This window comes from Gigantopelta aegis, chromosome 9 (genome assembly GCF_016097555.1).
Source record: "Gigantopelta aegis isolate Gae_Host chromosome 9, Gae_host_genome, whole genome shotgun sequence".
Classification (NCBI taxonomy): Eukaryota; Metazoa; Mollusca; class Gastropoda; order Neomphalida; family Peltospiridae; genus Gigantopelta; species Gigantopelta aegis.
Window position 1 is genome coordinate 56,252,905 of NC_054707.1, and position 217,500 is coordinate 56,470,404.

General features: G+C 37.6%; 2 protein-coding genes and 3 long non-coding RNA genes across 9 annotated transcripts; 4 read left to right on the forward strand and 1 right to left on the reverse strand.

Moving 5' to 3' along the window:
* The first annotated feature begins 3,506 nt into the window (after positions 1–3,506).
* Positions 3,507–29,794, forward strand: LOC121381445 (multiple epidermal growth factor-like domains protein 11). 3 transcript variants are annotated; one of them, XM_041510762.1, is made up of 13 exons: positions 3,507–3,622; positions 6,439–6,531; positions 7,479–7,582; positions 12,388–12,522; positions 13,560–13,694; positions 15,080–15,214; positions 18,832–18,984; positions 20,537–20,665; positions 24,239–24,376; positions 24,871–25,018; positions 25,410–25,507; positions 27,807–27,848; positions 29,145–29,794. In XM_041510762.1, the coding sequence occupies exons 1-13, from the start codon at positions 3,522–3,524 to the stop codon at positions 29,504–29,506; spliced, it is 1,773 nt and encodes a 590-aa protein (XP_041366696.1). In that variant the 5' UTR covers positions 3,507–3,521; the 3' UTR covers positions 29,507–29,794. The 3 variants fall into 3 exon arrangements, with proteins under 3 accessions (XP_041366696.1, XP_041366697.1, XP_041366698.1); XM_041510763.1 differs by having other exon boundaries at positions 18,856–18,984; XM_041510764.1 differs by lacking the exon at positions 27,807–27,848.
* Positions 29,795–30,282: 488 nt separating this feature from the next.
* Positions 30,283–33,781, forward strand: LOC121382263. The gene is made up of 3 exons (XR_005959138.1): positions 30,283–30,432; positions 32,277–32,441; positions 33,689–33,781. It is a non-coding gene; the product is annotated as an uncharacterized LOC121382263 (long non-coding RNA).
* A 9,786-nt stretch (positions 33,782–43,567) lies between these two features.
* LOC121382368 lies at positions 43,568–46,899 on the forward strand. The gene is made up of 3 exons (XR_005959158.1): positions 43,568–43,972; positions 45,480–45,683; positions 46,834–46,899. It is a non-coding gene; the product is annotated as an uncharacterized LOC121382368 (long non-coding RNA).
* A 3,070-nt stretch (positions 46,900–49,969) lies between these two features.
* On the reverse strand, positions 49,970–66,825 carry LOC121381898. Its single transcript, XR_005959090.1, has 3 exons — positions 66,589–66,825; positions 53,572–53,647; positions 49,970–51,756 (listed from the first exon to the last, which is right to left on the reverse strand). It is a non-coding gene; the product is annotated as an uncharacterized LOC121381898 (long non-coding RNA).
* A 120-nt stretch (positions 66,826–66,945) lies between these two features.
* LOC121382056 lies at positions 66,946–183,772 on the forward strand. Of its 3 annotated transcripts, none has more exons than XM_041511533.1 (7): positions 66,946–67,057; positions 105,975–106,491; positions 127,820–127,867; positions 140,320–140,387; positions 149,071–149,286; positions 169,200–169,679; positions 180,349–183,772. In XM_041511533.1, exons 2-7 carry the CDS (start codon positions 106,475–106,477, stop codon positions 181,188–181,190), a joined length of 1,671 nt encoding a protein of 556 aa, XP_041367467.1. In that variant the 5' UTR covers positions 66,946–67,057; positions 105,975–106,474; the 3' UTR covers positions 181,191–183,772. The 3 variants fall into 3 exon arrangements, with proteins under 3 accessions (XP_041367467.1, XP_041367470.1, XP_041367468.1); XM_041511534.1 differs by lacking the exon at positions 66,946–67,057 and adding an exon at positions 101,503–101,624; XM_041511536.1 differs by lacking the exon at positions 140,320–140,387 and having other exon boundaries at positions 180,349–183,771.
* Positions 183,773–217,500: the final 33,728 nt, after the last annotated feature.

The following is a 217,500-nucleotide window of genomic DNA, read 5'->3' on the forward strand; positions in this document are numbered from 1 at the left end:
ATTTAGTATTGACTTGGTATATGTGTATGTGATGATACATTAAACAACTCATGCATACCCTCTGCCTCAACTTCGCAAGCCAAGATACCATTCCGTGTACAATACTGCATTTCGTATGCTGTGCTGTGCCGTGCTGTGCTGTGCTATACAGTATACTATATTATACGGAATGGTTCCTTGACTTGCGAAGATGCCTCTGCATGGGCTTGTTTATAAACGAATGAAAAAACAAAGTTTAAATACATTAACAGGGAAACTAGCTCAGTCCACTTGTATGCTGGTTTTAGAAAAACAAATTCCGCTTAGGCCAAACAAAATAAATTTCTGGTCTCTGGCCAGCACGCGCGTCAGTTTTGACCCTCGCGCGTCAACTTTAAAAAAACAAATTAAATCCCCGCGGTAAGATGTCGATTTTTGCCGGACTTTTCTTGCTATGACGTAAAACCGCATTTGGAGCTAAAATACCATCGCGCATGAACTAGGACGTGCATTCTGATTTCAGTTTAAATATGCCCCTTATTTCGGTATTAGATATAGGCCTACCAACCTTTTGTGTGCAATCCATGCTTTAAAAACAAAAATTGAAAAAAGAAGAAGAAGAAAAAACATTTGGATAAGGTTATAACAGAAAAAAGCTAAAGTCTGTGATATCTAAACAATGAAATACCGTCAAAAATAACTAGAGCTTGTCTCGATAGCCATTACTTCTCAGACGAACTTGCGCTTTTAGAATTAAGAAACATGTATTTTGGGGTATTGCAAAATCCTAGATCACCAGAACCACTTCAATTTTACGAAAATTGATATTCTAAAAAATAATAAAATCACGGTGAGTACTTATAAGTTAAATTACCTAAAACGGCTTTTATAGTGAAAAATACGTTGTAGTATTGAAAAATAGGGTCTGTCACTTTAAAATGTACTGCTATGGGCCTATAAACTCCACACATATTCATATTCAGGCACAGCGGAAGGACGTAAATAAGGGGGGGGGGGGGGGGGGGGCTGATTCACTGAGACCTGGTGCGCTAGCGGCCGAGTCTTTAGGGTTTCGAGGGATTACTCTAACGAAAACAATTTGAAAACTACATGTCCTGAAATGCAATTTCCTGCATTCTACAAGTAAAAGTAATCATGGCATATGCGGATAAATGCAACAATTTTTAAATGCATTTTCCCCCCATGATCTCAATATGTATTTTTGTATACATATTACTTTACTTTAAATGTTACAAATATAACCGCATCAAATGAAAGAATTACATACAATGAACAAGTACTATCCAATCAATCATTCGTTACAACTACAATCGTAAGTATAATGAATATTAATAACAAAATAATTTTATAATTTTGTAATGTTATTATTTTCAAATTTCCACGTAACACTTTGTAGGTCTATTATATAGAGGATAATAAACGAGTTACCAATTATTACCAAATTTATGTCCCGAGTGAAATAATTTTCAGTTGTCACGAGCTTTAGCGAGTGACAAATGAAAATTATTTCACGAGGGACATAAATTTGATAATAACTGGTACCGAGTTTGTTATTCTATTTATTACCTCAGCTATTTTTCTCTAAAAGCCTTTAATTTCGACGCACATGCACGAAGGCCAACCTGTATAGGAACGATGTAAACCACTTTACGCACTGTTCTGAGAATTACTATAACGTTGTAATTTAATCACGTTGATAGATAATTTTTAAAAACACAACTTCTCTTTATTCTGCTTCCAAATTTATAATGAATTGCATTAAAATGATATTTTGTTATTAATTTAACACCAAAAACAGAGACCCGTAAAGACAAACTCTTTAAACTACATGACGTCATTTTGTGTGTTTGTCAAATCGTGATGACGTCATATTTAGTACCGACAAAGTCATTGGTTTGTAAGTGTCAAATTGTCCAATAGTATTGTTCGTTAGACCAATGCATCATAATTTCTCAGTGAGAAATTATGATTTTTATTTTCCCTGTTATGAGTGACCGCTGGGGTAATAAAACATTTTATTGCCACAGCAGGCATTCTTAACGGGGAAAATAAAAATTAATTTTCAAAGCCCAAAGTTCTATATATTCTGTAAAGAATATCTATAATAAATTGCATTAAACAACCATTTTATTACAAGTTTAACACTAAAACCAGAAAGACATAAACACAAACTCTTTAAACTACGTGACGTCATTGTGTGTGCTTTGCCAAATCGTGATGACGTCATATTTAGTACCGACAAGGTGATTGGTTTGTTGGCGTCAAATCGTCCAGTAGTATTGAACGTTAAATTATGTTTTTTATTATCCCTGTTATGAGTGACCGCTGGGGGTAATAAAACATTTTATTGCCCCAGCAGGCACTCTTAACGGGGAAAATAAAAATCATAATTTCGCACTGAGAAATTATCATGCATTGGTTTAACGTACACTACTATTGGACGATTTGACGCCAACAAACCAATCACCTTATCGGTACTAAATATGACGTCATCACGATTTGGCAAAGCACACACGATGACGTCACGTAGTTTAAAGAGTTTGTGTTTATGTCTTTCTGGTTTTAGTGTTAAACTTGTAATAAAATGGTTGTTTAATGCAATTTATTATAGATATTCTTTACAGAATATATAGAACTTTGGGCTTTGAAAATTATCCGTGAATCGTGAATAAAATACAAAGTTAAAGCAATACCCAGAACAGTAAAGTAGTTAACGTCGTTTCTATATACATGGACGTGTAGCCGTTGTAGGCTACATTGAAAATAAAGGCTTTTAAAACCCCCAAATACCTAGGGTAATAAATAGAATAACAAACTCGGTACCAGTTATTATCAAATTTATGTCCCTCGTGAAATAATTTTCATTTGTCACTCGCTAAAGCTCGTGACAAGTGAAAATTATTTCACTCGGGATATAAATTTGATAATAACTGGGAACTTGTTTATTATCCTCTATATAACTGAACTAAATTGACTTTCATGGTAGCGCCTTTACGTCATTTCTAGAGAGATTCGGAGGAATGCTCTCACGGAAAATTTGAAAACTAGATTTCCTAAAATATAATTTCCTGCATTCTTAAATATGTACAATTCGCCACGACAGAATGGTGGAAACACAGGGTGAAAAGTTTTCAGGCCAGCTTAATGTGCCCGAATGTCTCCATCGACTTTGCACGAATGAGAAAATTTGTGTGTGAAAGGGGGGTGGGGTGGGGTGGGGGGGGGGGGGGTGCACCTGCCCCAATGCATGACCCCGTCCTGTGTGACCATCCTAAATTATAAGAACCATTTATATACAGATAACATGTTATGCATTCTTCTAATTCAGATATCTAGCATGCAGATTAGTGTTTTATAATGATCAGGAAGAAAACCACTAGAGGATGTTGGCTAGCTTCCGTGTGTTGTCTGGACGAAATCACCCCTTGCTTTTTCCATTATACACTGACGTTTACAAGACCTTGCCGCATGGATGTGTGTATAAAGTGAATTAATTAACCACGGCGGGTTTAAACGTAATTATGGTGAAACTTTACTTTGTGTTTACAGTGACTTGGTGTGCGCTATTTTTGTGTTTTTCTCTCCCACGTGTTCGTGGGAAGGTGTGCACTGCCCAAATAACGTGAGTGTGATCTATAATATTACAGAATTCAGATTGAATACGAGAAAGCAGATTAGAACGCATGTTGATTTTGTTTCTTCCCCTTTTTAATTTTTTTTCTTTCTTCTATTATGTCTGTTTGATGTGAGAGTATAAAACATAAAACTGTGTGTAGGCGCGTGTGTAGGAATTGTAGGGGGGGGGGGGGGGGGATCGAGTCATGCTCCTCCGCAAAATATATAGGAAAAAAGAGGAAATATGCTTGAGCCGGGGGTGGGGTTGGGGTGGGATTCAACCCCCGAAACCCTCATCATGCCGTGACGTCAGCAGCTGTACTGCTCCAGTTACTAGACATAATATAACTGTTTAATGGAATGGTTGTAATCATAGGTAATATTTGCATAATTAATGCCAATAATTATATTTAATAACAATGCATGGGTACAGCAAGTATTATTATTAAGATTGGTGATAGTTATAAAGTTACATCTAACTCTGGCTGATCACAAGTATATTACGATAAGCGAATACCATTTAGTTACATTTAACATTAGGCGATCGCAAGCATGTAGTGATAGCTATTAAGTTTACATCCATCAATGAGTGATCGCAAGTCTATTACAGTTAGAGATACACTGTAGCTATTTAATTACATTTAACACAGTTTGATGGCAAGTATACCGATCTGTATAATTACATTTAACACAGTTTGATGGCAAGTATACCGATCTGTATAATTACATTTAACTATGGATTTCTGCAGGTATATTATGATTAGTGATAGGTACGTGATTAACTTTATCGATGCCCCTCTGACGACAGGGCATATATTAAAATACTTTATAATGGTTGACCAGTGCATGATGATATTTAGGTATTGATAACAGTTCCGTGCTTGTGATGGTTCTATAAATATGTTACTGGTTGTGGTAATTGTATTATATTATAATGGTTGGTCGTCATTTAATTTACATTTAGTACTGTCGTATAGCCTCTAGAGTGTACACTACTGATCATAATACAGGTTGTTGTTTCAATAACAATAAGATATTTATTGTTACATATGTAGTTTCACAGCTCATTATTAATTATAATAAAGATTTTTTGAATACTCGCACAATGATAGTGCACATTTTTCGAGTTATCGCTTTGTTGTTATGAGGAGCTGGATCTAGCTCAGTCGGTAGAGTGCTTGCTTGAGGTACATTTGTTGTAGGATCGAATCACCTCAGTGGACCCACTCTGATTGTTTTTTGTATATCAAATGCTGTGGTATGTGCTGTCCTGCCTATAGGAAAGTGCATATAAAAGATCTCTTGCTGCTATTTAAACAATGCGTGTTCCTCTAAGATTAGTTTTGGGGCGGGATGTAGCCCAGTGATAAAGCGATCGCTTAATGCGCGGTGGGTCTGAGATCGATCCCTGTCGGTGGGCTCGTTGGGCTCTTTCTTGTTCCAGTCAGTGCACCACGAAAAGCCATGGTATGTGCTATCCTGTCTCTGTGATGGTGCACATAACAGATCCCTTGCTACTAATGGAAAAATTTAGTTGGTTTTCCCTCTAAGACTATAAGTTAAAATTACCAAAAGTTTCACACCCAAAAGCCGATGATTAATAAACCAATGTGTTCTAGTGATGTAGTTAAACAAAACAAATTTCTTCTTTTTTCATGTTAAAAATTACCAAATGTTTAACATCCAATAGTCGATGAATGTGTTCTAGTAGTGTCGTTAAACAAAACAAAAGTTTGTTTTATTATGAACTCCAGATAGAGATACACCGTTAGGGAGGACTGTCGGTCAGTTGTTTCCCCATCTGTTAAATACGGAAACTAACCACCAGAGGAAATCTCTTCAGATTACACTAATCCTATGTTTTCTGTGCGTAATGGAAACTTGTTGTAAGTTTTACATTAACAATAGTACAGTTTAACCTCACTAATATGGCTGACATGTTCGCCTTATGCGTACATATAAATGTAAGAAATTAGCCACTATACTAATATAAAACTTGAAACGACGCAAACAATTGTTTTAAAACATAACTGTACGCATGCGACCATGCGCTAACATAACATCCACACCTGTACAGTGTAACCACTATGCTAATAATAACATCTACACCTACGTGCATGTAACCAATGTAACTACAATTATGTGTACAAGTAACCGCTATTCTAATATAACACATGTACACTTGTAACCACTGTACCAATTTCATATATATATATATTTGTGTACATGTAATCACTGTTCTAGTACATCTACAATTACGTGCATATAACCACAGTACATGTACCGATATCATATTTACTAATGTACACATATAACCAATGTACTCATACAACATCTACAATTACGTGCAAGTAACCACTGTGCTAATATAACATCTACACCAAGGTGTATGTAACTAATGTACTGATATAACATCTACAACTAAGTGCATATAACCTTTGTACTAATATACTACGGGAATGTAACCAATGTATTAATGTATCTACAACTGCATACATGTAACCACTGTAGTAAAATAACATCTAATACGGTACACGTATAAACATTGTACTGCTGTAACCTCTACAACTGTACACATGTAACCATTGTACTAATGTAACATCTACAACTGTACACATGTAACCATTGTACTGTTGTAACATCTACAACTGTACACATGTAACTATTGTACTAATGTAACATCTACAACTGTACACATGTAACCAGTGTACTGCTGTAACATCTACAACTGTACACATGTAACCATTGTATTGCTGTAACATCTACAACTGTACACATGTAACCATTGTACTAATGTAACATCTACCACGTGCATGTTTGCAGAGTACGACGTTGGCGGGTCGTTAACGAATTCTCCCCGGAAACCAGTTACTGGTGCGGCTACGACAACGACGGAGAGCACAAGTGTGAGCAGAGGTGAGTAACGACTGCACGGACAGTGGGAGCAGGGGTGAATGACGACAACACTGACATAGTGATATTGATAACGTCAGTGCTGATAAGTGACATTGTTTTATATCAGCGGCGGGCTAACAAATAATAAAACATTTTAAAAACCGACCATGGGTCTATGCAATCAGAGAGGAAACCCGCTGCCGCTACTTAGGCTAAAACTAGCAAAAAAAAAAAAAAAAAAAAAAAACCCCAAACAAACCCCACAACAAAAACAAGAAGGGAATTCTTGTATTCATTTTCCATAGATGAAAACGCTTATACCACAACCTTTGCTATACCAGCCGTGGGGTACTGGCGGGTCGAATTACATTCCGTTCCACAAAGTTCACTAAAGCTGTATCCTAACCGGACGCGAGCGATTATTTTAGAAATCATTGATTTCAATCACAGTATCCTAACCGCACGTGTACGGCGCAACGGATACATTTGTCGTGTTGCACGCGTCCGGTTAGGATACGGCAACTGAAATTAATGATTTCTAAAATAATCGCTCGCATCGCTAGAGTCGCTCGCGTCCGATTAGGATACAGCTTAAAATTACCGCATCCTAAGAGCACGCGTGCGACGCGACAGTTATCCGTCGCGCCATACGCGTGCGGTTAGGATACGGCGATTTAAATCAACGGTTTCTAAAATAATCGCTCGCATCGCTGCCATCTCTCTACGTCGCTCGCCCTACGCGTGCGGTTAAGATGTGGCAATCGAAATAAATGATTTCTGTACAGCTTAACTTGACGCGGCATTACTTGACGGCATTATTTGACGTGCCATTACTTGACGCTCTGTGCGACCTTTCAGTGTGTACAGACCCTACGGTGGATGACGTTTGATATTTAAAATCTCATTTACTGTCAAGAGTAGTTTAAATAATACAGAAACAACGTTGTTATCTTGTTTTCATACTGAAGAACTCAGAAGACGCACAAAACGAGACGTCAGCCCTACACAGCACTGGAAACTCAGTACTTCTGCTGTCCCGGCTACTACGAAGATCCGTACGGCAATTGTAAAGGTAATGCTACATTTGAAAGATCTGTACGGCAATTATAAAGGTAATGCTACATTTGAAAGATATCTACGGCAGTTGTAAAGGTAATGCTACATTCGTAAGATCTGTACGGCAATTGCAAAGGTAATGCTACATTTGAAAGATCTGTACGGCAATTGTAAAGGTAATGCTACATTTGAAAGATCTGTACGGCAATTGTAAAGGTAATGCTACATTTGAAAGATCTGTACGGCAATTGCAAAGGTAATGCTAAATTTGTAAGATCTGTACGGCAATTGCAAAGGAAATGCTGCATTTGTAAGATCTGTACGGCAATTGCAAAGGAAATGCTGCATTTGTAAGATCTGTACGGCAGTTGCAAAGGAAATGCTGCATTTGTAAGATCTGTACGGCAATTGCAAAGGTAATGCTAAATTTGTAAGATCTGTACGGCAATTGCAAAGGTAATGCTAAATTTGTAAGATCTGTACGGCAATTGCAAAGGTAATGCTGCATTTGTAAGATCTGTACGGCAATTGTAAAGGCAATGCTAAATTTGAAAGATCTGTACGGCAACTGTAAAGGTAATGCTACATTTGAAAGATCTGTACGGCAACTGTAAAGGTAATGCTAAATTTGAAAGATCTGTACGGCAACTGTAAAGGTAATGCAACATTTGTAAGATCTGTACGGCAACTGTAAAGGTAATGCAACATTTGTAAGATCTGTACGGCAACTGTAAAGGTAATGCTACATTTGAAAGATCTATACGGCAACTGTAAAGGTAATGCAACATTTGTAAGATCTGTACGGCAACTGTAAAGGTAATGCAACATTTGTAAGATCTGTACGGCAACTGTAAAGGTAATGCTAAATTTGAAAGATCTGTACGGCAACTGTAAAGGTAATGCTACATTTGAAAGATCTGTACGGCAACTGTAAAGGTAATGCTAAATTTGAAAGATCTGTACGGCAACTGTAAAGGTAATGCAACATTTGTAAGATCTGTACGGCAACTGTAAAGGTAATGCAACATTTGTAAGATCTGTACGGCAACTGTAAAGGTAATGCTACATTTGAAAGATCTATACGGCAACTGTAAAGGAAATGCAACATTTGTAAGATCTGTACGGCAACTGTAAAGGTAATGCAACATTTGTAAGATCTGTACGGCAACTGTAAAGGTAATGCTACATTTGAAAGATCTATACGGCAACTGTAAAGGTAATGCAACATTTGTAAGATCTGTACGGCAACTGTAAAGGTAATGCTACATTTGAAAGATCTGTACGGCAATTGTAAAGGTAATGCTACATTTGAAAGATCTATACGGCAACTGTAAAGGAAATGCAACATTTGTAAGATCTGTACGGCAACTGTAAAGGTAATGCAACATTTGTAAGATCTGTACGGCAACTGTAAAGGTAATGCTACATTTGAAAGATCTATACGGCAACTGTAAAGGAAATGCAACATTTGTAAGATCTGTACGGCAACTGTAAAGGTAATGCAACATTTGTAAGATCTGTACGGCAACTGTAAAGGTAATGCTACATTTGAAAGATCTATACGGCAACTGTAAAGGAAATGCAACATTTGTAAGATCTGTACGGCAACTGTAAAGGTAATGCTACATTTGAAAGATCTGTACGGCAATTGTAAAAGTAATGCTACATTTGAAAGATCTGTACGGAAATTGTAAAGGTAATGCTATATTTGAAAGATCTGCACGCCAATTGTAAAGGCAATGTTATGATATTACGATGATGTGTAGGCTACAGCAATTATTATAAAGGTAATGTTATGATTCTACGAAGATCTGTACGACAGTTGTAAAGGTAATGTTATATATAATCATATGTGCGACAAGTTGTAAAAGTAATTTTATAACTTATATTACGAAAATATATGCACAGCCACTGTAAAGATGATATTATATAATGAATACCTATACAGCAATTGTAAAGGTAATGTTATAATATTAAAATATCTGTACGGCAAATGCAACTAAGTTAATGTATGTCATATCACTAAGATCTATATGATACTGGAAAGGTAATGCTATGATTTTACACAGATATTACGAAGATGTGTATGCCACCTGTACATATATTGTTTTATTACAAAGATGTGCATGACACCTGTAAATATATTGTTATATTTCGAAGATCTGTATGACACCTATAAATACATTGTTATATTACGAAAATCTGTATGACACCTATAAATATATTATTATATTACTAAGATCTGTATGACACCAATAAATATATTTTTATATTACGAAGATGTGTATGCCACCTGTAAATATATTGTTTTATTACAAAGATGTGCATGACACCTGTAAATATATTGTTATATTTCGAAGATCTGTATGACACCTATAAATACATTGTTATATTACGAAAATCTGTATGACACCTATAAATATATTGTTATATTACTAAGATCTGTATGACACCAATAAATATATTTTTATATTACGAAGATGTGTATGCCACCTGTAAATATATTGTTTTATTACAAAGATGTGCATGACACCTGTAAATATATTGTTATATTTCGAAGATCTGTATGACACCTATAAATACATTGTTATATTACGAAAATCTGTATGACACTTATAAATATATTGTTATATTACGAAGATCTGTATGACACCTGTAAATATATTGTTATATTACGAAGATCTGTATGACACCTGTAAATATATTGTTATATTACGAAGATATGTATGACACCTGTAAATATATTGTTATATTACGAAGATGTGTATGACATCTGTAAATATATTGTTATATTACGAAGATCTCTATGAGACCAATAAATATATTGTTATATTACGAAGGTCTGTATGACACCAATAAATATATTGTTATATTACGAAGATATGTATCACACCTGTAAATATATTGTTATATTACGAAGATGTGTATGACACCTGTAAATATATTGTTATATTATGAAGATGTGTATGACATCTGTAAATATATTGTTATATTACGAATCTCTGTATGAGACCAATAAATAAATTGTTATATTACGAAGATCTGTATGACATCTGTAAATATATTGTTATATTACGAAGATCTGTATGATACCAATAAATATATTGTTATATTACGAAGATGTGTATGACACCTGTAAATATATTGTTATATTACGAAGATGTGTATGACACCTGTAAATATATTGTTATATTACGAAGATGTGTATGACATCTGTAAATATATTGTTATATTACGAAGATCTGTATGAGACCAATAAATATATTGTTATATTGCGAAGATCTGTATGACACCTGTAAATGCATTGTTATATTACGAAGATCTGTATGACACCTGTAAATATATGTGTTATATTACGAAGATGTGTATCACATCTGTAAATATATTGTTATATTACGAAGATCTGTATGATAGCAATAAATATATTGTTATATTACGAAGATGTGTATGACATCTGTAAATATATTGTTATATTACGAAGATCTGTATGATACCAATAAATATATTGTTATATTACGAAGATGTGTATGACACCTGTAAATATATTGTTATATTACGAAGATGTGTATGACACCTGTAAATATATTGTTATATTACGAAGATCTGTATGACACCTGTAAATATAATGTTATATTACGAAGATGTGTATGACATCTGTAAATATATTGTTATATTACGAAGATCTGTATGATACCAATAAATATATTGTTATATTACGAAGATGTGTATGACACCTGTAAATATATTGTTATATTACGAAGATCTGTATGATACCAATAAATATATTGTTATATTACGAAGATGTGTATGACACCTGTAAATATATTGATATATTACGAAGGTGTGTATGACACCTGTAAATATATTGTTATATTACGAAGATGTGTATGACATCTGTAAATATATTGTTATATTACGAAGATCTGTATGACACCTGTAAATATATTGTTATATTATGAAGATCTGTATGACATCTGTAAATACATGTTTATATTACGAAGATCTGTATGACACCTGTAAATATATTGCTATATTATGAAGATCTGTATGACACCTGTAAATACATTGTTATATTACAAAGATCTGTATGACACCTGTAAATATATTGTTATATTATGAAGATCTGTATGATACCAATAAATATATTGTTATATTACGAAGATCTGTATGACACCTGTAAATACATTGTTATATTACGAAGATGTGTATGACATCTGTAAATACATTGTTATATTACGAAGCTCTGTATGACACCTGTAAATATATTGTTATATTACGAAGATCTGTATGTCACTGAAATATATTGTTATATTACGAAGATCTGTACGGCAACTGATATAAATGTCTTGTTATGACATTACGAATAGCTTCGTACTTTAATTATACCTATAGCGAATATGGGCCATTGCGAAGGATCTCACTATAATAGTAAACGTTTATGTTTCGATGATAACTTTAGAAATATAATAACATTACGCCCAGTTTGGTGGCAACTTAGAATAATATATCTCGAGTATCACCAAAAACAACTACAGAATTAAAAATTGTTTTGCCCAATGACTGGTTACATCTAAACGTGCATGTGAAATCTCAGTAAAGTCTGACATTCGCCAGTGGTTTGACATGAGCTAACGCCATTTCGTGGTTGAATCTTGCACTGATAAACTTTAAAATCTTAGACTCAAGGTTCTAATAAAATCTCTCTAAGACAAATAAGAAATAGCTAAGTCTGAAGAATTTGCCAAGCTGTATATCATGACCTTTAAATTTCCATATGCACGCAGTTGAATTTGCTTTTTAGTTTTTAAATTTTATTTACAGCTTGTCCTCCCGGTAGATACGGAATGGACTGCAAGAACCAGTGCTCATGCCCAGAAACAGCTTATGAACTCTGCAATCACGTGAACGGATCGTGCACGTGCACGAGCGGATGGACCGGGGCCGCGTGCCAGTCTAGTAAGAGATGTACTTTTAAATTCTGCCATAGCGTCTATTTATAGCAACATGGAACAAGAAAGGAGTTTGCTGTTTTTATAATACCTACATTTAGTTTAAACAGCTGTCCTGGGAATGTACTTTAACCGGAGTGATATACAAGAGGATGTTGTTAAAAGTAGACGTATAATAAAAAATGTGTTCAATAGGCCTACATGTATAACAAACGAAGATAATAGGAGATAAAGATGACACAGTTTTGGTTTCTTAGTGTAAACGATCATTGTAACATGAAGTGCAGCATGAACATAAGCATTAAAGGCAACACATTTCGTATTTAGTCTGTTAGTCAGAATGTATGTGCGTTGCGTAAACATTATGTTATATCAAAGCTATCATGTCATGTCCTTTTATGTCATGTCACATCACATCATGTTATGTATCATGTCATGGTCACATCACATCAAATCACATCAAATCAAATCACGACATGTCACATCACATCATATCGTATAATATATCATATTGTATTATACATCACATCACATAGTATAGTATCTCGTATCAAGTTAATAATTGTATCAGGGGCGATACTGGTATAAACGTGATGTGCAGACAGTGTTTTGTTGTATTTTCCTTGATTCACAATTGGCGTACAATCAGGTGACTCACTGAATCAATGGAAGCTACGCTTGATTATGTTATTTGTAATGCCAGGATGGCACAATTTTACAAACATTTATCATACGAAGCACGTACAATAACTCGTACGAACATTATCAGATTTGTCGTAAGAGCAATTCATAAAATAGTTATACATTACGTTGTAACCGTGTAAGTCAATTCATATGCACTAGATCGCACGTTTTTAATGCTTCAACTAGTTGTATTTCAAGAATGTGAAGTGTATTCTCTCACAATACTGGTAATCCAGAAGACTGCAGCAACAAGAAGAAATTAAAATAAAAGATCAAAGATATAATTATTATATAATATTTATAATTGAGCCCTGCTTAGCATATATTAAATCTATACATATTGCTGATTTTGTTGTTTAGCCTGTCAGTCAGGAACCTATGGCGCAGACTGCAGTGAGAAGTGTGCGTGTCCCGACAACTCGTACAGCACATGCCATCACGCCACGGGGGAATGCACGTGCACACCAGGATGGCGTGGAGTAAACTGCGATGAAGGTTACGACTAGTTCTACTTTGTCAATATTAATGGAACATCAATCTCCATTACGGTGTCATTCATTGTTGACAAGATAATTTTCATTAAAGACCATTATACATAAGTATATAGAACATTTTTAAGGTAGCACTAAACAAAATAACATCCGGATGGGTCAAACTTTTGATAGAACAGTTAATACCACAAGTGCTGTGATTGTTGATAAATGTGAGTGTGTTGGCTATAAAGAAATAGTTTCATCTGGGCAAAAAAAATGTATGCAATTTTATTTCATCTAGTACTACTGTGTGAAGTAGCCTTGTGCCTGAAACATGTATGGGGTACCTGTAAAACAGTACTCACATTTTAGGTAATCATAGACGCTACCCGTTATTTCTGAAATGAGCATCTCGACTCCCAATGTTTTCTGATTCACTTTAAGAGTGAGGGGTGGTAGTATTTATATCCGCGGTGTATATGTCGATTAATACACTGGTGGTAGGAGTTTTAGCCACATTTGTTACTATTGTCGTCTATTGGATTTGATTTGGTGGTATACATCCTTAAATGCCTATTATTCTGGATCCCAATAACTTAAGGACATGAAATTTGGAATTTGAGGTCACTTGTCAATGCAAAACATATATGACCACAGCAGACGAAAAAACCTAAAAATTAAACACTCCCTGAATTGACTCATGACTTTTTTTCATTTATTGGGCAGTACTAGCTGGTCAAATCTATCTACAAGACACACATGTTGCCAGATTAGAATTCGAAAAATGGCTTTTTAGGTCAAAAAGAGTAAAATCCAAAATGGCTGCTACATGCTTTAAACGTCAGATTTAGGGAATTGTGTGTGCGTGTGTGTGTGTGTGTGTGTGTGTGAGAGAGAGAGAGAGAGAGAGAGAGAGAGAGAGAGAGAGAGAGAGAGAGAGAGAGAGAGAGAGAGAGAGAGAGAGCGCCATTGGGGTGAACATAACTGACACATTTTGAATCATTACCCTAAAGCACTTTTTGTGAAATCATGTAATACAAACGCGAAATATTAAAAAAACAGTGATATGGTGTAAGTAAATCACAGAGGTCGCCATAAACAAGCCCAAACTCTTCAGGCAAAATGTTTCACTATATTACTTTCATATTTCGTGAATTTTGGTTCAGGTTTTTGATGGCATAAAACATTAAGCAAATATGCACAATTCATTGTGGTGGTATGGAAGTCGTATGGAACCTAACGTTTGATACACCTGTATTTTCCAAATTTTATTATTTTTGGTCAACAAGTCTTGAAGTTATTTAAAAGCAAAGTGCAGTCTAACTTGGCATTGGATCTGTAATAATACAGTGTTAAATACTAATTACTTACACGGCTTAATAACAAATGACATTATTGCGTTTCAAGAGTGTGAACCTGGTTTCTACGGACTCGACTGTCTGTCCGCCTGTTCGTGTCCAGACACTGCTTTTCCGGTTTGCGACCACGAAACAGGGCAGTGTCAATGCCATGAAGGGTGGATTGGAGAACAGTGCGATCAGCGTAAGTACTTGATATCAATGTACTCTAGTAGCACCGTTAAACAAAACAGCTTTAACTTTTTGATGACACTACACTACACACACACACACACACACACACACACACACACACACACACACACATATATATTACAGTGATACCACAAATTATATTATATTACAAAGAGATACCACGAATTATATTACACAGTGATACCTCAAATTATAGTACACAATGATACTACAAATTATATTACACAGTGATACCTCGAATTATATTACACAGCGAAACCTCGAATTATATTACACAGCGAAACCTCGAATTATATTACACAGTGATACCTCGAATTATATTACACAGCAATACCTCGAATTATATTACACAGCGATCCCTCGAATTATATTACATAGTGATGCCACGAATTATATTACAGTGATGCCACGAATTATATTACACAGCGATACCTCGAATTATATTACATAGTGATACCGCGAATTATATTACACAGTGATACCGCGAATTATAACACACGGTGATACCGCGAATTATATTACACAGTGATACCACGAATTATATTACACAGTGATACCTCGAACTATATTACACAGCGATACCTCGAATTATATTACATAGTGATACCACGAATTATATTACATAGTGATACCACGAATTATATTGTATAGTAATACCAATATTTATGTTACGCAGTGATACCACAAATTATATTACATAGTGATACCACGAATTATATTACACAGTGATACCACAAATTATATTACATACTGATACCACGAATTATATTATGAATTATATTGTATAGTAATACCAATATTTATGTTACACAGTGATACCACAAATTATATTACATAGTGATACAACGAATTGTATTACATAGTGATACCACGAATTGTATTACATAGTGATACAACGAATTGCATTACATAGTAATACTAACGAATGATATTACATAGTGATACCACTATTTATTATTAATGGTACTATCTTTGTGGGTTTTTAAACTGTTCGAGATTAAAATTAAAAAATTAAAATTGTCAATTTGTCAAATACCTCGCGAGTCCGTGCAGTAGGTTAGAATCCCGCGAGTTGACAGCAGGATTGCTTGAAGCTCTAGTGGCATATAAGCATGTAAATAATTTACCCGACAGCAGGGTATGCACTAGGGATTTATTTTTGACTGGCCAATCGGGCCACTCACAGCAACACTTTGACTCGCCCGTACAACATTTGAATGGCCCGCGACCGAATTTCGTTAAACAAAGGAACTTACTTAAATTGCACTTTAAAAACATGTTATCATATCATACAGACAATAATAACCACACAAAAAAAGGAAACAGAACTTGTTTTAGTTTTATTACAAACTGTTGTAATTAAATTACAAGCAGACATCAGGAATATTTTACCAAGATTCGGTCTTGGAATGAATAAGGTGCTTTAATGGCCGTATGACAAGGAATTAAAAAATACTAAGCTGACAGCAATCCATACAAACAATAATCACATCCACTAGAGAAATAAACACACAACACAAGTTAAATGCATAATAAGCATTTAATTATGAAACGGATAATAACGATAACAACAATATTTCTATAATAGACTCGGTACATTCCGTAAGAAACGAAAACGTTCTAACACAATGTGACTTCTGAAAACCCCAGGCTCGTAAACAAAAGCTTTCTGCGAAACACATTCCCAGTCTGGAGCTCCACGCGGTAAGACGTGTTTGTTTCGCTTGTGCACACTGCACGTGCTTTCGTGTGCTCGACTTGGGGGTCCTTCATTTCGTTGTTTTTGTCAGCGAAATGAAATTTTCTACTGGGATGTATGCGGCCATTGGAACTGTTTGAACGCTGGAACGCTTCTCGTTTCGACAGTCTGCACCACCAGGTTGGATTCTTTTTTAGCGAGATTCCTTGCCTCCACGTCATGTCTCCGTCTGACTGTCGACTTGTTTTTTTTCGTGATTTGTACGACGGCCATTCTGCAGAACGCCACGGTTGTTCCCGTTTAGTCTCTACATGTCCGAGCCTGTCCTAGCAGCACTGGAAGATTGACCGCCCCACTCTAAGAAGAAACAGGAAGCGGGGTCGGCCCCTACTACTATTTTTCAAGACTTTATCTTGCTTTTTAGTGATACCATCTCGTATCCTCGGGAGTCGGGCCCGTCCGCACCACTATACCAACACATGACGACTGGACTATACCCTAGTCTGATACTCTCTCTCGTTCAGACGGATCCGGCTTCTCAAGATCTGTATTTCAGCACAGCACTACACCGTCAACGTCTATCGACTGTCAATCTAGGGGTTTTCTTGACGGGATGCAACCCATCTCGTCCCTTTAAGCTGTGCACCCAAACGGCCTTAACGAGGCCACTTGCGTGGACATATCGATCGGACTTTAAACTTTTAGATCTGCGTTCAAAATTTTATGTCGAAATTACTTCTTTTTTAAAAAAATATTATTAAATAGTCCGATCCTCTCTTCTTTCTCTTATTTAATTTTGGACTGTCCTTCTAAAATGCTCCAAATTATATAAATATTCGGCCGAGCAGTCAATTCTCTTTATTTTTGGCTTGTAACCTTTTTATTTTTTTATTTATTCTATTAACTTTTTTACTAATTGCTATTTTCAAAATTCTGCCCATTTTCTCCCCCCCCCCCCCCCCCCCTCCATCCCGAATCAGGCCACCGATCTTATCGGAGGTCGGACTCGGGATGGGCGTGTTCGAAACTCTAGTGGTATATGGGCACGTTAAACTAGTTATCATCATCATCATCATCATCATCATCTGCGAAATATAAGGTAGCGGAATGTGACGAGTTGTTCCTATTGTAACTAAATAGAAAGTAAACACGAACATGACAGAGGTGTTCCGATTGAACCTACGAATACATTTACGTGGCCGAGGTTTTCCGAATACATAATCAAAACCGGCCGAGGCATTCTGAATGATTTTAGACAGTGTCCTTAAATATTATTAATAAAATTATTTTATTTACTGTGTCAACGTTTCTGCTTGTGAACTATCCGTCTCCAAGTATGTCATTAACCCCTTTGTAATTTAAAAATAGCTAAACACAATTCTGTTACATTTCATTAGAATCTAATGTTTAACACTAGCCATGCGGTCGAGTTCGTTGTCTGTCAAATGCCACGCGAAACAGGCAATAGGTTCAAACCCTGCCAATTGACAGTTTGTGGTTTTTTTAATATTAAAATTTATAAAGTCAATTTAAAGTAATTTTGTTGACTGCATATTTTTAATATATTTTTAGACGTTTTTGAATAACATTTTAGACACCCTATTTTTAATACCTTCCAAATTTAACAGTATTTTTTTGTTTTTGTAGAACCGGCATTTTCAGTGGGATTTAAAAAAAAAAATAGGTATTGAAACTACATGTATTTTTATCAACTCAGTATTGTTAGTGCTTTTGTATACTCAGTATTGTTATTATTACCATGGACTGTTATGTGTTTTTTGTTTAAAATTGAATTGCTAAGTTTCCCGTAATAATAAGTTGTAGTTCATGACAAATCCTTGGAATGCTAATATGAAAACAGTCCCAGGTCACATTGACAAACTTACACTGATCACTATTATTTTCAGACGTCGCAACCAATATTATTTCAGAGTGTCTAGCGGGGTACTTCGGTGCTAACTGCCAGAAACAGTGTACCTGTCAAAATGGTGGTTCCTGTGATCACGTGACAGGCGCGTGCCAATGCGCAGCAGGATGGTATGGTCCTCAATGCGAATCACGTAAGTGGTAGCGTGATGTTCCTGGGATCATTCTAGGGAGTGCATAGTGTGTAGTCCAGGTATTTTTGTACATGTGAAACTAGTTATTACATCTCAAACAAAAAAGAAATCAATTAATTATAATCATTTGTTAAACATGGACATTCGGGGCTCTTTGAAGTTCGGCGGAGGGAATGCTTGTGATAGATTATTTTCTCGTTCGATAAATAAACTATTACCACAAGTATCTTACTCGCTTTTGCTTGTTAGATATATTTAGCACCCACTCGTTGTAAGATAAATAGTCTCCAACGAGTACTCGTGTATTATTCTCTATGACACTGTTCCAATGTTGTTTCAGCTTTTCACGTGCAATCCGGGCTTGCGAATCCAGTGTGACTGTTCAAATCGTTTCAGCCTGTCCCAAAGAGTCGCGTATGGCCCGGGTTGCGTCAGCCAGTGTCACTGTTTAAATCTCGTTTCAGCCTGTCCCAAAGAGTCGCGTATGGCCCGGGTTGCGTCAGCCAGTGTCACTGTTTAAATCTCGTTTCAGCCTGTCCCAAAGAGTCGCGTATGGCCCGGGTTGCGACAGCCAGTGTCACTGTTTAAATCTCGTTTCAGCCTGTCCCAAAGAGTCGCGTATGGCCCGGGTTGCGACAGCCAGTGTCACTGTTTAAATCTCGTTTCAGCCTGTCCCAAAGAGTCGCGTATGGCCCGGGTTGCTGACGCCAGTGTCACTGTTTAAATATTGTTTCAGCCTGTCCTAGAGTCACGTACGAATTGGACTGCCGACTCCATTGTCACCGTTTAAATCGTGTATTTTAGCATGATTCCTGTCACTCTTTAAATGTTGTTGTTTTTTGGTTTAATTCAGCTTTCTCCAGCGTTATGTACGACCCGTGCTGCGGACTAGAGTATCATTCTTTAAATGTTTATTTATTCTATCTTTCAGCATGTCCTAGAGTCACGTACGGCCCGTGCTGCCGACTACAGTATCATACTTTAAATGTTTATTTATTATATTATTTCAACATGTCCTAGAGTCACGTACGGCCCGTGCTGCCGACCACAGTATCATACTTTAAATGTTTATTATATTATTTCAGCATGTCCTAGAGTCACGTACGGCCCGTGCTGCCGACCACAGTATCATACTTTAAATGTTTATTATATTATTTCAGCATGTCCTAGAGTCACGTACGGCCCGTGCTGCCGACCACAGTATCATACTTTAAATGTTTATTTATTATATTATTTCAGCATGTCCTAGAGTCACGTATGGCCCGTGATGCCGACTACAGTATCATATTTTAAATGTTTATTTATTATATTATTTCAGCATGTTTTAGAGGCACGTACGGCCCGTGCTGTCGACTACAGTATCATACTTTAAATGTTTATTTATTATATTATGTCAGCATGTCCTAGAGTCACGTACGGCCCGTGCTGCCGAATGCCGGAATCATACTTTAAATGTTTATTTATTATATTATTTCAGCATGTCCTAGAGTCACGCACGGCCCGTGCTGCCGACTACAGTATCATACTTTAAATGTTTATTATATTATTTCAGCATGTCCTAGAGGCACGTACGGCCCGGGCTGTCGACACAAGTGTCATTGTCTTGACGCCATCAGTTGCAGCCGCGTGGACGGCGCCTGTCGCTGCTTGCCCGGCATCAAAGGAGAAAAATGTGACCAAGGTTCGTCTAACTTAACAAATATAATCATCTTAGCCATGAACTAGAACAGAATGCCAACAATGGCCATACTAAATTTTGTGAACAGCACTAGCATAACGCATTGTAAGTCAAGTGTACTTACGTGTGTCTTGCAGCTAATGTGCATATAAATTACGTGTGTACTGGCGTAGGAAGCGGGGTCGGGGGTGGGGTAGTGGATATATATATCTATCTATCTATCTATCTATCTATCTATGTCTCTATCTATCTATCTGTGTCACAAGTAGTAGCAAGGCCTATATTGCTTCATGACCTACGTTCCGTGACCTTGACCTACGTTCCCCGTGACCTTGACCTACTTTCTCCATGACCATGACCCACTTTCCCTTGACCTAGAACGGTTACCTACTTTGACTGGTTGCTGTGCCGTGTCCTACTGACCTGACCTCGTCCTACTGACCCGGCGTTGAAATGTGTCATAGCCTGACCATGGCATATTTGTGCAGGTGCGTGTCTGTCATCACCTATTGAGAGGGACAACACCCAGCCTAGCCCACTGGCTTCTTGTCTCCTGGCCCGGGCCCAACTATGACTCGGCCCAGAATCATGGATGGTGATGTTTACGTTGAAAACGTTTGACGTAGTGTTTTTAAATATTGTATTTGTTTGGTACTTATTTCATCGTGTGTTATGTTGTGTTCGGTTGCCAGGGGTATATTTACAAAACACTTGGACCAGTAAACTTTCAAAAGGATGATCCCTCTTGTTGTCCAGTTCTTTTGGTTTCTTTTTGCTTTGTATCAGTGTAAAAAAATATTTTTTTTAAATTGACAATCAGACATCCAATGTATTTTACACATTTTGTTGTGTATACACTATCCAATGTTAACAAAGTTCACATATCTACAACATACATCCTCTTCCTTGTGAAAGTTATTTTAATGCGACAGACCCTAGTTTTAAACGTCACGGAATATATCTCACTATTAGAGCCGTCTGTGAGTAGGTTATGAGGCGATATAGGCCTTGCTACTACTGTGTATTTAACGTAAGTGCATGTTACATCTAATGTGCATATAAATTATACCGTACGTGTAGGTAGTACTAAACCAAATAACTTCCGGCTGGGTCAAACTTCGAGGTGCACCCAACTTTTGATAGAGAAGTGAACACCACAAGTCCTGTGATTGGTTATAAATGTGAGTGTGTTGGTTGTAAAAAATAATAGTTTCATCTGGGTAAAAAAAATATGCAATTTTATTTCATCTAGTACCAATGTGTCAAGTAGCCTTGTGCTTGAAACATGTATGGGGTACCTGTAAAAAAAAGTACTCGAATTGTGTGCGGAACTAGGGTAGTCATAGACGCTACCCGTTATCTCAGAAACAAGCAGCTTGACCCCCAATTTTTTCTGATTCACTTTAAGTGTGAGGGGTGGTAGTATTTATATCCGTGGCGTTTATGTTGATTGATACGCTGCAGGTAGGAGTTTTAGCCACATATGTTACTATTGTCGTCTATGGGATGGTAGTATACATCCTGTAGGTTAAAACTAATGAGTAATGGGAATATAACGTTGCGTATTATACAGTGTATTTAACATAAGTGCGTGTTACAGCAAAGGTACATATAATGTACGAGCGTATTTAACGTACGGTTGTTACAGCTATTGTTCATATGAGTAATGTGCATATAACGTACTAATGTGTAGTTAACAAACTTGTTTTATAACTAATATGTATATGACGTACGTAAGTTACATATAACGTGCATGCATGCTACAGGTAACGATTAAACAGTGTAAATGTGTTTTACAATATTGTGTATTTAACGTATATGCATGTTACAGCTAATGCATACAACGGATGTGTTAAGATAAAGTGTGTGTGTGTGTGTGTGTGTGTGTGTGTGTGTGTGTGTGTGTGTGTGTGTTTAGATTTCAATGATTTATTTACTTGTGAAACGTGGCGTAGGATATAGGTCACATTAGGCCACCTATTTTTTATTAAATGGTTTACGGATTTTTTTTCCACAAAATATATGTAGGTGGTCGAAATAAAAATAAAAATAAAGGTTTTGGATCCATTTTTTTCTTATTTTTTTCTGACCAATTGTTTTCTGTCGGATAAAAAAAAAGAAAAAAAGTTCAAATCCAGATTATTCATCATGAACACACACACACACATATATGTTGCAAATGGATTTTGTGGTTGCATGTACTTTCTCATTCACTACCATTCTGCTTCCCGGGTTTTACAGTATTTATATCTCGTTTAAATAACTAATGTGGATATATTCATGTTATTTCAAAACAATTACACTAATAAATATATAATCGAGGCGAATCGACTCACTTTTGGGGCGAAACGATTCCGTACGAATAAGATTTTAGAACGAACCAACCCTGGGTGAACGGGTCTAAGGGCGAAACAACACAGGGTTCGAAATGGTTTTAGGGCGAAACGACCCGGATTCAACCGAAATTGGTCTGCACATGTCGTAATTTTACTGCTTTGGCATTCAGGCATATAAATACTGTATTATACATAGATGCTTATTGATTTATACTTTTGATATGTATTTATGATGTTGAATTAGTTAATACAGACATACTACGATAAACTGTTCAATTCTGCTACTTGAAATTCTGATTTCGACATATAGCCGCTTTCCGCAAGTATTAATAACAACAACAACAAGATGGTGGCAATGCACCTGTGCACCCGCACAGTACACGGCAAAGTCAAAACGCAACGTACTTCTGAATAAATAATTTAACAAAGACAGAATATGATTTGACAAGTATAATTTTGGAAAAAATACCCTTCAATTCCTTTTTTTTTTTTTTTTTTTGGTCAGAACGGCAGTAAAAAAAAAAATAAAAAAATGTAGGTTTGCATTTTTATTTTTCCAGCGGGACTTTTTAATGAACTCGGCGGGTCCGTAAACCTATTAATCAAAAACGACTGGCCTTACCAGTTTTAAGTAAGCCTTAAATACATACCAAATGTTAAAAAAGAATTTAATGTAAATAAAATAATTTCTTAACAAATTACCAACAAATTGTATAGACTGAATCTGACTTTTGATACAAGAAAGGATGGAGGCAAATGCTGGAACAGCCAATGTAGGCATTATAAAATTAAATGCAAACAGCTGCCTCCTTATTACATTTACATGTGTAACGTATGCCATAACTGTTAACGCAGCATGCTATGTAAATACACGTAACACCACGAGTATGAGGTGTGTTCTAAAGTTAGTTGTTTTTGTTTAACGACACTGATTATTAATCATCGGCTATGGAATGTCAAACAATTGGTAATTCTTATATATATTCTTAGAGAGGGAACCTTCTTAATTTTCCCATTAGTAGCCTCGGCTATTTTATATGTACCATCCCACAGACAGGGTAGCACATACCACGTCCTGTGATATATCAGTCGTGGTGCACAGGCTTAAACGAGAAAAAGCCCAATGGCCCAGCCGACGGGGTTAGATCCTAAACCGACTGCGAATCAGTTACACGTTTCCTGATGACTAACTACTAGGTATTATGCATGAGGTATCACATGGTATCACTGTTATTTCCAGGCTGTTCGCCGTGGACGTACGGGAGCACGTGCAGCTTGCCGTGCGCGTGCGAACGAAACACCACTGTCGTCTGCTCGCCCGTCAACGGAACGTGCCTCTGTCTGTTCGGCTGGAAAGGCGGGCGGTGTGACGTACAAGGTGAGTGTGCTGATTTATCACAGACAGAGATGGACGAACGAAAGGATGGACGGATGTAAGGAGTGGAAGAGATACAAGAGAGAGAGAGAGAGAGAGAGAGAGAGAGAGAGAGAGAGAGAGAGAGAGAGAGAGAGAGAGAGAGAGAGAGAGAGAGATTGAAAGAGACAGGGAGAGACACAAGACACACACACACACACACACACACACACAGAGAAAGAGATGGAGAGACACAGAGAAATAGAATGAGGAAGCGAGAAAGAGAAAACGAAGTAGGGAGAGGAAGAGAATCGGATATATGACGGACAGGCGGATAAACAGTAAACAGGCCACGGCTTATGTAAAATATCTAGCTTGTATTAAAGTGGTAATAAATAAACAAAATAAAAAACAACCCCAAAACCCCACAAGTTTTCTTATGACAGGTATAAACCCATGCTCTGCCCCATCTTATGACAGGTATAAACCCATGCTCTGCCCCACTGTTTACTTTGTAGAACCGCCGACAAGACACGAGCAGGCTGAGCCACAAACGAACCTGCCCCTGGTTGTGGGGGTGAGCGCCGCCACTGTGTCCTTCTTAGCTGTGGCCGTCTGTCTGCTGATAATCGTCTTGAGGAGATCTAGACACAAACCCTACACAGGGTAATACGGAGGACTTGTAACTTCCTAGCACTGCTGGTGTCACACACACGCACGCACGCACGCACGCACACACACACACACACACACACACACACACACACTGACATATCCGCATATACACACACACATATTTATACAAATACACACACGTACACATACAAATACACACAGGTACAGGAATAATATACAATGGCATATACTGACACACACACACACACACACACACACACACACACACACACACACTGCCTCATAAACTCATATTTGCATACATACACACACACACAATTATATGTACACACGTGGATATACATACTGTAACAAATATAGTTGGTTCAGCTGGTTTTATACAAATTTATCATGTGTGTATCTACATGTACTTTCGTTTCAGATGGTTACTTCCCTTGAAGACAGCGTTTTGTCGCAGCATGCTGAGTAACTCAGTGGTTCTGGAACCAAACAGGAACTCAATATCATCCTCACACCCAGGTCAGTCATACTTACACCCAGGTCAGTCATACTTACACCCAGGTCAGTCATCCTCACACCCAGGTCAGTCATACTTACACCCAGGTCAGTCATACTTACACCCAGGTCAGTCATCCTCACACCCAGGTCAGTCATCCTCACATCCAGGTCAGTCAGTCATCCTTACACCCAGGTCAGTCAAACCCAGGTCACTTACACCCAGTCATCCTCACACCCAGGTCAGTCATCCTTACACCCAGTCAGTCATACTCACACCCAGGTCAGTCATACTTACACCCAGGTCAGTCATCCTTACACCCAGGTCAGTCATCCTCACACCCAGGTCAGTCATCCTTACACCCAGGTCAGTCATCCTTACACCCAGGTCAGTCATCCTTACACCCAGATCATACTCACACACAGGTCAGTCATCCTTACACCCAGGTCAGTCATACTTACACCCAGATCATACTCACACACAGGTCAGTCATCCTTACACCCAGGTCAGTCATACTTACACCCAGATCATACTCACACACAGGTCAGTCATCCTTACACCCAGGTCAGTCATACTTACACCCAGATCATACTCACACACAGGTCAGTCATCCTTACACCCAGGTCAGTCATACTTACACCCAGATCATACTCACACACAGGTCAGTCATCCTTACACCCAGGTCAGTCATACTTACACCCAGATCATACTCACACACAGGTCAGTCATCCTTACACCCAGGTCAGTCATACTTACACCCAGATCATACTCACACACAGGTCAGTCATCCTTACACCCAGGTCAGTCATACTTACACCCAGATCATACTCACACACAGGTCAGTCATCCTTACACCCAGGTCAGTCATACTTACACCCAGATCATACTCACACACAGGTCAGTCATCCTTACACCCAGGTCAGTCATACTTACACCCAGATCATACTCACACACAGGTCAGTCATCCTTACACCCAGGTCAGTCATCCTTACACCCAGATCATACTCACACACAGGTCAGTCATCCTTACACCCAGGTCAGTCATCCTTACACCCAGGTCAGTCATCCTCACACCCAGGTCAGTCATCCTTACACCCAGGTCAGTCATCCTCACACCCAGATCATACTCACACACAGGTCAGTCATCCTTACACCCAGGTCAGTCATACTTACACCCAGATCATACTCACACACAGGTCAGTCATCCTTACACCCAGGTCAGTCATACTTACACCCAGATCATACTCACACACAGGTCAGTCATACTTACACCCAGATCATACTCACACCCAGGTCAGTCATCCTTACACCCAGGTCAGTCATACTTACACCCAGATCATACTCACACCCAGGTCAGTCATCCTTACACCCAGGTCAGTCACTTACACCCAGATCATACACACACAGGTCAGTCATCCTTACACCCAGGTCAGTCATACTTACACCCAGACACTCACACACAGGTCAGTCATCCTTACACCCAGGTCAGTCATACTTACACCCAGATCATACTCACACACAGGTCAGTCATCCTTACACCCAGGTCAGTCATACTTACACCCAGATCATACTCACACACAGGTCAGTCATCCTTACACCCAGGTCAGTCATACTTACACCCAGGTCAGTCATCCTCACATCCAGGTCTGTCATCCTTACACCCAGGTTAGTCATCTTTACACCTAGGTCAATTATCCTTACACCCAGGTCAGTCATCCTTACCCCCAGGTCAGTCATCCGTACACCCAGGTCAGTCATCCTCACACACAGGTCAGTCATCCTTACACCCAGGTTAGTCATCTTTACACCTAGGTCAATTATCCTTACACCCAGGTCAGTCATCCTTACCCCCAGGTCAGTCATCCGTACACCCAGGTCAGTCATCCTCACACACAGGTCAGTCATCCTTACACCCAGGTTAGTCATCCTTACACCCATGTCAGTCATCCTCACAGCCAGGTCAGTCATCCTTAAACCCATGTCTGTCACCCTTACACCCACGTCTGTCACCCTTACAACTCGCTTGATGCGCTGTCGGTTTAGGATCGATCCCCATCGGTGGCCCTATTGGGCTATTTTTCGTTCCAACCAGTGCTCCACAACTGGTGTGACAAAGGCCGTGGTATGTGCTATTCTGTCTGTGGGATGGTGCATATATAAAATCCCTTGCTGCTAATCGAAAAGAGTAGTCCATGGCGACCACGGGTTTCCTCTTTCTATATCTATGTGATCCTTAACCATATGTCTGACGCCATATAACCGTAAATAAAATGTGTTGAGTGCGTCGTTAAATAAAACATTTCCTTCTTCTCTTACACCCAGGTCAGTCATCTTCACACCCAGGTCAGTCATCTTCACACCCAGGTCAGTCATCGTTACACCCAGATTTAGTCATCGTTACACCCATGTCTGTCACCCTTAAACCCACGTCTGTAATCATCCTCACACCCAGGTCAGTCATCTTTGTACCCAGGACAGTCATCCTTACACCCAGATTAGTCATCGTTACACCCACGTCTGTCATACTTACATCCAGGTCAGTGATCCTTACACCCATCATCCTCACACCCAGGTCAGTCATCTTTGTACCCAGGACAGTCATCCTTACACCCAGATTAGTCATCGTTACACCCACGTCTGTCATACTTACATCCAGGTCAGTGATCCTTACACCCATCATCCTCACACCCAGGTCAGTCATCTTTGTACCCAGGACAGTCATCCTTACACCCAGATTAGTCATCGTTACACCCACGTCTGTCATACTTACATCCAGGTCAGTGATCCTTACACCCATCATCCTTACACCCAAGTCAGTCATCTTTGTACACAGGACAGTCATCCTTACACCCAGATTAGTCATCGTTACACCCACGTCTGTCATACTTACATCCAGGTCAGTGATCCTTACACCCATCATCCTCACACCCAGGTCAGTCATCTTTGTACACAGGACAGTCATCCTTACACCCAGATTAGTCATCGTTGCCACGTCTGTCATACTTACATCCAGGTCAGTGATCCTTACACCCATCATCCTCACACCCAGGTCAGTCATCTTTGTACACAGGACAGTCATCCTTACACCCAGATTAGTCATCGTTACACCCACGTCTGTCATACTTACATCCAGGTCAGTGATCCTTACACCCATCATCCTCACACCCAGGTCAGTCATCTTTGTACACAGGACAGTCATCCTTACACCCAGATTAGTCATCGTTACACCCACGTCTGTCATACTTACATCCAGGTCAGTGATCCTTACACCCATCATCCTCACACCCAGGTCAGTCATCTTTGTACACAGGACAGTCATCCTTACACCCAGATTAGTCATCGTTACACCCACGTCTGTCATACTTACATCCAGGTCAGTGATCCTTACACCCATCATCCTCACACCCAGGTCAGTCATCTTTGTACACAGGACAGTCATCCTTACACCCAGATTAGTCATCGTTACACCCACGTCTGTCATACTTACATCCAGGTCAGTGATCCTTACACCCATCATCCTTACACCCAGGTCAGTCATCCTTTCATCCAGGTATAAGAATTATATGATGTTTTAAGAAGAATTAGGATAGATTTAGAGTCGTTGTGGTGATCTAAAGTAGACGTGACGTTGTAACAAACACGTTGTCCTTGTTGTTGCAGACGACACTCGCCTGTGTTCCGATGAGGCACAGCTGCCAATCAGTCAGATCTGTGGGATCGGCATTGAGAACGACTCGTATTCGCATGGCGATGACGTCACTGCTAGTAACACAACCGTGACGTCATGTGACAAGGCCAATCCGGCCGAGTATGGAGCTACGGATGGCTACGACCAGCTCAGACGCAACACCAGTGCGCAGGTCATGGGCGCCGGAAGTAGAAAACCATACGATCACGTAAATCGACAGAATCTTACAAAGAGTGCACCCGTGCTCGACGAGCAGTTCTATGACGTCACAACCACAAACGGCGAAACTCAGAAGAAACGACCGAGCTCTACGTATCAAAGCCTCGCTGTGTAAACTTAGTGGATAGAAGAAATCGAGACTATTCTTCTTCCTATAGTTTCCCATGTTTGATACATACAGCTGAGGCAACACTCACGTCTTGGTGTTGCACATTTTGTTTTGTTTATTTGCATGTTTTAGACATTTCAACTTCTATTCAGTGTAGTCAATGGAAATGTCGTTTAACGGCCCTCTCAAACGTAGGTGGTTTGAAACTTAACTAAACATAATTCCAAATGTCATAATTGTACTTTTATAATTACCTTTTGTAATGTTCATAAATTACATTGTGCTAATAGATAATACTGTTTTGTTGCTTTTTTATAACTCATTTTATAATTTATTCTATAATGTGGTCATGTTTGTTGTCTTCGAAGTAAAAGGACACTTTGAAATGACGATACGGATTTGTATAAATCATGGTCTCAGATGTCTAACATGGGTAATAGTTACACTTAGTCTAGAAGACACCCAACACTGTAATCAACAGCTATTTGGTGTCCGACATGCACTAATGGTTGCACTTGTTCTGTAGAGAAGACACTCCCGCATATTATTTAATCAACAGCTGTTAAGTATCTGGCATATGTAATTGTGAAAATAATGCAAGAGAAAAACAATGTGACTTGGCACAAAGGTATGATTTATTCCTTTCCTTGAACAACGTAAAGAGTCCAAAAACGATATTCTGACTCGTGACAGTAATGTTCCTATAACTCTAACGATGACCATGACATCTATAAAACGGGAGTCCAGTACGTGAGACCGCCAGGTGGTATTTCTATTAATACACCAGCTCACGGTTCATAAAAGAGATATTGTATTTATAATCTAGTTTTTCAACGCGCTGTATTTAGAGAGAGAGACGTCTTGTGGCATCATGATGAAGAAGGTTGCAGTGCTCATCTTGTTTGCGTCTGTGCTGTGTTTACTGGCAGTGTGTGAGTAAACTATACAAATAATGAAATAACACAGAATACTGGACGCACGATGTATTAACGTATTGAGTAAACTAGATAAGTGACGAAATAAGGTATTGAATAAACTAGACAAGTGTTGAAACGTATTGGGTAAACTATTGGGTAAACTAGACAAGTGATGAAATAACGTATTGGGTAAACTAGACAAGTGATGAAATAACGTATTGGGTAAACTAGACAAGTGATGAAATAACGTATTAGGTAAACGAGACAAGTGATGAAACAACGTATTGGATAAACTACACAAGTGATGAAATAACGTATTGGGTAAACGAGACAAGTGATGAAATACGGTATTGAGTAAACTAGATACGTGATGAAATAGCGTATTGAGTAAACTAAACACGTGATGAAATAACGTATTGAGTAAACTAGGCAAGTGATAAAATAACGTATTGAGTAAACTAGACACGTGATGAAATAACGTATTGAGTAAACTAGACACGTGATGAAATAACGTATTGGGTAGAAAGTTGTGAAATAACATAAAATACCAGACACATGATGATATAACATATTGGGTAAACTAGACAAGTGATGAATTAAGTTGTGACTAGCGACTTTGCTGATATTAATTTGATCACTACTAACTGACATCTATTTTTAAAAATTAATTTGATCACTAGTTCCTGGCGACTGTGTAGAGTTTGGTTTGGTCACTAGTGACTGACGGCTGTGTTAAATTAATTTGATCATTACTGACTGACAGCTGTGTTAATATTAATTTGATCAGAAAGAAGTGTTTTATTTAACGACGCACTCAACACATTTTATTTACGGTTATATGGCGTCAGACATATGGTTCAGGACCACACAGATTTTGAGAGGAAACCCGCTGTCGCCACTACATGGGCTACTCTTCCGATAGGCAGCAAGGGATCTTTTATTTGCGCTTCCCACAGGCAGGATAGCACAAACCATGGCCTTTGTTGAACCAGTTATGGATCACTGGTCGGTGCAAGTGGTTTACACCTACCCATTGAGCCTTGCGGAGCACTCACTCATGGTTTGGAGTCGGTATCTGGATTAAAAATCCCATGCCTCGACTGGGATCCGAACCCAGTACCTACCAGCCTGTAGACCGATGGCCTGCCACGACGCCACCGAGGCCGGTTAATTTGATCATTACTGATTGACGGATGTGTTAATATTAATTTGATCATTACTGACTGACGGCTGTTAATATACGGATGTGCTAATATTAATTTAATCACTGGTGACTGGCGGTTGTGTTAATATTATTTTGATCATTAGTGACTGACGGTTGTTTTGATATTCATTTGAACACTAGTGACTGGCTTATGTTTTGGTATTGATTTAATCACCAATTACTGGTTGATGTTTTCACATTGATTTGATTACTAATGACTGACGATTTTTTTCATATTAATTTGATCACTAATGGCATGTCTGTTTTAATATTAGTTTGATCATTAGTGACCGACGAATGTTTTCTTATTAATTTGATCATTAATGACAGGTCTGTTTTAATATTAATTTGATCACTAATTACTGACGGTTGTCTCGATATTAATTGTATCACTAGTGACTGACGATTGTGTTGATATTAATTTGATCACTAGTGACTGACGACTATTTCCATATTAATTTGATCACTAGTGACTGGCGGTTGTGTTAATATTAATTTGATCACTAGTGACTGACGGATGTGTTACTATTAATTTGATCACTAATGACTGCCGGTTGTGTTACTATTAATTTGATCACTAATGATTGACGGTTGTGTTACTGTTAATTTGATCACTAGTGACTGGCGGTTGGTTTAATATTAATTTGATCACTAGTGACTGACGGCTGTGCGACTGTCCACTGTAAGAGCACAGACGATGACTTCCACTGCCTTAACAGAACGGAATGTTCCGGATGCTCTTTCGGAGCTCACTGTGTCCACCTCGGCGGGGGCCACCATCGCTGTGACTGTCTAAACCCCGACGTCTAACACGACCCAGGTAGCATCTATGTTTTTAAAATACACACCTACGCACGCACGGAATCATGAAAAAAGAAAGCTTGTTTTGTTTAACGACACCAGTAGAGCACATTGATTTATTACCCATCGGCTATTGGATGTCAAACATTTGGTAATTTTGACATATAATCTTAGAGACGAAACCCGCTACATTTTTCCATTAATAGTAAGGGATCTTTTATATGCACCATCCCACCGACAGGATAGTACATACCGTGGAGTTTAATAGACCAGTCGTGGTGCACTGGCTAGAACGAGAAATAGCCCAATGGGTCCACCGATGAGGATCGACTGGGCTACGTCCCACCCCGCAAGTATGAAGACTGACAAATAAACTTGATAATAAAAAGGCAGACAAACTGCAATGACGCTGAAATATAAACATAATTTACAATCACACAATGTGCTTTTTTTGTCATTAAAACAGACCCCCCCCCCCCCCCAAAAAAAAAAAAAAAAAAAAAAAAAACCCCCAACAAAAACAACAACAACCCAACAACCCCAAAACAAACAAACAACTAAAACAAAAAAATAAAAAATTACAAAGTGCATCAAAACACCTGATCACACCTGTCAGGTATACATAACTGTGTCATGTGCATGGTATCTTTCAAACTGTCTTGAGTAAAAGGTTTTGTTTTTCACTTAAATAAAAGACAACTTGTTGTAGAGTAACTGGTCATAATAATGTTAATACAGTTTTCAGTTTTTCATTCCACAGATTTTTATAACTCTTATAACTTATAACTGCAATTATAATAAACATGACTTAAAATGACATTAATCAAGAGAACGCAGGTGTCTCTCACATGTATTAGAGTCACTGAAAAGTGTAACTGGCGTGCATTTGCGTCATGGATAAAGACTAATTTGTCTTGATTGATGTAAAAACAAACAAACAACAACAAAAACCACCAACCCATATCGAATTTACGAGTTTTGAATGAAGTGTCATGTGTGTGTTAAATATATAGTCCAGTCAATTTATGAAATAACCCACAATAAATTACAACAGAATGATTTCTTCGCCAATCATCCCAGAAAGGCCCACAAAGAAACATATAAAAAATCCTCCTAAATCCAAGCAGTGGAACAGTGCCTAATTTGCATAATTCCAATATGGCCGCCACAATGTTAGTCATTACGCAAATTTTACTAAAATTTCATCTTTAATCAAACTAATTTGAATTTATAATTTTGCGATTAAATGTATATCTTTTTTTCCAGATGTCCGAGTCCATGCAGTAAGTCACTGAGAAACCTTCTTGTGGTGTATTGTTGGACGCTGGAAAATGAGTGCAATAATATCTGTTCAAAGAACACGTTGTGTTTAGTTTTTTATTCGCACCAACATTGTTAGGACAGTGGATACAATGGGTAGGAATCAGAGTGCAGGAAACTGGATTCAGGAATAAAGCGTAAAGCGCAAGAGATAACTTTGGAAAGTCAAGTTGTGAAACTGGTTTGGAGCCTAGGCCATTGCATCTTTGCAATCCAAGGTACCACGCAGTATGCTATACGGAATGGTACCTTGGCGTGCGAAGATGAGGCCATTGGCGTAGGCATTATTTTATATCGGGGGGGGGGGGGGGGGGGGAGGCACCCGCATTGGTGGAGTAGGGGCAGCCATACTGTTTATGAGTCACGTTATGGGGAGACAGAAAAATATAAGACGTGGTGGGAGAAAAAAAAAGAAGTATGATTAGGAGATATGGTCCCTAGGGCTATTAAAATTCATTCTTTTCAAAATGGCCACCATGAGTCCACAAATACACAATCACTCGCTACCAGCACTGTAATGACAACTGAAGAGCGAACGTAGGTACCAGCGTACCACACATATTTCCACACATCAATCGATACATTGTCTTTATTATGTCAATAAAGAGCCATTTAAGTTTCGCAATCAAATCTAGTTTTATAGTTACGTAGTATAGGCCCATACACTTGATACGTTATATTTGTATAGTTATTATTATGAACATGCTATTTTGTATTATGTTTTAGAACAAATATCAGAGTGGGGTTATTGAACAAAATAAAAACGTTAAACATTTACAGAAATCTCATTTAAAGGCTACTACATACACGTCTAACTTGCCCTTGCCTTCATTGTTATTACTGAAATCAACAGACATCTATTTTAAAAACTGCCGACACTTTTAAATTACACCAGTGTTCATTGGCATCAATGGAATCACAGAAAATCTATTTGGAAGGATACATACACTTTTGACTTGCTCTCACCTTAATTGTCATCACTGGAATCTCTATGTCCATCGTAAATACCATTCTGGACCAGAACGACAAAACCGTTATACATGATCGTAATTCTGGAAATATAGTGAAAAACCCATCACGGCTTCGGCGGTGTCGTGGTTAAGTCATCGGACATCAGACAGGTAGGTACTGGGTCGCACCCCAGTACTGGCCCCCGTACCTAGAGTCAGTTTTAACGACTCAATGGGTAGGTGTAAGACCACTACATCGAATTCTCTCTCACGAACAACTAACCACTAATTCACTGGTCTGGACACACAGCCTAGCGAGCCAAGATGTGTGCCCAGGGCAGCGTGCTTGAACCTTAATTGGATATAAGCAGGAAAATAAGTTGGAATGAACAAATTGCAAAAGGTTTAACTTCAACTGTATTCAACTTTGTAAGTAGGGGAACAATTTAAAATTCAACGTTGAAATTCAACGTTCAAACTATGCTAGTTAAAATAAGTTATGTAACATTAACATTTTAATTTTATTCTTCAGTGTTCAACTGATCGCTAGATTAGTTGAATGATTTTTGTACTCTTTTAAATCCGGTTTTTACGTCTGTGCCTAATTCATTTGAAGATACAATTTCATTAAATGAGATAATTGCAGCCTTGTCACAAGCAAAATATTGATGAAATTCCAGTGGAATTACCACGAAACGAATCTGCTTTAACGTTCTTATACAGGTTATTCAATATTAATTTCACAAACGGTATCATTCCTAGCTCTTGGTCACCGAGTATTAAACATCCTATTCTTAAGAACTCCACATCGGATCGTCGTGACCCATTTACATACAGAGGCATCATTTTGTCACCGACAAGCTACAATATTTACTATGCAGTTCTTAATAACCATTAAAAATGAGTGGATTGTGTACTTTTATTGCTGTATGTTTGTATTTTAATTGCTCAAAGCTTTTTTAAAAAAATCTGTACATAAGGTGAGACGTAAATAAATAAATACTTTTTCTGTCTGTCTATAAACTACGAGAGACCGCCAAGTGTTATTTCTATTAATACACGAGCTCACGGTTTACGTAAGAGATAATATATTTGCAATGTAATTTTCCAACTCGTTTCATTTGGAGAGAGAAGTCATCATGAAGAAAGTTGCAATGCTCGTCTTGTTTGCATCTGTGCTGTGTTTACTGGCTGCCTGTGAGTAAACTAGAAAAGTGATGAAATTACACAGAGTACTGGACACACAATGTATTAACGTATTGAGTAAACTATACAAGTGATGAAAATAACGCAGTGAGTAAACTAGACAAATGATAAAATTACGTATTAACTAAACTAGACAAGTGATGAAATAACGTATTGGGTAAACTAGACAAGTGATGAAATAACACAGTACTAGGTTCATGATGATATAACATATTGGGTACACTAGACAAGTGATGAACAGAGAATACTAGATACATGATGTTATAACGTATTTGGTACACTAGACAAGTGATGAACAGAGAATGCTAGACACATGATGATATAACGTATTGGGTACACTAGACAAGTGATGAACAGAGAATGCTAGACACATGATGATATAACGTATTGGGTACACTAGACAAGTGACGAACAGAGAATACTAGACACATGATGATATAACGTATTGGGTACACTAGACAAGTGACGAACAGATAATACTAGAGACTTGATGATATAACGTATTGGGTACACTAGACAAGTGACGAACAGAGAATACTAGACACATGATGATATAACGTATTGGGTACACTAGACAAGTGATGAACAGATAATACTAGAGACTTGATGATATAACGTATTGGGTACACTAGACAAGTGGTAAACAAAAAATATTAGACACATGATGATATAACGTATTGGGCACACTAGGCAAGCGATGAAAAGAGAATACTAGACACATGATGATATAACGAAATGAGTAAACTGAAAAATAAAACCATGAAATAACATGGAGTACTAGACACATGCTGGTAAAAGCTATTGTGTAAACTATAAATGTTTTGAAATTACAGAGAAATCTAGAACAGTGATGAAATAAGATGAAGAAATCGAGATAACTGACAAAATAACATAAACTAGAACAGTGATGAAATAACGTATATGGATAAACTAACACGTTACAAAATAACAGAGAAAACTAGAAAACGCGACGAAATAGAAGAGTAAAACAAAGTAATCTAGAATAGTGTTAAAATATTGTAAACTAGAAAAGAGATGGAGATAAAGTAGAAAGTGACATAATAACGAAAACAACAGATGAAATAATGTATTGTGTAAAGTAGAAAAGAGATAACAACGTACAGATATAAATTAGAAAGTGATGAAATAACAGGAAAGTCGAAGAAACCCGCTTTAATGTTCAGAGCTAAACTAGGACAGTTAGAAAAAAGTTATAAAATTAATCTGATCACTAGTGGCGGACAGCTGTGTTAATATTAATCGATCACTAGTGTTGACAGCTGTGTTAATATTAATCGATCACTAGTGTTGACAGCTGTGTTAATATTAATCGATCACTAGTGTTGACGGCTGTGTTGATAATAATTCGATCACTAGTTGTTGGCGACTGCTTTGATCTTTATTTGATTACTAGTGATTGACGGGTGGGTTAATATTAATTTTATCACTAGGGACGGACGATTGTGTCAGTATTAATTTGATCACTAATGACTACCGGTTGTGTTAAATTAATTTGATCACTAGTGACCGACGGATGTATTAATATTAATTTGATATCTAGTACCTCACAGTTGTATTAAATTAATTGTATCACTAGTGATTGATGAGTGTGTTAATATTACTTGTATCACTAGTGACTGACGGGTGTATTAATATTAATTTGATCACTAGTAAGTGATGGGTTTATTAATAGTAATTTGATCACTAGTGACTGACGGATGTTTTAATATTAATTTGATCACTAGTAACTGACGGGTGTGTTAATATTAATTTGATCACTAGTGACTGACGGTTGTGTTAATATTAATTTGATCACCAGTGACTGGCGTTTGGTTTAATATTAATTTGATCACTAGTAACTGACGGCTGTGCGACTGTACACTGTAAGAGCACGGACGACGACTTTCACTGTCTTCACAGACTGGAATGTTCCGGATGCTCGTTTGGGGCCCACTGCATTCACCTCGGCGGGGGTCACCATCGCTGTGACTGTCTAAACCCCGATGTTTAAAATAATACAGGTATATTCCATCTTTTAAAAATACACGTACGCACGCACACTTGTACGCATGCAGATCCCCCACAAACCCCCAAAACAAAAAGCAAACAACAACAACAGAAAAAAGAAAGAAGCAAAATAAAAGCAACAAATAAAAATGACAAACCATTGCACACATTGTAACTAGCTAATTGTAACTGTAAAGTCCTAATCAACATTACGCGCCATCATGTTTTTGCATATTGCATATGATTAATAAAAATCCCTGAAATAAAAAATTGAAAACTATATAATTAGCATTATGAGACCTATATATCATGTTATATACAAATAACAGGCATAAATATTTTAAAAGTTGCCTTCTTATAGATGGGAAATTACAGAGTGCATCAAAACAGCTGATCACACCTGTCAGGTATAACGATGTTATGTGCATAATCTCTTTCAAACTATGTAACATTGTTTTGTGGATGGTTATTTATCAATATGGTAATTTTTCACCTATAAGACAATTTGTTGGATTTTTTTTAATTATGTCTTTTATTTGCATAAAGTAATATGGCATCAGAATGTTATTTGTATAGAGTAACATGTAATTATAATGCTATTTGTATAGAGTAGCAGGCCATTATAATGTTATTTGTATATAGTAACAGGTCATCATAATCTTATCTGTATAGAATAACAGGTCATTATAAAGTTATTTGTGTAGAGTAGCAGGTCATTATAATGTTACTTGTATAGAGTAACAGTTTATCATGTTATTTGTATAGAGTAACATGTCATCATAATATTTGTATAGAGTAACAGGCCATCACAATGTTATTTGTATGGAGTAACATGTCATCATGTTATTTGTATAGAGTAACAGGTCATCATGTTATTTGTATAGAGTAACGGACCATCATGTTATTTGTATAGAGTAACATGTCATTATGATCTTATTTGTTTAGAGTAACAGGCCATTATAATGTTACTTGTATAGAGTAAGAGTTTATCATGTTATTTGTATAGAGTAACATGTCATCAAGTTATTTGTACAGAGTAACATGTCATTATAATGTTATTTGTACAGAATAACAGGCCTTTATAATGTTATTTGTATAGAGTAACAGGCCATTATAATGTTATTTGTATAGAGTAACAGGCCATTATAATGTTATTTGTATAGAATAACAGGACATTATAATGTTATTTGTATAGAGTAACATGTCATCATAATGTTATTTGTATAGAGTAACATGTCATCATAATGTTGTTTGCATAGAGTAAGAGGTCATCATAATGTTATTTATATAAAGTAACAGGTCATAATGTTATTTGTATAGAGTAAAAGGTCATTATAATGTTATTTGTATAATAAAACGTGTCATAGTAATACTATTTGTATATACTATGTCAAAAGAGAAACGCATGGGTGATAGGGAAAGAAGAAAAGTGTTTGATTTTACAAAATATAGGTTTTTTTGTACAATGTTGCTGAATGTCCATGTTTGTTAATGTGCCTGCAATGGGACAGCATGCCCAAATGTACCCTAAAACAAATTTAACGCACGTTGTGGCACGTAGTGCGACAATTGCAGAAAATCGGCGTGAAATGGTCAGATTTTGTCGAATGCACGTGAAACATGGGGAAAAGATTGAGGTAGTGATGGATATTTAAAGCTGCAATGCTCGCAATGATGCCTCATTTCCATTTCGACGTAGACGAGTTACAAGATGCGAAAACTAAGCCTGCCGAATCGAAACATTGCAACCTGCCTCGGTGGCGTCGTGGCAGGCCATCGGTCTACAGGCTGGTAGGTACTGGGTTCGGATCCCAGTCGAGGCATGGGATTTTTAATCCAGATACCGACTCCAAACCCTGAGTGAGTGCTCCGCAAGGCTCAATGGGTAGGTGTAAACCACTTGCACCGACCAGTGATCCATAACTGGTTCAACAAAGGCCATGGTTTGTGCTATCCTGCCTGTGGGAAGCGCAAATAAAAGATCCCTTGCTGCTAATCGGAAGAGTAGCCCATGTAGTGGCAACAGCGGGTTTCCTCTCAAAATCTGTGTGGTCCTTAACCATATCTCTGACGCCATATAACCGTAAATAAAATGTGTTGAGTGCGTCGTTAAATAAACACTTCTTTCGAAACATTGTAACAGGCCGCCTCCAGTTAGGTGAATCGCAGTCAGCAGTCGCACGCCACATGAACGTCCATCAGAGCACCATTTCACGTTTCTGGGACAGGTACTAGCAGTTTTAATCAGCTGAAGACCGGCCCAGATGTGGAAGACCTCGCATAATAACTGCAGCACAAGATCGCTATATCCGGGTTCTGCACTTACGTCACCGAACTGCCACAGCAACCTGGTTTGAGAAGGATGTTAAAAACAAACCATTCAGAACCGACTTTGAGAAGATGGTTTACGAGCTAGGAAACCGTATGTTGGCTCCGTCCTGCGAAGTCAACATCGACATTTACGTGTTCGCTGGCCCCGTCCTGCGACGTCAACATCGACATTTACGTGTTCGCTGGTGCACGAATGTACAGGAGTGGAACTTGGGAAACTGGCGGCGAGTATGGTTCAGCTACGAGTCACGTTTCCTTCTACAGCGACGTGATGGTCGACAACGTGTTTACAGACGCCGCAATGAATGTTTTGCCAACAACTGCGTCGGCCAAGTTGACAGATTCGGTGGAGGGAGTATCATAATGTGGGGAGCCATCTCATACATCGGCAGAAGTGAAATTGTGTTCGTACATGGCAACCTGACAGCTGTACGCTACCGGGATGATATTCTTCGCCGTCACATGCTTCCCATTTTGGATTTACAGAGAGAACTCTTTCAGCAGGACAATACCAGCCCGCATACGGCACGTATAACAATGGATTTCCTACAGAATAAGAACATTAATGTGCTGCCATGGCACCATCAAGATCTCAACCCCATTGAACATCTATGGGACGAACTGGACAGACGTGTACGCCAGCGTGACCCGGAGCCTCAGACTCTTCTGCAACTGTCACATGCACTGCAGGAAGAATGGGCTAGGATTCCACTTGCCCGGATTCAGAGACTCCTTCAGTCTATGCCAAGGAGATGTCGCGCAGTGATTGCTGCTGCTGGTGGCCACACAAGGTACTGATTTCAGCGCCCTCGTGCGACACTGTTTGATGACGAAAACGCCTCCACTGCCGTCAGTCCATAGCACGAACATTGTCACATACTCATGTAAAATGTGACTGTGATACGATCATAAATAACGAAATTATGCCACTTTGTATTAAAGAGATAATTCCATGAATATTTCGCCTATGCGTTTCTTTTTTGACAGAGTATAGAATAACATGTCATAATAATGTTATTTGTACAGAGTAACTTGTCATAGTAATGTTATTTATATATAGTAACATGTCATTATACTGTTATTTGTATAGAGTAACATGCCATCATAATGTTATTTGTATAGAGTAATATGGCATCATAATGGTGTTTTTATAAAGTAACAGGTCATCATAATGTTATTTGTATAGAATAACAGGTCATAATGTTTTTTGTATAGAGTAACATGTCATCATGTTATTTGTGTAGAGTAACATGTCATCATATGTCCTGAGTAATAAATAAAGACATGTTGGAGTATAATTGTGATTATTACTTAAACTGAATTATAATAATCATGTCCCAAAAATTACATCAATCAAGAAAATGCACATGTATCTCACGTGTATTTGAGTCAATTGTATAAGATAACTGATTATAAGTTGTGTCATGGACAAAGAGAAATTTGCCATGATTGATGAAACAAAAAGAGAAAAAACCCATTTCGAATTAAAAGGTTTAGATTGTTGTTGCCTAGTCGTAAATAAACAATGTGCTGAGGTGTCGTACACATATTGTTGTGTGTGTGTTAAATGCAAATTTATATCTTGTTTCAGATGTCCGAGTCCATGCAGAAAATAACAGAGATAAGTTGTTGTGTTGTTGTGTCGGACGCTGGAAAAACAGCGGAATAATAAATGTTCAAAGAACACATTGTGTATAGTTTTTATTCTCACCATCGTTGTTGAAAAAGTGGATACAAAATGTAGAAACCAGAGTTCAGGAAATTATATTCAGAATAAGACTGCATTGAAAGCGTAAGAGATGTTTCAAAAGACAAGTTGTGAAAAAGTTTTGGAACATGGGTCATTATTAAATTATTATCGCAAGCCAAGGTACCATGTCCTAATACAGTACATTGTATACTATACACAATGATATCGTGGCTTGTGATTGCAACCAGTACACCACAGCTGGTCCAAGGCCGTGATATTTGCTTTCCTGACTGTGGGAAAAGTGCATATGAAAGATCTCTTGCTGCATATAGCGGGCTTCCTCTGACTATGTGTCAGGATTACAAAATGTTTGATATCCAACAGCCGATGATTAATTAATCAATGTGCTTTAGTGGTGGGAGTGCAGCCACACTGTCTATGAGTCGTGTTATGGCAGACAGACACTTTTGACTGGACCTGTCATCACTGGAAACAGAGAAACTATATTGTAAAGTCTACAGACTCTTTTTAAAGTACACTCATGTTCACTAACACCGCAGAAATCACAGTGTTCTTTATATATACCATTCTCGACTTCCTAATTTTTGCACTCTATAGGTAGTACTAAATCAAATAACTTCCGGCTGGGTCAAAGTTCGAGGTGCACCTAACGTTTAATAGAGCTGGTTGTAAAAAATAGTTTCATCTGCACAAAAAAGTATGCAATTTTATTTCATCTAGTACAACTGTGTCAAGTATCCTTGTGCTTGAAACATGTATGGGGTACCTGTAAAAAAAAGTACTAAAATTTTGTGCGGAACGCTATACTACCTGTTATCTCCAAAATGGGCAGCTTGACCCCCGATTTTTTCTGAATCACTTTAAGGGTGAGGGTTGGTAATATGTTTATCCGTGGTGTATATTTCGATTGATGCACTGCAGGTAGGAGTTTTAGCCACATACGTTACTGTTGTCGTCTATTGGATTTGATTTGGTGTTATACACCCAATACGTCAGAATAGTTTTGGTGTCGGACATTAATAGAAATATAACATCAGCGGGAAAAATTACGTAGAGCCAAAGAATTGTTATACCAACAATACGCGAGTTTCGGCCATTTTTGTTCTTCTTGCCACAATTCTATTAAAATGTTCACTGCGGTCTTGGTTAAGCAAATGTTAAATGCTGGGTAACTATTGTAAAATTCTCGTAAAATTGTAAGTGTGACCGTGTCTAAACATTTAGAGAAGAAACCAATTCCGCCATACGTGCTACTCTTAGAGACTAGCCGCAGTTTAACACAGACCCGGTGACATACCACGACGTTTGATACTCCTGTCATGGAACATCACAGGATGGAACGGGAAATAGCCAGTCAGTCTAATAGTAGATACCGCACACGAGGTCTGCATATTCCTAGCACTTGTTGTACAGACATATTTATTCAGAGATCTACTGGGTCTGTATCTGAGTTGTTTACACCATGATACTAATGATAAAAACACTCCCCCCCCAAAAAAAAAGAAGAAAAAGAGACCGAGAAACCCCCTCCCCCAACCCCCGCCCCCCAAACACCATAAAAAACCCTACAAACCCAACCCCCAAACATCACACAGAAAAACCTCCCAACAAAAACAAAAACTAAAAGAAAAAAACAACAAACAAAACAAAGCAGTTGGTTCACGATTGGCTCATCAATAATTTGTGACATTATAACCAATCAAAAACATTAATCGGACTACTGGATCATACGATCACGAGCATTGACCCTGGGTACTACAGATTCTGAAATAAAGACCCACTTTACAGGTATCTGTACAACAAGTATAGTTCACGTTGTGTGTGATAATGTCAGGTGTACGCTCTATTTCAAAGCGGGACTTTGTTCCATGATAAGAAGTGGGTGCCGACCCGCGCGTGTTGGACAGAGGCGCGTCAGAACGGACACCAGATAGCGCCGCGACACCTCACACCTACTGACAGACAGCATGACGAAAGCTACAGCCGTCCTCCTCTTTACGTCGGTCCTGTGTTTACTGGCGGCGTGTGAGTACACCATTACTAATGAAATAACGTACAGAGTTAGGCGCAAATTACATGAACATTTTGTTCATAATTCATATGTATACGTGATCCGCAATGCGTAATCTGTAGCAATAACTTTTTCTTACACACTCGTTGGTGAGAACATAATGCGTTATTTTTAATAACACATACTTGTTTACATATGTACGTGTGTTAACAATTTCAAGACATACGACTGGCTGCTCCTAGGTGATGACCAGGTCACCAATGCCATAAAAAACAGCATGATCGAAATCGATTGCACTGTGACGTATAGTTAACCTGACAATCATTTGCCTGTGACGTAAGTAAAAGGGCTGTAAATAACGTTTAGTCGAAAAAGATGTTTTTTTAAAAGGATATGTATGAAATAAAATAATACATTCGTGTCCGTTAGATACCATTTATCTCACAACTCGTTGTTTAAAAACGTATCATACTCACTTTCGCTCCTTAGATACATTTTAAAACAACTCGTTGTAAGATAAATGGTATCTAACCACCACTCATGTATTATTCTCTATGTATACAAGTAGGTTGGGTAGATTCCATTGATGTGTCTTGGTCAATTACAAACACGTGTACGCATGAACGTATTACGGACAAATGAAATAACGTACAGTTAGTCTAGAAAAGTGATGAAATAACGTACTTGCAAAACAAGTGAAGAAATAACGTACCGAGTAAATCAGAAAAGTGATGAAATAACGCACTTAGTAAACTAGAAAAAAAGAGAAAAAACAGGTTTTATTAAACGACGCACTTAACACATTTTATTTACGGTTATATGGCGTCAGACATATAGATAAGGAACACACAGATATTGAGAGAGGAAACCCGCTGTCGCCTCTTCATGGGCTACTCTTTTCGATTAGCAGCAAGGGATCTTTTATATGCACCATTCCACAGACAGGATAGTACATACTACGGCCTTTGTTACACCAGTTGTGTAGCACTGGCTGGAACGAGATATTGCCCAATGGATCCACCGACGCTTAGTAAACTAGAAAAAATTATGAAATAACGCCTTGCGTATGCTAGAAAAGTGATGCCTTTCTTTGAAAAGTGAATCCCTCGACTACAACCCTATGGACTACTTAATATGTGAATCTCTATCCAAGAAAAGCAACAACAGAGTGTGGAAGTTACTGACAGAAGAACTTATTTCAAAACTTTGGGGTTGTTGGGTAGGTAATAGCCTTGGAAGACGTAACAAAGTACATTTGATCTTGGAAGAGAACACAATCGACCATTGATTTTAATACGTGAAGCAGACATTGAGCAACGTCTCAATGGGAATTTTCAATGTTTTGTCATAAATATTTGCACTGCTATTAGACTACAAAAAATGGGACCTATTTTCTATTAATCTATTATTTCGTCTAACTAGAAACTAATAACATTATATATAATATGTAGTTAATGGTAAACACCTCGCCTCTTTACATTGGTCTAATTCTAGCAGCTCATTAAGCAAATATTCTTACAGGGATTCATGGGTGTGCAAACGTACCGTGCGCAGACACAGATGACGACTTCCGGTGTTTCAATCGCACGGAGTGTTCCGGGTGTACTTTCGGCGCACACTGTATTCACCTAGGGGGAGGTCACCACCGCTGTGACTGCATCAACCCCTCCAACTCCAGAAACCTGCCTGCGGTAGACCTTGTTTAATACACAACCAGTGTAATAGGTAAAGTATATACCTTAATACTATGAAACATTCAATAATCAGACACCGACTTGTTTAGTGTATTAAGCATCGTAGGTACTGGTTTCGCATCCCTTTACCGGCTCCCACCCAGAGTCCCTACATTGACTTCTCTTTCCCCAACTAGTAACAACTAATCCACTATCCATGAGATAGCCGATGATTAATTCATCAATCTGCTCTAGTGAGGTCATTAAACAAACACAAATTGGAGGTACCAGATCTAATATTGTGAGAGTGAAAAGTTCGTTTATTTAAGTTCAGTTTGTAATAAGTTGTTAAGATAGGTCTCACTACGCAGATCACTTCCGGGTGAGAGTTTATTCATCACGGTCCACTATAGTTCCTAATTGTGACACAAGTTATGGTTCACATGTTCACTTCTAGGAAATGGTGAAGAATTAAAACAATATGTATGTGTAATGGTAAGCCTTCTGGCTGTATTTTGCCCATGCTATTTTGTAATATTGTGTATTGACCTTTTGGGACATGAGTGTATAGCGTAAGAAACAGTCGGAGTGAATTGGTTAATGAACCACCTGTTCGGACAGGTATTACAGCCAGATGCGATCATATAGCAAAATACTGAGACAGAAATGTTCTCAATTTTGGAGTGAAAATAAATGCTTATATAATGTATGTTCGCAAATGTGTATGTTGTTAGTGCCAACGAGAGCCCGTTCTATTGGCAAACGTCATTTGAAGTTGGGCAATTTAACATGGGTTTCAATGGCAGATGACATCTGTGTAGTGAGACCATATATCCCGGACATCAGCTAGTAATTTGAACATTTGTAATATTTCAATTTTTGCCAACAGATGAGGGTTTTTTTTCCTTGAATGATTCACTTTTTATCTTTATTAGATCAGTGACGTCCGACTTAATAATATGGGCTACGATATCGTAAAATCGCCGTATTTTATGGCATATGTCGTTCTGAAGGTCATAGCTTACGACTGTTTTACGATATCGTAGCTTCTACGATAGCTTCGAAAATATCTAGCCTGGTAACACACAGTTTAACTTTTAATCTTATTTTTGGAAAGTTTTGAAATATGCATGTATAAAATGTAATATTATTTATTTATTTTTTGAAATATTATTTATTTTTTATTAAACTTTTTTTTTCAGATTACTATGGATTGAAGGAAACGTCTAGTTATATAGTTCTGAGAAAAATAAATGTCATCGGTGTCAGTGGGTGTCTCAACAATTGCTCAACAATGTACGCCAGTCGTGTATATAATGTATCTGTATGTGTGTTTTTGTTTGTTTGTTTGTGTGTGTGTGTGTGTGCGTTTTTGTTTGTTTGTTTGTTTGTGTGTGTTTGTTTGTGTGTGTGTGTGTGTGTGTGTGTGTGTTTGTCCTGTGTTTACTCAACATTGCACGCTAGTCGTGTATAGAAACTGTATATAATGTATGTCAGTGGGTGTGGTTGATTGGCGATTTAAAACACAAAACAAAGCTCATGTAAATGGAAAACTTCAGCTGATATTTATGCATACCAGCCCCTGACATTGTCAATGCCCACTTATGTTTTAAAAATAAAGAAACATACAGGTGTTTTCACTCTCTTAAGAAGACTCATTTTAAATATTTTGAGGAAACTTTTTGTGTTACTTCCATAATAAAATGCCCCAAATTCCAAAACGTGCCTCCAGATTGTATGGTTTTTGTGCAATTTTAACATTGTTCACACCCATACAAACCACACCCAAGCGGGAGTTGGCGGATATGAGCATATATATATATATATATATATATATATATATATATATATATATATATATATATATATATATATATATATTTCTTTCACACTCGTGTAGGAGATAACCGTTGCGTATCAAAATCGTATACAACGTATGTTGGAGATCGTTTCTGAGAGGTCATGACCCAGTAACCAAAACGATCGTAAGTAGACATTCGAACTATTAAAGATGCACGGTGACACGTCACGTTGTTCAACTTGTATGCTACCCTCCGACCGTCTGATTATTCCACGTCGAATTCCCCTTTCTACCTTGGAAGAAATACTAAAGTTCCATCAAACAACTTTTCATGGTTTAAGCGCCAGCCAGTCGGAATAAATAAACGTAGCTCGATAATGAAGCGAATGTCAACAAATGCAGGTTTCGAACAGAAGCGATTCACCAACTATTCAGCCCGGAAGTTGGTACAAAATCTATCAAAGAAAAATATTCCGCCAACACAAATTATGCGGATACGTTCATAAACAACTCGTTGTAAGATAAATGGTATCAAAGAGAGAGAGAGAGAGAGAGAGAGAGAGAGAGAGAGAGAGAGAGAGAGAGAGAGAGAGAGAGAGAGAGAGAGTACGATATATATAAATGAAAGCGAGTGACGGTGGGCAGACTAAACTGTGACATGAAATTAATGCGAGTGGCCTCCCTTTCAAATATTACTTTCCTAACAACACACGTCCGTGTACTTTTTGGTTCAATCCAAATTACAGTTGTCTTCAATGAGATCAACTTACTAACATATCTGTGTACACATCAGTTAACCTGTTTAGTCCTTAGTGTTTTTGGTGAGATCAACTCGAAGCATATTTTACAGCGTTCAATTACGTAACGGGTATGATTACATAAATATGGTTCAACATAAGTATTATGTACCATTACAAAGTAAAGTAAAGTAAAGTTTGTTTTATTTAACGACGCCACTAGAGCACATTGATTGTTTATCTTATCATCGTCTATTGGACGTCAAACATATGGTCATTCTGACACTGTTTTAGAGGAAACCCGCTGTCGCCACATAGACTACTCTTTTATGACAAGCAGCAAGGGATATTTTATTTGCGCTTCCCACAGGCAGGATAGCACAAACCATGGCCTTTGTTGAACCAGTTATGGATCACTAGTCGGTGCAAGTGGTTTACACCTAACCATTGAGCCTTACGGAGGTACCATTACAACTGTATCTTCATAAGAATGTAGACATATTTCAAAATCATAACAAAAGAACAATTCACCCAACTAAGTTGCAGTGAACTTGAACAGTGAAATCAAAGAAACGGTCGACCTCAGGATTAGCGTGCTAAAACCCATTCACACGCGAAGTATCGTGTCGGCTTTTGTTAGGATAGCCAAAGACCCCGCAATCATCACGCGTGGCTAGCATCTTGTCAAATTATTGAACAATTAGTATGTCTCGTCTACAATGAATTGTGCTCCAGTTTACAATGAATTGTTTTCCAGTTGTGTTATATGTTAGAATTTTAATCTTTGTTTGTTTTGTTTTAATAACGTGGGACACATAGACAAAACATAGAAATAAATGCGTCATATTATTAATGCGAATAACACGAGCTCGCAGTTTTCGCATTACTCTTATGATCGCATTAATTTCAGGATCTACAGTATATATATATATATATATATATATATATATATATATATATCGAAACTTTGCTCATCAAACATTTCAAAAATACTCATTTGAATAAATGTTTAGCTACTAATATTTTTTTTTAAATAATCAGCTTGATTGAAAATTTATCCAGATTGGAAGTGCCCCACTTTTGTCACAAGTGAAACCTGGTGCCAAAATACCGACCCGTATTAACAGTTTACACACCTGATGAAAAACCAAATGTAATTTTCAAAAATAACTTCTTTGCTATCACTAATCTTAATAATTTACTGCATATTCCAAATAATTAGCCTTCAAACATGCATCTTTGCAAAGACCAGCGAACTGTTTCCCACCCACCCCAACAAAGTACACAAGGGAGCCAACTGTATAAGGATACCTAAGACATTAAAAATCATTCGAGAGGTTACCTCCCTTGGACTATGAGCTCAAACAACTCTGGATTTATTGCAAATAACAAAATAACATGTTATTCGTTCACAATGGTGAATAAATACTTCTGTCATACCACAACGACTTTTAATATAACCAAAGTCCCAGATTTAGTAAAACGTCACAATGTCAACAACACATACCACTTGAGTTTCAGCAATTCTGTATACTTATCTAAAATTATTCTTACTATTGCAATTAATTTAAATAATTGTGCCAATCATAATGTATTACATAATATATTAACTGAGACAGTGTGTCTATATGTGTGAGTATGTGTGTGTATGTATGTTTGTATTGATGTATGTATGTATGTATGTATGTATGTATGTATGTACGTCTATATATTGTGTGTATGTCGAGGTTGACTGTTACATACATATATATTAACGCACTGGCGCAGGGGATAATTAACTCCTTTCTGGTCTCACAAATTGCTCCATGCCGTTGCTGGGACTCTAACCTATGGCATCGAATCGCCCGCAAATTGCTGACTAACCACAATGCGTTCTGAGCTATCCAGACATCCATAAAAAGATGCTGTTTAAGTCAACCACATGCGGTCGATCCTGCTTACGTGCATGATAATGTATGTATGCATGCGTGCGTACGTGCGTGCGTGTGTACGTGCGTGCATGTGTATATAATATACGGTAGTACAGAACAAATGACACATTATAATTCAGATTATTTCGATCTCGTGGCGTTTAATTTTTAGTTTAGACTTGAGTGGGGTTTTTTTTGGCAATAGTCACAAAGTTGATACAGTAGTTATCTCCCCTTGATAACCATGCTATGTGAATTTCTGACTGATGTTTATGACCTTGACAATATCCATAGTAAGCAAACATTATCTTCTAGAATTGTATGAAGAAGGTTTTCGATCTGCTCGGGAGTTGCAAAAGTTAACTAAAGCCTCATTTATATGCCACATATTTGCCCATGGGAGTATTCTGCCCGCTGGGGTAAATCTGTCTCTTGGGGCAAAGTGTAAAATTATGTTGCGATTTTATGATTCGTAATGCATGTGTAGCATTCCATGACAGAATAGAACATGTACATGAATTCGCACAAACTATTAATTGGGATGTGACTTCATGGAAGAAAGCAGTATCTAGTGGAATTTAATCGTATCACAAACGCTTGATGATGCAGTGGGGAGAGAATTCTAGAATGACCAGACACTCTTTGTCAAAAACTTCATCTAGATTAGAATCATGAGTTCGGGAAACCCTGACCATAACACAGAATCTGTGTTATGTGCTTCATGGCTATGACGGTAGAATATGGGTACAGAGCAATGCTTACTGGACCAAAAACCCAGTATACTCAACCAACTAATTTCGAAGAGGACATATATATAATTATTTACTTTGGCCTTGGTGTTTTTCCTGTCCTGGACGGAGGAGCCGGCTGAGGTCGACATCTGTGCCCAGGATATGCTCTGAATGTGCACGTTAAACTCTCTGACCTAACCTGACCTGACTTGGGTTTTTTTTTGTCGTATTTACGAAACGTGCTTAAAATTAGTCACATTTGAATACCTTTCCAGAAAGAAAACTGAAACTATTTTATCATCATCTCCAAACTCTAAATTCCGAAGGCGTCTCTAAAGTTACCGAGTTTTTCTCTTAAAGGCGCAGGCCCTCGTTTCAATCCGCCAAAATGAACACTAAGTTTAGTTAATCTACTTACATATAACATATCTGAATAAGGTTATAACAGAAAAAAAAGATAAAGTCTGTGATGTTTAATGGGGACATACCATCTAAAATAATATTTACAACTTTTCTCGATAACCATTACTTCTCAGACGAACGTGCGTTTTTAGAATTATAAAAAATGCATTTTGGAGTATTACAAAAGCCTTGATGACCAGAACTACTTTAGGTGTACGAAAATTAATATTCTAAATAATAAAATGTAAGTACTTCTAATTTAAATGATCAAAAACAGCTTCAATAGTGAAAAATACGTCGTAGTGTTTAAAAACTAGGGTCTGTCACTTTAACTTTGAGTTGTTTCGAGTATTGCCTTCTCCCATTCTTCAGAACACATGTGGCTGCCATGGCATGCTTTTGCCGTAAACTATCAATCAGTGTCCAGACGAAACGATGGTTGTGACCCACAAGCTGTCTGAGACTAACCTTTCACGCCTCACAGATATGTTGGTTCTGCCATGATGGAACTCGTATGCATCCACCAATAGCAATCTGTGCCTGCCTGAAAGTACATGTTGTATAGATCATATTAAAGTAGCCCAGAACATTCTCTACATCCGGCAATCTGTGCCTGCCTGAAAGTACATGTTGTATAGAGCATATTAAAGTAGCCCAGAACATTCTCTACATCCGGCAGTCTGTGCCTGCCTGAAAGTACATGTTGTATAGATCATATTAAAGTAGCCCAGAACATTCTCTACATCCGGTAATCTGTGCCTGCCTGAAAGTACATGTTGTATAGAGCATATTAAAGTAGCCCAGAACATTCTCTACATCCGGTAATCTGTGCCTGCCTGAAAGTACATGTTGTATAGAGCATATTAAAGTAGCCCAGAACATTCTCTACATCCGGTAATCTGTGCCTGCCTGAAAGTACATGTTGTATAGAGCATATTAAAGTAGCCCAGAACATTCTCTACATCCGGTAGTCTGTGCCTGCCTGAAAGTACATGTTGTATAGAGCATATTAAAGTAGCCCAGAACATTCTCTACATCCGGTAGTCTGTGCCTGCCTGAAAGTACATGTTGTATAGAGCATATTAAAGTAGCACAGAACATTCTCTACATCCGGTAGTCTGTGCCTGCCTGAAAGTACATGTTGTATAGATCATATTAAAGTAGCACAGAACATTCTCTACATCCGGTAGTCTGTGCCTGCCTGAAAGTACATGTTGTATAGATCATATTAAAGTAGCCCAGAACATTCTCTACATCCGGCAGTCTGTGCCTGCCTGAAAGTACATGTTGTATAGATCATATTAACGTAGCCCAGAACATTCTCTACATCCGGCAGTCTGTGCCTGCCTGAAAGTACATGTTGTATAGATCATATTAAAGTAGCCCAGAACATTCTCTACATCCGGTAGTCTGTGCCTGCCTGAAAGTACATGTTGTATAGATCATATTAAAGTAGCCCAGAACATTCTCTACATCCGGCAGTCTGTGCCTGCCTGAAAGTACATGTTGTATAGATCATATTAAAGCAGCCCAGAACATTCTCTACATCCGGTAGTCTGTGCCTGCCTGAAAGTACATGTTGTATAGATCATATTAAAGTAGCCCAGAACATTCTCTACATCCGGTAGTCTGTGCCTGCCTGAAAGTACATGTTGTATAGAGCATATTAAAGTAGCCCAGAACATTCTCTACATCCGGTAGTCTGTGCCTGCCTGAAAGTACATGTTGTATAGATCATATTAAACTAGCCCAGAACATTCTCTACATCCGGTAGTCTGTGCCTGCCTGAAAGTACATGTTGTATAGATCATATTAAACTAGCCCAGAACATTCTCTACATCCGATAGTCTGTGACTGCCTGAAAGTACATGTTGTATAGATCATATTAAAGTAGCCCAGAACATTCTCTACATCCGGTAGTCTGTGCCTGCCTGAAAGTACATGTTGTATAGAGCATATTAAAGTAGCCCAGAACATTCTCTACATCCGGTAGTCTGTGCCTGCCTGAAAGTACACGTTGTATAGATGATATTAAAGTAGCCCAGAACATTCTGTACATCCGGTAGTCTGTGCCTGCTTGAAAGTACATGTTGTATAGATCGTATTAAACTAGCCCAGAACATTCTCTACATCCGGTAGTCTGTGCCTGCCTGAAAGTACATGTTGTATAGATCGTATTAAACTAGCCCAGAACATTCTCTACATCCGGCAGTCTGTGCCTGCCTGAAAGTACATTCGAGTATTGCCTTCTCCCATTCTTCAGAACACATGTGGCTGCCATGGCATGCTTTTGCCGTAAACTATCAATCAGTGTCCAGACGGAACGATGGTTGTGACCCACAAGCTGTCTGAGACTAACCTTTCACGCCTCACAGATATGTTGGTTCTGCCATGATGGAACTCGTATGCATCCACCAATAGCAATCTGTGCCTGCCTGAAAGTACAAGTTGTATAGATCATATTAAAGTAGCCCAGAACATTCTCTACATCCGGTAGTCTGTGACTGCCTGAAAGTACATGTTGTATAGAGCATATTAAAGTAGCCCAGAACATTCTCTACATCAGGTAGTCTGTGCCTGCCTGAAAGTACATGTTGTATAGATCATATTAAAGTAGCCCAGAACATTCTCTACATCCGGCAGTCTGTGCCTGCCTGAAAGTACATGTTGTATAGATCATATTAAAGTAGCCCAGAACATTCTCTACATCCGGCAGTCTGTGCCTGCCTGAAAGTACATGTTGTATAGATCATATTAAAGTAGCCCAGAACATTCTCTACATCCGGCAGTCTGTGCCTGCCTGAAAGTACATGTTGTATAGATCATATTAAAGTAGCCCAGAACATTCTCTACATCCGGTAATCTGTGCCTGCCTGAAAGTACATGTTGTATAGAGCATATTAAAGTAGCCCAGAACATTCTCTACATCCGGCAGTCTGTGCCTGCCTGAAAGTACATGTTGTATAGAGCATATTAAAGTAGCCCAGAACATTCTCTACATCCGGCAGTCTGTGCCTGCCTGAAAGTACATGTTGTATAGAGCATATTAAAGTAGCCCAGAACATTCTCTACATCCGGTAGTCTGTGCCTGCCTGAAAGTACATGTTGTATAGATCATATTAAAGTAGCCCAGAACATTCTCTACATCCGGCAGTCTGTGCCTGCCTGAAAGTACATGTTGTATAGATCATATTAAAGTAGCCCAGAACATTCTCTACATCCGGTAATCTGTGCCTGCCTGAAAGTACATGTTGTATAGAGCATATTAAAGTAGCCCAGAACATTCTCTACATCCGGCAGTCTGTGCCTGCCTGAAAGTACATGTTGTATAGAGCATATTAAAGTAGCCCAGAACATTCTCTACATCCGGCAGTCTGTGCCTGCCTGAAAGTACATGTTGTATAGAGCATATTAAAGTAGCCCAGAACATTCTCTACATCCGGTAGTCTGTGCCTGCCTGAAAGTACATGTTGTATAGATCATATTAAAGTAGCCCAGAACATTCTCTACATCCGGTAGTCTGTGCCTGCCTGAAAGTACATGTTGTATAGAGCATATTAAAGTAGCCCAGAACATTCTCTACATCCGGTAGTCTGTGCCTGCCTGAAAGTACATGTTGTATAGATCATATTAAAGTAGCCCAGAACATTCTCTACATCAGGTAGGTCTCGTTGAAAGGTCATTTTTATCCAACCAAACAATAAGCATATACAGTATCGTGTTCTGACTTCTTAGATTCGCATTTGTCCTGCATATAGTACTATTGGTAATTTAATAGCATACATAAATCCTGTTGAAAAGTCTGTGCTACTGCAATCTAATTAAAATTAGCTCCACTATTACATGTGGATCTAAAGACAGCCAGTTGGAGCTCATGTCCACCAATCAAAACCTTACTTGCAGAATCCTGCCAGTGATTTAAAACTAACAACACTGCGTAGTCCCCAATGTCCAGGTAACATTTCGTCTGTAAATAATAATTTAAATATTGACCAATCACACTTCGCCTTTTATAACGTTATTTGGGAGCATACAAATTCTAAAAATATTGGGCGAGTCTATTTTAGTGGCTGCAGTACAGCGAACCATACCAATACGTACGGGGTGGGTTATCAGTCTTCAATTTTACATTAAAAATTATTTATTTATTTATAAAATTAAAAAAAACTAAATCAGTCTTCAGTTTTACATTACAAATTATTTATTTTATAAAATAAAACATGTTTTAAGGCATTCGTAATTCACACGAAACATGTCGTATACCCTCAGGATAATTCGGAATGTTTTCAATTTATTTTTAAATCACTGGCAGGATTCTGCAAGTAAGGTTTTGATTGGTGGACATGAGCTCCAACTGACTGTCTTTAGATCCACATGTAATAGTGGAGCTAATTTTAATTAGATTGTTTGCTACTGCAGGGTTTATCATTTGTCCCTAGTTTGTAATTGCATAACAGCGTTTAAATGACATATTTGCCAACTTGGTTATGTTTGCCTACGGGAGTAACACAATTTGCTCCACCTCGAGACATGGAGCAAATTGCCACCCAGGGGGTAGGTTTACCATAGGGGTAAATGTGTTTCAAGCCATGTTTATATGCATTCGCTTAGCCCCGGTGGGTTTACTGCCCACCAGGGTATAAATACCACCCAGGGTATAGGGGCAAATATCGTACCATTTAGCATAGGGGTATTAGGGTATTTCATGAGTAAACACAACTGGGCAAAGGCCGTGGTATGTGCTTTCCTGTATGTGAGAAAGTGCATATAAAAGATCCCTTGCTGCATTAGAAAAAATGTAGCGAGTTTCCTCTGATGACTATGTGTCAGAATTACCAAATGTTTGACATCCTATAGCCTAGGATTGATTAATCAATGTGCTCTAGTGGTGTCGTTAAACACATTTTTTGTTTGTTTTAGTCCTGAAAATGGACCAGTATAGACGTAATATTAGAAGACGAAAAACACAACGTTTCATACAGACACTAACATTAGTTACAGAATCCTCTTTCCTATGAGAACGAAAACTATGGATGAAGGAACGGAGCAGAGCTTAGTTGCAAGATATTGCGCTAAAGACAATTGATGATGATCAATGGATGGAAAACTTTAGGATGTCCAAACTTATGTTTGTTTCAGTTTGTTAGCGATTATAGTCTCATTTACAGTTCATCAGATATGAGAGAAACTTTGACTGTAGATGACCGCGTTGCAGTGGATGTCCATTTCTTGGCTACAACAGTAGAATACAGAACTATCAGTAATCTGTTTGGAATAGACAGATCCACAGTCTGTGTCTGCACAGTGCTGCATACAATAGTAACATGTTTAACTGAAAAAGATGCCAACTGACAATGAGTAATTGTACTTTGTGTTACTTCATGAATAGCAAATTGCAAATAAAATGTTTAACTTTTGAAACTTATTGTTTTCATTATATCTATGTAGTTTAATGTTTAAAAATGCAATAGTACAGAGAAACAGGAAACAAAATAAGTATACCATGGATTTATCTTGGAATTTGATATACAACATGTATGAATCTCAAGTTAACAGTGTACGTCTTTAACAGTAAGAAACATGAATATGAAATTAAGACTTAATTACACTAAGTAGCAAGGGGTAAATGATTAAAAAGCGTTTATCCGGCTGTTTTTCCTACTGGGGAAGCTTTGCCCGAAGGGTTTTTCATATTTTCCCTACCCTGGGGCGAAGCAATACCCTGGTGGGTACGAGCATTTACATGACAAACTTTACCACTGATGACAAATATCACAACCAGGGTAAAAATACCCCATGGGTAAAAACGTTGCATATAAACGCTACATTTACCTCCCATGGGTATGTTTGCACCATTGGGTAACGTTTCCCCAGGAGTAGAGAGATGATTAAGCTATTCGACGCGACAATATAAATATAGTTTAAAGAAGATTGCAGCACGTAAAGGCATCGCGCGCTTGCCGTCGTATTCAGGACACCCACGCCGTGTTAACGTCAACAACTGTCATTGGATGTCATATTTTGCACTGCATCAACCAAACATGTCGGCAAAGCAAATTGCTATTAAAGCTGTGACTACAGGGATACCAGAGGTATCTGGATGGACAGACAGAATTCTACATAGATCTGGATATAAACGTTGCGTCCTAATAGAAATGTCACTGACAGCTGTTTTTATCAACAAAGGGTGGTTGTGTGGTGCACTCAGAATCAAACAGAAGATTGTTTTTTGATGTTAGTTTCATAGATGAGTCGAAAGTTGAAAAACAATCAAATATAACTTGTGGAGTGGAGCCATCATGGTAAGTGTACACGAATGGTCTCCACGTTATCTCCTGATATCATCGTTGGAGAGTGGTTCGTAAACTCGCCCTAACTCCGCTACTCAAAAGCACGGGTAAGATGGATTCAAACAAGTATTGTGAAATTCTCCAGCATAGCCTTGTTAACTTCAATAATACAGAAAGTGGCATTCCTTCTAGACCCAACAAGACAACACCAGCGTCCACACGCTTGCCTATACGATACGGTGACTAAAAGCTAATAATGTGACTGATAAATCATGTCCTGTAGTATCATCTGATCTAAATCCTAGATAGAAAATGAGTAACAAATCATCACAATTGCACCAGTGGTAGAGAATCAGGTTCCAAACATGAGCTGACGTACCTCAAAAGTGTCTAGACAGTTTAATAGACAGTATGCCACAAACGTATTTGACAATGCTTGGAAAAAAATGGCGCACTGAAAGAGATTGAATTTATTTCATTCCCCATGGTGTTATGTGCGTGTATATTCGTGTGTGCGCGCGTTTGTGTATGTACTACATCTTTGTGTGATTGTATATCTTGGTGTGTTGGGACTACGTAAACTGATTTGTTATAATGTATGCTTGTGCACCTATTAAACAAATCAATACAAAACAGTAATTTAATCAGGATTGTAAATACATATCTACTGTTAGGACCAGAACAAGGAAATCATCTAACACATAATGTAAAGACGGTGGAAATCAAAGTCACGTTTTTGACCACGAAATTCAACTTTTTGATAAATTCTTATTTTGAAATGTACTTCATTTCATAAAAAAATACCTATTATTCCAGAGTGAATTGAATTTCTTATTTAATACAGCCTCTAATATTTTCATTTCAATCTATATCTGTGCTTATATACACATAGCTCTCCTGGGCACATATGCGATTTGTCTGTCCTGAACATGAGTTAATGGTTAGTTGTTTGTGGTTAGTGAGCGAGAAGATCCAGTGCATATCCACCTCAGGGCAAGCTACATCACCGATGCCATTTCATTTCATTTATATTTATTTCCGTGCTTCTATCCAATTCACGCTGTGCCAGACACATACCTCAGCTATATGGGCTGTCTGTGCAAGACAGTGGGTTAGTGGTTAGTAGTTAATGGATAGTGAGACAGCAAGACAGTGAGCTGGCTTACTCCTACCCACTGAGTCGTTAAACCCGCTTTGGATGGGGATCAGAGTACCTACCAACCTTATTGTCCATTGACATAACCACTACGCCATATATCCCAATTAAGAAAGACAATCTTTAACAATACAGACAAGATCGTCACATCGCCTTTGACAGCCTAGCGCATGACACTTACAAAATGTGACTTGACTTAGGAGTTTTACGTGCGCGTTCAGAACAAGCTGTTGTAGCATACTCCTGCCATGTGCGCAAGTGTTGGCTCACGCCAATTCTTCCGTCCAGGACAGAAAAGGCACAAAACGCACATTGGGAATCTCTTATTGACCTCTCCGCCAATCGTGGCTACTGAACTACCACCGAGCAACCAGTAGCTGTTGACTTCTGCAACTGGCGTGTGTGCGTCGCGTGCAGCCACGTGGGATTTGGCGCCAGTCAAAGTCACATCGATTGAAATTGTCTCAATGGTTGTGAGCTGAATTCTAGTTTGACCAGTCGTAATGCTATGTGTGCTCGTGGGATTAACACGTTCTTCTGTTCACTTCCATCATCGAAATCACAATCTGCATGGTAGGCAGGTTTCTTCAATATAGATTCAATCAGTGTGTAAGTATGTTTTCCTGAAATATAATTTTTTATCAATTCAAACAGCATGGTAGGCATGCTTGTTCAATATAGGTTCAATCAGTTGTAAGTATGCTTTTCTACAATACATTTTCTATCAGTTCAAACAACATTATATGTTATTTTCTCTATAGTATAAAGTGTATTAATTTAAACATCATGGTAGGTATGTTTTTTTTCAATGTAAATTCAATCATTTGTAAGTATACTTTTCTATATTATAGTTTCAAAGAACATTATAGGTTAATTTCTCTATACTATGAAGTAATATATTACTTTAAACAATATGACAGGAATGTTCCCATAATACAAAACTTATAAATACAAGAAACATTGTAGGCATATTTTTTTCTGTAAGATAAATTTTATTAATTAAAACAATATTGCATCTGTTTCTGTAACAATTTGTAAACTAATATACCAAACAACATTATAGACATAGTTTTCAATGAGATAGAGTGCCTTTTCTAATACAGACCAGTGTTCGAGATTAACGATATCCCGATATCCTGGGGATACCAGAATTTAATTTTGGATACCAGACTTCAATAACCCAGTATCCCACCAGGATACTAATGTAATGTAACATTGTTGTCGGGTTTTTTAATCGCCGAAACAATGAACGTCGGTCATTTACTGAAGTTAGGTAACAGTATTTTCGAGCTCGTATCCAGTGTAATGCTATGCCGTAACAGTATCTCCCCCAGCTCATACGCAGTCTAATGCTACACTGGAGCAATAGCGAGGTAGCAATAGACTGGAAACCGTTAAGTCGCTATTGTTTTTGTTGCAGGTTTCCTCCCTTCAAATTTTATTTGAGATATTGATTCCACATATGCAGGAAATTGATACAGGTAGGTTTATCATTAGTAATGTCAGAAACAAATGCAGCAAATCTTTCTGCAGATTCTGTTTAATTGCCAATTTCACAAATTCCACGATTTCGATTGCGGCGTAGCAATAGACTGGGAACGAGAACAGTGTCGTCTAAGTTTGTTACGATGTTATTTATGAATTTCATTTAAGCGGGATACTAAATTCTCAGGTGGGATACCAGATTTTGAAATGTTAGTATCCAGTTGGGATACTGGCCCACATTTTAAATCTCGAACACTGCAGACCATTAAATACATGTATAAAAAGGCGAAATATTAGAACATTTTGATATTAGGAAATGTTCTGATACCGATTTTTAAAGTCATGCAACAAAAGTGTAGAGCCTCTTATGGCTACCGCCCGACTTCAGTATTCTATTTATCTAAAAACCGATCCAGTGAAAAACCAAATTAAATCTAAGATCAATCAAGTGAACTTATTAAAGTACTCAAACGATGATAAATACAGTCAACCATAGAACAAAAACTAAGGCCAAAAGGCAGTGAACTACAGAACTAAAACTATGACTAATCTGGTGAACTACAGAACTAAAACTATGACTAATCTGGTGAACTACAGAACTAAAGCAAATACCAATCCAGTGAACTATAGAACTAAATCTAATACCAATCCAGTGAACTACAGAACTAAAACTAAGACCAATCCAGTGAACTACAGAACTAAATCTAATACTAATCCAATGAACTATAGGACTAAACCTAATACCAATCCAGTGAACTATAGAACTAAACCTAATACCAATCCAATGAACTACAGAACTAAACCTAATACCAATCCAATGAACTACAGAACTAAAGCAAATACCAATCTGGTGAACTACAGAACTAAAACTATGACCAATCCAATGAACTACAGAACTAAAGCAAATACCAATCCAGTGAACTACAGGACAACCTAATACCAATCCAGTGAACTACAGAACTAAATCTAATACCAATCCAATGAACTATAGGACTAAACCTAATACCAATCCAGTGAACTATAGAACTAAACCTAATACCAATCCAATGAACTACAGGACTAAACCTAATACCAATCCAATGAACTATAGGACTAAACCTAATACCAATCCAGTGAACTACAGAACTAAATCTAATACCAATCCAATGAACTATAGGACTAAACCTAATACCAATCCAGTGAACTATAGAACTAAACCTAATACCAATCCAATGAACTACAGGACTAAACCTAATACCAATCCAATGAACTACAGAACTAAAACTATGACCAATCCAGTGAACTATAGAACTAAACCCAATACCAATCCAATGAACTATAGAACTAAACCTAATACCAATCCAGTGAACTATAGAGCAAAACCTAATACCAATCCAATGAACTAGAGAGCAAAACCTAATACCAATCCAATGAACTAGAGAGCAAAACATAATACCAATCCAATGAACTATATAACTAAAACTAACATCAATCCAATGAACTATATAACTAAAACCAACATCAATCCAATGAACTATATAAATAAAATAAAGACCAATGAAGTGAATTATAGAACTAAACCTAATACCAATCCAATGAACTACAGAACTAAAACTATGACCAATCTAGTGAACTATAGAACTAAAACTATGACCATTCTAGTGAACTACAGAACTAAAACTATGACCAATCTAGTGAACTACAGAACTAAAACTATGACCAATCTAGTGAACTACATAACTAAAACTATGACCAATCTAGTGAACTACAGAACTAAAACTCTGACAAAGCCAGTGAACTATAGAACTAAAACTATGACCAATCTAGTGAACTACAGAACTAAAACTATGACGCAACTATTGAACTACAGAACTAAAAGTATGACCAATCTATTAAACTACAGAACTAAAACTATCGCCAATCCAGTGAACTACAGAACTAAAACTAAGACCAATCCAGTGAACTACAGAACTAAAACTATGACCAATGTAGTGAATTATAGAACTAAAACTATGACCAATCTAGTGAATTATAGAACTAAAACTAAGACCAATCGAGTGAAGTACAGAACTAAAACTATGACCAATCTAGTGAATTATAGAACTAAAACTATGACCAATCCAGTGAACTACATAACTAAAACTATGACCAATCCAGTGAACTTTAGAACTAAAACTATGACCAATCTAGTGAATTACAGAAGTAAAACTATGACCAATCCAGTGAACTACAGAACTAAAACTATGACCAATCTAGTGAATTATAGAACTAAGACCAATCCAATGAACTACAGAACTAAAACTATGACCAATCTAGTGAACTACAGAACTAAAACTAAGACCAATCTAGTGAACTATAGAACTAAAACTATGACCAATCTAGTGAACTACAGAACTAAAACTAAGACCAATCCAGTGAACTACAGAACTAAAACTATGACCAATCTAGTGAACTACAGAACTAAAACTAAGACCAATCCAGTGAACTACAGAACTAAAACTAAGACCAATCTAGTGAACTACAGAACTAAAACTATCGCCAATCCAGTGAACTACAGAACTAAAACTACGACCAATCTAGTGAACTACAGACTAAAACTATGACCAATCTGGTGAACTACAGAACTAAAACTAAGACCAATCCAGTGAACTACAGAACTAAAACTACGACCAATCTAGTGAACTACAGAACTAAAACTATGACCAATCTAGTGAACTACAGAACCATGATTAAGATCAATTCAGGGCAGTGAAACTAAAACTGAAACCATCGTGATGTAGATATTCTGGTATACATACGACAGTGTAATTACATTCTAATATGTTCTATAATCATAGTCATTGTTTGCTGTTAGTGTTGATGTGATCCCTTATCTCGTTTAATCAGTATATTTATCTCGGTATACTTGATTTACACAATGGAATTACCCGACATAAACGTGGGTGTTTGGAAGTTGTCCTCCCGTTACCACGGAGAACACTGGCAATATTTACCTTCAACAAGAACTGAACGACAACAGCGTATTGCATGATTTGACCAATTAGATATCACAAAAGTCATCAGCGTTTTAAATGACAGCTGTCAATCATCGCCGTCTCCAAGAGAACTGTGTGTTGATGACGGAACTGTACCAGTCACAATGTTCACAATCTACGCTGACGAGGGAACTGTACCATTTGCAGTGTTCTCTATTGATTGCAAGTGTCCGCCCTCGAACCTAGAACTAGTTATTTCAATCACTGTGCCTAGCACGACGAGGCCGCGAGTCTGTGACGGACATTCGGGATAATATGTTGATACGATCAAACAATATTGTCGGTAATTACTATTGACTTTGTTCGTCTCTAGTAGCCGGCTCTTTCTCAACACACAGAGACGTGATTAACATGAACTAGAAATTTTAAAAATGTCACAGATGTAGCTAGCGTCACATGAACGATGCGTATTTAATAACTCCGATATTACATGGTTACGGTGTGCTTGTTTTTCGTGTTAGTCGTAAGACGCACGCGGACCAAGTTGACTGATGTTATAAATAAACGACATCGACCAGTGTGCTCCTGAAAGGTCTTCGTGACTGCAGAATATAGATCTACATTTATCACATAATTATACTATTATAACCGTGACGTAAGCGCATGTATTAATTATGAAATTCCATTCTCTATATAATGTCATCAGGACCTTGTTGCACTGAACAGTTGTAGCTGCGATTGATTGCGGTGACTTACGTTGAGGTTTATGGCGGACAATCGATATCTGAAGCGATAATTGCCGAATGCATAATGCATGAGTTATCTCCCATATTTTAAGGTGAAGGTCGAATGGTCGAGTTTAATAAAATATATTATTTGTATATTAGATCAGTTTTGACACAAATGCGTTTATGCAGCTCTTAGAAAACTATAAAATCATCATCTGATTTTTATTTGACATCTACATAAGTGAATTACAACTGCCTCGGACTTATTGCATATCATCCAGCGTGAAATCGAACAGGGGTCACAACACGGCTCTGATGTTTGCGAATGGGGAAGGGTGGGTAATAGTATTATTGTATTTTTTTAATTGTGTCCCAGCAGGCATGGGCAAATGTAGGATATTTGTAGGGAGGGGTATAACGCTTTAACATGTAATATTTATTTGGTAATTTTCCACAGAAATATCAACCTGACCATTGTATACATGTCCCTCACTAAAAGCCAATAACTGTAATAGTATTATATTCATTCACTTCTAATTTCGGAGCGATGTTCACCTCATTCACCCTCCCCTTGGATCCACGATTGTAGTCCCTTGAATTGATGGCAGTTCTTATGGTTAAACTGATACAATAAACTGAACTGAACTGAACTTAATTTACCTCGCGAACATTTCTAGTATAAAATAATTTTTATCACAGGGAGAAGATTGGGGTCATGGCAAACCAAGTCACGTCTTTTTTCCCTCCATCTTATATATTGGTTTGCTTTACAGCCTAAACAGGAGTGTTTGCTTGGAACCCTTCCCCCATAAAATCCTGGCTTTGAGAGAGCAGACGCGGATCCAGAGAAGGGGGGTTCGAGGGGTCAGGACCCCCCCCCCCCCCCCAAGTGAGTGAATGAATGAATGCATATTTAACGACATCCAGCACGAAAATACATTGGCTATTGGATGTCAAACTATGGTAAAAAGATTACAAAAGTATCCACATCATCAATTTAAAAATTCAATAATCGAGTTATAACAGTATAAAGAGTTGTGAATTTATTTTTTAATAAATTAACATTTATGATAAAAACCGGTATCTCTAATTTTAAGACAAGTTCTGGGTGGAATCGAAAACACTCCACCACACTTCGACCCCCAAACACGTCTTCTCTTGTTGGCGTAAAATGACTACACTCCACCAAAATGTGACGCACCGTCAGCAAACACTGACAGTGTTCACACTGAAATGGAGGGTCCTTCTTCAGAATAAATGATTATATCAGATATGTATGGCTGATGCGAGTACGATACATAACCTGTAGGAGGACTGCCAATCTCCCATGACTGGCTTGACAGAATGATATTTGTTCGCAACTACACCGTTCCAATCATCTTGCAAAGTCGAAAAGATATAATATCTGGCATGATGAATCTCATTCCATCCATCATTACTAAATCAGATATCACCGACCTTCCTGCAACTGCAGAGACGTTACAGACATACTGTGATGAGTTACCCCGCTTCAAGTCTATGCACAGAACTGGAAATATAGCGGGGAAGATGGGTCAATGTGGAGGATCCACCCAAATCCCTACTCATGGCTTTGAATGCGTGTGGCAGAGACATGTACTCAAACCTATACACACTCCTCCAGATAGCCTGTGCCATTCCTGTGACCGGCTGTGAGTCTGAAAGGGGGCTCTAGCCCCAATAATTCTGAATAAAAAATATTATTGGTAGTACATCTTAAGACAGAGATGAATTTTACTTATACAATGCAGGGAATTACATTTCAGGACATCTAATTTTCAAACGTTTATTGGGTATCATACCCCCAAACCCTCTAGAAACTTTGCTTTGCGCCCTCGATCTTAGTCAGCCCCCCTCCAAAAAAACAAAAGAAGAAAAAAAACAAAAAAAAACAAAACAAAAGTCAACTTGCTTTCGTCGTGCCTGTGTTGGACAAGTTGGAGGTTAAAATGGATTAGTTTCAGTCACTGTACAGTGCATTTTTGTCCTTCAGATAGCAGTAAAATACGGCAAATACAATATGATATTAAAGAAACATTCCTGAGTTTGCTGCATTGTAAGATGTTTGCGACTAATAAAATATTTCTACGATTAAACTTGCATATTAAATATATTTTCTTGTTTAGAATATCAATGTCTGTATATTCAATGTATTTCTGGTCGTCTTAATACTTGTAACAAGCCCGAACTGGAATTTGTCTTCAAATAATTTCGTACGTACGAAAAAATTATATTTTTGGAAATAAAATGAAATTTAACCTAGTACAAATATTAGAACGATCAGAAACACGTTTAATATACAGCCACTAATATTTTATTTTAGTTGATAACATCTTAAAAAGTACAGCAAACTCAGGAATGTCCCTTTAAAATAGTTTTCTTCTGGGGTAACATGCCTCTTGAAAAAATTTCATTTAATTAGTTGCATATGACAACCCCCCTCCCCGCACAAAACATTCTGGATCTGCGCCTGGAGAGTTAACGTGATAATTTCGTGTGCATTTTCAAATTTCATTAGAGCATGATCCCTATACGCACACTGGCATACCTAAATGACAGATCTTTTACCCCACACTATTTTTTATATTTGTCTGCCACCCTATAACACGACTGTGTCATACACAGTGTAGATGCCTTAACCAATGTGGGTACCCCCAATATAGGCTATAACCCTGGTTAGGCCATTGCCTACGTACCCCCATCTCCGAATTAACGGCCCTGATAAACAAACAAACAAACACTTACCTCTGTTGAAATATCCACTCAGCACTTGTAGAAAATATTTGAACAGAACAAAATACATTCGTTAGCTGTCGCCATTAGGTAGAATTATATCCATGCGCAAATGTTTTACATTTATACACATTTAAAATAAATATGTTTATAAATACCAAATAGTGATTCTTCTCGTTCATTTCTGAACTTAAACTATATTCAGAAAAATGTACGTAGAATCGCTTCGATATCAATAAGCTTATTAAAACTGCATAGCATTGTTGACGTCACATAAACGGAATGTTCCGTTGTGTTCCGTTGATGTGACGTCAACAATGATTTTACGTAATAATATGGTTATTGTTATTGATTCTAGAAATGTGTATAAACGGAAAATATCTGTGCATGGATATAATTCTACCTAATGACGACAGCTAACGGTTGTTGTTTTGTTCTGTTGCAAGTGTTCTACAAGTGTTCCGTGGATATTTCGACATGGGTAAGTGTTTATCAAACTACATCGCCCAATTTTTGTAAAAAAAAAAATATTATTATTATTTATTTTATTTTTTTACATCGAACGCAGGGCCGTAGCTAGCGACGAGGGTGGAGGGGGGAATAATAAAAACTTAAATAAAATCTTAAAAAGAGTTTTAAGTATGTAAGCTCCCGGAACCCCGTTCGTTCCAAGAATCATCTGCCCGCTCCCCCTATGTGACGGCACATGCTCTTATCTTTTCGCCTGTGGCGATGTTAATTGTTTTAGAGGGCCGTGTGCAGCTTGGTTACGTAATACCCCCGCGCGACAGTGGTAGTCCTGCGTCCCAATATGCAATTAGACCAAGTGGGCACAGTGGTTACGTAATACCTCCGGTAGTTCGGTTTACGACCTGGGTATTTCTAGCGACCTGGCGACGGTCTGTCTGGCCATCTAAGAAAATATACCGTTTCTGGGAGTTGTGGAAATATCACATGATAGGTGAGGTACCGCGTTGTGCCCCCAGGCGATATTCGCTGTCTCCGGACTAGTCTGAGATTTTTGAATAAATAGATAGGATTTTAGATATATCGAGGAGAAACATTGGAAGTATCCAGGGGAACAGACGTTGTCCAACTGAACGAACTATATTAGTTCAGATCCGGACTTTGTAACTATATATATTTCTGCTCTGTTGTATAACCTTGCTGTGATTGATGTGACTTTAAATATTCTAATACTGTATTATACCATTATTCTTTAGACAGTGTCTCCGGTAATCTGACGAAGTAAATTGTAGGCTTCACTGTTCTAATATTTTTATACGAGTATTTGGGAAGATAAAGCTTAGCCGGTCATCCTAGAGGACCTAGGTAAACTGTAGGTTATTGTCTTTATTGTGATATGTACCAGTATTAATTCTGCATTACAAGGTTACTGAATGAGTATTTAAGGGTTAACTAAAAATTAACCAGTTAGGAATAGAGTTGTAATTCCGTTATTAATTAAGTTCCCCTGGCAGCGTTTCTCAATTATCACCCGTGTGTGGGTTGTATCACGGTGAAGTGATTAGAATATTGTGTAAATTAGACACCTAGTGATTAACTAATTAAGTGATTAGGGTTGTTATTATATTGTTGTTATTAATTAACTACTGCGGTAAGTACATTTGTCAGCGTTAGAGTTAATACAGATTCCAAAGTGTATTGTGTTTTGTTTTCTAGTGAACTAAACGTGCTACATATATATATTTATATCAGATCTTATCTCTGATTACTCCTAGAGCCGGGCCACTCGGGTATTAGCCTGCCCGATACAGAGAGATCTAATAGATATACAGTTAGGAGAGATATTTGGATACTCGTGTTTTATTCAGTTACGGGTATTATAGGATCCCCGTGACACCCCACAAAATAAAAAAAGTGTTGAGTTCGTCGTTAAATAATACATTTCCTCCCCCCACCCACCCCCCCCCCCCCCCCCCGACAAAAATCCTAACTACGTCCCTGGAACGCTGAGGTTTTTTTTTTTAAAAGGGTATTTTTAGATCACATTACGCCTATTTGATACTCTTCTACACAGGCTACTCGTTAGAAAATGGGTAGGCTACATTCATTGTTTTCTGACTGAGATATACTAAAAAGACGCATTTGCAGAAGATGTGTTGGGGGTTGAATTTTTTTTATTTTTTTTTCGAAGGAGAACGACCCGACCCCTTCCCAAAAAAACTTCGCCCGCCAGTCTAGACCCCAAAGTTTCCTGCACGCGCGTCTGCTAAACCGATGGATTTTTAAGGAGAATATTTACTAATGTGACCCCCAAAAAAGACATTAGACAAAAAGAGCAAAAATCATGACAGAAAAAAGCGCTATATTATTGGATCTGGTCATAGGGCTTTACGTGCACATTCAGAGCAAGCTGTTGTAGCGCACGCTACATTGGATCTCGTTGACGCGGTCTTTTTATACATCAGCCAAAAATTACGATAGCAATTACCGCTCACCATGCACAGCGAAATTACACCACAAACACCGAGCATGTGTTGAGATCGAGCTATAAACACTGTGCCATGTACCTTTCGTCAATACTTTGTCGGATGTACAACAGCTTTAATATTGTTGTCATAGCAGAACATAAAAAAAAACCTTATTGGTAATCTTTCAAATATTCTCATCACTTTACAGTGGCGGATCCAGAAAATCCATTGGGGGGGGGGGGATGACATGAAGCGGAATGCCAATGGAACTTTGGGGGAGGTTTGGAGGGGATCGTAAAAAAGAAGAAAATTAATATATAATAAAATTATAACTGTCGCGAAATTTAGGATGGTGGGCCCCTGTCCCCCTAGATCCGCCTCTGCTTTAGTTTTCCCTTTACCATAGTTTGACACCCAATAGCCGATGTATTTTTCGTGCTGGGATGTCGTTTATCATTCATTCATTCATTCATTCATTCATTTATCATTCTTTCAAATATTCACACGCGATGCGGAACTTAACAAGTGGTAAAGCGCTCGCTTGGTGCGCGGTCGGTTTGGGATCGATCAGTCAGTTTCTAATTGGGCTATTTCTCGTTATAGCTGGAGTACTCCGACTGTAAGAGAGCAAGACAGACATTTGGATGGTTATGACGCTCGCATTACAGTCAGACACCAAGATATGTAATTTTCTTTCATTCGCTACCCACCAAAGAGTAGTCAAAGATTCCCGCTCTAATGCCACAACAATCCTATGTTTGACATCAAATACCTTTACAACGATCATTTTCGAGTTCCTAGATTAAAAAAAAAAAAATCCCCCATATATTAATCACTAATGCACACACTACAAAAAGAGACACGACAGCACCCACATTCAGCTAAGCTTCGGGAAACTCCGACAGCAGTTTTTTAAGGTCGCCGACCTATATCGTGACGTAGCATCACCTGATCGCCCACTCGGTGATTCCGTCTTTCAGTGCCCTAAATGCCCACCTATTGTTTAAGAATAAAGAAAGATACAGGTATTTTATTCTCAAGAAAATTACAAAACGGGTCATAATTATAAAGAGGACTTATTTTAAATACTTTTACTTTAAGTTAAATGTTTGTGTCACTTTCATAATAATGGGTCCAAAATGATTTTGGGTGCATTTTTGACAATGTTCACATCCACACAAACCATACCCAAGCGTGAGTTAGCTATTAATTTTTTCACAAAATCAGCTTGCTTGAAAATTACCGAAAACTATCACGCCCCACTTTTGTCACAAGGAAAACCCGATCTATGAACACAAAAGTCTCATTACAGCTAAACCGTTTGCACTGCTGGTGACAAAACAATTGGCATTTTTTAAAATGAACTCTTTGGCTATCACTAAGCTTAAGAATTTACTTCCTATTCCAAATAATTAGCCTTCAAACATGGATCTGTGCAAAACCAAAAAGCCAATCTGATTAAAATTAGCTCTACTGGGTCTACATGTAATAGTGGAGTTAATTTTAATTTTAAAAGCGAACTCCGAATTCTCAAGGGAGCTAACTGTATACTGCTACCTGTGACTACTCTGTAGTGGGCAGCGATTGCGAAAAAAGTACATAGCTTGGTCTCTGACTGTAATGAGAGCGTCATAACCGTCAAGACAAGACAAGAAGACAAGAATTTATTTACACTTGGGCCGTTGCACAACGGCATAGGAGAAATATATACATATACAATTAATAAGATTCACGTGACAAGATGGTTGATAAACATATACAAAAAAGTAAAGTTTGTTTTATTAAACGACGCCACTAGAGCACATTGATTTTTTTTTTATCTTATCATCGGCTATTGGACGTCAAACATATGGTCATTCTGACACTGGTTTTTTTTATAGAGGAAACCCGCTGTCGCCACATAGGCTACTGTGTTACGACAGGCAGCAAGGGGTCTTTTATTTGCACTTCCCACAGGCAGGATAGCACAAACCATGGCCTTTGTTGAACCAGTTATGGATCACTGGTCGGTGCAAGTGGTTTACACCTACCCATTGAGCCTTGCGGAGCACTCACTGAGCTTTTGGAGTCAGTATCTGGATTAAAAATCCCACGCCTCGACTGGGATCTGAACCCAGTACCTACCAGCCTGTAGACCGATGACCTAACCACGACGCCACCGAGGCCGGTCAAAACATATACAAAGACCAATAAATAAAATTCTATAAGAACAATATGTATAACAAAAACTCTAAATACATTAGATACATGTACACGTCCAAATGTCCATCTAGCTCTCTAATGCCCGGCGCAGACGAGCGTTTTTTAACGCATGCATCTGCGTTTAAATACGCAGATTCAACGCAGACGGATGCGTCTCGTGTGCGCCTACCTGCGATGCATTCCTGCGATCCACTGACGATTTCTTTTATTAATTAATTTATTTATACTTTACTGTAGGAAAAATAACAAAGATTAAATGTAATTTATTAATACATTTTAAAACATAATAAACTTTATTTAAAACATTATGTACAATATACTATTACGATATAAATTTTTCTTATTTCACAATTGTTTGTTTTAATTATTATTATTATTAGGCATAGTGCAATGAATGCAATAATTTATATTTTTTAATTTCATCTGTTTAGAAATGTCATTAATTACACATGCCTAGTCTTTGTTTCAAAGATGAGCAGTTGGAAATTATTTGTGTTGAAACATTTACATGTTAGTCATTTTTAATGGTCGGGTCTGTTTTCACAGTTCTATTCATCACTGAAACCAATAATTGTTAACTGTTAAACTGTCAGTTGGAGAGGCCATTTCGAAAGGCATGTTACTGAATAGACAGGTGATTGGTCAATATATAAATGTGAACGCAACGCAGTCGCAAGTAGGCGCACACGTGCGTTTTTAGACGGATGCGGCAGGAGACGGATGCGTCTGCGCGTCTAAAATCAAACATGTTTGATATCTGAAAAATCGACGCAGCGCTAAAAAAAAACGCAACGCAGAGGGGGTCGCACATAATGCGTTTTTACTGCGTTCGTACGGATGCGTTTTTTAACGCAAGACGAATGCGTTAAAAAACGCTCGTCTGCGCCGGGCATTACAGTCAGAGTACTCGGACTTCTCGTTCCAGTCTGTGCACCACGACTGGTATATCAAAGTCCGTGATATGTGCTATCATGTCTGTGGGGTGGTGCATATAAAAGATCCCTTGCTACTAATTGAAAATTTTTGCCGGTTTCCTCTCTAAGACTATGTCAAAATTACCAAATGTTTGACATCCATTATTTTATTATTATTATTATTATTATTATTATTATTATTATTATTATTATTATTTTTTTTTTTTTATTATTATTTTTTTTTTTTAGCCGATGATTAATAAATAAATGTGCTCTAGTGGTGTCGTTAAATAAAACAAACTTTATCTTTATACGCACACGCTGTATGATAAATATATTTTGAATTGTTAGCATTTGTATTGTTGACCACTGTTTGGAATCGGATATTGGTACTATTGTAATGACGAATCTCGCTAACACAAATATAGAAAATAAGTACTAAAGTTTTTATCTTTTATTAATGACTAACTGTTGGGGGGTCACTTATCCTTAATCAAAATTCGTGCAAGTTCATATAACTTTAATATTACAGGACACATTACGCACACCGGTATATAATAACGCATCGCATTTCTTTCATTAAAGGGGCGGGATTTAGGTCAGTCGGTTGAGTACTCGCTTGAGGTGCTTGCGTCGCAGGATCGAACCACCTCGGTGAATCCATTCAGCTGATCGTTTTTGTTCTCGTTCCAACCTGTACACCACAACTGTCAGAATTACCAAATGTTTGACATCCAAGAGCCGACCCCTGCAAGTACTGTAACCTCATCGTGGTGCAGGGGTGTAACATTCTCTATGAGAATGGCTAATACAGTACAACTCCCCTTTTGGGGCACCTTGTTGGCCGTGAGGTGCATCTCGTAATGCTGGATGAAGGGATCCTGGTGGTTGAGTTGGGAACATATCTACGGATATGTTTTCTGGCAACACATCACTTTGGCCTGGAGTTCAGCCAGACGGGTGGTCAGGGAGGCCCGACCTGATCAATCGGCTGGTCATGCCAAGCTCCAGAGCAAACAACCTTTGTTTCATTAATTTTGTCAAGAACAAACATTGTGTATATATCATTTGTATTTGTTGCTCTTGGGGGCGGTGGCTAGGGTCAATTGGGTGATTTATTGTTTGTTTATTGCCCAAGTATATCAATCATGTATCCCTGGCATGGGTGTCTGCTGGTTATCCGCAGCACCATGTTCCCTTGTTGGACTCCGTGGTGGGTGGGGGCATGGTTGATGAATTGCTATGACCTTAATATGGGTAAAAACAAATCCAAAAATGTTGATGGCACCCTGAAAAGGGTGCACACCGAGGTTTCGGACTCTTCGTCATCAGACGAAGAGCCCAAGTCTATTCATATTAAAAAAACAAAGGTAAATGTATTGCAGACATGGCCAAGGTTCCTTGTCATTGGATCGTCTGATGATGAGGCCTTGCGCAGACTGTCTCCATTTGCCATACAAAAGGGGCTGGAAGGCTTGGCTGGAGAGCCCAAAAATGTTAAAAAGATGCGGAATGGGTCTTTATTAGTAGAATGTGCTACTCAAAGTCATTCCAGAAACCTTCTAAAATCTACAGTTTTGTGTAACATTCCAATACATGTCACACCACACACTTCACTTAACTCGTCTAAGGGAGTCATACGATCAAAGGACCTGGAGGGAGTACCTGAGGATGAGATTTGTGAAAATCTCTCCCCACAAGGTGTCGTTTCCGTCAAGAGAATAAAGGTTCGTCGAAATAATGAACTTGTTTCGACAAATACTTTGATTCTTACATTTAATGACCCTTTGCTCCCTTCATCAGTTAAGGCGGGTTATTTGAATATATCTGTTATGCCGTACATTCCAAACCCCTTGCGGTGTTTCAAATGTCAGAAGTTTGGACACGGACAAAATGCATGTCGTGGCAGGCTGACCTGTGCCCGTTGTGGTCAATTTGACCATGACAGCAAGGCATGTCAGAATGACACGATATGTACCAATTGTAAGGGAAAACACTTTGCGTACTCGCGAGAGTGCCCAAGGTGGAAGTTTGAAAAGCAAGTTCAGCAGATAAAAGTGGACAAGCATCTGTCTTTTACTGAGGCCAGACTAGTTGTAGAGAAACTGACTCCTATAGCAGTAGGTAAATCCTATGCCTCTGCCGTAAAAGTCTCTACAAACAATGTTTCAGTCCAGACAGATCTGACATGGCCAAATTGTGAAGAAAAATTTAAGAAGGTTTCTGACATTGAAAAGGCTCAACGTCAAGCAACAAAAGCTTCTCATCAACAACAAATAACTCAAACGACCCAGGTGTCTTTGGGTTCAAAGAACCCGCCAAGAGTTATCAATGCTGGGAATCCAGGTCCTAGCAAAATTCAGCCAGTAAAAGACACAAAATCTCTTAATAAGGACCGCTCTTTTTGGCGCTTAAAAAAGATTGAGCAACGCTCAGTCCCAGTAAACAATCCATTTGATCCTCTGGATGTGGATGCTATGGATATGGATGATTATACTCAAACCAGTATACCTTCACCAAAATCCAAACCACATCCAAAGGAAAAGTTAAAAAGAACTCCTGTACTTCCCCCTGATGACTAATTCAGTCATTCAGTGGAACTGCCGTGGGCTTAGGCCCAATTTTGATGAATTAAGTCTTTTAATTCAAAAACATAATCCTCTTGCAGTGTGTCTTCAGGAAACGTTCTTGAAGGACACTGATTATATTACCATGAGAGGATTTAACCTCTATCATAAATTTCAAGAAACTGAAAATAGAGCATCTGGGGGTGTTTCCATTCTTGTTAATGAAAACATTCCTCAGAGTTCAGTAACATTAAATACCAATTTACAAGCTGTGGCTGTCAAAGTCACGGCTCATAAAACTGTTACTCTGTGCTCAATTTACTTGCCACCTCGTAATCATTTTAATTTTAATCCTAGGGATCTTCAACATCTTCTTGATCAGCTCCCTACTCCCTTTATTATTATGGGAGATTTTAATGGTCATCACACTTTGTGGGGATGCGAGGATATCAATATTAGAGGTAAACAATTGGAAGACTTAATTCTCAAAAACGACTTACTTTTATTTAATGATAAAAAGTCGTACATATTTTCATTCTGCAAGTGGATCTTTCACTTCCATAGATTTAACTCTTTGTAGTCCATCACTTTTTGTTGATTTCTCCTGGAAAGTTGGTTCAGACCTTTGTGGTAGTGACCACTTTCCCATTATTTTGGAGAATGATGGACCACCATCACTTGAAAGGGTTCAAAGGTGGAAGTTGGCGAGGGCAAATTGGGGCCAGTTTCAGCATCTGTGCAGCACTCGTCTGCAACAATTTGCCATTACTGATGCTGATGATCCCATGTCTTTGTTCACTTCCATCTTGAAGGACATTGCAGATGAAACTATTCCTAAGACTTTGGCAGTGCCAAAGCGTTTCAATAAACCATGGTTTAATGATACGTGCAAAGATGCATTCAAAGAGCGAAACAGGTTGCTTGAGCGGTTCAAACGTGAACCTACAGCAGACAATCTGGATGCATTTCGTATTGCTAGGGCTAAGGCTCGTAGAGAGATTAGACAGAGTAAGAAAACATCTTGGAGAACTTTTGTCTCCAAGTTGAATTCACGAACACCGGTGAAATCTGTCTGGAATAGGATCCGTAAAATCGAAGGTAAAGAATCCAGTAATACAGTTCATCATTTGTCTGTCAATGACACGGATGTCACATTTCATCGTGACATTGCCAATGCATTGGCAGACAACTTTTCTCATAATTCATCTTCTGCTTTCAGTACAGATGCTTTTACATCTGTCAGAACTAAAGCTGAAAAGCAGTCCATTAATTTTTCATCTGAAAATGCTGAAGTGTACAACAGGCGTTTCTCTATGGAGGAATTACAGGATGCTCTTCGTAGAGCCCATGATACTTCAGTAGGACCAGATGAAATTCATTATCAGTTATTGAAACATTTACCTGAATCATCTTTGATGGTTCTTTTGAATATTTTTAATAACATCTGGATTTCTGGAGACTTTCCTTCTGATTGGAGGAAAGCTATTATCATTCCTATTCCCAAGCCTGGTAAGGATCCAACCAATCCTACTAGTTATCGCCCTATCGCTTTGACAAGTTGCATTTGTAAAACCATGGAACGAATGATCAATCGTAGACTTGTCTGGTATCTTGAATCTCACAAATTGCTCACTAACGTGCAATGTGGGTTCAGATCTAGACGTAGCACGGTTGATCATCTTGTTAGATTTGAAACGTTTTGTAGGGAAGCTTTCATCCATAATCAGCACTTGGTTTCAGTGTTTTTTGATTTGGAGAAAGCTTACGATACCACGTGGAAGTATGGGATTTTATACGACCTCCATGGCATGGGCCTAAGAGGTCGACTTCCAGTTTTTATATCTCAGTTTTTAAGAGATAGATCTTTTAAAGTCCGGGTGGGGTCGACTTTGTCCGACATTCACCCACAGGAGATGGGTGTGCCTCAAGGTAGTATCCTGTCTGTAACTCTATTTTCTGTGAAAATTAACAGCATCACCCAGTGTTTAACACCTGGTGTTGATTGCTCGTTATATGTCGATGATTTTCAGATTTGCTATAGATCGTCCAATATGAGTATCATTGAACGTAAGTTGCAGCTTTGTTTGAATAAACTTTATCAATGGGCAACTGACAATGGCTTTAGATTCTCAAAGGCAAAAACGGTTTGTATGCATATCTGCCAGAAAAGAGGTCTTCACTTAGATCCACAGTTGTTTTTGGACAAAAATCCAATTCCAGTTGTGGAGGAGACTAAATTTCTGGGGGTTATATTTGACAGGAAGCTATCTTTTGTGCCCCATCTTAAATATGTTAAAAAGAAGGGCTTAAAAGCTCTCAGTATTTTAAAAGTTATTGGTAATACGGAATGGGGAGCAGACCGCAAGGTTATGCTCCGTCTGTATAGATCTCTTGTGAGGTCTAAACTTGATTATGGATGCATTGTGTATGGGTCGGCACGCAAGTCTTACTTGCAAATGCTAGATCCTATACACAATCAGGGACTTAGGCTTTGTCTTGGTGCATTCAGAACATCTCCTGTAGAGAGCTTGTACGTTGATGCACACGAACCTTGTTTGGGTGCTAGACGTGCAAAGCTTTCTCTGCAGTATGCTGCCAAGATTAAATCTTTACCGACACATCCAGCACATGATGCGGTGTTTGACAACAAATATGTGAAGTTGTTTGATGCAAGGCTAAATGCTATTCGTACATTTGGTCTTCGCATTAAGCGTTTTTTGTCGCTTTCCAACATTGATTTAAATGACACTTTGGAAACTCCTTCATATTTTGTTTTACCACCTTGGTGTCTTACACCACCTAAAATTGTATTTGATCTGGCGCATCTGAAGAAAGATCGCACAGATGCTGTCATTTATAAACAGTTTTTCATGGAAATTCAAGACAAGTACCGTGATTACATTCCTGTGTATACAGATGGATCACGGGATGGAAATTCTGTGGCTTGTGCCGCAGTTTTTCCATCAGACACAATAATTTCCATGCGACTGCCTGACTCAGCATCAATCTTTAGTGCTGAAGTTTGGGCAGTCATTAAAGCCTTAGAAGAAATCAAAGATTCAATAGCATCCAAATTTATTATTTTTACAGACTCACTTTCGTGTCTCCAAGCTTTACGTAATATGAAGCTGGAGCATCCCTTAATTGGGATGGCGATACGAAAGTGTGTCTTTTTATCTATTGCCAATAAAGACATTGTATTTTGTTGGGTATCCAGCCATGTTGGCATCAGGGGTAATGAAAAGGCAGATTCAGCTGCCAAGTCTGCTTTGGATTTGCCTCACGCCAGGGTTGGTGTACCTTATACTGATTTTAAATATTGTATCAGCCAATTTATCTTTTCCGTTTGGCAACGTGATTGGGACGGTGAGGTTGCGAACAAGCTTCATGCTATCAAGCCAGTCTTGGGAGAGTGGCAGTCCTCCTATAGACGGTGCAGGAAGGATGAAATAGTCTTGTGTCGTGCCCGCATCGGTCACACTTACTTAACCCATTCATTTATCTTGAAGAAAGATCCTCCACCTCAGTGTGAGCACTGCCAGTGTCTTCTGACTGTGCGACACATTTTGGTGGAGTGTAAGCAGTTGTCAGCAACTCGAAAAGATATATTTGGACAAAGAAATGTGATGGAATCATTTCGATTCCATCCAGAACTTTTATTGCAGTTTTTACGAGATACTGAATTTTATTCTAAATTTTAATTATATCTATCTGTGATATTTGTATTTTTACACAGTCCTTTACACTGTGTTTTTATTTAATTGTTGAATTTTTATATTGATGATGATCATCACACTTTTCTTGCATTTTACCATAGTTTGACACCCAATAGCCGATGTATTTTTCGTGCTGGGGTGTCGTTAAACATTCATGCATTCATGCATTCCAAGAGCCGATGATTAATTAAGCAATGTGCACCAGTGGTGTCGTTAAACAAAACAAACTTTTTCTTTCATTAAAAATTTAAATTGTGACTGTACGGCGAATGGTAGTACTATATGATCCTGTTCAATTATTTAGACCCTAAGGGCCGATTTCATATGTCTAGGTTATCGGTGGGTTTTGGAAACGTATGGTTTAAACCTAGGTTAAACCCTGGGTCATGTTTACTGTGCATTTCACATGTCTGGTTTTCAGTAATCCTAGTTTAACACTGGGTTACAATTGTATTGCTTGTTTAAACCTGCCCTTGAGGTGGTTTTTCGCTGGGTTTGCTCAAAGTAACTTTTTTTCATGGATAATTTCGGCAGCAAAATCGTATTTTACGTCAGTATTGCAGAGCCATGAAATGTGAACGTATTTTAGAGATAATTTGAAGCCACTACAGAAACAGTGGCGTAGCCGGGGGGGGGGAGGGCAGGGGGTGCCATGGCCCCCCCCCCAATCCCGGCAAAATTAGGGTGATCAGTGGCGTACTCAATATCATTGTTTACTTAGCTGCCAGGTGCCCCCCCCCCCCACAAAATCCTGCCTACGCCACTGTACAGGAACGAATACAGGGTAGGGGTGGGGGGGGGGGGGCGTCGAACCCCCTTTAGACAAGATGCCATTTTGCCTGTTTTTGTTTTATTAGCACGACTGTATATTTAGATCCACCCCTTCACCATGTTCGTGGCGAATGAACAACAAAGCGCCTGAGATATATAGAGGATAATAAACGAGATACCAGTTATCAAAATTATGTCCCGAATCAAATCATTTTTAGTTGTTGCGAGTGACAAATGAAAAGTATTTCACTCGGGACATACATTGATAATAACTGGTACTGAGTTTGCTATTCTATTTATTACCCCAGCTGTGTTTTCTCTAAACGCCTTTATTTTAGGCGCACATGCACATACATGTAGGCTATAGAAACAATGTAAACCACTTTACACACTGTTCTGGGTATTGCTATAACTTTTCATTTTAATCACGTTCACAGATAATTTTCAAATACAAAAGTTATCGTTATTCTGCTAAAAATATAAATAATGATTTACGTTAAAATGACATTTTGTTATAAATTTAATATTAAAACAGTCGTGAACGCAAACTCATTAAAGTACATGACGTCATTTTGTGTGTTTGCCAAATCGCGATGATGTTATATTTAGTACCGACAAAGTCATTGGTTTGTAAGCGTCAAATCAGTAATATTGTACGACACAACACTGCATAATATTTCTCATTGACAAAATACGGAAACTATTTTCCCTGTTATGAGTGGTCACTGGGATTAATAAATATAGTTATTTATTAAATTACTAAAATAAGCATTTTCTTCATGGTATATGAACTGCACGAAAACAGTAAGTACTAGTAATGAAAGTTGATCGGTTACCACCGGTATCAAAGCAATAAACGTCTATCATAGACTGCACTCTTATAATGACATACTTTTGTGTTTGTTTCGTCTTAATAAAGGGGGAACAAGGCGGTACAGGCCCATAGTTTTGAAAAATTGACCACACGTTATCTCGGTGCCTTCAGGCGTACGTGTCCCATCTTTTGTTTTTTAATATTATGTTAGAATTAAAGGGAAATGCCAATAACAAAACGTTTATTCTATATGCATTATTACCAACAGCTAAGTAGGGTTCTGTAAGCATTTTTGCATTATTTCGAACAACTATGTAGGGTTCTGTAAACATTTGACATGGATTATAACTAATATTGTGAGTAAAATGATGGAAATACATGGTGAAACGTTTTCAGGCCAGCTAATTTTCCCAAATATGTCCATCATTTTTGACAGAATGTGAAGGTTTGCTCCACATTTGGGGGGGGGGGGGGGGGAGGTAGGTAGCTAATCCTCCATCTCAAACGCGAATGCCAATAATATACCGGTAACGAGTTTCAACTACAAAGTGATGAAGTGTAAGCTATTCCTCGCTTATGTCCCTTTCCAAATCTGCGGGTAACCCATGTAAAAGGCGTGGTTTTCTAAACACGGGTAAAACACACACATGTGAAATACACCACGGGTGTACCGGTATGTCTTGGTCAAGTTTTTCGGCATTTTACGTAAACCAGTGTTAAACCTAGGTTTTGATATAACTCGGTGTTTCGAAACCCAGACATATGAAATCGGCCCTAAGGTTTTTGCAAATGTTACTTTTAATTCCTATCCAATCCATGTTTTCTTTACATTTGCATGAAAACAAACCCAAACCCCGACAGGTTTTATATACAATTCATCATCTAAAATGCATGAAGTTGACTTATTTCCATTTTACAAAAATCTATGTATGTTGTGAATGCACGTTCTTTTTCCTATAAATAACTAAGGCTATTTGCATAACGTCGTAACGTCTTATATATAGGTTTATAATTGCTTTGTTATCAGTTATATGTTAAAACAGTTTTATTACAATAGTTCAATCTTGGTGCCAGGAGATGTAGCAAGATTATAGCTACGACAGTACTAATATCCGGTGTCGGTCCTACACAGTGTTGGCGGACATAAATACATTGCTAACGTACACGTACACGTTAACGTACACTAACTCCTTCTTGCGAACGTACATGATCATACTGATAGCGTACACGAAGCCATTTTTAACGTACACGAATCGCATTGTTAACAAACATAAACTAATTGTCAACGTACACCTGACGTACTGTTAATAATGCACACGAAGACATTCTCATACATGGTCAGGGTTTTAAAGTAGACTAACACCCATTGGTACATGGACGTCTTGTTCTCGTTCACCGATACGCTTGTCACGTACATCAGTACGCTTGTCACGTACTCTAATAGTAATACGCTTGTCACGTACATCAATACGCTTGTAACGTACCCTGATAATAATACGCTTGTCACGTACATCAATACGCTTGTCACGTACATCAAAACGCTTGCCACGTATCATGATAGTAATACACTTGTCATGTACATCAATACGCTTGTAACGTACCCTGATAATAATACGTTTGTCACGTACATCAATACGCTTGTCACGTACATCAAAACGATTGTCACGTATCATGATAGTAATACACTTGTCACGTGCATCAATACGCTTGTAACGTACCCTGATAATAATACGCTTGTCACGTACATCAATACGCTTGTCACGTACATCAAAACGCTTGCCACGTATCATGATAGTAATATACTAGTCACGTACATCAATACGCTTGTAGCATACCCTGATAGTAATACACTTGACCCGTACATCAATACGCTTGTCACGTACCCTGATAGTAAAACACTTGTCACGTACATCAATATGCTTGTCACGTACATCACACCGCTTGTCACGTATCATGATAGTAATACACTTGTCACGTACATCAATTCGCTTGTAACATACCCTGATAGTAATACACTTGTCACGTACATCAATACGCTTGTCACGTACTCTGACAGTAAAACACTTGTCACGTACATCAATACGCTTTTCACGTACCCTGATAGTAAAACGTTTGTCACGTACTCTAATACCCCTGCGCGTACTGTAACCTCACCGTGGTGCAGGGATGTAACATTCTCTTTGAGAATGGCCAATACAGCACAAATTGAAATTTTGAGTAAAAGTCCGTATCTATCTGTGATATTTGTATTTTTGCACAGTTCTTTACACTGTTTTTATTTAAATCTTGAATTTATATATTGATGTTGATCATCACCTTATTTGTTTACATTACCATAGTGTGACACCCAGTAGCCGATGTATTTTTCGTGCTGGGGTGTCGTTAAACATTCATTCATTCATTCATTTTAAATATATATAAATAATATTTTCATATACTTACCATTTGTGACACCCAGTAGCCGATGTGTATTTTTGTGCTGGGGTGTCGTTAAACATTCATTCATTCTGATAGTAATACGCTTGTCACATATATCAATACGCTTGTAGCGTACCCTGTTAGTAATACGCTTGTCACGTACATAAATACGCTTGTCACGTACCCTGATAGTAATACGATTGCCACGTACATCAATGCGCTTGTCACGTACTCTGATAGTAATACATTTGTCACGTACATCAATACGCTTGTCACGTACTCTGATAGTAATACGCTTGTCACGTACATTAATACATTTGTCACGTACTCTGATAGTAATACGCTTGTCACGTACATCAATACGCTTGTCACGTTCTCTGATAAAAATACGCTTGCCACGTACAGCGCGGAGCTACTTACGTGAAATTGTACACTGGCGTGGTGGTCACGTCCATGTTTTTTTTTCTTCGTTTTTTTAACTTATTTTCGTGCTAATATCCAATTAAGGTTTAAACACGCTGTCCTGGGCAACACCTAAGCTATGTGGGCTGTCTGTCCAGGACAGTGGGTTAGTTGTTAGTGGTTACTGAGAGAGAAGAGGTTGTACTGGTCTTACACCTACCCATTGAGTCGTTAAAACTCGCTCTGGGTGGGAGCCGGTACCGGGCTGCGAAACCGGTACCTACCAGCCTTATGTCCGATCGTTTAACCACGACACCACCGAGGCCGGTAACGTCCATGGACGAGCTCGAGTTGTTTATGTCCATGAATGTGCTGGTGACGTTCATATTCAGAATATCAACACGAACATTATTAGTGTTTCCCATCGTTATTATGTCGACGGTAAACGCAACTCCAAGCTCTAGCTATATTGCATTCTGATTACAGCAATGGGGAAAACAAGCAACTCGACATTATTATTGAAATACGCTACGGACAATGGCGTCAGTTGGGTGTATTTACCAGTATTGTGCAAAGCAGTCGGCGCAAGACGCGCTAGATTATCTACCATTTTCTCATTTAGGGCAGGAAATGACATTTTCAGAAAAATTTAATTTTCTTCAAATCTCGCCCCACAGAGCCGTTTGATTAATATCGTCAAACTGGTGAAGATGCCGGCCAGCACGCGGTGTGTGTGATTTGGCCGCGATAGTAGGTCACCACGGGGACCGCCGGCCAGCACGCGGTGTGTGTGGTCTGGCCGCGATAGTAGATCACCATGGGTGTGGTCTATCCGCGATAATAGGTCACCACGGGGACCGCCGACTGTAACGAAGCTACTGTAACCCAGTGTGAATTCACGAGGTTTTCAATTTTAAAGATCTAATCATGCTACTTTGCGTGGATTTTCTGGTGTTTCAATGTTAGACATCTAATCATGCTACTATACGAACTTTCTGGTGTTTCAATTTAAAAGATTTAACGATGCTACTTCATGCGAGTTTACAATTTTAAAGATCGAAACCCGTTTTAGATGGTTTAAGTGACACAGATAGCGGCCTGCATTGCCGTTGAATTCATGGAATCCATCTTTGTGTTTCTCATTCCAGCCAGTGCTCTACAACTGGTGTAACAAAGGCCGTGGTATATACTATCCTGTCTGTGGGATGGTGCATATAAAAGATCCCTTGCTGCTAATCGAAAAGAGTAGCTCATGAAATGGCAACAGCAGGTTTCCTCTCTCAATATCTGAGTGGTCCTTAACCATATGCCTGACGCCATATAACCGTAAATAAAATATGTTGAGTGCGTCGTTAAATAAAACATTTCTTCCATCTTTGTGCACAATATTTAGCACGATGTGAATACGATAGTCGACTGGACCTGAGCGCAAAAAGAGTATTGCAAAGTGCGGCATCAGGTAACTACAAAGAAGGCGTCGGCAGTATAAATTAAAAACTCATACTTTTTAAATTTTAACGGACATCACCAGCCGCCAACACGGATCTGACAAGTTTCATCACCATTGTTAACTTGTAAACAGAGAACATTTAGTTATAACCGCTATGCACGTTAAATATATTAATGAACAGATGTACTTTCTCAAATATGTTAGCAATAAGATGCAGTTCTAAGGCAAGTTTAAAAGTATGTTTTAACTTTCTGCTCACGTTATCGTTTAGATAGGAAAAGGGTAAACAGAAATCTAAAAAAAAAAAAAACGTAACGGTTACACACCACCATTTACTTTTGCATACATTTCAGTATATTTTCTAAACAGGAATATATTTTGTGAAAAATAAAATAATATCGAGAGGGCTACGTGACTGCTATCTTTAGAAAGTACTCAACCTTGATAACTACCATGCAGGTCAACATAGGTTGGTCACGAACATTTTTAGTTTTCCACCCTTATGTCAGAGAAGCGCCTCATTTTGCTCTTAAAGGAGTGCTGAGTTTTTATCACTTACTACTAGCATTAAAATGACATTTCATTCACTAGAACTTAGTTTCATGCTTATATCCAATTAAGGTTCAAGCAAGCTGTCCTGGATATACATCAGCTTTCTGGTTTGTCTGTCCAGGACAGTGGTTTATATTAGTTATTAGTTGTTAGTGAGAGAGAAGAGGGTGTAGTGGTCTTACACTTACACAATGAATCGTAAAAACTCGCTCTGGGTGGGTGCCGGTACCGGGCTGCGAACTCTGTACCAACCAGCCTTATGTCCGATGGCTTAATTACGACATCACCGAGGCAGGTTAAAATGACAAGTAACGGCAAACCAATGGATTATTTAAATACTACAGAGGTCAACCTACTTGTAATCATCAAAGGAAGATTTAAAAAGGAATTTCGTTATTATATAAGAACTATTTCCTAAACCGGTTCCTAAATAGCACGCCACAAAGAAAGACAGACAGAAAGAAAGACAAATAGACAGAAAGAAAGAAAGAAAGAAAGAAGAAGAAAGAAAGAAAGAAAGAAAGACAGACAGACAGACAGACAGATAGAAAGAAAGAAAGACAGACACAGACAGAAAGACAGACAGACAGACAGACAGAAAGGAAAAACCTCGAGGTTACAGGTTTGGACATGATGGCTATGTGTCCGTGTGGCCAATACTCCACACGGTTCATTAAAGTTACCAGGCTTACTTTGTATGATGTATTCATTATAACAAAAACTATATATAATTTACTCAGAATATAAAAATAGTCATCGACTTTCGCTGTAAAAATAGAATTTCCATAAAACTGTACCGGTGTTCTTGTGCCAAGTTATATCTAAATATTTAATTTTTCCAATTAACATCGATTTCACATAGTTTTATTAGAGCTCGGAAATATGAGCTGGAAGACAGTCAGTGTATTATAAGTCATTAGCGTTTAATGACTAAGGCAGGCGAGTTTGAATAACTGCAAGAGACCAAATGAGGTAATGATATGCTGACATAACACACAATGACTATAGCTATTTAAACAACACGGAGCAAGTATATTTACAAAGTCAATGCCGGATGCAAGGGGTGGGAGTATTATTTTAACCCCCTTTTGCTGCCAAGTTAAAAATGCACCCTTAATGTTTTGCAATTTGTCACTAGACTTCCCTTCCTACCCACTCATACACACCAGACGTACGTACGTACGCACGCACGTATGCACACACACACACACACACACACACACACACACACACACACACACACACACCGCTCAGTTAGATATATGGAAAACTTCTGGAAAAAACTGTAGAGATATTCGGGCAAAATTTGCTAACCTGGGACCTAATTCACTAAACTTTGCGATATCGCAGTGCAATGCAAAAAGACTTACAAAGAAGATGCTTTGTTGTCTAGCAGAGCCTAAGAGATCTTTGTGTATTAAACCCCTAATACCTTTTTACTAGGTATACATTTCCGTCATTCTATCTACAAAATTAGTTGCAATCCATATAAAAATGCGTAGTGATTCGTTTGCAACCCTATAATAATAACTGCTTGCCAGTAATGCTTTTATAAATAAACGTTATTGACCCCCCCCCCCCCCCCCCCCCCGTACACAAAATGGGAGCAGGTACGCCTATGGTAGTTCTTAATCGTGGCAGTTAAAACTCGTTCTGGGTAAGAGCTAGTACCAAGTTGCGAACTCACAAAATACAAGCCTTACGATCTGTTTGCAGCGTAATTTCATACGAGCCGAAATCCCGGGTCTTGGTTATTTGTACAATTCGAACATTAGGGTTATTTATGCATGAACTGTTTTTGTGAGTACAATAATCAGAAACTACATTGATACACAATGTATGGACCATACTGATACACTATACACGATCTATACTGAAATACTTTACACGATATATATTAAATTTTATACAGTATAGAGAGACTACATTTATTCAGCACGAACGAACTGTTTTAAATACAGAATATAAGAACTACATGTTTACTTTATACGAACTCGTACATGAACTGTATATATGATATTAAACTGTAACTATTTTATACAAAATACACGAGCTATTTTTATTTATACAATTTACAAGAACTAGTTTTATTTATACAATATTTTATTTTATTAAATTATTTGTCTTATCATTTGTCTTATCATTTGTTTTATTATTTTTTATTATTATTCTGTAACTTATTAAACATCTGGAAAATGACTAAACATCTTGGGACTAACCAATCTGATTAAATTAGCTCTACTGGTCTACCAATAGATCTAACAGCACTGAGTGGACTCCCATGTCCAGGTGACATTTCATCTATAAATAACAATTTAAATATCGACCAATTACACTTCGCCTTTTATAGCGTTATTCGGGAGCATACAAATTCTAAAAATATCGGGCGAGAATATTTATGCAATAGGCGAACTTGTTGGTCTATTTCAACATTACAAAACAGGGGAAAAAGTGCAATAATAAACTCTGAATTGTATACTAGTATAAACAAATTTTATGGCTACACCATCACGGGTTTTTTTTCCGTCTTGAAACGAATTTTATATAACATTTTATATTGAAATTAGTTTCCGGCATACTTCGTAATTCACCCGAATCATTTCGTATACCCCCGGCATAATTCCGAATGTTTTCAAATTCTTTTCAAATCACTGGCATGATTTTACAAGTAAGGTTTTGATTGATCGACAAAAAGGTCAACTGGACATGAGCTCCAACGGGGTGCTGTTGGATCTATAGGTAATAGTAATTAACCAGTGGAGCTAATTTTAATTAGATTGGGGACTAACTGGATGTCTGTTAAATTCCTAAACGTCTGTTAAATTCCTAAACGTGTGTTACATTACTAAACATCTGGTAACTCACGAAACGTCTGGTAACTCACGAAACGTCTGGTAACTGAATACACGTCTGGTAACTGACTAAACGTCTGGTAATTGAATACACGTCTGGTAACTGACTAAACGTCTGGTAACTGACTAAACGTCTGGTAATTGAATACACGTCTGGTAACTGACTAAACGTCTGGTAATTGAATACACGTCTGGTAACTGACTAAACGTCTGGTAACTGACTAAACGTCTGGTAATTGAATACACGTCTGGTAACTGACTAAACGTCTGGTAATTGAATACACGTCTGGTAACTGACTAAACGTCTTGACTAAACGTCTGGTAACTGAATACACGTCTGGTAACTGACTAAACATATAGTAACTGACTAAACGTCTGGTAACTGAATAAACGTCGGGTAACAAACTAAGCATTTGGTAACTCACGAAACGTCTCGTAACTGACTAAACGTTTACTGACTAAACGTCTGCTAATTAATTAAACATCTGGTAACTGACTGAACGTCTGGTAACTGACTAAACGTCTGGTAACTGACTAAACGTCTGCTGACTAGTTAAACGTATGTTAACTACTAAATGTCTGGTAAATCAATAAACGGCTGGTAACTAACTGAACGTTTCGTAACTGTCTGAAAAACTGACAGAACATCTGCTAATCGACTTACTAAGTGCAAGTTATGTCCGTGCACGTACAGCGGAGGAAATGGACTGTAATGGAATTCTGAAAAGCGAGCTTTAATTGAAACGAGACAGTGTCTGCAGGATTTGTTCTGCATTCCAAATCACTACATCCTGTGAATATTATATTAACCTCTGGGCACTTTAAATTTTGTTTTCATTTCCGTACCTAACTACTTTTGCTAAATGGACCCGTAGAAATGTTTGATAGCGCATCTGTCCCCCGGGCCAATCGTCTCAGAAACAGCTTCCCTCCTTGCAGCGTGTTCCCACAATTAGCCGAGTTAATAAAGTTCTTTCTGCTTTAGAAAGTACTTCGTTTGCCATACAGCCACATCCCACCCCTCGGCAAAACGGACCAATTACTCACAACTAGCGACCGATCTACACGTGACCGCGCTGCGTAATCAATATGTATTCTGTGTTTTGCGCTAGCTAGAACTGTACTAAACGTGGTTAACAACTTGAGGCCATTCGTAAATATGACATTTATGAGCGTCATATAATCACCATCGCCCCTCACCTACTCAAGCCGATGCGGTCATTTCTCAGATGAGACAGCCACTATGAGAAAATCAAAGGAAAAAGTAAATGTAAATATCAATAATCTCAGGCAAGTGTGGTGACCACAACTGAACTGGTTTAATATTTCAAATCTCCATTTAATGAAATCGTTAATCAAGCCATTCTGGAAAGTTTTCTCATTTCATTATTATTTCTGTATTTATCTAAATTTGTCTGTTTCTCTCGATCTCTAGGCCCTATTTCGCTTTTTTTTTAAATGTTACCGTCAGTTTTATTTCTCCCTGCCCCCCCCCCCTCTCTCTCTCTCTCTCTCTCTCTCTCTCTCTCTCTCTCTCTCTCTCTCTCTCTCTCTCTCTCTCTCTCATGAAATTAACCAAAAAACACATTTGCAGTCATTAAATTTTGTTATAAAATGAATCAAGTTAGTTGCCTTATGAAAGTAAAAATAATTGGACGATATAAAAATATATTACCATTAACTTCTTGACATTAAAAAACCCCAATAAAAACAAACCCAACCAACCAAGAAATAAAACAAATCGATTCTTCATGAAGTCTCGCAGTGCACGCAGTATATATTTGCAATATCACTGACCAAATTTAATAGTTGCTGTAATCGATATGGCATCACTTCTCGTTAATAAAATAACCCCAGTCTATTACTGTAACAATCAACATTTGTCTGTTCAGAATACCGTCGAGACGCACCTATGTGTTCAGAAGAATTGTGCCTCTTCTACAAACATACACGTCATTATCCAGAGTACTGAAATTTTAGACCGGAGAATGTGGAATAAGGAGACACAATGAGTTCATGAAATTTTAAAATTAGACAATTTGTGAAAATGCTTATTAATTACACAGATTGCACAGATTAATTAATCGTCGGCTATTGGATGTCAAACATTTAGTAATTCTCTGACTCGTAGTCAGTAGAGGAAACACGCTTCATTTTGTCTAATGGAGCAAGGGATCTTTTATATGCACTTTCCCACAGACAGGAAAGCACATACCACAGCCTTTGTCCAGTTGTGGTGCACTGGTTGAAACGAGAAACAAAACAAAAAATCTGCTGAATGGCTCCACCGAAGTGGTTCGATCCTGCGACGCAAGCATCTCACGCAATCGACTGAGCTAAATCCCGCCCCTTTACAGAAATATTCGAATCCCCTGTTGGGAGTTACACTGGATGGGACAGCCGTCGTTACAAAAGTAGCTGTGCGTTAGCTTGGTAGAGATTTGTTATATGTGAGTTGATTGGCAAAGAATATGTAAGTCCCCCCCCCCCCCTCCTCTCTCTCTCTCTCTCTCTCTCTCTCTCTCTCTCTCTCTCTCTCTCTCTCTCTCTGTGTGCGTGTGTGTGACCGATAGTTTTGCGAGTGTTTGTTGGAGACGTGGATATGAAATTTATTGAACTGGTTACAATGAATGAATGAATGAATGTTTAACGACACCCCAGCACGAAAAATACATCGGCTGTTGGGTGTCAAACTATGGTAATGCAAATAAATAAAGTGATGATCAACATCAATATAAAAATTCAAGGTTTAAACAAAAACAGTGTAAAGAACTGTGCAAAAATACAAATACAAATATCACAGAATTTTACGGACACCGAATTTTACTCTAAACTTCAATTTGTGCTGTATTGGCCATTCTCAAAGAGAATGTTACACCCCTGCACCACGGTGAGGTTACAGCACGCGCAGGGGTGAACTGGTTACATGCATACATACAAAAACTAGTCAACATTCGGAACTTTTACTACTCATCCTTCAGTTATATGAGAAGTACAGATATAACACGTATGTAGAGGGCAGGTTTCCACATTCGAAATTCTTCCTGCCAAAAGTGAATTCCAGTTGTATTGTGTATTGTATAGCACATGTTCTCTTATACATCATTACTCCTGCCCAGAACTCAATCCTGCAAACATTCCTACACACACGCTTGATCCTGGATACGACCTGGGGTCCAGACTACAGGTATTTTATCTTTGTTCCACAATTCCATGACTGAAAATGTTTCAGTATCCACATGGATTCAATGATGATAAAAGTGCGATTCTCGTTCTGGATGAGAACATAAAGACGACCTCATCAGTGGCGTTGTTCACGGCTGTTTGTCTTTAACACACTCTACATCAGGTCTCAGCTGCATGTTGGTGCACCGACACATAAATACGTCACCCAGACGCGTATTTTCCTCCCTTTTCATCAGCAAACCACATTTCTCATAGTCGTATAGTCGCTCACGAGTCGATACTTTACAACTATACACAGATTAAACTGTTCGTTTATTTTTGGAACTGTTATACACAAAACCATTTGTTAGTGTTTATTGGTTCACCGACCCTAAAGGTGGTGAAACTGGACTAAAAATACAATTCAGCAGTTTTTCTTTTATTTCTTGCAATAAACTTAAATGACTTTGTGGTTCATCAAACTCCCGGACGATTCCTAAACCGGTGTGTGTGTGTGTGTGAATACGTTTACCTGTGTCTTTCTTTTCTTATACATATGCTTGCATTACGTCATGAATGTACTGGGATATATGTAATATAATACGCAAGCCCACTTTAACAGGTCCCGATGCTCTGATCGCTTCTCCTCTGTTGGTCTGCACTGCCGACCGCCATCTTTGTACTTGGTCGAAACTCCATCTCGTGGGGATGTCTCCGCGCTGGTGTCCAGTCGGCTGCCGCACACGCTTCGTGCTGAACCTGAACCTGAAATCAGTTACGAGTTTCACTGTGGGCGCTGACATCTTTGTTATGACGTGACTTGGCGCGCTTCCGCATATTATGTGAGCATCCATGGTAGGCGATATTTACGACACGAGTGTTCTAAACATCATCAGTCATGGACATGACACCCAATAGCCGATATGTATTTTTGTGCTGGGGTGTCGTTAAACATTCATTCATTCATTCATTCAGTCATGGACACGAATGTAATATTCAGTTTCTGACCATAGAATTCAATTGTCCAGCTAAATGTTTACAAACTAACAACGTAACGTGGTATTTTGACTTTTCTACGGTAAAAGAGTCAGTTTTCTACGTAGAAAAGTGACTGGAGGTTAGTATTCTACCACGTTACACAGGCAGAGCAATATTTATTCATCGACGTCTTGAAAACTTGATCACCATCATAATTACACGCCTAAGGCAAACAGATGTACAGTATGTATGAATTGTTTATGAAATTTAATTAATGATGACGAAAGAGTATATGTTATTTTTGATCAAGTGACAGAAATACACTATTGCTTACAGTTGAAAAGGCGTGTGATTTGGCTCAGTCTGTTGAACGCTCGCCCGAGGTGCTTGCGTCGCAGGGTCGAACCACCTCGGTGGATTCATTCAACTATTAGGTTATTTTCTCGTTTCAACACAAATGGTCAAATACCGTGATATGTACTGTCTTGTCTGTCTGATCCCTCGCACATGTAGCGAGTTTCTACTGATGACTACAAATCTGAATTACCAAATATTTGACATCCAATAGCCGACGATTAATTAATCAATGTGCTCTAGTGGTGTCATTAAACAAAACAAACTAAGTTGAAAATGACTCCGTGTATGACACCTGGGAAAGAGAGTTGGATGTGTTCACAACTAGAGATTGCGTGTGCAACTGAACAGAATAGAACAGAATAGAACAGAACTTTATTACAACTAAGGCATTACAGAACGGCATATGAGGAATACGTAATACGATTATTTTACAGTGACAATACTGTGAGACAGGCAGTGGGGCGAACACGTTATGAGCAGCACGTATCGACACGATTTCCTGGGACGGTGCGACCAATTCGCTACAAATAAGGTGACTGAGTATGCCGCGGTTTAGCTCTGTGATGCGAGAGTAAGTGTGTATGTTTTGGATCTTCTTATGTCCTGATATATGCATAATGAAATGAAGAAACTATTCCCTATGGAATGTCATACCAGCCAATCAGAAAGGTGATGTACTCTTAAAGGGAGAGTAAATTCAAACATGAGTCTTATATGTTGGAAACATGCATACCCGGACCACCAACACATACGAACACTTTAAGAAATGAAAAAAAACCCTGCGTAATTTTAGAGATAATAAAAAAAACGTGATTATTCCTGCTAACTGGGGACAGTCATTTTCTTTTGTTTTCGGTGCGTCCGGAAAATTCTAGCTTAGGGCGAAGTGACGTCAGCTCCGACCAACTCCTGAATGCACAGTGTAAAGAAAGGCAGTCATTTATCACAAGGTGCTTCGCTTTTATCAACCTGACTTGTAAAACAACATAAATGACTTGATAATATAATAAACTATTTAACTAAATATATTTCAATTTGCATTAATAGAACGAAATGAGGTTATAAGACTTTTCTCTTTTAAAACATCCAAAGAAAAAAGCATATTATTAGGCCTATTGGTAGGATACGTTGGAACGATTACTAAGTGATTATATTCTTTTCTGTGAGACTACATAATTGGTCAGTTTTGTGCTTTTAGATGGGAAAGTCTACTTAATCGAGGGTTTTACAGAATTATTTACAGTAATAAAGCAGGACAGCTGATAATGTCCATTACGATTTTAGGGGTGGTAGTGCGGTTATTCTACAATACCATGTGATCTTCATAAAACAGGCACGTATTTTGTTTTGTGTCTAAACACCTTGACTGGTGACCGTCCAAAATTAACACCTGCCGATCAGAAACCACAGGTACAGGCCACGGAAAGAAAAGACCAATTAACTAAGAAAACACTCCGATTATCATTTCAGTACGTGGGTTAATGTATGGACAAAACATAATACAGTTATTTCAACACTTTGACAATGGGGGTTTATTTTGTATTGAAAAATAATATATACTTATTGCTGGCTTACTGGTATGGATATTATTACAGAACAAAAATCAGGTAGGCCTACGTTTTGTTTCTTCAGTTTTAAGACTAATGTCTGACGTGACACATTAAGTATTACGTAACCACTAGGATGGTACAAAATGGCTGCGCCCGTTATATATAATAACCATCACATTTAACCGTTTTATTAATTAAATATAAGATTATACTTGCTGATATTAAGCAATAATGCGCATTATATATCTTTGAATATACATACCAGTCCAAAATACTTGCTTAAGCATTCCTTTAAGACAGCCAATCAGAATGAGTGATACTCAGGACTTTTACTCTAATAACAGCCAATCAGAAAGTAAAGTTTGTTTTATTTAACGACGCCACTAGAGCACATTGATTTTTTATCTTATCATCGGCTATTGGACGTCAAACATATTGTCATTCTGACACTGGTTTTTTTTAGAGGATACCCGCTGTCGCCACATAGGCTACTCTTTTACGACAGGCAGCAAGGGATCTTTTATTTGCGCTTCCCACAAGCAGGATAGCACGAACCATGACCTTTGTTGAACCAGTTATGGATCACTGGTCGGTGCAAGTGGTTTACACCTACCCATTGAGCCTTGCGGAGCACTCACTGAGGTTTTGGAGTCGGTATCTGGATTAAAAATCACATGCCTCGACTGGGATCCGAACCCAGTACCTACCAGCCTGTAGACCGATGGCCTAACCACGACGCCACCGAGGCCGGTCCAATCAGAAAGAGACGTACTCGTATGACAGCCAATCGTTAATCGACAATGTCTGAGCATATACGAATTAATTATTACATAAGCATAGGCCTACACAGTTATAACAATACTTAGAACAGCTTGAAATTGGTTTACATTATATCTATATATATGTATGGATATCGAAAGTAAACATTTTAGAGAAAACAAATAGCCACAGTAATACAATAGCAAACGAGTTACCGGTTATTATCGAATTTATGTCCCTCGTGAAATAATTTCAATTTGTCACTCGCCAAAGCCCGTGGTAAACGTGGAATTGTGGACTTCGCCATTGATAACAACTGTCACTGCCTGTGCCCCGGTACTTGGCAATTTGTTTCCTTGAGCACATCAATCTTAAGTAATTTGGTTAACTAAAACAAAATAAATCTTGTTAAAAAAGTTAATTTTCACTTTCCACTACATTTTTGGCCGTAGATCATTCAATAATAACGGGATATTAGATTACCTTCCACTGATTTATCCATCAGAGTTGGAAATAAAATAAACAAATGTCAAAGGTTGCAAATCGATAGCACACATCGATGAAATCGACACTGGCTTCAAACCTGAGCTGTATGACGAAAGCGATGACTTCACCTTTCCAACAGTTAGTAAATTTACCCTTTGTGTCGAGTAATAATCATTCTATTCCCACTATGTTACAACTTCTGAAATACCTCGGAGCATACCGAATACAAACAACGTCATACCCGTCTAACACAGAAGTTGTTTCATATAATTCAAGGACTCCTTGAGGCTTTCAAAAAGTCCTGTGGTAGATAGGTAGAAGTAAGTTCTCAATATAACACACCACTGATACAATCATGTTTGAAAATATACCTAATTGTGACACTGACCTTATTTAGGTGAACATCGTGTACATAATTCTCATCGTTTAAAAACAAAAGCTTCACCAATATTGTCTGTGCTTATGGCGAGGGCTATCAATGAGATATGGTATGCGCACTTTCTGCGAACACCTGGTATCATCTCTGTTTGGAATGTGATTCATGAGTGTATATCAATACAACTGTTTACCTTTGGTGTGAACTCTTGTCTTGTTCAGATTTATATTTGTGTAGCCAGTCTTGTGGTGGCAGTCCTCCTACATATGGAGTTGGAAGAGCCTAAATTACCCTGAATAGTAGCAGTCCTACAGAGAGATGGGAGAGCATATCGTCCAGGATAGTGGCAGTCCTCCAAAATTATGGAGTTCAAAGTTTATCGTCATGGATAGTGGCAGTCCTCCTACATTATGGAGTTTGAAGTCGTCGTCCTGGATAGTGGCGGTCCTAATACATTATGGCGTTCGAAGTCTATCGTTCTGGATAGTGGCAGTCCTCCTACATTATGGAGTTTAAAGTCTATGGTCCTGGATAGTGGCGGTCCTAATACATTATGGCGTTTGAAGTCTATGGTCCTGGATAGTGGTGGTCCTAATACATTATGGCGTTCAAAGTATATCGTTCTGAATAGTGGCAGTCCTCCTACATTATGGAGTTAAAATCTATCGTCCTGGATAGTGGCGGTCCTAATACATTATGGCATTTGAAGTCTATGGTCCTGGATGGTCCTAATATATTATGGCGTTTGAAGTCTATGGTCCTGGATAGTGGCGGTCCTAATACATTATGGCGTTTGAAGTCTATGGTCCTGGATAGTGGCGGTCCTACTACATTATGGCGTTTGAAGTCTATCGTCCTGGATAGTGGCGGTCCTAATACATTACGGAGTTCGAAGTCTATCGTCCTGGATAGTGGCAGTCCTCTTACAGATGGACTTGACGTCTATCGTCCTGGATGGTGGCAGTCCTACATATGAAGTTGAACGTCTATCGTCTTGGATAGTGGCAGTATTCCTAATTTCGAAACACTTCACGGCGACCTTCATGATATTGTCAAAGCATTATTTTCACTCTACCTTGTGCAGAGAGTTAACCACGTTACTGACATCTCTTTATTTTATACAGACATAACTACTCTAGTAGTGAGCTAAATTTGGTCTCCGATATCATGTATTTACTTGTTTCTTTCCATCAGCATATCATTTGTAGTCTATGTTCAAGAAATAAACGGATTGTTCAGTCAACCATTAAATCAGAAACTACACGACTTCCATGCCGACCTTACCACCATTTCAGCCCGGACCTCCATTACCGCCCCTTGTCCTTCATTCACCACTCAGTGTAATATATGTGTTAAACGGCAATGTGGTTGATACGCAAACACAGTGCATTGTTAACAGCTTCTTTAAGCACTGTAGAACCTCTCCATTAGCAAGTAGTCTCAATCGATGAACTTATCCATCCATCCACATAACTATTACATGATCATCACAAAGCAACGAACCGAGCGGTAATTTAACTATAGCGTAAGACACCGCCGGACGGCACGAAACGCCGCTTTTATTATGTGAAGTACAGCCGAGTTTAAAGCAGTAATCTCACATAACCATGCTATAACGTCCTTTACTAATACAAAATACAAACACAAGTACAGTTTTAATAAACCGACTAGCTCGTCTTGCCGGGGCGAGACGTAGCCCAGTGGTAAAGCGCTTGCTTAATGCGCGGTCGATTTTGGATCGATCCTTGTCAGTGGGCTCTTTGGGCTATTTCTCGCTCCAGCCAGTGCACTGGTACATCAAAGGCCGTGGTATGTGCTATCCTGTCTATGGGATGGTGCATATAAAAGAGCCCTTGCTGCTAATCAAAATAGAGTAGCACATGAAGTGACGACAGCGGGTCTCTCAATATCTGTGTGGACCTTAACCATATTTCCGACGTCATATAACCGTAAATAAAATGTGTTGAGTGCGTCGTTAAATAAAATATTTCCTTCATCTCGTCTTGCCATATTATAACATAATTTATTAAATGAACATTAAAACACAACTACAATTTTAATACCCCTTTCACAATATTATAAGATCATTTATTAATGGAAAATACAAAACACAACTACAGATTTAATACATTCACAATCTCACCACACCACAATGTAAGATCATTTACTAATGCAAAATGCTAACACAACTACAATTTTAATAAACTCGTTTATTATCGTTATGTTCAGTTATTTTCATCTCTCTTCATATCACAGACAATTTTATGGCCCTGTTTTTAATACTTTGTAATACAAACCCCCAAAACAACCCAGTGAAATAACACCCCACTTTTGACTGTTCAAATGCTAAGTAGAATTATACACTGAATACCAAAAGAAATGCATTTGAGGTTTATTGTTAGTTTGCAAAAAAACCAAAACAGGTTAGCGATCGACCGCGATCGTTCGCCTTCACGATGCACGTGAAAACAGATATATGCCGAATGTTCGTAGCGTCATATGATGTACCGAGTTCTGAACATCGATTACGTGGGCAGCGCCACACTTTATTTTTACTACCAGAAATCACTAATCGATTTAACACAGTTTTTTCCCTGTCGCAGTCTATTGAGCACGGTCCAGGGAGAGTCACCGAACGACACGCTTCAATTGTCAACACTGAAATAGTCCGTCCAAATGATTGTAAATCAATAAAAATTGGACCCGATCACTTCCGTCAGTATTATTAATAAGCATGAAATATGACTTGAATAGAGGTGACGTTGTATCGAATCACGTGGTTCTCGGATCACAAGGAGTGAATGAACCACCAGCCGTGATTGGTGGTTATGCTCGTCTGTAAATAGTCGGATATTTAGTTCAGTGGTAGAGTGCTCGTTTAACTTGTAGTTCTTGGATCCGGCTGCCTGTGCTCCCTTGTGCTTGCCGGTTTGAGTGTGTTAGCGCCCCTCTTGGGCGAAGGAGCTAGCGCAAGTCTGAACTAGCGCCCAATAGAGACGTGTGCTACAACAGTTGCTTGTTCTGAACGTGCACGTTAAATTATTTGATCGATTCACTGATTGCTCACATGTCATACAAACACCATTCTGTATAGAACAGACAGCAATGTATTCAGCTTGTTGGTAGAGTACGCCTAACACAGACACTCGTCCGTATGTGTGTGTTGTGTTGTGTTGTGTTGTGATGTGTGTATGAGTGTGTGTGTTGTGTTGTGTATGTATATTGTGTGTGTGTATGTATGTGCCTATGTCTCTGTGTGTGTGTGTGTGTATACATATATACATATATACACACACACATATATATATATATATATATATATATATATATATATATATATATATATATATATGTGTGTGTGTGTGTGTGTGTGTGTGTGTGTGTGTGTGTGCGTGTGTCAATGATTGTATGCGTGCGTGTCCGAGGGGTTATGCGAGTGTAGCCCAGTGGTAGAGCGCTCACCTGACATGCTCGACTGAAAAGCTGTGGCACATGTATTATGTATATGGCATCGTGCTTGTATACTGCTCACAAAACTCCTCTACAGTCAATAAATACAGTACACCTTTGTCGCATAGTTCTTTTAAGGCGGCCTATAGTTGTTTCAGGAACCAGATGCCACTCTTCCTGCCGTGTCATGCCAAGGATATCCCATAGACAAGGATATCCCACAGGCATTATATGCGCCTACGGTCAGGGGACATTGCTGGCCAAGGCAAGGTCAAGATTTGATGCTTTTGTAGATGATATGTGACAACACGTTGTTCATACGAGCGCGAAGCCAGTAAACAAAATAGCTAAATTTAGACGTCACATCACATGTTTGTGATCCATAATAACTTGGCTACGCTGTGTATAAATGGTAATTAAATATCGTAAGTATTATAACATGCTAATGTTAAAAATATTTCAATATTCCCTATTTCTTGTGAGCAGTATATCAATAAAATTTATTTTTGCTTTTTCAGTATGAGTAGCCCGTACAGTAGCGTATGCTGCTTTATTAAGTTTCCTTTCTTATTCCCTAGAGTAAGTTTGAAAACACCAATCAACCGGTATTTTAAAAGTATGCTGAGTTGTCGGTAAAACAGAATTCTTTTTCTTTCCGTCTGCTACTGAGGACAATGAGGATTATTCCACTACGCCCGTAAAGCAATTACCAATCCCCGCTACTAATGGCAAAGCCATTTATGTGGAGACACCGAGGTGTTACAGTGTGGAACATGATTAGAGTCATGTCATGTCATGTCATAGGGTTTTACGTGCACATTCAGAACCAGCTGTTGTAGCGCACGCCTGTCGTGGGCACAAGAGCCGGCCTTGGCCGGCTCCTCCGTCCACGACAGGAAAGATGGGGGGAGGGGAGAGGATGGACCGCCTGCACTGGCAGGTGCAAGGGAGCACCAGCAGCCCGATCAAATCGGTAGCAGGCGGGTGGGGGTGGTGGTGGTGCTATGGAATTTGAATGCAGCAGTTAAATGCCAAAGAGGAAAGGGTGCGCAATTTTGATCGAGGGAATTTGGCGCAATTTTGAACGGTCGGTCGAAAGGTAAATGGCCGAGCTAATATAGGTTTTGATATTAGTGAATCGAGAGTAGCTCGTTAATTTTAGACCTCTACGATGCTGTGGCGTCTCCCTAGGTTGCCCATAGGGCCCTTATAAAGTGCCTGACCGCTTCTGGTCGAGGCATCACCAAGAGTCAGAACAACTTTCATTTAAGGAGAAACTCCTACAGACAACACACTGCGCATCACGATCATATTTATACAACACACGACTCACCTATATACAACACACTGCTCATGGCGATCACTCACCTCTATACAAGACACTACTCACCTATATACAACACACTACTCATAATGGTCACTCGCCTATATACAACACACTACTCATAACGATCACTCACCTCTATACAACACACTACTCACATATATACAACACACTACTAACCTATATCCAACACTACTCGCCTCTATACAACACTCTACTCATAACGATCACTCACCTCTATACAACACACTACTCACCTTTATACAACATACTACTCACCTATATACACTACTCACCTCTATATAACACTCTACTCATAATGATCACTTACCTCCAATTGTTAACTGACTGGAGTGTGTTCTGTATTGTGATTGGTTAATTACATTCCTTTTTCGGGATAAAATGAAATAACACCCGGAAAGCTAATGACGTCATTAGAAAGTGACGTCATTAGCATTTGGAACAGGTGAAGTTGATGATTCAAGGGTCTACAGTTAGATTGTAGCCAGGTATTTTTTTTTCAAGAAACGCCAAATATACAGTTAGTTCTGTAGAAAAACGATTCATTTTACAATGGACATAACCATATGGAGTTTTTAGATTTGCGGGTGTTATTGTCTATTTGATGCCCGCAAATGTTTCACAACACACTGCTCACTACTTTTTAGTAGTATTAACAGTAGTATAATCGATGTCGGAATCAGGGTGAGGATCATGGGGCATTAATGGCTCATCTCTACAGATTATATATTGCACTCCTCTCGCCATGTCTGAAAAGTGAATAAATAAAACAGTTACTCTATTGGTTACTACCATCTTCCGACGACTTTATGGCGGTAGTGGTATTAGTATTAGTATTAGTATTAGTGCTATTATTATTATTATTATTATTATTATTATTATTAGTAGTAGTAGTAGTAGTAGTAGTAGTAGTAGTAGTAGTAGTAGTAGTAGTAGTAGTAGTATTAGTAGTAGTATTAGTAGTAGTAATAATAATAATAGTAGTAGTAGTAGTAGTAGTAATAGAAGAAGTAGAAGAAGAAGTAAAAGAAGTAGTAGTAGTAGTAACTAGTAGTAGTTGTAGTAGTAGTAGTAGTAGAAGAAGAAGAAAAAGTAGTAGTAATTTTAGTAATAGTAATAGTAGTAGTAGTAGTAGTAGTAGTAGTAGTACTAGAAGTAGCAGTAGTAGCAACAACAGCAGAAGCAGCAAGAGTAGTAGTACTAAAGTAGTTTTAACGAGACACATGAATTAACGTCAATACGACTGAGCGTGGTGGTTCCGTTTCTGTTGCTGCTCGGTGTAGCTGGCTGATGAAGCCGAGCCGCGCTGTGTGATCAAAGGATATTGAACATGACATGTACAGTGGTAGAATCGTTCACCACCAAGTCACAGACACAGGCAGGCAGTCGGGCTCTCTAGACGGAATTACGTGTGTGTCGGATACAGGGAGATGTGGCTTAAACAAAAGCTAGTTTTATGTAAACGAAAGATGCGACAGCTTTTATCAAGGTTTGCTTTATTTTTTCCCGTTGTTTGACAGACGATTAGGCCTACATTATCCTTATAGCGATTTGTATTGTGAATCCTGTTTAATGTATTATAATGCTGTTAGACAAATATGTGTTATCTCTTGAGTGGTATATTTTTGTATGTCTGTCTCTGCCTGCCCGTCTGTCTGTCTGTCTGTCTGCGTTTGTTCTTCTGTCATCTGTTGAAGCGTCTTACATGTTTTGTTCTGTTCTCGTGTCGTCTGTTTGTCGGCAAAGACGACGGTGCAGAGAACTGTTGTCTTGATAGAAATTACTGAAAGTATTTCTGCGAAACCATTTTCAAAAAGTATCAGACATCTTCACCTCACACTGTCACCACATATGACACAATTTCAATTTATTTGGAATCGCAAATTTCGACGATCAATAAAATGTTGAGGTGTTCAAAATGATTTAACAGTTGATAGTTGCAAGCAAACGCTTTGATAATTTGTGACAAATGATGCTCTCTAATTATCTCTCTGTCTCTTGTTTGTTTTGGTGGTGGTGTTATTTTTACCAATTTTATTATTTTGTCTGCCATGTAAAATTTGTAATTGTCAAATGTAGGGAGACCTTAATACAGGCATCGCCTGTTGGTCAATCCCCAACGTTAATATATATATTTTTTTATAAAAAGAACCCTCCCCCAACAAAACCCCAAAACAAACCAACAATAACAACAACAACAAAAACTAACAAAAACAAAACAAAAACAAAAACAAACCAGCAACAACAAACACCAACCCCAAACCCACCAACATTTCAGTGGCATTTCCCTGGGTTAGATTATCTCTTTCTCAATATATAAATATAGCCTCTAGGATAACGGCTGCCACATTAGCTAGTTTACTCACAGATACTGCTATGATGCACATCATTTTGTCGTGTCATCACTTACCATTTAATTTCAGCCTGGTTATCATTTCAATTCTTCTTGATTTTATTTTTCAGAGTATTATTTCATTCATCAAACTAAAATAAATAAACTCTACCTCACATCAAAAACCGACCCACAGACCCCCCACCCCTCTCAAAACCAAATAAAAAAATCCTGCCTTTTATTGATGCTACCTCTAAATTCTACTGTAATTATTTTTGCCATGACTTGTTCGTCTCATTATAAATGCTGTAAAGTTCGTTGATCAATATATCTGTTAACGGTTGACCATAGTTAACAGCAGTGGGGCGAGTTATATATCAAGACATTCTTGTGCAGTTGGATTCTGATCTATTTAAGACCGAATACCGTTAAATGCTGGTCTTGAAAATAAAAAAATGGTGTTATGTTATTAAGAGGTCTTGCAATCGTGTACTCATTTAAAGGGACATTCCTGAGGTTGCTGCATTGTAAGATGTTTTCGACTAATAAAATTATTCAATGTGTTTCTGATCGTCTTAATATTTGTACGAAGCCCAAACTGGATTTTGTCTTCAAATAATTTCGTACATACCAAAAAAATATATTTTAGGAAATAAAATAAAATTTAACCTAGTACAAACATTAAAACTATCAGAAAAAACGTTTAATATACAGCCACTAATATTGTATGCAGACAAATATTTTCGATATGTAATTACAATCGTTAAAATGTCTCTTAGTCGATAACATCTTAAAAATTGCTGCAAATTAAGGAATGTCCCTTTAAGTTTTATCTAAACTATCTGGGCATGGATCTACAAGCTGCGAGTTTCTGCTTTAACTTGAACCATTAAACTCTGCATCTCTCCATTTGATTTAGCGTTCTTCTCCTTATGCTTATCAAGGCAAACCATCATCGCGCTGCAGAATAAAAAAATATGTCAGGAAACAGCGATTTTCACTTTACAAAGACTTACTGGACAGAGTAATCGATGTGAATTGTACTGATCGTAAGAAGTCAGTGTCTTTGATCAGAACTGGCAATGAACGCGCGACGCGTGCATGCACGGACTGCGCATGTTTACACGGCTAATGGACTCAATTACCGACGTCACGCCGTCATCGGCGACGCAGACGGAAGCGTGTCTGTCATAAACAACGTAGAGGGAAGTTCGCCGTCCGGCTCTGACACATTTATGGACGTTTGTATTAACTTCCGTTAGATGAAAACGAGTTATACGTTGAAAAATGTTGTTTGTGTTTTCTGTTGAGGAATATGTTTTGATATACAATGTGAATCGATATCTAACAGTGATGATGATATCTGACACGACACGTTATTTATCAGAATGAGATGATGTTGCTACTGGCTGCTGGTCCGTCCACCCTCCTGTGGTCAGCAGGCGTCTTTATATTCATGTACCCACTAATTACTGTGTACATATTGGATTCAGCAATCACCATTCAAGTTAACATTAATAAAAATAAAAATAAAAATATAATAATAATAATAATAATAATACTAATAATGTATAATAATAATAATAATAATAATAATAATAATAATATCACTATTATCATCGAACATCAACTGATATCTCAAACAGTGTTTTTTTCTCCAAAATATCAAACGATAATTAATTAAGAATTGAACGATCTATATACTTAAATGGAAAATTTGTTGTAAAGCGGTTAGAGTAAGAATTTTGAACTAACATAAGGGAGAGCGTCAAATTATTTAGAAGATTTATCAATAACTATATTAAAATTGCAGTTGTCAAAAGTTGAATTGGTGAAAAGTGAATGCGAAGACTGACTTGAAAGGGATAAAGTGGTTTCAGTATTATTGTGTGTGTGTGTGTGTGTGTGTGTGTGTATTTCAGAGGAAGTTTGTGATTGTGTGATATAATTCTCGGAAAGGACAGGTCGCGCAATTGTGCACGAAGGCGTATGTTTTTTCTCGCGTGTAAGTTGTCGATTTTATGTTTTTGTTAAGTGTGACTGAGCTGCGCTCATGTCTTTGTTGATTTGTTGAGCATTCTCTGCTATAACTTCTAATAGAAGCTTCGTTTTTGTGTCCTGTCATATACATTTTGTGTCTCAGTTCAAAACAGGAGTGGTTTAAAGCCTGAATTGTCACGGTCACTCACAGTGCAGATGATACTGGGATAAAAATACAAACGATGGAATCCTCGTTTCACGTTCATGGAAGAATGAACGTTAGTATTTTAGATCACGTGATAGCATTTCAACCAATCCAGACGCCTATTACAAAACAGTAATTATAAAAGGGAATTATACATGTATGATACTTTTACATAATATTGTAGAAATTAATTACTATTACTGTACTTACTCGGTGTTACATTTGTACAACACATTGTATTTTGAATATAATGTATAGCTAAATGAAATCTAAATTTTATATACAATGTTGGGTTACCTCTATTAGGAAAATATTATTATATCTTGGATAATCCGTACATCTTAATAAAAATATTAATTAATATTTGTCAATAATTAGGCAAAGAATATTTGTCAAGCAAGACGGAGAATCTAAATGTAACTGTGGACTGTTCTATTTTGTTTTACACATGCTTATGGTTTATATTATAAACATACAGTAATATTTGATCAAATCAATTCCAGGTATGTATAACATTTGTAATAGTAAATTGATATTATTAGCATAACTTAGCACTTGAAACAAGGTGAAATAGGAATATTGGTAAATATGAGATAATGTATGTATTATATAATAGTGGATATTGGCACGTAAGTACAATTACTCGGACTCTGTAAATCAAGTTTTTGGTAGATCGTTATTGGTAGATCACATGTTTACTATTGCTCAGATTATGTTGTTATGGATTCCCAATGTGTACATGTATGTTTATTTATAGCGATGCGTACACGTACACAAATTGTAGTTAACGTAATTCCGAAACAAATTAAAACGTGTTAGAGGACATCACCATCATCATCATCACGACCACTACCACCACCACCATCATCATTTTCATCATCATCACCACCACCACCACCACCACCATCATAACAACCACCACCACCACCACAATCATCATCATAACCACCACCACCACCACCATCATCATCATCACCACAACCATTATCATAATCATCACCATCACCATCATCGGCTTTCAAGTTTAAACCACGGCTGGATAATCATGAAAAACATTCAAAAAATTTTCATTCATCAGATTCTTGAACTTACATAAACATGAACACAATGGGAACCGCAGCTATCCTATTTATGCGGAGTCTAGACATCTGGTGACACTGAGCAATAACACTAATATTGTTAATGAAAAACACGATTAGCTTCAGTCGTGTAAAACGGTATTACTTTTACAAACAGTACTACCGTTAGCACCAGCTAGCTTCTGTTTATTCACTGGTTACTTCATGCATTTTAAATAAATTATATGGCATCATTTGTTTCAGATTATCAAACCAGAATATTTTAAGGAAAATGGAAGGATATACACTGCTTGAATAATGAAAAAAGAAAAGCTACATACTGTGTACATAATGAAAAAAGAAAAGCTACATACCGCTTGAATACTGAAAAAAGAAAAGCTACATACCGCTTGAATACTGACAAAAAGAAAAGCTGCATACGGCTTGAATACTGAAAAAAGGAAAGTTACATACGGCTTGAATACTGAAAAAAGGAAAGCTACACGCGATTTGAATACTGAAAAAAGAAGGCTATATACTGGCTGAATAATGGAAAAACAAAGACTATATACTGCTTTAATAAGGGAATAACATTTGTTATTACACCTGTGTGATATCGACTAGATTATGTGTATTCGTTGTGTGACGTCATACAGACTGAGTTAGGACGGAATACCAGGGGGAGTACACTCTAGCTGTGAGTCCAGCGACCGCCCTGATGGGGTGAACAGCAGACTTCATAAGATGTGCGTCAGGCAACGAACATGTTCAATAATTTCAGGTAAATATTTATAGTAACATTTTGTACTGACAGCCAGGGATGCGTGTGTGATGGTCATTGTACTGCTTATACATATATGTATATTAAAATAAGTTCAATCACAACCCTTAAACACCATCACTATCTCATTTATAACTCTTTTTAAACACCACCACTATTTTATTGACATTTCAAATACAATTACTATCAAGTCTATCTTATTTACAGCTAATATAACACTATTACTGTCTTATTTACAACTCTTTATAAACATCAGGATGTAATTTACAACTCTTTAAAACACCGTTACAATCCTATTTACAAACCTATAAACAGTACCAGCACTGTCTCATTTACACCTACATTATCCTATTTACAACTGTTTGAAAACGTCTTATTTACAACTACATGTATTTAAACACCAACACTGTCGTTATTATAATTCTTCTCAGACCACCACAATCTTATTAGCAGTTCTTTAAACACCATCAGTATCGTATTACAACCTTTTGACAACCATCCGGATCTTGTGTACAACATTTAAGACGCATTCACTGTCTTATAATAACTGTTCCAAAACCATCATTATTTACAAATCTTCCAAAACTAGCACTATCTTATTTACAACTCTTATTTTAAACAATATCGTATTAACAACTTTTCCAAAATCATCAGTTTTATTTACAACTCCTTTAAACAATACACCTATCTTATTTACAACTCTTCCACAACCAACACTAACGTATTTACAAATCTTCCAAAATCACGACTATTTATTTTACAACTCTTTTCAACAGTAACATTATCTTATTAACTCTTCCAAAACCATCAATTTGATGTATGTACAACTCTTTAGAAACTATCATTATCTTACTGTTTAAATTATATCTCTATCCTTTTTAGAACTTTTCAGCAACTACCACTATCTTATTTACAAACCCCCAAAGCATTAAAAACTGTCACTGTCTTATTTACAGCGGTTTAAAACACTACACAATCTTATTTACAACTCTTACACAACCAACACTATAACAACTTTAGAAACCTTCCAAAACCATCAGTTTTATTTGCAACCCATCCAACACTATCTTACATATAAACCTTTCAACATTCAAAACTATAATTATTTTATTTACAACTGTTTAAACAGTATCACTATCTTGTTTACAACACTCTCACAATCACCACTATCTTATTTACAAAATCCATCACGGTTTTATTATCAACTTTGCCAATCATTATCTGATTTACAAACTGTATATAACTCTTATTTACAATTCTTTCACAACCATCACTATCTTATTTACGAACCTTCCAAAACCATCACTGTTTTATTTACAACTCTTCCACAACCATAACTATGTTATTGACAAGTGTTCTGAAACCATCAGTGTTATTTACAAACCTTCCAAAAGCATCATTATCTGTATATAGCTCTTATTTACAATTCTTCCACAACCATCACTATCTTATTTACAAACCTTACAAACCCATCACTGTTTTATTTACAACTCTTCAACAATCATCACTATCATATTTACAAACCTCCAAAAACATCACTGTTCTATTCAGAACTCTTCCACAACCATCACTATCTTATTTACAAACCTTCTGAGACCATCAGTTGTATTTGCAGACCTTGCAAAACCACCACTGTCTTATTAGTTACAAGTGTTCCAAAAGCCATACGTTTGCTCCGCATTACGCCATCAGTTTCTCATTTGCAACTTCCCAACAGCTCCGTGTGCCGCGGAGACAGAATGCGTGCTAATGTTAATGAGTGAAAGGATGGGAGATCTGGAACTAAGGAGCTCGACAAAGAGTTTAATTTAGCAGAGCGCTTTCCTCGGCCGTCGTCGGCCGGATCACCACGTCTAAATCCGCAATAAAAGCACGGACGTGCGTCTTAACCTGTCAGAGAGGGGGTGATTTAATCAACGCACGTGACCAATCATCTGCGCGGCCTCTGTGTGTGTGAAATCAGAGTTACATTAGTGTCACTGGGTAACACGCGGGCCTATATCGCCAACACTCTCGTCACAAACGCCTGTGCAGTGGAGGGTAAAATTCCTTCCTTGATTTTAACTTGATTTCCTGCTTAAATCAAATTAGGATTCAAACATTCGTTCCTTGGAACTCACCATATTATAGCTACCCTGGGCTGTCTATCCAGGTCAGTGGGTTAACGGTTAGTTATTGGTGGTTAGTTGGTTTGGTTTCCTTGGACCTCTCCACCGAAACGTTAACGAGACTGTCCTGAGATTGCAGCCATTGTCAGATGTTTTCAGCTAACAAAGCCTTTTTGGAGACTAAAATTACATATTAAACAGATTTTCATGTTTAGAATACCAGCGTCTGTATATTCAATGTGCCTACGGCCGTGTGCTAATGTTTGCAGCATTCATTTTTCAATTTATTTCGTAATATATAATATATTTGTTTCGTACGTATATAAAGTTATTGGAAGGTAAAATCCAGTTTAGGCTACTACAAACATTAGGTCGACAACAAACACCTTGTTTATACAGACAGTGGTATTGTAAGGAAAATATTTTGAATATGTAATTTTAGTCATCAAAAAGGCTCTGTACGTTTTACAATGGCAGCAAGTTTGGGTTAGTCCCTTTAAAACAATCTGAGGTCAGGTCAGGTCATAGGGCTTTACATGCACATTCGGAACAAGCTGTCAACACAATCTAGACTCTTCGTGTTCTTGATTACTGAAATTTGTAAACCACTATTACCAGCACCAGTACTACTACTACTGCCACTACCATCACCACCTCCACTCCTACTACCCCTACCACCACCAATACTACTACTACTACTACTACTACCACAACCACCAATACTACTACTACTTTTACTACCACCACCACCACCAATACTACTACTACTACGACTACTGTATCACACCCTCTTTATAGCCGTCATGTATATTGTGTTATGTCGATTCTCGTTAAAGATTCAGCCATGATTCCGCACATTCAAGCTAAAATTGGCCACTTATCAGATTTGGTTCAGTCAACATTACCGATCTGTGAAACTAGCTAAACGATTAGTATTAGCCGTTACCGATATGACTAGCTAGCGGTATCCGTAACGGAAATGATGTGAATGCGAAACCTCTTTATTATTCATTTCTCGCTTGAGCCTCAGACGTGTACTGTTAATCACCGTATCCCAACCTATAATATATCTCGTTCCAGCCAGTGGACCAAAACAAATGAATGAATGAATGTTTAACGACACCCCAGCACGAAAAATACATCGGCTATTGGGTGTCAAACTATGATGATAAAAGCCAGTGCACCAAGACTGGTATATCAAAGGCTGTGGTATGTGCTATCCTGTCTGTGGGATGGTGCACATAAAAGATCCCTTACTGCTAATCGGAAAGAGTAGCCCATGAAGTGGCGACAGCGGGTTTTCTCTCTCAATATCTGTGTGTTCCTTAACCATATGTCTGACGCCATATAACCGTAAATAAATGTGATGAGTGCTTCGTTAAATAAACATTTCCTTCTTTCCCAACCTATAAAGAACACGGGCAAAGTGTTTGTGAATATCTGTTTAGGCCAAACAAATTATAGCCGATCTCTAATCTAGTTCCAACTTTGATACGACGACGCGGTATTTTAAAAAATAATTTTATTTTGAAAAACATGGATTCAACACACACACACACACGCACATACGCACGCACGCACGCAGTTGCATTTTTATATTGATGTCGATCATTACTTAATGTTTTACCTTTAACATAGTTTAACACCCAATAGCCGATGTATTTTTCGTGCTGGGGGTGTCTTTAAACACCTATTCTAGCTATCTAACTATATGTCTGTCTGTCTATCTAGCTATCTGTCTGTCTGTCTGTCTATCTAGCTATCTGTCTGTCTATCTATCTAGCTGTCTGTCTATCTATCTACCTATCTGTCTGTCTATCTATCTACCTATCTGTCTGTCTGTCTATCTATCTACCTATCTGTCTATCTATCTATCTACCTATCTGTCTGTGTGTCTATCTATCTATCTATCTATCTATCTGTCTGTCTGTCTGTCTATCTATCTATACCCTCCTCATTTGCCTTGGTCCCTCCTAATTGGCCATGGTGTCCTCTCATTGACCATGGTGTCCCCTCATTTGTCTTGGTGTCCCCTCATTGGCCATGGTGTCCTCTCATTGGCCACGGTGTCCCCTCATTTGCCTTGGTGTCCCTTCATTGGCCATGGTGTCCCTTCATTGGCCATGGTGTCCTCTCATTGGCTATGGTGTCCCCTCATTTGCCTTGGTACCCTAAATGCTTTCCTTCACATTTTCCATATATGCAAAGCAACTTTAATGACTTCGACTTTACCCCCAAAAGAATATCACGGTGTGGTACATTATTATTAGACGAGTTGGTGCGGCATTATTTCTGGCATACATGGCATTGTTGAAGCTACCACGGTAAATATGAAGAAAAAACCCCCACCCAAAAATAAACCATGATGACACATAGGGTCAAAAACGACGCGCGCTGACCTATGACCAGTATATATTATATACTGGCCTTATTGGGGGTTTTAATTAACATTCAGCACATAGTTAATGTAGAATTTCAAAGTTCTCCAGATGAGCTAATAGTCGTCTACAGAAGTGTTGAATTAATCACCGAAGTTGCTGTTTGCACTTAAGTGATTCCCAACACACCTTGCCATCGCCAGCTTAAACCAGTTGTAACAAATATTGTCAGATCGTGTTAATTTCAACCCCTGTCGGTCGACTAATGCGATAAAAAAGCCACTACTGGTGTTGGATTCTTCCTAAAGCCTCTGGAATGTCATTCAGATGTCACTAGTCTCGATAGCCTCGCTCATTTCTCAATCACTAATTTGTCATGCGCTCCCAACGCGATCCCGCCACTCCGTCTACAGGCCTAGCAACGATTGATGGAAATCGCCAAAATGCTGCCATTTTTGCCTACTTGTACAGCTCACGACAAAATTAATGTGTCTCCTGCTAATCCAAACAAGTCATTTTGCCACAATAAAAATAAATTTAGGCAATTTGGATTGTTCACTGTTTCTCATTATCACTACATCTAAACGGTTATCGATCGACTGGCTGTCAGCCTGCACTGGCCGTAGGCGGAAACGGGAAACGGGAAACAGTTTAACGCACTTCTACCAGTTTGTCTAACGAGAACCCGTTCACTCTGCAATAACGACATAGTGAAGTAAAACAAGTGCACTCCTCGTTTTGACAAACAGTAACAGTAACCATGTATTATCAAAATAAAAAATAAATAAAAAAGACCACCTTTATAGTAAGTACAAAGAGGTCAAACGTAATTTTCTACATACAACTCACTACATTGAGTCGATTGACATATCACAATGTTGACATTTCTTGTGGTGAACAATGTACAAATATTATTATACCAAATCTAAAATAATTATATACCAAATCTAAAATATAGTACCGGCATCGGTGGTGTCGTGGTTACACCATCGGATATAAGGCTGGTAGGTATTGTGTTCGCAGCCCGGTACCGGCTCCCACCCAGAGCGAGTTTTAACGACTCAATGGGTAGGTGTAAGGCCACTACACCGATATTTCTCTCACTAACGGCTAACTACTAACTACTAAGGTCTCACTACACAGATCACTTGCGGGTGAGAGTTCATTCATCACGTCCTCTATAGTTCCTAATTGTGACACATGTTATGGTTCACATATTCACTTCTAGGAAATGATGAAGAATTAAAACAATATGTATGTTTAATGGTAAGCCTTCTGGCTGTATTTTACCCATGTTATTTTGTAATATTGTACATCGACCTTTTGGGACATGGGTGTACAGCGCAAGAGACAGCTGGAGTGAATCGGTTAATGAACCACCTGTTCAGATCGGTACTACAGTTAGATATGGTCATATAGCAAACAACTGAGACAGAAATGTTCTCAATTTTGGAGTGAAAATAAATGCTTATAAAATGTATGTTCGCAATGGTGTATGTTGTTAGTGCCAGTGAGAACCCATTCTATTGGCAATCTTCGTTTGGGCAATTTAACATGGGTTTCAATGGCAGATGACATCTGTGTAGTGAGACCATAATGTAAACATGAAATTACTGTTTATCCCCCAAAAAATAAATTTAGCAAGCCAAAATGAAAATGTACTAGTGTAGCATCCTTATAAAATTAAAAGGTAATTTCATCGATGTGGATTTGAGCCAAGCTTATGGGGGCCCTATTTGGGTAAATATTATTTTTATTTTATTTGTATTTTTTAGGGGTGTGTGTGTTAAAATGTATATTCTAGTGTTCTTACATGTAATATATAAATTGATATGAGTGTCTAACACTGAGTTTCTCATTGTAAAAGGTCAAAATTCAAGGTCACACGGTCAATATCCAAATTCACCCTAATTTCTGTGATTTTGTTCATAATGAATTTTTTCGAATGTACAGTCATAGTCACAAACAGTTTTGATGGTATTGTGAATATATAAGATAGTATTCTACTATAAAAGTAGAATTTGTATCTGCCATTAATAATGTGTGGATCTTCATGCTGAAATATACAGAAAAAAAAGGATTTCAACACTTCACTATGGAACAATTGTTGCCCATAGCAACAATTGATGAAAACGAATTTATTTAATGAACTAACTAGATAATCAGCTTCTTTGTATGTTCCCTTTATCACAGCTACCAACAAGATCATACATTACCATATAATGGCTGTTTGTTTGATGGCCATCTATTGTGTAGATGACCAAGGAGTAACAATGTAAAAGTGTAACAACCACATGGCACAGGGTTATCACATTTATCATGATATCATAATATACATGTTATGTACCTGCAAATTCTCTATTTTAAAATAATAATAATAATGTGATAACAGAGAAAATGTCAACATCTATTGTTTTCTACGAAATATATCTTACTACATTTAATTTTTTTTTTTTTTTTACAAACAGGATTAACTTTGATTATCGGTGTACACGTCATTTATTATATACTCTTTTTTCACGGTATCGCGGTATTTGTATTTTTCAAAGTTTAGCACGCGCAAATCCGCCTAATAGCAAATTTAATTATATAAACACGTTGACAGATAGTTCTCTGTCATCTCTGTGAAGAAATTTGAAATAATTATACTACTAACTCGAATCATAGCAACCCCCCCCCAAACCCCCCCCAACCCCCCCCAAAAAAAAAAAAAAACAAAAAAACAACCAACAACCCCAAAACAAAACAAACAAACAAACAACAAAACCAACCTAATGTAAATTTAATTTTAAAATATACATGCTTTACACTTGGTAAATTCGAATTATTGAGGTCTCACTACACAGATCACTTCCGGGTGAGAGTTCATTTATCACGGTCCACTATAGTTCCTAATTGTGGCACATGTTATGGTCCACATACTCAGTTCTAGGAAATGGTGAAGAATTAAAACAATATGTATGTTTAATGGTAAGCCTTCTGGCTGTATTTTGCCCATGTTATTTTGTAATATTGTGCATCGACCTTTTGGGACATGGGTATATAGTGCAAGTGACAGCCGCAGTGATTCGGTTAATGAACCACCTGTTCGGACCGGTACTACAGCCAGATGCGGTAAATAGCAAAAAACTGAGACGGAAATGTTCACAATTTTGGAGTGAATATAAATGCTTATATAATGTATGTTCGCAATGGTGTATGTTGTTAGTGCCAACGAGAACCCGTTCTATGGGTAATCTTCGCTTGAAGTTGGGCAGTTTAACATGGGTTTCAATGGCAGATGACATCTGTGTAGTGAGACCTGAGTTGAAATTAAATCGGTGTAGGTTTGTTTCAGGTGCCCGTCAACCGATTACATGTACTAGAAATCTATGTCCTTGGCTTTAAATCACGTGGCAGTATCGTGAAACAGAAAGCAGAAATGTCTGGAATATAACGCTATGCTATTAACAAAAACAAAACCTGCTTTACTAAAAAAAAAAATTGTTGGTGTACGTGATCAAAACGACAGAGTAAAATATATTTTTCGATGTTACCTGCATTGTACGAAATTAAACACAACAAAACCGACGAGATCTTAATAATAAGTGAACTCCTAGCTGATTGGTTCAGTGTAAAGTTAACCAACCAATCGTGTTTCGATTTATAAAAAGTATTCTAGGAAGTTCATTGTGAACAGAATGGAAAGGGTTTGTGGCGTTGTGGAATGGATTCAATAAACAAATACAAACGTTATTTCGCGCCCGTCAGATTGAGTTGACGGGCGTGTTAGCGCTCGCGCCCGTCAAAAACGAAAGTCTGTTACGGTTAGCTAGTCCCACGCGAGAATGTATTCATTCGAGTGATTTTCGTGCTTATATCCAATTAAAGTTCAAGCTGGCTGTCCTGGACTATCACCTCAGCTTTCTGGGCTGTCTGTCCAGGACAGCAGGTTAGTGATTCGTTAAGCATTTTAGCGAGAGAGAAGTCTGTGTAGTGGATATATACCTACCCCGTGAATCGCTATTAAACTCACTCTGGGTGGAACAGGGATGCCGGGGTGCGAACCCAGTACCTACCAGTTTTTGGTTCGATGGCTTAACCACTAAACCACCGAGGCCGGTTCATGAGAATTGGTGCTAATCAGTGGCGGTATGTGATTGGTAATTTTGTGTGATTAGGTGTTAAAGTTACGTTCTCTGGTTACCATATTATAACATCATGTACAAATGTGAAATACAAGCTCAAATGCACTTTTAAAAAAGTCGTGTGTGTTCGCTATGAACGGATATCGTCAAACGTATACGATTGATTCGTCGCCTGTGCCGCCATAGCTCGGCAAAGCACAAACGACAGCCTGTTGTGAGTTTCAGTTAACACGTGCGTTTGCCGATTTCAAATTGTTGGGTTCGTCTCAAAAACTTAAAAGAGAAATCTTGCGCTGTACGAAGAACGTTCGGTTGAGGATACGGTACTAGAGTCTTTAGTTAAAACCGGTTTGATCTTGACAACGTATTATCAACAGTCGTACCTTCCTATTTCAGAACTGATATTTTATAAAGTGTTAGTAGAACTTTCAAAGTTTAGTTTGTATACTAGTAACACATTAATCATGTATATATTTTTAAAATAAAATATACTAAAGTAGACAATGAACGTTTTCACTTCTTAATTCTAAGTGTTAAAATCAACAAATTCAAATAAATATTATTTCGTTTGGAAAGGGTAAAGTTAGTGTGTGTGTGTGTGTGTGGGGGGGGGGGGGGGTGTTGTTTAACGACATCAAAGATAAAGCATAGTGATTTAATAATCATCCGACCAATACAACCGTAAATAAAATGTGTTGAGTGCGTCGTTAAATAAAACATCTATCCTTCCTTCCATCTGCTGTTGGATGTCTAACATTTGGTAATTTTGACATATAATCTTAGAGATGTTGTGCAGAGGTCGAAACCCTTACTTGCCCAAGCTTAAAAAAAATTGAAATGTATTTTGTGGGGGAGCATGGCCCCATATAAACTTCGCTCAACACAGTCTATAACCCCAACCCCGCTGAAATCCCTGCACACGCGCCTTGGAAACCCGCTACATTTTTTTTTTAGCATTTCCAAAAAACACCTTTTTAAGTCTAAGAAATGAATAAAAATAACATATAGTCTTAAAAAATGTTACGTAAATCGAACACAGTACCCTCTTCCTCTACCCCTAGAGCGTTACGTAATAAGTAATACCCCCTTACATGTAACGCGTATGCCAACACTGGCCACTGTCAAAATTTCAAGGCAAATCCCCCACCCACCGACCCTTGGAATTCTATACTTGTGATAAGCCAATGGAAACCGAGATCGGTACGAGCCCGTTAAAAGTGTCCCACTTTCAAAATACTGGCTTTGTTTTTTACCTGGATATGCACCAAACGTGATTGGATTTTTCTGTTCTGTATGCTTAAATAATAAAAATATTCCGGATACTGCCGCTTTAATTAAAGTGCTACGGTAGATTTTTTATTTTTGATAAATGAAATCAGTCATTTCTTTGATTTTATTGTTTAGGTTATCCATTTTCGTGCATCCAAAGTGTTTCTAGTCATCCTGATGTTTTTTATATCACGAAATGCATTTTTCATATTTAAAAAAGCCACCCCAAAACCAACACGTACCTTTGTGACCGTCTGCCTTTTAAGAGTATTTCCCCGTTTTAGCGTCACAAAATCTTGACTCACTTTTTGTAACTTTATCCAGATGTAACAGGTCTGTAGATTAATAAAACTTAGTGTCCATTTTCACGGGTTGGAACTAGGATAGGTGGCGTGTGTGGTTATTTCGCGTTATTATCACGGAAACTGGTTCTGTTTGGTGACTTTACTTCTCTGCTACATGTGACAAGTGTGTTTTGTAGATCAAATTTAAAGTTTAATTTGTTTAATGACACCCCGAGAGCACATTGATCTAATAACCAGTGGTTACTGGATGTCGTGCACATCATATTCTTATATATATAGTCTTAGAGAAAACTCGCTACATTTCTCCTTTAGCAGCAAGGGATCTTTTATATACACTTTCTCACAGACAGGACACATGCACCACAGCCTTTGATACACCAGGGGCGAGACGTAGCCCAGTGGTAAAGCGCTCGCATGATGCACGGTCGGTTTGGGATCGATCCCCGTCAGTGGGCCCATTGGGCTATTTCTCGCTCCAACCAGTGCACCACGACTGGTACATGACCGTGGTAGGTGCTATCTTGTCTGTGGGATGGTGCATATAAAAGATCCCTTGCTGGTAATCGAAAAGAGTAGCCCGTGAAGTGGCGACAGCGGGTTTCCTCCCTCACTATCTGTGTGGTCCTTAGTCCGACACTATATAACCGTAAATGAAAACATGTGTTTGTCATTATATAAACCATTTCCTTCCTTCCATTATACACTAGTCGTGGAGCAGTGGTTAGGACAGGCTTGCAGATAACTTTTCAAGCAAGCCTGTCGTGAACCTAACCTCTTATTTCGCCAGAGAGATCTATCTGTCCAAGACAGGGTAGCATCATATGGAAAATGGGATTAAATACACATCACTGTAACAAGTGCTTAAAAACCTTTGGGCGGTTGACATTCAGAAATAAAGCTTTATTGACATGACACAATGTGAAATGCGATTAAAAATAATAAACCGCATTTTCTTCAACAGAACACCCTGTTACTAATGCATGTTAAAATTAAATTGATCAGCAGACTCAGTGATGCGTTGAATTTACATTATGTCCTAAAGTTGCTGATGCGTGGACGTTTGGACCGAACGTTATCAATCAACATTTATGGACGCTTATTGACGCCAGTAGGAATTAAAGGAAAGGAATGTTCATTTAAGAGAGAGAGAGAGAGAGAGAGAGAGAGAGAGAGAGAGAGAGAGAGAGAGAGAGAGAGAGAGAGAGAGAGAGAGAGAGAGAGAGAGAGAAGACAAACCACGGAGATGACGCCAATACACACAGACCGATAAGGCGTTTGCACTAAGTTAACTGTACTTTTTCAATGTTTTCTCTTTGATCTACTCTGTCAGTGTCGATAGCATGCATGTATGACAGTTATTCGTGCTGGATGCACATGAGGATGTTCTAATTGGCGTCTAGGACGTCATCGCATCTCGTTGACATTTACTCTCGTGTTAACATAAGACAGGCGACGGAGTTCTGTAAACCTCTACAACATGACTAGTGCATTTCCTCGAAGCGTTTTCATCAAATTACAACATTTGATCTAAAACGTACATTGTATCTTGACGGGTATGATAATACGTATTGGCACGAGCACGAGTAACGTGACTGTTCTAATAATACGTATGTTCTCCAACACGTGTCACGTGACTGTTTTGATAATACCTATTGACACCGGCACGAGTCACGTGACTGTTCTCATAATACCTATTGATACCAGCACGAACCACGTGACTGTTCTCATAGTACCTATTGACACCAGCACGAGTCACGTGATTGCTCTGATAATACGTATTGTCACTTGCACGAGTCATATAACTCTTCTGATATTAACACTAACACCCATTTTATACGTTAGTTCTAATAATATGTATTAGCAGTAACATTGCATAAAATGCCTTCAGAAACATGAATGATTTATTTTCCACCAAATCTGCACAGGCACGCTCATTTTCTGTCTGATGTTGTCTCTTGAAAAAATTTGCTTCAAAACAGTAAACCCAACACTAAATGTATTCTGAATCATATGGTGAAGTTCCAATTATGAGCATTTCAGCATCTTGTAAACCCTACGAAACGAAAGTAAAACATTGGGCATGTGCTCGTTCGTACAAGTGCTTGTGTGTATGTGGCCAATTACTGGACATTGCGTAACAGCAACTGAATTGCTTTGAAAGAGTTTCCACATGTTCTAATTTTATGTAGGAATCTGACGGTAAACATACATTCGTGATATGACGTTGTTGGTATTAGTTATTGATACTAAAACATTCATGATATGACTTGTTGGTAAGAGTTATTGGTACCATAACATTTATGAGATGACTGTTTTGATAATAGTTATTGGTACCGAAACCTTCATGATATGACTTGTTGGTAAAAGTTATTAGTACCAACACATTTATGATATGACTGTTTTGATAATAGTTATTGGCACAAAAACATTCATGATATGACTCTTTGGTAGTATTTAGTGGCACAAAAACATTCATGATACGACTGTTTTGATAATAGTTGTCGGTATCAAAAACTGGCATGATACGACTGTTTTAGTAATAGTTATCGGCACCAATACCAGCATACTGCTTAGGTTTAATCATATTTATTGACACTAACATTTGGACGATATGACTTTTGATAATAAGTATCGACACTAACTCACGAATATTATGACTGCTTTGATAATACATACAGACAATAATACATAATGATATAATAATGTTATATACAACGTCAATTCGCTAACAAGTATCGGCACTAACATGGATCGTAGACTGTTCTTCTAACAGGTGTTGACACCAACATGTGCATGCTTTTATACTGGAGTAAGTTGATGCTAAGAACTCGCACCAGGCCTGGTGCATTGCCTGCGTGTGACGTCATTAGGGATTGAATCTCGACTCACACAGTTTTATAAGCACGGTCCCAGGTCACTTGGTGATTGTGTGGTGTGGATTGTGTTGGAAACATCACTAGACCCCACAATATGGTTCATTAATCGGGATCTTCGTTTGTCCTAATTGTGACACTTAATATGGTTCATATGTTCACCTCTAGTAACTGAGACAGAATTTTAACAATTAGTCATTTTGCATTTTGTCCGCGATGTTTTTTTTTATATTGTGCATTTACCTTTTGGGCTATGGGTATACTGCGGCACAGGTGGTCGGTATGAATCGATTCCTGCACTACTCGAAAGAACAGATACCACATCCAGAAAATGTTTTCAATTTTGGAGTAAACCTAATTGAAGATACAAAATATTTTCGAAATTATGTATGTCTGGTGCAAATAAGAACTTATTTTATAAGAAGTTTTCATTTTAAGATGGACAATTTATAATGGGTGTTAACAATAGACAGCATATCATTTGCTGATTCCCTTTCTACGATCACCTTGTTTTTCCTCCCTCAGTATGTCACTAGAATTATTAGTATTCTCTGTGCCAGTCGTGTTTAGTGGTTTCACGTCCTGATACACGTGCCAGTCGTGTTTAGTGGCTTAATGTCCTAATACACGTGCCAGTCGTGTTTAGTGGTTTCACGTCCTAATACACGTGCCAGTCGTGTTTAGTGGTTTCACGTCCTAATACACGTGCCAGTCGTGTTTAGTGGCTTAATGTCCTAATACACGTGCCAGTCGTGTTTAGTGGTTTCACGTCCTAATACACGTGCCAGTCGTGTTTAGTGGTTTAATGTCCTAATACACGTGCCAGTCGTGTTTAGTGGTTTCACGTCCTAATACACGTGCCAGTCGTGTTTAGTGGTTTCACGTCCTAATACACGTGTCAGTCGTGTTTAGTGGTTTCACGTCCTGATACACGTGTCTGTCGTGTTTAGTGGTTTCACGTCCTGATACACATGTCAGTCGTGTTTAGTGGTTTCACGTCCTGATACATGTGTCTGTCGTGTTTAGTGGTTTCACGTCCTGATACACGTGTCAGTCGTGTTTAGTGGTTTCACGTCCTGATACACGTGTCAGTCGTGTTTAGTGGTTCCACATCCTGATACCCGTGTCAGTCGTGTTTGGTGGTTTCAAGTCCTAGTACACGTGTCAGGTTTGTTTGGTGGTTTCACGTCCTAATACACGTGCCAGTCGTGTTTAATGGTTCCACGTCCTAATACACGTGCTAGTCGTATTTAGTGGTTTCACGTCCTGATACATGTGCCAGTCGTGTTTAATGGTTCCACGTTCTGATACACGTGCCAGTCGTGTTTAGTGGTTTCACGTCCTAATACACGCGCCAGTCATGTTTAATGGTTCCACGTCCTAATACACGTGCTAGTCGTGTTTAGTGGTTTCACGTCCTGATACACGTGCCAGTCGTGTTTAATGGTTCCACGTCCTAATACACGTGCCAGTCGTGTTTAGTGGTTTCACGTCCTAATATACGTCAGTCGTGTTTAGTGGTTTCACGTTCTAATACACGTGCCAGACGTGTTTAATGGTTTCACGTCCTAATACACGTGCCAGTCGTGTTTAATGCTTTCACGTCCTGATACACATGTCAGTCGTGTTTAGTGGTTCCACGTCCTGATACCCGTGTCAGTCGTGTTTGGTGGTTTCAAGTCCTAGTATACGTGTCAGGTTTGTTTGGTGGTTTCACGTCCTAATACACGTGCCAGTCGTGTTTAGTGGTTTCACGTCCTAATACACGTGCCAGTCGTGTTTAGTGGTTTAATGTCCTGATACACGTGCCCAGTCGTGTTTAGTGGTTTGACGCCCTAATACACGTGCCAGTCGTGTTTAGTGGTTTCACGCCCTAATACACGTGTCAGTCGTGTTTAGTGGTTTCACGTCCTAATACACGTGTCAGTCGTGTTTAGTGGTTTCACGTCCCAATACACGTGTCAGTAGTGTTTAGTGGTTTCACGTCCTGATACACATGTCAGTCGTGTTTAATGGTTCCACGTCCTGATACCCGTGTCATTCGTGTTTGGTGGTTTCAAGTCCTAATACACGTGCCAGTCGTGTTTAATGGTTCCACGTCCTAATACACGTGCTAGTCGTGTTTAGTGGTTTCACGTCCTGATACACGTGTCAGTCGTGTTTAGTGGTTTCAAGTCCTAGTACACGTGTCAGGTTTGTTTGGTGGTTTCACGTCCTAATACACGTGCCAGTCGTGTTTAATGGTTCCACGTCCTAATACACGTGCTAGTCGTATTTAGTGGTTTCACGTCCTGATACATGTGCCAGTCGTGTTTAATGGTTCCACGTTCTGATACACGTGCCAGTCGTGTTTAGTGGTTTCACGTCCTAATACACGCGCCAGTCATGTTTAATGGTTCCACGTCCTAATACACGTGCTAGTCGTGTTTAGTGGTTTCACGTCCTGATACACGTGCCAGTCGTGTTTAATGGTTCCACGTCCTAATACACGTGCCAGTCGTGTTTAGTGGTTTCACGTCCTAATATACGTCAGTCGTGTTTAGTGGTTTCACGTTCTAATACACGTGCCAGACGTGTTTAATGGTTTCACGTCCTAATACACGTGCCAGTCGTGTTTAATGCTTTCACGTCCTGATACACATGTCAGTCGTGTTTAGTGGTTCCACGTCCTGATACCCGTGTCAGTCGTGTTTGGTGGTTTCAAGTCCTAGTATACGTGTCAGGTTTGTTTGGTGGTTTCACGTCCTAATACACGTGCCAGTCGTGTTTAGTGGTTTCACGTCCTAATACACGTGCCAGTCGTGTTTAGTGGTTTAATGTCCTGATACACGTGCCCAGTCGTGTTTAGTGGTTTGACGCCCTAATACACGTGCCAGTCGTGTTTAGTGGTTTCACGCCCTAATACACGTGTCAGTCGTGTTTAGTGGTTTCACGTCCTAATACACGTGTCAGTCGTGTTTAGTGGTTTCACGTCCCAATACACGTGTCAGTAGTGTTTAGTGGTTTCACGTCCTGATACACATGTCAGTCGTGTTTAATGGTTCCACGTCCTGATACCCGTGTCATTCGTGTTTGGTGGTTTCAAGTCCTAATACACGTGCCAGTCGTGTTTAATGGTTCCACGTCCTAATACACGTGCTAGTCGTGTTTAGTGGTTTCACGTCCTGATACACGTGTCAGTCGTGTTTAGTGGTTTCAAGTCCTAGTACACGTGTCAGGTTTGTTTGGTGGTTTCACGTCCTAATACACGTGCCAGTCGTGTTTAGTGGTTTCACGTCCTAATACACGTGCCAGTCGTGTTTAGTGGCTTAATGTCCTGATACACGTGCCCAGTCGTGTTTAGTGGTTTGACGCCCTAATACACGTGCCAGTCGTGTTTAGTGGTTTCACGCCCTAATACACGTGTCAGTCGTGTTTAGTGGTTTCACGTCCTAATACACGTGTCAGTCGTGTTTAGTGGTTTCACGTCCCAATACACGTGTCAGTAGTGTTTAGTGGTTTCACGTCCTGATACACATGTCAGTCGTGTTTAATGGTTCCACGTCCTGATACCCGTGTCATTCGTGTTTGGTGGTTTCAAGTCCTAATACACGTGCCAGTCGTGTTTAATGGTTCCACGTCCTAATACACGTGCTAGTCGTGTTTAGTGGTTTCACGTCCTGATACACGTGTCAGTCGTGTTTAGTGGTTTCAAGTCCTAGTACACGTGTCAGTTTTGTTTGGTTGTTTCACGTCCTAATACACGTGCCAGTCGTGTTTAATGGTTTCACTTCCTAATACACTTGCCAGTAGTGTTTAGTGGTTTCACGTCCTAATACACATGTCAGTCGTGTTTAGTGGTTTCACGTCCTAATACACATGTCAGCCGTGTTTAGTGGTTCCACGTCCTGATACACGTGTCAGTCGTGTTTAGTGGTTTCACGTCCTGATACACGTGTAAGTCGTATTTAGTGGTTTCATGTCTTGATACACGTGTAGGCGTTTTCACGCCATGATACACGTGCCATTCATGCCTAATGGTTTCAAGTCCTAATGCACACTGATTGAGACTGTTCCCAACTCACAGCACATCATGTTCACATGGCTATGTCCCGCATCTAACTATTTTAATGGAAAGTCGTTTGTCTACCGAGTTTCGTGGAAAACCCATTCATCTTGGTCTGAAACCACATTTAATATAGGCTTTTTTGTCTCTTGGCCAGATCCAGCACCGCGTAGTTTGACGGTAAATAAATATTGTTTAAACCAAATCGCATTTGCGCACTCACTCGCGAGTATACCCTTTAATGGTGGAATTCATCAGAGAAACAAATGTATTCTTTGTTTTTAATCATGGGCATTTACTCTGTTTGACGAATGACTAAATGGTACCGAAGACAAACAGATGTGATGTATGTGTCCACACAAATCTATTTTGTTGAGTTGGTGGACTCATTTTACCACACTATGAATATCAAATTGGCCTGACTGGTAATTTACTAATAACTATATGACAATTACTGGGAAAACCGCCTGAATTGCGAACCTGTTACTTTGTGCTTGTTCTGGCTGCTCTGCCCGGAAGCTGTTTGTTTGAAGCAAATGACGGACAAAACGCTGCTAGTTTTTGACATGAAACTGTTTGACTTGGAATTAGTTGTTAGAGGTTTCCAAACAGAAGCTCACCGGCCTCGGGTAGCTAATCATAATTAGCCCGGATGTTTCCTCACAGCAAGAGGCAGCTGATTCGAATAGATACTTGCTCCCAGCCACTGATTAATTCCTGATTCATAGATCACCTGTTGCTAGGCAGGGCGCGTGTCTTTTCACGGTCACAAATAGGCAGCCATAGAGTTGATGATTGGATACATTGATCACAACAAAATAGCGGCAATCGGAATGACCACCGCGAAACAATGACGTAAACAAACGAAGATGACTAGAAAGAGCGGACCCACTCGTAGTTTAGTCAACGACCTCGGTGTGGTAGTCGGAATATATCGTAGTTTCCTGTACTCACTATATTATATACTTTGGCAAGATATGATGACTAGATACATTTCGAAGTTTTCGGTCACCGTGAAAAAAAATATAGGTCACGTGGCATAAGCCCGACTCTACTCCGGTATTTCAGTCTGGATTTTCAATAACATAGTCTTTAAATAACGTTTTAAATAACGTTTTGTGTCTCGATAAAGATATAAAAGTGATATATTTATTTATGAATATGAGAAAATGTAGCTAGCGTCTTACAAAGAATTACGTCATGTATCATGTATGGCATCATACTGCGAAAAGCTTCGCTAGGCTGATGATACTGAATTTACATTAAAACCCCAGTTAGTGACAAAAAGGAATAAATATGATTTTATTTTACTATTCTTAAACAGATCGTACTATAATTGCCATTCTTATAGTGTGTAAAGCGATTCTATAATGGTCGTGTAAAGCAATTCCGTGGTGTAAAGCAATTCTCTGGTCGATATTTCCATGGACATTAAACACTGTCACGTTCAATTTTTAAACGCAAACTGTTCAATAGAAAAATCATTAATTAATTAAATATGTGAAAATGTAATATTTACATTAATTAAATGCGTTAGATATTGAAAGGTACATAGTGCTTATAAAGATCTATTAGTTTGAAAATATATAAAGAAGACATCGAAACATTGCTTAAAAATTGAATGAGAAATGAAACTGGTAAAACAGTGACGTAGTAATCTATATTTTTGGTAAGAGTGGCCCTGACCTTTGACGCAGAGAGACGAAACATGAACTCGTTCAACATATATTCCTATATATGAAATTACATGAAAATCGGAAGAGAAACGAAGTCGCTACATCAGTGACGTCATATTTCTATTTTTAGTAACAGTGACCATGACATTGAATGCAGGGAGACAAATCGGGAACTAGTTCAAAATACCGTGATTCAAATTACTATATATGAAGTTTCATGAAAATCAGATGAGAAATGAAGTCGCTAGATCGGTGAAATCGTATTTCTATTTTTTTGTAACAGTCAAGATATCATGATCTTATTCCTATATATGACGTTTCATAAAATTCGGGTGAGAAATAAAGTCGCTAGAGCGGTGACGCCATTTGTTTTGAGTAACAGTGACACTTACCTTGGACGCGAACTCGTTTACGATAGCATGATGCTATTCCTATATATGAAGTTTCATGAAAATCGGACGAGAAAAAAATCGCTAGAGCTGTGACATGTGTACGGGCACGATGCTATATCCTCTGGATGACTCGTGGTTAGGGGATACTAAGAATAATTAGACATGTTCGTAACAGCGTAAAGCTAGATTTATAGTTCACCGCCGACTCTTGTTGGCGAGTAGTTGACTCGCCCAGTCCTGCTACTTGTCAAACCTAATCCTTATTTTTCAGTGAATTCAGTGTGGTTTTAACACAGGTCATATTAAATTTGGATGAGCGTTCGTCCAAGTTTTGCATGAGGTCTACAATCAAAGTATGAATTGACCTTTAGGTGTAGCTAAGGCACAAAGTCCATTAGGTAATAATACGTGCACGCATACGAACACGTAATCCGTATTTGCGAAATTCATCAAAATAACTTCCAATGCAAATTTGTTGAGTAGATTCCATTTTTGCGTATCCGTATGCGTGCGCATGTGTTTCTGCGTATCCGAGCACTCTGCATTTATGGATTACATTCCAGCCAGTGCACAACGACTGGTATGTCAATTGACATGGTATGTGCTACCCTGTCTGTCGGATGATGCATTAAACGATGCCTTGCTACTAATTAAAAAATGTTGCGGGTTTCCTCTCTAAAGTATGTCAAAATTACCAAATGTTTGACAACCAATAGCCGATGATTAATAAATCAATGTGCTCTAGTGGTGTCGTTAAAACAAATTTCTTTATGGATTACGTATACGTAATGGAATATGCGCCTAACCTATGCATTTTGTATTAAGAGTCCAAACCAGAACCCCCCGCACACACACACACACACACACACACACACACCTCGATAGCTTGAATAACGATGTACTGATATATCCATGCATTACTGCCGACTGCCACCAATTGATAAACACTTTGTTACGTTATTGTTGAATTTTTTTAAAGTAAAGACATCTCATTAGTCGAGAAAGAAAATAAACGGAAAGAGCAGATGTGTCGATAACAGGTCTGCAACTCGTACATCAGTGGCAGCTTTCTGGTGACGACCAAGACCAAACAGTTGGTTAACAAGACACTAATAAGCACAGAGTTGATACAGCTGCCTTATATAAATGCACTACAAAGTCTGTCTTAAAAAAAGATGATAATCAACTGCTGTGAAATACAAAACACGTGACAATTTTATCTCTTAAACTTGTTACGGCGTAGTTTTATCAACAAATAAAGGTTTAGTAAAATATTTCAATTCAGTTTTCTAAACAGACAGCTTTATCTAAGTTAATATGCCCATTGTAAGCAGTTTTAACCAACATTTGCTGTGCATGCATGGTAAGTATTTTCGCATAATTAGGTATTAATCACCGGCTGTGTGTATTGATGTTTGGTAATTTCGCTTATTTAGGTGTTAATTTATGGTGTATTTGGTAATTTTTGCATTATTAATAATGAAATTCGTTATCTTTGTGACATTGCTTCCCTGCTACACGTAACTAACTGTTCACATGTTTGTTTGTTTGTATAGACCTATTTTCGTGCTTCTATCCAAATGCGGTTTAAGCACGCTGTCCTGGACACACACCTCAATTGTCTGGGCTGTCTATCCAGGACAGTGGATTAGTGGTTAGTGGTTAGTGGTTAGTGAGACAGATGTCATTTCATTTCATTTTTAGTTATTTTCATGCTTATCCTGAGATGATGGCCGTGGTATGCGCTGCCTTGTCTGTGGGGAAAATACATAAAAAAGATACCTTTCTGCAAACTGGTGATTAATTAGTCACGGTGCTCTAATGGTCTCGTTAAAACAAACTCTAACTGTTCATGACCAACCTTGTAATGAGCACATAAACAGACATGAATGTTGGCAGGCAAGCAGACGAGAAATCGAGCAAGTAAACACATAAACAAGTCAACAAAGCGGGATGGCAAGCAGGCAAACAAAATATAGCAAAACAAATAATAAAAAAAGATGGCGGGTGTCATATTGTGTTGGTTAAAGGGCTGATCTCGGTGCACAGTCTATATATTATTGATTGTCCGGTCTCTTAATGTGATTACTCTGACCCAAACATTGACCTCTTGCTATAACCGCTTCCTAATTCTATCATCTTTTTCATTTTTCAGTCTTCGTTTATGCTACAGTTATTGGCCTGGCACAAACAGTTATTTCCGGTGAGTATTTTCATAAGCCATTCGTACAAAGAATTCAATTTGCAGCATGTCTGAGGTTTTATGAATACTACAAGTTTATATGTCGTATCTAGCGTTGGAGATCAATAATGTATACATAAAGCGGACAACGCATTCCCCGCACTCATTCGACATGACTAAATGAGGACGATTTACTCGCGTATTATTACGAGGAGGATGAAAGCCACATAACTCACAGTGACCGCTCTGCCCGGTCCTGAATACGATCAGTCACCTCTGTAGTAGTGGTCAGCGAACCTTCCCTCGACTAGCGCCAATACCTCCCTGAACAACACGTCTCGAGATCAGAGCAATCGTCTTAGGGAGGACATATTTACCGTAAAGATGTAATACCACAAATATACCACGTCTAGAGATCTGCTAGCGGCCATCTAGGGCGGACGTATTAACCGTAAAGATGTATTATCATAAATATAGCACGTCTGGAGATCGGCCAGCAATCACCCAGGGAGGACGCATTCACTGTACAGATGTAATATCACAAATATAAACTTTGAAATATTAAGAGTCAAGGCTCTTCTACAGCCATAGTGCAGAGTTCAGCGATTTCCAATACCCAGGTTTCAAAATTCGCAGTTAAACATTTCCAGGAAAAACATATCGCAGGACAGCCTTGTACAAGGAACACAATATTCATACAGCAAAAAAGTAAATATAGGAATAAATATGCCTGCAAAAGTAAATATGGATATAGGAGTAAATATGCACGATTTACATTGGGGGTGTTCAGTTATATATTAGTCATAATTCAGTAAAATATTTGTCTTTATTAAGTAAAATATGTGTCTTAAAACGAGTTGTCTTAATTTAGTCAAACAGGTGTTTTCATTATGTAAAATATTTGCCTTAATTCATGAAAATATTTATTTTGATTCAGTAAAATATTTACCTTAGCCTAATTCAATAAAATCTGCCTTAGTTGTGTGTCTAACCGCTTCAGTGTCAGCGTCGTACCTAACACAACACAACACAACTAGAGGGGAGTTAGGTGGATTCAAACAATACGTCCTAAACTGCTTTAGATTCGTTCAATCAAATATATATTATCCCTTTAATTGACTGTCTAACTGGTTCATCGTGCACGCTGTTGAATGCAATCATCACCGCGCATGTTACATCGAGCTCGGTGAACTGCCAATGCGCAGGGAGAGAATGAGTCACGTGACTAGATCAATCAATCGGTCGTGGCTTACCAGGAAGGCTGCCAGCGATCGCGGTACGTGATAACTGCATTAGGCATCACGAAAATACCGGAAGTCAGCTGCCGAAATCGGCGGATCCATATTTCAATTTAGATGGCATTTGCCGCAGCAAATTGAAAATCTCACACAGTGGTGCACAGAGCATGTTCATGCAAATCGCCACCCGACATCGGCCGTCAAGAAGAGGGGTCATTAGAAACCCCCCAGACAAAGTAACCACCATTACGCAATGAGGTGAACACATACACCCTCAGTCATCAAGAAATGTTTTATTTAACGACGCACTCAACACATGTTATTTACGGTTATATGGCGTCAGACATATGGTTAAGGACCACATAGATATTGAGAGAGGAACCCGCTGTCGCCACTTCATGGGCTACTCGTTTCGATTAGCAGTAAGGGATCTTTTATATGCACCATCCCACAGACAGGGTAATACATATGACGGCCTTTGATATACCAGTCGTGAGGCACTGGCTCAGGGGATCGATCCTAGACCGACCGCGCGAGCGCTTTACCACTGAGCTACATCCTGCTCCCCCCCCCCCCCCCCCGAGTTATCAGTAACATGGTTACATTGATACTTTCAGAAAATAGATCCTCCTAGTTCAGTATAGAGTCGTTTAGTATTATTATTACCACTGCATTTTATTCTGTTGTAATGAGGTGAGACTTTAATAAACTGCCTGTCTGTCTATCTGTGTGTCTGTTCGTCTACAACATACACAGAACAGTTATACGCAGTCCCAGTGAATTACCGAAAAGTGAAAGGTAGTGAATGTTTTGTTTAACGACGCTTTAGCGCATTTCTAAACATCAGGGACCAGGTGTCCAAACATTAGTTAGCTAAACTCATGGTTAATACAAATTGTCAAGACCAAGGACTGAATCACTACAAATACTAATTAAAGACATAATGTTTAAATTTGGTTTAGAATAAACAAAGGTATCCATACATAATCAAATCTAACGTTTATTTTGTATTTGTGCAAAAATAATTAAAAAGAAATGTTTGACTAACCAAGGGTTAATTTATCTATGCTTTGAACAACTGGGTCCAGCTATTTGATGTCTAACATATGAATATTTCGCCATTTGATCATTAAAGGGAAAAACGAGGAAGCAACATAAGCTATTTTTAAGGATAAAGCAGAAAATTATCTTTTAAATATGCATTTTCACATATAGACGATAACGCACACCTAGGTTCTTTGATTTACCATCGCACTTTAGGCGAATGCACTACCACTGAGCAACATCTCGCCCTGACCATAAAGTGATGCGATAATTTGGCAGGGTGGACTACATTATACAGAGAACAAAGTTAAAAATATCTATGCAATTTTGTTTTTAATAAATAAAATAAAAATTTATAAAATATAAATACTTCCTTTGTTTTGAAGTTACTGACCCTAGTTTCTGAGGTAATAGCCTTTTCTGTTTTGCATAGTGAATTTGGAGGTACTACAGAGAATGACAAGAAACACATTAAATTTTCTAAAATTTATGATTTGAGCAAGAGACAAAAGTAATTAGCACTTTAGCAGTAAAACCCTTGTAATTACAGAAACTATTTTGCAATGCCTAACAAGTGTCCTTGAACAGAATAAGTAATGTGTGCCCTAGGATGGATCGCCTTCGATGGTCTCTGAACCTCTTTCCAATTCCAACCAATGCCACACAACTTGTCGCATTATATATTGTTCTGCCTGTGGGATAATGTATATAAAAGATTCCTTGCTTCCATTTCATCAGGAGTAATCTATGTGACAACAACAGGTTTCCTTTCTCTCAGTGTACCTGTAGATCAAATCATATGTTGATGCTAAACTACACTTTAAATGACCGTAGTTCACACTGTGTTGAGGTGCCGTTAAACCAATATTGCCTTCGTATGTGGTTGCACCCTTTAACGAATTAAGTCGTATACAACTGAATCATGAGAACCAGGGACCGTGCTTATATCTAATGACGTCACACGCATACAATTGGTATGACATTGTCATGACATTAATGTCTCAGACTCTATTAGAGTCTCGAGTCTAGACTCTAAACGTTTTATAAAGCACCAAGCCAGGCGCTCTATTATGTACCATAGCTAAGGTTATTTTTACACTTACTGTAATACAAGTAGCAAATGTTTACAGACAAAATTCTATAGATGCGGTCAACGTCCGTACGTGTACCCGCTACGAACCCCAGACGTGTATTCCGTACACGATACGACCAATGATGGCTATTGTTCTTAATGTTGCCTTTAGACTGTGATGGATTCTTAAATGTAACACCAGAACTGCCATATACACTCACGTTACCAGGGTTATTATTTGAGCATAGTGCTTCTCTAACCTCAAGGTCATTCGTGTCTTTATTCTTAACACTTCCGGATTGCTGTTGTTTTTGTCTTGGACATGAGGATATACAACTTCCGTTTCATTAGTGGCAGTTTTATAACAGGCGATACTGATAGACAAGCAAACACAATCAAACTAACCGACGTGGCGGTTCTTTTGTTTAGGATTCTTTTGACGGAGGTCGCATACCACCGCTGTTATTGTCTAATTGGAGTCGGGTTGAGAAAAGAAACCCGCCAGTTGTGTATGACCTGAATGATCGGCGTGAATCCAGTGTGAGGATAGATAACTGGGAGACGAGGAGACTTAATTAAGTTTAGTTTCACCAGTAAACATGACCGGGCTTGAGGTGAAATCTTTAACGGATCGGATGCCAATCAAGGACTTAACAGAGTCCATCTCACTAAAGCTCGAACAACACGACGCGATTCTACATAAACAACACTCAGTGATACCAAAAGACAATTAGTAATAAAACATAACAGTTTATACACACGGGATTCGTACCTACTTTTACCGGCCTCGGTGGCGTCGTGGCAGGCCATTGGTCTACAGGCTGGTAGGTACTGGGTTCGGATCCCAGTCGAGGCATGGGATTTTTAATCCAGATACCGACTCCAAACCCTGAGTGAGTGCTCCGCAAGGCTCAATGGGTAGGTGTAAACCACTTGCACCGACCAGTGATCCATAACTGGTTCAACAAAGGCCATGGTTTGTGCTATCCTGCCTGTGGGAAGCGCAAATAAAAGATCCCTTGCTGCCTGTCGTAAAAAGAGTAGCCTATGTGGCGACAGCGGGTTTCCTCTAAAAACAGTGTCAGAATGACCATATGTTTGACGTCCAATAGCCGATGATAAGATAAAAAATCAATGTGCTCTAGCGGCGTCGTTAAATAAAACAAACTTTACTTTTTTTCGTACCTACTTTACCGTTTCTCATACTATTATATATCCATGTTGCTAACCACTCGGCCAATCGATATATCCATATCGTGTTCCAATGTATTTTCCTGTATTAACATTGGCAATGTTGTAATGATATGTATTAACATTCCCAGTGTTCTGTTATATGTCATATATTAACATTCAGTGTTGTCGTGCTGTATTGTCCTGCATTAACATTCACAGTGTTCTAATGTTATATTGTCTTTTATTAACATTCAGTGTCAACATGTCAGTGTCAGTGTCAGTGTCAACATGTCAGTGTCAGTGTCAACATGTTGTATTGTCCTATATTAACATCCTCAGTGTCAGTGTCAGTGTCAACATGTTGTATTGTCCTATATTAACATCCACAGTGTTCTAACGTTGTAGTATCCTGTATTAACATTCACAGTGTTCTAATGTTATATTGTCCTGTATTATCATTCACAGTGTTAAATGTTTGTATTGTCCTATATTAACCTTCACTGTGTTCTAACGTTGTAGTATCCTGTATTAACATTCACAGTGTTCTTATGTTATATTGTCCTGTATTATCATTCACAGTGTTAAATGTTTGTATTGTCCTATATTAACCTTCACTGTGTTCTAACAAACCACAAAGCAATCCAATATATGTGGTATGGATATAGTACCGGGGGTATACTCACCAGCAAAACTTACACAGTTCCCGATATACGTAATTCTCTATGTACATGTGTATATGTACATACCGTACCTAAAACATTCTGATCCTTTTATTTTTGTATTGTATTTAATATCTGAAAGCAGCATTACTTAAATATGGTGCAGTACATGCTGTATAAACCATTTACATGGATATTTTGAATATTTTTATATTACACACAAGTCTTACAAACATAAAAAGTGAATTAACATACCATTCTAGGCAAGTCTGCATTACATATACAATTTATCTGTCTCACAACAGTTCACAACAATAGCTAGTTTTTTTGTTGCTTTTTATAATATTTTAGAATTGCAGTTCTATTTATATTATGCTTAACTTATGTTTTGGTGTATATATTTGATATCTACATAGAATATTGTCATCAGGTAAATATCTAGCACTATAAAAATCTAACTTTCATTCCCAATTCTCAATCATTTTATATGACCCAAATATGATATATGTGAAGTTTACAATTTTCTATTTCTACATCCTTCCTTTTATTCTATTAAGTAGATGTTAATAACAATTACAAAACAATATAATATAATATGAGGTATGAATAATTATATACTTCTCAAAATAAGTTACTAGTAAGCAATGCCAGAAATGTATTAATTTCTATGTATACACATACTTAGGATTGCCTGAAGCTTTTATTATTAAAAAAACAAATTGACCTGGCTTTTTTCTATAACATATTGAGGCTTCATTATTCAAATATGGTTAAGTATATGGAGTTTATATACTATGTTCACACATTTATGAAGATGTGCCTCTGTTCTTAGTACCAACCAATTATAAGTACCTTTCCTCGGCATATGTGTTAAAACATTTACAATTCATCTATCTCACAGAAGCTTGTACTATTTTTAAAAACATATTTGTATTTAAATTGTGCTTAATTTATGCTTAGGTTTATATAATTGACATCATATATAGTCATCAGGCATATCTAGTATTGACTTTCTTTCCTATTTCAGTCTTATCATCTGACTCAAATATAATGTCTATTATGTTCACAATATCTGTAATTTCTTATTTTGTCCTCTGGGCCTTTGCTCTTGTTCCTCCCTCAATATGTCAACAGCTCTTGTTATCAGATCACAAACCATCCAATTCAGCTTTAGTATTTCTTTGGACATTTCTCAGCCATTTCTATGTGGTTGAGGAATACCCTGGACTTTGTGATATGACTAATACCATATGAGACCATGGCAATTTGCTCTCTTCCAATTTGCTCTATTGGTACAGCATATTTTCAGGGAATATCTACTGGATGGAAGGTTTGCAACTAATCCACAGTGGCATAATAACAGCATTCGTGGTTTGGCACTAAATTTCTCATGTGAAAGGGGTTCTTCCAAGCCACACTTGATCTAAGGAATCCCTACAAAGGTCTTAAGAGACTAGAAGACCATTTAAATGAAAAAAAGGAGAAAACTCTGCCCTCAGCTTCTTGGGAAGAGGGTTCTATTTGTGAGACAAAGTACATGTTTCAAACACAAACCATGTCTGAGGGTGTTGTAAAGTGCACAAGAAAATGCAGAAACAAAGATTATACTTCAGTGTCTGTACATTACTGCCAGTTCACCATCCCAGATACGGACATTTGTATACACTCAGTTTGGCAACAAGAGGCATCTTATAGATGTGCACAGCATCATTAAGGATGCAGGGAAGACACCAAGTAGCAATTCCAGCTGTGCTTGCCATTACTGGCAATGATACCAACAGTGCTTTTATGCAGAATGGAAAACTGGAGGTTTTGAACATTCTCAAGCAACACCAAGACTTCCTTGAAATGTTGTTAGCTCATGGAAGTTCAGCAAAAATTGATGTTCATATATTTAAGAAGCAGATCATTTCATATACCTTCTCTATGGGAGTACAGGTGCAAATGACATACAAAAACATCATGACTTGAGAAATATCTGGAAATGTTTGTTGCCAAACCAAGGATGATAATATTGAACTACAGTAGAGTATAAATCAGCCTTCTTCACTCTACATGTATGTATTCACTGAGAATGCTATGAGAATGCACATAAAGAGAACAAATTGCCAAGTTGTCATGTGGTATCAGTCATGCCAGGCATACCAGGCTATTCCCCAACCAAACTGTCATATGGCTGAGATGAAATAGTGATATGATACCATGAGAGCTGATGGACATACTGATGGGGGAACCAGAGCAGAGCCTGGAGAAGGACAATACCAAAAATTGTGAACATGACAGACATACTTCAATTGCATGAAAATGCAAAGGAATATGAAAGGAAGTCAAAACGTTCCCAGACAATATTTGATGTAGAAACTAATTATATACACTTGAGCATAAGTTAAGCACAATGTAAATATAAAAACAAATCTAAAAATATTACAAACACAGACTAGTATAAGATGAACTTCTGTGAGATAGATGACTTGTACATGTAATGCAAAAGAAATTATGGTAGGTTGTGTCCAGGGTATTCCTCAACCACATACTGATGCTTTAAATTTTTAACACTGGTGTTTAGTAAAGAGGGACATATTCATAATATTGATGCACATACATGTATACTCAACACAATTATTTAAGGGCTAGTAAACTTTGTTATATTATAATATAATTCTTTGTTACTGTCATATTATTTTAGCATGTTTTGGTCATATATATGGCTTCTATACATTGTTTCAGTAAACGTTTACTGGTTATACATGCAAAAAACACTGGGATTTCACATACTTATGAAACATATTGAAATGAGCATTAGGCAAGTATTTGTTACACATTTGTTCAGAATGTTTTTTGTCATTGTGTTTCCTCAGAATTGTTATTTAAGTCATTAAGTTTAAGAACATGCCACAATGCTGACAACTTTCAACGGAAGAAGTTGTATTTTCCCCCATATTTAAAGGAAAATGCTAAAATATCTATTGGACCTTAATTAATCTTGTTGAGTATAGTATAGGCAGATATACTGAACCATATTTGAATAATGCTGCCTCAATATATTAAATACAGTGCAATTTTTAATAGTAAAAGGTTCAAGCAGCCCAAAATATATGTAAATATAGAAAATAATGCATTTGAGGCATTGCTTAACTTTTGCCGATGAGTATATCATTATTCATACCACATATTGCATTGTTATTTGATTTGTTACTATTAACATCTAGTATAGGATGAATATCATTAATTTTGGCATTATATCTGTTAAAAATGTATATGGATGACAACTTTATCACTATATTTAATTTTTCAATATAGTGTTTTTGGGACACAAAATGTGCAACGGTACCCCCATTCAAAAGGCGATATTTTTTTAATCCACCAACATTTTTGCTGCAGACAACCAGATATTAAATTCATATATAATGAGGTATCTAAAAAATACTTGTCTCCAAAAATCCCTTGGGGGGGGGGGGGGGGGGGGGGGGGGGTGTGTGTTCGGTATCTGGCCCATGGACTATAATGTTATATTGTTCTGTATTAACATTCACAGTGTTCTAATGTTGTATTGTTCTGTATTGACACTCACAGTGTTCTAATGTTGTATTATCCTGTATTGACACTCACAGTGTTCTAATGTTGTATTATCCTGTATTAACATTCACAGTGTTGTAATGTTGTATTATCCTGTATTGACATTCACAGTGTTCTAATGTTGTATTATCCTGTATTGACACTCACAGTGTTCTAACGTTGTATTATCCTGTATTGACACTTACAGTGTTCTAATATTGTATTATCCTGTATTGACACTCACAGTGTTCTAATATTGTATTATCCTGTATTAACATCCACAGTGTTCTAATGTTGTATTATCGTGTATTGACATTCACAGTGTTCTACTGTTGTATTATCCTGTATTGACATTCACAGTGTTCTACTGTTGTATTATCCTGTATTGACACTCACAGTGTTCGAATGTTGTATTATCCTGTATTGACATTCACAGTGTTCTAATGTTGTATTATCCTGTATTGGCATTCAAAGTGTTCTAATGTTGTATTATTCTGTATTAACATTCAGTGTTCTAATGTTGTATTATCCTGTATTAACATCCAGTGTTCTAATGTTGTATTATCCTGTATTGACATTCACGTTTTTGTAATGTTGTATTATCCTGTATTGACATTCACGGTGTTCTAATGTTGTATTATCCTGTATTGACATTCACGGTGTTCTAATGTTGTATTATCCTGTATTGACATTCACGGTGTTGTAGTGTTGTATTATCCTGTATTGACATTCACGGTGTTGTAGTATTGTATTATCCTGTATTGACATTCACAGTGTTCTAGTGTTGTATTATGCTGTATTGACACTCACGGTGTTCTAATGTTGTATTATCCTGTATTGACATTCACGGTGTTCTAATGTTGTATTATCCTGTATTAACATTCAGTGTTCTAATGTTGTATTATCCTGTATTGACATTCACAGTATTCTAATATTTTATCATCCTGTATTAACATTCAGTGTTCTAATGTTGTATTATTCTGTATTAACATTCAGTGTTCTAATGTTGAATTATCCTGTATTAACATTCAGTGTTCTAATGTTGTATTATCCTGTATTGACATTCACGGTGTTCTAATGTTGTATTATCCTGTATTGACATTCACGGTGTTGTAATGTTGTGTTATCCTGTATTAACATTCAGTGTTCTAACGTTGTATTATCCTGTATTGACATTCACGGTGTTGTAATGTTGTATTATCCTGTATTGACATTCACGGTGTTGTAATGTTCTATTGTCTAGTATTAACTTTCATTCTGTAATGTTGTATATTTTGTATTAACTTTCACAGTGTTACAATGTACTGCCCTGTTCTCACAATGCTCTCATGTTGTATTGTTCTATATTATATTCATGTCTTATAATGCGTGTTCTTTACGAACATTCACAGTATTGTAATGTTGCATTGTCCTGAATTAACTTTCACAGTGTGTTGTAATGTCATATATTATGCGAGTGTTATAACCGTTAATGGACTATGCTAAAAAATGTCGATGAATCACATTAAGAACTGTCCATGGTTGACAATGTCGTTATTTCCACCTCTGATATGCGTAAATAATTAGGTTACGTAAGGAAATAAGACTTGACATGTTCAAGCTGTGTAGACTCCAGTTTCACACCGCCTCGTGCGATTTTAATGATGTTTTATATCTGCACGTGTCGCGGTTTCTAATTAACGATAATCGCGTTATTCAGTAACAGACTTTAATTTCTTAATTTAGGAAATCGAAGACTTAAAGACTTCTTTATCAATAGAAACTAACCCAGTTACCATAGTGTTATCAATAAAAATAAGTGCGTTTTTAGAAGAAAAAAAAAAAACCCGGGAAATTACGCTGTCAGTCAAAAGGTTTCTCCTCTTCAACTAGCTAGAAAAGTAGTCTTTTTGTCCTGGTCTGTTATAAATGTCAACGTGTTATTGAAAGCTTTTAATGACGTAATGAAGAGTTTTAACCCAGTGACAAAGCTGTGAAATTGAATTCACTTCTGATTTGCAGACCACATTGTCAGAACAATACATTCACTTCAGGTTCTCCAAGGTAGATACGCACCAAATGTGGTGGTAATTTTATCAAACCTTTTAAATATACCAGCTCTTAAACAGCCACCATAATGCAATAAAGGCATGATTATATAGTTATAATTATGATTTTATTTTAGATGATTATTTATGGAATTAATGTAATGAAATAATTTATAGAAATAGTTTATTGCAATAATCCTCTTGGAGTATTGACGACACACACACACACACACACACACACACACACACACACACACACACACACACACACACACACACACACACACACACACACACACACACACACACACACACACACACACACACACACACACACACATACACACACACACACACACACGCACACACACACATACACACACACACACACATACACATACACACACACACACACACACACACACACTCAGACGCACAGACACATACACATACATATTTGTTTTAAAGAGTATATATATGTATGTATGTATGTATGTATGTATGTATGTATGTATTTCTAAACCGGTTACCTCTTAAAATCGGACTTTTCATTTAGTCCCGAGATGGTGTCCGGTTTATTCAAGGTACATAATTAAAGGTATATACATTCATACTGAAATTAGTAGTTACACAAACTACAGGACAAACAATTACTATGACACCAGCTAGGACACCTAATATATAAAATAATCCAGATTCAAGCATGTAATACTGTTGATGTGCATAAGCTTATAATACACTATATTATTTTTAATTCAAATGATTTGAAATAATGCGATGACAAATTTGTTACAATTTGAGCATTAACATTATTATACAAAGCAGTAAATTTAAAGACACATGGACAATGTCTATTATATTGTGGAATAAACGTTTGTTTTGTAAATTACGTACATTGGAAAATTATGTATAAAATGATATTCATTCTCTATATCATATATAACATATATAAGTTGTTCTTTGTTTAATGGAATAGAGAAACATAGCACATTAGTAAAAATTCTGAACGACAACAAAGTATTCCGATATCAAAATCGTATGTCTGTACAAGACAGAGTCGAACGGATGTTAGGCAAAGTCGTGATTGCTTCCATGGTGAATATTTTAAACATAGTTATCATTGATATTATTAATATATTTATAAACACGTGTGAGAGCATATGACGTTAAAGTATTATTCATATCATTAATACATTTTATTTATATTATAGTTAAACAATTCATCTAATGTCTTAAGAGGCGAGTTAATCGTCTAAGTAAGCTTATTACAAAATAGTCACACTGTTCGTCATGTCTGCCTTTGTTTTCAGCATCTAATCATAGTAAGCGAAGTAGGTAGTTACAGATATCTTCCGAGTTTGATTCACGGTTCCAGTAATTCGATCATTCTACACCTAGCATAAATGTCGCTGGCAAAGATGGTTTTGTGTACTTTTCTTTCTTGTAACGTGTTGGCGGGCCTATATTCAATTAAGATTTAAGTACTCTGTCCCGGGCACACAATCCCACAGTCTGAACATATATTGTCAGTACCTTGATGGACGTCTTTGAGTGTGTGGGTGCTTTGTGTCACTCTATTGTGTTAATATATAGGCAGTGACTCGTTTTTCTGCATCGAATAAAAATCAAGTGAATGTTTCGGCTTTTTCCAATGGCTTTCATTGGTGTGTGCATTACATGGTCATCTTATCTACTATATTTTCAGTGATATGTACCTCTCGGCCAACCGAACAAAGGAGACTGTCAGCACCAGGCTACCAATCATAACCGCAGGTTCTTTTGCTGCATTTACTCCGTAAATAGTTTTCAAAATGCTTCCAAAACCTTTTATGATAGACATTTTGATGCTGTTTCCTGACATGTCTTAACACACCTCGTTTTGACCTTGAGTACGCATATCAATATTTGTGGAGAAAGTCCTGTGTAATATATGAGATCGTTGTCAAAACCCCCTCTGGACTCAACCCTGTACTATAATGCTGGCTTCAATATTGTAATGGTTTAGTCATTCGAATTAGATTGCCAATGTTCTCTAATTTACTATATTATATTAATCATCGGCTATTGGATATCAAACATTTGATAGTTCTGAAATATAAGCTTCGGTGGAAACCCGCTACATTTTTTTCCATCAGCAGGACCATATTTTTTATATTCACTTTCCCAAAGATAAGACCGATGGCCGAGTCTTTTCACATCTAGAGATGCGCTGATGAATGTATAGCCAGAGCTTGTCGACAAAAATAGATAACGATATGTATCATTTACTTGATTACTTTCTTCACGGAAAGGACAGAACTCATCAACTATACAGATAATTGGACAAAGCCTTCATTTGTACAAGCGACCCCTGAAGCTTGTGCTTTTAAAAAGAGAAACTTGTTAGGTGCGAAAGTAAACTAACCGATGAACCCGAAGAGCAACAGAATAACGTTAGTCAACAACAAACATTTTAAACTGATGAATAGAACCACATACACATTGGGTCTGGGTAATGCTAACATGCACATTCGGAAAAACTCGCCAACTGTTTATGCCCTGCATTGGGTAAGCAACAGTTCTGTAGGGTAGATGGCTGTAATTATGGAATGATGCTAGCGAAGGTTTTGGATGAGAACTAGCGATTGTTCTGCAACGGTGTTATCGATGGCTCTGGAAATAAGTTAGTAGTAATTCTAGACGGATTGTCACCAAAGGTTATCTGTGTGTCTACAGGGTACTGGCGACAGTTTTTGTAGTTTGTTGGCCATTGTTAAAGAAGGTTGTGCACTTCGACTGACATGGATTGTTAACGTTTCGATGTTCGCTGAGTGATGCTGGATGAGCAATATTAATCTAACAACTGTAAAACTACCGACCGCCTGTATCCACTAAAGTATTACTAATACTAACATGGTCAGATGAGCAAATAGGCGATCTGGCAGGAACCAAACAACAACAATAACAACACGAGCCTGGTTTGCGATGAACAACGACCTGGCAACGTTGCTTGACAACGATATCGCCCACAGCATGGATGACCGGAAGTCCCGAGTGGATTTTGTTGTCTTTGCTGGCAGTGGCACTTTAAATTCGCTGTCGTCCCGCGTTACCAGCGCTAATTGACATTTGTTGCTCCGAAACGTGCCCATACTTCGTAAAGGGATCGGGTCAAGCACCCGGCGTGCCTTCCCTCGAGCTTTGTTTTGATGGCGGTTTTTGACAACTTAAAGGCAGCTCTGAGACGGCGAATAAAGGTTATTGCTATTAGCTGATGTGTTGCTGCTATCGCCATCAATCTGCCCATCCGAACAGACGCAGCCTACAGACAAACACTGGCTTCATTAAGAAATCATAATTTGCTGTAACTGGGGACGTTGTTTTGTTGAAAATGAATCATAGGCAAATAACAAGAGGGCAGTCGGGCAATTGGAAAATTATTTATTGAGTCCATAGATCACATATAAATGTTTTGCCATATGGGTATGAATTTTGCAATATCGATCATATTTTCCAATTAGCAAGAGACCCCGGCTGGTTATTACCGAAGTGGCGGGCTCGTATATCTGATGCAGGTTGACTCGCACTAAATTATCAACTGACCTTTATTTGTCCAACTACTATTTATTATGTATTCCCAACAGAAACTATACTTTTATACTTTATATTCATGTTACGCATCCTACCCACGAAGGTCAGTACAGGTGACTATAAAAATGCAAATGCAATTTTCTGAAAGCAACGAAAACGATACTTCAAACCATTGTTTAAATCACTCTTCTGAATTAGCAGACATTGTAATAGTGTTTCTGACTAACAGAGCTTTTTAACGACTACTGCTGCACCTTAGTTGTATTTTATTTTCAAAAAATCTTTATACCCTGTGTGTTTTTGATAATTCTAATGTTTGTAGTAGTCAAAGTTCATTTTATTTCCTAATATGTATATGTTTCGTATGTACACCCTTATGGGGACACAAAATTCTGTGTGTACTAGTGTAAACACTGGGACGATAAAATCACAGATGCCTGCAGACACTGACATTCTGGAAAGAAACAAATGTATATAATATATAATTTGTCTGAACATGATACAATAGCAGTGAACTCTGGATGAACTCGTAATCTTCTTAAATGTTATATGCCATGTCACTTTCTTGCAAGCTGTCGGACTTTGTATGCGTGTGCTGTCTCATGTTTATGGATGTGGTGGTAGTGGTGGATTGGTGAGCGGGTGGATGGATCTGTTAGTAAGACCTATGAAACAACCACGTTGTTTACTGGTGAACAACCTGAAACTAATCGCGGAGTTCCATTCGTGGTATCCTAGTTTCTCATAGATAGCTCGATATCATTGTGTGTCTGTAACTTATACTGACGGAATTAATATGATAGAGAAAAAAAAACATTCTCGGTTCATTAAACCCAAAGGTGATTACAGGAGACCTGGTGATAAAACTAATTAACTGCATGTCGACTGCTCGGCTCAGTTCTTTATTGATATTGAGCTTTAAAGCTCATTAGTACTCACAAACACAAATACAAAATACAAGAGAAACCGGTTCCGATAAATAAATAAATAAACATGCAATACAAGAAACAGACTTATAATAGGAAATCTATCTATCTATCTATCTATCTATCTATCTATCTATCTATCTATATATATATATATATATATATATATATATATATATATATATATATATATATATATTAAATTAACATTTAATTTTTCTATTATATGAAGTTATCAAAATAACAACATATAATTATTTACCAATTAAATTGTTTTAAAATAACAAATTATTACGGTTGTGTGCTGTCAATTATGACGTTACATCACATTGTTATAAGTGACGTCATATTGAGGTATGACGTAAGTTAGTTGTTTAAAGTTTTAAACGTAAAACATTTCAAGGGTTGGCCGAGTATTTACAAACAAATGAAACCCTCCCACCCTATAACCCTCTACGTTTAAATTGTTTGCTGTTTTGCTGCTGGTGTGTTATTTATAATTTTAGATTGGATATTCTAGTGTACTGTATGAAGGCTGTTCAAATCGAAATCGTCATGGCTAAATGTGTGATCACTCCTGTGACGGGACATGCTCTTAATTTTGTTTTCGCCTGTGGCGATATTAATTGTGTTAGAGGGCCATGTGCACTTCCAATATGCACTTAGCACAGGTGGGCACTTGTTACGTAATACCTTTTATGATAAATAGCTAGGGTTTTAGAGATATTGGGGAGAAACATATTGGAAGGTTCCAGGGAACGTCCGTCCGTTTGGACTTGGTAAATATCATTTCTGCTCTGTTGTATAACCTTGATGTGTTTGATGTGACTTTAAACATTTTAATACTGTATTATACCAATATTATTTAGACGGTGCTGCCGGTCAGGCAGGGATGTTTGATAAATGGGTGGTGTCTCATCAGGTAGAGTCATATACCGAGTTACGGGAGTTGTTGATCTTACAGGACATTAAAAATGGATTACCAGTTAGCTTATGTATTCATTTAGAGGATCGTGATGTCTAAAAGATAGAGGAGGCAGGCATAGTGTCAGATGATTACGTGTTAATACAAAAGCTCAGGCAGTACAGGATAGCTCTTTACAACAAAGAAGAAATTTCAGCCAGATTTTTCCCGGGAAGGTAACTATCGGGGAGAGTCATCTAGTTGGTCAGCTAGTCAGGCTAGGAATGCACCTGGTGGGCAAAGTAAGGATAAGCCTGCATTATCAGCCAATGCACGAACTTTTCGTCCACATTGCAGTTACTGTAAAAAGGATAACCATCTTGTCGGGGACTGTTTTAAAAGGAAACGCGATAATGCGCAAGTGGTCGGTTTAGTGAGGTCAGCTTCGCTAGCGAGAGAGTTAATGGTTAGTCCCTTGGCAGAGAAAGTAAACCCGTATGTGTCCACTGGTATGGTCTGTGATGTGAAACAAGAATTGTGTCCTAAGGCAATATCAGTCTATCGAAATACTGGTTGTAGTCAGTCGCTTATAACGTCAAAGTGTTTAGCTGGTATTGAAAATTCAGATACAGGACGTAGTTTGGCCTTAACCTCAGTTACTGGAGAAAAAATGGTTGTCCGGTTACATAACGTTTTCTTGTGTTCGAAGTTTGTGACGAGACCAGTCATTATGGGTGTTGTGAAGGACTTGCCTGTTGAAAACATAGGAGTTTTGTTGGGTAACGGTTTGACTAGTCAGTGTTGTCAGCCGAAATGTGACCAATTGTTAATTAAAGACAGCCCTTTACCAATAGAAGAGAGTGAGGTTGATGAGATTAGATATCCTGCGTGTGTAATGACTAGGGCTATGGCCAGAAGGGTAACACGAGACCCAGAGGATATTTGTGATTTGTCTGATACGTGTGTGAGCCATGAAATTGGAATGGATGAGGTTATCAGTAAAATGGTAGATAAGTCAACTGAGGAACTAAATGTGGTGGAACCTGTTGACCTCCCGCAGAGGGGAAATGAACCAGTTGTGTTTGATAGAGGGGCCTTACCTTGTAATAGACAAGAGTTAATCCTAGAGCAGGGGGCTGATCCAAATTTGTTGGCAGCTCGCACTACATTGTTAACCGAGGACAAGTGAGTATTAATGAATAAGAGAGTTAGAGATAGGAGGTTGCCGGCGACCGAACTGGCTAGGAAGCATCTGAGCTATGCTCAGAGAAAAATAAAATCAGTGTTTGATAGGAAGGTTAGGAGTCGGGAATTTAAACCAGGGGATAAGGTGCTGCTGTACCTTCCCATTAAACGGGGTTCATTGCAGAACAGGTATTTCGGGCCCTATGTTGTGCACAAACGGGTTAATGAAACAGGGTATGTGATAAACACTCCTGATAGGGTTAGGAAAAGTAGGTATTGTCACATCAATTTGCTAAAAGGTTATTTTGACAGACTGCCGATAGTTCCAGAGTTACCGGTCCAAATTGAGAGTCACTCAATTTCCTGTGATGACGTCAAGACTGCAGAGATCAAATTAACCAACAGCCAGATTCTAGCAGACTTGAACCCCCAGCGAGAAACGTTAACTACGCTGATACAAGACAATGTTTCCATTTGTCAGGACCTTCCAACGGTTACCAATACCTTAAGCCAAGATGTGCGCTTGGAACCCAACGCTACACCGATTCGACACCATGCCTATCGGAGAAAACCTGGAAAACGTGCGACACTGAAAAAGAAGGAAACGAAGTTCCAGTGGTCAGATGAATGCGAGAAGTCATTCAACCGTCTCAAGCAGATGCGCTCCTCGTCTCCCGTGATGGCAGCGCCAGACTACCGAATGCCTTTCAAACTAGCTGTGGATGCCAGTGACGTGGGAGCTGGAGCTTTGCTGTTCCAGGAAGACGAAAATGGACTGGACCATCCTGTAAGTTTCTTCTTCAAAAAGTTTGACAAACACCAGGTGAACTATTCCACTATAGAGAAGGAAGCTTTGGCCATGGTACAAGCTCTGAAGTATTTTCAGATCTACGTGAAATCGGCAGTGCATCAAGTGGTGGTCTTTACTGATCATAATCCGCTTACTTTCATTCACAGAATGAAAGCCACCAACCAGAGAGTTTTGAGATGGAGTCTTCTTCTGCAAGAATTCCCAATTAGCATTGAACATATCAAGGGCACTTCTAATGTAATCGCTGATGCCCTGTCCCGAAGTTGAACGTTATGATAATGTGTTAACATTCTTGATTTCTGTTTTGTTTTTATATATTTTATTTGTATACCAGGGACTCAGAGACTCAGTGTGATTACTGGTAGTCACCTTATTATTACATGTGTTATAAATGCCCGGATGCGTCGATTAACGCACCTTTTGTTTAAATGTAGTATATTTCCCTATTCCTAGAGTAGAGGAAATATCCTTTTTGAGGTGGGGGTTTGTGACGGAACATGCTCTTAATTTTGTTTTCAACTGTGGCGATATTAATTGTGTTAGAGGGCCGTTTGCAGTTCCAATATGCACTTAGCCCAGGTGGGCACTTGTTACGTAATACCTTCGCGCGACCGTGCTTCCCAATATGCACTTCGTCCAGTTGTGGAGGCCATGTGGCCAGTATTACGTAATACCTCTGCGAGTGCGGTTTCGACGACCGTGATGTTGGCGACTAGGCGTCATCCAGTCTGGTCTTCTAAGAGAAAAATGCGTCTCTGGTAGTTGGGGAAATATCTCATGATACGTGAGGTACCGCGATGTACCCCCAGGCGATATTCGGCTTTTATGATAAATAGCTAGGGTTTTAGAGATATCGGGGAGAAACATATTGGAAGGCTTCCAGAGAACGTTCGTCCGTTTGGACTTGGTAAATATCATTTCTGCTCTGTTGTATAACCTTGATGTGATTGATGTGACTTTAAATATTTTAATACTGTATTATACCAATATTATTTAGACAGTGCTGCCGGTCATCTGACGCAGTATACTGTAGGCTCACTGTTCTGAATAGTTATTAAGGCTTAGCCAGTCATCCTAGAGGACCTAGGTAAACTGTAGGTTATTGTCTTTATTGTGATAGGTACCAGTATTAAGTCTGTATTACAAGGTTATTGAATGAGTAGTTAGGGTTAATTAAAAATTAACCAGTTAGGAATAGAGTTGTAATTCCTTTATTAATTAAGTTCCCCTGGAAGCGTTTCTCAATTATCACACGTTACTGAATGATTAGTTAAGGGTTAATTAAAAATTAACCAGTTAGGAATAGAGTTGTAATTCCTTTATTAATTAAGTTCCCCTGGCAGCGTTTCTCAATTATCACACGTTACTGAACGAGTAGTAAGGGTTAATTAAAAATTAACCAGTTAGGAATAGAGTTGTAATTCCTTTATTAATTAAGTTCTCCTGGAAGCGTTTCTCAATTATCACACGTGTGGGTGTTGTGTCACGGTGAAGTGATTAGCATATTGTGTAAACTAGACACCTAGAGATTAACTAATTGAGTGATCAGTTCTGGGTTGTTATTATTTGTTGTTGTTAATTAACTACTGCGGCAGTACATTTGTCAGCGTAGGTTAATACAGATTCCAAAGTGTATTGTGTTTTTGTTGTGTTTTCTAGTGAACTAAACGTGCTATAATAATATATACTTTATATAAGATCTTATCTCTGATCATACCTAGACGAGCCAGCGGGTATAACTGCCTGTTACAGAGAGATCTAATAGATATACAGTTAGGAGAGATATTTGGACAATCGTGTTTCATTCAGTTACGGGTATTATAGGATCCCCGTGACAACTCGCATGATTAAATCTAGACAATACTGAACATTGCGCACAAAAGATCATTTTTAATTATGACATTTTTCTGCGGTACACATTAAATCAGGAAAATATGTTTGTTAGGTTCGTACTCGTTTAAGAGTTGACATGAATATTTATGAGCAAAATGGGGCTGCACGTGCGATACATGTCTGTAAGGAGAAGCACGTGCGTGCATAGTTCATTCTAGCTTGCGTCTGAACCAGTAACAGCCAAATATTCATGATTTAATTATTTACATAAATATATATTTTCCAAAGGTTTTCCAGAGTCTTTTTCTCAACGAGTTTTTTCTCTGGTTTTTTAACCTGGAAGTAAACTTGTTATATGAAAATAGATTGCGTTTGTTAGGAGCGGAATGCTTATGAAATGTATGAAGATTTGTTTATTTATGATGTACAAAACATAAAAAATAAGCCAGTTGCATGTAGTTTCTCGGTCAGCCTACAAGGCATTTTGGAGTGTTGTTTTATATTAAGAGGATGAAAGTGTTTAATCATATTTACTATATCACGAATCGGCAGTTTCTCGCTCAACAATAGTACCGTTTATTTATTTATTTATGTATTTATTTATTTGGATTTTGTTTGAATTGGATTTTTCTATATTTTCATTGATGATTTATTTGCATATTTTCGACATGTGTATATCTGGTTCCAGTGTACACTGTTGCTCAATTTATCAATTTATCTATTTGTGTCCAGTTATTTATATTTGGGTTGCCCAAATGCCCTATTTTCGGGTGGTAACCTTAAATTAAACCGTGGCCAATTCAGCCAATAAACAAATAAACACAATATTTTGAACTGTTATCTTTGATATATATATATATATATATATATATATATATATATATACATACATACATACATACATACATACATACATACATACATACATACATACATACATACATACATACATACATACATATATATATATATATATATATATATACATACATACATATATATAAATGTATTTTCTTAAGGTGAATGCTTTAAATAAATATTTTCCAAACTTACATAGTTGTTTGACATTTTCAGTAAGATATAATTGCAAGAGCCTGAGATACGATCGTTTGTTCCAATAATAAGTATTAATGTTTTTTTGTTTTTTTTCTCAGATTATAGTATAGAAGAAATTAAAAAAATAAACTGAAACTCATCTTCCATATGACTGGTGTTTTGTTTCTTCAGAACTCCTCGACCAGCACGGGAAGAGTTTCTTTGTTCCGTTCCTGAACGTGCAGACAGACCTGTTTATCGAGATCGCGCCTAGCTTCCCCGGCCTCGACAACATCACCGTGCACGTCACCGACTCGTTTGGGCTCAACGGCGTCAACAGCACGGTGTCAAGGTCGTCCGTTCTCCGCATGGAGTTCACAGAGTTGTTCACGAGCGACAACAGTTCAGGTTCGTACACTGACGCCAATGTGAAGGTCGTTCATCAGTATGAAGGTCGTTCAGTACTGTTAGTGCACACGTCGTATAACTCACCACTGCTAGGTAGTCATCCTCAGTTAAGAGTTCACCACTGTCAGACTGTTACCATTGTCAGATAGCCACTGTCCAATAGGCACAGTCAGATAGTCTAACACTCAGATATTTCATCACTAGCATGTTACTTTTGATGTAGTTCCGCATTGATAGTCCTCCAGTGTCAGAATGTTCACAAGTCAGACCGTCTTTCACTGTCAGATATTTCATTACCTACATGTTCATCACTGGTAAATAATCTTTCACTGTCAATATGTTCCCCACTGACAAATAATATTTCACTGTCAAAATGTTCACTACTGTCAAATGTGTTTTCTCCGGTGTCAAAACGTTTATTATTGTCAGTATTCCAGTGTCAAAATGTTCACCACTGTCTAATAGTCTTTCACTGTCAAAATGTTCACCATTGTCAGTTTTCCAGTGTCAAAAATATTCACCACTATCAAATAGTCTTTGACTGTCAAACTATTCACAGCTGTCAGTCTTCAACTGTCAGTCTTCCATTGTCAAAATGTTCACCACTGTCAGATAATATTCATCAAATTATTCATCAATGACAAATGCTTGACCACTCTCAGTTTACGACTGTCGTATTTTCTCTCCTGTCAGTTGACTATCAGATATCTCGTCAATGTCAGATAACTAACTATCGGCAGACAATTAGAAAATGTGCGCTACCTTGTTGACCAAAGCCGAAAAACAATCTGTCGAAAATAAACATGTTTTGTATTTGTGTAATTTTAATTATCTGCAATTGCAATTGACCTCTGGAGTACTTCGTTTAATTTGCAATTTATTCTTTATCCACGAAGGAGATATTTTAATCAGACTATGACCACTTTTATTCAATGTATTAGAAGCGTCATTCAAAATTAAACCAAAAACATTAAACAAAGAAAATTATATTTATTCAAAATATTTTTTCTAATAAATTTAATAAAACCTTTTACACGTTAGAGGACGCGAGAAGAAAGCGGTGTTTTCACAACAATGTATACTTAATGTACTTGGCAACCTTTGATGTACAAGCCACAGAAAACTGATTAGCAAGACAATTAATGAACACACATAGAACAATAAGCGGAGAATGGGTGGTCAGCAAGAGTTGATGGGTGCTAATTATGATTAATACTATCAAGATTGTTATTATTCCTCCTTCTATAGTATTTGAACTCCTTCATCCTATCATGGACCGGCCTCGGTGGCGTTGTGGTTAGGCCATCGGTCTACAGGCTGATAGGTACTGGGTTCGGATCCCAGTCGAGGCATAGGAATTTTAATCCAGATACCGACTCTAAACCCTGAATGAGTGCTCCGCAAAGCTCAATGAGTAGGTGTAAACCACTTGCACCGACCAGTCTGGTTCAACAAAGGCCATGGTTTGTGCTATCCTGCCTGTGGGAAGCGCAAATAAAAGATCCCTTGCTGCTAATCGGAATGAGTAGCCCATGTGGGGCGACAGCGGGTTCCCTCTCAAAATCTGTGAGGTCCTTAACCATATGTCTGACGCCATATAACCGTAAATAAAATGTGTTGAGTGCGTCGTTAAATAAAACATTTCTTTCATCCTATCATTTGCTTGTGCATATCTTAACATAATAAAATAATTGTCCAAAACTTCTAAGATATTTGTGGAATATTGGGACATGCATTAAATAACAATTCCAAATGGTGAATAACAAAACGTGGTACCATATTGTGACCACCTTGGTTTACACTCGTTTATTGCGATAATAAATTTTAATTAAATAAATTATGAAAGCCTATAACTAAACCTAAACGACAAATCATTAGCATAGCCAAGTTCGTATCGCTGCCAAAGATTCCACACACTTTTTTGACAAAACTCTTGGAATTAATGTGGGGCATACGTTATACAAAGTTATGAAAATCTCCACACCATTTGTGTTCGCCTACAGATGCCCTGTGAATTACGAATAATATTTTGTTGTATTAAAATTAAATTAAAACCATGTTTTTGACAATTTTACATTTGCAGGCTAATAGAAAAACGTCTTGTTAAAAGATAACAGAAAATCCAGAAAACCCCCCAATGAACGTCTACAGGTTGTTTTTGTTTTATTGAAAACATATTTTATTGCATAAACACGAAAACGATTGGGCACAAGATTGCCAACTTACTAGGCCGTCTCCTACGGGTTGTTAAAACTGACCATGGTATTTACTAGTAATATAAGCAAAACGTTTCCTACTACCTGGCGTTTTTGTACTGCCCACATAATTACAGAGGCTTGTTAATAAGATAGTTCACATACATTGTGGTGGGTGGATGGATGTATGGATGTCTAGACACAATTATTTGTAGACAAAACGCTTACAACACGCCATAAGTAATTTGTTTTATCAAATATTTTTAATGGCTTTGGACCACAGAATACTCCCGCTTACAGACAAAACAAAGCGAAGGTTACACACAGCCGTGTTTTTTAAGTAGCTCTTCTAGCCGTGTTACTTCTTTGAGACAAACACACAGTGCGAATGATCAATAACTATTCTGATACATGCTGAAGACACAAGAAAATCACAACATATTAACCACCCATCGACTTCTGCGTTACCGAGTCAGTAGAGTGTATGTGCTTACGGTAATTCAATCCTAATGCATGTTCTTATTGATTATTATACCAAGACACATTACAATCCAACATTGCGCCGCGCTCAATAGCCAAGAAAAAAGCCTTTGATCATTTGCAGAAAGTTCAAATTAATACTTTGAATTGATAATTTTATAGCCTTCGTTAGCTCGTCCAATTAGTGAACGACTGCCGATTGCGATAAACGTGAACAACAAAACCATCATTCGCGATCAAGGCCGTATCTCTGCATAATGCACAGTCGAATGGGCGTTTGGCAAAAATAATTGTTGATTCTAGTGCATTCATTTGTGTTTTTACCGTAGTTTGACACCCAATAGCCGATGCATTTTTCGTGCTGGGGTGTGATTAAACATCTATTTCATTCTATTCTCTATCCAGTGCCTCGTCTACAAGAGGACAGCCACTCCCGAGGAGATCATTTACTAGACAATGCATCCCTCTTGCACCGCCACAAAGAGGACTGCCATTCCCAGACCAATTTACTAAATCTAAACTAACAAAGGACATATATCAATGGAACAAATATAGCTGTAATGACATGCACTCATGAATCACTGTTAAAACAGTAATGATATTAAACCAGATATTTACATCCCTACCTAAAGGAGTATTCTGATAAATCAGCTACATACATTAAAGGACATTCATGAGTTTGCTGCAATTTTTAAGATGTTATCGACTAACAGAGACTTTTTGACGACTGTAATTACATATCAAATATAATTTTCTGCATAAAATATTAGTGGCTGTATATTAAACGCGTTTCTGATTGTTCTAATATTTGTACTAGGTTAAATTTCATTTTATTTCCTAAAAAGATTGTTTTCGTATGTACGAAATTATTTGAAGACAAAATCCAGTTTGGGCTTCTTACAAATATTAAGACGACCAGAAACACATTGAATATACAGACACAGGTATTCTAAACAAGAAAATATATTAATATATAAGATTAATCGTAGAAATATTTTATTAGTCGGAAACATCTTACAGTGCAGCAAATTCGGGAATGTCCCTTTAAACATTTTAATAGATCAGTTACACAGTCTCAATAATTATGTAAAGTAGTAACAGATGCTAATCATCTTAATAAATCAAGTACTCATTCTAAACGTTTTATTTAGTTAATGACACACTGTAAACATTTAATAAATTAAAGACATTATTCGGAGTTTTGAGCCCTAGCAAGACTTCGTATTGTTCCCCCAACTAAAGTAACACGCATCCTTCTTTTTCCTATTTTTAAAAACACAATGTTACCTTACCTAAGCATTTAGAATGACCTTTGAGCGAATGATTTGAAATTTCGTTTGGCCGTTGAAAGAAATAATAAATTCATACGTTCAAAATTATTTCAGACAAAAATTGATATTGAGATAATACGGAATATTACAATGTCCAGAAATGCATATGGAAATATTCATATTCTAAGCAAGAAAATGTAGGTAAAATATTTCTAAAATCCCTCATAAATCGGCTACACATTTTAAACCTTTTAACTAAAACACACACACACACACACACACACACACACACACACACATATATATATGTGTGTATACATACATACATACATACATATATACATATATATATATATATATATATATATATATATATATATATATATATATATATATAATCCAACCTGTCTTAAGCGGTCACTCAAGGATGGGGAAAAATAGACCGCTAAAGACAGGTGGCCGCTGATTACAGGTTGCCACATATACAGTCTTTAAAACGTTTGATGAAGTGGCGACAGCGGGTTTCCTCTCTCAATATCTTTGTGGTCCTTAACCATATGTCCGACCGCCATATAACCGTAAATAACGTGTTGTGTGCGTCGTTAAATAAAACATTTCCTTCCTTGTCATTGGTTCTTTTTTTTGGCCTCCTTTAGAAATAAGGTAATTGGGAATGTATTAATTTAACCGTTCTTAAAATGTTTGTTTTCATTTTTTCATTTAATTATTTAATTCTTACTTCATGCAGTGTATTGTCATAGTAAGTGAAACTACACATGCCAAGCGTAGCCTGCCTAGAGGCAATTAGATACATTGCAGAGTCATACTTTCTTAATTGATACACAGTAGAGATATCGGGACTGAATGGATACTAGTATTCCTGAAGTTGTGAAGATAGGTTCTTTGTTGCACCTTATCACTGTTATTAAAATATCCTTTTTATACAATAGTAAACATTTACTGTGGCCGCTTAATACAGGTATTTTAACGATTTGAGATCCGATTTAGGTGGCCGCTAGCCGCGTTAGACAAGTGACCACTTATTACAGGTGTATTTACATTATAAATCGTTTGGGCGGGAAAAAGTGGCCGCTTAAGGCAGGTGACCGCTGATTACAGGTGACCGCTAGGACAGGTTTGACTGTATATCAGCTACACAAGTTAAACATTTTAATATATATATATATATATCGGTTACATATTTTAAACAGTTTAATATATAAATTGGTTACACATTTTACACATTTTAATTTACATATCGGTTACACATTTTAAATATTTTAATATATATATCGGCTACACATTTTAATAGATCTTCAATAGATCTTTAATAGTTACACATACTAATATATCTTAATAGTTATACGTGTTAGTGATTTAAAATATACCATTTCATTCATTTATACTTATTTTAGTGCTTATATCCAGTTACGATTCAAACACGCTGTCCTTGGCACACACCTCAGCTATCAGAGCTGTCTTTCCAAGACAGTGGGTTAGTTGTTAGTGAGAGAAAAGTCGGTGTAATGACCGTACACCTTCCCACTGCGTTACTAAACTCGCTGTGATGCGAACTCCGTACCTACCAGCCTTAAATCCAATGGCCCCTGCGTGTGCTGTAACCTCACCGTGGTGCAGGGGTGTAACATTCTCTTTGAGAATGGCCAATACAGCACAAAATTGAAGTTTTGAGTAAGATTCAGTATCCGTAAAATTCTGTGATATTTGTGTTTTTGCACAGTTCTTTACACTGTTTTTGTTTAAGTCTTGAATTTTTATATTGATGTTGATCATCACTTTATTTATTTGCATTACCATAGTTTGACACCCAATAGCCGATGTATTTTTCGTGCTGGGGTGTCGTTAAACATTCATTCATTCATTCATTCATTCATTCATTCATTCATTCATTCATTAAATCCAATGGGTTAACCACTGCACCGCCGCGATCGGCAAATATAATACTGCCTGAAATATTTAAATAGGAATTTTATGTACTGTTTTGGCACCGTCTAAAGACATATTATTGTATTAATATCCCCTGTCACAAATGACACAAATCAATGTTGATGGCACATACAGAGATGCAGACCCTTCATTCGTAGGTTGGCTGGAAACAGAAGCCGCATAGCTGTAATATTTATTATTTCTATTTTAGTTCAGCCCTGTAATATTATAATTTTGGTGTAATTCGAATGACTATAAACTAGGTGGAATACAATATCTATTTTTTGAAAAAATATGTTCAGCGCCAGTTTTTCAAATCGATTGAGGATATAAATTGCCCAGCGAATTCACTTTAAAAGCAAACACAAAGAGACCATGGGCAAAAATCAATAGTTAACCATTACTGAAAAGAAATAGAAAAAAGAGAGATATCGTTAAGTCCATTGGGTGATTTCAATTTAACTCTCTCCTGTCGTGCAATACACCAGTCCAACTGAGGCAGTTTAACATGTACAGTGAGTGCACCAGTTGAAATGAGGCAGTTTAACATGTACAGAGAGTACATCAGTTGAAATGAGACAGTTTAACATATAAATTCAGTACACCAGTAGACATGAAGCAGTATAACATGTACATACAGTACACTAGTTGAAATGAGGCAGTGTAACACGTACAGACAGTACAACAGTTGACACGAAGCAGTATAACATGTACACCAGGTGAAATGAGGCAGTTTAACATGTACAGAGAGTACACCAGTTGACATGAAGCAGTTTAACATGTACATACAGTACACTAGTTGACCTGAAGCAGTATAACATGTACATACAGTACACTAGTTGACATGAAGCAGTTTAACATGTACATACAGTACACTAGTTGATATGAAGCAGTATAACACGTACATACAGTACAATAGTTGAAATGAGGCAGTATAACATGTACATACAATACAGTAGTTGAAATGAGGCAGTGTAACACGTACAGACAGTACACTAGTTGAAATGAAGCAGTCTAACATGTACAAACAATACACACGTTGACATGAGGCAGCTTAACATGTACAAGCAGTACACTAGTTGACATGAAGCAGTTTAACATGTACATACAGTACACTAGTTGAAATGATTCAATTTAACATGTACATACCGTATCCTAGTTGAAATGATGCAATTTAACATGTACATACAGTACACCAGTAGACATGAAGCAGTATATCATGTACGTACAGTACACAAGTTGAAATGAGGCAGTGTAACACGTACATACAGTACAACATTTGACATGAAGCAGTATAACATGCACACCAGTTGATATGAATGAATGAATGAATAAATGTTTAACGACACCCCAGCACGAAAAATACATCGGCTATTGGGTGTCAAACTATGGTAATGCAAATAAATAAAGTGATGATCAAGATCAATATAAAAATTCAAGACTTAAAACAAAAACAGTGTAAAGAACTGTGCAAAAACACAAATATCACAGAATTTTACGGATACTGAATTTTACTCAAAACTTCAATTTTGTACCCCCCTGCACCACGGTGAGGTTACAGCACACGCAGGGGCCAGTTGATATGAGGCAGTGTAACATCTACAAAGAGTACACCAGTTGACATGAAGTAGTTTAACATGTACATACAGTACACTAGTTGAAATGAGGCAGTGTAACATGTACAGACAGTACAGTAGTTGAAATGAAGCAGTTTAACATGTACAGGCCGTTCACTAGTTGAAATGAGGCAGTTTAACACATACAGTGTACAAGTTGACATGAGGCAGTTTAACATGTACATAAAGTACACTAGTTGAAATGAGGCAATTTAACACGTACAAACAGTACACTAGTTTAAATGATGCAATTTAATATGTACATAGAGTACACTAGTTGAAATGATGCAGTTTAACATGTACATACATTACACTAGTTGAAATGATGAAGTGTAACATGTACATACGGTACACTAGTTGAAATGATGCAATTTAACATGTACATACAGTACACTAGTTGAAATGATGCAATTTAACATGTACATACAGTACACTAGTTGAAATGAGGCAGTTTAACATGTACATACAGTACACTAGTTGAACTGAAGCAGTTTAACGCACAGAGAGTACAGCAGTTGAAATTAAAAACATTTAAAATGTGCAGACAGTTCACCTGTTTGAACAATACACATGTTGAAATGAAGCAGTTTAACATGTACAGACGACTGTACACCCGTTAAAATGAATTAGTTTAAAATATACAGACGACTGTACACCAGTTGAACTGAATTAGTTTAATATGTACATACAGTACGCCAGTTGAACTGAATTAGTTTAACATGTTCAGACAGTACACCAGTTGAAATTGATCAGTTTAACATGTACATACAGTACACCAGTTGAAATGAATACGTTTAACATGCATTTAATATATACATACAGTACATCAATTGAAATGAACCAATTTTAACATGTACAGACAGTACACCAGTTGAAATGAATTATTTAAAAATATACAGACTGTACACCAGTTAAACTGAATAAGTTTAGCATGTACAGATCGTGAAGTATGCTAGCTGAACTGAAACAGTTTAACATGTACGTATAATACACCAGTGAAACTGAATCAGTTTAAAATGTACATACTGTACTCCATTTGAACTAAATCAGTTCAACATGTACAGACAATACGCCTGTTGAACTAAAGCAGTTTAACATGAACTACCGAAGAAGTGTAACAATGTAGCCCTTGATTAAGTTGATAAATTAATGTGTTTAACTTATCGAACTTGTGCATTTCATCAGTGAAACTAAAATAGTTTAACACATACAACACGAGAAGTACATTAATTAGATTATAGATTATACCCAAAGAGTACATTAAATTGTAGTTTAACACATACAACACGAGAAGTACATTAATTAGATTATAGATTATACCCAAAGAGTACATTAAATTGTAGTTTAACACATACAACACGAGAAGTACATTAATTAGATTATAGATTATACCCAAAGAGTACATTAAATTGTAGTTTAACATATACAACTCGTACAGTACATTAATTAAAATATACCAATGATACGTGAACTGAATTAATTAAATTGTAGTTTAACACACACAACTCGTAAGGTATGTTAAAGGTCCACAATCATAGCACATTATTAATACACAGTATATAAAACAAATACATAAACATTACAGTATTACAAAAAAACAAAAACCCATCCCAGTTATTAATAAAGTGACTGTTTGTAAAACGCTTTGGGAAAAACCCCACTGCTCAGTCGATTTGACCTACATCAGACCTGTGACATAGCATCAGGTGTTCTGTTAGTAGGTCAACATGCCGACAGCAGAGAAGGATTGTTCGAAAAACAGCTGATTCTTAACAGACGCTAGTTTGGACATTTTGGTCGAAACACATTTGTACATCTACTCTAATGGTACCTCGATTGGTGAGGAAGTGGTATATAAGCACGTTAACCTAGTTACCTACCTACCTGTGAAAAGCAGGACACAAATTCAGTCCCGACTTTTGAAAGTGGGATATTAACATTTGACTGTGATAAAAATATGTGTTCAGATCAGAGCGCATTTAAAACAACAAGCAGAATAAATAACATTATTTTATAGATTAATATCACATAAAATAGGGATCTGAATTTATTGTCTTAGACAGATCGGTATGCAAGTATGAACACGTACAAATAATAATACGATTTATCATGCTACCTACACCCGTTACTACTGGTGTTGTTCATTGTTTGTTAAGCATTCAAAGAGGCGCGATTATTTCATAACACTTTCTGCGGTGTCCTAATTACTGCCGTCATTGTTAAAAGGTGACCACTGGCAGACAGTAGGTATGATCGCATGCCAGTGTAGACAGTATAGGGGCAAGATCACGCGCCGGTGTCGACAGAGCTAATTACTACATAAAAGGTTCTTTTGTTCTTGAATTTGCATCCGAAGTCCGGAATAGAAGACATCCGGTGTCGACAGATGTTTTGTTTCCTAATAAATTAACGGTAGCTGAACGGGACTTTAAAACTGTGCCGGTTTACACATAATGCCGGTTTAGATAAGAGCACACACACACACACACACACACACACACACACACACACACACACACACACACACACACACACACACACACACACACACACACACACACACACACACACACACACACACACACACACACACACACACACACACACACTCACTCTCTCTCTCTCTCTCTCTCTCTCTCTCTCTCTCTCTCTCTCTCTCTCTCTCTCTCTCTCTCTCTCTCTCTCTCTCTCTCTCTCTCTCTCTCTCTCTCTCTCTCTCTCTCTCTCTCTCTCTCTCTCTCTCTCTCTCTCTCTGTTTGTGTGTGCATATATTGTGTGTGTGCGTGCATGTGTGTGTGTATATATGCCGATGGGGATACAGGCTTGGAACAGATATGATTAAAAAAACCAAAAAAACAAAAACAGGTGTCATATTTATCGACCACCTTAAATAATTGTCGTAATCCCCAGGGACGAAGTGGTCACTGCAGATTTTATCCCATCGTGATGGTCCTTTCCATTACGCACGGGTTCTGTTTAAGAACCACTTCCATGCAAACCCTGTGATTGTCGGTTTGTTTAAAGTTAGGAAAAACTGCTGCTTTGATACATCCAAACACTAAACAATTGTTCACCATATTTTACATTTGAAAACTATACTAAAACGCAAAAGAAACGCAGGTCCTGAAAATGCGAAAGAATTGCACTTTGTAAAGCAGTATCTTTGGTGGAATTGAACCTCAACTGTGTTAAAGGACATGGCACACACCCACACCGCAGTCCCACCTGCGTGTCAATTTCATTACCTGTGTGACGTCACGAATTCTCAAAACACGTTGTTTGCACGTGCTGGATCATCCGTATCATGAATCCAGTGCAAACACACTCATTGAAATGCTTATAAAGCCTACACACCTGGATTTAATCGCATAAATTCAATTTGAGTAGTGACAGACAACAGAATCACATTTTAAAAATGCCGCGACTGACGCAACTCCAGCGAGGGATGGCCATCGGGATGTTGCAAGCCGGACAGACCCGTACTGCTGTAGCCAGACAATTGGGATGTCATGTTTCGACAATCGCACGCCTTTCTCAACGTCACCAAATCACTGGATCTGTGAACGATCGACCACGCACCGGCCGCCCGAGGGTGACAACCGCAGCCCTAGACCGGTACATCCGGGTGACCCACCTTAGGAATCGGATGCTGCCAGCAGCTAACACCGCTCACCAGGTGCGTGGTCCACGTGGTCCAGTGTCCGCCGATACCGTCCGACGCCGTCTGAGGGCAGCAGGACTCCGTAACCGCCGTCCTTATGTGGGACCAATATTGACCCCTCGGCACCGCCAACAACGTCAACAGTGGGCGCAACAACATCAAAGATGGCGACGTGGCCAGTGGCAACAAGTTCTGTTTACTGATGAGAGCCGTTACAATCTTTCCAACGCTGATGGCCGAATCCGAGTATGGCGACGTCGACATGAACGTTACTCCGACTGCTGCGTTCTGCAGGCCGACCGATGGGGCGGGGGTAGTGTGATGGTGTGGGGTGGGTTCTCATTCAACCACAGAACACAACTTCATGTGTTCAGACAACGCGTTAATGCCGCCGTGTACCAAAATGACGTCATCAACAATCACGTCGTTCCCTTCTTTGCCGCTCACCCACGTGTGCGCTTGCTGCAGCAAGACAATGCCAGGCCGCACACTGCCAGGGCAACACAGGCGTTGCTGGCTCAGCACAACATCCCAACGTTGCCGTGGCCAGCCTTATCACCGGACATGGCGCCTATCGAACACGTCTGGGATGAAATCGGACGTCGCCTTCAGGCTCGCGGACAACCTCAGAATATGCAGGCGCTGGAGGCAGCATTGGTCCATGAATGGAACTCACTCCCTCAGGCATTCTTTCAACGGCTTGTCAACTCAATGAGGAGACGTTGCACTGCCTGTTTGAATGCCCAGGGTGGTCACACGCGATACTGACTTTGACAATGCTACAGGTCGTCTCTTTCACATTTTTAACATGGACCCCCACCCTACTTTATGACATGAAACAATAGCCAAAAAGGAATTCAATCAAACATTTCCAACACCAATGTGTGCCGAATTGGTGTAGCTCCAAAATAAATGTTGAAATCTTCATTTCGTTTTGTTTTTTTAATATTTTATATCCAATTTAATGAGAACCTGCGTTTCTTTTGCGTTTTAGTATATCTCCAAAATAATATTCCATCCATACAATTCAATTTAATATAATAAAATTTCCGCGTGTTCCACCTTCCCAGTAAAATGTTTGAAAGGCTGCGAATCACGCTTCATGTTATGCCGGTTAGCGCGTCACGGGGTCACGTGACTTGGCTCTTCGAGTCTACAGGCGTTTTGGCAAGCGATGGGGAAAACGCGACATTTTATTGTGAATATATTTAAAAAAAAATTTTTTTGATACTTCATATATATTGTAAAAGGTATACGTAGACACCAAACAATAGTGAATTACGTTTTTGATAAATGTTGACCTTTAATTAAATTGTAGTTTTAATACAATCAAATCGAGCAGTACATTTATTAAATTATATTTTAACACATACATCCCATGCAGTACAATACTGGAATTGCAGCATAACACATATAACCGTACGGTACATACACTCCATACAGTACATTAAATTGTAGTTTAACACATAAAACTCGTGCAATACATTAGTTAACACCATGTGCGGTACTTTAATCAAATTTAACAGATATATCCCGCGAAAGACATTAATTAAATTGTAGTTTAGCACATACAGCTCGTGCAATACGTTAATTAAATTGTAGTTTTGTACATACAACTCGTGGAATACGTTAATTAAATTGTAGTTTAATACATAAAGCTCTTGCAATACGTTAATTAAATTGTAGTTTAACACTTACAGCTTGTGCAGTACGTTAACTAAATTGTGTTTAACACATACAGCTTGTGCAGTACGTTAATTAAATTGTAGTTTAACATATACAGCTTGTGCAGTACGTTAATTAAATTGTTGTTTAACACATACAGCTTGTGCAGTGCGTTAATTAAATTGTAGTTTAGTACATACAACTCGTGGAATACGTTAATTAAATTGTAGTTTAATACATAAAGCTCTCGCAGTACGTTAATTCAATTGTAGTTTAACACATACAGCTTGTGCAGTACGTTAATTAAATTGTAGTTTAATACATAAAGCTCTTGCAATACTTTAATTAAATTGTAGTTTAACACTTACAGCTTGTGCAGTACGTTAACTAAATTGTAGTTTAACACATACAGCTTGTGCAGTACGTTAATTAAATTGTAGTTTAGTACATACAACTCGTGGAATACGTTAATTAAATTGTAGTTTAATACATAAAGCTCTCGCAGTACGTTAATTCAATTGTAGTTTAACACATACAGCTTGTGCAGTACGTTAATTAAATTGTAGTTTAATACATAAAGCTCTTGCAATACTTTAATTAAATTGTAGTTTAACACTTACAGCTTGTGCAGTACGTTAACTAAATTGTAGTTTAACACATACAGCTTGTGCAGTACGTTAATTAAATTGTAGTTTAGTACATACAACTCGTGGAATACGTTAATTAAATTGTAGTTTAATACATGAAGCTCTCGCAGTACGTTAATTCAATTGTAGTTTAACACATACAGCTTGTGCAGTACGTTAATTAAACTGTAGTTTAACAGATACAGCTCGTGCAATACGTTAATTAAATTGTAGTTTAACACATATAACTCGTGGAATACGTTAATTAAATTGTAGTTTAATACATAAAGCTATTGCAATACGTTAATTAAATTGTAGTTTAACAGATACAGCTCGTGCAATACGTTAATTAAATTGTAGTTTAACACATACAGCTTGTGCAGTACGTTAATTAAATTGTAGTTTAACATATACAGCTTGTGCAGTACGTTAATTAAATTGTTGTTTAACACATACAGCTTGTGCAGTACGTTAATTAAATTGTAGTTTAGTACATACAACTCGTGGAATACGTTAATTAAATTGTAGTTTAATACATAAAGCTCTCGCAGTACGTTAATTCAATTGTAGTTTAACACATACAGCTTGTTCAGTACGTTAATTAAATTGTAGTTTAGTACATACAGCTCGTGCAATACGTTAATTAAATTGTAGTTTAACACATACAGCTCGTGCAATACGTTAATTAAATTGTAGTTTTGTACATACAACTCGTGGAATACGTTAATTAAATTGTAGTTTAATACATAAAGCTCTTGCAATACGTTAATTAAATTGTAGTTTAACACATACAATTCGTGTAATACGTTAATTAAATTGTAGTTTAACACATACAGCTTGTGCAGTACGTTAATTAAATGTAGTTTAGTACATACAACTCGTGGAATACGTTAATTAAATTGTAGTTTAATACATACAGCTCGTGTAATACGTTAATTAAATTGTAGTTTAGTACATACAGCTTGTGCAGTACGTTAATTAAATTGTAGTGTAACACATACAGCTTGTGCAGTACGTTAATTAAATTGTAGTTTAGTACATACAACTCGTGGAATACGTTAGTTAACTTGTAGTTTAACACATATAACTCGTGGAATACGTTAATTAAATTGTAGTTTAATACATAAAGCTCTTGCAATACGTTAATTAAATTGTAGTTTAACACATACAGCTCGTGCAATACGTTAATTAAAATGTAGTTTGACACATACAGCTCGTACAATACGTTAACAACATTGTAGTTCAACACATACAACTTGTGCAATACCTTAATTACATTGTAATATATCACATACAACTGGTGCCATACATTAATTAAATTGTAGTTTAACACATACAACCCGTGCAGTACACTAATTAATTTGTAGTTTGAAATATACAATCCATGCACTGCGTTAATTAGGTTGTAATTTAACACATACAACCTGTTCACTAAATGAATTGTAGTTTAATATTATACAATCTGCGCATTACGTTTAATAAATTGAACCCATTTACCACGACTCACGTGAATTTAATGCCAACGAGGATATAGCAGAGTGTTTTTAGAAATTATTCAGTGGTACATCCGCGACATGTGACCCAGTCTATACTCGTCCTGTAGTCAACTATGCACCCAGTACATGTAAAAGTGTTCAAATGTTTTGAAGCAAACCAATTAGTCTAAATAGATATTCACACGCACGCACGCAGCGCGTGTGCACACACACACACACACACACACACATACACACACACACACACACACACACACACACGCGCGCGCGCGCGCGCTCTGTTAAGGGAATATTTTGCGCCAATAAGGACAACATCTATGTTTTCCAGACGAGAAGTTTTATATGAAGAGAGAGGATACTCAAAAACAGGATTGTTCACGAAAACATACAAAAAACCGTACTTGAATTTAAAACGAAATAATGTTAATGAACACGTTCAATTAATATACTGGCGTGATTGTTCTTTCTTCTTTCTCCAAAAAAGATAAATGTATATCATGTAAAATGTCCTTTGAACAGTTGTGTACTATAAACACACAGATTACATGCATGTGTCACGACTTTCTTTGTCAGAATATGGTATGCCACAATCTGACATAGCAAACACAAATAAAGATGTTGACTTAATTGTCCTTCCTTTTCCCCTTTGAAAGTATAATAACAGAAACTAGAACGCAATCGCACAATATCAATAATCTTGTAAGAAACAATAGAAACTTAAGTCATCTCCCATTCTCCAGATTTTTGCCATTCTGGTACAACTTTTATGCGAATAGATTTTCGAGTTGGGATAGAATTCACCACGGTTTCACAAGTATTGTGTGCGTGGACTTAACGAAACTCAGTACTGTGATCTGAATGAATGTTGTCAAGGCATGGTTCGTCCGCAAATTCACCAAGTAGATCAGGAGACTCCATGCAGCCAAGATGACCACTTGAGTCAGTGACGTTGTCTCGCTTACTAAGACCCCTGATAGGTCCCGTGGGTGAGGTAGCTAGGGTAGTCGGTACAACTGCTTAAGTAATGGGTATTGTATGTGGGCCGACCGGCTGCTTTACACAAAGTACAGTTCTTTGATTGTTTCTGGCTGTGTGAACCCCTCTGTTGAAAAGTGGGTTACCTTTTACTATACGGTGAGAAGGATGCAGTGCGAAGGACTTTTGTGTCATCTATGCTACGTAGCTCATCCAACAGAGATGGAAGTGCTTGGGAAATCTCTGGTTTCAAGGAAGCAACAGATCGATTTCTGAGTTCTGTGACGTACTTCTGCTGTACAAGTTGCGGGAGACCACTGTGAATAAGTTGGAGCCACAACACGACCACAATGTTTTCAAGAGTTGGTGTAAAATCTTCATCCGAATCAATGGCTTGTCCATGGTGTGTAATTCCACCATCCACAGTCAATAAATTATCCTCAATAAATGCCATTAAACGCTGATATAAGTCTTCAGGTCGCTCATCAGGTTGCAGTTTAATGTCACAAAGGTCAAGGAACTGTGCCCCCGTAGATTGGAACCCATAGTGCTGACGAATCTTTTGCCAGATATCGTCAAGAGAAGTGGAATTTTTTATTATCAAGTTGCGTGATATCACTGAACAATAATTAGCTATCTGTCCAAGCATGAGGTCGAGTTGAGCATTTTTTTGAGCAGCTGTTTTCCGTTGAGCCTCGGGTACATTATCGTTCCGAAATCCCCTTTCAGGATTAGCGGCGGTCTTTTTTTGCCATGTGGTGCCTTTTGTTATGAACGGTGCGAAGTTATTGTCGAGCGACAAAATATACATTAAGTTTTGTTTCCAGTTTTCAAATGAATTAATGGTCTCATTTTTATTGAGCTGCCATTGTTTGGGGCTCTACTATTAGCCATGATTAATATGAAATGTCAGTAAGTTAGTTAGATTTAACAGTTTGTCACAAATAACCGCAGCGGAAGTTACGAGATCGTGTTTACCTCGACAACAGGAATGCTACTGTTAATACATGTGCTTGAAATTTTGACAATGTTCTGTTGAATACTTCGTGTAATGTGAAAAGGTCAAAGATGTTGATAACATCGATTTCTTTGTGTTGAAATCTTAAAAGGCGTAGATTACAAACGCTGCCACCACACCAATAAGGACAACATCTATGTTTTCCAGACGAAGTTTTATATGAAGAGAGAGGATACTCAAAAACAGGATTGTTCACGAAAACGAAAACATGCAAAAAACCGTACTTGAATTTAAACCGAAATAATGTTAATGAACACGTTCAATTAATATACTGGCGTTGATTTGATTTGCCCATCCTCCCTCCATAAAAATGTCAGGATTTGCCGTTCATTAACTGCACATTGTTTATAACAATGTGTATATCAGTATACCTCTATTAATTGTATACATTAATAATTATTTATTATAATATTAGAAATGGGCGTGACTTCACTGTTACCATTCCATGTCCATTGCTTAGCGCACCGAAAAATCGCATACACACGTTTCACATCCCTGTATACACGTCTTTTAAGGTAATACTAAATCAAATAACATCCGGCTGGGTCAAAGTTCGAGGTGCACCGAACATTTATTACAGCAGTTTATTAAACCTGTCATTGGTGATAAAGGCTGTCATGATAGTAGTATATCACGTCATCTAGGTGATGACGTCATAATGGAAGGAAAACGCCGGTTGGAGGAGAATAATATGTGATACACCCGAACGGAATAAAAACGTATGCTTCTGTAATACCAACGTATGTTCTTGCTACATCATAACAAATGCGACAGTGTTTGTTGCAAAAAAAAACCCAACAATTATTTTCATTTGGGCAATAAATGTACTACTGTGTCAAGTAGCCTTGTGCTTGAAACGTGTATGGGGTACCTGTAAAACTAAGTGCTACAACTTTGACCGACACTGGGGTGTTGTAAAAAGATTCGTTTATATCTAAAATGAGCTATGGAACGTTCTACTTCTTTCAGTTAATATTTTGAGGGAGGGGTCTTAGTACTCATATATATGGGTCATAGTTTGGTTGATATATTACATATCATGTTTTATCCACATATGTTAACAGTGTCGCCAATGGAATTTTATTTGGTATGGTACAACCTTTAGAAATACATGTAACAAGATGGCTGGCGTGACGCGTTCCGCAATCGATGACTTCCTGACCTGCGTCGTGCAAATGGTATCTGTACTCCACAACTCAAAAGCCGGAAATGGTTGTCAATTTGTTCCTTTCTGGAGTTTTTAAGTACAGATAAGACGCTTGAAAGATTGATATAGTTAGAGCTGTCATAGTTTGAATAGTTCAAACTCGAACATCAACTGGCAGGTCTATTTGCATAGCGTAAAACAGTTTCCGTGTTACGGACATAATAAAGAAAAATTGTGTGTGTTTTTTATAAACAAAAAAATAAAATAATCATTTAATGGGCAACAGTTAATGCTTCTGGGTTATTAATAGTATTCATCTGACGTGGTGAGTTTAGGCTTAAAAAACCAACAGTGTGTTTTGCCGATAACAATGAAGTATTGTAGGACAGCTTTGGCTTACACTACATTGACTCCCACGAGTCCAGATAAAATGTTATGTATATACTTTTAATAATAATAATAATCATAATTTTAAATTTTAATAATAAAGGGTTGGATAGTATCGGGGTCCCGGAAACACTTCTTTTTCTTTTGGGGTGGAGGTGTGTGTGTGTGGGGGGTGGGGTGGGGGGTGGGGGTGGGAGGGGGCTGAGGAACATCGTGGGTGTTATTTCATAATTCTACATGTTCAGTTACAAGTAGAGTTGAATCTGGTTCCCAGGTTAAACGGCCTGGAATGTGAGTATAACTTCAAGTTGGATTATATCTAGTGTAAGAATAGAGCTGAATATCAAATTCAACAATAAATTATGTTGAGTCCGATATTCATTTACCAACAATATTAAATCTGATATTGAGTGAGGAATGTGATATTGGACTACAAATATTGTCAATCTAATATTGAACTACTTACTGTTTAGAATATGGGCCCATGCTTATAAAACTTTAGAATCAAATCTCTAATAACATCACACGAATACAATTTGTATGGCGTTGTCATGATGTTAAAGTCTGAAACTCCATTGGAGTCTTGAATCTAGAATATATGGGCCGAATTTACGAAGTCTGTTTGTTTTAAACACGGGTGTTTAAGTATTGTAAATGTACGTAGTTACACGCGTGTAAGATATAAACAGGCTTTGTAAATTCGGCCCTAAATGTTTTATCAGCACCAGAACTGCTTTTCAGCAAAAAAACAAACACCCCCCCCCCCCAAAAAAAAAAAAACAACCAAAAAAAAAAAAAAACCCCACAAATTAAAACAAAACAACAACAACCCCAAACAACAACACTTTTCAGATTAATACTCATCCACGAACACTGCTGAATCTGATGTTTAGCTGCAGGCAGTGTTGGAATAATTTGACATCGTTACCAGCACACTATCTAACTACGATTAATTGGACTTCCATTTTCTTTTGTGGAAGACCCGATAGTCGAGTGGTTAAATTGCGAATTGCCAAATGTCATTCGAATTTGTTCAGAAGGTTCGAATACTGCCAATTGATACTTCGGGCCGAATTCACAAAGCCTGTTTATGTCTTACACGCGTGTAACTATATACATTTAGAATGCTTAAACACCTGTTTATGTCTTACACGCGTGTAACTATGTACACCTGTTTATGTCTTACATGCGTGTAACTATGTACATTTAGAATGCTTAAACACCTGTTTATGTCTTACACGCGTGTAACTATATACATTTAGAATGCTTAAACACCTGTTTATGTCTTACACGCGTGTAACTATATAGTTAGAATGCTTAAACACCTGCGTTTAAGAAAAACAGCCTTCATAAATTCGGCCATTTACGTTTATAATATCAATCAGCACTGTACTGAAAACTAACCTGGCCGCCATTTTGTCTGTTTCAGGCGTGCGCGTGACGGCGAGTGACGACATTTCTGTGTTCGTCAAGCAGACGTTGGGTGACGTCATGGTTCTGAGTCCCCTGAACGCGATGGACAAGGAGTACCTGCTTCCCGCCATCGCCTCGGCCCAGAACTACCAGGTGTACGTGTACTGCGGTGCCCAGTCCGCGCACCTGTTCATCACCGGCAACTGTTCCATCACCACGCCCACTCGGTCCGCGTGTGACCAGGACAAGGTTTATGCAATACAGTCTTTCCAAACACTTCAACTGGAGAACCACGCTGGGGTAATGTTTATCAAGGGAGATAATCCGTTTGGAGTTATACTTATTGCAAGCGGCCTGTTCTTTGATGCCTTCAATACGTCAGTGAACCGTACGGAGGACACTGTGATGGAAAGTGTTCCGCCCGTAGTGACACTGGGAAAACTTCATTATTTCTGGGTGCATCAGGAGATTAGTCTACTGACATTTTCTATCACAGGTAAACATATTAGTTACTAAACACATGCCTGGTAATCATGTTAATATATCACACATAGTAGTTACTGAAGACATATCTGTGTAACCACATCTCATATATCTATGTAATTATGTTAAAATATCTCATATATCAGTTATTAAATATATTTCATATATTAGGTACTAAACACATCTATGTAGTCATGTTAATAATAATATTATTATTGTGCAAGATGTGTAATGTAGCCAGTGTATTGAACATTAATATGCTGGATGATGAGTCTATTACACCTGATAGACCCATTATGTTTTTTTTCCAGTTCCACGACTAATATATGATTGGCACGTAACATATCCGTGAGCAGAAATATTTATTCCATTTCAAATTGAAATCAGTTTAGTGGAACTTAGAACTAAAAGACATCATTACATATGTATGAAGCATACTTAAATCTGAGTAATATTGCAGCATGTAGTATACTCATATCTGAGTAACAAATCTGTGTAATGCCACCATATAATCAGTGGAATGCCATCTTAATCATTAACGTGATGCCAACATACAATCAGTGTAATGTCACTATAATAATCTTGTGGTGCTACCATAATAATCAACGTGATGCCATCATACATTAACGTGAAGCCACCACAATCATCAGTGTGATGCCATCATACATTAACGTGAAGCCACCACGATCATCAGTGTGATGCCATCATAACCATTAACGTGAAGCCATCATATTCATCAATGTGATGCCATCATAATCATTAATGAGATTCGGTGCTACCTGGTGTAATGTGAAGCGATGCGATGATGTGATGTGGTCCAGTACAACATGACTTCACTTATCACCAATGTCAAAGTGACCTGTCAGACTGGTACTATAAATAACATAACGTTTAAGTAGACCAGACGTCGTCGAGCAATCCGCTGTTGAGATACCTCACCAGTATTGCTTTCATATTGTCGAGCAACAGGGCATCAACCTATGTAGCAATTTTACTAAACATTTGTTTATCAAGTTCGCCACCTGGAGTTTGAAATATTACCACATCGAGGGGTCTGAAAAGGGAAGCAATTCTAATTAAACACTTCATGATATGACATTCAGTTCCAGATACAAAAGTCAACCCTGTTTTTACACCATATTAAATTATCGGAGTTGGACTATCTTGTAACGATGCATAACCTAACAGTGAAATCAATTCTGATTTCAACCAAATGAAATAAAGAAAAAGGGACACTTTTTCCAATAGAACTATGGAAATATCGGTAGGATTCCTTTAAAGTGACTGCTCCGAGTTTGCAGCCATTGTAAGATGTTTCCGCCTAACAGTCTGTCTGACGACTACTATTAAGGCCTGTCTACACGATCATACATTTGTCCAAAAACATTGTTGGACAAGCCAGGACAAATGTACCCACTTGTTGCGCACCAAATATATTTACGTGTAGACCACTTGGGTAATATGTTTGCAAGATTTAGCTGCATGATTCATCTTTTGGACAAATGTTGCAGCCTGTCCCCACTTATAACGAATCAGACACTTTTGATGTGCCATGTGACCAAAGTTCTATGACACATGATATCCAAAGTGGCACCATGAACACACGAGGAGAAGGCTTGGCTTCATCATGATGAAAGAAAGTGATTAACCTTTATGAGCAAAACTCCTGCCTTTGTTATGCTTCTATACATGAAAACATAGACAAAGACCAGAGAAACGTAGCTATAGCTGGGAAAGTAGCAGTGGGGGTGTTAATGATCAGGGTTTTCTATCACACTATTTTTATTTATTGTTGTTTTAAAAATGTATTTTGAAACATGCTAAATGCCCTCCATTTTCGATTAATTGCTATACTGAAATGTAAAAATGTTACCCTTCCCAACATGCAGTTTTCACTACAGTGCATTCATGTTAACTGGTTGGGAACCCTGATGAAAATCGCCCAATTAAATAAACTGCTGTGCTTAAGTGCACCAAACTTATAATCTATTTGAACAGTCCATTACATATGTATCAAGCTTTATGCTCTCTTTTTTTTCAAAACAAAAGTAAATAAAAAGCTTTTCATGATCATAATTTTCCTCCAATTTCCTTTTTGTCTCATTGTTTGTTTTCTAAATTCTAAACCAAGCAAGTGGAGACATTTGTCCCTGCATGTCCAGCAATGGTTTTGGACAAATGTATGATCGTGTAGTCAGGTCTTTAGAATTCCAGGGTCTGTATATTCAATGTGGTCGTGTCCTAAAGCTTGTAGCAGTTATTCTTCATCATCTTCGTAATGCATATTTTCACAAACATACGAAATTATTGGGAGGTAATATCGGTTTAGACTACTGCAAACAGATTGATAACAAAACGCCTGGTATATACAAATACTGATATTCTAAACAAGGAGATGTATTTAATATGTAATTTAGTCTACAAACAGATTGATAACAAAACACCTTGTATATACAAATTCTGATATTCTAAACAAGGAAATGTATTTAATATGTAATTTAGTCTACAAACAGATTGATAACAAAACACCTTGTATATACAAATTCTGATATTCTAAACAAGGAGATGTATTTAATATGTAATTTAGTCTACAAACAGATTGATAACAAAACACACTTGTATATATAAATATGATATTCTAAACAAGGAGATGTATTTTAGTCGTCTAAAATGGCTCTTGTATATACAAATTCTGATATTCTAAACAAGGAGATGTATTTAATATGTAATTTTAGTCGTTAAAATGGCTCTGTTAGTCAGAATCATCTTACAATGGCTGCACATTCAGGATAGTCCCTTTAAGATTATGGGACATTTGGTGCTAACTGGTACTCGAATTAAAATCTCTCCCAATAAGATCCAGAACTCTCTGAAGATCAATACATCTTAACAATAGCCATTTTATTTATGCATATTGTGATGGCCTAGGAATTAACTTAATAATGGATTTAATTGCGTACGTTTTAATATCTAGATTGCAGTAATTAAGTCAAATGCATTCGCGTCTCTGGCTGGACGCTTATCTTGCACAATAAAGCGACAGAGTTAAAGTATTTGATTTCCTCTGGTGATTTAGCAAACCATGATTGCCAGGGCTGTATTATTGTTATTGCTATGGCTGCAAATAGTTGTATTAATTTTAAACGGTATTTGTTATATAACACAGACCTCAAAATAAGACAGCTTGGGATAATCAAATGTACCCAGCCCGTAATACAAGAGATAACGCGCTCTTTATGGGAGCTGGTAAAATTAATTTAATATCCAGTGCATTAAACATAACTGAAGAGATTAGTACATTATGACATGTTCCAGCTGAATGTTGAACTTTAGATATATTTTGTTCACTATGGTAGCTATACGGCCCAAATTACTCGAAAACTGATCATATTTTAGATTTTTAATTATTTAAAATAAACAACTGTAAACAATACTCTTTTAAAATGATATCAAAAATCATTCTCCCGAAATGTTGTTCGCTTCGAGCGCCTTGTATTTTGAGATGTGAAAACGGACCCACCTATGCTGTGCTCTGCCACTGTCGAAGCCAGAGACTGTGTGCAGGGTGGACATGTTTGAACCATAAAGAGTTAAGTATTGAATGTGAAGGAGAACCTTCGATCTCCTTGTATTTCAAGGCTTGCAAAAGGACCCTTCATTGTTGTAGTCGGTCACTGGAGAAGCCAGAGACTGCGTGCAGTGTGGACATGCTTGAACCATAAAGAGTTAAGTATTGAATGCGAAGTAGACTCTCCAATGAGACGCGCCGGTGTATCAGTGTCTGGTATTCCAGGCAAGCGTTTTAGTAAATATACCGAGAGAACAAAAAGGGAACATTTGGTATTGAGACAAAATTCCTATCACCGTGAGCGTCATAATGTTTGTATAAAAACAAAGATGTAATGTGAGACTGGATGTCAGTAATGTGAGACTGGATGCCAGTAATGTGAGACTGGATGTCAGTAATCTAAGACTGAATGTTAGTAATATGAGACTGAATGTCAGTAATGTGAGGCTGAATGTCAATAATGTGAAGCTGAATGTCAGTAATGTGAGGCTGAATGTCAATAATGTGAAGCTGAATGTCAGTAATGCGGGACTGAATGTCAGCAATGTGGGACTGAATGTTAGTAATGTTAGATGAATGTCAGTAATATGAGATTGAATGTCAATAATGTGCGAGAGGGTGTCAGTAATTTGAGATTGTATATCAGTAATGTGAGGCTGAATGTCAGTAATGTGAGACTGAATGTCAGTAATGTGGAACTGAATGTCAGTAGTATGATACTGAATGTCAGTAATATGTAACTGAATGTCAGTAATATGTAACTGAATGTCAGTAATGTGAGACTGAATGTCAGTAATGTGGGATTGAATGTCAATAATGTGAGGATGAATGCCAGAAATGTGAGACTGAATGTCAGTAATGAGAGACTTAATGTCAGTAATGTGTGACTGAATGTCAGTAATGCGAGGCTGAATATCCGTGACACAGGCAACTTCCTGACATTATGGGTGAGGATTTTGGTTGCATTCACATTCCTGTTACGTTCCAGCTAGTGCTCCACCATTACCATATCAAATACCGTGGTATATGCTATCATAACTGTTGGATGGTGCATATAAAATATCCCTTGCTACTAATGGAAGAATGTAGTGGGTTTCCTCTCTCAGACTATGTCAGAATTACCAAATGTTTGACATACAATAGCCGATAACATTTAATAAATCAATGTGCTTTAGTGGTGTTGTTGAACAAAACAAACTTTCCTGTTATTGTGATCCTTTATTTCGTTCCATTAATATAATTCCACGGTTACGCATATTTTATTTTTGTGTATATCTAGTCTGAGTTCAGCCAGACCGAGCGGAAAAAGAACGTCCGGTAGACTGGTTTATATGCTTAACGTCAAACGAAGATAGCAGTATAAGTTATCTCCCTTGAGAACCCACAAAGAGTTCGCTTGTTGGTTTTGCACAGTTCCATGTTTGAAGGCTAATTATTTGGAATAGGGAGTACATTCTTAAGCTTAGTAATAGTCAAGGAGTTATTTAACAAAACAAAACACAATTGGGTTTTTACCAGCAATGCAAACGGTTTAGCTGTAATGAGGCTTGGTATTCATACACCAGAGTTTCCTTGTGACAAAAGTGAGGCGCGATAATTTTGGGTCATTTCCAAACAAGCTGATTTTGTGAAAATTTTAATAGCTAAACCTTTAGTCAAATGAGGGTTTTTGTAAGGTTTGATGAGCAGTTTCCTTGACTATTTAATTGATATCCGCCAACCTCCGCTTGGGGATGTGGTTTGTATGGGTGTGTGGTTTGTATGGGTGTGAACATTGTCAAAACATGCACCTAAAATCATGCATTTTGGAAACATTATGATGAAAGTAACACAAACATTTAAATAAAAATATTTAAAATGAGTCCTCTTTTTAATTATGACCCTTTTTGTAATTTTCTCGAGACTAAAAATGCCTGTTTCTTTCTTTATTTTAAACCATAGGTGGGCATTTAGGATGCCAGGAGCTGGCATGCATAAATATCAGCTGAAGATTCACAAATAACTGGTGTTTTTTTTGTGTGTTTTTTTATCGAAATGACATCAGAAAACAGTCAAACCAGTTCGCGAACGTTAGCCACACTCGCTGTCTTTGAACGCTGGACTGAATGAATGAAGTGTAAGAGTAGGTGCACGTGAACAATTGAATTTGTTTCCATCGTCTTGTATCCTAGATATCCTGTCGCATTAATTTAACGTTCGTTTTGGTGTAGGAGGCCTTCCACTCCCAGGTGTCGTTTGACAGATCTAAATCTACACAATGAAGGGTGATCCAGTAAGTGGACGTTCCACGTGGGATTTGACCTCACACTTTCCTAATTCTTCAGAGAGAAATCATCATTGGTGGTGTGGCTATTTTTGGTAGAAAGACAACTTTATTTACATAGATTAATTTTATGTTTATAAGTATTATGTTAATAATGCTAGCATGTTTAAATTTTTGGAATCGCTAAATGAATGGTGGGAATCAAAAATGAGTAAGAACGTTTTGTTATAATGCGTTTTAACAAAGAAAAATATGATTTGTAGATACTATCTTACTAAATAAATAATACTTTAAAAATTCCCTACATTAATAGTTGTGGATTGTCGGTAATTAGTATATGTGTTTAAACTTATCTTTGTGATTTTGTTTGTATTGTGCTTGTCATTTTATGTTATGTATCTCTGTATAGCGTCTATATTCGTGTCCAAAGGCCTTAGGGTCTAATGCAAATGAAGCATCTATTTTTGTTCGCTGCAAGACAATTGGATATTGTTTGATTACGTAACATGTAGTTCTAATTAGGTACACGTCTTATGAAGTAGACGCGCTACCAGCTTCACGCTAGATTTTGCTAATATCTCAAATTAATTAGATAAATACTCAGTTAACTTGACAGCACTATCTCTGAACGTTGTCAGTTACATATAAAGTACCGTTATTCTCTTGGATAGAGCGAACGTTAAAGAGGTTTCGTGGTGTGGAGTGGCAGTGGTGTGGTGTGTGTGGCATGGTGACGTGTGTGACCGGCCTCGGTGGCGTAGTGGTTAGGCCATCGGTCTACAGGCTGGTAGGTACTGGGTTCGGACCCCAGTCGAGGCATGGGATTTTTAATCCAGATACCGACTCCAAACCCTGAGTGAGTGCTCCGCAAGGCTCAATGGGTAGGTGTAAAAACCACTTGCACCGACCAGTGATCCATAACTGGTTCAACAAAGGCCATGGTTTGTGCTATCCTGCCTGTGGGAAGCGCAAATAAAAGATCCCTTGCTGCCTGTCGTAAAAGAGTAGCCTATGTGGCGACAGCGGGTTTCCTCTAAAAATCTGTGTGGTCCTTAACCATATGTCTGACGCCATATAACCGTAAATAAAATGTGTTGAGTGCGTCGTTAAATAAAACACTTCTTTCTTGGTGACGTGTGACGTGACATGGCTTGTTATGTTGTGGTGATGTGTGTTGTGTTGTGTTGCTGTGTGTTGTGTGTTGCATTGTGTTGATGTTGGTGTGTTGTGATCCTGTGTGGTGTGGTGTCGTGTGGTGTATAGTGTTTGAGTTATTATGGAGTAGCTTAGTGTGGTATAGTATGACACGGCGTGGCGTGGTGTGTCGTGACTCGTGACGTGGTGTAGTGTGCAATGTATACATACATGTATGATTTGATCTTATGCACAGCTACTGAAAGCAGTCTGAGGAAAAGTCAAGTAAATTTTTGTTATGTTTAACAAAACCACTAGAGCACACTGATTTATTAATCATCGGTTATTGGATGTCAAACATTTGGTAACTTAGACATATAGTCTTAGAGAGGAAACCCGCTACATTTTTTCATTAGTGGCAAGGGATTTTTTTAATGTACTCTCTCCCAGACTGGATAGCACATACCACGACCTTTGATTCACCAGTTGCGGAACACTGGCTGGAACGAGAAATAGCCCAGTGGGCCCACCGATGGAGTCAATCTCAGGAAAGCGTCTGGAAATTGCGAGAACGATTATGTAGTTCACGTGTCGCTCACGCAAATCTAATTTTTCTAAATCTAAATTTAGGACATAATTTACATGGACATAACAGATTATACAAAAAGGAAATGGATTAGTTAAATTTATTTATAAACTTTTCAATTATCAGAGGTCTTCAATAACGAGACCTAAATGACGTCAGCCAAATGTAGTTTTACCGTTCAATGATAATGAACTGCTGATGACGAAACCGGTAACATTCACGTCTGCTTTGACAAACTATGGCGCGCAGGAACAGAACTAATTACACAAAACCTACTTCATTATAGATCAGCACATCCCGCTTATCCACGGGTGACCCACGTGATCAATATTTAATGACCATCCTTCTGTGAAACGTAAACGATGCGCACCCGTTATGAACCATTAAATTTGTTTATTTCCGATTGATGGCAGCATAAATAACGACATAAAAAATATAAAAATAATTTAAAAAACACATAACAAAACAAGTTATAAAAAATAGGAAAAGAAAGCCAGTCTATATAACGTTAATAAATTGTGTGTGTTTATTAGTCATAGAGGTTAAAAAAAAATGAAAATGAATACCATGTCATGTATAGCACTTATAAATAACTATGTAATGTAATAAAATAATATAACATAACAGTATTATAAATAAAATGGAGGAATGAAGGAATGTTTAATGATACCCCAGCACGAAAACGACATCGGCTACTGGGTGTCAAAAACATCGGCTACTGGGTGTCAAAAAGACATCGGCTATTGGGTGTCAGAAAGACATCGGCTACTTGGTGTCAAAAAGGCATCGGCTATTTGGTGTCAAAATGACATCGGCTATTGGGTGCCAAAAAGACATCGGCTACTGGGTGTCAAAAAGACAGGATATCGGGTACTTGGTGTCAAAAAGACATCGGGTACTGGGTGTCAGAAAGACATCGGCTACTGGGTGTCAAAAAGACATCAGCTACTTGGTGTCAAAAAGGCATCGGCTACTTGGTGTCAAAAAGGCATCGGCTACTTGGTGTCAAAAAGACATCGGCTATTGGGTGTCAGAAAGACATCGGCTACTTGGTGTCAAAAAGGCATCGGCTACTTGGTGTCAAAAAGACATCGGCTATTGGGTGTCAAAAAGACATCGGCTACTGGGTGTCAAAAAGACAGGATATCGGGTACTTGGTGTCAAAAAGACATCGGGTACTTGGTGTCAAAAATACATCGGGTACTGGGTGTCAGAAAGACATCGGCTACTGGGTGTCAAAAAGACATCAGCTACTTGGTGTCAAAAAGGCATCGGCTACTGGGTGTCAAAAAGGCATCGGCTACTGGGTGTCAAAAAGACAGGATATCGGGTACTTGGTGTCAAAAAGACATCGGGTACTTGGTGTCAAAAAGACATCAGCTACTTGGTGTCAAAAAGACATCGGGTACTTGGTGTCAAAAAGGCATCGGCTACTGGGTGTCAAAAAGGCATCGGCTACTGGGTGTTAAAAAGGCAACGGCTACTGGGTGTCAAACAATGGTAAATAAATGAATAAACAGCATTGGGGATTATAAGATCTCATCATATACCGCCATATGAGATAGAAAAAACTACACCATCAGAGATGGAAATTTCATCCGGGGACTTTTTCTATTCCACATGACTGCTTATGATGGATTCTTTTTCTCTCATCCATTCGGAAAAAAACAAAACCCAATCATTTTACACGAACGAACAAGAAAGACATTTTTTTCTACCATATTTGTCGTGTTTGTGCCATGTGTCAAATGTAACGATCAAAATAAACAAGATAAATCTGAAACTGTTATCTGGTGGTAACAGCTCCCTGTGTTAAGACGTATATTTTAAAGAGATTTTGTTCATGTGATAGATCTGTCCTGTGTATTTAGTCATGAGTGAAAACGGTATAAATAGAGAATACTACATGAGTGGCCGTTAGATATCATTTGTCTTACAACGAGTTGTTTTAAAACGTATCTAACGAGTGAAAATAAGTTGGATATGTTTTTAAACAACGAGCTGTAAGATAAATGGTATTTAAGGGACACGAATGTTGTATTCTATTTCTTATATATCCTGACACACACCCCCCCCCCCCCCCCCCCCCCCCCGAAAAACTATTTACGGCCCTTGCGCTTATTGATAACTTGTGCGTCACAGACAAGTCAATTTCAGGTTATCTCGTACGTCACGGAGTGATCGATTCGACCTTTCTTTTTTTGTCATTCAATGGTATGGTATTGGTGACCTGGGCCCATATTTTCGAAGCCATCTTAGCCCGACGAAATCGTAAAACCATCGTAGGGTGTGACGTCACTACAGCACACGCCATAGTGACGTCATAGCTTACGATGATTTTACGATTTCGTAGGCTAAGATTGCTTCGAAAATACGGGCCCTGGGCCCATATTTTCGTAGCAATCTTAGCCTACGAAATCGTACATCCATCGCAAACTATGACGTCACTATGGCGTGTGATGTAGTGACGTCACAATCTACGATGATTTTACGATTTCTAGCTCTAAGATGGCTTCGAAAATATGGGCCCTGGTCCTCACCTAGGAGCAGCCAGTCGTATGTCTTTAAAATGTTAAAGCAGGTATATGTGTTAACACGTATGTGTTATCAAAATAATGATCTCACCAACAGGTGTGTAAGAAACAAAAGTAAAAGTATCAGTATAAATAACATAAATTATAAGCATAATATTAATAACATTAATGATTACAGTATGAATAACAATAAAATAATAAATGTGGTTATTCAGATAACATTATGTGTAACAGGATGGTGTAGAACGGTATAAATAACAGCATAATAAAACTATTATGAGTAGCGGAAAGAACATACTGAGTAGTTGTATTATAACTAGCCGGTAGTAATGAAAAGACGATTAATAACTTGGTTTTTTATTTCCAGCCTTGGACACAGCGCACCTGACAAAGCAGATAATATATTATTGTTGTTTTATTTCCAACCCTGAACACAGCGCACCTGACAAAACAGATAATATATTATTGTTGTTTTATTTCCAACCTTGGACACAGCGCACCTGACAATATCAAATAACTTGTTGTTGCTTTATTTCCAGCCCTAGATACGGCGCACCTGTAAATACGGATAATAACTTCTTGTTGTCTAATTTCCAGCCCTGGACACGGCGAACCTGACAATTCAGAGAGACAGCTTCAAGCAGCAGACGCAGATTGACGGCAATGTGACGACAACGTTCGACTTCCAACACGTCAGCGACATCGCCGTCACGTCTGACAGTCGCATCCTGGTGTTCGTGACAATCGACGTGGACGCCTGGCAGGCGGGTTTCTTCCTGCCGCCCCTGGAACAGTACACAGTGTGCCAAATGACGAACAGCTGCATGGAGTCGTGTCCCTCGGTTTTACTCTTAGAGACCCAGAACGAGTCGTTTCGAACTCGCTCAACGTTCAACTTCGCGGACGCCAGTGATTCTCGAACCATCAGTGTGACAGTAGACGCGGATTCGGATTACGAGAATTCCACGATCGCCAAAGCGCAGCTAAACCGCTCGCACCTCTTCTTCCTGTACGACGGCGCGAGCGGAAGTGTGTATCACGTAGGAGGCATGCTCCGGAAGCTCAACGGCGCATGCGTCCCGAGCATTGCAGAAAGTCGCCAGGGCGACGCCATTGACAATGACTGCGACGGAAGGATCGACGAAGAGATTCTAGACAGTCTCGATAACGACGACGATTCTCTGATAGACGAGGATGTCGCGTGCAATTTGGCGAAAAGCGATTCGGAGGACAAATCGATGTCGCCCATTGATAAATGGCTGAAAGGCGGCTATTACTTGCACGAAGAAGAGACCCAGAGACCTCTTATCGCTGTCATTCTTTCTCTATGCGTGGCTATTTTCGCCGTCTTTGCCCTCATCTCTCTCTACATGCTGTTTGAACTAATGGCGCGGCGCAGACAGCTACGAAATACGAAAATCAGACCGTTTGTATCATGACAACAATCACCTAATGGACGTCTAGCTACAACCTTTTAAAACGCATTTCTTAGCGTAACATTTTAACTAGTGAATAAAAATATTTTTTAATACTTAACTGGTTAAAAATCACAATTATTGACACGAGCAATAAGCAAACAAAAGAAGTGTGTGACTTGTGCACATCCGTAACGTAACTGACACCGATATTTTTTTTTTTAAACGAAAAGAGTTTTGGTCTTCTTTTTATTATTAGTTACGTACTCACGTAATGATACATAAATGCAATTATTGATCTCAAACATAAATAGCCCTGATGATGGTATTTATTTACTACCGAGTCATGGTTAGTAGGTCTACTACAAAAATATGTCTGTTGATGTTTGAACATAAATAGTTCTGATGATGGTATTTATTTACTGTCAAGTCATGGTCAGTCACACAGAAACATATCTGTTGATTTTTAAACACAAATAGTTCAGATGATGGTATTTCTGTACAGATACTGTACAGCGTAATGACGTGCTACAACAGGACGATTTAGCAATAAACTCGCGTAAGGACTAATTCACGTATTACTAGTGCGAGTTTGGAATATAATAGCAACGCACCTGGTAATCACATCTTGTGCCTTCACTTTTATCAGAGCATAACTACCAAACTGTTTATTTAGCACGTTAGCACGTCATAGCTATCAAACTGGTAAGCACGGTGGCCCATCAATATTGTAAAACTTTACAGATGTTATTGAAGGAATGTTTGATGACATTGAGTAATTATGTTTTGGGGATTAAAAATATATTATGTATGTGTGTGTATCATAGCAGGATAACGAATTGATTTATACAGCAACATGTCGGAAATAATGTTTATCTGGTAGGGGTGAGATGGCGGTTGGGGGTGGAGTATGAGAGTGACAGACGACGGCTGTGGTGGGAGTACTCTTGACGGGTGCCACCGCTGGGGCAGGATATGCTCACCTTTCGCGAACACCTTATTATCACTCTTATGACAGTGATTTATGAGTGCATGTCATCACAGCTGTACATATTCTAATGAGTTTTGATTTACTAAACCTAGTCTGGGAGTGACTGTCCTCTTTGCTGTGGTGCAAGAGGGAGGAAATATTCAGTAAACGATCTGCTCTGGAGTGGCTGTCCTATAGACAAGGCACAAGATAGAGATTCGTGGAGATTCAGATGAACACAAATAATTATTGATACTGCCAGGTCGTACCTAATGTAAACTATCTAGGTGTATTAAACTTTGATGGATTCAAATGATCCAGTAACATAATATACGGCAAAAAGGTACTTTAAACCATAAATGACATTATTTCGTAGCTCCACCCCTCCCAGTTAAGTACAACCTTGTGCTAACAATAAAATATCTCAACCTAATTCTGACTCGTTCCAATTACATCTTGTAAAGTTTGATAATGTTTTTACTGCAGATTGTCATGTATGCAATAACTTTGTGAAATATCCTTGTATATCACAGTACTTCTACATAGTTATTTCTCTAACTCGGACATATGTGTAATATAATGCTTGTATATATTATTTAGTCTTGTGCACTACAATAATACATACGTGTAACATTAAAAAAATGTATGCCTTACAAAATGTGAGTTATTTATCTTTGAATCTACAATAAAATTGTGAAACGCAGCTGTAACTTACACTAACCATGTTTCTGTTAATTTGTATTTAGAACAATGATGCAATATGTTCATTCACATCATTAAGATAACCATTATTCATGTTATTGTCATTTCCCATTATTCGGAATGTGAATGTTAAGTACACCATTGTAGATAGATGGTACAATTTATTTTCACTTGATTTCCTTATTTATATCCAGTTACGGTTCAAGCACGCTGTTCTGGGCACACACCTCATCGATCTGGGCTGTTTGTCGAGGACACGATTTAATTAGTTATCTGTTAGTAAGACAACAAAGTTAAAACTTTGTTTTGTTTAACGATACCATTGGAGCACATTGATTTATTTATCATCGGCTATTGAATATCAAACATTTTGTAACTGTTGCAAGTCTTAGCGATGAAACTGGCAACATTTTGTAGTAAGAAAGAAATGGATGTGGTGGGCTTACGCTATCCCGATGAGTCGTTGGTACTCTGAATGATGGTCAGAACTGGGATACGAACCCAGTACATACAGGATTTGAGTCCTACGACTTCACTATTCACGTACGGGCTCCCATTATTGTACGGGGCCAGGCTGGCTTTTGTCCGAATTAAACGAAAATGGCCGAATCTGGATAACTACATTTATTCATATTAGCATTACTACCAAACAGCTATATAGGGCTGAACACAAATTCATACACATTTTCACATGAATGAAAACTAATTTTGAGGGTAAGATGATGGAAATACTAAGTAAAAATGTCTCAGGTTGGCACATTTTGTCTGAAAATCTGTATCATTTTCGCCCGATTTTGAGGTTTTACTCCAACACTGCCCCTGTCTCGTACGCTTATGGACTTCACCATTACAACATCGAGACCAAGTGGATTAAAAAAATTATTATGTGTGTATGTGTGTATGCTGTGTGTGTGTGTGTGTGTGTGTGTGTGTGTTTGTGTGTGTGTGTGTGTGTGTGTATGTATGTATGCTGTGTGTATATGCTGTATGTGTGTGTGTGTGCTGTGTGTGTGTGTGTGTGTGCTGTGTGTGTGTGTGTATGGTTTTTTTATATATGTGTGTGTGTGTGTGTGTGTGCTGTGTGTGTGTGTGTATGGTTTTTTTTATATATGTGTGTGTGTGTGTGTGTGTGCGCGCGCGTGTGCTGGCTTGACGTTAACTGTCCACCCAGTACGGTCTACTGTAACGTCTGTAATAAGACGTCCTTTGTGTAACAGCGTGTAAACCAGTGCTTCCCAACCTCTTCAGCGCGGACCGCGAGTCGTGTGGACAATTCTATCCAGATGTTTGTTTATAGAATTGAAACTGTTAACATAACATTACTGAATTAAAACAACCGACAACAGTTATAATAAAACTAACATAATATCTGGTTTCAACAAATTCGATACAAATTCATGTTACCGATATGTCTTCAAATAGTGTAACATTTATATTGTTTCGGAACCTCGAAATAATCGGAAGAACCTTTATATATGCTTCTCAAGTCGAGTTTACCCTGATATTTTGAAAATTCTCAGGTTGGGATACACTGGTGTATGTCAAAACAGGGTGAACGTCGCACCATACGCATATATTTATGTCCTGTCGTACCAAATATTAAACAGAATATGTCATGTGATCATGTTTGTGTAGAGGAATTTGCATCTATGTATATATTAAGATGTCTCGATCATGATCGTATACCAAGAACTCGTAGAATAGTAATCGGTCCGAAGCTAGATATTTTAACATAATCACTTAGCACAACACAATTGACGAATAAAAATATGTTCCTTAAAATAAACCCTCTATATTTTAAGCAAGTAGCATTGGAGGTTACCAAATTGTTACGTCAAATTTAGTACTGTCAATGTCATTGAACAGTAAACGCTAAATCAGCCAATAACCTGCCCCAAGTTCAGCCAGCAAACGTTTCGCCAACCTGCGCGAACTATTTGATTGATTCCCGACCTGGCCATTTGGTTTAACATGAAGCGCATAAATCAGTCTGGTGAACGTTTTTTTTTCCTCGGTGTGGCTGAACTCAGCCCTGGTAAGTTGACTAGAACGCTCAGCTCTGTGAAATGGAAACGGTACATCAACCTCTCATTGCCCTGAATTTCAGAATATGTTAATCCGTTCTTGATAACAATATTTAATAATACAGCTGAACATTATAGTTGTGCTTCTTTTGGCTTTCAGTATATTTTGGTATAAAGGACTGGCATACGGTTCAATCTTGATGACCGATATAGTATCTCATCTACCGCAAAACACTTGCCTACAAAGGATTCTGCGTAGAAATTCAAATTCTTGAACTAGTGTGTTATTTTAAAATAAGATATTTCATATCAATTCAATTTTATTTGCACGGTCACATACCTAAATGATCTGAGCTGTCTATTAAGGACAGCGGATAATGGTTAAATAAGAGTTGTTTATGATAGAAGACTAAAGAAAAGAAAGAGTTAAAACTCGCTCTGATTAGGAAGCCGGTACTGGGGTGCGAAATCAATACCGACCAGCTTTAAGTCCGATGGCTTAATTGCTACACCACCGAGACGGGTAAAATAATATAATAATTGTCTGCAGACGTAGATAAGCATTTAGACCCGCGCAATTATAACGATACTGCTGATGTTTCGAAGTAGCAACCAGACGATATTACTGTAGTTACATGTGGTTTTCATACCAAGTGTTTTCACAGTACGATATAATACCGCCATATACGCCTCGTAGAATAGACTTGATACACAATGTTATACCTATGAAGATAATTAGCAGTGTTACGTAAATACATATATGATGTTGTAAGAGTGTGTGTGAGAGAGAGAGAGAGAGAGAGAGAGAGAGAGAGAGAGAGAGAGAGAGAGAGAGAGAGAGAGAGAGAGATAGAGTGAGAGACGTGTGTGTGTGTGTGTGTGTGTGTGTGTGTGTTTCTAAGTCGACAAGAACCTGTTGATTTTTGAAAAAACTGTTTAGTAATTTCCATTTTTTAATGGTAACTAAGCTAATCATTATTGAGCAAGTCACATGGGTGTTTATGCGCCCATGTGCGTGTGTAAGTAAGTATTTGCGTATGTATATGTATGTATATCTTGTATGTGTAACTGTTTATGTAAGATCATTTAACACATTATCTGTTAGTCATCTAACCATTTAACACATTCCCCTGTAACGTATTTATTCTTCAAATATTGAAACACATGCAATTGCAATTATCATGTTAAATAAATATTTGCAAAACCATGTTGCTGTATTAGTTATTTTTGTTTCAAAATTGGAAAATACATTTTTAAAATGTCCACATAGCTATACCAAGAGTCATGATGAAAGCTATGATGATAACACAGAGTAGTTTTCGTTGTTTTGTTTTACCAGAATGTAAAAATGAATTTGATTATTAAATGAAGTAACAGAAGTCGCAAGTTGGTGATGTAGGTTCTTGTATTTTGCTTTCCAACAGTATACATTATTAACAAGTTAACAATATGTTGATACAGATAAAATATATATGTTTAAGCTCTTAGGTGAACGACAGTGTTGACACTGCGACAGAGACATCAAGGGTCTAATATCCTAGGTGTATATCTGGGTATCTATATTTCTGTTGTTCTTTTAAAAGATCCGGCTCTAATAGTTACGTCTTAATGTTCCTTGGGAATTCATCTCATATTCTTATAGACAATACACCTAGACCAAGACCGCATTGTGAATTGTGTCACATGATAAATTGTAATCGCTAACCGCTGACATAATAATTAATAGGTATGTTTGTTGACGGTATCAGCTGGGGGCATTGTAGGGTCCGCTAGTGTTCACCTGTCCACTAGTGTAACAATGAACACAAGCGGTTGCAATGTTGACCGCTAGTGTAATAATTTAAAATGTTACAGTAACAGTCAACACAGTCGACTAATTTTACTACATCGACCGTTAGTGTAACAACGCCAACGATTAGAACAGCAATTCATTAATTTAATTATTGAATATTCTTGTCCGTGTATTGGATAGATAACTGGATTCAAAACCAGTAGATACTTGCACTGTGTCTATATTATTACTTTCGTACAGAATTTTTGGGGGTTTGCCTTATATGTTTGACACATAACAGCCTCTGAAAAAAGAGTACTTCTATCTTCAAGGACCATAATTCTGTCATGAAACTCAAACTGTGTCTGTAACTCCACATGATATATACAAACTTCCAGCTCAATATCTTGACGCATTGCAAAGAAAAGTCTAGGAAAAGGCTGACGGACAGACTCACAGATGTTGGAGACAAAACCTATAGTACCCACCGGTTAGGCTGGTAGAGGACTACTAAACACCCTTGAAAAAGTAGGCCTAAAGTTTGTTTTATTTAATGACTCCACTAGAGCACATTGATTTTTATCTTATCATCGGCTATTGACTAAAACACCCTTAAATTCTCTCTTGTACAACAATAGGTTTTGATAATGAAATTTATTTTTTTATTATTTGTTGCAGTACGATATTAAATACGATGTGATGTTTCTTTCGCATTTCATTGATATAAATTGACTAAATCAAAATAATGTCCAACATCAAAACCAGTTATGTGAACACTAACGGTCGACATTGTACATAGTTAACCGTTAATGTTCACGTTGTTACACTAGCGGTCAACATTGCAACCGCTAGTGTTAACGTCAATTTTGTGAACACTAACGGTTGCATTGTCGACCGTTAGTGTTCATATTGTTACACTAGCGGTCAACATTGCAACCGCTAGTGTTCATTGTTACACTAGTGGACAGGTGAACACTAGCGGACCCTACAGGGCATCCATTAAAAGTCCGTAGTGTCTTGATTGCTGTGATTTAGTTTCAAGCTAATCTGTCTGATTGCTAGCCCCTAAGTACCTAAAGTCTAAGTTCTTGCATCATCGACAGGTGACACCGTAACAATTAATTGAATCGTATATGAAAACTAAAATTTAAATTACATTTGAATATAGTTGTAAATGTTACACTGTGACAATGATATCAGGTGTTCGTAGAAGGTGACCATTCTTTGTAATCCGTCATTTGTCATTACAGACTTCCAAAGTACTTGCGTTTGAGTAAGAACTTTCAAATCATGGTGCGCCTGGACTTTAAAAATTACACACTGTTTTAATCCAATATTCCTCACCATTCTAAGTTAGGTTTATAAATAAATGACTTCAAGGTAAACGGAGTTTAAAAAAAATCGTCTTTGCACATTCACTTCCCTGCACAATATGTTAACATACTTTTTCGAACGCACCCATGACAGAGAATGAAACAATGGTTAAAGAATATTTAGTGAGCGTCAAATACGCGGTATTGGGATGACCAACTGGCAGAACGCTGTATTGGTGACCTTTTCTACATTTTATATATGAGAGAGAGAGAGAGAGAGAGAGAGAGAGAGAGAGAGAGAGAGAGAGAGAGAGAGAGAGAGAGAGAGAGAGAGAGAGAGAGAGAGAGAGAGAGAGAGATCGGCGGAAGGAAGGAACGAGGCAGAGAGAAAGGCAAACAGTAATAACAAATATCACCAACTAACCCCCACACCAACTAAAATTTTATATTCTGTGTATCCGCAAGATTAAATTTTAGACAAATGAGTGTGTACTCTTATTAAAAAATTATGAAATAATAATCTAACTTCCATTTGACATTTACGTTGATGGCTTACAATCCCTTGAGACCTACCGTGGACTTCTATAATAATTCATGACAGTGGTAAGCTATGCAAAAATGTCCTGCTGTATTCGGAAAACATTATGGTCGATACGGTAGTAAGCTTGTATGCCTAATCAATTAGGATTGTCCGTGAGTAGACATCGAATTGCGACTTTCATTTTACAGGTTTTCCACAAGAAATTCTATATTAACACATTTACCTGAACTCATTTCATTTCATTTCAACTTATTTTCGTGCTTATATCCAATTAAGGTTCAAGCACGCTGTCCTGGACACACATCTCAAATATCTGGGCTGTCTGTCCAGGACAGTGGGTTAGTTGTTAGTGAGAGAGAGAGAGAGAGAGAGAGAGAGAGAGAGAGAGAGAGAGAGAGAGAGAGAGAGAGAGAGAGAGAGAGAGAGAGAGAGAGAGGGGGGGGGGGGGGCTGTAGTGATCTTACACCTACCCATAGAGTCATTAAAACTCGTTCTAGTCGGGAGACGAAACCGGGATACGAACCCTGTACCTACCAGCCTTATGTCCGATGACTTAACCACGACACCACCGAGGCAGGTTGTATCTGGACTGGAAAGCGCAGGTCTCTTCAATACTCGATTTGTGAAAACATTACGTCGACGTCACCGATGTGACATAACTACACCGCAGTCACACATTCCGTCAGAGTTTTCTCAAGTAATAAAAAAGAAAGAAGTGTTTTATTTAACGACGCACTCAGCACATTTTATTTACGGTTATATGGCGTCAGACATATGGTTAAGGACCACACAGATTTTTTTTTAGAGGAAACCCGCTGTCGCCACATAGGCTACTCTTTTACGACAGGCAGCAAGGGATCTTTTATTTGCGCTTCCCACAGGCAGGATAACACAAACCATGGCCTTTGTTGAACCAGTTATGGATCACTGGTCGGTGCAAGTGGTTTACACCTACCCATTGAGCCTTGCGGAGCACTCACTCAGGGTTTGAAGTCGGTATCTGGATTAAAAATCCCATGCCTCGACTTGGATCCGAACCCAGTACCTACCAGCCTGTAGACCGATGGCCTAACCACTACGCCACCGAGGCCGGTCTTTCAAGTAATAAGATTTGTCTTAAAGTATTCATCGTCGGTGGGCCCATTGAGCTATTTTTTGTTCTAGCCGGTTTACCACGACTGGTATATCAAATACCGTAGTATGTGCTATCCTCTCTGTGGGATGGGGCATATAAAAGATCCCTTGCCACTAATGGAAAAATGTAGCGGGTTTCGTCTTTAAGACTATATGTAAAAATTACCAAATGTTTGACACCCAATAGCCGATGATTAATAAATCAATGTGCTCTAGTGGTGCCGTAAAACAAAACAAATTTTATTTAAAGTATTCAGGTGAGCTTCCACATTCAGTAATCATATTGACCATACAACTGTTATATTGAATATTAATATATCATTGACATAATTAATATGCCATTGTCATATTGAGCATACCATGGCTATATTGAGTGTATCATTGCCGTATTTAGTATTGTATGATTGTATCGAATATACAATTGCTTATTGCTTACATATTGGTTATATTGGTATTCCATGGTCATATTGATTATACAACTGTCATAAGGAGCATACCAAGGTCATATTGAGCACACTATAGCGCCCTGTTAAAACAGTTTGAGTTAGCTCAACCATGGTTGCAAAATACCACATATAATCCCATAGGCGACAATGTTAAAGTAAGTGGACAAAAAAAATACTATATATACATTATATCAAACAAATTATGACCCATACATGTGAACACTACAACTCCTCTCCCACACTATTAGCTCAATAAGGTGGATCCTTTCACGTCTCATTCTCGATATAACAGAATGCTTCTACAACACCCTTGGCTTCGAATAGAATTGTAGTGCTTAGTGTATCGGCTATTCCATACATGTTTGAAACAAAAAGGTACTTGACACAATAATATTGAGTGAAATAAAATTGCATACATTATTTTGGACAACAAACACTGTCACATGTGTCGCCAATGGCAAGACTGGTAATATTAAATGTGTTATTAAACGTTAGGTGCACTTCGAATTTTAACCCTGCCGGATGTTATTTGTATTTGGTATAGTGCTACCTCACAGAGCTTTTTTTGAGACAAGCTGATTCTTGATTGGAAGTGATTCCTCATCAGATTCCGCGTTTCCGTATAATTAGCCTGATCTTCGTATTGAGATTGATTAGCTTGCGGGGAGAGTTCACATACTGTATGGTGTGAGAACCGTGCGCTCAATATGCAGGTCGCTCGTGTCTCCACAACTTCCCAACAATCAGAAATTCCTCATTAACGCTGACAGTACGTTATTAGCTATTAATGGTGTAAGCCATTTGACTAACTAATTAAACGTACACTCACAGAAGTCGTCTCACGGCTCGATGCTTCGGCACCGGCACCAACTACAAGTATACAAACATAACGTGGTGTTTTGTTGCGTTATACAAGTATACAAGCAGAACGTCGTGTTTTGTTGCGTTATACAAGTATACAAGCAGAACGTCGTGTTTTGTTGCGTTATACAAGTATACAAGCAGAACGTCGTGCTTTGTTGCGTTATACAAGTATACAAGCAGAACGTCGTGCTTTGTTGCGTTATACAAGTATACAAACACAACGTCGTGCTTTGTTGCGTTATACAAGTATACAAGCAGAACGTGGTGCTTTGTTGCGTTATACAAGTATACAAACACAACGTGGTGTTTTGTTGCGTTATACAAGTATACAAGCAGAACGTGGTGTTTTGTTGCGTTATACAAGTATACAAGCAGAACGTGGTGTTTTGTTGCGTTATACAAGTATACAAGCAGAACGTGGTGCTTTGTTGCGTTATACAAGTATACAACCATAACGTGGTGCTTTGTTGTGTTATACAAGTATACAAGCAGAACGTGGTGCTTTGTTGCGTTATACAAGTATACAAACATAACGTGGTGTTTTGTTGTGTTATACAAGTATACAAACATAACGTGGTGTTTTGTTGTGTTATTAAAGTATACAAGCAGAACGTGGTGTTTTGTTGTTTTATACAAGTATACAAACATAACGTGGCGTGTTGTTGTGTTATACAAGTATACAAGCAGAACGTGGTGTTTTGTTGTTTTATACAAGTATACAAACATAACGTGGCGTGTTGTTGTGTTATACAAGTATACAAACATAACGTGGTGTTTTGTTGTTTTATACAAGTATACAAGCATAACGTGGTGTTTTTTTGTATTATACAAATATACAAACATAACTTGGTGTTTGATTGTGTTATACAAGTATACAAACATAACTTGGTGTTTGATTGTGTTATACAAATATACAAACATAACTTGGTGTTTGATTGTGTTATACAAGTATACAAACATAACTTGGTGTTTGATTGTGTTATACAAATATACAAACATAACTTGTTTTTTCGTTGTGTTATACAAGTAAACACACATAACTTGGTGTTTCTTTGTGCAATACACATATGCCAATATAAGTTAGTGTTTCGTTTGAGTTGAAATATACAAACATAATTAGGTGTTTCTTTGTGTTATACAAATATACCAATATAAGTTGGTGTTTCTTTTGAGTTCAAGTATACAAATATAATTAGGTGTTTATCTGTGTTATACAAATATACAAACATAACGTGGTATTCCTTTGTGTTATAACAATATACAAACATAACTTGGTATTACTTTGTGTTATAATAAGAATTGTTTATCAGGTTTTTGCGAATTTATCACTGTATAGCAGTCGCAAATTGTATACAATCGCGTGGCGTAGCGAAGCGATTTTATGCTAAATTTGTGTCTGTTTTCAGCGATAAATTCGCAAAAAAAATGACGAACAATTGTTATAATTACAAACAGCACAACCTATTTAGTTAAAACTACACATAATTCATTAATCAGTTTCTAATGTTCTTACCAAGATTTGCTTTATGTAATAACGTCCCATTTGACGTAATGACGTCATTTTCTGAGGTGTTTAGTTTAAAATCCTTCACTACGCTACGCAATTGTATGTAGTTTGTGACAGTTGTACATCGATAAATTCATTTAAAAAATAACAAACAGATTTTATATAATTACAAAGACAGGAGCTTGTACAAAGGGTCGGTTACGGCAGTCGAACCCTCCCCTTGATCAAGCAATTTCTTTTGTACTTTTCCGGGGAAGCATTTCTTAACCACTCATAAATTTCGCTAGCCACAGTTTTGCCCCTCACCCTCTTCTAAAATGTATACACAAGCGCCTGGACACACCATATTTAGTTAAAATACACATAAACCAGCTACTAGCGTCCTTTCACTGACCTGTTTTACGTAATGACGTCCCAGCTGGCGCAATGACGTAATTTTCGGAGGTTTATCGAAGGATAACATTCAATGTTTATTCGACGTCGGCCAATCAGAATTGAGGAAATCGTATAAAAGCGGACAGTTTGTAATTATACAAATATACAAACAGAACTTGGTGTTTCTTTGTGAAATGTAGCTTTAATTATCACAGTCAGTACAACCAGTTCTGCCTTTGTAATAAATTATGTGACAGTTATTGTCATACAGTGTTCTTTCACAAGACCAGAAGTAGGATAACAACTATAGTCCGTCCCACAGGAACGCATGTTTCTTTCATAGGCCTACTATGGAATTTACAATAAGTTATTTATTGCTGAAGCGATTGATTTGTAAATTGCAGACAAACATAGTATTATTGTTATTTCGAAACACTTTTACTTTTCTTCTTACGTCAAACCAAACTGAAATTATTTACAAAAAACCCAGTTTAATAGAATGATGGGACGGACTATACGGTAGTCAAAGACGCTGCTAGTTGTGTCTAAAACAAACAGCTTAACCCACAACTATTTCTGATTTACTTTATTAGGGCGAGGGGTGGTAGTATACTCGTATTAATGTACATGGTAGTATACTCGTATTAATGTACATGTGTATATGTTGAATAAAACGATGCTTATAGAAGTTTTAAACATATATATAATTACAAACTTTCCGCTGTTATACGATTTCCTCAATTCTGGTTGGACGACGTCGAAGAAAAACAGAATGTTATCCTTCGATAAACCTCAGAAAAATTACATCATTACGCCAGCTGGGACGTCATTACGTAATCCAACTGCCAGGCCTACAACGGTCACAAACTACATACGCGATTGTGACTGTTATACATAGACAAATTCACAACAAAATGACAAACAATTTTTATGTATACTGACACACAATGAAAACGCAAAACAGATATTTTTCAATATTTTGTTGTGATTAATGAAAAATTTATTTATTGGACTTAAAATAACAATTTATGAGAGGAAGCCATTGATTGGTACTTTTGTCTGGGTTTTAATCCTGGTTTTGTTCTCGTTACACATACAATAGCAGAAACACACAAAATGGTGTGAAATGCGTTCACTACATGCTCAATCATGCTGCATGCAATGCACGTGAAATGCCAGTATGTGGACACATAAAAGTCACGTAACGGTGTCATATTCCTCGTCACATTAAGAATGCCACAACTCAGAGAAGAACAAAGGGAGCGAGCATTGGGCATAGTTCAAGGGGGGACTTCGCAAAGCCAAGTTGCTAGGACCTTCAGAGTCCATCCATCAACTATTGGACGACTTGTTGAACGTCATCAACAGACCGGGAGTGTCCGTGATCGATCTCGACCTGGTCAACGTCCCGTTACAACCCCACGCCAAGATCGGCAGATTCGACGACACCACCTCCGTGACCGGTTCAGAACTGCGACGATGACAGCAAGCAACACGATAGGACGTCATGGAAGGCATATCCATCCGATGACGGTGATCCGTCGACTCAGAACGGCTGGACTCTGATGCAGACGCCCGTACAACGGTAACATCATGACACCGCGACATCGTGCTGCGAGACTACAGTTTGCTCTCCAGAATGGTAATCATCCACCAGCCTTTTACTGGAGCATTGTTTTCTCAGATGAGTCCCGTTTCTCTGTCTCCTTTGCCGATGGAAGAGCACGTGTGTACAGGAGACTCCATGAACGGTACGCTGACGGATGTGTGAGGGAACGTGATCGGTTTGGCGGCGGTTGTCTGATGGTATGGGGGGCAATCAACTGTGATTTCAAGAGTGATCTCATCATTGTCCACGATGCCCTTACAGCCCAGCGTTATGTTGACGTTATTCTAAGACCAGTTCTCCAGCCACTTTTGCGCCGTCACCGAAGACCAGGAGGTCCCCTTCTGTTTCAACAAGACAATGCCCGTCCACATACTGCAAGAATTACCCAGGCATTCCTGCAACAAGTCGGTATCACCGTTATGAACTGGCCCGCCGTTTCACCGGATTTGAACCCAATTGAACACATGTGGGATGAGTTAGGACGTCGTGTACGTCACCGCCAGCCACCACCGCGTAACGTCGCTGAGCTTGCACAGGCGTTGCAGGAGTGGTGGAGGAACATTCCTGTGGCTTATTTGAGATGTTTGTGCCAATCCTTTCCCCGTCGTCTTCACGCATGCTCACGGGCCAATGGTGGACACACCAGATACTGACCTTGATATGGGGGGGGGGGGGGGGGGGGGGGGGGGGGGGTGGGTTGAACTTTTCGATTACGAATGCAACTCGATTACTGATGATAACTGGCCATGTTTCCATGTGAGTGTATCTCATGAATACCAGTCATTAATGTCATATTACATTATTCATCAATTCATTAATAGTTTGTCGTTATTTGCAATGAAAAGTTGTTTTTGCGTTTTCATTGTGTGTCAGTATATTTATTGTCGTCTATAGAATTTGATTTGGTGGTATTCACCCATCAAAAAAACACATTACGTCATTTTGTATTCATTTTGTTGTATTCAAATACATGTACATACAAACATAAACTGATTTATGTCTTGGAGCTGCACAAATGTACAAATATAACTTGGTGTTCCATTGTGCTGTACAACTACATGTGTAAGTTGATAATATTTTGTGTCATACAAATATAGCAATGCGTTTCTTTGTGCTGTATAAAATATACAAATACAAATTAGAATAGCCTGTTAAAGTATACCTATAGCCTTTTTTTCATACTATGAAATTTACTACAAGTTATTTATTTCTGACCCGACTGATTTGTAAATTGCACACACCAATAGTAAATGGTTGTTATTTTGAAAACACTTTTACTTTACTTCTTACGTCGAACCAAACTAAAATTAATTACAAAAACAAAAAACGTTTTTATAGAATGATGGGACGGACTATAAGTCTGTGTTTTTCGTTTACCATGCTGTACAGCCTGACGATGTATAGCTTATTAAATTTAAGTCGTATATCATGTTGTATATCGAAACGATGTACCGCGTACTAAATTTAAGTCGTATATCATGTTGTATATCGAAACGATGTACCGCGTACTAAATTTAAGTCCTATATCATGTTGTATATCGAAACGATGTACCGCGTACTGCATTTAAGTCCTATATCATGTTGTATATCATAACGATGTACAGCTTACTAAATCTAAGTCGTATATTTTGTTGTATATTCTGAAGATGTACAGCTTACTAAATCTAAGTCGTATATCATGTTGTATATCCTAACGACGTACAGCTTACTAAATTCCAAATCGTATATCATGTTGTATATTCTGACGAAGTATAGCTTTCTAAATCTAAGTTTTGTATTTTATTTGATATCCTGACGATGTGTAGCTAAGGCTGAGCTGGTTGTATGTCATGTATATCCTGACAACATATATGAATTTCTTAGACGTATAAATCAACCTCCACTGAGGGGATTCGAACCACAGACTCTCAATACGAGAGTCCAGCGCGCTTCCAACTGGGCTAATAGGGGAATTCCTTCTAGCTACTGCTAGTAGGAACACATTATCCAAACACTACTACATATCAAAAATCCCCCCCCCCCCCCCCCCCCCCCTTCCAATCCTTTGGAGATTGCGTGCACTCATATTGATATAGTAGCGCACATTAGAAGACAAAGGAAATATGTTTCCAGATGATCGATCATCCAGTGTCCGGGGTCTGTCCGGGTGTTATTCCCGCCAATAAGCCAATGGGCAGACGATCAAGTTGTACTGGTTTCGTCTGCCAGTCATTACCCAGCTCCCCGGAGACGAGCATCAAACACTGCGCTTTACCGCCACATGATGCACGACAAGTCGGCCAGTTCGCTTTTATTCCAAATCTGCCTGGGAATCAAATTTCTCCGGTGTAATCAATTGCGATCGCCGTGAGAAAAAGCCTTCAGTGTGCTCCGAAACCAGTCAGCGACCCAGCACGGTGTGAATGTGCACAAACTAAACAATATATTAATCAATTCTTTTATTGGCCGCCATTGACGCTTCCTCGCCTTTTCGTCAGAGAACCGCTATCTGCTAATGGGAAAACACAAATCTAGTTTTTTTTTTTGTGAAAGACAATCCTAACTGCTTTGTGTTTAGTCGCTGGCTTCAGAAAAAAATGTTTAAGATTCATCCACACGCAAATATAATGTGATTGACTGTGGTGCGCCAACACAATACATATATACACACACATAAAAAGATGAAAACACAACACATACAAAGACTCAGCCTCGGCTTTAAATTTAATCAAAGAAATGGAACCTTAAGTTGGTCTCTTCTGGTATAAGGGGAAGAGTCATTGATTATTTAGTTGCGCACAAAAAAAATCACCATGTCATCTTTAGTGCCAACATGCAGATGTTTTAAGCACAGTAGTATACGGTACACTGGTATTAGTTGAAATAAAATTATACGAATATACTGGCCAGATATTTCACCGATAGTAGGAATGGAAGTATTTATGTCTTTATTTGAAGTTGTCAATGTTGTGGTACGTGCTATCCTGTTTGTGGGATGGTGCACACAAAAGATCCCTTGCCACTAATCGAAATTCTTTAGCGAAGTTTTTTAATGCTTGATATCCAATAGCCCGTGATTAATAAATCAATGTGCTCTAGTGGTGTCGTTAAGGAGAACAAATGTTAACTTTTGGAACTTTATTTCAAGATGTGGTCATTCAAACTGTGACCAAACCAAGAAAGTCCTGTCTATATCAGGATACTATTGTTGTGTGGATCAAACAATATTCACATTTTAATAACAAGGCAACTTGGTTGTCTTTTTGTTAACTATAATATATATATATATATATATATGTACTTCCTGCTTATCTGACGGACATCCTATTAAGACTGAGCTATCTAAATAAATATTATATCCCCCTGGATAAAGGTATTTCTTGATCATGGAACTGAGGGATTCAATTAAGGGCGAATGCACACCTACTTTTCTCCAGTTGCCTCCACCAGCTCCCGTGGATACCTGGGTAAATGCGAGCACAACTATAATTTAATACTTCTCCCCTGTCACAAACGAAATTGTGTGCGAATCGCGCCATCCTTCACTTTGGCCACAGTAAACTACAATTAAATAGAATACCCGAACCTTGCAAAATGGCGACTTCCCGCCACAGGTATTTCTAAATGTTTGTGTTGAAATGTTAAGATTGCACAATCGGCTACACGCCAGTCAAATGGATCAATCAGTTCTGGCAACCAGCACCAATTAGTATGAGATTATCGGAGAATCAACAGACGACCTATAGTCCGTCCCATCATTTTATAGATATATAAAAAAAACCCTGAAAATAATTTCAGTTTGATTTGACGTAAGAAGAAAAGTAAAAGTGTTTTGGAAATAACAAGAAAAACAAAAACAAACTATTTTTGTGAGCAATTTACAAAAGAATCGGATCAGAAAGAAACAACTTGTAATAGATTCCATAGTATGAAAAAAGGCGTTCCCTGTGAGACGGACTATAGAGGTTAGACGCGTGACGAAGAAGCATATCACCAATAAACTGTTTTTCACAAGCGTTTTCTCGTTGAATTGCGGATCAGCCATACTCAAATCGACTGAAATTAATTGATTTTCGTGAATTATTCATTTATAACTAACGCATAGCATGATGAGTGCATTAAATTCACAGCATATCGGAACATATAAATGAAAAAAATGCACATTTTCCGAACTGTAATTTGATATTAAATACAGTGGAAGGAGTTAAACTTTACACATGGACAAATTACTGATCCTTGACACTAATGACCAAAAGTGATGACTTCGTCCTTGTTATAGAACCAATCAGTTTCTGCACTGGCTATGGTATCATTGGAATATCCCTTCATCCAACCCATGAACTGTTGGGCAAAGGCATTATTTTGGCGTGATACATATGTATTTATCCTTTCAGATTTCACAATTAAAAAATTTGGATAGGTTTGTGCGAGGAACATTTGGAATCATTACTGTTTTGTAGAAACGCAGTAACATCCCTTTGGCGTTACATTGTGTACAGATATTGCCTAGTCCACTATCACTAGTTTTTGCACATCAGATTCACATATTTCGTCATTAGTCTGTATCTTGGTCTGACAAAGAACGAAACGTTGTTGTTGTTCTTTTTATTTAACGACAAACAAGACATTTGTATTTACCATTATTCGTGGCATCGGACATATAGTTAAGGACCACGCAGAGAATAAATGAGAGAAAAAACGCTGCCGCCACCCAATGCGCTACTCTTTTATATGCACCGTCCCAGATGACAGAGATTCCATTTGGTGGGAACATAATGTAGATTAAGGACATGACCAGGTTCAGAAGGTACACCACCACGCGCAACCACTGGATTGTTAGAATATATTCCACATGAAGAGACAAAATGTCTTTTGTGAGGCCAGAGATTTATCGAAACCATAACAAAAACGTTTTGTCCCGCGAGTTGGAATTGCCTGAGCTATATCTCACAACGGTGAATGATTTTTTTTCTTGCTCACTTAATTAAAAAAGCAAAATATTTGAAAACTAGTAAACATTGAGCTTACGAACTTATTTAACCATACACGCCATAAATATTGACCCCAATTGTACAAAACAAAATAAATAAATACTCCGCACAAAGTTCAAGTTTTTAAATTCATTAACATTTCTGTCATAATTTGTTTTTATTCGGCGACGTCGCGAATAAGTCGAACTATCTCCACTAAAACGTAGTCCCATAACAGCGTATGTAGAAATTGTCTAGCCCTAGGGCCAGACAGATTTATCTCACCCCGTGCAGAAGGTAACTATTTCAGTTCATTGGGCAAGGAAATTGGGTCCGTTTGTCTCTGCCTGTCGAGAAGATACGTGGAATGGTATTGTACTGGCTGGCTTCGACGGTGTAATAGTATAACATCGCAAACATATTTCATTTTGGAAAACCTAATCGACAAACTGTATAGCACATTCAAACTCATATCTTATAAAAGGCAGAATCCATAGGATGTTTTGACAAGGAAGTGACACGTATTTCTATCATCCTCAATGACATTTGACAACATTTGTGAAGTTTGTGAAATTTTTACTGGTAATTTGATATATTTTCATGGTATTTGTCTACATTTGTAAATTTTGAGAGGGTTTTACTGGTAATTTGGTATATTTGCATCAATTCCAGTGGTATATGACTACATTTGTAAAGGTTATGAAGTTTGTATTGATAATTTGATGAGCCATCGGTCATAAAGCTGGCAGGTACAGGGTTCGCATCCCAGTACCGGCTCCCACCCAGGGCGAGTTTTGGGTAGGTGTAAGATCGCTACACCATCTTCTCTGTCACTAACCATTAAAAACTAACCCACTGCCCTGAACAGCCAGCCAAGATAGCTGAGGTGTGTTCCCGGGACATCGTGCTTGAACCTTAATTGGATATAATCAGGGAGAGGTCTTGATACAGGCATTTTGCCTGTTGACCAATACCCAACCAGCATTATAATTGGGAATAAATATTGTTTAAATATAAGCACGAAAATGAAATGAAATGAAAATTGTATATTTCCATTAAGCATAATGGTATTTGAGTACATTTGTAAAATTTATGAAGATTTTAATGGTAATGTGATGTATTTACATCAACTGCAATTGAAGTTTACTATGTTTGTAAAATTTGTGAAATTTGTACTGATAATTTGATGGGTGTCTATGTTAAATCCCCTCGTGAGAAAGACTTTAATGTCGTCTTCATCGGCTACGACAAAAAAAAAAAGAAGAGGAAATTTCTGAACTGAGCAGGGATATGTCTAGACGCTGTGACGATTGAAATGCCATCACATAAGATGGTAAAAGCCACGTTAAATGACAAACATATCTTTTACTCTGAACTATATTAAACAAACACAACGATTTGAGAAATTAAAACACTGTTCGATTAAATTATAACTAATTGTGCTGAACGCGTCTGTAAACATTTATTATCAATGTTGGGCCGTCTACGAAGAAAAATAATTACTTTCATTTCCTTTGTTCTCTTTCCTATTTCTCTTTCATTCACATTATTTATATGTTTTTCTTTCTTCTTTTTTCGTTTTCTATTTACAACATGTATTTAATTTGTTTTGAATGTCTATATTCTTGAAAATAGTCTCAGTAGTTGCAGTCACCGGTATTGTTATAATATACTCTGTCAAAAAAGAAACACATAGGTGATAGGGAAAGAAGAAAAGTGTTTTGTTTTACAAAATATCGTTTTTGAATGACCATGTTTGTTAATGATCCTGGAATGGGACAGCATGCCGAAATGCACCCTAAAACAAATTTAACGCACGTTGTGGCACGTTGTGCGACAATTGCAGGAAATCGGCGTGAAATGGTGTGATTTTGGCGAATGCATGTGAAACTTGGAGCAAAGATTGGGATAGTGATGGTTATTTAAAGCAGCAATGCTCGCAATGATGCCTCATTTCCATTTCGACGTAGACGAGTTACAAGATGCCAAGACTAAGCCTGCCGAATCGAAACATTGCAATAGGCCGCCTCCAGTTAGGTGAATCGCAGTCAGCAGTCACACGCCACATGAACGTCCATCACAGCACCATTTCATGTCTCTGGGACAGGTACCAACAGTTTCAACCAGCTGAAGACTGGCCCAAGAGTGGAAGACCTCGCATAACAACTGCAGCACAAGATCGCTACATCCGGGTTCTGCACTTGCGTCACCGAACTGCCACAGCAACGAACTCTGCTGGACGCATACCTGGTTTGAAAAGGGTGTCTGCACAAACTATTCGGAACCGACTTCGGGAAGCTGGTTTATGGGCTAGGAGACCGTATGTTGGCCCCGTCCTGCGACGTCAACATCGACATTTACGTGTTCGCTGGTGCACGAATGTTCAGGGGTGGACCTTGGGAAACTGGCGGCGAGTATGGTTCAGCGACGAGTCACGTTTCCTTCTACAGCGACCTGATGGACGACAGCGTGTTTACAGACGCCGCAATGAACGTTTTGCCAATAACTGCGTTGCCCAAGTTGACAGATTCGGTGGAGGGAGTGTCATGATGTGGGGAGCCATCTCATACACCGGCAGAAGTTAACTTGTGTTCATACAAGACATCCTGACAGCTGTACGCTACCGGGATGAAATTTTCGCCGTCACATGCTTCCCATTTTGGATCGAAAGAGAGAACTCTTTCAGCAGAATAATGCCAGGCACGTGTAACAATGGATTTCCTACAGAATGAGAACATTAATGTGCTGCCATAACGATCAAGATTGCCAGATCTCAACCCCATTGCACATCTATGGGACGAACTAGACAGACGTGTACGCCAGAGTGACCCGGAGCCTCCGCAACTGTCACATGCACTGCAGGAAGAATTGGCTAGGATTTCACGTGCCCGGATTCAGAGACTCACTCAGTCCATGCCAAGATGTCGCGCGGTGATTGCTGTTTCTGGTGGCCACACAAGGTACTGATTTCAGCGCCCTCGTGCGACGCTGTTTGGTGACGAAAACGCCTCCACTGCCGTCATTCCATAGCAAGAACATTGTCACATACTCATGTCAAATTTGACTGTGATACGATCATAAATCATCAAGCGGGCGCTTTACCACTGGGCTAAGTCCCGCCCCTGATATTCTCGAAGTCATTCACATAATTATAATATATGGATTTAATTAAATACAAATGAATAAACAAAACAAAACAAAAAGAAGAAGAAGAAGAAAGAAAAGAAGAAGAAGCAAAATATGGCCTCTGACGTCATGTAATACTGAATTGAAAATTAACGTGTGTCTATAGTCTATGCTCTGAATCTATTCCGACAATATGACGAAAGATTAACGTTTGGGTTTTACTAAGCTACCATCAGTCTATAATTATTATTATGATAAAATCGATTAAAAAACCTCGCTTCGATTATTATTATCCTTATGATAAATGCGTGGCGTCTCAAGAGACCACAGATCACAGTAATCTTCCAATTTGGTTGTCCAAAATCCGGAAATACATCCGCACAAGTAGTCTGCCGTCTGACTGTGATTATTTTTGTTTTGGCAGACAGCTTTGTAGTGGCAATTGTTAGATTGAAGTTGATAGGTGAGAGTGTGTAGTTGGCAAACGTGTAAGACTTCCTTGTGGCTATTTCAAACCAAGCAACTGCATTACGGTTTGTGTAAAATGGATGTGCTCCGATCAGATTTAGTGGTTGTGTCTGTTTAAACCAATATTCTAGGAGAAAGAGCTCGACAACAAGGGCTGTCCATTTAATGTATTGTTTTCTCCAGGCATGCAGGGGTACCTGAATACATTCGCGGTCTTACTGATAAAAATAAAATTGCTATAGCCACTAATGCTATGTCGAAACATAAAGGAGGGAGCGGGACGTAACCCAGTGTTTAAGCGCTCGCCTAATGCGCGGTCGATCTAGGATCGAACCCCTTCGGTGGACCCATTGGACTATTTTAAATTCCAGCCACTACTCCGTACTTGGTGAAACTAAGACCTGGTATTTACTATCCTGTCTACGGGATGCTGGATATAAAAGATCCCTTGCTGCTAATCGGAATGAGTAGCCAACTGCTTGGCGAAAGCAGGTTTCCTTTCTCAATATATGTGCGCTCCCTTGCTGCTAATCAAAAATAATAACCTATTGCGTAGCAGCAGCGCATTTCCTCTTTTATTATCTATGTAGTCCTTAACCAATGTGATACCCTGTCTGTGGGATGGTGCATATAAAAGATCCCTTGCTGCTAATCGTAAAGAGTAGTCCATGAAGTGGCGACAGCGGGTTTCCTCTCTCAATATCTGTGTGGTCCTTAACCATATGTCTGACGCCATATAACCGTAAATAAAATGTGTTGAGTGCGTCGTTAAATAAAACATTTCTTTCTTTCCTTAACCATAATATGTCCTACGCCATATGACCGTAAATAAAATGAGTTAATAAAATATTCCTTCCCTGATTCTGTGGCCAAGAGTTCACTTGGTTGTTTATCAACGCCTCGCACCTGTTGTTGTGAATACTCGGCAGCAACAAGGATTCGTCATTAGTCGCACCGGCTTTATGAGTATCAAGTAGATGTCGCGCCATCTTTAATATCCAAATATGAAAACAAATCAATAGAAGGCGTCTTGTCTTTCACTGACAGGACATGATCCGTTTAGCGTGATCCTAATGAAATTGCAATACGGGATACACTTGATTTCATCTTTCCAGCTTCATGCAGAAATAATGTCTTTTTGATACAGACAGGCGTACGGATAGTTAGTGGGAGACGAACAATACTACTACTACTGCTGCCGCTGCTGCTACCACGACAACAACAACAACAACAACTACTACTACTACTACCACCACCACAACAACTACTACTACCACTGCTGCTGCTACTGCTGCTGCTGCTACTACTACTACTACTACCACCACCACCACTTCTACTATTACTACTACTACCACAACAACAACTGCTACTACCACTGCTGCTGCTGCTACTACTACCACCATCACCACCACCACCACCACCACTACTACTACTACTACTACTACTACTACTACTAGCACCACCATCACTACTACTACTACCACTGCTGCTACCATCACTGCTGCTGCAACCACCACTGCTGCTGCGATACTACTACTACTACTATTACAACTACTATTACAACAACTATTACTACTACTAGTACCCCCACCACCACTAAGACTACTACTATTATTACTACTACTGATGGTACTACCACTGCTACTACACTACACCAAGTACAACTAAAACTACTACTACTACAGCTGCTGCTACTACTGATATAATTATAACTACAACTGTTACTACTGCTACTACTACAACAACAACAACAACAACAACAACAACAACAACTACTACTACTACTACTACTACTACTACTACTACTACTACTACTACTACTACTACTACTACTACTACTACTACTACTACTACTAGCACCACCATCACTACTACTACTACCACTGCTGCTACCATCACTGCTGCTGCAACCATCACTGCTGCTGCGATACTACTACTACTACTATTACAACTACTATTACAACAACTATACTACTACTACTAGTACCCCCACCACCACTAAGACTACTACTATTATTACTACCACTGCTACTACACTACACCAAGTACAACTAAAACTACTACTACTACAGCTGTTGCTACTACTGATATAATTATAACTACAACTGTTACTACTGCTGCTACTACTACTACTACAACAACAACGACAACGACAACAACAACAACAACAACAACAACAACAACAACAACAACAACAACAACAACAACAACAACAACAACAACAACTACTACTACTACTACTACTACTACTACTACTACTACTACTACCACCACCACCACTACTACTATTACCACTACTACTACTACTATTATTACTACTACTATCATTACTACTATTACCACTACCATCACAACTACTACTTCTATTACTACTACTATACTACTACTACCATTACTACTACTACAACTATACCACTACTACCATTACTACTACTACTACCATTATTACTACTACTACCATTACTACTACTACTACTACTACTACTACTACTACTACAGCTACTACAATTACTTCCACTACTATTATTATTACGATTACTACTATTGCTGCTGCCGCTACTACTACTACTACTACTACTACTACTACTACTACAACTACTACTACAACTACTACTGCTGCTGCTTCTGCTACTACTAATACAATACAATACAATACCACTTCTACTACTACGACTACTACAACAACTAGTACTACTACTACTACTACTACCACCACCACCACCACCACCACTACCACCACTACTACTATTACTACTTTAACGACTACTACTACTATTATCACCACTACTACTCTACTACTACTACTATTACTACTACTACTACTACTACTAGTACTACTAGTACTAGTACTACAACTACTACAACTACTGCTGCTGCTGCTGCTGCTACTACTAATACAATACAATACCACTGCTACTACTACGACTACTACAACAACAACAACTACTACTACTACTACTACCACCACCACCACCACCACCACCACCACCACCACCACTACCACCACTACTACTATTACTACTTTAACGACTACTACTACTATTATCACCACTACTACTCTACTACTACTACTACTACTACTACTACTACTACTACTACTACTACTAAAACTAAAACTAGCTGTTACATCACTCTAATTAATAAAAAAATATTTAAATATTTAAAAAAAAATGCTTTGGAGACTTTGTAATAAAATTAATCGTTGAACAAACTTTATAATTTGTACTTGGATAAAAAAAAAAAACCCAGCAAAAAACAAATTTAAAAAATAAATATATCCGAGACATGAAACAATCAATCAAAAGTTCATATATGTTTAAAGTTGATCCCCGCTCGTTGAACAGGCAACTCAAGTCTATTGATCCACGTTATTTAATAGTTTCAAATCATAGAAGCAGAAAGACGTCATGACAACGAAATATAAGTGTGTAAGGTTGAATGTAATTAATGAACCAGTCACAAAAAACAGGAATGATCAAATAGTTTTTGTTTTTGGGGTTTTTTTAAATGTAAGATTTTACAGACTTCTTTGGTGTTTTTTTTCTTTTCTAAAATAGCTTTGGTGATTTAAATTGGTTCTAATGTAAATAATAATTAAATAATTGGCCATATGTTTAATGTTAAACTCAATACTGATATATATCCTATATTACGTTTTTAAATTTTGGAGCCCTTATTGGCTTCCATGGGGCGGGACGTAGCTCAGTGGTACAGCGCTCGCCTGATGCGCGGTCGGTCCAGGATCGACCCCCGTCAGTGGGCCCATTGGGCTATTTCTCGGGTATGTACTATCCTGTGTGCAATGGTGCATATAAAAGATCCCTTGCTGCTAATCGAAAAAAGTAGCCCATGAATTGGCGACGGCGGGTTTCCTCTCTCAAAACTTGTGTGGTCCTCAACCATATGTCCGACGCCATATAACTGTATATAAAATGTGTTGAGTGCGTCGTTAAATAAAATATTTCCTTCCTTTGTTGGCTTCCACAGACAAACGATTTACGTTTGTTCTCACATTTTTATAGATATTAAAGTTTGATATGTTTAACGACACCACTAGAGCACATTGATTGATTTATTTATTTATTATTATTTTTTTGATCATTTATTATCCCCAGCCAAGTTTGACCATGTCAATTTTGGGGAGCTTTGATTTCATGGCCTTACAATTGAGTTGCTATATAAGTGAAAATGCATAATATTATAGTAATTTAACATATAAATATATTTCTAGTGTTCCCATATGGTTGGGGATTGACAAAGAAAGCCAAGATGCTATGATTCATATCTTGGAAAGAGTTGAGAAAAGTAGAAGGAAAGAAAGAAAATACAATAGAATAGAAAGAAATTAATGAATGAATAGATAGATAGATAGATAAATAAATAAATAAATAAATAAATAATGGGGGGGGGGGGGGGGGAGACTTAAAATCTATGCTACGAAAAGAGACTTATATTTCGAAACGAAAAAACCTGCAATTACAAACGAAAAGACCTGTAATTCGAAACAAGCTATTTATAAGAAGTTTCAATTAAAAAGATTAAGCCACTGTGTCCATTGATTATTGAAAATTTCATGTTCACAATTTTTGTATGAAATAAACCTTTCGATTTCAAATTTGTTTCGCAATATATTTTTAACTCCATTTATATTTAATACTTTTTTTTGTACTTTCATACTATAAATATAATATTTAATATTGATAATTAACCAATTTACAAAGTTGCTGTGTTCATTATTAACCATACCAAACATAACAATATCTCGGTTAAAACAAATATCAATTCCAGTTTCAGTCTGTATCCAATGTTTTGTAGCTCCCCAAATGTGGTTAACCTTATTGCAGTCAAAAAATAGATGTGGTATCGTTTCTGGCGAATTTTGACAGAAGTCACAAGCATTTGAATCAACATAATGTATCATGTGTAAACATTTATTTGTAGTTAAGATTCTATGCAGTATTCTGTATTGAAACCATGATAAGGTTGAATCTTTTACACATCGAAAAGGAATAACATAATACTTTTCCCATTGCCTGGTATCATACATAAATCCTTCGTTCGCATATGTTAATTGTGCTTTGGGGGGTTATAGTTTGTGAAGTTATCATATCATAAATATCTTTACAACCCTTTTTTGTCTTTTAATAAACATTTTAGTTTAAACGGAAAAACCGGATTTTTTAGAATTGTGAACGTGTCATCCCTTATTGTTCCAAGCTTGTTTATAAATGATTTAATAGCACTTGTAAGTGAAGCATATTCTAAGAAGTTTGTATTTATATGATATTTTGTTGCAAACTGTTCGTATGTATAAAAAATCACCTTGTTCATTTAATAAATCATTTATAAATATAATACCGTTATCTATATAAATTTTGTATATAAATGGTTTGTTACCTATACATATTTTGCTATTATACCAAATATTAATGCTTAAAATATCCTCAACATTTTGTGGTTTTTGATATTTGTGTATCTCTAACCAGCTGAACAAGGTGTCTCTCCAAAACGTATTTCGGACGTGTTCAATATTTCGCATTAGGAAATAATCGCCTTGTATAATCAAGTCTTTTAAAGATATGTTTGTAACCGATTTAAACAAAGTTATCCACTTTGAGTTATTTAAAAACATTCTTCGAATCCACGTGCATTTTAAGGCTGTTATAAAATTTGATATGTTTATTATTTTAATACCACCTGTTTTGTAATTTTGTATTATTAGATTCCGTTTCAGTTTTTCAGTATTGCTCTGCCAGATAAATTTAAAAAATAATGCATTTACATTTTTTTTATCAATTTGTCATTTGGATTTGGTAGCGCTATTAACAGATGGGTTAGCTTTGGCATTATTAAAGTTTTCAGTACTGTTATTCTTCCTAAAACTGTTAATCTTCTAACAGACCATAACCTCATTAATGTTTGCATTTCTATTATTTTAGAATCATAGTTCAGTGCAATTATTTGTTCCATGTTAACTGCGAAGTTGATACCGAGCAAATTAAATTGTGATGCGCCCCATTCTAACTTCCACCGCGTACGATGGAACACATCCTTAGAAAACTTTTTCTTTCCGATCCATATAGCTTTTGATTTAGAAAAATTAATTTTTAGGCCTGATATATATGCATAATAATCTAAAACCTTCAATGTATTGTACAGAGACTCGGGAGAACCATCAAGAATGAAACTTGTGTCATCTGCATATTGCGAAATTAAATATTCTTCGCCATCAATACTGATTCCCTTAATATTGCTAGAGTTTCTTATTATAATTGAAAGTACTTCAGCACACAGAATAAATATATAAGGAGACAGAGGATCTCCTTGTCTACAACCCCTTTCTAATTTGAAAGCTTCAGATAAAAATCCATTCTGTATTACACTAGATAAAGAATTATTGTAAAACGTTATTATCCAGTTTTTAATGGATGTTTTAAAGTTAAATATATCTAACACTTTATATATAAACGACCAAGATAAAGAATCGAATGCTTTTTCAAAATCAATTAGTAGCAGTAATCCAGGAATATCATGTTCTTCTGTGTATAACATAATGTTATAGATTAATCTAATATTTTCCCCAATGTATCTTCCTTTAACGAAACCAGTTTGGTCTTTGTCTATTAATTTATCCAAAACGGTTTTAATTCTATTCGCGATACATCCTGACGCCATTTTATAAGTACAGTTTAAAAGGGTTAAAGGTCGCCAATTTTTAAAGAATTCTTTTGATTTATTAGGTTTTGGGATACATGTTATAATACCTAGCTTTTGTACATGAGACATTTCTTTAATAGTGTAACTATAGTTGATAGATCTAATTATATAGTGTCCTAAATCCATCCAAAACATTTTAAAGAATTCAGCCGTAAATCCATCAGACCCCGGGCTGTTGTCATTTTTCATAGCTTTAAGAAATGTTAATACCTCCGTATATTTTATTTCACCCTCTAATTCTTCAGCTTCTTTATCAGTTAATTTATTAAAACTAAAGTGAGATAGTTTTTTTTAATAATATCATCATCATTTTGCCACGATGGTGCGGAATAAAGATTTTGGTAAAATTTCTTTGTTTCTTTTAAAATTTGCTTCAGATCCTTAATTTCTATTCCATTATCTAACTGAATTTTTGATATTAATTTACTGAAATAATTACGAGATTCTAAATTGCAAAAATACTTAGTTGGTTTTTCGCCTTCTTCTATCCATTGTGACCTTGACCTAATATAATGACCTTTGAGGTTTTCTTTACGTAATTCTAATAATTCAGACTTTTTGCTTTCGATTCTTTTCCAGTCAACTACATGTTCGTTTTCCTCTAAAGCTTTTATTTCATCACATATAGTTTGTTCTAATTCGGTGTTTAATTTTTTCTTATACACGGAAAAAGATATACTTTTCCCCCTTATTTCCATGAGTAATGTTTTTTAGAAAGCGTTGACTATTTATTGAAAAATTGATTTCATCTTTCGGTATTGCATCGATATTATCTAAATCATAAACTGGTAAAGCATATTGCCGTGTTATTTTAGTATAGTTTCCTTGACTAAGTTAACATATTCTTTATCACGTAACAAAGAGTTATTGAATTTCCACAAGCCTTTGCCTTTTTCTATATGACTCATTTTTATATTTAAAACTACTCCTGAATGGTCTGAACGATAGCTATTTTCGATTATAACCTTTTCCACCATAGACATCAGGTTATTAGATATTAAGAAAAAATCTAATCTAGCTTGTTTTAATGGAGTTTTTTTCTTCCATGAGTATCTTCGGAGATTAGGGTATAATTCTCTGAAAGGATCTATTAAATCAAATCTTTCCATGTTTTCGTTAATTTTTTTCCGACATTTTGGATGATTTATGTGTTTATAGTTTTTGGTATCGAGATCCTGGTTTAACACTAAATTGAAATCTCCACAAAGTATATATTTTTCATTTTGGAATTCTTCAATACAGTGTAAAATATATTGATAGAAAATATCGTTATTTGCATTCGGTCCATATATGTTCACCAAAGTAATTCTCTCTCCCTCTATTGTTATAGATTTATTAATCATCGGCTACTGGATGTCAAACATTTTTGTTAATTTTGACAAATTGTCTTTGAAAGGAACCAATAACACTATTACTACTACTACTAAATTACTTCTACTACCACTACTACTACTACTACTACTGCTACTACCACAACTGCTGCTGCTGCTACCACTATTAACACAACAACAACAACTAATACTACAATTAACACTACTTCTACTGTTACTTCTACTACTACTACTACTACTACTACTACTACTACTACTACTACTACTACTACTACTACTACTACTACTACTACTACTATTGACACTATTACTTTTATATGCACTATCACACAGATAGGAAAACAAATACCATGGCCTTTGATATAACAGTCGTGGTGCACTGGTCGGAACGAGACATAGCCCAATGGGCCCACCGACGAGGTTCACTTTACCACTGGGCTACGTAACGTGTGCAAAGAACACTTTGTTATATGCAGGCCACTCTATGACAAACATGTACTTATGTTTTCCTACTCTAAACAAAGATAAAACGTTGGCTTGTGCCTCTCTCCCAACCCCAACTACTTCTGCTATCACAGCTTCTACTAGTACAACAACAACAACAACAACTACAAACAACAACTACTACTACTACTGCTACTACTACTACTACTACTACTACTACTACTACTACTACTACTACTACTACTACTACTACTACTACTACTACTACTGCTGCTACTACTACTACTACTACTACTACTGCTACTACTTTTACTTACTACTACCACTATCACTACCACTGCTGCTACTACTACTACTACTACTACTACTACTACTACTACTACTACTACTACTACTACTACTACTACTACTACTATAAAGACTATTACTACTACTGCTGCTACTACTACTACTACTACTACTACTGCTACTACTTTTACTTACTACTACTACCACTATCACTACCACTGCTGCTACTACTACTACTACTACTACTACTACTACTACTACTACTACTACTACTACTACTACTACTACTACTACTATAAAGACTATTACTACTACTACTACTACTACTACTACTACTACTACTACTACTACTACTACTACTACTACTACTACTACTACTACACTACTATAAAGACTATTACTACTAATACTACTACTACCACCACCACCACCACCACTACTACTACTACTACTACTACTACCACCACCACCACCACCACCACTACCACCACTACTACTATTACTACTTTAACGACTACTACTACTATTATCACCACTACTACTCTACTACTACTACTATTACTACTACTACTACTACTACTAGTACTACTAGTACTAGTACTACAACTACTACAACTACTGCTGCTGCTGCTGCTGCTACTACTAATACAATACAATACCACTGCTACTACTACGACTACTACAACAACAACTACTACTACTACTACTACTACCACCACCACCACCACCACCACCACCACCGCCACCACTACCACCACTACTACTATTACTACTTTAACGACTACTACTACTATTATCACCACTACTACTCTACTACTACTACTACTACTACTACTACTACTACTACTACTACTAAAACTAAAACTAGCTGTTACATCACTCTAATTAATAAAAAAATATTTAAATATTTAAAAAAAAATGCTTTGGAGACTTTGTAATAAAATTAATCGTTGAACAAACTTTATAATTTGTACTTGGATAAATAAAAAAACCCCCAGCAAAAAACAAATTTAAAAAATAAATATATCCGAGACATGAAACAATCAATCAAAAGTTCATATATGTTTAAAGTTGATCCCCGCTCGTTGAACAGGCAACTCAAGTCTATTGATCCACGTTATTTAATAGTTTCAAATCATAGAAGCAGAAAGACGTCATGACAACGAAATATAAGTGTGTAAGGTTGAATGTAATTAATGAACCAGTCACAAAAAACAGGAATGATCAAATAGTTTGTTTTTGGGGTTTTTTTAAATGTAAGATTTTACAGACTTCTTTGGTGTTTTTTTTCTTTTCTAAAATAGCTTTGGTGATTTAAATTGGTTCTAATGTAAATAATAATTAAATAATTGGCCATATGTTTAATGTTAAACTCAATACTGATATATATCCTATATTACGTTTTTAAATTTTGGAGCCCTTATTGGCTTCCATGGGGCGGGACGTAGCTCAGTGGTACAGCGCTCGCCTGATGCGCGGTCGGTCCAGGATCGACCCCCGTCAGTGGGCCCATTGGGCTATTTCTCGGGTATGTACTATCCTGTGTGCAATGGTGCATATAAAAGATCCCTTGCTGCTAATCGAAAAAAGTAGCCCATGAATTGGCAACGGCGGGTTTCCTCTCTCAAAACTTGTGTGGTCCTCAACCATATGTCCGACGCCATATAACTGTATATAAAATGTGTTGAGTGCGTCGTTAAATAAAATATTTCCTTCCTTTGTTGGCTTCCACAGAAAAACGATTTACGTTTGTTCTCACATTTTTATAGATATTAAAGTTTGATATGTTTAACGACACCACTAGAGCACATTGATTTATTTGTTCATTTATTATTATTTTTTTGATCATTTATTATCCCCAGCCAAGTTTGACCATGTCAATTTTGGGGAGCTTTGATTTCATGGCCTTACAATTGAGTTGCTATATAAGTGAAAATGCATAATATTATAGTAATTTAACATATAAATATATTTCTAGTGTTCCCATATGGTTGGGGATTGACAAAGAAAGCCAAGATGCTATGATTCATAGCTTGGAAAGAGTTGAGAAAAGTAGAAGGAAAGAAAGAAAATACAATACAATAGAATAGAAAGAAATTAATGAATGAATAGATAGATAGATAGATAAATAAATAAATAAATAAATAAATAATGGGGGGGGGGGGGAGACTTAAAATCTATGCTACGAAAAGAGACTTATATTTCGAAACGAAAAAAACCTGCAATTACAAACGAAAAGACCTGTAATTCGAAACAAGCTATTTATAAGAAGTTTCAGTTAAAAAGATTAAGCCACTGTGTCCATTGATTATTGAAAATTTCATGTTCACAATTTTTGTATGAAATAAACCTTTCGATTTCAAATTTGTTTCGCAATATATTTTTAACTCCATTTATATTTAATACTTTTTTCTGTACTTTCATACTATAAATATAATATTTAATATTGATAATTAACCAATTTACAAAGTTGCTGTGTTCATTATTAACCATACCAAACATAACAATATCTCGGTTAAAACAAATATCAATTCCAGTTTCAGTCTGTATCCAATGTTTTGTAGCTCCCCAAATGTGGTTAACCTTATTGCAGTCAAAAAATAGATGTGGTATCGTTTCTGGCGAATTTTGACAGAAGTCACAAGCATTTGAATCAACATAATGTATCATGTGTAAACATTTATTTGTAGTTAAGATTCTATGCAGTATTCTGTATTGAAACCATGATAAGGTTGAATCTTTTACACATCGAAAAGGAATAACATAATACTTTTCCCATTGCCTGGTATCATACATAAATCCTTCGTTCGCATATGTTAATTGTGCTTTGGGGGTTATAGTTTGTGAAGTTATCATATCATAAATATCTTTACAACCTTTTTTGTCTTTTAATAAACATTTTAGTTTAAACGGAAAAACCGGATTTTTTAGAATTGTGAACGTGTCATCCCTTATTGTTCCAAGCTTGTTTATAAATGATTTAATAGCACTTGTAAGTGAAGCATATTCTAAGAAGTTTGTATTTATATGATATTTTGTTGCAAACTGTTCGTATGTATAAAAATCACCTTGTTCATTTAATAAATCATTTATAAATATAATACCGTTATCTATATAAATTTTGTATATAAATGGTTTGTTACCTATACATATTTTGCTATTATACCAAATATTAATGCTTAAAATATCCTCAACATTTTGTGGTTTTTGATATTTGTGTATCTCTAACCAGCTGAACAAGGTGTCTCTCCAAAACGTATTTCGGACGTGTTCAATATTTCGCATTAGGAAATAATCGCCTTGTATAATCAAGTCTTTTAAAGATATGTTTGTAACCGATTTAAACAAAGTTATCCACTTTGAGTTATTTAAAAACATTCTTCGAATCCACGTGCATTTTAAGGCTGTTATAAAATTTGATATGTTTATCATTTTAATACCACCTGTTTTGTAATTTTGTATTATTAGATTCCGTTTCAGTTTTTCAGTATTGCTCTGCCAGATAAATTAAAAAAATAATGCATTTACATTTCTTTTATCAATTTGTCATTTGGATTTGGTAGCGCTATTAACAGATGGGTTAGCTTTGGCATTATTAAAGTTTTCAGTACTGTTATTCTTCCTAAAACTGTTAATCTTCTAACAGACCATAACCTCATTAATGTTTGCATTTCTATTATTTTAGAATCATAGTTCAGTGCAATTATTTGTTCCATGTTAACTGCGAAGTTGATACCGATCAAATTAAATTGTGATGCGCCCCATTCTAACTTCCACCGCGTACGATGGAACACATCCTTAGAAAACTTTTTCTTTCCGATCCATATAGCTTTTGATTTAGAAAAATTAATTTTTAGGCCTGATATATATGCATAATAATCTAAAACCTTCAATGTATTGTACAGAGACTCGGGAGAACCATCAAGAATGAAACTTGTGTCATCTGCATATTGCGAAATTAAATATTCTTCGCCATCAATACTGATTCCCTTAATATTGCTAGAGTTTCTTATTATAATTGAAAGTACTTCAGCACACAGAATAAATATATAAGGAGACAGAGGATCTCCTTGTCTACAACCCCTTTCTAATTTGAAAGCTTCAGATAAAAATCCATTCTGTATTACACTAGATAAAGAATTATTGTAAAACGTTATTATCCAGTTTTTAATGGATGTTTTAAAGTTAAATATATCTAACACTTTATATATAAACGACCAAGATAAAGAATCGAATGCTTTTTCAAAATCAATTAGTAGCAGTAATCCAGGAATATCATGTTCTTCTGTGTATAACATAATGTTATAGATTAATCTAATATTTTCCCCAATGTATCTTCCTTTAACGAAACCAGTTTGGTCTTTGTCTATTAATTTATCCAAAACGGTTTTAATTCTATTCGCGATACATCCTGACGCCATTTTATAAGTACAGTTTAAAAGGGTTAAAGGTCGCCAATTTTTAAAGAATTCTTTTGATTTATTAGGTTTTGGGATACATGTTATAATACCTAGCTTTTGTACATGAGACATTTCTTTAATAGTGTAACTATAGTTGATAGATCTAATTATATAGTGTCCTAAATCCATCCAAAACATTTTAAAGAATTCAGCCGTAAATCCATCAGACCCCGGGCTGTTGTCATTTTTCATAGCTTTAAGAAATGTTAATACCTCCGTATATTTTATTTCACCCTCTAATTCTTCAGCTTCTTTATCAGTTAATTTATTAAAACTAAAGTGAGATAGTTTTTTTAATAATATCATCATCATTTTGCCACGATGGTGCGGAATAAAGATTTTGGTAAAATTTCTTTGTTTCTTTTAAAATTTGCTTCAGATCCTTAATTTCTATTCCATTATCTAACTGAATTTTTGATATTAATTTACTGAAATAATTACGAGATTCTAAATTGCAAAAATACTTAGTTGGTTTTTCGCCTTCTTCTATCCATTGTGACCTTGACCTAATATAATGACCTTTGAGGTTTTCTTTACGTAATTCTAATAATTCAGACTTTTTGCTTTCGATTCTTTTCCAGTCAACTACATGTTCGTTTTCCTCTAAAGCTTTTATTTCATCACATATAGTTTGTTCTAATTCGGTGTTTAATTTTTTCTTATACACGGAAAAAGATATACTTTTCCCCCTTATTTCCATGAGTAATGTTTTTAGAAAGCGTTGACTATTTATTGAAAAATTGATTTCATCTTTCGGTATTGCATCGATATTATCTAAATCATAAACTGGTAAAGCATATTGCCGTGTTATTTTAGTAATAGTTTCCTTGACTAAGTTAACATATTCTTTATCACGTAACAAAGAGTTATTGAATTTCCACAAGCCTTTGCCTTTTTCTATATGACTCATTTTTATATTTAAAACTACTCCTGAATGGTCTGAACGATAGCTATTTTCGATTATAACCTTTTCCACCATAGACATCAGGTTATTAGATATTAAGAAAAAATCTAATCTAGCTTGTTTTAATGGAGTTTTTTTCTTCCATGAGTATCTTCGGAGATTAGGGTATAATTCTCTGAAAGGATCTATTAAATCAAATCTTTCCATGTTTTCGTTAATTTTTTTCCGACATTTTGGATGGTTTATGTGTTTATAGTTTTTGGTATCGAGATCCTGGTTTAACACTAAATTGAAATCTCCACAAAGTATATATTTTTCATTTTGGAATTCTTCAATACAGTGTAAAATATATTGATAGAAAATATCGTTATTTGCATTCGGTCCATATATG

Excerpts from the sequence above, each read along its gene's own strand:
- LOC121381445 (XM_041510762.1), top strand. The coding sequence starts at position 3,522 with ATGGTGAAACTTTACTTTGTGTTTACAGTGACTTGGTGTGCGCTATTT. Across the intron at positions 7,583-12,387 it reads TCCGTACGGCAATTGTAAAG|CTTGTCCTCCCGGTAGATAC; the intron begins GTAATGCTACAT and ends TTTTATTTACAG. Across the intron at positions 13,695-15,079 it reads TGGAGTAAACTGCGATGAAG|AGTGTGAACCTGGTTTCTAC; the intron begins GTTACGACTAGT and ends TTGCGTTTCAAG.
- LOC121382056 (XM_041511533.1), top strand. Across the intron at positions 127,868-140,319 it reads GGCACAAACAGTTATTTCCG|TGATATGTACCTCTCGGCCA; the intron begins GTGAGTATTTTC and ends CTATATTTTCAG. Across the intron at positions 149,287-169,199 it reads CACGAGCGACAACAGTTCAG|GCGTGCGCGTGACGGCGAGT; the intron begins GTTCGTACACTG and ends TGTCTGTTTCAG.